The 243793-nt window shown below is 45.8% G+C and overlaps 1 protein-coding gene across 3 annotated transcripts; it reads right to left on the bottom strand.

Moving 5' to 3' along the window:
• Positions 1-226: 226 nt before the first annotated feature.
• AIFM2 (AIF family member 2) lies at positions 227-141976 on the bottom strand. Of its 3 annotated transcripts, none has more exons than XM_069753218.1 (9): positions 141325-141976; positions 68579-68761; positions 65557-65672; positions 56465-56584; positions 37536-37628; positions 37064-37172; positions 26973-27128; positions 638-838; positions 227-543 (listed from the first exon to the last, which is right to left on the bottom strand). In XM_069753218.1, the coding sequence occupies exons 2-9, from the start codon at positions 68751-68753 to the stop codon at positions 389-391; spliced, it is 1125 nt and encodes a 374-aa protein (XP_069609319.1). In that variant the 5' UTR covers positions 68754-68761; positions 141325-141976; the 3' UTR covers positions 227-388. The 3 variants fall into 3 exon arrangements, with proteins under 3 accessions (XP_069609319.1, XP_069609323.1, XP_069609322.1); XM_069753222.1 differs by lacking the exon at positions 141325-141976 and adding an exon at positions 108201-108308; XM_069753221.1 differs by lacking the exon at positions 26973-27128.
• Between the last annotated feature and the right edge of the window lie 101817 nt (positions 141977-243793).

Below are 243793 nucleotides of genomic sequence, written 5' to 3'. Positions count from 1 at the left end.
GTCACCATTATGGGCATTAATTGACAATAATAGTCACATGCTTACACCGTCCAAGATGAAGAATGGAGAGTGAACTGAGTAACATTGGAAGAGGAGCAGTAGTGTTTGGTAGGTGAGAATGCTTTTTTTTTAATTATTAAGAAACTGTTTTATTAAACTTTGCTGCATGATTTAAAAAAAAAATGAAATCTTCATTCAGCTTTTCTTTTCCAGAAGGACAACCGCCTTTACAATAAAAATAATAATCTTTATTTTTATATAGCGCTAACATATTCCACAGCGCTTGGTTTATGGTTACCCTTTTCATTAAACACTTGCATATTAATATTCTCCGTACAGTAAATAATAAAGTGATGTTACTATGGGGTATCAGTGGAAGAAAAAAAAGTTATTTTGGCATCTTCTGCCCCATATCCTTCCAGCTTCTTGTAACCAGCACGTCTTTGCTTTTCACTGCAGTGACAAGACAACGTCCTATGTAGTAACCATTGAACTGACCGACTCCATCGTTTCGACCCATAGACACAAGCATAGTGACAGGACCTAAGGAGATAAAGAACATTATATGAATTTTAAATTATCTACTACCCAGCAGACAAATAGACAAAAAAGTTGGGGATTTTGAGCATACAAGTACCCGTTTTATAGGTCTTCAATTGTTTCTCCTGAAGACTGTGGATGATGTTGGTTACAGCAATCTTGGCATGCAAGCCTGCATGATAGGCCATTTTAGGTTCGCTTAAATCTGCACAATCTCCGACAGCATAAATATTATTATATCCTTCCACTTGAAGATAATCATTCACTTTTAAAGCTCCGTTGCTTGATACTTTATCACCTTAATGATAACAAAAAGTTATTTAGTTTTAAAAATAATAATTGTATAAAATATATTTGCATGCCAGTAAAAGACAAATAGCATGACTTGTCATCTGATAATATCGTATTTTACAAAATATTACCACATTTTTTGGAAATTCCTAATGGCTTATTCCCCACAAAATACCACTACAAATTGTAGATCTCAGCAAAATGAAAAGCTTTTCCCAACAGCAGGCTTAAATGGGTTTAACACTATTAGGCTGCCGTCACACTAGCAGTATTTGGTCAGTATTTTACATCAGTATTTGTAAGCCAAAACCAAGAGTGGAACAATTAGAGGGAAAGTATAATAGAAACATATGCACCACTTCTGCATTTATCACCCACTCCTGGTTTTGGCTTGCAAATACTGATGTAAAATACTGACCAAATACTGCTAGTGTGACGGCAGCCTTAGCGTGGAGACCTCCATGCATTGTGAGGAGCTTTCGTGTCTTCACGTCTGCAGCTTCCATCTCTACTTTTGGTCAGCACACTATGCCAGCAGTGTATCTGATAATTGGAAGGGAATATATACTGATGGTGCAGATTTTATTCTTCCCATTGAACTGGCTCTTCAGGACTTGTCAAGTCCTTAGATGGTATTTGGATTTTGCTGCTTTCCTTGCATCTTCATCATGGTTACAGTATCCCTGTGGGATGCCAAAGTACTTGTAGCATGTCTGTATATTTGCTTTGTGCATACTGGTAACTCCACTCCATTCGTCTTGACTACCTTGCCTCTCTTTGTTCTCAACCGGCTGCACTTTCCAGTCAAAAGGAGATCCCAATGTCTTTGTGTAGATCCTTGTCAGGTGGATCAGTGAATTGCTAGTTCGTTTTTCGCATACAGCTTGATGTCATGCACGTAGAGGAGATGGCTGATGGTGATTCCACTCTTGAACTTATACCCATAGCAAGACTATGTAATTATGTGACTGAGGGGGTTCAAGCCTATGCAGAACAGCAACAGGGACAGTGCATCACCTTGGTATATGCCGCATTTGATGGTCACTTGTGCTAGTTGTCTTGAGTTGATTTCCAATGTTGTTCTCCATAGCCCAATTGAGTTTCTGAGGAAGGTGCTGAATTTCTTGCTAACATTGTAGTGAGCCAAGCATTCACAGATCCATGTGTGTGGCATTGAGTAGTCAATCCAGGTTGTGCTGAGATTGGTCTGTCTGGATCTTGAGTCTTGGAGCAACTGGTCTATCTACTAGAGGCTGATGCTTAGAGCCTCTGGTGTTGGTCCCAATGCCTTTCTGAGCTAGATTCATGTACTGGTTCATATGGTTTTGTAGCTTGGTGGTTATGATGCCTGACAGGAGTTTCCATGTTGTTGTAAGGCAGGTTACTGGGCGGTACTTAGATGGAACTGTTCCTTTGTAAAAATCCTCCATGGTCAGCACTGTTCTTCCTTGTGTTAGCCAAGCTGGGTGGAGGCCTGCTTCTAGAGGTTGGTTCATCTGCTTTGCCATGAGTTCATGTACCGCTGTTAATTTCTTTAGCCAGTAGGTGTGGATCGTGCCTGGGCCAGGTGATGTCCAGCTCTTCATATTCTTGAAGAACACACACACACACACACACACACACACACATATATACTGTATATTTATTTAATTTTGTACTGGCTAACTCTCTCTGGTAGCCGCTTGAAACATGAAGCCACAGGGTTTGCTTTATACTTTATATAACACACAGAATAGTGTTTATTTCTACAAGTTGCACAGCACCAAAAAAAAACTAAAAACTCGGCTGTCTCATTATAGTGAATGGATCCCTTTGGGGTTTCATCTGAATCAAGTCATTCGGAGATTTACCGTATATAATAGAGTATAAGCCGAACCGAGTATAAGCTGAGGCACCTAATTTTGCCACGAAAAACTGGGAAAACTTATTGATTCAAGTATAAGCTCGGTATGCATTATCCCCTCATCCCTATCCTGGTATGCATTGTCCCCTCATCTCTATCCTAGTATGCATGGCTCCCCATCCCTGTATGCATGGCTCCTTATCCATGTCCTTGTATGCATGGCTCCCCATCCCTGTATGCATGGCTCCTTATCCCCCTATCCTTGTATGTATGGCTCCCCATAACTGTCCTTGTATGCATGGCTCCTATAAAAAAACACATCCTACTTACCTTCCCTGCGCGCCCTCGCTGCATCTTGTTCCGTGCCAGCAGCTCTTCTGGCTGATTGATCACGTGTCCTGGTTCATTAAGGTAATGAGTATTCATTCCACGACTATGGGAATGGAGAGAGGTGAATATTCATTACCTTAATGAGCAGGAGACACGTGATCGCTTGGCCGGAATAGCTGCTGGCACGGAACGAGATGCAGCGAGGGCGCACAGAGAAGGTAAGCAGGGTATGTGCTGGAAGCCAGCAGCTGGGCTGTAACTGTGCACGCTATAAGTGAAATGAATATTCACTGGCAACGCAGTGAATATTAATTACTCTTTAGCAGCGGGCACAGGCTTTAGCCACATCTGCCGACTCCTGCCTCTGTGACCCGCTGCTGCCCCTCTCCAGTCATCATTCTGGGACAATGACTCGTGTATAAGCTGAAGGGGGGGTGTTTTCAGCACATAAAACTGTGCTGAAAAACTTGGCTTATACACGAGTATATACGGTAGATGGAAACCCCGATGTAAGTGCTCAGCGTAGAGCACAGGATAAATATGATTCAAAATGTTAAGTAAAATGTTCCCAAACAAAAGCTTCAACTCAATCCCCAAAAGAAATTCAACAAATTCTGCACTCCCAAATCCAAACACCCCCACTTCTCTGAGGCAGTGTGCCTAAACCAGGGGTGTCAAACTGCATTCCTCGAGGGCCTCAAACCATGCGTGTTTTCAAGATTTCCTTAGCATTGCACAAGGTGCTGCAATCATTATGTGTGTAGGTGATTAAATTATCACCTGTGCAGTACAAGGAAATCCTGAAAACATGACCTGGTTGCAGCCCTCGAGGAATGCAGTTTGACACCCCTGGCCTAAACCACATTTAGAGTCAACATGTTTGGCATTTCTGTAGTGATAAGAGCCCGCCTGCTGTACGGGTTACAGGTCTCCAGAAACATGAGCTGGTCACTACCACGTACTGGGCACTACAACATACTAGACACTACAATGGCAGTTTGCATGCAATTTTCACTCAGCAACATCCACTGCTGCCTATTTCTGGAAAACACCCATGGAGTCAAAATCGTTACTAATGATGTTGATAATTTCCCAAAAGGGTATAATTTCCAAAATGGCCCACCTAGTTTACAGGTGCAGGTCTCCATATCCTATAGTTTCTCACCCCCCAAAAAGAAGTTCAGCAAATGTTGTGCTCCTGAATCCAAATGTGCCACCCTCTCTTCTGCGCCACAGGGCGCGCTTAAACCACATTTAGTGTCCACATGTGTTGCAAGTGTATAATTTCCAAAATGAGATCACTTGAGGGGGTATTCTGTGCTTCTAGCACTTAGGGGCTCTTTATATGGAGTCTGCAAACTATTCTATCAAAATCTCAACTCCAGCAGGCAAATAGTGCTCCGATTCTCGCCGTATGACCAAGCAATACTGTTCATTCATAAAAATATAGTTCCTACTCGAGTAGGTTATGAATAAGAAGTATCACTTCAAGATGTGTCAACCAGTACTTTGAATGTTTTATCTCTTGGGACTTTCTCCTTGGTTATTATACTTATCCATTTCTACACATGGTCTTTCTATGAAACTATATATTTATGTATGAATCATTCCTTGAATAAATGTACGCATTTTACTTGAAGTACTGGATGAACTCCTCTTTTTTACATGGACAATTATTTTTTCTTCACTGCCCAATTGTAAAAAATTATGTGGTACACTCGTGGTGTCAATATGATCACTGCATCTCTAGATTAATTCATTGAGAAGTGTAGTTTGTAAAATGGGGTCCTTTATAGGAGGTACTGCTGTTCTGGAACCTCAAGGGCTCTCCCAGTGTGTCATGGCACCTACAAACCATAACAATTAAATCTGCAATATAATATGGTGCTCCTTCCCTTCTGAGCTTTGTACTGTGCCTGAAAAGTAGTTCCAGATTACATGTAGGGTATTGGTGCAATAATGCGAAATTGCACAACAAGCTATGAGATCCATTTTTTCCTATTAGCACTTTTAAAAATTAAAAATGTGGGGCTAAAACAACATTTTAGCGTTAAAATTTTAATTATTCTTTCTTCACCGCCCAACGGTATAAATTTACAGTGGGGGAAATAAGTATTTGATCCCTTGCTGATTTTGTAAGTTTGCCCAATGACAAAGACATTAACAGTAATTTTAGGGTAGGTTAATTTTAACATTGAGAGATAGAATATAAAAAAAAAAAATCAAGAAAATCACATTGTATAAATAATATAAATTTGCATTTTGCAGTGAGAAATAAGTATTTGATCCCCTACCAACCATTAAGAGTTCTGGCTCCTACAGACCAGTTAGATGTTCCTAATCAACTCGTTACCTGCAATAAAGACAGATGTCTTACATAGCCACCTTTTTAAAAGACTCCTGACCACAGACTCAATTAGTCAGTCAGACTCTGACCTCTACAACATGGGCAAGACCAAAGTTTATAAGGATGTCAGGGACAAGATCATAGACCTGTAAATCGACATCAATCTGGGGCCCCATGCAAAATCTCACCTGGTGGGGTATCCTTGATCATGAGGAAGGTGAGAGATCAGCCTAAAACTACACGGGGGAAACTTGTAAATGATCTCAAGGCAGCTGTGACCACAGTCAACAAAGAAAACATTGGTAACACATTACGCCGTAAAGGTTTAAAATCCTGCACTGCCTGCAAGATTCCCCTTCTCAAGAAGGAACATGTGCAGGCCCATCTCAAGTTTACCAATGAACACCTGGATGATTCTGTGTGTGATTGGGAGAAGATGCTATGGTCAGATGAGACAAAAATTGAGCTCTTTGGCATTAACTCAACTTGCCGTGTTTGAAGGAAAAGAAATGCTGCCTATGACACAAAGAACACTGTCCCCCACTGTCAAGCATGGAGTTGGAAACATTATGTTTTGGGGGTGTTTCTCTGCTAAGGGCACAGGACTACTTCACTGCATCAGTGGGAGAATGGATGGAGCCATGTACCATAAAATCCTGATTGACAATCTCCTTTTATCCGCCAGGACATTAAAAATGGGTCATGGCTGGGTCTTCCAGCAAGACAATAGCCCAAAACATACAGCCAAGGCAACAAAGAAGTGGCTCAAAAAGAAGCACATTGGGGGCGTGGCCTGGGCGCTTGTCATGTATGAAGCAGGAGCTCAGAGCTCCCACCAAGACACATCCAAAAGCGACTAAAAAGCGGATTGGAGTATCGGATATCACCTCCTAGGCTCCTCTAAAGCCTCCCTGAGAGTCTTGGGATCACCTTGGTACCATTATTTAGCTTTTGGACACTTACAAAGACCACTTTCCCTCCTGATCTGTGGCCCACAGTGGAGGGGGTGAGGCGGAGGGATACCTCACAAGAATATCTCATCCGGTGAAGCAAAAGACTCAGAATTTTTGCAAGTCCGGATCAAAATTGGAGCCCAATAGCCACAGGTATTCTTTACCTGTCTTTATTGAGGAGGCACAACACTTACATTTGGAGTTACATCCCCAGAGCTGCCATCAGCGTCGCAGAGGCGGAAGGATACCCGCTCAATACATAGTGGCATGGAGGACTAAAAAGTAGTGCAGCACTATACGGATTCCAAGAGGAAATCGGCAAAAATCCCTCTGATTAATCCCACAGCCCCAGGAGGTTGCCTTTCGTCCCTCTAGTGAGGATACGAGGAAGAAGGTGCACACCGTGCTGCATAGAACAACTGCTATAGAAGAGGAGAGGCGGAAGGATACACCCGGTCACCACAGGAGAACAGGTGGACTGAAAGTGTGCCGATTACTTGGCACACCAAGGTACAGCAGTTTTCTTCCCCTACCCCTGGGGGTCTATTTCGCACTGTTTCTGGGGAGGCACAGGCAAGAGATCGCTGCAATATCATAATAACAAGATCGCAGCAGCCGGCGGAGGGATCTCAATATTGGAGCCGCACAACACTATATAGTTCCGGGACTAAGGACAAATTGTGAGCCTCCTAAGGGGCACAGGGGGATCGGTACGGTGCGCATAGGGTGGAGGGACTTAAGTAATATCCCCCCCTGGTTTTAAACCCCCCTAAATAAATAAATAAGACACAAAATAGTCCCTGCTGCAGCCCAGAATTAGTGAGACACTGGAATAATCATTAAAGGTCTCTGCTGCCATCTTGTGGCGAAATCTGGAATAACACCAGACTCCTATTACTTCCATTACCTTTGGATTTTAGGATCCAGCTCACGGGGCTTGGCTCACGGCCCCCTTGAATATAGGGAACTCGGCCCGGGGTGGGCTTGCTAATGGGGTGCTAGGCTCTATGGAGTGACCACCCCACCCCCCATATCCCACCACTACCTTGGACACACAGTGCTTACTATAGACATCTATGGGAAAAACCAGAAAGATCCCTGAACAGAATACAAAATCGGTTGGGGAAATTACCTCTGAAGACATGAAACGTTATCTAAATTCAACTCCCCAGACTAGGAATACAAGGTCTGCAATGACTTCTACTACTAACCGTGATAACTCCCCGTCCGGGGATTCAGTGGGCACACGTAGCTCGTCGGCTGACGGCTTCGATGAGGACACCGCAGATTCGGAGGAAATGAGCATCGCAGAATTGAGCAAGTACATCAAAGCCCTACCTACCAAAAAAGACCTTGAAGGATTCGCCTGCAGGCTTGAAAATACATATAAGGAAGAAATCCACAACTTGCAGAAAGAATTTACCACACGAATAGAGGACGTGGAAAAAACACACGAGAATATCTTTCGAGAACTGCAGGCCCTTAGGGACCTCTTAATAGATCATACTCTCAAACTAGAAGATATCTCATCTGGAATGGAGGACCTCGAAAACCGCAATAGACGGAATAACATTCGTATACGAGGCCTCCCAGAATCTGTCGGTTTTTCTGATTTGGACCGTACAGTACAAAATATCTTCTTAGACCTGCTGGACGATAAGGATGGTGGCTGTATCGAGTTCGATAGGATCCATCGCGCTTTGGGTCCTAAACCTACTTCCGATTCTCGACCACGTGATGTTATATGTAGAATCCACTACTATAGAATCAGAGAAGCCATAATGACGGCTGCCAGGAAAAAAGAAGTCATCAGATTTGAGGACCACCCAATCTTAATCCTTTCTGATCTATCTAGACGTACTTTATTACTGCACAGAGCTCTAAAACCATTATTGGCCGAACTTAAGAGAAGAGACATCCCATATAGATGGGGGTTCCCGTTCCAATTAACGGCCTCTAAGGGAGGCAAGTCGGCTTCTTTTCGAAGGCTTTGTGACTTAACTACTTTCCTGGGCACCTTCGAACTTCCTATGGTAAATCTTCCTGAGTGGCCCGTGAGCCCAACACTCCCTGAAGCTCCTCCAAAATGGCTCAAGGTTCAACAAACCAAAAAACGAGACAACAAGCGGGTTCCATCTGACCCGCCTTGAGAACTTAGCATCCTGGTTTGGTGGTACAGAAAGGCGAGCTTGGCCTACTGATGGAGTGGGTTTCGTTTGAGGGCTTTTATAGTCTGGTTTTTCTCTTTTTTGTATTTTCGTTATGTCGGTTATGATAGTCTGGCATTTATTGCCTAGTTTTATTATGTTTGCACTTTATTCTCATGTTCTCAGTGTTTTAGGTGCAGGTGTTGCAGATTGTGAGAAGTCATAGGCCCGTAGCGGGGGCTTTCCCTCCAGACCCTTCCCTTCCCCCTCTCCTAGGTATCCCTTTCCCTTCCCTTCTTCCACCTCTCCTCCCTCCCCCCCCTCACCACCCCTTTTCCCTACCTCTCCTACCCTCTCTTCCTATCCCTCCCCTCTTTCTCCTTACCTTTCTGGAGGATTCGCCTGTACAGGCAGGCCTATGCTTACATTTTCCATGATTCATATTCAGACTTGACTTCACACTTGGGTTTCTGCACTGACAATTAATTACCTTGTTACTTTATATGACATATTTAATTTGATGTTTTGACATGTGTCCAACGGATATTTCTTATGTTTTCTTGGGTGGGTGGGTGTGTGGGGGGCTCATGGTTCCTCCTTGGGCTTCCTTCCCTTTGGTTGGGTTCTCAGGTAGTATACTACCAAAACTTGTCTTACTGTAGTTAGAGCTACAAGGCTCTGGCTTTGTAGCAATTATAGATATGTTTTGTTTTTTCTTTGTTTCTCTTCTTTTTTTCTCTACTCCCTTTCCTTTTCTTCCCCTTTCTAAATACTTCCTCTCCATGCGGGTGCTCCTTCCGGGCGGATCAATAAAAATTTGCTGCACAGTGGCGCATTCAGATTATGGGTAAATTAAAGTTTTGCTCCTTTAATGTAAAGGGGCTAAATATTCCTGAAAAAAGGAGACAGGTCCTATACACAAGTCATAAACAGCAGGTTTCGGTCCTGATGCTCCAGGAGACGCATTTTAAAACTGGGGCTGTCCCCCCCTTGTGTTTCAAAATATTACCCCAAATGGTACCACAGTTCCAATCCGCATGCCAAATCTAAGGGTGTCTCGATAGCTTTTCATAAAAACTTTGTGCCGGAAGTGCTGAGTTCCTCTATAGACCCAGATGGTAGATACGTGTTTTTAAAAATTTCCTGTGATGCACGTCAATTGGTCTTGGCTAATGTCTATTTTCCGAATCAAGGTCAGCAGAGCTTCAGTGCGGAGTGTGGGAGGCGCCTCGGGGAATTCGCTGGCTCCTCTCCTGTGATACTGGGGGGCGATTTCAACATTCCCATGAATCCGGCGGTAGACGTCTCTTCGGGTAAGACTTCATACTCGCTTTCTTCTATTGCTCGGATTAGGAAACAAATGCGAGACATGAGACTAGTTGACATTTGGAGGGTACTTCACCCGGGTACAAAGGACTACAGCTTTTTCTCACAAGTGCATAACACTTACAGCAGAATTGACTACTTTTTTATCTCACACAACCTGCTGGACCTCCCAGTGGAGGCAGAGGTGGGTTCGATATTGTGGTCGGACCATACCCCGATATTTCTTTCAATTCTGTTCCATTCTAATACAAAATCGGGCTTCTCGTGGCACCTGAATGAGAACTTGCTCCAGGATGCCCAATGCAAAACCGATGTGGAAAAGACGATATCCAATTTTGTAGCGGACCATGTGGGGGACACCACATCTTCTCCTTTGAAATGGGAGGCCCTGAAAAGCGTGATACGGGGAGTTCTTATTTCACATGGCGCGCGCTTGAAGAGGGAGAGGGTCGCAGAAATAATTAAACTCTCAGACCAAATTCATAAATTAGAAACGCAACACAAAAGAGATCTCAATGAGGTTACATTCGCACACTTGTCCACAATCAGGCAAAAGTTGCTCACCTTACTGGACCAAAAGTCACGCTACCTCAGGGAAAGGCTCCGAAATCGCTTTTACCATCATGGAAACAAAAGCGGCAAGATCTTGGCTAGATACATTAACCCACGAGGCCCAAATACATTTATTCCCTTCATTAAAAATGGGAAAGGGGAAAAGTTATATAGTACCAGAGACATCACCTCGAGCTTCAGTGATTACTACAAAGACTTATACAACATAGATGGCCACTACAAAGATCTATCCACATCCGCTCTCCATAACAAAATTAATACGTATTTACAGCAAAACAATATACCCCTTCTACCGGAGGACGAGATTCTGGGCCTAGAGGGGGAGTTTACACTGGAGGAGGTTTTGGAGACTATCAAAGGCCTGAAACAAGGGAAAAGTCCAGGTCCAGACGGGTACTCAGCCAGTTTTTATAAATCATTCTCCTCATTATTGAGCCCGATTTTTCTTGAAGTGTGTAATTCGGTCTCCTCGGGTGGTTCCTTTCCCCCTCAGGCTTTGGCCGCTCATATCACGGTCATACCAAAACCAGATAAAGACCCCTCGTTATGTAATAACTATCGTCCAATATCTCTTATAAATTTAGACATTAAAATCTACGCGAAGATGATTGCAATTAGATTGAGCCCTCTCCTTCCAAACGTGATAAACCAAGACCAGGTTGGTTTTGTCCCAGGTAGGGAGGCGCGTGATAACACCATTAGGACCATCTCTTTGATAGACAGGGCGGGACGGGAGGGGGGTGATCCCATGTGTATCCTGTCGATCGATGCTGAGAAGGCCTTCGACAGGGTACACTGGGAGTTTTTGTTCCGGGCCCTGGCGGGGATTGGCCTGGGAGAAAATATGATGCATAGAATAAAGGCCTTATATACCTCCCCTAACGCCCAGGTGAAGGTGAATAGCACCCTTTCAGACACGTTCGAGATACGGAATGGTACGAGGCAGGGGTGCCCGCTCTCCCCTCTCCTATATATCCTGTCAATGGAATATCTGGCCACCGCCATACGCAATAACCCCTCCATAAGAGGAGTTAAATTAAGATCAGAGGAACACAAGTTGGCGCTTTTTGCCGATGATATCCTCTTATATGTTACCTCCCCCATAACTAGCATACCCAATATCATTTTAGAATTTTCGAAATTCGGTCACCTAAGCAATTTTAAAATTAATTCCCACAAATCCATGGCCTTAAACATATCCCTACCACCACCTGAGGTAAGTGGGCTGCGAGCCTCTTTCCCGTTTGGTTGGCGCTTCGATTCACTTCCATATCTGGGGATCAGAATAACAGCCAAAACATCTGGTTTGTACGATGCAAACTTTAAAAAGGCGTTGCAAAAAGCGGAGCTGGACTTAGAGAAGTGGCATAAACTTCAACTGTCTTGGTTTGGTAGAGTTAATGTAATTAAAATGGACTTATTGCCTCGCCTTTTATATTATTTCCAGACAATCCCGTTATATCTTCCCGTGTCCTTCTCGCGACTCAAGAAAGCGGTCATCCGATTGGTCTGGTCTCATGCTAGATCAAGAATATCACATTTTGTATTAAGCAGGTCCAAGAGGAGGGGGGGAATTGGCCTACCAGACTTCCTAGTATATAGTCGTGCCTCATTAGGTACTTGCATTTTAGACTTATACCACAGCAGTAACAACAAGAAATGGGTGGGCCTGGAGGGTGATCTCGTTGGCGGGGATCCTCAGACGATACTATGGAACACGGGAGGGGGGGGTTGAGGTCGAATCTTCCATTCATGACTAGGAACATGCTTCTACTTGTACGACAGAGTGGCAGAAATACTATAACCTCTACAGTCCCGGGTCCACTAACCCCAATTTACGACAATCCTCAATTCCCCGCAGGTCTCCGTAGGGAAAATTTCCTGAGTAAAAACAGAGCCTCAAGACCCATTATATTTGACTTCATAAATCAGACAGGTATTAAGTCCCTACACGAAACATACCAGGGGGGGGGGAACCTCCTGAGGGCTCTTGGTTCTTTTACGAACAGCTAAAGAGCTTCATAGGCACATCATTTAAACTTAATAAGTCCATGGGGGTGTTAACCCCTTTCGAGAAAATTTGTCTCGCTGAGGAGCCCCCGTCTCGTAAGGTGTCCCTCCTATATAATCTTTTCCAGGAGAGCCAGACCCCAACACATGACTTCCCAACATTTTTCTCAAGATGGGAGAGTGACTTGGGGATTTCATTGTCCCAGGAGAAAAGAGATAAGATTTTTCTGTTCACCTTTAGGACTTCGCTGTCGGCTGTGTCACAGGAGAGGAGTTACAAGGTTCTGTCGAGGTGGTATAGATGCCCCTGCCAGGTTCATGCTATGTTGGAGATGCACATCAGAAAAAGGGACTTATGTCCATATCTGGTGGGAATGTCCACCCATAAAGAAATTCTGGATGTTAGTTTTTGATCTCCATAACAAATTATCCTTTCGCAAAATACAACCCACAGTGGAACTAGCCCTCTTGTCTCTGTGTGACATGTCGATATCTGGTTTTAAGAGGAGTCTTCTCAGACATTTTCTCACGGCTGCCAGGAATTTGATTCCTAGATACTGGAAGCAAGATCGTTACCCCTCAGGCTCCGATTTTGTTGCGGAGCTTAACAACATTTACAGAATGGAACAATTGATAAGTGAATCCATGGGGGATTCGACAAAATTTTTTAACACTTGGGCTTCATGGATTGTATTCAGGGAGACCCCAGAGTTGGACGTATGGTTGTCCAGGTCCTAATTCATATCTGGAGCCGATATGGGATCGTTCGCGTAATGGTTGTTGCCCCTGTCCTCTGGCCTGCCGTCGTGGCTTAAAGCCAATATTGGTGACTCAATGATCTTCTCTCCACTACATGAGGCCTGGGGTCAGCCCGGAAGGAGTGCCGCATTCCTCATACCTAGTGTACCCTCTTACCTTCGCCCGCTTTCCTTTCCCCTCCCTCCCTCCCCTTTCCTCCACCCCCCCCCCTTTTTTTTTCTCTTTCTCTTTCTTTCTTTTTCTTTTCTTTCTTTCCTTCTCTTTCCATTTCTTTAATTCTTTCTACTTCTGCTTACTTCTTATATCTAACGACATTCTATACTAATATAAATGATTAAATATAGCTAGTAATGCTTGATTGCCTTTGATGCTGTTTATATGTTTCAACTATGAAAAATATCATTGTTAACTTGAAAGTGTTATCGTTGGCAGTGGCCAACTACATTTAATATTTGCTGAGACTTTCTCTTTTTGTATGATCTACGGGTTGTACCCCGTTGAGTTTAACAATTGTCTCAGCACTGTACCATTGTTTGTATTGTTTATTTGCTTCAATAAACCTGATTTATACAAAAAAAAGAAGCACATTAAGGTCATGGAGTGGCCTAGCCTGTCTCCAGACCTTAATCTCATAGAAAACTTATGGAGGGAGTTGAAGCTCCGAGTTTCCAAGCGACAGCCTCAAAATATTAATGATTTAGAGATGATCTGTAAAGAGGAGTGGACCAAAATTGCTCCTGACATGTGCGCAAACCTCATCTTCAACTACAAAAAAGTCTGACTGCTGTGCTTGCTAACAAGGGTTTTGCCACAAGTATTAAGTCTTGTTTACCAAAGGGATCAAATATTTATTTCTCATTGCAAAATGCAAATAAATTTATATAATTTAAACAATGTGATTTTCTGGATTTTATTTTTGATATCTTATCTCTCAATGTTAAAATTATCCTACCCTTAAAATAATAGACTGTTCATGTCTTTGTCAGTAGGCAAAGTTAGAAAATCAGCAAGGGATCAAATACTTATTTCCCTCACTGTATGTGAGGCACATGTGGTGTCAACATGCTCACTGCACCCCTAGATAAATTCATTGAGAGGTGTAGTTTGTAAAATTACATCACTTATAGGGGGTTTATGCTGTTCCGTCACCTCAGGAGCTCTGCCAACGTGACATGGCATGCTCAAACCATTCCAACAAAATCTGAACTCCAATATGGTGCTTCTTCCCTTCTGAGATTTGCACTGTGCCTCAAAAGTAATTTTCAACTAGGTTTGTGGTTTAGTCGCACTCAGGAGAAATTAAACAACAAATTGTGTGGTGCATTTGCTCCTGATACCCTTGGAAAAATAAAAAAAATTAGGTCTAAAAGAATATTTTTGTGCAAAAAATGTGATTTTTCTTCATCTTGACTGCTCTACCTTACAAATTTTTGTGAAGCACTCGGGGGTTCAAAGTGCTCACCATACATCTAGATACATTTGTTGAGGGATCTAGCTTCCAAAATGGGGTCACTTGTGGGAGGTTTCCACTGTATAGGCACATCAGAAGCTCTCCAAACAAGAAATGGTATCAGCTAATTATTCCTGCCAATTTTGTGCTCCAAAAGTCAAATGGCACTCCTCGCCTGCCGGGCCCTGCCGTGCACCCAAACAGTAGTTTTACCCCACATAAGGGATACCGATGTACTGAGGAGAAGAGATGTACAACAAATTTTGTGGTCCATTTTCTCATGTTACCCTTTTGAAAATAAACTAATTGGGGCTAAAAGAACATTTTCGTGGGAAAGGTGTGATTTTTTTATTTTCAAAGCTCTACGTTATAAATTTCTGTGAAGCACATTGTGGGGCTCTTCAAATGTGACATGGCATCTGCTCTCGAATCCAGTCATTTTTGCATTCAAAAAGTCAAATGGTTCTCCTTCCCCTTCCAAGCCTTGACGTGCACTCAAACAGTAGTGTTTCCCCACATATGGGGTATTGGCGTTCTCAGGAAAAATTGCACAAGAAATTTTGAGGTTCATTTTCTCCTGTTACCATTGTGAAAATAAAAAGACCCCCAAAGTCACTTCAAATGTGATATAGTTTTGTAAATTTTGCTTGAAAAACCAGAAACTGCCAATTTTTAATCCTTATCACTCTCTAACGAAAGAAAAATTGTTTCAAAAATTGTGCTGATTTAAATTAGACATGTGGGAAATGTTATATATTAACTATTTTGTGTGACATAACTTTCTGTTTTAAGGGCATAAGAATTAAAAGTTTGAAAATTGTGAAATTTTCGACGAATTTCCACTATTTTCACAAAGAAAGGCAAGTCGCATCAAGCAAATTTTACCACTATGATGAAGTATAATATGTCACAAAAAAAGACCTCAGAATCACTGGGATACGTTAAAGAGTTCCAGCGTTATTACCTCATAAAGTGACACTGGTCAGATTTTAAAAAATCAAGCCCGGTCTTTAACCTACAAAATAACTCGGTTCTTAAAGGGTTTTTCCCAAGAACAAAAGTCGATTTTAATCAATAGATCTTGGAATAATAATAAGTTCCACAGTTGGATGTGTTTAAAAAAAATATGTTCCTGTGCTGAGAATCTTATAAATGTGATTGTGCTGAGTAATGGCTATGTCTGACCATATAGGAACATGGTCTGAGCATACCACAGCTCCTGGGCAGGGAAGGATGCAAAAGAGAGTATACAAACAGGACAGCAGGGAATCCCAGCTGATTATTTTTGTGAGGTAAAACATTTAAATGCCTGTTTTTAAACAATGTTTTACTTCAAAGGAAGAATAATTAGGACCCTGTGATGTGATGTAATGTATGTATGCTTTTTTCTCCCCCCACTGCCCAGCAGATGTGGGCAAACACTTTTTCACAGAAGTCTATGTATTTAAATGCCTTAAGGGCACACTAGACAATACACTATATACACACACTGGTTATACATATACAATGGTCAGATGTGCAAAAATGGGTGAAATGCTAAAGATATAAGCAGATGAATCATGTCAATTACTGGTTTAATGTTCCACCAGTTGTGCGCCAGGCCGCGTAGGGCATGGGTTGCCAGCTGGTTCCTAGTTCTTTCACAGCACGTCCCTTGACATGGCCCCCACTTTCGATGTGAACAGCAAGCATAACAGAGAGAGAACATATGGCCTTACACAAGCCTTTATTCCCATTGGTGGGTAACACCCTTTTCCGCCCCTGGGAGGGTTATTATCCCCCTCCCCTAGAGGTTGGTAGCTAAATCTCCCAAAACCTATGACAGATCATAACTTCCTTACAGAAGGGCTGCGGTTCTGACACCATCGGATCTGGCCGGGCTGCCGTTATGCTTGGAGACCCAACACTGCTTTGCTACCTGGCTCCTACAAGCCATTCTATATATCTCCCCACCCTGGGGTGCTATAACGGATTGAGATCCTGGAAGGCGTTCGGCTCATTGCAGAGATCTCGATAATGTAACTGGTGTGTGGCTAGGACATACCATAAGTCCACATTGAATGTCAGAAATTAAAGAACAGAGTCAGCTCACCAAGATGCACGCACCTTGTTGCAAGGAAATGCCCGAAGTCATCCTACTCAGGGACGTGAGTAAACAAAAGCAGTAAAGGCAAAATTTCTCCAGCATAGGGTGGCTTATACCATTATTAAGGCTCTCCGCTGAAACATGTCAGTTTATACTGTTATACATCTCTTCTTTGTGTCCAGATAGCAATGTTTTTATATCTGGACTATTAAAAGTAAATGTTTAACTTATCAACGCTGTCAAATTACCCTACACTGGAGAAATCTTGCCTTTACTGCATAAGTCCACATTCTCCTTATGAAATAATAGCTGATTGAACAAAGCTATTAGACAGCATGGTATCAAAAGGGGGTCTTACTGTAAGATCATGGAGACTAGCTAGGTGAGCTGATAGGGGTTTGAATTTCTTCTCTGAAGCTGAAGGCTGAAACCACCACCCCCCAACTGCTGAGCTAGATGTCTTGTTACAGTTCCACGTTTCAGGAGAATAGTAAGTTGCCATCAAATCCCACCATCCTTCACATGAAGGGTTTCTCCTAGAAAATTATTGCAATTTTGGAGCACCACAAAAACAGAGGAAAGAAGGCAAAATGGACACCGTTTAACATAAAACCCCAAAAGTGTCCCGGCAAAAATTTTTGGCACCTTTCTAAAATTGTAGGCAAACAACTTTGTTTTAAGCATACGATGCTCGTTCAACTCACCTGTGGAAAGTAACAGGTGTGGGCAATATGAAAATCACATCTGAAACCATATCGAAAGGGTAGAAGTTGACTCAATCTTTGCATTGTGAGTCTGTTTGCGCAATACTAAGCATGAAGAACAGAAAGCAGAGAAAAAAACTGTTTTAGGTCTTGAAAAAGAAAATTGCTGAACAATATTAACAATCTCAAGGTTGCAAGTCCATCTCTAGAGATCTTGATGTTCCTTTGACCACGGTGCACAACATAATCAAGCCCATGTCACTGTAGCCAATCTCCCTGGACGTGGATGGCAGAGAAAAATTAATGAAAGGTTGCAACGCACGATAGCCTGGATGTTGGATAAGCAGTCCTAATCAAGTTCCTGCTCAGGGTACTATCAGTGTGAACTATTTGTTCACATTTCAATGAAATAAAACGATATGGCAGGAGACACAGAGACATAAGAAAGCTAGACTGCAGTTTGCCAAAATGTACAGAAGTAAGACAAAATTCTTCAGAGAAAGTGTCTTGTGGGCAGTTGAGACCAAGATAGAGCTTTTTTGTAGACCACATCACTTTTCTGGTTGCTGAGGTTTACAAAGAAAAGAACACATTACCTACAGTCAAATATGGTCAAAGTTCAAAGATCTTTTGAGGTTGTTTTGTTGCCTCTGGCACTGGGTGCCTTGACTTTGCGTAAGGCATCATGAAATCTGAATAGTAATAAAGTATTTTGGGTCGTAAGGTAGTGCGCGATGTCAAAGCTGGGTTTGCAGTCTAAGTCATGGGTCTTCCAGCAGGACAAGGACGCCAAACATACCTCAAGAAATACCCAGAAATTGATGGAAACAAAGCACTGTAGAGTTCTGCCCACACCGCCCCCGGCAGTTTAACTCCTTAAATGATGCGATTGATATAAAAGGCAGGCAGAGGGAGACTCCTCTGCCTTCTGATCGGCGCCCGTGTGACGTGATCGTGGAGACAAGATCGTTGCCATGGTGACCAGATGTCGTCATGATGACATCCGTGTCACCAGGCTCTAGCAAGTTAGTTAGATCATGTGCAGTTTATGATCTAACTAACTTGTGTCATCGCTAAACTGACAAAGCATAGCAATACTCCTGTGCTGCTGATGCTGCTGCATCCCAATGCTATACAGGCGATCAGCCTGCAAAAAACTATAGTCCCACCCATAGTGGGACAAAGTAAAAAAGTTTTTAAAAGTTAGAAAAAAGTTTTTTAAAAATTGTAAAAATATATACGTCTTTTAACTGACTTGAGATATAAGAGACTAGCATCCCCATGCAGGTGACAATGCAGTAGCTGTCAGCTGTCCACTATAGCTGACAACTTGCTGCATCAACCACGATCAGTGTTTGCACCGTCCAACTCTGTTTAACCCCTTAGATGCTGCTGTCAATAGTGACTACATCATTAGAAATGGTTAACACAGTGTGGGGGCTTCCTATTTAAACAAATTGGTGCCCTCAGATCTTGATTTTGTGGTCCTAATGTTTGCCGTGGCAATTCATGACCAAATAGTGGCGTTAGAGTCTGACGGCTGTAGTAATCTGTTCAGAAGTTAGAGGCATTTAGGTGGTAAAAATGCACATTTTCATTCCTATCATGCCACTTTGCATTAATTCTTGTAAAGCACCTGAAGAGTTAATAAACTACCTAACTGCAGTTTTCAATATGTCAGGGGGTGCTGTTTTCAAAATGGTATCATGTTTGGGGGTTTCACAATATATGAGACCCCTAAAGTCACTTCAAACATGGATAAGTCCCTAAAAAAATACATTTTGTAAATTTCCTTGAAAAAATGAAAAATTGCTGCTACATTTTTAATCCTCTTAAAATGATAACAAAAGAAAATAACATTTTACAAATGCTGCTGATGTAAAGCAGACATATGGGAAATGTTATTTATTAATGGTTTGCTGTGGTATGGCCATCTGGATTAAAGGGATAATCATTCAAAGTTGAAAATTGCTAATTTTTTAACATTTTTCTCAAATTTTTGATATTTTTTATAAATAAACACAAAACATATTGACCTAAATTTACCATTATCATAAAGTATAATGTGTCACGAAAAAACAATCTCAAAATCACTGGGATTTGTTGAAGCGTTGCAGCGTTATTACCACATAAAGTGACACTGGTCAGATTTTAAAAATTTGGCTCCGTCACTAAGGGGTTAAATCAAATAATAATAATAATAATAATAATAATAATAATATTTTAAAAAATCTAAATATATTGTTCCCATGAATGAATATTTTATGAAAAAAATAAATAACAGTACACATATTTGGTATCGCCGTGTCCAGAACAACCTAACCTATGACGATGTCTCACTAGTTAACCCCTTTAGTAAACATAATAAAAAAAAAAATGCTTTATGATCATACTGCCGAAGAAAAAGTGGAATAAAACGCGTTCAAAAAGACAAATATAAATAAACATGGCATCACTGTAAACATTATCTTGCCCAACAAAAAATAAGCCATCAGACAGCTCCATCGGCAGAAAAATAAAAAAGTTATAGCTGTCAAAATAGAGCGATGTAAAAATAATTATTTTTCTAAAAAATAGTTTTTATTGTGTAAAAGCGCCAAACATAAATAAAAAATATAACTATGGTATCTGTGTAATCGTACTGACCCAAAGAATAAAACTGCCTTATCAATTTTACCACAAGAACGACATAACCCCCCCACCGCACCCCCCCAAAAAAAAAAAAAATTGCTGTTGTTCATTCTGCCTCTAAAAAATCAGAATAGAAAGCGCTCAAAAAATGTCATGTGTCTGAAAATGATAGCAATAAAAATGTCAACTCGTCCGGCAGAAAAAAAAAGCCCGCACATGACTGTCAGCCAAAATATGGAAAAATTACAGCTCTCAGTATATGCGGATGCAAAAACTATTTTTTTTTAAAAAAAGATACGTTTAGGGATCTTTCACACGTCTGTGTCTCTGGTAGTGTAGTGACAGTTTTCGCACTGACACTGACACATGTAGACCCATTCCCTCTGTGCACATTTCAGTGTGTTTTACGGACCGCGTGTCCATGGGCAAAAAAAAAAAATCGCTGACAAGTTCGTTTTCTTGTGTCAGTACAGGCAGCAAAACGTTCTGCACACGTGCACTTGGATGACACACATGGATGTCATCTGTCTGACAGGCACCGGCACCAGGGAAGAAGCGGTACAGTAAGCGCCATTACCCGTCAACAAGTGCTGGTAGATGGCCCTCATCATCATTCTCCCTTGCTCTGCCGGCAATCAGCACAAGCAGAGGAGAATGATGAGAGTTATATATTCAAGTGAGCACAATGACAGCAGGCGACGGCTGATGGGACTATTACTTCCATCAGCCTACACCTGCTGCCGCTAATAAGTGACAGCAGGAGGTGGCTGATGGGAGTATTCCTCTCCCGCTGGCTGCGCTATAAATAAATAAATGGAAAAAAAACGGCATGGGTTCCCCTGCATTTTTTAAATCAGCCAGGTAAAACTGACAGCTGGGTGCAACCCTCATTTGTTGACGATAGCAAGGCTGGTTAACAAGGGTAGAGGGGTCCCCACGCTGTTTTTAAACGGCATGGGGTCCCCCCATTTTTGACAACCAGTCTTGCTAAAGCTGACAGCTAGGGGGTGGCATTCTCAGGCTGGTAAGGAGCCATGGATATTGACCCACCAGCTTATCTGCTGGATTCTGAGTCTGGCATCTCAGGGGCTCTCCCAGTGGCTCATGGAACCCGCAAACCATAACAGTAAAATATGCACTATAGTATCACACTCCTTCCTTCTGAGCTTTGCACTGTGCCTGAAAAATATTTCCCGATTACTTGTAGGGTATTGGCACACTTAGGAAAAAATGGACCTCAGTTTGATGTAAAAAATCATATTAGCCCTCAGAAAAATTAAAAACTCGGGGCTTAAACAACATTTTAGTGGTAAAACTGTAAATTTAATCTTTCTTTATCGCTCAATAGTATAAAATTATGTGAGGCACAAGTGGTGTAAATATGATCACTGTACGAGTACATTAATTCATTGGGGAGTGTAGTTTGTAAAATGAGTTCACATATGGGGAGGGGGGTTCTGTTGTTCTGGCACCTCAGGGGCTCTGCTAATGTGACATGGCACCTTCAAACCATTCCAGCAAAATCTGAACTCTGTTAATGCGTTTTTTCCTTTCGGAGCCTTGTACTGTGCCTCAAAAGCAACATAGTAACATAGTAACATAATTAGTAAGGCCGAAAAAAGACATTTGTCCATCCAGTTCAGCCTATATTCCATCATAATAAATCCCCAGATCTACGTCCTTCTACAGAACCTAATAATTGTATGATACAATATTGTTCTGCTCCAGGAAGACATCCAGGCCTCTCTTGAACCCCTCGACTGAGTTCGCCATCACCACCTCCTCAGGCAAGCAATTCCAGATTCTCACTGCCCTAACAGTAAAGAATCCTCTTTTATGTTGGTGGAAAAACCTTCTCTCCTCCAGACGCAAAGAATGCCCCCTTGTGCCCGTCACCTTCCTTGGTATAAACAGATCCTCAGCGAGATATTTGTATTGTCCCCTTATATACTTATACATGGTTATTAGATCGCCCCTCAGTCGTCTTTTTTCTAGACTAAATAATCCTAATTTCGCTAATCTATCTGGGTATTGTAGTTCTCCCATCCCCTTTATTAATTTTGTTGCCCTTCTTTGTACTCTCTCTAGTTCCATTATATCCTTCATGAGCACCGGTGCCCAAAACTGGACACAGTACTCCATGTGCGGTCTAACTAGGGATTTGTACAGAGGCAGTATAATGCTCTCATCATGTGTATCCAGACCTCTTTTAATGCACCCCATGATCCTGTTTGCCTTGGCAGCTGCTGCCTGGCATTGGCTGCTCCAGGTAAGTTTATCATTAACTAGGATCCCCAAGTCCTTCTCCCTGTCAGATTTACCCAGTGGTTTCCCATTCAGTGTGTAATGGTGATATTGATTCCTTCTTCCCATGTGTATAACCTTACATTTATCATTGTTAAACCTCATCTGCCACCTTTCAGACCAAGTTTCCAACTTATCCAGATCCATCTGTAGCAGAATACTATCTTCTCTTGTATTAACTGCTTTACATAGTTTTGTATCATCTGCAAATATCGATATTTTACTGTGTAAACCTTCTACCAGATCATTAATGAATATGTTGAAGAGAACAGGTCCCAATACTGACCCCTGCGGTACCCCACTGGTCACAGCGACCCAGTTAGAGACTATACCATTTATAACCACCCTCTGCTTTCTATCACTAAGCCAGTTACTAACCCATTTACACACATTTTCCCCCAGACCAAGCATTCTCATTTTGTGTACCAACCTCTTGTGCGGCACGGTATCAAACGCTTTGGAAAAATCGAGATATACCACGTCCAATGACTCACCGTGGTCCAGCCTATAGCTTACCTCTTCATAAAATCTGATTAGATTGGTTTGACAGGAGCGATTTCTCATAAACCCATGCTGATATGGAGTTAAACAGTTATTCTCATTGAGATAATCCAGAATAACATCCCTCAGAAACCCTTCAAATATTTTACCAACAATAGAGGTTAGACTTACTCGCCTATAATTTCCAGGTTCACTTTTAGAGCCCTTTTTGAATATTGGCACCACATTTGCTATGCGCCAGTCCTGCGGAACAGATCCTGTCGCTATAGAGTCCCTAAAAATAAGAAATAATGGTTTGTCTATTACATTACTTAGTTCCCTTAGTACTCGTGGGTGTATGCCATCCGGACCCGGAGATTTATCTATTTTAATCTTATTTAGCCGATTTCGCACCTCTTCTTGGGTTAGATTGCTGACCCTTAATATAGGGTTTTCATTGTTTCTTGGGATTTCACCTAGCATTTCATTTTCCACCGTGAATACCGTGGAGAAGAAGGTGTTTAATATGTTAGCTTTTTCCTTGTCATCTACAACCATTCTTTCCTCACTATTTTTTAAGGGGCCTACATTTTCAGTTTTTATTCTTTTACTATTGATATAGTTGAAGAACAGTTTGGGATTAGTTTTACTCTCCTTAGCAATGTGCTTCTCTGTTTCCTTTTTGGCAGCTTTAATTATTCCTTCATACATGGGGTATCGGCGCATAATTGTATGGTGCAATTTCTCCTGTTTCCCTTGTTAAAATAAAAAAAATTGGTGCTAAAACGACATTTTTGTGTGGAAAATGTGATATTTTATTTTCACGGCTCAAGGTTATAAACTTCTGTGACGCATCTGGGGATTCAAGGTGCTCACCACATATCTAAATACATTCCTTGAGCGGTCTTGTGGTGGGTTTCCATTTTTTAGGCACATCAGTGGCTCTCAAAACGTGAAATTTCATCTGCTAATAGCTCCAGCAAATTTTGCATTCAAAAAGCCAAATGACACTCCTCTCCTTCCGTATGCAAAAACAGTAGTTTTCTCCCTCATATGGGTATTGGTGCACTCAGGAAAAATTGCACTACAAATTGTATGGTGCATTTTCTCCTGTTACCCTTCTGAAAATGCAAAATTTGGGGCTAAAAACATATTTGTGGGGAAAATGTGATTTTTTTATTTTCACGGTTCAACGTTTAAACTCCTGTGAAGCACCTGAGGGTTCAATGTGCTCACCACACATCTAGATCAGTTACTTGAGGGGTCTAGTTTCCAAAATGGTGTCAATTGTGCGGGATTTTCCCTTTTTAGGCACATCAGGGGCTCTCCAAATGCGACATGGCGTCCGCTTATTGTTCTAGCAAATTTTGCATTCAAAAAGTCAAAAGACTCTCCTTCCTTCCGTGCTCTGCAATGCGCCCAAACAATGTTTTTCCCCACATATGGGATATCGCCATGCTCAGGAGAAAATGCACAACAAATTTTGTAGTCCATTTTTCTTGTTACCCTCCTGAAAATAAAAAATTGGGGTCTAAATTATTTTTTTGTGAAAAAAGTTAAATGTTCATTTTTTTCCACATTCCAAAAATTCCTGTTAAGCACCTGAAGGGTTAATAAACTTCTTGAATGTGGTTTTGAGAACCTTGAGGGTTGCAGTTTTTATAATGGTGTCACTTTTGAATAATTGATGTCCTAGACCCCTCAAAGTCAATTCACAGGTAATATAGTAAAAATGGTTTTGTAAATTTTGTTGTAAGAATGAGAAATTGCTGGTCAACTTTTAACCCTTATAACGTCATAACTAGTGTTGAGCATTCCGATACCGCAAGTATCGGGTATCGGCCGATACTTGCGGTATCGGAATTCCGATACCGAGATCCGATACTTTTGTGGTATCGGGTATCGGTATCGGATCCATAGTGAGGTGTAAAATAAAGAATTAAAATAAAAAATATTGATATAATTACCTCTCCGGCGGCCCCTGGACATCACGCTGGTAACCGGCAGGCTTCTTTGTTTAAAATGAGCGCGTTTAGGACCTGAGGAATGACGTCGCGGCTTCTGATTGGTCGCGTGCCACCCATGTGACCACCACGCGACCAATCAGAAGCCGCGACGTCATTCCTCAGGTCCTAAATTCCTAGAATGAGCGCGTTTAGGACCTGAGGAATGACGTCGCGGCTTCTGATTGGTCGCGTGCCGCCCATGTGACCGCCACGCGACCAATCAGAAGCCGCGACGTCATTCCTCAGGTCCTAAATTCCTAGAATGAGCGCGTTTAGGACCTGAGGAATGACGTCGCGGCTTCTGATTGGTCGCGTGCCGCCCATGTGACCGCCACGCGACCAATCAGAAGCCGCGACGTCATTCTCAGGCACTAAACTCCTCATTCTAGGAATTTAGGACCTGAGGAATGACGTCGTGGCTTCTGATTGGTCGCGTGGCGGTCACATGAGCGGCACGCGACCAATCAGAAGCCGCGACGTTATTCCTCAGGTCCTAAATGCGCTCATTTTAAACAAAGAAGCCTGCCGGTTACCAGCGTGATGTCCAGGGGCCGCCGGAGAGGTGAATATATCAATATTTTTTATTTTAATTCATTATTTTACACATTAATATGGATCCCAGGGCCTGAAGGAGAGTTTCCTCTCCTTCAGACCCTGGGAACCATCAGGATACCTTCCGATACTTGGTGTCCCATTGACTTGTATTGTGGTATCGGATATCGGTATCGGCGATATCCGATACTTTTGGGTATCGGCCGATACTATCCGATACCGATACTTTCAAGTATCGGACGGTATCGCTCAACACTAGTCATAACAAAAAAATTATGCTTCAAAAATTGTGCTGATGTGAAGTAAATATTTTGTGTGACATGACTGATTTAAGGGCATAAAAATTAAAAGATAGAAAATATCACAATTTTCACCAAACTTCCGATTTTTTCACAAATAAATGTAAGTCACATCACAGGAATTTTACCACTGTCATGAAGTATAATTTTCATGAAAAAACATTCTCAAAATCAGTGGGATCCATTGAAGCATTCAAGAGTTAATACCACATAAAATGACAGTGGTCAGAATTGTAAAACTTGGCCCGATCATGAAGGTGAAAACAGGCTTGGGGGGTAAAGGGGTTAAAGTAAATTTATTGAGAAAAAAAAGTTAAATCTTCAAGGTTAATAAACTTATTGAATATGGTTTTGAGCACCTTAAAGGGAACCTGTCACCTGAATTTGGCGGGACTGGTTTTGGGTCATATGGGCGGAGTTTTCGGGTGTTTGATTCACCCTTTCCTTACCCGCTGGCTGCATGCTGGCTGCAATATTGGATTGAAGTTCATTCTCTGTCCTCCATAGTACACGCCTGCACAAGGTAAGATTACTTTGCGCAGGCGTGTACTATGGAGGACAGAGAATGAACTTCAATCCAATATTGCAGCCAGCATGCAGCCAGCGGGTAAGGAAAGGGTGAATCAAACACCCGAAAACTCGGCCCATATGACCCAAAACCAGTCCCGCCAAATTCAGGTGACAGAGTCCCTTTAAAGCGTTTTTTAGAATGGTGTACATTTTGGATACTTTATGTCAAGTAGGCCCCTCAAAGGTCACTTAAATGTGATATGTACCTAAAAAATTGGTTTTATAAATTTTGTTGGACAAATAAGAAATTGTTGGTCAACCTTAAACCGCTCCAACTTAAAAAATTGTGTTGATGTAAAGTAGCCATGTGGGAAATGTCATTTGTTAACTATTTTGCGTGACATAATTCCCTGGTTTAAGGGAATAAAAATTAAAAGTTTCGAAATTGCAAAATTTTCGCCAAATTTATAATTTTTTCAGAAATAAACGCTATTCTTATCGAAAAATTTTTACCACTATCATGATGTATAATATGTCCCAAGAAAACAAACTTACAATCAGTGGGATCCGTAGAAGAATTCCACAGATATAACCACATAAAATTACAGGTTTGAAAACAGGCTTGGGGGGTGAAGTAGTTCAAACTGTAGCTTCAAAAGCTCAGTTGTCAATCATTTTTAAACAATTTTGTCAGCAGGAAGTTTCTGGACAAACGTTAGACAAGTTGTTTTTTTTTGTTTGTTTTTTTTAAGACAAATACAAAATAGGGTAGCTGACAAGTTCAGCTCTACTACCATTGATAACTGCATTCATTATTTTTCATTAACTTACCAAATGAATCAATGTAGCAAGATGAATTAATCCTGCTTCCTGTGCAGCTGAGGATCAGGTCTGCAGTGATCACCTCAGTATCCTTATCCAAATGCAATTCCATATTCTCTTGCACAATGTTCAAGCTTAACTCCTTCAGGTTGGAAACTCTTTGTCCTGTTTAATATATGTTAGAACACTTATTGTACTAAGCAAAAATGACAAATTAGTTTTTTCCTAATTTCAAAAATAGTTCAAACTAAGAGTTTGAAGTAAGAGTTTTGGCTTTGAATGTCCCATCACTCTGTTAAAAGCCGCTGAAAAACAATTTGTTCAGATAACAGGCCACTTTGTAGAAGGCCCCCTTGGCACATCCGTATAATACTGGTTGGCTACGGTCACACTATCAGTATTTGGTCAGTATTTCACATCAGTATTTGTAAGTCAAAACAAGGAGTGGGTGAAAAATACAGAAATGGTGCATATGTTTCTATTATACTTTTCCTCTGATTGTACCTCACCTGGTTTCGGCTTACAAATACTGATGTAAAATACTGACCAAAAACAGATAGTGTCACCGTACTTGTACCAGAAAAAACGGTACCGGTATTATTGGTGTTTTGGATCAGTGTGCCATCCATTTTTTCCATTAACAGCTATTAACATATTCCTGAATTTGGTCTCTTCATTTATCAGTTGAATCTGGGAGACAGCTAACAATGCTATGGCAAATACAAAGAAAAAATCTAAGGGGAAGTCCCCCAATATGACAGGCCTTGTTCATCACATATTGATTCTAATGCTGGGAATTCCCTTGAACAAGTGACTGTTGCTGTGTATAACTCCTGCACTTTAGCATAATAGAGCTGCTGCGTCTACAAAATTACTCCAGGATGCAATGCAAAGCTCCACACCAAACCTCCCTCTGCCTATGGACAATGAATTCTTAACTTCTTCCCAACCGCATTGTCCTCGAAAATCCTCATGCTCCTCTAAAAACAAAGTGAACAAACTCCGGCAAGACTTGTGATTCTGAAACATGACTTGCAGGAAATAAGAGAGCGCACATCAGATACGGAGCGCAGAATCTCAGATGTAGAGGATACTCAAAGGCCTATGCCGGATCAAATTGCCAAATTAAAAGAAACAATTCAATGCTTCTAGTGAAAGAGGATGATTTTGAAAATTGGCTCAGGAGAAATGATCTCACCATAGTGGGCCTGCAGCAGAAAACTGAAGGGGTTGATGCCATATCCATAATTGAAAACTGGTTGAAAGATCTTTCTTCACATCTCCTGTCAATGCACTCATGTGGGTTGAAGCTGCCCCTCGTACTCAACTTCAGAATGCCTGAGGGAAAAAGACCCCATCATTCTGGCTTCTTTACCTATGGCGGTGTAGGCTCTTGGATGTTATAAAGAGCTCCATCAGGTTTATCTTACGAAATACTATCTGATTTAACCTTATTTACCTTTTATTTCTAGGGTCACAGATTTGGAACTTTCAGTACGTATTTGTTTGTAGTTCTTTAGTTTGTTAGTGTTCAGGGCCTAGGCTTACGCTAATTAGTATTAGACAAGGTACAGCAGAAATATTTTTATTCCATGTTACTTGCTGGAGAATGTTATTTTTAATACTTACTTATGGTTTTCTGTATGGTATGATGTGTGTTGGTTGTGGGTATGGCTATTGCTTTGGGCTCTGGTTCTCTCCCAATTTTCCTCCTTTCTTTCACTCAGACTGTAATAATGTCTGGGTCAGATATATTTTTCCGATGTTTTGAGATGATGACCCTTAATATACTGAGCTGGAATGTGTGAGGGCTTGATTCCAAATTTAAAAGAGCCACTGTAATGGATTTTGTTAAGAGACATGTGCCTCATATTTACTTATATTTCACAGGCCAGAGGTGTCTAGCCCTAAAGAGAGTCGGGTTTCTGAGAGGTTACCATGCCACTTATTCTAACTATTTGCGGGGGGGGGGGGAGCTTTACTGAACAAATCATTCCTACTTTTCCTACTTGAAATTATACAAGTTGCATATGATCATTTTTTGAAGGTATGTTATGGCACACTAGGTAATTTTTCTTTTTTACTGGTTAACATTTACCTTTTGACCACCAAAGGGTTGCGTACTTTCCAGTTACCCTATATTATGTGTGGGTGACTTTAATGCAGTTCATGATGCAACTATAGGCTGTACAGGTTGTCCAGACATGACTTTCATACATTTAAATGTCTGATGTTTAGCTCTTCAATTAACGGAACCATGGAGATAGAATGCTCCAGTGGTAATATCTCTTAAATGTTGTGCTCGTCTCAGTAATTCACTTGTAAACAAGCCTGAAGAAGGAGCCTTTGTGTTCTGAAAGCTACCAGAAGTTTATATACACTATATAAAAAGACACATATGCATGTTTTTCTCAATATCTGACATGAAATCAGAATAAACCTTTCTTGTTTTAGGTCAATTAGGGTTACCACAGAATAATGAGAGAGAGAGAGAGAGATAGAGAGAATGTTTTAAGGCATTGTTATTACTTACTGCAAAGTCAAAAGTTTACATATATTTCATTAGCATTTGGCACCATTGCCCCTAAACTGAATGACATGGGTCAAATATTTGGAATATCTTTCCACAAGCTTATCACAATAGTTGACCAAAATTTGGACCCACTCCTCCTGATGCAACTGGTATAACTGATCTAGGTTTGTAAGTCACCTTGCTCGAACCTGCCCTTTCAGCTTTGCCCATAAATTTTCAATAGGCTTGAGATCAGGCTTTGTGATGGCCACTCCAAGACATTGACTTTGTTATCCTTAAGTCACTATGTTGGCATGTTAGCATTTAACAGTATGCTTTGGGTCATTGTTTATTTCTTCCTGGCTGATGTCTTGAGATGTTGTTCAGTATTGCCACATAATCTTCTTTTCTCATTATGCCCTCTATTTTGTGAAGTGCACCAGTCCCTCCTGTAGCAAAACAACCCCATAACATGTTGCTGCCACCCTTGTTTATCACAGTTGGGTTGGTGTTCTTAGGCTACCAACCTTCTCTCTTTTTCCTCCAACGTAACGATGGTCATTATGCCCAAAAAGTTCAATTTTAGTTTCATCAGAACACAGGACAGGTCTCCAAAAATTAAGGTCTTAGTTACGGTGTGCATTTGCAAACATTAATCTGGCTTTTTATGTTTCTTTTGGAGTAGTGGCTTTTTTCTGACAGAGTGGCCTTTCAGTCCACATTGATACAGTACTCGTGTCACTGTGGATATTGACACAATCTTACCAGCATCTGCCATCATTTTCACAAGGTCTTTTACCTTTGCCCTTGGGGTGATATGCACATCGGACCAAAGCACATTCATCTCTGGGACACAGAACTAGTCTCCTTCCTGAGCTGTATGATGGCTGAACATTCCCATTTTGTTTGTACTTGCATATAATTGTTTGTACAGATGAATGAGGCACCTTCAAGTGTCTTGAAATTATACCTAAGGAGGAGCCAGATGTGTGCAAGTCCACAATTCTCTTCCTGATATCTTGGCCGATTTCTTGAGACTTTACCATGATGCTACATAAAGAAGTGTGTTTCAGGTGTGCATTAGAATACATCTGTGGCCAAAAAAACTACCAGAAGCTTCCAAACACATGACATCATCATATGGGCAGTCCAGAATTGTTTAAAGGAATAGTAATCATAGTGTGTGTAAGCTTTTAACTTTGCACTAAGTAATAAAAATGCCTTAAACATTCTCTCTCATTATTTTGGCATTTGGAAAATGCTAATAATTATGGTAACCCTAATTGACCTAAAACCGGAAAGGTTTATTCTGATTTCATGTCAGATACTGAAAAAAACATGCAGATGTGTCTTTTTATATAGTGTATATAAACTTCTAGTTTCAACTATAATTCTTCTGGTTAGCTAATCAAGGTATCACTCCTAAAATACTTTTGTCATTTTTGGGCATAAAAGTATTTATATACAGTAGATTAACACGGTACTACAATATAATTTTTTATTGTACATCATAAAAAGTAGTGAAAAAATCCTTAGAATTAAAACTTCAGGAAAATGCCAAAATTATACCCCTCTTCTGACAGTTCTGCTTTACAGCAATCGCCTAAGCTTCCCACTGCAGAATATGTGAATTAAACTGCATTATCCAATGATCGAGTGGACATGTCGGTATTCTTGCATTAATGAAGCTAGCTTCCATATAGTAATCTGGCGCATTTAGAGTGTAATTGTTCTAGATGGGCAATATTATGCATAATAACTTGTGATATACTTTTTCACTCCGATGCTATTGCTAATGCTCAGGTATGATGTAAAAATGATGTTTTTTTTATATGTGTAGTTCACTTGGTTTTAATGTGTTGTATTTTGTTAAGTGGGAGGAGAACACTGTGGCCGGTGTATACCTTCCTTCGTCATATCCCTTCGCATACTGACCCGTGGAAGCGCAAGTACAGCGCGAAACGGCTGTCGTCTATCCCTGCTCACAACAGCTCCGTTCCTCACTCTCCCGGCCATGAATTTTAACCCCTTCCCGACCTTTGACGCATAAGCGGCGTCATGAAAGTCGGTGCCAATCCGACCCATGACGCAGCATATGCGTCATGGAAAGATCGCGTCCCTGCAGGCCGGGTGAAAGGGTTAACTCCCATTTCACCCGATCTGCAGGGACAGGGGGAGTGGTAGTTTAGCCCAGGGGGGGTGGCTTCACCCCCTCGTGGCTACGATCGCTCTGATTGGCTGTTGAAAGTGAAACTGCCAATCAGAGCGATTTGTAATATTTCACCTAAAAAAATGGTGAAATATTACAATCCAGCCATGGCCGATGCTGCAATATCATCGGCCATGGCTGGACACACTAATGTGCACCCACCCCACCGATCGCCCCCTCAGCCCCCCGATCTGTGGTTCGCTCCCCTCGGTCCTGTGCTCCGCTCCCCCGTCCTCCTGTCCGCTCCCCCCGTGCTCCAATCACACCCCCCGTGCTCCAATCACACCCCCCGTGCTCCGATCCCACCCCCCGCACAGCGATCCCCCCCCCCGTGCTCCGATCCACCCGCCCGCACAGCGATCCCCCACTCCGTGCTCCAATGCACCCCCCCGTGTTCCGATCCACCCCCCCCGTGCTCCGACGGCCCCCCCGTGCCCTGATCTCCCCCCCTTATACTTACCTGGCCTCCCGGGGACCGTCCGTCTTCTTTCCTGGGCGCCGCCATCTTCCAAAATGGCGGGCGCATGTGCAGTGCGCCCGCCGAATCTGCCGGCCGGCAGATTCGTTCCAGAGTGAATTTTGATCACTGAGATAGGTTATATCTCAGTGATCAAAATAAAAAAAAAAAGTAAATGACCCCCCCCCACCCCTTTGTCACCCCCATAGGTAGGGACAATAAAAAAAATATATATATTTTTTTTTCCACTAAGGTTGGGGTAAGAACTAGGGTTAGGGTTAGGGTTAGGGGTAGGGTTAGGGTTAGGGGTAGGGTTAGGGGTAGGGTTAGGGTTAGGGTAGGGTTAGGAATGTGCACACATATTCTGGTCCTCTGCGGATTTTTCCGCTGCGGATTTGATAAATCCGCAGTGCTAAACCGCTGCGGATTTATGGCGGATTTACCATGTTTTTTCTGCGCATTTCAATGCGGTTTTACAACAGCGATTTTCTATTTGAGCAGTTGTAAAACCGCTGCGGAATCCGCAGAAAGAAGTGACATGCTGCGGAATGTAAACCGCTGCGTTTCCGTGCAGTTTTTCTGCAGCATGTGTACAGCGATTTTTGTTTCCCATAGGTCTACATTGAACTGTAAACTCATAGGAAACTGCTGCGGATCCGCAGCGTTTTCCGCAGCGTGTGCACATACCTTTAGAATTAGGCTATGTGCACACGGTGCGGATTTGGCTGCGGATCCGCAGCAGTGTTCCATCAGGTGTACAGTATCATGTAAACATATGGAAAGCCAAATCCGCTGTGCCCATGGTGCGGAAAATACCGCGCGGGAACGCTGCGTTGTATTTTCCGCAGCATGTTAATTCTTTGTGCGGATTCCGCAGCGTTTTACACCTGTTCCTCAATAGGAATCCGCAGGTGAAATCCGGACAAAAAACACTGGCAATCCGCGGTAAATCCGCAGGTAAAACGCAGTGCCTTTTACCCGCGGATTTTTCAAAAATGGTGCTGAAAAATCTCATACGAATCCGCAACGTTGGCACATAGCCTTAGGGCTAGGGTTGGGTTGGAATTAGGGTTGTGGTTAAGGTTAGGGGTGTGTTGGGGTTACGGGTGTGTTGGGGTTAGGGTTGTGATGAGGGTTACGGCTACAGTTGGGATAAGGGTTAGGGGTGTGTTGGAGTTAGAATTGAGGGGTTACCACTGTTTGGGCACATCAGGGGGTCTCCAAACGCAACATGGCGCCACCATTGATTCCAGCCAATCTTGTATTCAAAAAGTCAAATGGTGCTCCCTCACTTCCGAGCCCTGACGTGTGCCCAAACAGTGGTTTACCCCCACATATGGGCTACCAGCATACTCAGGACAAACTGCGCAACAATTACTGGGGTCCAATTTCTCCTGTAACCCTTGGGAAAATAAAAAATTCTGGGCTAAATAATTATTTTTGAGGAAAGAAAACGTATTTATTATTTTCACGGCTCTGCATTATAAACTTCTGTGAAGCACTTGGGGGTTCAAAGTGCTCACCACACATCTAGATAAGTTCCTTTCGGGGTCTAGTTTCCAAAATGGGGTCACTTGTGGGGGGTTTCTACTGTTAAGCCACATCAGGGGCTCTGCAAACGCAACGTGACGCCCACAGAGCATTCCATCAAAGTCTGCATTTCAAAACGTCACTACTTCACTTCCGAGCCTCGGCATGTGCCCAAACAGTGGTTTACCCCCACATATGGGGTATCAGCGTACTCAGGAGAAACTGGACAACAACTTTTGGGATCCAATTTCTCCTGTTACCCTTGGGAAAATAAAAAATTCTGGGCTAAATAATTATTTTTGAGGAAAGAAAACGTATTTATTATTTTCACGGCTCTGCATTATAAACTTCTATGAAGCACTTGGGGGTTCAAAGTGCTCACCACACATCTAGATAAGTTCCTTTCGGGGTCTAGTTTCCAAAATGGGGTCAATTGTGGGGGGTTTCTACTGTTAAGCCACATCAGGGGCTCTGCAAACGCAACGTGACGCCCACAGAGCATTCCATCAAAGTCTGCATTTCAAAATGTCACTACTTCACTTCCGAGCCCCGGCATGTGCCCAAACAGTGGTTTACCCCCAAATATGGGGTATCAGCGTACTCAGGAGAAACTGGACAACAACTTTTGGGGTAAAATTTCTCCTGTTACCCTTTGTAAAATAAAAAATTGCAGGCTAAAAGATCATTTTTGAGAAAATAATTTTTTTTTTTTTTCATGGCTCTGCGTTATAAACTTCTGTGAAGCACTTGGGGGTTCAAAGTCCTCACCACACATCTAGATTAGTTCCTTTGGGGGTCTAGTTTCCAAAATGGGGTCATTTCTGGGGGATCTCCAATGTTTAGGCACACAGGGGCTCTCCAAACGTGACATGGTGTCCGCTAATGATTGGAGCTAATTTTCCATTCAAAAAGTCAAATGGCGCGCCTTCCCTTCCGAGCCCTGCCGTGTGCCCAAACAGTGGTTTACCCCCACATATGAGGTATCGGCGTACTCGGGAGAAATTGCCCAACAAATTTTATGATCCATTTTATCCTACTGCCCATGTGAAAATGAAAAAATTGAGGCGAAAAGAATTTTTTTGTGAAAAAAAAGTACTTTTTCATTTTTACGGATCAATTTGTGAAGCACCTGGGGGTTTAAAGTGCTCACTAGGCATCTAAATAAGTTCCTTGGGGGGTCTAGTTTCCAAAATGGGGTCACTTGTGGGGGAGCGCCAATGTTTAGGCACACAGGAGCTCTCCAAACGCGACATGGTGTCCGCTAACGATGGAAATAATTTTTCATTCAAAAAGTCAAATGGCGCTCCTTCCCTTCCGAGCCTTACCATGTGCCCAAACAGTGGTTTACCCCCACATATGAGGTATCGGCGTACTCAGGAGAAATTGCCCAACACATTTTAGGATCCATTTTATCCTGTTGCCCATGTGAAAATGAAAAAATTGAGGCTAAAAGAATTTTTTTGTGAAAAAAAAGTACTTTTTCATTTTTACGGATCAATTTGTGAAGCACCTGGGGGTTCAAAGTGCTCACTATGCATCTAGATAAGTTCCCTGGGGCGTCTAGTTTCCAAAATGGGGTCACTTGTGGGTGAGCTCCAATTTTTAGGCACACGGGGGCTCTCCAAACGTGACATGGTGTCCGCTAAAGAGTGCAGCCAATTTTTGATTCAAAAAGTCAAATGGCGCTCCTTCCCTTCCAAGCCCTGCCGTGCGCCCAAACAGTGGTTTACCCCCACATATGAGGTATCAGCGTACTCAGGACAAATTGGACAACAACTTTCGTGGTTCAGTTTCTCCTTTTACCATTGGGAAAATAAAAAAATTGTTGCTAAAAAATAATTTTTGTGACTAAAAAGTTAAATGTTCATTTTTTCCTTCCATGTTGCTTCTGCTGCTGTGAAGCACCTGAAGGGTTAATAAACTTCTTGAATGTGGTTTTGAGTACCTTGAGGGGTGCAGTTTTTAGAATGGTGTCACTTTTGGGTATTTTCAGCCATATAGACCCCTCAAACTGACTTCAAATGTGAGGTGGTCCCTAAAAAAAATGGTTTTGTAAATTTTGTTGTAAAAATGAGAAATCGCTGGTCAAATTTTAACCCTTATAACTTCCTAACAAAAAAAAATTTTGTTTCCAAAATTGTGCTGATGTAAAGTAAACATGTGGGAAATGTTATTTATTAACTATTTTGTGTCACATATCTCTCTGGTTTAACAGAATAAAAATTCGAAATGTGAAAATTGCGAAATTTTCAAAATTTTCGCCAAATTTCCGTTTTTATCACAAATAAACGCAGAATTTATTGACCTAAATTTACCACTAACATGAAGCCCAATATGTCACGAAAAAACAATCTCAGAACCGCTAGGATCCGTTGAAGCGTTCCTGAGTTATTACCTCATAAAGGGACACTGGTCAGAATTGCAAAAAACGGCAAGGTCTTTAAGGTCAAAATAGGCTGGGTCATGAAGGGGTTAAATGAAGATTTTACAATAAAGAGTTGGAAGTTTTAGATTGGCGAGTGCCTTCTTCTTTTCTTCACAAATAGAAGAGCATTATATTGTTGTTTTCTGGAAGAGCACCCTGATCATGCAGCATGGCTAATAATAATTTTGTCGTAAAACACCTGAGAGAATAATTTTTGGATGTCTCAGTTATTCAGATAGTGCCGTCCATTTTTGTCATATTGGCATAGAAATGAGAACATCACAAAAAAATAGAATTAGAGGGGCACCTAAAAGAGCTGATCCAGATGTGCACACATTAAAGGGAATTTATAATGCTGTATATAAGCCCCCAACCCAAGCTGTAAGACTGTGTGGTGAAGCAGGGACACGTCATCCACATGAACCAAGAAGGAGGCCGGCATCACAAGAAGATGGGAGGCACCGGACCAAGAAGAGCGACACCCCTCAGACCGGACTGCCCCTCAGGTGAGTATAATAAAAGTTATTTTTCTTCTCTTACAGGTCGGGTCGGGGGCAGATATACAGCATTATAGAATGCTGTACATAAGCCTTGAAAGGCAGTGGCCGTAACCTGTATCGGCCAATCCTGGTGTCAGGTTCCCTTTAACTATTTGCAGCAGAAATTTCGGCACCATTTCTGCATCTCTTGGCAGAAAAACCGCTGCAAGAAATATGCTTGTTTTTTACATGCATTTTTGGTGCAGATTTTCCCCAACTGCAGCAAAAACACAAAGAATTGACATGCTGCAGATTTAAATCTGCAAGGAAAAAATAACAAATGTGTACATGAGACTTCAGGAATGTCATTCACTTTGCTGGCACTAGAAAATCCTTCAGGTTTTGTGACAAATCTGAGCGCAAAGAAAAACAAAACTGCAACGTGTGCACAGACTCTATTAAGGTTTATTTAGATTAAGTTTACTTACCCAAAACTAACTTAACTCCTTTTTCCAAAAGGATATCCTTTATAGTCTCCCTTACATGTGGCAGCAGCTCTACATCCGCTAAAGCAATTTTTGAATGTATCAAAGTCACCTATGCAGAGAAAAGTAGAAAACGCATGTGAAGGCAACAATAAGTAGCCATGAATCAGATGTGACATGCAGTAGCTCATTTTAGGACCCTGACTAAATACATTTTATACGGCAACTTAGAGCCCAGCTATGAAGTAGGCAACATCTAGCATCTACAGTCTGGCAGGAAATTCTGTCAGCTATTTAACTGGAGTTGCCTTTTAAAAAGGAAGATGAACATCCCATTCACACCAAGCAGCAAAGTATCTGGGTTTTATCAAACTTTCTAAACCTAGTGTAATACAGAAAGTTGAAAGTTTTTATAGCTGTACATAATACTGAAATCACAATCTGTCATCTGAAAGGATTCACACTAATATGCTACCTCTTTTTCAGGATAGTCAGTTTTCACCTCGGCAGCCATCTCAACTCCAGCTACGCCTCCACCAACAATCACCACATGGTTAGCTTTTTGGACCTTTGGGGAACATAAGAACAAAGTTAATATTATGCTCTTATTAACTGTTATAATTGTATTGTGAATTGTAGTTATTAACAATATGGAGGGCCCCCCCTCTTGTCACCCTGTAAGCTACATGTACCTTGATTGCAGGGTGCCGATGAAATGTGCACGGCACCACAGGGCCTAATAAAAGGCCAAGCCATGTGACACTTTTAATAAATCCTTCTCTATAAAGAAAAAAACACTGACATATAAATATACTGCTGTTCAGAAGTATGCCATTACCCCCAAAGTAAAAGCAATACAACCTAAAAATCAAAAATGCAGGGAAAATAATATTAAATAGCCAGATAAAAAAAAATCGTAGTCAGAAACCAGTGAAAGCTGATTGCATAAGACAGTGGTCTCAAACACACAGCCCGCGGGCCACATGCAGCCCCCGAGGTTCCACGGTGTGGCCCTCGGGCCCCTGAGACAGGGGACCGCTGACATCAGTGCTTCTTTTCAACTGAATGTGTGTCCTCATATGCACATTCAATTGAAATGTATTGTAAGAGTGTGATAGCATCAGGAGAGCATTAGGACCCTGCGGTTTTCGCCTGCCAGAGCTGAGAGCAGGGGCAGGCTGGGAGACCCCACAGGCTTGGAAGCAGGACCAAGGTGAAGGGGAGGGAGGATTAGAGTCTGTTGTGTGTGACACAGATAAGAGATGCTGGTGAGAGGTCTGAACTCTGTTGGGGGGGTTGCTAATGCCTTGCTCTGGAGAACCTGAGTCCATGCTTTGGGGACAAGTGGGGAGCATGTGGGGGTTGTGTGACTCTGAAGCTCTGTGAAGTCCATGCTGTGTTGGGCTAGAGACCTGGTGTTGAAAGGGCCAGTCAGCCAGTAGCTGGAAAATGGCAGAGGACAACCTTCCCGTGAAGAGGGTGAAGAAGCAGGCTGTCACGAAGTGACTGTCCTAGCGTGACCCGACCCGACGAGGGGACAGTCACAAAATGGTGAAACACACAAGGGTAAACTGGGGGACACAAGGGTACACAATAGGGAATGGGGAAATGGGCACCTCCTGCACTCACCTTAGGCTGTGCCCTGCTCTTACTAACTTCCCTATATGGGTTCTTTCAAGCCATCACCGAGCAGGATACCTAATCTCTCAGTTGCCCTGCTCCTATCCCTAAGTAGGGAATTGGCAAGTGAAGACATTGGTCCCACCGCTGCACTTAAACAACACAAGGTAAGGTAAGACAAACACCACAGCTAAAAGGAAACAAAAAACAACACTTAGCTTTTCTCTGCTGAGATGCACCGCACAACAGAGAAAGGCACCAAGTTTCAGCATTCAACTGAAGCACCACTGAACCAGCAACCTCCAGTCTTCAGCACGGTTGGTGTCCAAAAGGACCTGTGTAACCAACAGTCAGTTAATGCATCAGGTGACCTTTTGAAGGATGGAGGGAGTGGTCACAAGCCACATCGGCAGACCAGGCAGCAATATAATTACACCAGCAGCCACCGAGGGGGGGGGGGACTGCATTAACCCCCCCATTGACTTGAAAGGAAAAAAATTTAATCTGAGAGGCCAGATCTGCCACAGAACCAAACATGGATCATGACAGTACCTGCCTTTCAATGAGGGGCCTCTAGACCCTCTACATCGGACCTCACAGACAACAACCTACGGTGAGGACGCCTCAATCCAACAGAGTTGACCTTGGCAGTCACCAGAACCTCAGGTTTAAGGTAAACGCGGCTTGATGGAAATGCCAACAACGTAGGCTCCGGAGGCGCCACAAATCTCTAGAGCGCCGACCTGGGAAATGAGTTGTGTACATGGATAACTGGGGGCAATTCCAACTGAAAAGTTCCTGGGCTGAGAATGGCTGACACTCGATATGGCCCAATCACCCTGGAATTCCAGGTCCCAGTTGCACACTTCCACCTGATGTTTTTGGTGGACACCCATACGTACTCATTCACACACAGGTCCGGACCTGAATGTTTAGTTCCATGAATGCGTTTGCCACAAGACGGTGAATTCTTTGAGGAATTGACAACAGAGGCATCCCCCTGTGTAGCCACACTCACATCCCCACAAAGCTCAGAGGGAACTACCACCCTCCCTTGACTCCTCCTCCTAAGAGGACTCCGACACTCAGGATTAGCTTGTAGTGAGAGCTTGGAGTGAGGGTTGAGTCCTGCCTCTACTCCCTGGCAGCACCTCTGTTGCCCCCACTGGAGAAGGGGTGGGTTGTAGAAGGACGGCAGAGACAGCAGCCCCCAGGCAGCAGCCCTCACAAGAATGATCCCACCTGACCACTTCCCTTGACCGCCAATCTATGACTGGATTGTGTTTTTTCAACCAAGGGAGTCCTAAAACAATGGGTGTTGGCATTCCATCCAAGACGTAGCACGACAGGAACTCCTCATGACGAGTTCCTATATACAGGTGTATATCATTCACGACTTGGGTCACCCACCCCTGGCTGAGTGTTACAGAGTCAATGGCCTAGACGCTTAGGGGTTTAGCATTTTGTCCAGACACCTCAGGCCATGGGTCTGGACAAAATGAGCAACCACCAGATTGACACCTGCTCCACTGTTCACAAGCACCAGTATACACTCAGTTACCCTGCCAACTACTACTTCAGCAGACAAGGTACACTGAGGGGAAGAAATGGAGGAAATATACACTCCCTGGTCGCCTCCCTCCACACGACCAGGGGGACGTGGCTTCTTAGGTAATACAGGTATATTGGGGCGAGCTGGGCAGACACCGATAATATGACCAGTCTGCCCACAGTAAAAACATGCCCCCACTCCACGGCGAACCGAGGCAACCCCGTTTAGGAATCAACACCTCCCACCTGCATGGGTTCTTCCGCCTGCTCAGGTGTGTCCCCCTCCCTAGCAAGGACTACAGGGGGCACATTTTATGTATGTCTCTCCTTCAAGCGTCTATATACCTGGATGGCAAGGGACATGGCTGCCTCCAACAACCTGGGGGCGGCATACTGCACAAGAGTATCCTGCAACCTAGGAGACAGACCCTGCCTAAAATGGCCCCTAAGGGAAGGATCATTCCACTGTGTGTCAGTGGCCCACCTCTTGAACTCCGAGCAGTACCCCTCAGCCGGCCGACACCCCTGTTTAATTTTACGCAGTCGGGACTCCGCCAGGGAGACGCCATCAGGATCCCCATACACAAGCGCCAATGCTGCAAAAAACTTGTCCACCGACCGTAAAGATGGAGAACCGGCCGGCAGGGAGAAAGGGGATCCCCCTTAAGAAGGGAGATTATAATCCCCACACGCTGTTCCTCACTCCCTGATGTACAATTTACAGGCTTCCTGAAAAATCTAAAAGTTATCTCTCCCTCCAGAGAACCTGACAGGAAGATATATTATTGGTACTGGTTGAACCTGCAACTGGGCCGAAACCCAAAACCCTACCGACTGATGCAGCTGCTGCACCACCTCAGCACGCAGCACCTTAAACTCCTTGGTGAGGGTCTGAAGCAGTTGGGCAAAGGCCTGCATTTGAGCCATGGCTCACCAGAAAATAATGTCACAAAGTGACTGTCCTAGCATGACCCGGCCGACAAGGGGACGGTCACAAAACGGTGAAACACACAAGGGTACACTGGGGACACAATAACAATGGTGGTCCCTGACAATAGGGAACGGGGAAATGGACACCTCCTGCACTCACCTGAGGATGTGCTCTGCTCTAACATTCCTATACAGGTTCTTTCACCCCGTCAAGAAGCAGGATACCTAATCCCTCAGTTGCCCTGCTCCTATCTCTAAGAAGGGAATTGGCAAGTGAAGACACTGGTCCCACTGCTGCACTAAACACCACAAGGTAAGGTAAGACAAACACCACAGCTAAAAGGAAACACAAAACAACACTTAGCTTTTCTCTGCTGAAATGCACCGCACAGCAGAGTAAGGCACCAAGTTCCAGCATTCAGCTTAAGCACCACTAAACCAGCAACCTGCAGTCTTCAGCACAGTTGGTATTCAAAAGGACCTGTATAACTAACAGTCAGCTGATGCATGAGATGACCTTTTGAAGGATGGAGGGAGTGGTCACCAACCACATCAGCAGACTAGGTAGCAATGTAGTTACAGCAGCGGCCACCGGCGGAACTGCATTAACCCCCGATGACCTGAAAGGAAAAAAGTTTTAATCTGAGAAGCCATAGCTGCCACAGATCGAAACATGGATCGTGACACAGGCAGTCTGCTGCCAGGGAAATTGTGAGTGACTGCTAGAGGAGAGTCGGAATACAGTGCCATCCATATTGAGGGGATCCTGATAAGCTCCGGTGAAGTGTTCTCCCTGGACCGTACACTGAGGCAACAAAACTGTTAATTCCTGGCTTGTGGGCATGGCGTCGGCCGACAAGATGCGGATCCTTGTTTTTCCTGGAGTTGTTTTTGATACGGAAGATTTTTGGGGCTTGCTGCAGCCAACACAAATCATAGGCCTGTGTGGGGATCCACCAAATGTTAATGGTACCGTAACGATAGATACCCGGGTATCCCTCGATTAGATATATGGGAATGACTGTTATACTTTTATATGTTGATATTGCTGGTTTTGATAAGTTTATATTCAGTGTGTCATTCCAGGGGTTCCCATCGGACCTCTTCACCTGTTTCTCATATAGTTTATTGAATACCTTGTTTGAAGTAGTGGTTAGGTAAATGTCTTCCGGTTTCTTAAGAGTAATACACATAAATCGGGAACTTTCAGATTGGCATATTTATTTTAGCCCTTGCTGAGTAAGTGTAATTAATAGCGAAATCTGAAACTGTTTTATACAATATTGAATCTTTCTCCAACCCCTATTTCAGTAAAGAAAGTGTTGTTATTTCTGCCTCCGTCTCAGTTTGTGACTCACTGGATCTTCTTACAACCGCTGGTCTTTCCAGTATTTCAGAGCAGAGACTGGCTCTCTGCACAGCACTAACAATATCAGCCACTGCAAATCAGAGGTCAGAAGCTAACGTTGACATCCGGACATCATTGCTAAGCTTCCTGGCTGTAGAGAAGGAAGGGGACACTGTTCACTGAGAGAGTGAGGTCAGGTGAGAACGATTTTTTTTGTGTATGTAAAGAGCAGCCGAATGGGGGGCATTGTTACAAGAAGGGAACAAGGATGGGGACATTTCGATAAGAAGGGAACAAGGACTGGGACATTACTGTAAGATGGGACCAGGATTGGGACATTACTAAAGGGCAGGGGACATTATTACAGGCTGAGGAACATTAATATAGGATTAAAGGACATTATTGCACGACGGAGATTGTTATTACAGGACAAAGGACATAATTACAGGCTGAGGGACATTATTACAGGACAGAGGACATTATTACAGGACAAGAGACAGTATTACAGGACATGAATATTATTACAAGACAAGGGATATTATTGCAAGTTTGGGACATTATCACAGGATGGGTGCCAGAAATACTATATGGTGCTAACTATAAAACTATATTACTGCATGGTCGATTGGGGGAATAAAGGGTAAATAAAGAGTAAAAAAATAATGGAATAATATTTTGCCACTAACAATGCTGTTTTATGTAAACACTGATGCAAAAAAAGAAGACCTGTACCATAACCCATAGGATAAACACCATTAAAAAATGAAAAACACATGCAAAAAAACAAAAGAAATATAATGGTATCACTGAAAATGTAATCTTCTCCTGAATGCGGGCCTTCCTATTCACATTTTTTCTATGTGCGGTCCATTTTCCCGTCTGAGTTTGAGACCCCTGGCATAAGGTAAAAAGTTCACCCAACAAGAACTTCCTTTGCATGTTTTGAAACTGCTTCATCTGGGATCCCCTGCTTTCTGACTGCTGCTTTATACATTGGGGGAAAAAGTATTTAGTCAGCCACTAATTGTGCAAGTTCTCCCACTCAAAAAGATGAGAGAGGCCTGTAATTGACATCATAGGTAGGCCACAACTATGAGAGTCAAAATGAGAAAACAAATCCAGAAAATCACCTTGTCTGATTTGGCAAGATTTATTTTACAAATTATGGTATTGGTCATTAACAAAAGTTCATCTCAATATTTTGGTATATATCCTTTGTTGGCAATGACAGTGGTCAAACATTTTCTGTAAGTCTTCACAAGGTTGGCACACACTGTTGGTGGTATGTTGGCCCATTCCTCCATGCATAACTCTTCTAGATCCAATAACACCAAAAGAAGAAAAAAGACCGACCAGAAAGTACAAAAAATTATTTCAAAATTATGTCATATAATTTGTATTAAATACCAGGTTAAAAACAATGAGATCAAAAATATATCTATAATGAGAATTAAATGAGAATTATAATGAGAATAAGAACCAATTAAAAACAATTATCTGTATGTTGTTACAGGAACACCAGAATCCAGTACTTACTTAAACAGTATATGTATATGTGGGATACTCTCAGATTCAGAATTATATGTGAATAAAAATCTATAAACACAATTATTAATACATGTAGTGCCCAAACTTCATACACGTGTTGAAAAATATTGTGTTACAAAAAAACAGCTTTAACCTTCGTCAGGCTGCATAATTTTACAACGTTAACAGGCTGCAGACGTACAATTGTACCTTCATATATGTTTTATTGAAAGTTGGCCAATATATTCTGGACCAAAACTGCAGAGATGTCACGAAATTTCAGCCCTCAACGGCTTTTCGAAAAAAAAAGTTATTGCAATTTTAAAACGGAATAGTTACAATTGTACCTACTCAGCCGGACGAAGGTTAAATGAAAGAGAATTACAGTATGTAAAAGGTGATGTTAAAGATGCATTTCATACAGATTGCATAAGAATGTCACACGGATGCTAGGTGCGGGAAAAAAAAAATTGCACACTCGCATAGCACTCGCCTGACATAAGTTGAACCTTGTGGGTTCCACTCGTCCACCTTTTTAGGAGCAACATCAGAGCCGTTTTTTATACGGTAATGTGAGCAAGGCCTTAAGGTATTCATCGGAGTTGATTATGTCACTTTGTATATTACTTTTTATTTATTTATTGGTTCATTATATAGGTATTGTAGGTGTTGAACTTTAATTCATCGGTCTACTGGGGATTAACTTAGATTTACACTTCTCATTTTATGCGTCTGTTGAACACATGGATATATTTATGCTTTTAATATGAATATATACTTGACCTGCAATACTTCTTGGGTTTTATTGTTATCATTATGCATATGGGCTTATTTATTTTGCTGGAATGTCACAAAAAACAGTTTTTTCAACATGTAAAGCAGTTTAACAGGGAACCTTTCATCTGATACATACTGCCCAAGCCCCGGTTAGCATAAATCAAGAGCCTGACTGCACAGGCAGTGTTGGACTGACGTGCGAAGACCCCACAAGTAACCAACTCCAATACTCCACTTTTCAGCTACATGTAAATGTGACATTATACTCAATCATAAATTTACATAATGAACTGAATAGATTGTTAAATGACTTGAATTGAAATAGATCACTCTGTCTGCAATGACTCTATATAATATACGAGTTTCACTTTTTGTATTGAAGAACTGAAATAAATTAACTTTTTGATGATATTCTATTTTTGTGAGAAGCACCTATATGTTAACATAGAGGGAACAAGGGAAGGGTATGTGATGTGGAGCTGAAACTCAGCAGAACCTATAATCTGGATCTAGTCAGGGCTGTGAAAGAAACTAATTATATGGGACCAAAGAAAAGTTGGATCTGAGTCGTAATTACCAGGAGACCTGGAGTGTGGCCTGAAAGTTCAAGATCACAGTATATTAGACTGAACAGAGTTGTTAATGGAAGGACTGTACTACAGCACTAGAAAAAAGAGGGTTAAAGCATGGAGAACTATGGATCCACAGAAGGATTAGTTATAATTATAAAACACCACATACAGTCTGTAAGTGCTGTGTGCAGAAACTCCAGTGTATCCTCCGAGAAGTAGTTTCAGGGCTTGACAAAGACCCTTAGAGGGGTGCATTCATGTTACAAGATGAATAAGAGACATGCTCCATTTTTCTACTGGAGTGCTTCAGCCATACAGCTGACATCCTGCAGCAGAGAACTCTGATCCAGGTCACTGACCTTCTTAGATTATGCCATCAACAGAAAGTGCAGTGTCTCAGTGGTTAGATAGCAACTTGTCTCCATTTTGACCACCTCTGTGCAGTGCGATAGATATGGTTGCAGATGGGTTCCTATGTCAGGCAGCTTAGTAATGCAGACTAAACTGGGCCTTCCACTACAGGGTAACTCCTGACTAATCACTTCAGTGCCCAATATAAAATAAAAACCAAACAAACTCATCTCCCATTGAGGCGCCATTCCTGGAATGTCGGCACAGTCATTCTCGGAAAACAGTGGTGCGGATCTGGCATTGAAGTGATTAAGCATGGCTAATCCAGTAGTAGATAACCCGTATAAAAAGTTTGATCAACAACAATACTAGAATTACTGTATTTGTTCAACCTGCTTCCTAAAAGGTCTCAAGAAAAGTTATAGAAAGTTATGGAGAGCTCTGTCAATGGAAAAATAGATAAGTACACTAAAAGTCTTGCAATATGGGGATATAAATGAAGTGTTCCCATTATGTAATAGTACTGCATCTAAAAAAGAAAGAACACTTGGTACAGCTATAAGTGTACGGACCAACAGAGTAAAGATAGCATATCCTTTATACTGCACAGTGAAATGAAACTCAAAAAATAAAATCCCTAAAATTCTGTAATAATAGTTTTTTTAAACACCCTCCCCCCACCCCACAAAAAAAAAAAACTAATTAAGAAATGCAATTTGGCGCACAAAAAACAATCTCTCATACAACAACAGAGTAATAAGTTATGGCTCTTGAAAGACATGTATGGAAAAAAGTAGTATAATGAAGGCCAAAACCAGCTGCGAAGTGAGGGTATGTGCACCTGAAAATACATTAAAAAGTGATGCAAAAACTCCCCATCAAATGAACATAGTACACAGCAATGTCAAAACAACATTAGTGTGCACATTATGCCTTAGGCTATTTGCACACTATGTGTTTTTAATGCATCTTTATGCATGTAAATGGTCCAAAAACGCAATGGAATACTTAGGCAAGGTAATGCAATGACAATCCTGAAGTACTGTGCACATGATCAGTAAATTTCCGTCCGTATTTCTAGCATTTTAATTTCTGCGGCATGTGTGAGAGCACTGGAGCTGATGAACTCCGGTGAACTCTCATGGCAGCTCAGTGATACACTGCGGGTGCGATTACCTCCTGTCAGTGTATCGCCAGAGGGGGGGAGAGCTGTCACATCTCCTGATGTGACTGTTCTACACGTGAAATCGCCATGGGACACTCGGTATTAAGTGGACTACGTTGGACAGGATAGTATTATATGTTGGTTTATTATTATTTTTATTGTTTGCAGGAGATGAGGGCGTCGGGGATTAGGCGTTCAGTAAGTATGGTAAATTTACATTCAATAAAGGAGTCTGTGTGAGTATTTCAAATAAAGGACTTTACTCTGGTTGTCTGTATTTTTGTACAATATCACTATGGGGTTAATAATGGATAGGTATCTTATAGACGCCTCTCCATTACTAACCTGTGGGCTTGATGTCACCCGACACTGCTCCTAATAGCCAGTTTCCTACTCCACACTGATGAGGGGCAAATACCCCGAAACAGCTGTCTGTGGATGGATACCATGTTTTAGCATAGGTGGTTTTCCTTTTTGGATGCTGCCTTCCCGTGGTTGTTCCTTCCCGGTGAAAGACCTAGCTATTTATTGCTTGCGTTGAGAAACACGTGATGGTGTCTCCGCGGCTTTTCTATATGCTATAGAAAAATAACTAACCCAAACATCATAACGACCAAAAAATAAAAATGCCACAATTACGTTTTTTTTTTTGGTTGTCGCTACATTGCAATAAAATGCAATAGCAGGCAATCAAAAGACTGTTCAGCACAAAAAATGAGGGCTCACCCAGCCCCAGATCACAAAAAACGGAGACGTTACAGGTCTCGGAAAATGGCGCTATTTTTTGGGGGGGGATTTTTTTTTTCACCACTTGGATAAAAAAGAACCCATACATGTTTGGTGTGTGTGAACTTGTAATGACCTGTAGAATCATAATGGCAGGTCAGTTTTATCATTTAGCGAACATGTTAAAAAAAAAATATAACTGTGGAACTGCACTCTTTTTGCACTTGGAATTTTTTCCGGTTTTGCAGTAGACAATATTTTAAAACCAATGGTGTCGTTCAAAAGTACAACTTGTACCGCAAAAAACAAGCCCTCACATGGCCATATTGACAGAAAAATTTTAAAAAGTTATGGCTCTGGGAAGAAGGGGAGCAAAAAACAGAAATTCAAAAACTGAAATAACCCTGGTCATTAAGGGGTTAAATTTATGGGATAAACTAAAAATTGGCATGCACACGTGTAAATATTCACCCCTTTAGCGATAAAGCCTTTAAAAATGTCTGGTGCAAGCAATTACCTTCATAAATCACATGCTTAGTGAAAGGAAGTCCACCTGTGTGCAATGTGCAATCTAAGTATCACCTACTCTGTCAGTATACACACACCTTTTCTGGAGGGCCACAAAGCCTGCAACACCATTAACCCTTTTACGAGGAATGATGGACATAGCAATTCCCACATCTTAACAAAAAAATGACCGTCACTTCCATACAGTAGACCAGTGTGTATTTGTGCAAACTAAGAGTAGCCATCTCCAGATATAACCAACAAATAAAGTTGTACTCTGTAGTTCATGCAAACATGAAATATATGAAATTTGAATTGCACTACTGCTGTAGAAAATAGGAAACCTTGAGAATACCTAGTGCATAAATTTGCCAATTAACGTGTATGCAGAAGCCACGATAAGGTGATTCTTGTTGCTGGGAACCTATCCAATATCAATCCTCTCATTAGATAAGATTTCCAGTAATGAGAATCGCCTTACTCTTACTGCAGATCAAAGCCGCCGGTGTTTCTCGCACTGTCTTGCAGATGACAGTGCGAGAAATTCCCGGTGTTCGGGGTGCCGAACCCGAACAGTAAAACGGACTTCCTGGTGAAGTCCGTGTTTGAGGTCCGTGTCTGAACAGTAGGTGTTCGGTATGGACTCCAAGCTTTACGGTTCAGGGTCGCCCATCTCGAAAAATTGTAGCTCTCAAAATGTGGCAATGGCAAAACTAGTTTTTGCAAAAAAAAAAAGTGTCTTTTAGTGTGTAACAGCAGCCAAACATAAAAAAATGTTGTATATCTTCTGTCACTGTAATCGTTCTGACCAGAAGAATATAGTCATCTTCTCACTTATAACGCCCAAAGAACAGGTAAAAAAAAAAATAAAACCAATTCTTGACCTACTAGTGATTTGTTCACTCTGCCTCCCAAAGATAGAAGTAAGGCTCGGATCACATTTATCCTGTGCTCTGCACTGAGCGCTTACATCGGGATATCTGTTTAAATCTCTGAAATATGTGAATCAGACTGAACCCCCGTCGGGAGATTTTACTGTAATTAGGCAGTAAATTAATTAGCCACCCTCTAAGAGCCCCACTAGCTGTCTGACTCGCTCCCTTTCCGGGACTTCCATTAATTGACACTGGTGTTCGAAGTCCTGGAAGACGCCCTCAATGTCGCCTGCAGCCTTGTTAAACAGCTTAAAGTCCTTACAGGACAACCTTGGGAATTCTCTCATGGTGGGTGCTGTGATTACAGTCTGTCTGAAGCTTCTAGCTGCTTCCACCATGCGCTGCCTCTCCTTAGCTGTGCGAATGGCCTCTCTCTTATCCTCTATGGTGGCCTCATGCCCAAGCAATGCCATCTCCTCCTCATACCACAAAACCCACTGACTTTTTGGGTATTTATCTCCAGCTCCCGTCTTTCCTCCCCTTGCTGTGGAAATCCAAGCTTCTTCCAGAGCCTCAATCAGTTGCTCCTTGGACAGCCCTTTGTAGCCAACTCCTAATTCACAGGCCTTTGTTTGTAAGCTCAACACAGTCCAGTTCCTGTATCCTGAGGTTCTGGTTCCAGTTGTTGATGGGTTGCTGTCCTCCACTCCTTCTGGTCTGATCCCGCCGCTACTAACCAGTTTGTGAAGGTGTGTGCGACAGAGCATGAAGGGACACCAGGCCGATGACCAATCCAGTGGGATTTATTGAGACAGGGAGCATAGAACTTAAAATATCAATAGTGTCTCTTAAAGTCCACAGTGAGTCCACACGAAGAGGGGAACAGTTCCGGGGGTGCCAAACGGTAATCCGACACCAGGGAAAAGACAGAAATAATCCTGGGATGAGTCAAATGGATCCAACCGATGAGGGACATAACACCATTCCACGTGGTAGCTTTTAACTCTCCACACACGGGCATCAGGATCTCGCCTCAGTATAAGATCCTAGCTCATGGCCCATCAACACCCAACTGCTTGGGCCAAATCATGTGTCTATTGTTCTGTGTCCTGGGATCCACCCCTACTTTTCACTATAAAAACCACAACAGGAGGAAAAAAAGGAGGAAAAAACTCCACTATTCTAGAGAAAACACCACAAAAAAACAGGCAAAGGTGCTTACCTGTCTAGGCCTCAAGTCAAATGCACTATAATGGTGCAGCGGGCCCAAGTAAAGATGGCAACTACAAAGGTGCGCTAAAGCCAAATGAGACAGACAGCCTAAAATCAGGGACTGGCCGCTTGGCATACCAGTGCAAATAAATAATCTGCAGCAGTGTTCACACAGAGTATGCACAGCATCTGGATCATAGCCTATTAGTAATGCCCTGTGGCAGGCTGCCCAGTGATAACTGTAATGCGTCCCATGTGAACAGCAGCCACAACTTACAAAGCCATCAGGGCCCAACTGCACCTCAAAAAGTAAAAATAAAAAATGTGCACAAGAACATATCAAAATATGTAAGGTATTAGTTAATATTATGGCCACAATACGTAAGCTGGCAACCCACGTCACAAGTTTTCATACTTGCCAGTCCTACTCTAAGAGAAAAAAACACAACATGAGGAAAAAAACTCCACTATTCTAGAGAAAGCACCACAAAAAAAGGCAAAGGTGCTTACCTGTCTAGGTCTCAAGTAGTGCATTTGACTTGAGGCCTAGACAGGTAAGCACCTTTGCCTGTTTTTTTGTGGTGTTTTCTCTACTTTTGACTATGTGGCTAACTGAAGAAGTTTCCAGAAGCTACAAGCTTGTATTGGATAAGTCTTATGCTGAGGAGAACAAAGGCAGAATATCAACCAATACCTTACATATATTGATATGGTTTTTTTTGCACGTTGAATTTTTTTCGGGGTGCAGTTGGGCCCAAATGGTTCAGTACACTGTGGTCTCTGTTCACACAGGATGCATTATAGTTAGCACTGGGCAGCCCGCCATAGGGCGTCATTAATAGGCTGAGAACCAGATGCTCTGCATTCCTTGTGTGAACATTGCCACATACAGAGTATATGTTTTCATTGGTGTGCCACACGGCCAATCCCTGATTGAAGGCTGGCTGTTTCATTTGGTATTGCACCTGTGCAGTTGCCATTTTACTTGGGTCCTCTGCACCCTGTTAGTGCAATTGTATTGAGGCCCATTTAGACAGGTAAGCATCTCTGCCTGTTTTTGGTTTGTTTTTGAGAACAAAGACAGACTCACCCACTGGTTGTTGACTCGGGCCCGATTACATTGCAGTACAGGACACAGGCCGGGGGAGGGACACGCTGTTACAGTCGTAAACTACTTTTGAGGCACAGTGCAAGGCTCAGAAGGAAGGGAAGGAGCGCCAAATTACAGTGCAGATTTTGCTGCACGGGTTTGAGGGTGCCATGTTACATTGGTAGAGCCCCTGTGGTGTCAGCACAGCAGAATCCCCCATAGATGACGTCATTTTACAAACTACACCTCTCAATAAATTAATCTAGGGTTGTGGTGATTATATTGACACCACAGGTGTTTCACAGAATTTTATACCATTGGGCAGTGACAAAAAAATAATTTACATTTTTACCACCAAGACTGTGTGTTAGCTCCAAATTTTACATTTGTCCTACAATTTCTGCTGAGTGTAGAAATACACTACATATGACAGTACAGCACTGTTTAGATGAAAACTCAGAGGGAGACACCCACTATAATGAGACAGAGTTACTCTAGACTCCTTCTGGCCTCTGTTCAACTTTGTCCTTCACCAGAAGTGCACAAAAATGTGGGTCAAACGTGCTTGTATGCTCGCTTAAGAAGACGGACATCGCCAAATCACAGGTCCTTTGGCATCCACAGTGCCTCCATCTGCCTCATTATAGTGAATCTTCTTCCATGAGCTCTGTCTTAATCACGTATTTCAGAGAATTAGGCCGGAGTCACACTACCGTAGAATACGGTCGAGTGCTATGCGAGAAAACATCGAAAAAGCACTCGGACCAGTGTTAATCTATGGGGCAGCTCTCATCAGCGTTGTTTTTCTCATGTGCACTTGATGTGTAAAATTGCAGCAGGCTGCGATTGACACCGAGATATGGCCGAGATTCATCAATGCAAGCCTATGGGTGCGAGAAATTTTTTTTTTTTTTTAAATCACACAGCACTCGGACCGAATGCTGTCTGATTTTTAAGCATCAATGTTCTTTGAAACGCTGGCAATTCATCTGCCGCGTACAGTAAAATCACAGCATTGACGGGTTAGAATAGAATAGATATATACACATAGATTAGATATATATATGTACAGTTAGGTCCATATATATTTGGACATAGACGACATTTTTCTAATTTTGGTTATAGACATTTCCACAATGAATTTTAAACAAAACAATTCAGATGCAGTTGAAGTTCAGACTTTCAGCTTTCATTTGAGGGTATCCACATTAAAACTGGATGAAGGGTTTGGGAGTTTCAGCTCCTTAACATGTGCCACCCTGTTTTTAAAGGGACCAAAAGTAATTGGACAATTGACTCCAAGGCTATTTTATGGACAGGTGTGTGCAATCCCTTCGTTATGTAATTCTCAATTAAGCAGATAAAAGGCCTGGAGTTGATTTCAGGAGTGGTGCTTGCATTTTGAAGGTTTTGCTGTGAAGTAAACATGCGGTCAAAGGAGCTCTCCATGCAGGTGAAAAAAGCCATCCTTAAGCTGCGAAAACAGAAAAAACCCATGCGAGAAATTGCTACAATATTAGGAGTGGCAAAATCTACAGTTTAGTACATCCTGAGAAGGAAAGAAAGCACTGGTGAACTCATCAATGCAAAAAGACCTAGGCACCCACGGAAGACAACAGTGGTGGATGATCGCAGAATAATCTCCATGGTGAAGAGAAACCCCTTCACAACAGCCAACCAAGTGAACAACACTCTCCGGGAGGTAGGCATATCAATATCCAAATCTACCATAAAGAGAAGACTGCATGAAAGTAAATACAGAGGGTTCACTGCAAGTGCAAGCCACTCATAAGCATCAAGAATAAAAAGGCTAGACTGGACTTTGCTAAAAAAACATCTAAAAAAACCAGCACAGTTCTGGAAGAACATTCTTTGGACAGATGAAACCAAGATCAACCTCTACCAGAATGATGGAAAGAGAAAATTATGGTGAAGGCGTGGCACAGCTCATGATCCAAAGCATACCACATCAACTGTAAAACACGGCAGAGGCAGTGTGATGGCTTGGGCATGCATGGCTGCCAGTGGCACTGGGTCACTAGTGTTTATTGATGATGTGACACAGGACAGAAGCAGCCCAATGAATTCTAAGGTATTCAGAGACATACTGTGTGCTCAGATCCAGCCAAATGCAGCCAAACTGATTGGTCGTCGTTTCATACTACAGATGGACAATGACCCAAAACAAAGCCAAAGCAACCCAGTAGTTTATTAAAGCAAAGAAGTGGAATATTCTTGAATGGCTAAGTCAGTCACCTGATCTCAACCCAATTGAGCATGCATTTCACTTGTTAAAGACTGATCTTCAGACAGAAAGGCCCACAAACAAACAACAACTGAAAACCACAGCAGTGAAGGCCTGGCAGAGCATCAAAAAGGAGGAAACACAGCGTCTCGTGATGTCCATGAGTTCAAGACTTCAGGCAGTCATTGCCATCAAAGGGTTTTCAACCAAGTACTAGAAATGAACATTTTATTTAAAATTATTGAATCTGTCCAATTACTTTTGGTCCCTTTAAAAACAGGGTGGCACATGTTAAGGAGCTGAAACTCCTAAACCCTTCATCCAATTTTAATGTGGATACCCTCAAATAAAAGCTGAAAGTCTGAACTTCAACGGCATCTGAAATGTTTTGTTTAAAATTTATTGTGGTAATGTCTATAACCAAAATTAGAAAAATGTTGTCTCTGTCCAAATATATATGGACCTAACTGTATATATACACTACATAGATAGATAGATAGATAGATAGATAGATAGATAGATAGATAGATAGATAGATAGATAGATAGAAAAAAGCTGGCAATTCAGCAGCCACAAACTTTAAAATCACAGCAGGAGCTGACAGGACAGCACAGATGGATTACATACAGGAAATACACATATAATAGGTAGATATATAGATGTCAGTGACATATACAATTAGTACAGTGTGTGCAACGTACTGTACATGTATTTAATAGATTATTTTTCAGAAAAAAAACGTTGTGGACTCCCATGTTAATTTCTTAACCAGCAAAGAGGAAAGCTGATGGCTGGGGGCCGATGTTTATATCCTGAGAAGGGGGTAATACCCATGGGGCTTCCCAGGCCATTAATATCAGCTCACAGCTGTAAACTTAGCCTTTACTGGCTATTAAAATGGGGGACCCCCCAAAAAAATTAGGTAGGGTCCCACTATAATTAACAACCAGAAAAGGTTATGCAGACAGCTGCAGGCTGATATTAATAGCATAGGAAGGGGCTATGGATACTGCCCCTCCAGACTAAAAACATCAGCTCTCAGCTTCCTCAGAAATGGCGCATCTATAAGATGTGCAATTCTGGCACTTAGCCTCGTTCTTCCCACTTGCCCTGTAGTGGTAGCAAGTGGATTGATAGTTGGGGGGGGGTTGATGTCACTTTTGTATTGTCAGGTGACAGCAAGCCCCAAGGTTAGTAACGGAGAGGCATCTATAAGACACCCCCATTACTAACCCCATATTCCCCATTAATAAAACTTAATTAAACCATACTTACAACCTTGCCCATTCCTCCGATGCCATTGTCTTCTGCAAAAGAGTTTTAAAAAAACAAACAACAATATTCCTCACCTTTGCGCAGAGAAGATGATAATCCATTTGTCCCACAACTGGTCTAGCTCTGCTACATCTAGATGGCAGGCTTCATGGTTGAAGGATGCAACCATACAGCCTGTCATCCAGCAGAGACACTGAGCAGCATGTGCGCAGTGTCTCCCTGGGAACTCCTATTACCTATCTGACGGCACCGCTAGCGGTACCATTTTAATTTACATTCGTCTTTTTGATCGCATTTTATTGCACATTATGTTACACAGAATAATGATAAAGCACAGTTTTTTCCTCGCTTTTTATTTTATTTTTTTTTACGGAATCATCCCCTTCAGTGAACTGGTGGATAGTTTTATAGGATGGGTTGTTCCAGAAGCGGTGATAAGAAATGTGTGTAATCTTTTGTTTGTTTCTTTTTACATAGATAAATGTATTGTGCTGATGGAATCAGACAGGGAACTCACTCCCTCTACGATGCTACTCGATGTCACTGTCACTATTGACAGCAGCATCAGAGGGGTTAAACGTCACCGATCGTGAGCGTTGCTGCAGGGTGTCAGCTCTCACATATGCCGCCCGCACCTGATTGCGGTGGCGCTTAGCTTGAGCCAGCGCAATCACGGCTTCATACCTACACAGCGGTTTGTGTGAACGCATCTCCTGCAGTGCCGTATATGTATGGCGCATGTCAGGAAGGGGTTAATGTATAAGGCTAAATCCTGCTGACAGGTTTTCTTCAACCACTTCATGGTTTGGAAACCCTGAAAAAGTTAAAAGAATCGACATGCTCACTCTTCTCCTGAGAAGCTGCCCACGCTCTACGTAGAGTTTAGAGCAAAACACGGCTTTTATCCTAAGTCATGTGACAAAGGCTTGTTAAAGGGTCAATATTGACTTTTAGGGTTGGTAGTTCCAATAGGTGGCACTAGAGTTCTAGGCCTCTTCCTTTCTAAAGAGAATTTGCATACTCGCTATTCTCAATAACTGCAGACTGCCCTTAAGATGGCCGCACTTCCTCTTCCAGCGTTTCACATCACCTCAGACTGTAGCTCCGCCTGACAATAATTTTGCATCTTAGAGTCTATCAGTAATGCCTAAGCCACAGCGATATCTTGTGACCAAACAACACCATTACTGCAGCTGCTCAAATCCATTTAGAACAGGTACAATATTATACTGTTGCGGACACAGGTATACACATATATACCACACTGGTGAGCCGACACACATCTCACAGATTATTGGATCACCATCAGAGAAATAACATTGGAAATCGATGGCCAGCAAAGTGCTGCTGAATGAAGGCTTCTTTGTGGTGGTGGTCACAAATATTTAGCATTAGAAACCTGTGGCACAGCAATAATTTGTACATTACAGTTTTGGAATGTAACCGATGTCCGAGGTCATAGACGCCAATCAAAGGTAAACTCTGTCTACCTAGGTAGGATTTCAGTCACAGCTCTCTGACCTATCTTTCTTTTTGTAAAGCATTCTACCTCCTGACACGGAATTCATTAGAACAGCTTGCCGTTTTACTGGAATTGCAGCCACAGATTGATGACGTCGGTTATTTTGCTCACCTCCTTCACTAGATCTTCATATACTTGAATGGCCATTTCTTTGGTCGTTGCCTTGTTAAATTTTCCAGGGAATGGACCATCACTTCCAGTTGCAATGATGAGATGGGAATAACGTATTTCCTGGATAAAGAGAAATTGATACAAAAAATGGGAATTAAAACCAAAAGAGTGGAACACCGTCTGCACACAGCATATAACTTTTTGCAGAGATGTAATTCTTGTCACAGTTATATTGATAGTTACGCGATAACATGACACTCAAGTTATACATCAAGGAATAACTGTTCCGTCTTCTAGTATTCCATTATGCATAAACTAGAATTCAACATTTCAGGTCACAATAAACCCTTTAACAATCATCGTCTAACGCCTGTTTTCCCTTCATGACAGCCAATTTCTTCAATTCTGACCAGTGTCACTTTATAAGGTAATCGCGTAATCTGGATCGCTTTAACACATCCCTGTGAATCTGGCATTGCACTTCATATACGTGGTACACTTAAGACAATATTTTTGGAGTTTGTGAAAATATCAGAAATTTGGTGCCAACTTTGAAAATTTCGCAATGTTCAAACTTTTAATTTTTATGCCCTTAAACCAGAGAGTTTTTGCACAAAATAGTTAATACATTCCCACATGTTTACTATACATCTGCATCATTTTTGAAAATGGAAATTCTGGTTTGGCTATTATCCTAAGTCATGTGACACGGCTCATTAACCGCTTAATCCCATTGGATGGGCCGATCGCCGCAGGGTGTCAGCTGATTATTACAGCTGAAATCCGGAACTACATGCCAGGAGCGGTCACGGACCACACGACATGACTTTTGGAGGCAAGGGACTCTATGTTGGCTGGAATAGGTTGCAAACACTACATACGTAGGAAGCGCCATATTGGAGTTGTTCAGATTTTCCTAAAATGGTTTGAAGGTGCCATGTCACATTGGCAGAGCCCCTGAGTTGCCAGAACAGAAGAAACCCCCTATTTTACAAACAACACCCCCCCCCACGCTGAATTCATCCAGGAATGCAGTAAGCATGTGCATGTGGACACCACATGTGCCTCACGGAATGTTATACCACTGAGCGGTGAAGAAAAATAAATTACATTTTTATCACCAAAATGTTGTTTTAGCCCCAAATTTTTTTATTTTTACAAGGGCTAATAGGAAAAAAATGGTCTACTCAGTTTGTTGTGCAATTTCTCCTGAGTGTGCCAATACTCTACTTGTAATCGGTAACTACTTCTCAGGCACAGTGCAAAGCTCAGAAGGGAAGGAGCACCATACTATAGTGCAGATTTTACTGTTATGGTTTGCGAGCTCCCGACATGCCAAAACAGCAGAACCTCCACAAGTTTTCCCATTTTGGAAACAACACCTCTTGACTAATTCATCTAGGGGAGTAGCAAGTATGGCAGACACTGTACTGTGTAAGGAGGGTACCTCTGACTGCGGCGCCCCCTATCCCTCATTCCCTTAAGGTTTCAGATCATGCTTCTTCCCTCCTGCCAACTAGCTAATGGGGTGACGGGGCGGGGTTTAAATTTGTAGGGCCAATGAAATGGGTGGAAAGTACATTACAGCCTCTTCAGGAGATATATAGTGGTTCGTTGCCGCCCTCTCCTCATCTTCTCCCTCTCTGGGTCCCGGAGGTGCTTGTCCCACCCCCCCCTCCTTGTTTTTAAGGTTTTATGTTAATGTTGAATTCTGTTTAATTTTCTAGAATTCAAGTCACAGCGGTAAAGAAAGGACACATGGGTACGGCTCGTCGGCTGACTTGCCTGTGAATATGCAACGGGGCATTTGGCGGCGAGCGTGATTCTTGATTAAATTTAAGTGCTTTTCTACTGGTTCCAGTTAAATAAGTTAATAAAGCTGTGACCGACCTTCACCCATCAATTGGTGTTACCGTAGTTGTATTATTTCTTATACATATTGGTAGTGGGTTGGAGGGCGTGCTGGCAGTTATTATTGGGTCGCCGTAGTCTTTTTTATCCCACAGGTGATTCACATAATTGTATAACATTGGGCTGAGTAAATGAAACATTACCATTTTTTTTTCAGTAAAATGTTGCTTTGGCCTAACGTTTGTACTGTTCATTTTCTCCTATTACCCCTTTTCAAAATGACAATTTGTTCCATAATTTCTCCTGAATAAGCCCATAACCCATAAGTAGTCAAAACATCTTTTGAGGTACAGCGCAAATCTTGGAAGAGTAGAAGCGACATATTACAGTGCAGATAATGCTGTTATGGTTTGCGGGTGCCTTATCACATTGGCCGAACCCCCATAAAAGGCCCCTTTTTGCAAACTACACCTCTCAACTCATTCATCTAGGGGTGCAGTGATTATATTGACACCACAATGTGTTTTTTTTTTAAAGAAACAGCACTCTCATATGCTTCATATATTTAATTATATTCAAGAAAAAGTGTCGCACTCACTAACATTAATGCTACAGGACCGTGGTCATCTGAACTGTTGCTCCACCCCGACGGTCACATGCGATCATGTGATTGAATGAACTCACATCAATGCAGCAGGACCTTGGTCATCTGACCGGGTTGCTCTGCTCTGATGGTGACATGTTATGCGAGATGTGACTTTTGCCTGTGTGATTTATCATAGTAAGTCCTGTGTTACACGCCCCTAATACACATCCACTTATGGATATATAAATCTATTTTTATCATGTATAATAAACATAATTATTTTGATAGTTTTTTATTCTTTGGTTAACCATCTTTATGTTCTCGTGGCTGTACATTGCTACATTTTCATAGAATAGTTTGCAGACTCCATATACAGAGCCCCCGAGTCCCAGAATCCCTCCTCAAGTGAACCCATTTTGGAAATTACACCCCTCTTGGAATTTATCTACAGGTGTAATGACTATTTTAACTCCATTGGTGTTTTTCAGAAACAAACCGCAAAAGATGTTGCCGAGTAAAAATTAGAAATCTGCCATTGTAGTGCCCATACATTATGCCCAGCTCTTGCTTCTAGAGACACACACCTTGTAGATTAACCTTGCTGTTGTCTTCGGTCTGGGGAAACCGATTTTGAACTTTGGTATTTTTTTGGGTGTTCAAGATGCGGTTCTGAAACTTGTGGTTGATTGACTTAAATGAGGATGGGTCAGTCGGCCACGGGTTTCAGAGCCGCATCTTGAATATTTTAAAGAATATTGAAGTTCAAGGTCGGTCGTTTTTGACCGAAGACAACAGCAGGGTTAAGCAGCCTCTCATCACTACAGAAATGCCAAACATGTGGATGGTAAATGTGGTTTAGGCACAATGTGGGGCTCAGAAGTGAGGGGAGCATTTGGATTTGGGAGCACAGAATTTGATGGATTTTTATTTCTTGCAGGGTGGCGGAGGAGGGAGCCATAACACTTTTCTTGAGCTTTTTTTTTTATCTACCAATAACGTGGAAGCCGCCTATATTTCCATTAACAGATGATGGACCTGATTGGGACTTTTTTGTGGGAGTTCAAGCTTTTATTGGGAACATTTTACATAACATTTTGGATCACATTTATCCTGGGCTCTACATTGAGCACTTACATCGGGATTTCCATCCAAATTTCTAAATTGCATGATTCAAATGAAATCCCTGAGGGATCCAGTCACTATAATGAGGCAGGAGAGTTACGCTGGACTCCGTCTGACTTCTGTCCAGCAGTTTCCTTTTCACAAAACTGTGGCTGAACGTGCTTTTTAGCACGCCTAAAAAGACAAACACCTCAGGATCTTAGGCCAGACTTTGCTGGTGCTCTAAGCTGAGCAGTTACATCAGGGTTTCCATCTAAACATTTGAAACACGTGATTAGGGACAATGGTAAAATAAAGAAAATATATATATATTTTTTTCCACTAGGGTTAGGGTTAGAACTAGGGTTAGAACTAGGGTTAGGGCTAGGGTTAAGGCTAGGGTTAGAACTAGGGTTAGGGTTAGAATTAGGCTATGTGCACACGGTGCGGATTTGGCTGCAGACTCGTAGCAGTTTTCCATCAGGTTTACAGTACCATGTAAACCTATGAAAAACCAAATCCGCTGTGCCCATGGTGCGGAAAATACAGCGCGGAAACGCTGTGTTGTATTTTCCGCAACATGTGAATTCTTTGGGCGGATTCAGCAGCGTTTTACACCTGGTCCTCAATAAAAGATAATTTTTGTGACTAAAAAGTTAAATGTTCATTTTTTCCTTCCATGTTGCTTCTGCTGCTGTGAAGCACCTGAAGGGTTTATAAACTTTTTGAATGTGGTTTTGAGCACCTTGAGGGGTGCAGTTTTTAGAATGGTGTCACTTTTGGGTATCTGATGGATTTTGTCTTTTTTTTCAGCCTAAGGATGGTCAGTTTAATTTCCATTGAGAGCTCCTTTGACTGCATGTTGTGGATTTGCAGCAACAGCTTCCAAATGCAAAAGCCACACCAGGAATCAGTTCCAGACTTTTACCTTCTTAATTAATGATGGATTAACCAGAAAAAGACCAAGCAGCCCATTAAAAAAACCTTTTAAGATAATTGTCCAATTACTTTTAGTCCCTTGAAAAACAGGAAACTACATATTAAAGGGGTGGTCTGAATGTAAAATAAATCAATATACCTAATTTGGACATGTCCGTGTGTCTGTGCACAATGAGTCATCCGCAGTTGGGGGCATAACCATTGATACCTAAGGAGAGGAGCTCCCACTAGTGTCGAGTTAAGGCATAAGCCTTTTTTGAATGTTAGACTGTGAGGCAATACTGTGAGGCAAGATTGCAAAGATGGATCTAATTGAGCGCGCTGCTGCACGTAGAGAAGCGAATTGCATATGGATGCGTAACCTGCGTCTTAATGAAACAGAAGATGAAAAAAATTGTCAAACTGCTGATGCAGCCCGACAGAGTGTGGCCAGAGCAAGAAAAACGAATGATGTAACTGAATCATGTAGAGCATCTAATGCTGCACGACAACGAGCATCACGCAATGCACAAAGTGATACACAAATTTCACAAAAAAAAAGAGAACAAGATAGAATACGTGTTCAAAATGCAAAAGCCACTCGACGACAGCAAGTTACATTTGCCGGTAGAGGACTTCTCAATCAAATTGATGAGACACGTATTGAAGAGCACTATGCTGGCAAACTGACATTTCGATGTCAGTTCCGCCAATTTAAAAATTTCAAAGACAAAATGGCGCAGGACAAAACATTCCCTTCCTGCTGCAAGAGAGGGCGCATCCAATTATGTCCCATTCGTATGGATGATCAATTAGTCAAGATGATGAAAGGAGAGCATCAGCACTCCAACTTTATGGCTAATATAAGGCAATACAATAGCTCGCTTGCTTTGGCATCAATTGGAGCACAAGTAGCACCACCTCCTGGGCATGGTCCATACTGTTTTCGAATTCATGGACAAATTTACCACAGAACTGCCCCATTAAATCCCGCTGTGGGTAGTACTCCCAAGTTTGCCCAGATTTATATCTTGGACAGTGAAAAAGCATTAAGTACAAGAAGTCAAGCGAATAAAAAGTGCCTCCCAGCACTGCTATCATCAATTGCAGAGAAAATGAAAGCAATTAACCCACTCGCAAGAGCCTTCACAATGATGAGGGAATTTGAAAAAAAGGAAGAGAGGATTGCGGAATTAGAAAATCGCGATCCACTCAAAATAACAATGTCAATTATAAATGACTACAACGATGACCAGAGGCGCTACAATGCACCAAGGTGCAATGAGGTAGCTATAATTTATCAAAATGCAATGGGTGAACCCCCATTAAATAGGGACATCAGAGTTCACCTCAAAAGTGAAAACCAAACTGTTCAAATCAGCTTTCTTCACAGAAAGTGTGATGCAATGACATATCCACTTCTATTCCCATATGGGGACAGTGGATGGACAATAAATTTGACAACTCCAATTGCCCTAAGTGTGCAACATCAAGGAATTGGTGACATTCAGCTACCATCCGTACCAGTGGATCAAGATCGACCAGAGAAAAAAAAATCACCCTGTTGCAGTAATATGCATACAGGCTTGCCATTCGTGACGAGTTCAATCCCCTTTTAAATGCTGGGAAGTTGACGCAACAATTTATTGTTGACAGTTAGGTCAAAATTGAATCCGACAGGATCGAATACATAAAACAAAATCAAAAGGCATTACGCGTCGACAGTTATGCCGGCGTTATGGATCACATTCATAATGCTGCATTACACCATTTACAGCCATAATGCTGCATTATTCTAGAAGGATGAAGAAACAACGGGCTCAATTTGGGAAAACAATTGCCCGAATGTATACAGTCTCTTTAACAGATGGTGAGCTGTATTACCTAAGACTCCTTTTACTTCACGTAAGAGGAGCAAAGTCTTATGCTGACTTAAGGACTGTCAATGGAGACATACATGACATGTATAAAAATGCGTGAATTGATCTTCATCTTTTGGAACACGATTCCCAATGGGAAGACGGTATAACGGATGCAATCGCTTTCCAACTGCCCTACCAACTTTGCAAATTATTTGCTATAATTTGTGTATATGGGGAACCAGCTAAACCATTGGCATTATGGCAAAAATATAAAACTGAATTTATGGAGGATCACACCAGGCGGTATACTCCAGAAATTGCTGAGCAACTGGCTCTTCGTAATATTAACAAAGTGCTCTTAAGCAATAATAAGTCCTGTGCTGACTACAGATTGCCAACTCCAGTAAATGTTCCAGATGAAATACTGGACCAACTGAATTATGCTGTAATAAAGCAGGAGGCTAAGCAATTGAAAGCTATGCTTAATGAAGCTCAGAAATCTTGCAATTATGCAAGCAGTCAATGCTGCATCACAGCCAAATGACACTAGCTCACACTGTTTCTTTCTGGACGGCCCACGAGGCAGTGGGAAGACATTTTTGTACAACTGCTTGCACAAGACACTACAAGCAGAAAAGAAGTCTATTTGCTCAGTAGCCTCCACTGGATTGGCGGCTACATTGCTACAAAACGGTAGCACCTACCATTCCAAGTTTGGCATTGGAATTACAACAAACGAGACCACAGTATCAAAAATTAAGCCAACCTCACTTCAAGCAAAGGGGCTTAGGGAGTCATCTGTCGTTATTTGGGACGAAGTAACAATGACTCCCTGTTTTAATATGAACTCTTGTTCCAAGACATATGTGGAAAAAAAAGACCATTTGGTGGAAAAGTTTTCATAAACGGTGGTGACTTTCGTCAAACCCTACCAACAGTGGAAGGTGGAAAAAGAGCCCAAATTGTACAGTCCACCATTAAATACTCAAAATCCTGGAATCAGTTTTCATGGTTTCAGTTACAACAGAATATGAGAACGTCTCAGGTTGAAGTTGAGTACAACTCATGGTTACTGAAACTTGGCAATGGAGAGTTATCAAATGTATATGGTCTACCAGAAGATACAATTGAAATCCCGAATTCTTTTATTGAAGAGGTTGATTTAATTACAGCTATTTTTGGCGACTCAATTGCGATAACTGATGCAACGGTAGAAGCAATTGCCAATAAAGAAATTCTTACGCCATTGAATGATGACGTTCACGCCTTGAATGACAAAATTCTTAGTCAAGTTCAAGGTGAACACTCAACCTATCGCTCCGTGGACACAATTGCTGAAGAGGAGGGTGTGATTCTCACAGATTACCCTGTAGAGTTTCTTAACTCTTTGAATCCCATTTCGATTCCTCCACATGAACTAAAGCTGAAACCAGGAGCTGTAATTATTCTACTGCGTAATCTTAACAGAAAGCATGGCCTTTGTAATGGCACAAGGCTTTATGTGAAAAGCATAAAATCAAACGTTACTCATGCCATTGCTTTAAATGGAAAAGCAAAGGGTCAGACAGTTCTTATTCCAAGAATTGACCTGATTTCCAAAGATAAAAACTTTCCAGTCCAGATGCGATGACGTCAGTTTCCTGTCATTTTTGCTTTTGCAATGACCATCAATAAATCTCAGGGACAGTCCTTGGATTTTGTAGGAATTTTTTTGCCTCTCCCAGTGTTTTCACATGGGCAGTTATATGTGGCTTTCTCCAGGGGAAGGAAAAGCCAACAAATAAGGTTCAAAATATTTGAGACACAGAAGCAAGGTAAACTTATTCCTAACGTTGACAAATGGTTTACTGTCAACTGTGTGTACAAAGAAGTCTTTTATTAAGCTTTTTAACAATTGTAAAAGCCAAAAAATTTTGTACACAAAAGCAGAACTAACTCCTAGCCGCGGTCTACGGACCAAACATTGGGCATGGGCAGGGCCTTGGGCGCAGATCCCAAGTGCGTTCAACCATGTGAAATAGCTTACGCTCAGGAACATTGAGGAATAGCACTATTGGATAGCTCTACCCATTCATTTTCTTTAGGAATAGGGCAATGGGATAGCTCTACCCGTTCACTTTCTTCATGGATAGCGCTATCGGATAGCTCTACCCGAACAGTATTAACTATAGATCTTTTTCATACACAAGGTAGGAGCGGCAGGACAGGTATACCAGGTATTCATGTTTGCTATTAGTCTGCCAGTCTGGTGCGTGGGTACACCCCATTGCGTGGTTCGTAATCACCGCGCGCCCGAATGTAAAATAAATTTTAATCTAAATCCCTATCTATTTAGTGCCATAATCTAAACTTATTTCTAATATGCTTGCACTAAAAATTCCCTACTGTTCCCTAACTGCACTAACAGCTATCTAACAGCTATCTACAGGAGTTGTATCATAAAGAAACATACCGGAGCTTCTGGAGAAGTGTGTTATAGGAAAAGAAATAAATCTTCTCCTTGTCTGACTGAACATTGAGGACTGAGACTGGAGAAAAAAATCCCTTGGGCCAAGGAGTGAGTCCAGGAGACCTATCCTAAGGAATGCCCCCAAAATGCCTGAAAATCAAATTGAGCACTTTTAGGTGTGGTTTTTCTAAGATTGCACTTTTTTTTAACTACAATTAGCAGGACTATCCCATTAAAATTGGCACTGTAGCCAGGTCTATGCATCCATCTGTGTTCTCTGTGCTGTCATTTAGAGCATTACAACAATTGACAAGATGGTATTCACCTCATTGTTTTCCAGCACAACTAACTGCTTCTGCAGGTTTATTCCAGACACTCGCCCTTGTTTAAAGCTGTTATGGAATGACTCTTCGTAGGAGATGAATGTTTTTCTTGCAAAACCTGAAACAAGTGCAAAATCAACACATATTGTAACACGTACAATGATAATATAATTCTATGTGTGTATATCAAATATATCATAGTATAAAAACTAACTTTTAATAGATATATTTTTTTTAAAAATACCGTAGCTGCAGTCGCTTATATACAACAAACAATAATGATAATAATGAAGTGCTCGCAGTGACAGCGCTAATAAAAAATAATTCTCACCCAATTCACTTATATTTACAAGTACACTCCTCTGATGACGCCTTGGTATAGAGGCAGAAATGTTTTCTCAACAGTGCCTGATGAATAGATAGTAATTAGTCGGATTATTTAATCCAACCTTTCTAGTTCCTATGTACATTCTTAATTATTTTTAAATGTATTTTCTGTTGATATACTTTTTTATATTGTTTCATAATAAACTTTATATAATTTTAGTCATGGGTGTGCACACTTTCTTTCCTTAAAACTTCCCCCCCCTATACAACCATATAAAAAGTGCTCCCTTTTGCCGCTATAGAATAGTACCTACATACTATGAAGCTCATCTCGCTCAAACATAGAGTAATGTGGCTGTGCTCCTCCTCTCTGCAGTCAGACTGGCACAGGCGGCATAATGGAGTGATGTTATTAGGCCCCTTGACTATTACGGCTTGGTTTGCGGATTCTATCCGCTGACCTGTTGCTGCATGGTGGGTTCCCTTGTCTGCTGAGCCATTAAATTTTCTACTCTGACCACATGCTGCTAGTTCCAATTGTCTTTGGGCTCCCTTCTTGGTTTGCTTCTCTCCAGGGGTTTTCCATTCTCCCATTTTAGTCTGACCCATCACATTCTTCGGATTTATATGATCACCTTTCACTGCACTTCCTTGCTGGCTAAACCTTTAAGTGGATTTGGGTTTAGGAGTTGCAACCCTTCAGCTAAAGATTTACCTTGCATGTGAGTCCACTTTTTTTCTTTTCCTTCACTTTTTACCTCTTTAGGCGTCTGGGAGGTTATACTTGTTCCATTTATGTTTGTTTCTCCTTAACTTTTCTCTCTACCCTATATGAACATTTTTATTTTCTCACCCTGGGTTTTGTATTTTCGTCTTGTAGGCAGTGTGTTGCGACCTCCCCTCTGGGTCCCCAGGAGGTACGAGAAACCCCTTGATGACATTTTTAGGGATCCAGGTCAGAGGTGGTGTTTTTGAGTTGTGAGGTTAGGGTCTTTCCAGTCTGTACAGGGGCCAGTTGGGTGTGGGTGCAGAGACACCCTGTAGTAGGTCTTCCCTTTTTTTTTTTGTTACCAGTGAGCGTCTGTCATGTTCATAACACTGACATGAAAACCGTTGATGGGAGGAAATTAACTTTATTCCTTCCTTTCAATTATAGGCTTCAGTCACGGCTCAGTTCATCATGACCAGCTCGAATGCTGAGCTGCTGTCAGTCAGTGCCGGGGCGCGGTTACAGCTGGGGCGCGGTTACAGCTGCCGCTCTCTATACCGAGTGGTGACTGAACCTGCGCCAGCCGCACTCCTAAGATTGAAAGCCCTTGACTGCCGGGAGGAAAGAAGTTAATTTCCTCCAGACAGAGGGACTCTAATTGCGAATGCTAGGCAGCATTAGAACGCTATTAAACTGCAGATTAACCCCATATATGCAGGTTAATAGCATTTTTTTTTACATGACAGCTTCCCATTAACAAAGAGCTGGATGCTTTTCTCATAACTAATTGGATTGTGGGTTATAAATAATCTAGTGATAAAGAATGTAGAACTGGTGGAGAAAGGTTGAGCTTGATGGAACAGTGTCTTGTTCAAACCTAAATAACAGTAATTTGTTTGATTAAACATTAAACTAAAATACCTGATTTAAACAATGTTATTTCCTGATGACACGTTCCCTTTAAAAGAAGAGAGTGGATATACCAAAGCATGTGCTGCTGCAGACGTTTCTGAACGTAAGACAGGCAAAAATTTGTACAGCCGTATGTGGAAACCACTTTACAATGCACAAGTTCTGCATTCATCCCTCATCCTGAACAAACCACCAAATTCCTATGTGCACAGTCTTTTAGATGAGGTTTTTTTAATTGAGGAAACTGAGCAGCTTTTGGGAAGGATTTGGAGAGTTTTCACTCAGTTTGTGCTCCAAATCCTCCTCAAAAGGTGCCCACTATGTACTTGTAAGAAGAGAACCTAATATGTTCCTTTAGATTCTCTCCATCATGTGTGACAGCTTTCATTTCAGTCAGATGAAAAATACTATGAAAGATGTAATTGCTTTATAGGCATAGCGGATTCAAAAACTAACCTAACAAAAATGTTACTAAAATGGCACAAATTAAAACACTCAGGGGCCAACTGATCACGATTGGCGTAGTGCACTCTCGTGTTAGGCCAGTTTTGCTGGAGTACAAATCGTCAAAATCTTTAGAAGGCACATGCCACTTAATGAATTCAGAGCATATTCTCAGTGGCGTGCACCATAAGAGAAATACTACTGCAGTCAGGGACTGGATCAGCATTTCTTCCATACAAAATACTGGTTCCTCCCCAGTGGTGCCCATTTTAGCATAGCTGATTCAAACTAGAGTGAAAACGCTAAAAATTGCAACATTATTGTGCAACTTTGTGTTGCATTTATGCCACTTTTCTGATGCTGAAGTGGGTGAAACGAGTGGTGCAATATTTGTGCAAAAGAGAAACAATAGTTTTTTTTTGCCATTGAACACCTAATCAATCTCTACTTGGTATGAAAACCTTCTCATATTTCACTACAGACTTTACCATAACATCGAGTTGCCGCATCTCAGACGAAAAAATAAAATGCTGTTTAACGATTTTTAGAAAACTGTCCTAAAATGGTTTAAGAAGGAACAGCACTAGCTCTATTCTGAACATTATTTACTTCACGTTATCGACGTGTCTTACCGGCTTCCACAGAAGCACGAAGGGCTGCGACATTGTGATGGAAAGCTTCTTTGATATCCACTAAAACAAATGGAATTCCGTTGGATTTTATCTGACTGGCAGCAGCTTTGCCAGCAAATCCTCCACCTATGATGACAACTTGCACCGATTCATTTACTGACAGGTTAGAGCCCATATTGGTTGCTGTTTTAAAGAATAAATGAGAAAAATCAACGTCAAACCCTTAAATTTCACATTCTTATTTATTTACACTACACAACTCCAGAAGCACAATACAAGCTCTACTTCCTTCCAATAAATTGTAAAGTGACATGTCAATGCAACTTGAAGAGGTTGTATGGCTTTAGGCTACAAGTCTACAGTTACTCTATGTGACTGCACACATGTGAAGCATCACAACGCACATGTTGCGCGCTGTGAGAATTCTCTGGTGCCGACCCCAGGAGCAGTGGATGTGTAACCACAAGTATGTGATATACATACATATGGTCACGTGCTGACTAGATGCCTCGCTAAAGGCAAGTGTATTCACTGAGGCCGGACAAGTCTAGTTGGAAAGTGGTCGGAAGTATGCATATCACACACTTGCAGTCACATGACCGCCTGCTCCCGACACAGGGGAATTCTCACAGTGCAGTGTTCGTGAGGTGAGGATTCATAAGTCTGCAGTCAGTGAGTGTCTACAGACTTGAAGCCGAAGGCCGGACAAGCCCTCTAAATGCTGGTATTTAAATATAAGGAGTGCAATGTGGTGTTGAGGTTATCTCTGGCAAATGTTCCAATTTTTGGGAAGCCACTTTTACATTGTAGTTTTTGGTCAGTATTCTAAACCTAAAACCGGGATTTTCCAAATTATGGAAGTGACACAAATCTTTCCATTATGGTTTTTCTTTCTGTAGGCTTCACTCCTGGCTTTGGCTTTAAAATAATAATGCAAAATACACAAATTGAAAAGAGGCCTTTATGTAACTACAAAAATTGCCAGAAAAAGTTCTTGAAACTGGTGTAACAGCAATGATGAATTTAGTTCAATACAATATTTCAATATAAAGCATGATATTTCAATATGTTGAAACAATTTGATGTCCTGATTAGAACCCATACAGAAATGCAAGTCAATCACACCCCTAGTGTGACAGTCAAACATCTTTACTACCTGGTTTCTAGTAGCTGTTCTATGTATCTCCCTACCTCTAGGTTCTAGAACGGATCGAGACGCTGGAAGGTATTTGGTCCAGTCCAGAGATCTCGGAAATATACACAATGTATGGCTAAGACTTATATTATCTCCATAATTCCTTGTGCAATCATAGCGGACTTAAAGCAATTTTTACCACATGGTCTCTATATGTCATCAAGCCTTTTGTTCTGCTCTGAGCTGGACAAGGTGTCAGTTCTGTCGTGATCTCTGGACCGGACCAAATACCTCTCAGGGTGTTGATCCATTCTAGAACATAGGGGTATGGAGATACATAGAACAAGTACTAGAAGCCAGGTAGTAAATGTTTTTGGTCTTAACGCATATCAGGAGCCCAGCTGGATCCGATGGCGCTAGAACCATGGTCTAGGACTGTCCAGAATGGAGTTATGATCTTTCATAGGTTTTCCAGATGCATAGGCAAGGGGAGGGGATTTAGGTTCAGCCCAGAAAGCAGGAGGGAATTAAATACTCCTACAGAGCTTAGCCTAGTGCTTTTTTTCTGAGGAGGTCGTGATGACATATCGTATGGAGAGAAGGCAAGAAACAGAGCGGACCACAAGCCTCCCATTTGGCGGCTCTCCCCTGCAAGTCAACCTGACCCATATATTCTGCTTATATCTTTTGTCCTACCACTGTTGTATTTGCATATCTAACCATTATATACGTATAACTATTGTGTATATAGTGTATTGTTTAGTGTCCCCTTAAAGCGATTTAAATATATAGTTTAACCTTGGGCTGCTCTTTTATCTCGATCCACAAATTTCGGTTTAATGTTCCATGCTATCAGGGCTGGTTTCAGGCTAAATATAATTCCCATTTACTGACAGGGCTTAAATCAAACGAGGAATTGGTGGCAGTTCTACGGGGCTGATAAGGTTCTGTTTCACTGGGGCTAGTGAAAAGGGCCTGTCGGGGTTGTGGATGAGGGTAGTGCCACATCAGGGACTGTGTGGGCCACCTCCTCTCTCTCCCCCTGAGCCTTCCTGGACCCATGTGGACAGGGGGTGTCTGCAGTAGTGTAGCTACTGGGGGGGGTCAGAGGGTCCATTGCCCAGGGTCCCGTCACGTGAAAGGGCCCATCAGGAGACACTACCACTTCTGTTATGAGGCAGAACACAGCAGAGGAGGAGAGCAGTAAAATGTCTGCTTCTGTCTGATGGAGACTCTGCACTCTGGCTAGTACAGTGACCAGTTGCAGAGTCTCACACCTGCAGTCTAACCTGATGATGGAGCTTTTCCCAGGCCGCAGTTTATTTCACTCTGTGCATGCTCGGATTGGCTCAAGCATGCTGGGGCCTAGTGCCCACCTTGCATTTCACTCAGACGCTTCCTGGTCCTGCCTCACTGCCTGCAAACTTCATCAGTAAGTGGGGATGGAATTTATTAGGTTTACTAAATTCAGGTATGTCATGGTCACTGTGGAGTGAATGTTGGACAATGGGGGTATTGTGGGGGCTGAAGTAGGGGAGGGGGGACAGGGCATTGGGAGGTGAGACCATGGGGGTATTGAGGGGGCTGAAGTGGAGTAGGGTGAGTGGGGAGAGAGCACTGGGGGGTGAATGTGTGAGGATGGGTATTATGGGGGAGGGGGACAAGGCACTGGGGGTGAATGTGTGAAGCTGGGGTATTCTGAGAGCCGACGTGGAGGTGGGGGAGGGGGGACATGACGTGGGGGTGAATGTGAGACTATGGGGGCATTGATGCTGAAGTAGGGGAGGAGGGACAGGGCACTTGGGGGAGAATATGAGATGATGGGCGTATTATGGGGGCTGAAGTAGGCGAGGGGCACAGGGCACTTGGGGGAGAATGGGGGTATTGTGGGAGCTGAAGTGGGGAGGGGAGACAGGGCACTGGGGTGTGAATATGAGAGGAATGGTGTATTGTGGGGGCTGAAGTGGAGGTGGGGGAGGAGTACAGGGCACTGGGGTGTGAATGTGAGAGGATGGGGTATTGTGGAAGCTGAAGTGGAGGTGGGGGAGGGGAACAGGGCACTGGGGTGTGAATGTGAGAGGATGGGGTATTGTGGAAGCTGAAGTGGAGGTGGAGACGGAGGACAGGGCGTGGGGGGCTGATTATTATACTTTTCGTTATGAGATTATATGCACTTCATTACTTATTAGCAGGGTCTTTTACCAGTATTAGTATAACAAGACCCCATACAATAGCCATGAGCTGCATCACATTTAAAGCACTAATCCAGAATTTTTTTGTTATTTCACCGCTGGAGTGGTGCTTAAAAAGCAAATTCCCTGCCCCCATCTAATACTCGCCTTCCGGTGTTTTCATCTGTTTTTGCCACTGCTTGGGTCTGTCTCCTGTAGTTTGTGACCTGTCAGCTGTTTTATGGAGCGGCACGGAGGTCACTAATCAATGTAAGTCTATGAGAGATTCGTTTTCGCCTCTGTCTTTAATAAACTTACATTCAGAGCCTTTGACGTAGCTTCCAACTTCGGCAACTCAGAAGCTGCACTCACAAGATGGAGCTACAGGACTGGAGCGGTGCCATAAAAAATGTGACTATGCCAGAGGATCAGTATATAACCGGGACAGGGGACTTGGGCTTAAAGCACCACTCCATTGGTGAACTCCCCCCGGTGGAGTGGTACTTTAATAACTTAATAATAGAGTAATTTATTCTTATAACAGTTATAAAGGCTTGGAATGAATGCCTGCAGTCTGAATGCAGACTGCCAAATCATGACAGGGTGCACCTGCTGCATGAGCCCCCAATATCATGTTATCAGGTGGCCATGGACCACATGTTTGCTATGTGCATGTGTCGACTAAAAAGGGTTGACTTCTCTCAATAGAAGAGAATTGAGAGAAGCTGAAAGAGTTGACACGTGACTGCCTGCTCGAATCTGTGATACTGGGGCCATTATTACTGTACATGGGGGAACTAGGAAGAAATTTTTAAATGTGAAGTGGGCACTTAAAAAAGATTATTGTTTATAGGGCACCAGTAGAGTAGCTACCTGGTGGTAGAGGCTGCTGAGCTGGCTGTCAGTCAGTGCCAGGGCACGGTTACAGCTGTCACTTTCTATACACAGAGCACTGACTGAAACTGTGCCAGCGTCAACCCTATGACTGGAAGAGCTAGGATGAAGGGAGGAATAAAGTTAATTTCCTCCCAGCAGAGGGGCTCTCAGTGCAGCCGAAGCACTGTGTTACAGCACTATTCACTATTAGTATTTTAGGGGAGCAGTCGGGACATCATTCTATGTATAGGGGAACTGGGTGTGTACAGGAGCTATGGGCCCATCATACTGTGTATAAGGGAGCTGTGAAGGCATTATAATATGTATCGGGGAGTTGTTGGTCCACTATAACTGTATATAGAGGAGCTCTGGGGCATTATACTTTCTATAGTGGAGCTCTGTCAGTATTATACTGTGTATAGGAGAGCTGTGAGCTCATACTGTGCATAGGGGAGCAGTGGGAACATCATATGGTGTATAGGGAATCTGTAGGATCATCATACTGTGTAGAGCGGAGCAGTGGGAACATTATATGGTGTATAGGGGAGCTGTGAGATCATAATACTGTATATATAGGGGAGCAGTGGGAACATCATATTGTGTATAGGGGAGATGTGGGATCATCATACTGTGTAGAGAGGAGCTGTGAGCCTATCATACTATGTATAGTGGAGCTGTGGGCTCATCTTACTGTGTATATGGACGTGTTAGGGACATCATATGGTGTATAGAGCAGCTGTGGGATCATCATACTGTGTATAGGGGAGCTGTCGGCCCATCGTACTGTGCATAGACGAGCTGTGGGCCCATCATACTGTGTATAGACGAGCTGTCGGCCCATCATACTGTGTAGAGGGGAGCTGTGGGCTCATTATACTGTGTATAGACGAGTTGTGGGCTCATCATACTGTGTAGAGGGGAGCTGTGGGCTCATCATACTGTGTAGCGGGGAGCAGTGCGGACATTATACGTTGTGTAGGGAAGTTGTGGGTAGAGTTGAGCGAATTTGTTCAGGTTCTCTCTTATTCGGCAAGCTATAGCACTTACCGAACAAGCTGCAGAGGGAACCCGGCTTCCTGGATTGCGCCGGCTGATCAGCTGCTCGGCACCGCAACTGCATGTGGCGTGGCTGTGTCACAGTCACAGCACATGCATGGAGGGCCTGTTTGTTGGACTCTCTATGCATGTGCTGTGACAAATACAGCCACAACACATGCAGCTGTGCCACCGATCAGCTGATCAGCAAGATCCAGGCATATAGAAAAGGTAATTCAGGAAAATGTTTACTTCTTTCTTCCTCTTCTCATTCGAAACATACTATTAAGGAGATCCCTTTATTATTATTATGGTGAGTTTAACAGAATCAAACGTCTATGTTCTAATCAAGATTTTTTTTTTTTTACAGGAAAGTCATGTTGTCACTGAACGTTTGATAGATAGAGGTTATAATCGTCATGATATCAGAGAAGCTTTCAACAAGGTTTGCAGACAACCTCGATCCTTTTCATCCACCAGAGCCCTTCTCCCTACTGATTCAGATTCCATTGTTGCGTTTCCAATTTCACTTAATAAAAAATATATAAAAAAAATATTTACCTGTAGTTAATCAGGATGACAAATTACGTCAAATTACCAGGAATGGTTGCAGATATGTAGCAAGGAAAGGTTTCAGTTTAGGCAATGCGCTTTCTCCTAGTGTTCTCAAACAGCATTCTACTCCTAAATCCTGATTGCCCACAACTGGTTTTAACAAATGTGCTGGTAACCGTTGTAATGTGTGTATTTATGCACTGGATAAAATTAAATCCATTAGTTCTTTTTCAGGTTTTTCACAGAAGTTTGTGTCTTTCATGAATTGTGATACACAATATGTAATTTACTCCATCTGTTTGTCGTGCAAAATGCAATATGTTGGTTGCACCACACAAAAAATTAAGAAACGCATAGCTGAACATTTATCCAACATTCAAAATAAAAATGCAGCTTACTCCGGTGCCTCAAAACACTTTGTGAATATTCACCAAGAAGACGTCACACATTTTGCTTTTTATGCATTTGAAAAGTTTTAGAATCCCATTCGGGGTGAAAACAAACAAACTATTAACTCCAAGGGAGGCATTCTGGACTCTAAGGGTACCGTCACACTATACGATTTACCAACGATCACGACCAGCGATACGACCTGGCCGTGATCGTTGGTAAGTCATTGTGTGGTCACTGGAGAGCTGTCACACAGACAGCTCTCCAGCGACCAACGATGCCGGTAACCAGGGCCGCGCTTAGTAACCCGAGGTTTACCCTGGTTAACATCCTAAGAGTAAAAAAAACAAACGCTTCATACTTACCTACCGCTGTCTGTCCCTCGGCGCTGTGCTTCTCTGCTCTGGCTGTGAGCACAGCGGCCGGAAAGCAGAGCGGTGACGTCACCGCTCTGCTCTCCGGCCGCTGTGCTCACAGTGAGTGCAGGAAAGCACAGCGCCGGGGACAGACAGCCGAAGGTAAGTATGAAGCGTTTGTTTTTTTTACTTTTAGGATGGTAACCAGGATAAACATCGGGTTACTAAGCGCGGCCCTGCGCTTAGTAACCCAAAGTTTACCCTGGTTACAAGCGAACGCATCGCTGGATCGGTGTCACACACACCGATCCAGCGATGACAGCGGGAGATCCAGCGACAAAAGAAAGTTCCAAACGATCTGCTACGACGTACGATTCTCAGCAGGGTCCCTGATCGCTGCTGCGTGTCAGACACAGCGATATCGTATGGATATCACTGGAACGTCACGGATCGTACCGTCGTAGCGACAAAAGTGGAACTGTGTGACGGTACCCTAAGGCTATGTGCACACGTTGAATGGTCCACCGCGGATTTTTCCGCAGCGGATTTGATAAATCTGCAGGGCAAAAATGCCGCATATTTGCTGTGGAATTACCGCGGATTTACTGCGGTTTTTCTGCGGATTTCAATGCGGTTTTACACCTGCGGTTTTCTATTGGAGCAGGTGTAAAACTGTTGCGGAATCCGCAGAAAGTGACATGCTGTGGAATGTAAACCACTGCGTTTCCGCGCATTTTTTTCCGCAGCATGTGCACAGCGTTTTCGCTTTCCCATAGGTTTACATTGTACTGTAAAGTCATGGGAAACTGCTGCGGACCTGCTGCGGATCCGCAGCGTGTGCACATAGCCTAAAGCTGGACACAAGATATCCGATGGGCATGAACTCAAGAAATGATTTATTTTATATTTATTTATATGTTTATTTTTCCCATATTGTTTTTTTGTTGTTGCTGCTTTGTTTGCATCCACACCTTGTGCATATGTAATTATTTGTCATTTGTGATTGGTTGTTCATTGATATTTATTCTGGCTGTGCTTTTATTGTATATCCTATGACTAAGGGTGCTGCATGCACCCGAAACGCGCAAGGCCTCTTCAACACTTGTCTTTCAGCTCCCATCACAATCCGTCGTTTTTTGAGAATGCAGGATCATGCAAAAAAATGTGCATTTTCTCTTAGGCTACTTTTACACTAGCGTCGGAATCTCCCCATCGCAATGAGTCAGGCAGAGATTCCGACGCTAGCGTTTAACGCACTGCACAACAGAGGCAGCGGATGCATTTCTCCGGTGCATCCGCTGCCCCATTGTAAGGTGCGGGGAGGTGGGGGCAGAGTTCCGGCCGCGCATGCGCGGTCGGAAAAAGCGGTCCGTCAGGAACAAAAAACGTTACATGTAGCGTTTTTTTGTGCCGACGGTCCGCCAAAGCACGACGCATCCGTCGCACGACGGATGCGACGTGTGGCAATCCGTCGCAATGCGTCGTCAATACAAGTCTATGGGGAAAAAACGCATCCTACAAGCATTTTTGCAGGATGCGTTTTTTCTGCAAAACGATGCATTATGACGGATTGCAGTTAACCCTAGTGTGAAAGTAGCCTTAGACTTGTATTAGCGACGGATTGTGACGGATGGCCATCCATTTCATCTGTCTTTCACTGGATCCTGCATAAAAAAAACGGTCCGTCGGGCAGAGAAAACGTTCAGAGGAACGTTTTTTCTGCACGTCGGAAAATCGGTCAGCAACGCATCCTGTGCTGCCCGTCACTGGCTACAATGGAAGACTATGGGCGCAGGATGCGTCGCTGACTGTGAAAAGCAGGAATCCAGCGACGGGCCCTGTCTTTTCTAACTGAGCATGCGTGGAAGAATTTGCCGTCAGGGAAATTCTCTCTCGCTCGCTCTATTTCTCTTTTTACTATTGATGCTGCCTATGCACAGGATCTGTCATTTCAACGTCTTGACGGATCCTGTGCAGATTTGGAAGACGGAAGTGTGAAAGAAGCCTAAGGCTTTTCATGTTTTTGGCTTGCTATGCCTGAATAAAGTTTTTTTTCATTTTTTCATTAGTGGTGTGCCGCTATCCTCTCTATTTTTCCTGTTTGGCTGTGCTCACTAGCCTTGCGAGCACCCACCTGCCTTCTGATTTGGCTCTACCTATTTGGTGTTGCATGTGGATCCTATGGACCTCCTCCTCCTGCATACTGTGTATAGTGGAGCTGTATATGGGGGAACTTCGGAGACATTATTACTAGTTAAGTGGGCACTTAAGTATTATTGTTATAGGAGCACTCAGTATTGCGACCATCAAAGTTGCATATGGGGTATTATTACTTTCTTGGGACAAAATGTGGAGGGCACAAGCACAAGGCATTAATATTTACTAGGGGAAAATGTTACTATCTAGAGAGCACAAAGGTGGCATTATTACAATGTAAGGAACACAGTGGTGGCATTATTACTATGTGGGGCGGTAAGAGGAGCCGTTATTGTATCACACAGTAGGTGCGGTAATAGGAACACATACAGCAGCAGCAGCTCAGCATTTGGGTATCAGCAGGATGTGCAGGTTGGGAATAGATGGGGACGGGGCTGGAATTGTGAGAGGTCAACGTGTCTGTGCTGTAATCTCTGCAACAGAGTCCATGGTCGCTACTAGCTCCGAATTGACCCGGTTAGTTTTTCGTCATTAGGTTTTCAGTTGGAGCAGCAATTTTTCTTTGCTAAATGCCTTCCTATGGGTTTTACATTGTCTTATTTTAAGGTAGTATCATCTTTTCTCCACTGGGTAGCAGCAGAGGGCAAGGCTGTAGGCGATATAGTCCCCAGTGTGTTACAGGTTGTTGCAAAAAAATGTTCTCTCTTTCTCTATTGAATTTGATAGCCTGACCTCTAACACCAAACTATCTAGAGTAAAAATCAAGGTAATGGTAGAAAGCATTGTTCGCTGTAAAAAAATATATATAAAAAAGTTGTGTTAAAAGTTTGGCAATCTCTTCTATGCAATTTCACTTTTGCACTTAGAAACATTAGGCTGAGCATTTAAGAGGATGTATGAATGTGGTTATCTTTCTTAAAAGGGATTTAACGGTCGCAATATCATTCAGGATGAATTTGTTCTCAATGTTTAATTCTCCCTGTGTGCAGAGTTTTGGTTGTTGCACATGATCCAGAAGTGGCAGCACGTCCAAAGTGCCGCCGTCTATTGAACTTAGTTGAATCCTCTGTGTTCACTGAACTGTGCAGATTCACCGCGTCCAATACATTCTATTGGGGACGTTTCTCTTGTGGAGGCTCACGTCTCTGCAAGAGAAATTGACTGCGGTCTGGAGAGATGCGCTGCATGTCCGTCTCCGCGGGCATCTCTGGACGCATAGTGGACATTGGATTTCTTGAAATCCATCCACTATGCTGTAACATCTGGCCGCTGAGCAAGTATGTAGCATCCAACCTGCAGTGTTTACTGCATATACATGCTTCTGCAAATAACATTATTGGCAGGTCACTGGCCTACAGAAGCATGACAGTCTGCATTGCGGCAAAACAAATTTTAAGTAACTTAGGCTACAATAAATCTACCAGTAGTGGTAGCAGTAGTAATGTGGGGTAAATTTTTGAAGAACAAAAGGATTTTGTTTGTATTCTGATAAAATGAGTGTCGCTTTTGCCATACATTGTTTAAACTGCAAAAAGGTGTTATGGTTGTTATTAGGATAATTATATTGATTATCATTTATATAACCTTCTATTGGACCTAATATTATGCTGCCTGGAGTTTACTTGGTTAAAGGCAAAATACAGTGGTTACGGAAAGTATTCTGACGCCTTTACTCTTTGTTTCATTGCAGCCATTTGGTAAATTCAAAAAAGTTCATTTTTTTTCTCATTAATGTACACTCTGCAAAAACTGACTGAAAAAAACAGAAATGTAGTAATTTTTGCCAATTTATTAAAAAAGAAAAACTGAAATATCACATGGTCATAAGTATTCAGACCTTTTGCTCAGTATTGAGTAGAAGCACTCTTTCGCCCTAGTACAGCCATGAGTCTTCTTAGGAATGATGCAACAAGTTTTTCACACCTGGATTTGGGGATCCTCTGCCATTGTTACATGCAGACCCTCTTCAGTTCCTTCAGTTTGCATGGTGAACGTTCGCGGACAACCATTTTCAGGCCTCTCCAGAGATGCTCAATTGGGTTTAGGTCTGGGCTCTGGCTGGGCCAGTCCAGAATGGTTACAGAGTTGTTCTGAAGCCACTCCTTTGTTATTTTAGCTGTGTGCTTAGGGTCGTTGTCTTGTTAGAAGGTGAACGTTCGGCCAAGTCTGCGGTCCAGAGCACTCTAGAAGAAGTTTTCATCCATGATATCTCTGTACTTGGTCGCATTCTTTTTTCCTTCAATGAAAACCAGTTGACCTGTCCCTGCAGCTGAAAAACACCCCCATAGCAGGATGCTGCCACCACCATGTTTCACTGTTGGGATTGTATTGGGCAGGTCATGAGCAGTGCCTGGTTTTCTCCACACATACCGCTTAGAATTATCACCAAAAAGTTATATCTTCGTCTCAGACCAGAGAATCTTATTTCTCATATTCTGGGAGTCCTTCATGTGTTCTTTTAGCAAACTCTCTGCTGGCTTTCATATGTCTTGCACTAAGGAGAGGCTTCCGTCGGGCCACTCTGCCATAAAGGCCCGATTGGTGGAGGGCTGCAGTGATAGTTGACTTTGTGGAACTTTTTCCCATCTCCCGACTGCATCTCTGGAGCTCAGCCGCAGTGATCTTGGGATTCTTCTTTACTTCTCTCACCACGGCTCTTCTCCCACAATTACTCACTTTGGCTGGACGGCCAGGTCTAGGAAGACTTCTGGTGGTCCCTAACTTCTTCCATTTAAGGATTATGGAGGCAACTGTGCTCTAAGGAACATTTAGTACTGCAGAGATTCTGCCTTGCCACAATGCTGTCTCTGAGCTCATTGGCCAGTTCCTTTGACCTCATGATTCTCATTTGGTCTGACATGCACTGTGAGCTGTGAGGTCTTATATAGGCAGGTGTGTGCCTTTCCAAATCAAGTCCTATCAGTTTAATTAAACACAGCTGGACTCCAAAGAAGGAGTAGAACCATCTCAAGGAGGATCATAAGGAAATTGACGGCATATGACTTAAATATGAGTGTGTGAGCAAGAGTCTGAATACTTATGGCCATGTGATATTTCAGCGTTTCTTTTATATTAAATTTGCAAAAATTACTACATTTCTGTTTTTTTTCAGTCAAGATGGGCTGCAGAGTGTACATTAATGTGAAAAAAATGAAAGTTTTTGAATTTACTAAATGACTGCAATGAAACATTTAAAGAGGTCTGAATACTTTCCATACCACTGTATATTCCTGGGTGTTTATCCCATCTTAGGTTGGTTTCACATTTGCGATTGTGTACGCAGCGTTTCTTCCGCAATTATCCGCATTCGTCGTGTACTCCTATATTTAACATTAGAGACGCATGTGTCTGCGATCGGTTGAGTTTTGCGGCGTTTGACGACGCATGCGACGTTTTGTCTGCCGTTTGGCGCGGTAAGTGCTACATGTAGTAATTTTAGAGGCATCAATTTTCCACCTAGAAACGCATGCGGTTGTTAGCGTAAGAAATCCGGCAAAAAAACTCATTACGGTCTATGTGAACGCATGCGTTCGCAAGCACATGCGTTTGCTTGCGTTTGTGAACGGATGCGTTGCATCACAGGAAAACATGTCTAGACACTGATTAGCCACCCCCCACATACAAACTGATAAAGGGAGGGAGTGGGCATTTGCAGGTCACTATACAGCAGACTAGGAAGCAGACCACACAGAGGAAAGCACCTTGGAGGAAACAAGACTCTGAACAATGTGAGTATATCCTAGCCAATGCCTTTATTTTCTATTTTCTGTCTCTATATGTCCTAATTTCTGCCATTTCATTCTTTTTGCATGCATCAGAATGTCATCTTCTTCTGAGGAGGAGCAACGGCCTGGGCCTGCACAAGCCGGACATGTCAGTGAAGTGAGTACTCACCTCCTCAGATTGGTAAGTATTCACTGTCACATCTACACATATGACAATTTTTTTCCTTTTTTTAGAGCACTTCTTCCACTGCGGCAGAGGCTGAGCGGGAGCAACGGGTTCACGGTTGAGTGCCAAGGCGGCAGCGTGTAAGTATACCTGGCTGACTGTTTATTGTATCCTTACATTACTATTCTTGAATGTTCATTTCTTTCCTTTCCTTTCCTCTTTCTTTACCTTTTTCTTCTTGACTTTCAATATTCATACCAGTTTTCTGTCGCGGTTTTCTTTTTCTTATGTTAATCTCTCCAACATTATTGTCTTTTTTATTTTTTAGGTTCCAGAATGGAATGAGGACCTCATTGAAATTGACCTCCTAATCTCCCTGGTCCATGAGCGAGTCCCGTTGTGGGACACCCGGGTTCCGCAGCACTCAGACATCTGTTATGACCTGGTGGTTAGGAGCACCCGACCTGATAGTTAAACTCATACAGGACGAGCTCTGGGATGTGGGAGCTCTGCTGACCGCAAGCCCTAATCCTATCGCACACACTAGAAATAGCCGTGGAGCGCTCCTGACGCTCCCTAAGTGCCTCGTCACAGCCTAAGAGCTAGCTAGCCCTAGAGAAGAAAATAAAGCCTACCTTGCCTCAGAGAAATTCCCCAAAGGAATAGGCAGCCCCCCACATGTAATGACTGTGAGTAAAGATGAAAGTCACAAACGCAGAAATGAAATAGGTTTCAGCAAAGGGAGGCACGACTTACTAAATAGACAGAGGATAGGAAAGGAATCTTTGCGGTCAGCACAAAAACCTACAAAAGACCACGTAGAGTGTGCAAAAGGGTCCTCCGCACCGACTCACGGTGCGGGGGTGCCACCCTGCATCCCAGAGCTTCCAGCTAGCAAGACAAAATCAAGATAACCAGCTGGACAAAGAAACAAGAACAATAATAACAATCAGGAACTTAGCTTCTGCAGGAGAAGACAGGACACCAGACAGATCCAGGAGCGAACTGAACCAATGCTAAAACATTGACAGCTGGCATGGAGAAACGATCTGAGTGGAGTTAAATAGAGAAGCCAATCAAAGGATAAACCACGTCACCTGTGTAAGGAACCTCAGAAGCAGCAGCTCCACTCACAGCCACCAGAGGGAGCCACGGACCGAACTCACCGAAGTACCATTCACGACCACAGGAGGGAGCTCGACAACAGAATTCGCAACAGTACCCCCCCTTGAGGAGGGGTCACCGAACCCTCACCAGAGCCCCCAGGCCGATCAGGATGAGCCAAATGAAAGGCACGAACTAGATCGGCAGCATGAACATCAGAGGCAAAAACCCAGGAATTATCCTCCTGACCATAACCCTTCCACTTGACCAGGTACTGGAGTTTCCGTCTCGAAACACGAGAATCCAAGATCTTCTCCACCACATACTCCAACTCCCCCTCGACCAACACCGGGGCAGGAGGATCAACGGAGGGAACCATAGGCACCATGTATCTCCGCAACAACGACCTATGGAACACATTATGGATGGCAAAAGAAGCTGGAAGGTCCAAACGAAATGACACAGGATTAAGAATTTCAGAAATCTTATATGGCCCAATGAAACGAGGCTTAAACTTAGGAGAGGAAACTTTCATAGGAACATGACGAGATGACAACCAAACCAAATCGCCAACCCGAAGTCGGGGACCAACACAGCGCCGGCGGTTAGCGAAACGTTGAGCCTTCTCCTGGGACAATGTCAAATTGTCCACCACATGAGTCCAAATCTGCTGCAACCTGTCCAACACAGTATCCACACCAGGACAGTCCGAAGGCTCAACCTGCCCTGAAGAGAAACGAGGATGGAAACCAGAATTGCAGAAATAAGGAGAAACCAAAGTAGCCGAGCCGGCCCGATTATTAAGGGCGAACTCAACCAAAGACAAGAAGGACACCCAATCATCCTGATCAGCAGAAACAAAGCATCTCAGATGTCTCCAAAGTCTGATTAGTTCGTTCGGTTTGGCCATTAGTCTGAGGATGGAAAGCCGAAGAAAAAGACAAATCAATGCCCACCTTAGCACAAAAGGACCGCCAAAACCTTGAAACAAACTGGGAACCCCTGTCCGAGATGATGTTCTCCGGAATGCCATGCAAACGAACCACATGCTGGAAAAACAATGGCACCAAATCAGAAGAGGAAGGCAATTTAGACAAGGGTACCAAATGGACCATCTTAGAGAAGCGATCACAAACCACCCAAATGACCGACATCCTTTGAGAAACAGGGAGATCAGAAATAAAATCCATGGAAATATGCGTCCAGGGCCTCTTCGGGACCGGCAAGGGCAAAAGCAACCCACTGGCACGAGAACAGCAGGGCTTAGCCCGAGCACAAGTCCCACAGGACTGCACAAAAGAACGCACATCCCGTGACAAAGAAGGCCACCAAAAGGATCTAGCCACCAAATCTCTGGTATCAAAGATTCCAGGATGACCAGCCAACACCGAACAATGAACCTCAGAAATAACTCTACTAGTCCATCTATCAGGGACAAACAGTTTCTCCGTAGGACAACGGTCAGGTCTATCATCCTGAAACTTCTGCAGCACGCGCCGCAAATCAGGGGAGATGGCAGACAAAATTACCTTCTCTTTAAGAATACCCGCCGGCTCCGGAACACCCGGAGAGTCAGGCACAAAACTCCTTGACAGGGCATCAGCCTTCACATTCTTAGATCCCGGAAGGTATGAAACCACAAAATCAAAACGGGAGAAAAAGAGCGATCATCGAGCCTGTCTAGGATTCAACCGTTTGGCAGACTCGAGATAAGTCAAATTCTTGTGATCCGTCAAGACCACCACGCGATGTTTAGCTCCTTCAAGCCAATGTCGCCACTCCTTGAATGCCCATTTCATGGCCAACAACTCTCGATTGCCAACATCATAATTGCGCTCAGCAGGCGAAAATTTTCTAGAAAAGAAGGCACATGGTTTCATCACCGAGCCATCAGAACTTCTTTGCGACAAAACAGCCCCTGCTCCAATCTCAGAAGCATCAACCTCGACCTGAAACGGAAGCAAAACATCTGGCTGGCACAGCACAGGGGCAGAAGAAAAACGATGCTTCAACTCCTGAAAAGCCTCTACAGCCGCAGAGGACCAATTGACCACATCAGCACCTTTCTTGGTCAAATCAGTCAACGGTTTAGCAACACTAGAAAAATTAGCGATGAAGCAACGGTAAAAATTAGCAAAGCCCAGGAACTTCTGTAGGCTCTTCACAGATGTCGGCTGAGTCCAATCATAAATGGCCTGGACCTTAACAGGGTCCATCTCGATAGTAGAAGGGGAAAAAATGAAACCCAAAAATGAAACTTTCTGAACTCCAAAGAGACACTTTGACCCCTTCAAAAACAAGGAATTAGCACGAAGAACCTGGAACACCATTCTGACCTGCTTCACATGAGACTCCCAATCATCCGAAAAGACCAAAATGTCATCCAAATATACAATCATGAATCTAACCAGGTACTCTCGGAAGATGTCATGCATAAAGGACTGAAACACAGATGGAGCATTGGAAAGCCCGAATGGCATAACCAGGTACTCAAAATGGCCCTCGGGCGTGTTAAATGCTGTTTTCCATTCATCGCCCTGTTTAATTCGCACCAGATTATACGCCCCTCGAAGATCTATCTTGGTGAACCAACTAGCCCCCTTAATCCGAGCAAACAGATCAGACATCAGCGGCAAAGGATACTGAAATTTGACTGTGATCTTATTAAGAAGGCGGTAATCAATACAAGGTCTTAAAGAGCCATCCTTCTTGGCCACAAAAAAGAACCCTGCTCCCAATGGTGACGACGACGGGCGAATTTGACCCTTCTCCAAGGATTCCTTTATATAACTCCGCATAGCAGCGTGCTCTGGCACAGATAGATTAAACAGTCGGCCCTTAGGAAACTTACTACCGGGAATCAAATTAATAGCACAATCGCAGTCCCTATGAGGAGGTAGGGCACCGGATTTGGGCTCCTCAAATACATCCCGGTAATCTGATAAAAACTCAGGGACTTCAGAAGGAGTGGAAGGCGAAATTGACAACAATGGAACATCACCATGTACCCCTTGACAACCCCAGCTGGACACAGACATAGATTTCCAATCCAACACTGGATTATGGACCTGTAGCCATGGCAACCCCAAAACGACCACATCATGCAGATTATGCAACACCAAAAAGCAAATATCCTCCTGATGTGCAGGAGCCATGCACATGGTCAATTGCGTCCAGTATTGAGGTTTATTCTTGGCCAAAGGCGTAGCATCAATTCCTCTCAATGGAATAGGATGCTACAAGGGCTCCAAGGAAAAACCACAGCGCCTGGCAAACTCCAAGTCCATCAAATTCAGGGCAGCGCCTGAATCCACAAATGCCATAACAGAATATGATGACAGAGAGCAAATCAGAGTAACGGACAAAAGAAATTTTGACTGTACCGTACCAATGGTGGCAGACCTAGCGAACCGCTTAGTGCGCTTAGGACAATTGGAGATAGCATGAGTGGAGTCACCACAGTAAAAACACAGTCCATTCCGACGTCTGTGTTCTTGCCGTTCAGCTCTGGTCAAAGTTCTATCACACTGCATAGGCTCAGGCCTATTCTCAGAGAACACCGCCAAATGGTGCACAGCTTTGCGCTCACGCAAGCGCCGATCGATCTGAATGGCCAATGACATAGACTCATTCAGACCAGCAGGCGTGGGAAATCCCACCATGACATCCTTAAGGGCTTCAGAAAGACCCTTTCTGAAAATTGCCGCCAGGGCACATTCATTCCACTGAGTAAGCACAGACCACTTTCTAAACTTCTGACAGTACACCTCCGCCTCATCCTGACCCTGACACAAAGCCAGCAAGATTTTCTCTGCCTGATCCACGGAATTTGGTTCATCATAAAGCAATCCTAGCGCCAGAAAAAACGCATCAACATCACACAATGCAGGATCTCCTGGCGCAAGGGAAAATGCCCAGTCTTGAGGGTCACCACGTAATAAAGAAATAATGATTTTTACTTGTTGAGCGGGGTCACCAGAGGAGCGTGGTTTCAAAGCTAGAAACAGTTTACAATTATTTTTGAAATTCAGAAACTTAGATCTATTTCCAGAAAATAAATCAGGAGTAGGAATTCTAGGCTCTAACATAGGATTCTGAACCACAAAATCTTGAATGTTTTGTACCCTTGCAGTGAGATGATCCACACAAGAGGACAGACCTTGAATGTCCATCTCTACACCTGTGTCCTGAACCACCCAAAGGTCTAGGGGAAAAGAAAGACAAAACACAGTGCAAAGAAAAAAAAACGGTCTCAGAACTTCTCTTATCCCTCCATTGAGATGCATTAATACTTTGGGCCAGCTGTACTGTTATGACCTGGTGGTTAGGAGCACCCGACCTGATAGCTAAACTCAAACATGACGAGCTCTGGGATGTGGGAGCTCTGCTGACCGCAAGCCCTAATCCTATCGCACACACTAGAAATAGCCGTGGAGCGCTCCTGACGCTCCCTTGGTGCCTCGTCACAGCCTAAGAGCTAGCTAGCCCTAGAGAAGAAAATAAAGCCTACCTTGCCTCAGAGAAATTCCCTAAAGGAATAGGCAGCCCCCCACATGTAATGACTGAGTAAAGATGAAAGTCACAAACGCAGAAATGAAAAAGGTTTCAGCAAAGGGAGGCACGACTTACTAAATAGAGAGGATAGGAAAGGAATCTTTGCGGTCAGCACAAAAACCTACAAAAGACCACGCAGAGTGTGCAAAAGGGTCCTCCGCACCGACTCACGGTGCGGGGGTGCCACCTTGCATCCCAGAGCTTCCAGCTAGCAAGACAAAATCAAGATAACCAGCTGGACAAAGAAACAAGAACAATAATAACAATCAGGAACTTAGCTTCTGCAGGAGAAGACAGGACACCAGACAGATCCAGGAGCGAACTGAACCAATGCTAAAACATTGACAGCTGGCATGGAGAAACGATCTGAGTGGAGTTAAATATAGAAGCCAATCAAAGGATAAACCACGTCACCTGTGTAAGGAACCTCAGAAGCAGCAGCTCCACTCACAGCCACCAGAGGGAGCCCACGGACCGAATTCACCGAAGTACCATTCACGACCACAGGAGGGAGCTCGACAACAGAATTCACAACAGACATCGTGATGATCCGGCGGCTATGGATTGAGGTGGCGAAAGCGATGTGGGATGGCTGGGAAAATGCCCCGACTCAAGTCCGAAATGCATTTTGTAAGTATTGCAATGCGGTGTGCTGCAGCAGTGACCTTGGCCGTGATCACACAACTGTGTGTGATGAGAGAGACTCTCATGAGTTGCTGTCATCACACACAGTTGTGTGATCACAGCTAAAAGTTCATTGCCTAACCATTCTTTTTTGTTTTTCAACAGTGCTCAATGTCAAAATACGTTGGTGTTCAATGAAGGATCGCTTCAACAAGGACCTTTGTCAAGAGAGCCGGGTTCCTAGTGGTTCAGGAGCAAGGATTCGAAAATATAAATACCACCGCATTGAGACCGGTCCTTGCCCAGAGAACGCAAGTTTTTTTTGGTTTATTAGGTTGTGTTGTATTGCCATAATCTGTATGTTTCGATTCCACAGGAGTTGGAGTTTTGTAAATGTTTGGTATTAATTTTTTTTCTTCTTTTTTTCACAGCACATGGAGCAGCACTCTTGACCCTGGTTCTGGAGCGGTTCTTCATCAGAAAGCAGGGTGGATTTGATTTAAATCTAACTGATTTAAATCACGATTTAACCCTGCTGTTCTGTTGGTCAAAAATGACCGACTTTGAACTTCAATATTCTTTAAAATATTCAAGATGCGGCTCTGAAACCCGTGGCCGACCGACCCATCCTCATTTAAGTCAATCAACCAGAAATTTCAGAACCGCATCTTGAACACCCCAAAAAATACCAAAGTTCAAAATAGGTCTCCCCAGACCGAACAGAACAGCAGGGTTTTATCACGATTTAAATTACTAGTCAGTAAGGCTTGAGTTCTTGCTACTTTAACATGCAAGTAGATGAAGATTTTTAGAATCACTTTTTATATTACTTTTTTCTCCCCAGTTTAATGGGTTAATCAGGAGAAAAATAATCCTGACCTTAATAACAATTTAAATAGATTTATTCAACTGAAACAATAACAACATTACAGCATAAGTTATTTGCTTAAACAAACATCCATGTTTGTTAACTAATTTGGCTAAACAAAATATATATTATAAGAAACTTAGACTGTCAGCCCAGCCGACACATGAAAAACTTAAATACTACTGTCCCTGCTGTCCTCTGTAGCTCACTTGTCGTCATCTTCATCATCATCTTCTTCTTTGTTCCTATTCATAATCTGGAAAAGAAAAACAAGCTTTCCTGCTTTATTGGGTCCCAACCGATTTCTCAATTTAGAATGAATGAGTCCAAAGGAAGAGAATATTCTTTCAACGCCTGCAGAAGAAGCTACTGCTGTTAAAAGTGAAATCATTACTTGAACAGTCTCTAAATCCAAGCGCTTAAGTGACTTCCACCAGTTTACTGTTGTGACCTTCCTTAAAATATCTTCAGCAAACATATATTTCTTGAATGGTTCCCCCTTATCTCTGAAGTTTATTATAGTTGGCATTAAAGATGGATGATTGCTGGATACCCATGTCATAGCTAACTCCTCTTCCTCAGCACTTAGGTTTTGACCCTGATATTGGATATTGACAATATTTGCCAAAAAATGAGCTGGAGTCAGTGCTTGTCCCATTCGTTTGTTTACTGCTTGTAATTTAATTCTGTCCATGTGTAGTTCTGTTTTTAAGTGTTCACTCAGTTCCTTCCAAATTTCAACAGCATCCGCAATAAAACAGCTATTTTTCTGTATTTTATTTAAAGCTTGAGAGATGGGTTTCAGGAAGCTCAGCATATGTTCAACATTTCTCTTAAGCCCAATGTTGAGGATTTTGGCCGTGACAGTGCCATCTATTTTATCTCGATTTTCTTCACAAAGTGTCATCAGAATAGGCCAGTTTTTGATATACTGCTCAAAACAGTCCACCACAGAGTTCCATCTAACATCTTGTGGGAGCGTTAGCTTGGTTCCACCCATCCTTTTCAGAGCTGCTGCAGCAAAATGATTATTACGGAAGTATTTAGCAATTTCAACAACATTAGCCTTTATTTCTGGAACACTTAAGTCTTTGGCTAAGAGGTGCAGCAAATGAGCACTGCAACCATATGTTATTAGCAGCTTTGTATTCCCTCCCTGCTCTTCTAAATCTCTTCTCATCTTGGATACGTTTGCAGCATTGTCAGTGACCAAACTGCGTACTAGACATTTGAATTTTTGTTCACATGTCGTTATAGCTTTTACTGCCACTTCTTTTAAGTATTCTGCTGTGTGTGCATTTCCTGACGTATCAGTTGTTTGTGCAAGAAAGACTTTACCTTCTTCTGTTGCTATACAAGCACATACAATAGGATCATTGTGGACATTACTCCACCCATCAATACTTAGGTTAACAATTTTACCCTCCAGAGCTGTTGCACATTGCTCCACTTCTCTGTCATACACTTGATCCAGCAGTTTCCCTGCAACATCAGCTCTGCTGGGTGGACTGTATCCTGGTCTCAGTGACTGAACCATATTAATGAAATGTGGGTTCTCAGTCAGACGGAAAGAAGAGTTCGTTGCATAAATAAACTGGGCAATTTTTTCATCAATCAACTTTTTTTCTAATCTGCTAGTTCTTATCACAAACCTATGTATGGTGGTTCCAGGAGGTAAAGGTTTTTTCTTCCTTTTGGGTGATGGTGATATGTGGCTGTGGGTGTCTGATGATGATGCTGCTGCTAATGAAGCACTATCCTGGATGGATAACTCTGAAACTGTAGAACAGGATGATGGTGATCTTGGAGGTGGATAGTTTCCAGAATCCATGAATTCCCCTAAACAAAAAAAGTCAATGCTCTTATTTTATTGTTTATACAATTTCTGCTTATTGTACACAACACATCACTGCCCCTGCCCCAAATGGAATATTTGTTTTTCTTCATAACTGTACCAAATGACAGTAACATACGGTAATAATAAGAAATATAATTTTTCTCACATGACAGTTCAGTCTTTAGAAATAGGATTCAATAAAAATGTTTACCAACCTGAAGATCCTGCCTGTTCAGAAGTGTTTCTTTGGTCATCTTCATCACCGCACTTCTCATGATGTTGCCTCATTCGCGCCACCAGGCCTTGCATCTCTTTGTTGCATCGTTTGCATTTTGCACGCATGCCTGCCTTAAAATATTCCCAAACTGGGTCTCTTTTACGGCCTGCTGCCATTATAAGGAAAGAATGTAATAAACCTCAGATCGTACACAAACAGATCCAGACTTGTCTGTCTGTGGCTATGCTGCAGTATTGTGCTCAATGTTTCACTTTCATTTTCTTGTCTGCTTGCCCTTCCTCCTCCTCACACTTAGATTCACATTCTTCTTGTGTTGTGCAGATCTATTCCACTCCAAACAATCAGAAACATATTGTCTAACTTCTTGGACTTGGCACTGAAGGGGTTGATTCTGTATTCATAGGTTTGTAGAACAATAGGATTAAGGTCTTTTTCTCAACTCTGTTCATGTTGTAACATTTTTGCCGTGAAGAAGAGGCTGGGACCTCTGCGGAGTCAAATTCAGTTTTGAGAACTGCGTAAGTAAAGCGAGCGTCTGTGATAATATAGGAGAGAAACTGCCCACTAATCCTACAGAAATCTCTGAAAGAGCATGACATTGTGAATGTTACACATATACAGCCTTTATTCTACTGAGTTAAACAACTCAGCTTTATCTCATGATGGAAGAACCTTTGGATGGTAAAATATTTTCCTCAAAAAGCAGTTTATTGAAAAAAATCCGATTTAAATAAAAAATATCCGATTTAAATAAAAAAAATCCGATTTAAATAAAAAAAATCCGATTTTTTTTAATTTTTTTAAAAAAAACATTGATTTTTATCCACCCTGTCAGAAAGCCACGGACCCGTCCCAGCCATCCAGCAGCGCTGCAGCAAGTGGGCCTGCCACAGAGACTGGAGACCAGGAAGCTGGTCCATCAGGTGTTCCCCTGTCCCAGTCCTCTGCCTCTTTAATTTTGGGCTCTTCCCGGCAGCGGCATAGGGCCTCAGACAGGTCACTCATGCCCAAGTTTTTGCACTTGAGCTCGGTCATTCATGATGGACTCAAGGCGATGGGTGTTATGTAGGCAATCCAGTGACACAGTGTGCCAGCAATCAGAGCACATACAGTGATCTGACAAGAACCCAAAAACAATAGAACGAGCTCTGAGACGTGGAATCTCTGTAGACCGCAATACCTGAACCTAACCTAAACACAACTAAAGGCAGCTGTGGATTGCGCCTGACACTACCTATGCAACTCGGCACAGCCTGAGGAGCTGACTAGCCTGAAGATAGAAAAACAAGCCTGACTTGCCTCAGAGAAATACCCCAAAGGAAAAGGCAGCCCCCCACATATAATGACTGTTAGCAAGATGGAAAGACAAACGTAGGGATGAAATAGATTCAGCAAAGTGAGGCCCGATATTCTAGATAGAGCGAGGATAGCAAAGAGAACTTTGCAGTCTACAAAAAACCCTAAAGCAAAAAACCACGCAAGGGGGGCAAAAAGACCCACCGTGCCGAACTAACGGCACGGCGGTACACCCTTTGCGTCTCAGAGCTTCCAGCAAAACGAAATGACAAGCTGGACAGAAAAAGTAGCAACAAAAGCAAAGAAGCACTTATCTAAGCAGAGCAGCAGGCCACAGGAAAGATCCAGAAGCTCAGATCCAACACTGGAACATTGACAAGGAGCAAGGAAGACAGAATCAGGTGGAGTTAAATAACAAAGCAGCCAACGAGCTCACCAGAACACCTGAGGGAGGAAGCTTAGAAGCTGCAGTACCACTTGTGACCACAGGAGTGAATTCAGCCACAGAATTCACAACAGATGGGTGACCGACTGGATACTGCCATTAACCATATGAATACATGTATCCAGGAGGTCACCAAAAGCCTTGACCAAGTGAAAGCCGACCTCCAGAGGCCAGCACATCATTTTTTCAATAAAACTGAACAGGGCATGTCGCAACACCTTACTCCTGATCTCCAGCTTAGTGTAATGCAGGCCTGCAATGCTGCTTACGTGCAGGCTATGCAGCAGAGTCGGTATTTTCAGCAGACAGTGGCAGCATCTCCACCTGTGCCAACACTGTCACGCTTGAAATTAATGCCGAGCTCTGCTGCATACCACTGCACGGCCACCTCCATTCCAAGCACTGCCGGACACCACTACAGCACAACCACCATGCCCAGTGCTGTTGGACAGCCCACCGCCACCACCATGACAACTGCTGCTCCTGCTTGGACCTCCTCCACTGACACCACCATGCAGCAGCAGGACCCTGGCATGGCCTTCCGCTCCACCACCACAATGCAGCAGGACCCAGGCATGGCCTGCCGCTCCACCATGCAGCAGCAGGACCCTGGCATGGCCTTCCGCTCCACCATGCAGCAGCAGGACCCTGGCATGGCCTTCCAACCGCAACCATGCAGCAGCAGCAGCGGCACAAAGACCCTGACAGTTCGGCCACTATAACCAGGCCGCAAGAAATGAGCCCGCCGAGGCTCCCTAGACCGCAGCACCGATCCCAAAAAGAGAAAAAGAAACAGTGGACTATCTCTATTCCTCCCCCCTCACCTCCCAATGTGTCTGTAATGTCAGGTTTGTCTCAACCTTCCAGTGTGTCTCAGCCCTCTCATGCGTCAAGCCCCATCCCCGAACTCCCAGATGCCACTACGTTGATTGCCCCTTCTCCTGCCACCCCTGCGTCGTCCACACTTAGCCAGGCCTTACAGCTACACACACCCCAGTTCTGTCACTCTTCCCCAAGCAGGCGCAGTTAATTTTTTTTTTTTGTTAAAAATAATAATGTTTTTTGCCCCCAATAATGTTTGGTTATTTCTGTATTTCGCCGCCGGCAACACACACCGTGCGCCTAATAAAACACTGCACCGCACACTATATTTTTTTGCCAACTCATAGCTCCAGTAGTTATTAAGTACAACACTGCAGCTTTGTGTGTTTGGTATAGAGCTATAAGGTGGTAAAAAAAAAATATAACTTGTATTTTCTCCATAATCTCTTCAGTCTGATTAATCTGTGTCGCAGACTGAAGAGAAAATGGCGGTAATACAAAGCAGATCTATACTCAACAGGTCATATGTCATAAATAGTGAGTTCATGATGCACAAAACTCTGCGTCATTAACTCATCATATATGACACCTGACCTGGTGAGTAGAGAACTGCCGTGTATAACCTCCATTTTTTCTTCAGTGTACGTAATCTATTTCACACAAACTGAAGAGACGATGGAGGTCATACAAAGCATATCTATACTCACCTGGACAGTTGTCAGAAATAGTGAATTCATGAGGCTGTTATTTGTGCATCATGAATTCATTATTTCTGACACTTGGCTTGATGAGTGTAGATCTGCTTTTTATTATACTTCCATCTACTCTTCAGTCTGCGTCCAATAGATAGTGCAGAACAGAATGTGGACATAATGACGTCAACTACCTTTCCACTATCAACATAAGTGGTCTATAGAGGAAATACATAAGAGTCTCGGTCAAGATAGCAAAACACAAATTTTATTAACCCCTTCATGACCCAGCCTATTTTGACCTTAAAGACCTTGCCGTTTTTTGCAATTCTGACCAGTGTCCCTTTATGAGGTAATAACTCAGGAGCGCTTCAACGGATCCTAGCGGTTCTGAGACTGTTTTTTCGTGACATATTGGGCTTCATGTTAGTGGTAAATTTAGGTCAATAAATTCTGCGTTTATTTGTGATAAAAACGGAAATTTGGCGAAAATTTTGAAAATTTTGCAATTTTCACATTTTGAATTTTTATTCTGTTAAACCAGAGAGTTATGTGACACAAAATAGTTAATAAATAACATTTCCCACATGTATACTTTACATCAGCACAATTTTGGAAACAAATTTTTTTTGTTAGGAAGTTATAAGGGTTAAAATTTGAAAAGCGATTTCTCATTTTTACAACGAAATTTACAAAACCATTTTTTTAGGGACCACCTCACATTTGAAGTCAGTTTGAGGGGTCTATATGGCTGGAAATACCCAAAAGTGACACCATTCTAAAAACTGCACCCCTCAAGGTACTCAAAACCACATTCAAGAAGTTTATTAACCCTTCAGGTGCTTCACAGCAGCAGAAGCAACATGGAAGGAAAAAATGAACATTTAACTTTTTAGTCACAAAAATTATCTTTTAGCAACAATTTTTTTATTTTCCCAATGGTAAAAGGAGAAACTGAACCACGAAAGTTGTTGTCCAATTTGTCCTGAGTACGCTGATGCCTCATATGTGGGGGTAAACCACTGTTTGGGCGCACGGCAGGGCTTGGAAGGGAAGGAGCGCCATTTGACTTTTTGAATGAAAAATTGGCTCCACTCTTTAGCGGACACCATGTCACGTTTGGAGAGCCCCCGTATGCCTAAAAATTGGAGCTCCCCCACAAGTGACCCGATTTTGGAAACTAGACGCCCCAAGGAACTTATCTAGATGCATAGTGAGCACTTTGAACCCCCAGGTGCTTCACAAATTGATCCGTAAAAATGAAAAAGTACTTTTTTTTCACAAAAAAATTCTTTTAGCCTCAATTTTTTCATTTTCACATGGGCAACAGGATAAAATGGATCCTAAAATTTGTTGGGCAATTTCTCCTGAGTACATCAATACCTCACATGTGGGGGTAAACCACTGTTTGGGCACATGGTAAGGCTCGGAAGGGAAGGAGCGCCATTTAACTTTTTGAATGAAAAATTATCTCCATCGTTAGCGGACACCATGTCGCGTTTGGAGAGCCCCTGTGTGCCTAAACATTGGCGCTCCCCCACAAGTGACCCCATTTTGGAAACTAGACCCCCCAAGGAACTTATCTAGATGCATATTGAGCACTTTAAACCCCCAGGTGCTTCACAGAAATTTATAACGCAGAGCCATGAAAATAAAAAATAATTTTTCTTTCCTCAAAAATGATTTTTTAGCCTGGAATTTCCTATTTTGCCAAGGGTAATAGGAGAAATTGGACCACAAATCTTGTTGTCCAGTTTGTCCTGAGTACGCTGATACCCCATATGTGGGGGTAAACCACTGTTTGGGCGCACGGCAGGGCTCGGAAGGGAAGGCACGCCATTTGGCTTTTTAAATGGAAAATTAGCTCCAATCATTAGCGGACACCATGTCACGTTTGGAGAGCCCCTCTGTGCCTAAACATTGGAGATCCCCCAGAAATGACCCCATTTTGGAAACTATACCCCCAAAGGAACTAATCTAGATGTGTGGTGAGCACTTTGAACCCCCAAGTGCTTCATAGAAGTTTATAATGCAGAGCCGTGAAAATAATAAATACGTTTTCTTTCCTCAAAAATAATTATTTAGCCCAGAATTTTTTTATTTTCCCAAGGGTTACAGGAGAAATTGGACCCCACAAGTTGTTGTCCAGTTTCTCCTGAGTACGCTGATACCCCATGTGTGGAGGTAAACCACTGTTTGGGCACACGTCGGGGCTCAGAAGGGAAGTAGTGACTTTTGAAATGCAGACTTTGATGGAATGGTCTGCGGACGTCACGTTGCGTTTGCAGAGCCCCTGGTGAGCCTAAACAGTAGAAACCCCCCACAAGTGACCCCATTTTAGAAACTAGACCCCCCAAGGAACCTATCTAGATATGTGGTGAGCACTTTGAACCCCCAAGTGCTTCACAGACGTTTACAACGCAGAGCCGTGAAAATAAAAAATCATTTTTCTTTCCTCAAAAATGATGTTTTAGCAAGCAATTTTTTATTTTCACAAGGGTAACAGGAGAAATTGGACCCCAGTAATTGTTGCGCAGTTTATCCTGAGTATGCTGGTACCCCATATGTGGGGGTAAACCACTGTTTGGGCACACGTCGGGGCTCGGAATTGAGGGAGCACCATTTGACTTTTTGAATACGAGATTGGATGGAATCAATGGTGGCGCCATGTTGCGTTTGGAGACCCCTGATGTGCCTAAACAGTGGTAACCCCTCAATTCTACCTCCAACACTAACCCCAACACACCCCTAACCCTAATCCCAACTGTAGTCATAACCCTAATCACAACCCTAACCGCAACACACCCCTAACCACAACCCTAACCCCAACACACCCCTAACCCTAACCACAACCCTAATTCCAACCCTAACCCTAAGGCTATGTGCCCACGTTGCGGATTCGTGTGAGATTTTTCAGCATCATTTTTTAAAAATCCGCGGGTAAAAGGCACTGCGTTTTACCTGCTGATTTACCGCGGATTTCCAGTGTTTTTTGTGCAGATTTCACCTGCGGATTCCTATTGAGGAACAGTTGTAAAACGCTGCGGAATCCGCACAAAGAATTGACATGCTATGGAAAATACAACGCAGCGTTTCCGCGCTGTATTTTCCGCACCATGGGCACAGCGGATTTGGTTTTCCATAGGTTTACATGGTACTGTAAACCTGATGGAATACTGCTGCAGATCCGCAGCCAAATCCGCACCGTGAGCACATAGCCTAATTCTAAAGGTATGTGCACATGCTGCAGAAAAACTGCACGGAAACGCAGCGGTTTACATTCCGCAGCATGTCACTTCTTTGTGCGGATTCCGCAGCGGTTTTACAACTGCTCCAATAGAAAATCGCAGTTGTAAAACCGCAGTGAAATGCGCAGAAAAAAACGCGGTAAATCCGCCATAAATCCGCAGCGGTTTAGCACTGTAGATTTATCAAATCCGCAGAGGAACAGAATACGTGTGCACATACCGAAACCCTAACCCTAGCCCTAACCCTAGCCCTACCCCTACCCCTAACCCTACCCCTAACCCTACCCCTAACCCTATTCTAACATTAGTGGGAAAAAAAAAATTCTTTATTGTCCCTACCTATGGGGGTGACAAAGGGGGGGGGCGTCATTTATTATTTTTTTTATTTTGATCACTGAGATATAATCTATCTCAGTGATCAAAATGCACTTTGGAACGAATCTGCCGGCCGGCAGATTCGGCGGGCGCACTGCGCATGCGCCCGCCATTTTGGAAGATGGCGGCGCCCAGGGAGAAGACGGACGGACCCCGGCAGGATCGGTAAGTATGATGGGGTGGGGGGGAAGCACAGGGGGGGGGATCGGAGCATGGGGGGGTGGATCGGAGCGCGGCAGGGGTGGAACGGAGCACGGGGGGTGGAACGGAGCACGGGGGGGGTGGAACGGAGCACGGGGGGTGGATCGGAGTGCAGGGGGGGTGATTGGAGCACGGGGGGGGTGATTGGAGCACGGGGGGAGCGGACAAGAGCACGGGGGGGAGCGGAGCACAGGACGGAGGGGAGCCGGAGCAGTGTACCAGACAGATCGGGGGGCTGGGGGGGCAATCGGTGGGGTGGGGGCACATTAGTGTTTCCAGCCATGGCCGATGATATTGCAGCATCGGCCATGTCTGGATTGTAATATTTCACCAGTTATAATAGGTGAAATATTACAAATCGCTCTGATTGGCAGTTTCACTTTCAACAGCCAATCAGAGCGATCGTAGCCACGGGGGGGGGGGTGAAGCCACCCCCCCTGGGCTAAACTACCACTCCCCCTGTCCCTGCAGATCTCCCATTTCACCCGATCTGCAGGGACGCGATCTTTCCATGACGCCACATAGGCGTCATGGGTCGGATTGGCACAGACTTTCATGACGCCTACGTGGCGTCATGGGTCGGGAAGGGGTTAACAAAAAATATTATTAACATTAAAAACATAACTGTACAGGCCAAAACCCAACAGGAAATTTTACACAATATTGTCTTGCCATGCCACACGTCCAATATCAAAATAGGCAGCAAATTGGTTTCGCATGTGGCCAACTTCCACTGTTGACCGCAGCGGGTGATGCTGGTAATCGGGCAATGGGTTTGCAACTGGTTCATCCAGTTCAATGTTGGGTCGCTCCTTAGCGATTATGTAATTGTGGAGAACCACACAGGCTTTGACCACCTTGTCGACTGTCTCCATTTTTAGATTAATGGCTGTCGCAAGAATGCACCATTTTGAGACAAGAATCCAAAGGTACACTCCACTGTTCTTCGGGCCCTGGTCAGTCTGTAATTATAAATCCTTTTAGTGTGATTCAAGTCCCGACTGGAATATGGCTTCAGTAGGTTTTCACACATCTGAAAGGCCTCATCCCCAACCATAACAAATGGCATCGGTGGGCCTTGAGTAATGGGGAGAGGTCGTGGCAGTGGAAAATTAAAATTTCTTCCATACACACGTCGGCCCATATCCGAGTTCTTGAAAGTCTGTGAGTCATTCCCACGGCCAAAAGCTCCAATGTCCATGGCAATGAAGCGACCGTCCGCATATGCTATTGCCATGAGCACAATTGAAAAATATTTTTTGTAGTTGAAGTACTCCGATCCAGTTCTGGCGGGTTTGATAATGCGTATGTGCTTTCTATCCACCGCTCCCAAACAGTTGTGGAAATCACACACACTCCAGAATTTTTCAGCAATTTCAATCCACATATAATCCGTGGGTAGGGGTATAAACTCATCCTGGAGAACATTCCACAAAGCCCGGCAGGTGTCCGCAACTATTCCAGACAGGATGGAAATTCCAAGCCGGTACTGAAAGTGGAGGGATGATAAGCTCTCTCCAGTTGCCAAAAATCTGAAATAAGAATAAAAAAAATAAATTTACAATCAATTCCATTTATGGTGGTGTTTAGCTAAAGACCTAAAGGAAAATACAAATAATACATGGCAGACCAATAATAATTATGACTGGCATTTGTTTAGAATTATTACGTACCTTAATGTAACCAGGAGACGTTCCTCTGCTGGAATCGCTCTACAGAGCTGGGTGTCCTGTCTCCGGATGGCTCTTTGGACATGGCCAAACAATTCCTGGAAAGAGTCTTGAGACATCCTGGTATATTCCAGGAATTTGTCCGAGTTGGCATTAAGCTCGCCATATAGTGTGTGGCAGGCTCCACGGCTCTCCCAGAGTTCAATAATGGGGTGTCTCCAAAAACGCCTACGCCGTGTCCTTCTCTGTCGTCCTCCATTTCTTTGTTGCTCCCAAGCAAACGCACAGGCAAGAAACAGCTTGATGATTAAATCCAGGTTGAAATAAAAGCTCTCTATACGAAGATCCATCATGACACAGGATACCGTAGCAAACTGTGAAGATTTCAGCAGTCCTAGGGTCTATATATAGATATCCCATAATACACGCCCACTGTAGTCCCATTGGCGGTGTCTGTTTATCTAGATTTTGTTTCTGCTAAATTTTTCACCATGCGTGCAAAAAATGCAAACCCATGCAAAACGCATGGAAAAGCATAAAAAGTTGCGTTTTTTAAATGCATGCGTTAACGTGTGCGTCTAAAAAAATGCTGCGTTTGTACGCCTTTCAAAGCGGTTTTTCCTTCATTTGCGGTTGCGGATTAAACGCTGCGGATTCTAACGCAAATGTGAAACTAGCCTTAAATGGAAATATATTGAGGAGTTGGTGCCAGGAGCGGACTGAGAAGGAACCTGCTGCCCCCCCGGCATTTATGGGACCTGATCATGGCTTAGTTTTCAATTTATACAGAAGTCTGTGTCCAGCATAACATGGTTAGATTATAGTAATTAATGGCTGAAATGGTCAACGTTTTGTTATGATTTTACTTTCAATATACGGTATATATATATAGTTTAGTTGTGATTTCAGCCTATACCTTTATCTCTTTTTTGACTGAATAGGGGTATTCTCTAGTGATGAGAGAGCGTTCTCGTCACTACTCTCCCAAGTGTCAGTTTGCTCAGAGGCTTGTTACTCGGCGAGTATTTTTTACAATGCTTGAGCGAGAGCTCGAGTCAGCCCCCAGCGCATGTTTGGAGCTTTTTAGATAGCCAATGAACATGTGGGAATTGCCTGCCAGTCACTACAATGAATTAGCCATCTTGGTTGTGGCATTATTCTGACTGGCTGACTGCTCAGCATCATCAAGTCTATATAAGACTCGTGACACCATGAACAGCACACTGTACCCCAGAAACAGGCAGAGTAGGAAGAGGTGCTGGTGAGAGAAGGACAGAATTGTAGATGCGTATTAGCCATGGATTCAACCACATTTATAGTTCTGTGAAGTACAACAACGGCCCTTCTTAGGTCTAATTAAAATAAATAGTAATACTGCTGTTAGCAGCTCTTAGGCCAGTCTCACACGTCCAGATAATTCCGGTACCGGAAAAAAATCGATACCGGAATTATCCATGCCCGTGTGCCCCTACGTTTTTGTGGCACACCAGTGTGGCACATGTGCGGCACATGTGTGCCGCCCGTGTGCCCACTGGGTACCACACGCACCGTGCTGGGTACCACACGTACCAGCATCTGGTGCTGAAGCCGCGATTCATATCTTCCCTGCAGCAGCGTTTGCTGCAGGGAAGATATGAATAATAGTGTTTAAAATAAAGATCTATGTGCCCAACACCCTCCCACCTCCCCCACCCCCTGTGTGCCCCCCCCCCCTTCCTGCTGTTCTGAAAATACTCACCCGGCTCCCTCGTTGGCTGTCGCTTCTTCCTGTTCTGGCCGCATCTTCTCCTGTATGCGGTCACGTGGGGCCCCCGATTACAGTCATGAATATGCGGCTCCACCCCTATGGGAGGTGGAGCCGCATATTCATTACTGTGAATGAGCGGCCCTACGTGACCGCATACAGGAGAAGATGCGGCCAGGAGAGGAAGCAGCTACAGCCGACGAGGGAGCCGGGTATTTTCAGAACAGCGGGGGGGGGGGGCACAGCTGCAGATAGATCTTTATTTTAAACACACTTATTCATATCTTCTCTACAGCAAACGCTGCTGCAGGGAAGATATGAATCGCGGCTTCAGCACCAGAGGGGGGGGGATAGCGCTTAATGTAGCGCTGCCTCCTGCACGACACACGGACAAAGTCCGTGTGCGGTACGTGCTTTACACGGACCCATTGACTTTAAAGGGTCCGTGTAATACGTGCGCTCCCACGAACACTGACATGTCTCCGTGTTTGGCACACGGAGACACGGTCCGCAAAAAATCAATGACATCTGAACAGATGCATTGATTTTTATGTGTCTACGTGTGTCAGTGGCTCCGGTACGTGAGGAAACTGTCACCTCACGTACCGGAGCCACTGACGTGTGAAACCGGCCTTAGGGCGAGATTGTGCTGAAGTGATCCTGTAGGACAGGATAGGGTTAATCGTACTTTCTTCCTTTCTGCTGCAACTCATACCAGAAGCCCTTCTCAGAGCTAATATTTTTGTTCTTAAGTTTGCAAATTTTTCTGAGCAAGGAAATATTATACACCATTTTTACTGCGGTAGTCGTGAAGCAAAAGCATACAGCCAGACTTGGACACTCCAAAGAGCTGTTCACATTTCCATTTTTAGATTCTGGCCTCTCACTATGCCTGTTTCAAGTGGGACATAAGATTGCATGTAGCGATGCCCAAATATTTGAGCAGCCGTGCTCAAAAGTAGGCGACGGTGGGAAAATGCAATTACCGTTGCATCTACGTCCACGTCCCAGCACAGCATTCAGTTGTCCCTACCCCAGTCCTTCGAATGCAAGCATAAAATGCACAGCCACCCACGCAAAAGCCACCATACTAAACGGCCACATTTCCAGACTGCTTGCCCTGAAAATGTTGCCGCTTAGGCTTGTAAAGACTGAAGATTTCTGCAACCTTGTGGCGGCGGCCATCACTCGGTACTCGGTCCCCAGCCACCACTATTTCTCTCGGTGTGCCGTCCCCACCTTACACAAGCATGTGTCATATAACATCAGCCATGCCCTGACGAATGCTGTTATTGGGAGGTCCATTTACCACGGACACCTGGACAAGTGCTTGTGGCCAAGGATATTTCATTTCCCTGACGGGACACTGGGTGAATTTTGTGGAAGCCGGGACCCAGTCAGACCCTGGGTCAGAACACGTGCTGTTGACACCAAGGATTGGGGGCCCTGGTTCAATTAGGGCTTCCTTCACTTTTTACATCAGTTCCTGCTCCTCCTCACCCTCCATCACACAAACGTCAACATCATTCATAAGGCTGGGTTCACACTGCGTCAATGGTGTCCGTTAGACGGACTACGTTACACCGCGGCATAAACGAGGTGTAACGTAGTCCATTACGGCCGCCATTGACTGCAATGTCGGACGCATCGCTAGCGCATGCCCACAATGGGCGTGCGCTAGGGATGTGCCGTCATTGAGTGGCGGACCCAGAGACGCGGGCTGCAGCGCTTCCGGGTCCGTCACTGCTAGCGCAGATAGAGCTAGCAGATGCTCCATCTGCGCTAGCGCGATGCAAACGCCGGCACTTGCGCTAACAGCAGCCCGTTAGCATATGTGCTGAACGGGCTGCTGCTAATGCAATGTGAACTTAGCCTAAGCCGGAAGCACTTTAGCATGGAGTACTCTGAAAAGTAAGGAAAAGTTTTGGAAGATGCTGAAGTAGTACCCTGCCAACAATACCAGCGTCCTCCGTGATTCCTCTGTACCTGACAATGTCTTGGAGGTCCTGACCTGCCGCTAGTGTTTTGTCAAAGAGGGTTTTTAGTGCCACCGGGAAATTATAACCGATGGGCTCATCGGCCTGTCAACAACCCCAAAATATATTTGAACTTCCACAATATTTGACTGCAACTACTGTGTTCTTTTATTTGTAGGCCTCATTTAATGTACAGTAAACAGTAGAATAATGCACTTTACCAAAAAACACTATCTTGGTATAATCTGCCCACGAGAAGCCTGCTGGCCCTCTGAAAATTGTGGAGGTCTCCTGCTGGCCCTCCAAGTTTCATACTTAAGAGTATTAATATGAAAAAGAAAATTTTCCCACCTCAGATGGATAAATTATATTGCAGTAGCAATATATAGCTATGGAAAAATAGCCATCTGCTGGCCCTCCAAAAATGCTTAGTGAGGGCTGGCTGCTAGCCCTCTGACAATAGTGAAAGCCGACACTCTGTGACTGCAGACTTATGAATCCTCGCAGTGCACGCACTGTGCGCTGTGGGGATTCACCAGTTTCTGAGCCAGGACTGGAGGGTATGTATGCGCTATACATACTCCCGGCCAGAGCTCGTCCAGTGGGCGCGGCATCGCTCAATAGACTTGTGTAGTTGATGGGCAGTCCGGCTCGTTTTTGGTTATTCGGCTCTCACGGTTCCAAAAAGAGCCGGCATTTTTTTGATCCTAAATAGATCCCTATTAAATATGTGTTCACGCGTCCGAAACCTCGCCCACCTACGGCAGAAACTTCGCCCACTTGCTAGTAACTACCTTAATTGAGTGGGTGGAGTTACATCTGCCAAACACCTGGATTTTACGCCCAGTGAGAGCCACTCAGACAATTTAGCTCTCACTACTGTGCCAACTCTCATCTTTCACAGCAGGGAGCCGGCTCTTTGTACCGGATCGTTCGCAAACGACCAATCACTATTGTATTGGGGCCTTAGCTTGTGGGAAAGCAGAGGTACAAATTTTAACCTCCTCCTGAGATATGTAACACACATGTACGTCACATGCGAGGTGCTGATGTATGGAGAGCAGTTACCTGTAACCGCAGCAAGCACTGTTAGATTAGATTTCTGCAATTTAACACCTTGAATTTTACAGCCAATAGTAACTGCAGGGTCAAGGGGTATGTGCACACTGAGGTTTCTTTTTAGTAATCTTTTGGAGTGAATTTGAAAAATGAGCTAGAATAGAAAAAAAAAATAGAGATGTGCGGATCTTTTGAAACGCATTTAAATGTTCCTCAAAAATTCAATTTGCAGAGAATAAATGTGTGTGGATTTCAATACTGAAAAACTTCCAATTTCTCATAAAATACACATGGGTATAAGAGGGAGAGAGAAGCTTGCGGACTCTAAGGGTATGTGCACACGCTGTGGATTGGCCATTGCGAATTCGCAGCAGTTTTCCCTGAGTTTACAGTACCATGTAAACCTGTGGAAAACAAAATCCACAGTGCACATGCTGCGTAAAAAAACAGCACCGAAACAAAGCGTTGTTTATTCCGCATGTCAATTCTTTGTGCGGATTCTGCAGCGGTTTACACCTGCTCCATAATAGGAATCTGCAGGTGTAAAACCACAGGTGTAATCCGCACAAAAAAGTGGTAATTCCGCAGGTAATCTGCAGTGCGGTTTACCTGCGGATCTACCAAAATGAGACCGGAAAAATCCGGAACACTTTCCGCAATGTGTGAACGTGGCCTCAGAGCTTACACTCTACAGGAGAGAGAGAGAGGACCCCACTGACCATAACAGCTTACACTCTACAGGAGAGAGAGGACCCCACTGACCATAACAGCTTAGGCTACTTTCACACTAGCGTTAACTGCAATCCATCACAATGCGTCGTTTTGCAGGAAAAACGCATCCTGCAAAAGTGCTTGCAGGATGCGTTTTTTTCCCATAGACTTGTATTGACGACGCATTGCGACGGATTGCCACACGTCGCATCCGTCGTGCGACGGATGCGTCGTGCTTTGGCGGACCGCTGGGAGCAAAAAACGCTACATGTAAAGTTTTTTGCTCCTGACGGACCGCTTTTTCCGACCGAGCATGCGCGGCCGGAACTCCGCCCCCACCTCCCCGCACCTCACAATGGGGCAGCGGATGCGCCGGAGAAATGCATCCGCTGCCTCCGTTGTGCAGTGCGTTAAACGCTAGCGTCGGAATCTCTGCCCGACGCATTGCGACGGGGAGATTCCGACGCTAATGTGAAAGTAGCCTTACACTGTGCAAGAGAGAAAGGACCCCGATGACCATAAGAGATTGCACTCTACAGGAGAGAGAGGACCCCGCTGACCATAAAAGCTTACACTCTACAGGAGAGAGGACCCTGCTGACCATAAGAGCTTACACTCTACAGGAGAGAGAGGACCCTGCTGACCATAAGAGCTTACACTCTACAGGAGAGAGAGGACCCTGCTGACCATAAGAGCTTACACTCTACAGGAGAGGACGCTGCTGACCATAAGAGATTGCACTCTACAGGAGAGAGAGGACCCCACTGACCATAAGAGCTTACACTCTACAGGAGAGAGAGGACCCCGCTTACCATAAGAGCTTACACTCTACAAGAGAGAGAGGACCCCACTGACCATAAGAGCTTACACTCTACAGGAGAGAGAGGACCCCACTGACCATAAGAGCTTACACTCTACAGGAGAGAGAGGACCCTGCTGACCATAAGAGCTTACACTCTACAGGAGAGAGAGGACCCCGCTGACCATAAGACCTTACACTCTACAGGAGAGAGAGGACCCTGCTGACCATAAGAGCTTACACTCCACAGGAGAGAGAGGACCCCGTTGACCATAAGAGCTTACACTCTACAGGAGAGGACCCCACTGACCATAAGAGCTTACAGGGGCGTTCCCGCCGCGGTCCGGTCTGATAGACGTCGCGGTCCGGTCCGGGGCCTCCCATCTTTATACGATGACGTCCTCTTTTCTTCTTCTTGCGGCTCCTGCGCAGGCGTACTTTATCTGCCCTGTTGAGGGCAGAGCAAAGTACTGCAGTGCGCAGGCACCGGGAAAGGTCAGAGAGGCCCAGCGCCTGCGCACTGCAGTACTTTGCTCTGCCCTCAACAGGACAAAGTACGTCTGCGCCGGAGCCGCAGCGTGAAGATAAGAAGAGGACGTCATTGTAAGAAGATGGGAGGCGCTGGACCGGACCGCGACGCCCATCGGACCGGACCGCAACAGGACCGCCCCTGGGTGAGTATAATATAACCTCTTTTTCTCATCTTTCAGGATACATCGGGGCTTATCTACAGCATTACAGAATGTTTATCACCCATGGTAATTCTGCTTTGTTTATCACCCATGGTAATTCTGCTTCATGTCACCTGGCTTATCCATGGTTTTTTTCCCTTCTTTTTTTTTTTTTCTTCTATACTATGTTGTGCATAAATATGTGATTCTTCAGAATTTGTTTTAGTCTTTGCCTGATGAAGAGACCTGTGTAGTATCGAAAGCTTGCAATTTGTTACCATCTTTTCAGTTAGCCATTAAAAGGTATCAACCACTGAGGACTCTCAATTCTAAATATTTTTCTATCTACTGGCTAACACGGTACCGAGATATATTTCTTTCCTGTAGATAAGCCCCTGATGCTAGTGGGCTTAGCTCATCTTCGAATTTGCAGGTGACAGGTTCCCTTTAAGTTATACACTGGTAAACTAGGGAAAGTGGGGGGAAGTCTTTATTCAAATAAAGTGTTTGTTTTTTTCTGTGTATGTACAGTATTTTTTTAACTATTCAGTTATCGGGTTAACAATTGGGGTGTCTGATAGATGTCACCTCATTACTAACCTCTGGGCTTGATGTCAGCTGTCAACCCCAAAATATTACCCTGTCTGGCAACGTACCAGGGCAAGCAGGAAGAGACGGGCAAAGAGCCACAATTGCCGCATCTTTCCAGCCTGATAGTACCAGCCCCCAGATGTCTGCTTTACCCACGCTGGTTATCAAAAATCGAGGGGACCACAAGTAACTTTTTTTTTGCTATTCCCCTTTTTTTCCTCCCTCACAATCCACGTTTGTTTGAAGGGCGATTGTCCTTCTATTACACACGTTGCTTCCTTTTGCTGAACATTGGCGGTTACTATGAACATTTTACAGCCTGCAAGTAAAAGTTTGGGTCTCCATTGATTTATATGGAGTTAGGGTCAGGTCTAGTGATGAGCGAATATACTCGTTACTCGAGATTTCTCGAGCATGCTTGGGGGTCCTCCGAGTATTTTTTAGTGCTCGGAGATCTTGTTTTATTGCCGCAGCTGAATGATTTACATCTGTTAGCCAGCATAAGTAAATGTGGGGATTTCCTAGCAACCAGGCAACCCCCACATGTACTTATGCTGGCTAACAGATGTAAATCATTCAGCTGCGGCAAGAAAAACTAAATCTCCGAGCACTAAAAATACTCAGAGGACCCCCGAGCATGCTCGGGAAATCTCGAGTAACGAGTATATTCGCTCATCACTAGTCAGGTCCAGATCCCCAACCAAACTTTTTGTTTTTAAAGTCTACCCAGACGTGGACGTCCACAGGTCCACTCATCACTGTTTACCTTCTCTTTGAGGCTACGTGTACACGCTGCGGAATCGTGTGCAGATTTTTCCGCACTGATTTTGGTAAATCCGCAGTAAAACCACACTGCGGATTTACCGTGGTTTTCTGTGGATTCACCCTGCGGTTTTACACCTGCGGATTCCTATTGAGGAGCAAATGTAAACCGCTGCGGAATCCGCACAAAGAATTGACATGCTGCGGAATATAAACCTCTGCGTTTCCACGCACGGCGGATTTTGTTTTCCATAGGTTTACATGGTACTGTACACCGGATGGAAAACTGCTGCAGACCCGCAACGTGTGCGCATAGCCTGATGCTTCAGCCATGTTATGCCACCAGGTCATTTTTTTTTCTGTGAACTATGTTTGACTTTGTGTGAACATGGCACCAGAAAGCCATTTGTTTTTTCAGCATTGAAACACCTATACAAATTTGGGATCACTGTAAACGTTCCGATTTACAGAAGGAATTTACCAGGTTATTCTACCGCAATAACTGCAAAAAAAAAAAAGTTTCTGAAATGTCGAATATAGCAGATCATGTCTGCCAGTTTAATAAATGTGGCACTTTTGCCAACTTTTATAAATGCATGCATCCTGCAGTATTGAGCCATGACCCTTATAGCAGAACATGGAGACACGGGGAAGCTGCTGCCTCCTGTGCTGCACTCTTATGTGACTCCATTCAGCTGGAGAAGTGACCGGGCTACATTAGTCCTAGTACAGGATGTGATCACAGGGGGACACCATGAAGCCCACTCACCGATCACAGGGCGACCTCAGCGACTCCTGCCCCCGACATCCGGACGATCACTGCACAGCTCTGTATACACAGGTCCAGCCCTGCACACTGCGCATGACTCAGCAGAACTCCAGCTACTGTGGCTGATGCTGCCATCTACTGGTGCTTTTATGTATTGAAAAAATGTTTTTGCATACAACTATATATTACCGTAATAATTTGTATACACAGATAAATGTAAGGAAATAATAACTGATATCTTACTGTTCCGTAAACCATAGATTACACAATATCAACCGCTTTACCCCCGAGCCTGTTTTCATCTACATAACCGGGCCAAATTTTACGCTTCTGCCTAGTGTCACTTTATGAGGTAATAACGCTGGAACATTTCAGCAAATCCCACTGATTCTGAGACCGATTTTTCGTGACAGATTGTACTTCATGATAGTGGTAACATTTCTTCAATATCACTTGCTCTTGTTTGTGAAAAAAAAAAGAAAAAGAAAATTTGGCAAAAATTAGGCAAAAAATTTGAAAATGTAGCAATTTTCAAACTTTGAAATGTTATGCCCTTAAGTCAGAGAGTTATGTCACACAACCTAGTTAGGCCGGTTTCACACATCAGTGGCTCCGGTACGTGTGGTGACAGTTTCCTCACGTACCGGAGACACTGACTCACGTAGACACATTAAAATAAATGTGTCTCTGCACATGTCTGCGTGTTTTCACGGGCCGTGTGTCCGTGTGCAAAACACGGAGACATGTCAGTGTTCGTGGGAGCGCACGGATCACACGGACCCATTAAAGTCAATGGGTCAGTGTAAACACGCACCGCACACGGATGCTGTCCGTGTGCCATCCGTGTGCCGCCTGAGGACCACACAGACTGTGCAGGAGAGACAGCGCTAGAGTAAGCGCTGTCCCCAGCGTGTGGTGCTGAAGGCGGCATTCATCTCTTGTCCCCTGCAGCGTTCGCAAGAGAGAAGAGATGAAAAATTCTTTTTTTTAAAATTTTTTTGTTAAAAATAAAGTTTGGGGGTCACCTAACGCCTCCCACCCCCCTTGCGCCCGCCCGCTTGCAGAGAAATACTCACCCAGTTCCCGCGATGCCTCCTCTCAGTGCCGACAGCTTGCCCTGTGTGAGCGGTCACATGGTACCGCTCATTACAGTGATTAATATGCGGCTCCACCTCCCATAGGCGTGGAGCCGCATATTCATCACTGTAATGAGCGGTACCACATATGGGGTATCGGCGTATTCAGGAGAAATTGCACAACAAATTTTGTGGTTCATTTTCTCTTTTTACACTTGTGAAAATAAAAAAATTGGTTCTGAAGTAAAATTTTGGAAAAAAAGTTAAGTGTTCATTTTTTCCTTCCACATTGTTTCAGTTGCTGTGAAGCACGTCAAGGGTTAATAAACTTCTTAAATGTGGTTTTGAGCACCTTGAGGGGTGTAGTTTTTAGAATGGTGTCACGTTTGGGTATTTTCTGTCATGTACACCCCTCAAAGTGACTTTAAATGTGAGATGGTCCCTAAAAAAAATGGTTTTGTAAATTTTGTTGTAAAAATGAGAAATCGCCTGTCAACTTTTAACACTTATAATTCCCTAACAACAAAAGATTTTGGTTCCTAAATTGTGCTGATGTAAAGTAGACATGTAGGAAATGGTATTTATTAAGTATTTTGTGTAATATATCTCTGTCATTTAAGGCCATGAAAATTCAAAGTTGGAAAATTGCCAAATTTTCAAAATTTTGGCAAAATTTTCATTTTTTTCACAAATAAACGTAAGTCATATCAAAGAAATTTTTACTACTATCATGAAGTACAATATGTCACGAGAAAACCATTTCATAATCACCGGGATCCGTTGAAGCGTTCCAGAGTTATAACCTCATAAAGGGACAGTGATCAGAATTGTAAAAATTGGCCTGGTCATTAACGTGCAAACCACCCTTGGGTGTAAAGGGGATGCAGAATAATGGCCTCTTATAATGCTCCATAAAGAATAATGGTCACCATACAATGCTGGACCCCATATAATGCTCCATACAGTATTACATATATATATATATATATATATATATATATATATATATATATAGGGCGTTGATCAAGGGAACTAGTCTGATTGCCGTATGTGGAGTCAGGAAGGAATTTTTTCCCCAATGTGGAGCTTACTCTTTGCCACATGGTTTTTTTTTGCCTTCCTCTGGATCAACATGTTAGGGCATGTTAGGTTAGGCTATGGGTTGAACTAGATGGACTTATAGTCCTCCTTCAACCTTAATAACTATGTAACTATGTAACTATAATGGACTAATGGGCCTCATAAAATGCTCCATACAGTATAATGGACCCCATATGTTGCTCTATACGGTATAATGGGCCCCATATAATGCTCCACACAGAACAATGGTCTTCTTATAATGTTCCATACAGAATGGGACCCACATATTGCTCCTTGCAGAATAATGGACCCCATATTATGCTCCATACAGAATGGGACCCATATAATGCTCTATACAAAAAAAAACAAACTACTCACCTCTCCTCGTCGCCGTCTTCCAGCTCTCTGCACTATGACTGCTCAGAGCAGAGGGAGCACAGTAGTGCCATCATCGTGCCCTCTGGCCTGAGACGTCACTGAGTCAGAAAACGTGGAAGACACTGGAGCTGCATAGGAACCTGAGCAAGCGGGGGGGCACTCGTGAGTGCTGGCACCGGGCCCTATAGCGTACCGGTGTCCCCGACGGCTAGTGGACTCCTCTACTTGCTTAGGGCCCCGACACTTGCGCGGGTGGTGACGCTGGCCCTGGTTATCACATTATCATTATGATGCAATTAAGGTATTTTTTGTGTTTTACACACAATACATGTGATCTGGCAGAGAATAAAAATGGATTATTGTTATATTATAATGACACATGAGATTGATATTACTGCACTGTAGACATATGCACTATGCTTTCCCGATGTATATTGATTAATCACTGATTATGGCGTGTAAACTATAAATACATTGTTTAGATACTATGATTGTTCGTGAGATAGGCTCACAGTGTGAAGAGCAGAAATGTCGCACATACATGGGAGAATAAAGAGCGCAGTGTGTTCACTGCCTGATGTCTGGAGTGCGGCCATTTCCTACTGTATATGACTATAAATATGTATCTATATCACTCTCTAATCATACGGTTACATTTTATATATAAGTCAGTAACTGCAGACATGTCCTCATGTATATGACGTGTATAATATACAGACTAGAGCCAATCGATCAGCAGCATCTACTGTAGTCAGACCAAGGTCCCACAAAGTTCAGCTGGTGTTCGGCCACAAGCGTCCTAGATGTCTGCGGCATTTACAGGGGCGACTATTTCTTGAGCGATTGAGTAACTTTGCATGACTCTGATCCGATAACCATGGAGTCCTGTGAATCTCTGTATTCTGTTCTACATTACACTGTATTATATGCTGATGCTGGTTACCCAGTGTTTGGCCATGGCACACGTTGTGCGGCACAAAATCATTGTAAGCTGCTGCTACATTACACAGCAGCAGAAATAAAGTGAATAGGATCACATTATGTCCCCTAGGTACTGCTACAAGCAATTAAGAAAAATCCTAACTTGTCATATCACCGCAGGGGTAGTAATTAGTGTTGAGCGATACCTTCCGATATCGGAAAGTATCGGTATCGGTTGGGATCGGCCGATATTCAAAAAATATCGGATATCGCCGATACCGATACCCGATCCCAATGCAAGTCAATGGGACCAAAATATCGGAATTAAAATAAACCCTTTCTTTCCTTGTAGGTTCATTCTACATCAAGGAAAACAACTAAGAATAATGTAGGATGTATTGTGGGAGGTGGCGGAGACATTAAAGGCAATGAGGTTTAGCCCAATCAAATAGAATAGCATGTTTTTTTTTTTTTTTAAGACGTTCGGAGTGAAAAAGATATTGAGTATGTAAATTTTTTTTTATTTTGTCAGATATTGATGTTTCACTATTCCACGCCCTTCCCCTTCTTTTTTTTTCTTTTTTTTTTTTACTTTTCCCACACTTTCATCTTCATCATCATCAGCATCTTTGACATCAACTTCTTCTTCACCTTATTCATCTTCTTCTTCATCTTCTACCTATTTTTTTTTTTTTATTACATTCTTCATATTCATTTTATTCAACTATTATTATTCTTCCTATTCTACATATTCTTTTTATTCCACTGTTATTATTCTTCCTATTCTACTTCTTCATCATATTCTCATTTGTGACAGGCATTCCCGTAGTTGTTATCTATAAAAGTTGGAAGATTACACCTTCCGTTCTGCCAGTCACAAAAGTTACATTTGTCCGCGTTCAGTTTGGCCTGCAGCATCAGGCTTTATCCAGGGGCACCACGAGGAGGAACGGACTCACCCCCATACACTGCTTAGTCTTCTTCTGCATATAATTTAGATAATATCTTTTGCTCTGATATTAAGTCTTATGCTTAATGTTCTTCTGCTCTTTGTTCTGCAGCCTCTTGTTCTTCTGCTTCTCGGTCTTCCATGTCGTCGTCTCCAGGGTCGTCGTCTCCAGTGTCGTCATCTCCGCCGCCGTCGTCTCAGCCGTCGTCGTCTCCGCCGTCGTCGTCGTCGTCATTGGGGTGGTCTTCCGGGTCGTCTTCGTCGTCATCGGGGTGGTCTTCCGGGTTGTCGACTTTAGGGTCTTCAACTTGGAAATGTAGCAGAAGGTACAAGAAGGCTGAGAAAATGCCAAGAACCAGCTGATGGAACTGGAACTCGGATGGCTACCCGAAGGTTCAAGAGCCTATGGAACTACCGAGGACCAGCTGACGTTATTGGAACCCGGTTACTAAGCAGGAGGTACCCGTGCTAAAAAGCACTACCAAGGACCGCCTGACGTTGGCGGAACTCGGATACCCAGAAGGAGGCACCTAAACCAAAGGCTCGGCCCGGAACTAGCTGACGGTACTGGAACCAGGATGGGGAGCAGAAGGTACAAGAGCAAAAGACACTGCCGAGAACCAGCTGACGGTACTGGAACCCGGATGGGTAGCCGAAGGTCCAAGAGCCAATGGAACTACCGAGGACCAGCTGACGTTACTGGAACCCGGTTACTAAGCAGGAGGTACCCGTGCCCGAAAGCACTACCAAGGACCACCTGACGTTGGTGGAACTTGGATACCCAGAAGGAGGCACCTAAGCCAAAGGCTCTGCCCGGAACCAGCTGACGGTACTGGAACCAGGATGGGGAGCAGAAGGTACAAGAGCAAAAGACACTGCCGAGAACCAGCTGACGGTGCTGGAACCAGGTGGTGGACCTGAAGGTCCACAGGAGAGGAGAGAACAGCTAGGCCGCGAGGCAGCCACAGTTACCGAACCCCAACAGTCCTACAGGGGGAGCTGGGCCTACTGGCACTACAGAACCAGCCTTGACTACCAGTTCACGCAGCCCACATAGGAAGCTCCTAAACTGGAGGCACCCTGGAGTTGGCTAACCCGACCGCACCACGACGGGGCAAGCATAGGCGTCTCAGTGAGCTTGACACAACCCGGAAACAGCTGGCGGTGCTGAAACCAGGCTTGGCACGAGGGAGTACCTGTGTCAAGAACACTGCCGAGAACCAGCTGGCGGTGCTGGAACCCAGATGCGTTGCCCCAGTGTGCAAGAGCCAATGGCACGACCGAGGACCAGCTGGCGGTGCTGGAACCCGGTTACTAAGCTGTAGGTGCCCGCGCTTAAAAGCACTACCAAGGACCGCTTGACGTTGGCGGAACTCGGATACCCAGGAGGAGGCACCTAAGCCAAAGGCTCGGCCTGGAACCAGCTGACGGTGCTGGAACCAGGTGGTGGACCTGAAGGTCCACAGGAGAGGAGAGAACAGCTAGGCCGCGAGGCAGCCGCAGTTACCGAACCCCAACAGTCCTACAGGGGGAGCTGGGCCTACTGGCACTACAGAACCAGCCTTGACTGCCAGTTCACGCAGCCCACATAGGAAGCTCCTAAACTGGAGGCACCCTGGAGTTGGCTAACCCGACCGCACCACGACGGGGCAAGCATAGGCGTCTCAGTGAGCTTGACACAACCCGGAAACAGCTGGCAGTGCTGAAACCAGGCTTGGCACGAGGGAGTACCTGTGTCAAGAACACTGCCGAGAACCAGCTGGCGGTGCTGGAACCCAGATGCGTTGCCCCAGTGTGCAAGAGCCAATGGCACGACCGAGGACCAGCTGGCGGTGCTGGAACCCGGTTACTAAGCTGTAGGTGCCCGCGCTTAAAAGCACTACCAAGGACCGCCTGACGTTGGCGGAACTCGGATACCCAGGAGGAGGCACCTAAGCCAAAGGCTCGGCCTGGAACCAGCTGACGGTGCTGGAACCAGGTGGTGGACCTGAAGGTCCACAGGAGAGGAGAGAACAGCTAGGCCGCGAGGCAGCCGCAGTTACCGAACCCCAACAGTCCTACAGGGGGAGCTGGGCCTACTGGCACTACAGAACCAGCCTTGACTGCCAGTTCACGCAGCCCACATAGGAAGCTCCTAAACTGGAGGCACCCTGGAGTTGGCTAACCCGACCGCACCACGACGGGGCAAGCATAGGCGTCTCAGTGAGCTTGACACAACCCGGAAACAGCTGGCGGTGCTGAAACCAGGCTTGGCACGAGGGAGTACCTGTGTCAAGAACACTACCGAGAACCAGCTGGCGGTGCTGGAACCCAGATGCGTTGCCCCAGTGTGCAAGAGCCAATGGCACGACCGAGGACCAGCTGGCGGTGCTGGAACCCGGTTACTAAGCTGTAGGTGCCCGCGCTTAAAAGCACTACCAAGGACCGCCTGACGTTGGCGGAACTCGGATACCCAGGAGGAGGCACCTAAGCCAAAGGCTCGGCCCGGAACCAGCTGACGGTGCTGGAACCAGGTGGTGGACCCCAAGGCCCACAGGAGAGGAGAGAACAGCTAGGCCGTGAGGCAGCCGCAGTTACCGAACCCCAACAGTCCTACAGGGGGAGCTGGGCCTACTGGCACTACAGAACCAGCCTTGACTGCCAGTTCACGCAGCCCACATAGGAAGCTCCTAAACTGGAGGCACCCTGGAGTTGGCTAACCCGACCGCACCACGATGGGGCAAGCATAGGCGTCTCAGTGAGCTTGACACAACCCGGAAACAGCTGGCGGTGCTGAAACCAGGCTTGGCACGAGGGAGTACCTGTGTCAAGAACACTGCCGAGAACCAGCTGGCGGTGCTGGAACCCAGATGCGTTGCCCCATTGTGCAAGAGCCAATGGCACGACCGAGGACCAGCTGACGGTGCTGGAACACGGTTACTAAGCTGTAGGTGCCCGCGCTTAAAAGCACTACCAAGGACCGCCTGACGTTGGCGGAACTCGAATACCCAGGAGGAGGCACCTAAGCCAAAGGCTCGGCCCGGAACCAGCTGACGGTGCTGGAACCAGGTGGTGGACCCCAAGGCCCACAGGAGAGGAGAGAACAGCTATGCCGCGAGGCAGCCGCAGTTACCGAACCCCAACAGTCCTACAGGGGGAGCTGGGCCTACTGGCACTACAGAACCAGCCTTGACTACCAGTTCACGCAGCCCACATAGGAAGCTCCTAAACTGGAGGCACCCTTGAGTTGGCTAACCCGACTGCAACACGACGGGGCAAACATAGGCGTCTCAGCGAGTTTGACACACCCCGGAAACAGCTGACGGTGCTGAAACCAGGTTTGGCACGAGGGAGTACCTGTGACAAAAACTCTGCCGAGAACCAGCTGGCGGTGCTGGAACCCAGATGCGTTGCCCCAGTGTGCAAGAGCCAATGGCACGACCGAGGACCAGCTGACGGTGCTGGAACACGGTTACTAAGCTGTAGGTGCCCGCGCTTAAAAGCACTACCAAGGACCGCCTGACGTTGGCGGAACTCGGATACCCAGGAGGAGGCACCTAAGCCAAAGGCTCGGCCCGGAACCAGCTGACGGTGCTGGAACCAGGTGGTGGACCCCAAGGCCCACAGGAGAGGAGAGAACAGCTAGGCCGCGAGGCAGCCGCAGTTACCGAACCCCAACAGTCCTACAGGGGGAGCTGGGCCTACTGGCACTACAGAACCAGCCTTGACTACCAGTTCACGCAGCCCACATAGGAAGCTCCTAAACTGGAGGCACCCTGGAGTTGGCTAACCCGACTGCAACACGACGGGGCAAACATAGGCGTCTCAGCGAGTTTGACACACCCCGGAAACAGCTGACGGTGCTGAAACCAGGTTTGGCACGAGGGAGTACCTGTGACAAAAACACTGCCGAGAACCAGCTGGCGGTGCTGGAACCCAGATGCGTTGCCCCAGTGTGCAAGAGCCAATGAAACGACCGAGGACCAGCTGACGGTGCTGGAACACGGTTACTAAGCTGTAGGTGCCCGCGCTTAAAAGCACTACCAAGGACCGCCTGACGTTGGCGGAACTCGGATACCCAGGAGGAGGCACCTAAGCCAAAGGCTCGGCCCGGAACCAGCTGACGGTGCTGGAACCAGGTGGTGGACCCCAAGGCCCACAGGAGAGGAGAGAACAGCTAGGCCGCGAGGCAGCCGCAGTTACCGAACCCCAACAGTCCTACAGGGGGAGCTGGGCCTACTGGCACTACAGAACCAGCCTTGACTACCAGTTCACGCAGCCCACATAGGAAGCTCCTAAACTGGAGGCACCCTGGAGTTGGCTAACCCGACCGCACCACGACGGGGCAAGCATAGGCGTCTCAGTGAGCTTGACACAACCCGGAAACAGCTGACGGTGCTGAAACCAGGCTTGGCACGAGGGAGTACCTGTGACAAGAACACTGCCGAGAACCAGCTGGCGGTGCTGGAACCCAGATGTGTTGCCTATTAAAGATTGTCTTCCTAGAGCCCCAACTAGCGGTGTTGGAGCTAAGGGTAAGCAGGGGGAGCAGAGTGTAGGCCGAAGCCTGCACTGGAGGCAGCTTTGTGTCTGCGTTGCGTTTGCAGGACACTTTGCCGGCTACACAGTGGGGGAACAGCTGGCGTTGCTGAACCCCACTAACACAATGGCGTGTGTTTTTCTCTGTGCAGCTAGCACTTGCGGTCAAAAACTAGCGATGTTAGAGCCCGTGTTGAAGCAGGAGGAGGAGGAGAGGAGCAGAGTGTAGGCCGAAGCCTATTTGAACCAATTTCAAAGGAAACCTTTAACCCCCCCTCAGGTGTTACAAAGTACAAGAGACACACCTTGTGCAGTATTAATGCTGCACAAGTGAAAGGTTGCTCTATTAATTTGTCTACTTGCACACGCTGAATGAAAGACGTACACAATTTAGCCCATTCTACAGTCAAACTGTAGTGGATGCGTGACTTGGCTTTTTAAGGAGACGCAGCACAGGTGTCCCAAATAACGCCTTGGTGCTTGGCGCAGCTTCCTGAGCGTTGTTATTTGCTGTACAGGAGTCTGCGCTCTTGTGTTATCCCTTGGCAATGCCCTGTTAGAGCTGCCCGTCTTATGACCTCATTTCATGTTGGCCGGTGCGGTTAACGATGGCCATAAATCCCAGACCCACAGTGCCTTTTCATAAAGTCACACTGCGGTGCTGTGATTCGTGGCCTTGAGCAGTAAATATTTTGGCCGCTCACACACGTCCTTACACCTGCTTCAGACTGGGCGGCCTCTGCTGATCCCTTCTCGCATGCCGCGGCCATGAGGCTGCACAGTCTGAAGAAGGCGGAAGGAGATGAGTTAAGACAGGTGAAGATATGCACTGCTCGTGCCCATCAATCACACCCTCGCAGTCAAAATAAGACAACGAGGAGCATTGTTTCAGGCAGGGCGGACGCACAGGCGCAACAAGCCAACCAATGATGTCAGAAGACGGGAAGCGCTACCAAGGGGGGTGCTGCGTATCATTAGAAAGGAAAGTCACACCTCAGGGACAGTGGAATGGTCTCAATGAGACACATTTTGTACGTTTTGAGTTCCACGTGGGCAAGGACAATAAGTCAGCCACCTTGTACAAATGCAGCAGTACTGCTGTACAAGGTGGCTGTTATACATAGAAACACCTGGGGGTGGGGGGCAGGCTCCCTTCAATTTCAGTTCATGTGCCTGCGTGGCGTTTGCAGGACACGTTGCCAGCTACACAGCAGGGGAACAGCTAGCGGTGCTGAACCCCACTAACACATTGGCTGGTGTTTTTCTCTGTGCAGCTAGCATGTCCAGGCAGAAACTGGCGTTGTTTGAGCCCAGGGTCAGCAGGAGGAGGAGAGGAGCAAAGTGTAGGCCGAAGCCTGCACTGGTGGCAGCTTTTGTTCAGTTGTGCCAGCGTGGCTTGTGCTGGACACGATGCCGACTACACAGCAGGGGAACAGCTGGCGGTGCTGAACCCCACTAACACATTGGCTGGTGTTTTTCTCTGTGCAGCTAGCATGTCCGGGCAGAAACTGGCGTTGTTTGAGCCCAGGGTCAGCAGGAGGAGGAGAGGACCAAAGTGTAGGCCGAAGCCTGCACTGGTGGCAGCTTTTGTTCTGTTGTGCCAGCGTGGCTTGTGCTGGACACGTTGCCGACTACACAGCAGGGGAACAGCTGGCGTTGCTGAACCCCACTAACACATTGACTGGTGTTTTTCTCTGTGCAGCTAGCAGTTCCGGGCAAAAACTAGCGGTGTTTGAGCCCAGGGTCAGCAGGAGGAGTAGAGGAGCAGAGTGTAGGCCGAAGCCTAGTTGAACCAATTTCAAAGGTTACCTTTAACCCCCCCCTCAGGTGTTGCAAGGTACAAGAGCCACACCTTGAACAGCATTAATGATGCACAAGTCAAAGGTTGCTCTATTTAATTTTGCTCCTTGCACACGCTGAATTAAACACGTACACTATTTAGCCCATTATACTGTCAAACAGTAGTGGAGGCGTGACTAGTCTACTAGTCTTTTTAAGGAGACGCAGCACAGGTGTACAAATTTACACCTAGGTGCTGTGCGCAGATTCCTTACCGTTGTTATTTGCAGTACAGGAAACTGCGCTCTTGTGTTATCCCTTGGCAATACCCTGTTAGTGCAGGCCGTCTCATGACCTCATTTCATGTTGGCCGGTGCGGTTAACGATGGCCATAAATCCCAGACCCACAGTGGCTTTTCCTAAAGTCACACTGCGGTGCTGGGATTCGTGGCCTTGTGCAGTAAATATGTTCGCCGCTCACACATGTCCTTACACCTGCTTCAGACTGGGCGGCCTCAGCTGATCCCTTATCGCATGCCGCGGCCATGAGGCCGCACAGTCAGAAGAAGGCGGAAGGAGGGGAGTGAAGACAGGGGAACATATGCACTGCTCGTGCCCATCAATCACACCCTCGCAGTCAAAATATATGAGACAACGGGGGGCGTTGTGTCGGGCAGGGGGGACGCACAGGCACAGCCAGCCAACCAATGATGTCAGGAGACGGGCAGCGCTAACAATGGGGGTGCTGCGTGTCATTAAAAAGGAAAGTCACACCTCAGGGACATTGTAATGGTCTGTAATGAGACACATTTTGTACTTGTTGAGTTCCACGTGTGCAAGGAGAAAAAGTCAGCCACCTTGTACAAATGCAGCAGTACTGCTGTACAAGGTGGCTGTTATACATAGAAACACCTGGGGGGGTGGGGGGCAGGCTCCCTTCAATTTCAGTTCATGTGCCTGCGTGGCGTTTGCAGGACACGTTGCCAGCTACACAGCAGGGGAACAGCTGGCGGTGCTGAACCCCACTAACACATTGGCTGGTGTTTTTCTCTGTGCAGCTAGCATGTCCGGGCAGAAACTGGCGTTGTTTGAGCCCAGGGTCAGCAGGAGTAGGAGAGGAGCAAAGTGTAGGCCGAAGCCTGCACTGGTGGCAGCTTTTGGTCAGTTGTGCCAGCGTGGCTTGTGCTGGACACGATGCCGACTACACAGCAGGGGAACAGCTGGCGGTGCTGAACCCCACTAACACATTGACTGGTGTTTTTCTCTGTGCAGCTAGCATGTCCGGGCAGAAATTGGCGGTGTTTGAGCCCGGGGTCAGCAGGAGGAGGAGAGGAGCAGAGTGTAGGCCGAAGCCTGCACTGGTGGCAGCTTTTGGTCGGTTGTGCCAGCGTGGCTTGTGCTGGACACAATGCCAACTACACAGCAGGGGAACAGCTGGCGGTGCTGAACCCCACGAACACATTGACTGGTGTTTTTCTCTGTGCAGCTAGCAGTTCCGGGCAGAAACTAGCGGTGTTTGAGCCCAGGGTCAGCAGGAGGAGTAGAGGAGCAGAGTGTAGGCCGAAGCCTAGTTGAACCAATTTCAAAGGTTACCTTTAACCCCCCCCTCAGGTGTTGCAAGGTACAAGAGCCACACCTTGAACAGCATTAATGATGCACAAGTCAAAGGTTGCTCTATTTAATTTTGCTCCTTGCACACGCTGAATTAAACACGTACACTATTTAGCCCATTATACTGTCAAACAGTAGTGGAGGCGTGACTACTAGTCTTTTTAAGGAGACGCAGCACAGGTGTACAAATTTACACCTAGGTGCTGTGCGCAGATTCCTTACCGTTGTTATTTGCAGTACAGGAAACTGCGCTCTTGTGTTATCCCTTGGCAATACCCTGTTAGTGCAGGCCGTCTCATGACCTCATTTCATGTTGGCCGTTGCGGTTAACGATGGCCATAAATCCCAGACCCACAGTGGCTTTTCCTAAAGTCACACTGCGGTGCTGGGATTCGTGGCCTTGTGCAGTAAATATGTTCGCCGCTCACACATGTCCTTACACCTGCTTCAGACTGGGCGGCCTCAGCTGATCCCTTATCGCATGCCGCGGCCATGAGGCCGCACAGTCAGAAGAAGGCGGAAGGAGGGGAGTGAAGACAGGGGAACATATGCACTGCTCGTGCCCATCAATCACACCCTCGCAGTCAAAATATATGAGACAACGGGGGGCGTTGTGTCGGGCAGGGGGGACGCACAGGCACAGCCAGCCAACCAATGATGTCAGGAGACGGGCAGCGCTAACAATGGGGGTGCTGCGTGTCATTAAAAAGGAAAGTCACACCTCAGGGACATTGTAATGGTCTGTAATGAGACACATTTTGTACTTGTTGAGTTCCACGTGTGCAAGGAGAAAAAGTCAGCCACCTTGTACAAATGCAGCAGTACTGCTGTACAAGGTGGCTGTTATACATAGAAACACCTGGGGGGGTGGGGGGCAGGCTCCCTTCAATTTCAGTTCATGTGCCTGCGTGGCGTTTGCAGGACACGTTGCCAGCTACACAGCAGGGGAACAGCTGGCGGTGCTGAACCCCACTAACACATTGGCTGGTGTTTTTCTCTGTGCAGCTAGCATGTCCGGGCAGAAACTGGCGTTGTTTGAGCCCAGGGTCAGCAGGAGGAGGAGAGGAGCAAAGTGTAGGCCGAAGCCTGCACTGGTGGCAGCTTTTGGTCAGTTGTGCCAGCGTGGCTTGTGCTGGACACGATGCCGACTACACAGCAGGGGAACAGCTGGCGGTGCTGAACCCCACTAACACATTGGCTGGTGTTTTTCTCTGTGCAGCTAGCATGTCCGGGCAGAAACTGGCGTTGTTTGAGCCCAGGGTCAGCAGGAGGAGGAGAGGAGCAAAGTGTAGGCCGAAGCCTGCACTGGTGGCAGCTTTTGGTCAGTTGTGCCAGCGTGGCTTGTGCTGGACACGATGCCGACTACACAGCAGGGGAACAGCTGGCGGTGCTGAACCCCACTAACACATTGGCTGGTGTTTTTCTCTGTGCAGCTAGCATGTCCGGGCAGAAACTGGCGTTGTTTGAGCCCAGGGTCAGCAGGAGGAGTAGAGGAGCAGAGTGTAGGCCGAAGCCTAGTTGAACCAATTTCAAAGGTTACCTTTAACCCCCCCCCCTCAGGTGTTGCAAGGTACAAGAGCCACACCTTGAACAGCATTAATGATGCACAAGTCAAAGGTTGCTCTATTTAATTTTGCTCCTTGCACACGCTGAATAAAACACGTACACTATTTAGCCCATTATACTGTCAAACAGTAGTGGAGGCGTGACTACTAGTCTTTTTAAGGAGATGCAGCACAGGTGTCAAAATTTACACCTAGCTGCTGTGCGCAGATTCCTGAGCGTTGTTATTTGCTGTACAGGAGTCTGCGCTATTGGGATCCCTTGGCCATGCGCTGTGAGCGCTTCCTGTCTTCTGACCTCATTTAATGTCGGCCGTTACGGTTAGCGATGGACATGAATCCCAGACCCACAGTGTGTTTTCAAAAAATCACACTGCGTGGCTGGGATTCGTGGCCTTGTTCAGTAAATATGTTTGACGCTCACACATGTCCTTACACCTGCTTCAGACTGGGCGGCCTCATCTGATCCCTTATCGCCTGCCGCGGCCATGAGGACACCCAGTCTGAAGAAGGCGGAAGGAGATGAGTGAACACAGGCAAACATATGCACTGCACATGCCCATCAATCACACCCTCGCTGTTCAAAAAAATAAGACACCGAGGGGCGTTGTTTCGAGCAGGGCAGACGCACAGGCGCAGCCAGCTAACCAATGATGTCAAAAGACGGGCAGCGCTAACAAGGGTGGTGCTGCGTATCATTAGAAAGGAAAGTCACACCTCAGGGACAGTGGAATGGTCTCAATGAGACACATTTTGTACGTGTTGAGTTCCACGTGGGCAAGGAGAAAAAGTCAGCCACCTTGTACAAATGCAGCAGTACTGCTGTACAAGGTGGCTGTTTTACATAGAAACACCTGGGGGTGGGGGGCAGGCTCCCTTCAATTTCAGTTCATGTGCCTGCGTGGCGTTTGCAGGTCACGTTGCAAGCTACACAGCAGGGGAACAGCTGGCGGTGCTGAACCCCACTGACACATTGACTGGTGTTTTTCTCTGTGCAGCTCGCATGTCCGGGCAAAAACTGGCGGTGTTAGAGCCCAGGGTCAGCAGGAGGGGGAGAGGAGCAATGTGTAGGCCGAAGCCTGCACTGGTGGCAGCTTTTGGTCAGTTGTGCCAGCGTGGCTTGTGCTGGACACGATGCCGGCTACACAGCGGGGGAACAGCTGGCGGTGCTGAACCCCACTAACACATTGGCTGGTGTTTTTCTCTGTGCAGCTAGCACTTCCGGGCAGAAACTGGCGGTGTTTGAGCCCAGGGTCAGCAGGAGGAGGAGAGGAGCAGAGTGTAGGCCGAAGCCTGCACTGGTGGCAGCTTTTGGTCAGTTGTGCCAGCGTGGCTTGTGCTGGACACGATGCCGACTACACAGCAGGGGAACAGCTGGCGGTGCTGAACCTCACTAACACATTGACTGGTGTTTTTCTCTGTGCAGCTAGCAGTTCCGGGCAAAAACTAGCGGTGTTTGAGCCCAGGGTCAGCAGGAAAGGAGCAGAGTGTAGGCCGAAGCCTAGTTGAACCAATTTCAAAGGTTACCTTTAACCCCCCTCAGGTGTTGCAAGGTACAAGAGCCACACCTTGTGCAGCATTAATGCTGCACAAGTAAAAGGTTGCTCTATTTGTTTTGCTCCTTGCACACGCTGACTAAAACACGTACACTATTTAGCCCATTATACTGTCAAACAGTTGTGGAGGCGTGACTTGTCTTTTTAAGGAGACGCAGCACAGGTCTCAAAATTTGCACCTAGGTACTGGGCGCAGATTCCTGAGCGTTGTTATTTGCTGTACAGGAGTCTGCGCTATTGTGATCCCTTGGCCATGCGCTGTAAGCGCTTCCTGTCTTCTGACCTCATTTCATTTCGGCCGTTGCGGTTAGCGATGGACATGAATCCCAGACCCACAGTGTGTTTTCAAAAAATCACACTGCGTGGCTGGGATTCGTGGCCTTGTGCAGTAAATAGGTTTGCCGCTTACACATGTCCTTACACCTGCTCCAGACTGGGCGGCCTCAGCTGATCCCTTATCGCCTACCACGGCCAGGAGGCCGCACAGTCTGAAGAAGGCGGAAGGAGATGAGTTAAGACAGGCGAACATATGCACTGCTTGTGCCCATAAACCACACCCTCGCTGACAAAATAAATATGACAACGAGGGGCGTTGTTTCTAGCAGGGCGGATGCACAGGCGCAGCCAGCTAACCATGATGACAAAAGACGGGAAACGCTACCAAGGGGGGTGCTGCGTATCATTAGAAAGGAAATTCACACCTCAGGGACAGTGGAATGGTCTCAATGAGACACATTTTGTACGTGTTGAGTTCCACGTGTGCAAGGAGAAAAAGTCAGCCACCTTGTACAAATGCAGCAGTACTGCTGTACTAGGTGGCTGTTATACATAGAAACACCTGGGGGGGGTGGGGCCAGGTTCCCTTTAATTTCAGTTCATGTGCCTGCGTGGCGTTTGCAGGTCACGTTGCCGGCTACACAGCAGGGGAACAGCTGGCGTTGCTGAACCCCACTAACACATTGGCTGGTGTTTTTCTCTGTGCAGCTAGCACTTCCGGGCAAAAACTAGCGGTGTTTGAGCCCAGGGTCAGCAGGAGGAGGAGAGGAGCAGAGTGTAGGCCGAAGCCTGCACTGGTGGCAGCTTTTGTTCTGTTGTGCCAGCGTGGCTTGTGCTGGACACGTTGCCGACTACACAGCAGGGGAACAGCTGGCGGTGCTGAACCCCACTGACACATCACCTAGTGTTTTTTCTGTGTAGACAACACTTCCAGGTGGCAACTGACAGTGTTGAAACCCAGGGAATCAAAGAGGAGCAGAGTGTAGGCCGAAGCCTGCAGTGGAGCAAGTTGAAAGGGAACCTTTAACCCCCCCCCCCCCCAGGCATTTGTTGCTGAAAGAGCCATCTTGTACAGCAGTAATACTGCACATGGAAAATGGTGGCTCCGAAAATTATGCTCCTTGCAAACGCTGAAGTACACACTCATATAATGTGTCCCCTCACACCGTCAAACCATCCCGGAAGTGGGACTTTCCTTTGTAATGTGACACAGCACAGCCGTCATTGCAACCCCCTTGGTGCCGGGCGCCATCTCCTCAACGTTGTTTGGTTCTGTCACGGAGCCCGCGCTGTAATGTTATCCCTTGGCCATGCACAGTTAGCGGTGCCCGTCTTCTGACATCATGTAGGCAGGGCCGCCATCAGGGCATTACAGCCGTGACTGGCGTAAGGGGCCCGGTGAGCAGAGGGGGCCCGCATCGGGCCCCCTCTTACCTGCTCACCGGGCCCCTACCGGCAGCCGCAGGCTGAACCGGGCCCTTAGCGGCGGCCGGCGCTGCAGCTGTACGCTATTGACATGCGGGCCCGCGCCCGCACGTCAATAGTTAACAGCCGCCAGCCGCAGCGTGCAGGTCGCCGGCGTCTGACATCATTGTCAGTCGCCGGCGAGTGCACAGTGCAGCTGCGTGGAGAGAGGAGCGCGGCAGGTAAGTAGAACTTTTTTTTTTTTCTATTAAGAGCGGAGAGCGGCGATCGGGGGGGGGGGGGTTTGGGCAGAAGGCTGGACACAGAGGGGGCAGAAGGCCGCTGGACACAGAGGGGGCAGAAAGCCGCTGGACACAGGGGGGCAGAAGGCCGCTGGACACAGGGGGGCAGAAGGCAGCTGGACACAGGGGGGCAGAAGGCCGCTGGACACAGAGGGGGCAGAAGGCCGCTGGACACAGGGGGGCAGAAGGCAGCTGGACACAGGGGGGCAGAAGGCAGCTGGACACAGAGGGGGCAGAAGGCAGCTGGACACGGGGGCAGAAGGCAGCTGGACACAGGGGGGCAGTAAAGCTGGACACAGGGGGGCAGAAGGCAGCTGGACACAGAGGGGGCAGAAGGCAGCTGGACACAGGGGGGCAGAAGGCAGCTGGACACAGAGGGGGCAGAAGGCAGCTGGACACAGGGGGGCAGAAGGCAGCTGGACACAGAGGGGGCAGAAGGCAGCTGGACACAGGGGGGCAGAAGGCAGCTGGACACGGGGCAGAAGGCAGCTGGACACAGAGGGGGCAGAAGGCAGCTGGACACAGAGCGGGCAGAAGGCAGCTGGACACAGAGGGGGCAGAAGGCAGCTGGACACAGAGGGGGCAGAAGGCAGCTGGACACAGAGGGGGCAGAAGGCAGCTGGACACAGAGGGGGCAGAAGGCCGCTGGACACGGGGGCAGTAAAGCTGGACACGGGGGGGGGGCAGAAGGCCGCTGGACACAGAAGGGCAGTAAAGCTGGACACGGGGGGCAGAAGGCTGGACACGGGGGGCAGAAGGCTGGACACAGGGGGGCAGTAAAGCTGGACACAGGGGGGGCAGAAGGCTGGACACAGAGGGGGCAGTAAAGCTGGACACAGGGGGCAGTAAAGCTGGACACAGAGGGGGCAGTAAAGCTGGACACAGAGGGGGCAGTAAATCTGGACACAGAGGGGGCAGTAAATCTGGACACAGAGGGGGCAGTAAATCTGGACACAGAGGGGGCAGTAAATCTGGACACAGAGGGGGGCAGTAAATCTGGACACAGAGGGGGCAGTAAATCTGGACACAGAGGGGGCAGTAAATCTGGACACAGAGGGGGCAGTAAATCTGGACACAGAGGGGGCAGTAAATCTGGACACAGAGGGGGCAGTAAATCTGGACACAGAGGGGGCAGTAAATCTGGACACAGAGCGGGCAGTAAATCTGGACACGGGGCAGTAAATCTGGACACAGAGGGGGCAGGAAAGCTGGACACAGAGGGGGCAGTAAAGCTGGACACGGGGGGGGGGCAGAAGGACACGGGGGGGCAGAAAGCTGGACACGGGGGGGGCAGAAAGCTGGACACGGGGGGGCAGAAAGCTGGACACAGAGGGGGGGCAGAAAGCTGGACACGGGGGGGGCAGAAAGCTGGACAGGGGGGGGCGGGGCAGAAAGCTGGACACGGGGGGGCAGAAAGCTGGACACATGGGGGGCAGAAAGCTGGACACATGGGGGCAGAAAGCTGGACACATGGGGGGCAGAAAGCTGGACACGGGGCAGAGTGCTGGACAGAGATGGGGCAGAGTGCTGGACAGAGATGGGGCAGAGTGCTGGACAGAGATGGTGCAGGATTGGAAACAGATGGGGCAGGATGGATACGATGGAGACAGATGGGGCAGGATGGGGAGATCATATGGGGTAGAATGGATACTCATGAGGGCAGGATGAGAGAACATATGGCTGGAGCCTGAAATGAGACACACGGTGGCCAGGATGGCGAATATTACCATAGGGGCTAATTAAGGGATATTATTATTGCAGTGATGTATTTATTTTATTTTTTGAGTATACTGTTTTAAATGGGGGGGGCGGTCCTGTTACTGTGTAGAGTGATACTATGTTGCCTTCTTCATGTGGTGTAATGTAGAAGTTGGGAAAATTAAGTAATGTGTTCTACAAGCGGAACTCGAGATAACTGTTTTATTTCCTGCAGAGACGAGTCCTGGCTGGATAAAGTGATGGCGGTCTGTGCTGGATGAAAGATGAAGGACTTCACCTAGAGACGTCACTGGTGAGTCAGTGTTACCTATACACTTACACTATACACTGTATACTATATACAGAGGTCCTGTGTACAATGTCACCAGTGATCACTGTATTATCTATACATTATATACAGAGCTCCTGTGTGTAATGTCACCAGTGATCACTGTATTACCTGTACACAGACACTGCTTACTAATTACAGATCTCCTGTGCATAATGGCACTGATGGTGATAGTATTGTGGGTTTTTTTTGTATTACTGATCAGTATTGTAGTATTCAGTCATTGTTGGTAATATGTGGTCTGGTCATGATGTGGAGGTAATATGTGGTCTGGTCATGGTGTAGCGGTATTTGTTCCTTGTATTTTATATTATTCGATCACTGTGGTGGTAATATGTCATCTGGTCATAGTGTTGTGGTATTTGTTCCTTGTATGTAGTATTATAGGTCATTTGACTGGTGTTTTTCTCTGTGCAGCTAGCAGTTCCGGGCAAAAACTAGCGGTGTTTGAGCCCAGGGTCAGCAGGAAAGGAGCAGAGTGTAGGCCGAAGCCTAGTTGAACCAATTTCAAAGGTTACCTTTAACCCCCCTCAGGTGTTGCAAGGTACAAGAGCCACACCTTGTGCAGCATTAATGCTGCACAAGTAAAAGGTTGCTCTATTTGTTTTGCTCCTTGCACACGCTGACTAAAACACGTACACTATTTAGCCCATTATACTGTCAAACAGTTGTGGAGGCGTGACTTGTCTTTTTAAGGAGACGCAGCACAGGTGTCAAAATTTGCACCTAGGTACTGGGCGCAGATTCCTGAGCGTTGTTATTTGCTGTACAGGAGTCTGCGCTATTGTGATCCCTTGGCCATGCGCTGTGAGCGCTTCCTGTCTTCTGACCTCATTTCATTTCGGCCGTTGCGGTTAGCGATGGACATGAATCCCAGACCCACAGTGTGTTTTCAAAAAATCACACTGCGTGGCTGGGATTCGTGGCCTTGTGCAGTAAATAGGTTTGCCGCTTACACATGTCCTTACACCTGCTCCAGACTGGGCGGCCTCAGCTGATCCCTTATCGCCTACCACGGCCAGGAGGCCGCACAGTCTGAAGAAGGCGGAAGGAGATGAGTTAAGACAGGCGAACATATGCACTGCTTGTGCCCATAAACCACACCCTCGCTGACAAAATAAATATGACAACGAGGGGCGTTGTTTCTAGCAGGGCGGATGCACAGGCGCAGCCAGCTAACCATGATGACAAAAGACGGGAAACGCTACCAAGGGGGGTGCTGCGTATCATTAGAAAGGAAATTCACACCTCAGGGACAGTGGAATGGTCTCAATGAGACACATTTTGTACGTGTTGAGTTCCACGTGTGCAAGGAGAAAAAGTCAGCCACCTTGTACAAATGCAGCAGTACTGCTGTACTAGGTGGCTGTTATACATAGAAACACCTGGGGGGGGGGTGGGGCCAGGTTCCCTTTAATTTCAGTTCATGTGCCTGCGTGGCGTTTGCAGGTCACGTTGCCGGCTACACAGCAGGGGAACAGCTGGCGTTGCTGAACCCCACTAACACATTGGCTGGTGTTTTTCTCTGTGCAGCTAGCACTTCCGGGCAAAAACTAGCGGTGTTTGAGCCCAGGGTCAGCAGGAGGAGGAGAGGAGCAGAGTGTAGGCCGAAGCCTGCACTGGTGGCAGCTTTTGTTCTGTTGTGCCAGCGTGGCTTGTGCTGGACACGTTGCCGACTACACAGCAGGGGAACAGCTGGCGGTGCTGAACCCCACTGACACATCACCTAGTGTTTTTTCTGTGTAGACAACACTTCCAGGTGGCAACTGACAGTGTTGAAACCCAGGGAATCAAAGAGGAGCAGAGTGTAGGCCGAAGCCTGCAGTGGAGCAAGTTGAAAGGGAACCTTTAACCCCCCCCCCCCCCCCCAGGCATTTGTTGCTGAAAGAGCCATCTTGTACAGCAGTAATACTGCACATGGAAAATGGTGGCTCCGAAAATTATGCTCCTTGCAAACGCTGAAGTACACACTCATATAATGTGTCCCCTCACACCGTCAAACCATCCCGGAAGTGGGACTTTCCTTTGTAATGTGACACAGCACAGCCGTCATTGCAACCCCCTTGGTGCCGGGCGCCATCTCATCAACGTTGTTTGGTTCTGTCACGGAGCCCGCGCTGTAATGTTATCCCTTGGCCATGCACAGTTAGCGGTGCCCGTCTTCTGACATCATGTAGGCAGGGCCGCCATCAGGGCATTACAGCCGTGACTGGCGTAAGGGGCCCGGTGAGCAGAGGGGGCCCGCATCGGGCCCCCTCTTACCTGCTCACCGGGCCCCTACCGGCAGCCGCAGGCTGAACCGGGCCCTTAGCGGCGGCCGGCGCTGCAGCTGTACGCTATTGACATGCGGGCCCGCGCCCGCACGTCAATAGTTAACAGCCGCCAGCCGCAGCATGCAGGTCGCCGGCGTCTGACATCATTGTCAGTCGCCGGCGAGTGCACAGTGCAGCTGCGTGGAGAGAGGAGCGCGGCAGGTAAGTAGAACTTTTTTTTTTTTCTATTAAGAGCGGAGAGCGGCGATCGGGGGGGGGGGTTTGGGCAGAAGGCTGGACACAGAGGGGGCAGAAGGCCGCTGGACACAGAGGGGGCAGAAAGCCGCTGGACACAGGGGGGCAGAAGGCCGCTGGACACAGGGGGGCAGAAGGCAGCTGGACACAGGGGGGCAGAAGGCCGCTGGACACAGAGGGGGCAGAAGGCCGCTGGACACAGGGGGGCAGAAGGCAGCTGGACACAGGGGGGCAGAAGGCAGCTGGACACAGAGGGGGCAGAAGGCAGCTGGACACGGGGGCAGAAGGCAGCTGGACACAGGGGGGCAGTAAAGCTGGACACAGGGGGGCAGAAGGCAGCTGGACACAGAGGGGGCAGAAGGCAGCTGGACACAGGGGGGCAGAAGGCAGCTGGACACAGAGGGGGCAGAAGGCAGCTGGACACAGGGGGGCAGAAGGCAGCTGGACACAGAGGGGGCAGAAGGCAGCTGTACACAGGGGGGCAGAAGGCAGCTGGACACGGGGCAGAAGGCAGCTGGACACAGAGGGGGCAGAAGGCAGCTGGACACAGAGCGGGCAGAAGGCAGCTGGACACAGAGGGGGCAGAAGGCAGCTGGACACAGAGGGGGCAGAAGGCAGCTGGACACAGAGGGGGCAGAAGGCAGCTGGACACAGAGGGGGCAGAAGGCCGCTGGACACGGGGGCAGTAAAGCTGGACACGGGGGGGGGGGGGCAGAAGGCCGCTGGACACAGAAGGGCAGTAAAGCTGGACACGGGGGGCAGAAGGCTGGACACGGGGGGCAGAAGGCTGGACACAGGGGGGCAGTAAAGCTGGACACAGGGGGGGCAGAAGGCTGGACACAGAGGGGGCAGTAAAGCTGGACACGGGGGGGGGCAGAAAGCTGGACAGGGGGGGCGGGGCAGAAAGCTGGACACGGGGGGGCAGAAAGCTGGACACATGGGGGGCAGAAAGCTGGACACATGGGGGGCAGAAAGCTGGACACATGGGGGGCAGAAAGCTGGACACGGGGCAGAGTGCTGGACAGAGATGGGGCAGAGTGCTGGACAGAGATGGGGCAGAGTGCTGGACAGAGATGGTGCAGGATTGGAAACAGATGGGGCAGGATGGATACGATGGAGACAGATGGGGCAGGATGGGGAGATCATATGGGGTAGAATGGATACTCATGAGGGCAGGATGAGAGAACATATGGCTGGAGCCTGAAATGAGACACACGGTGGCCAGGATGGCGAATATTACCATAGGGGCTAATTAAGGGATATTATTATTGCAGTGATGTATTTATTTTATTTTTTGAGTATACTGTTTTAAATGGGGGGGGGCGGTCCTGTTACTGTGTAGAGTGATACTATGTTGCCTTCTTCATGTGGTGTAATGTAGAAGTTGGGAAAATTAAGTAATGTGTTCTACAAGCGGAACTCGAGATAACTGTTTTATTTCCTGCAGAGACGAGTCCTGGCTGGATAAAGTGATGGCGGTCTGTGCTGGATGAAAGATGAAGGACTTCACCTAGAGACGTCACTGGTGAGTCAGTGTTACCTATACACTTACACTATACACTGTATACTATATACAGAGGTCCTGTGTACAATGTCACCAGTGATCACTGTATTATCTATACATTATATACAGAGCTCCTGTGTGTAATGTCACCAGTGATCACTGTATTACCTGTACACAGACACTGCTTACTAATTACAGATCTCCTGTGCATAATGGCACTGATGGTGATAGTATTGTGGGTTTTTTTTGTATTACTGATCAGTATTGTAGTATTCAGTCATTGTTGGTAATATGTGGTCTGGTCATGATGTGGAGGTAATATGTGGTCTGGTCATGGTGTAGCGGTATTTGTTCCTTGTATTTTATATTATTCGATCACTGTGGTGGTAATATGTCATCTGGTCATAGTGTTGTGGTATTTGTTCCTTGTATGTAGTATTATAGGTCATTTTAAAAATTGAAAAATAAATAAAAATATACCTAAATTGTATTGCATATTTTAACAAATATTTAGTAGGTTACAGTAGAGTAGGGCCCGGCCAAAAGTGTCTACCTTGTTGTGGTGGCGGCTTAAAAAATCTTTTGGCCAAAACAAAAGCTGCCGGCTATATGTGTGATCTGGTGATGGGAACTGTCAATGTGTGATAGGTGAGAAGTGGAGATTTTCCAAGAGAGAGTGGTGGGACTGTGGACAGTTCGTGGGGTGGAGCCTGGAGGCGGGGCTAAGGTGGAGCCTGGGCGGAGTTTCAAGGGGGCCCCGAAAATTTTGCCAGTATGGGGCCCCGAAATTTCTAGTGGCAGCCCTGCATGTAGGTGTCAGGCTGGCAGTGCCTGTGCATCCAAGCTGCCCGAGATCCAACCTTGCATTGTCATCTAATGTAGTCCCACTGCGGGCCAGGGATCCATGGGCATGCGCAGTGCATATCATCGCCTCTCACTCACCTCCTTCCTGCTTCTTCAGACTGTGCGGCGTCACGGCCGTGGCATGCTATTAGGGATCAGCTGACGCCGCCTAGTCTGAAGAAGCGTGAAGAAGGGGAGTGAGAGGCTAGTATATGCACTGCGCATGGCCATGGATACCAGGCCCACTGTGGGATCACATTAGACGACACTGCGAGGTGTGATTTCGGGCAGCGTGGACGCACAGGCGCAGCCAGGACGACAACAAATGATGTCAGAGGACGGGCAGCGCAAACTGTGCATGGCCAAGAGATAACATAACAGCGCAGGGTCCATGACGTAATCAAACAACGCTAAGGAGGCAGCGCACGGTGCCAAGGGGGTAGCAATGACGGCTGTGCTGCGTCACATTACAAAGGAAAGTCCCACCTCCGGGACGGTTGGACGGTGTGAGGGGACACATTACATGAGTGTGTAGTTCAGCGTTTGCAAGGAGCATAATTTCAAGAGCGACCTTTCCCTTGTGCAGTATTAGTGCTGCACATGGTGGCTCTTTCAGTAACAAACGCCTGGGGGGGGGGGGACAGGTCCCCTTACATTTTAGTTGTGCCAGCGTGGCGGTCGCATGACACGTTGCCGGATACACAGCTGGGGATCAGCTGACGTTACTGAACCCCAATAACAGAGGAGCGACTGTTGACTGTGCACACAGCACTTCCAGGCACCAACTGGCGGTGTTAGAGCCCAGGGACAGCAGGAGGAGCAGATTGGAGGTATTGCCGCACACACAGCTGGGGATCAGCTGACGTTACTGAACCCCAATAACAGAGGAGCGACTGTTGACTGTGCACACAGCACTTCCAGGCACCAACTGGCGGTGTTAGAGCCCAGGGACAGCAGGAGGAGCAGATTGGAGGTATTGCCGCACACACAGCTGGGGATCAGCTGACGTTACTGAACCCCAATAACAGAGGAGCGACTGTTGACTGTGCACACAGCACTTCCAGGCACCAACTGGCGGTGTTAGAGCCCAGGGACAGCAGGAGGAGCAGATTGGAGGTATTGCCGCACACACAGCTGGGGATCAGCTGACGTTACTGAACCCCAATAACAGAGGAGCGACTGTTGACTGTGCACACAGCACTTCCAGGCACCAACTGGCGGTGTTAGAGCCCAGGGACAGCAGGAGGAGCAGATTGGAGGTATTGCCGCACACACAGCTGGGGATCAGCTGACGTTACTGAACCCCAATAACAGAGGAGCGACTGTTGACTGTGCACACAGCACTTCCAGGCACCAACTGGCGGTGTTAGAGCCCAGGGACAGCAGGAGGAGCAGAGGAACAGAGTGTAGGCCGAAGCCTGATTGGAGCAAGTTGAAAGGAAACCTTTAACCCCCCCCCCCCAAGACGTTTATAGCTGAAAGAGCCATCTTGTGCAGCACTAAGGATGCAAAAGGAAAAGGTTGCTCTTTTAATTATGCTCCTTGCAAACACCGAAGTAAACACTAAAAATGTGTCCCTTTATACCGTTAAACCGTTCCGGAGGTGCGAATTTCCTTCGTAATGGGACACAGCACAGCTGTCATTCCTATCCCCAGCGTTGTTTTAAGCTGTCACGGAGCCTGCGCTGTTCTGTTAGCCCTTGGCCATGCCCAATTAGCGCTGCCTGTCTTCTGACATAATTTGGTGTCAGGCTGTCAGTGCCTGTGCGTCCACGCTGCTCCAGATCCCACCTCGCAGTCTCGTCTAACGTAATCCCACTGCGGGCCTTGGAACCATGGGCATGCACAGTGCATAACCTCGACTCTCACTCCCCTCCTTCCCTCTTCTTCAGACTGTGCGGTGTCACGGCCGTGGCATGCTAGGGATCAGCTGACGGCGGAGGGAAATGAGCGAGAGCCCGAGGGGAAGATATGCACTGCGCATGCCCATGGATCCCAGGCCCGCAGTGTGACTCAATCAAAAGACACTGCGAGGCGGGATCTCGGGCAGCGCGGCCGCACAGGCGCAGCCAGCCTGACACCAAATTATGTCAGAAGACAGGCAGCGCAAATAGGGCATGCCCAAGGGATAACAGAACAGCGCAGGCTCCGTGACAGCTTAAAACAACGCTGAGGAGGCAGCGCATGGCACCAAGGGGGTAGGAATGACGGCTGTGCTGCGTCACATTACGAAGGAAAGTCCCAGCTCCGGGACGGTATAACGGTATCAGTGAACACATTTTATAAGTGTTAAGTTCTGCATGTGCAAAGAGCTAAAAAAAAAGAGCTACCTTTTCCTTGTGCAGCATTACTGCTGCACAAGATGGCTCTTTCAGTAACAAACGACGGGGGGGGGGGGGGACAGGTTCCCTTACATTTAGGTTGTTGTGCCAGCGTGGCGGTCGCAGGACACATTGCCGGCTACACAGCTGGGGATCAGCTGACGTTACTGAAACCCAATAACACTGGGTCGTATGTTTTTACTGTGCAGCCTGCACTTCTGAGCCGCAACTGGCGGTGTTGGAGCCCAGGAATAGCAGTTCAGGTGGTAGAAAGATGAACACAGCAGGAGACCTGGATGACACCCAATTACTTAATCAGGCAGAGGAGTGGCAAATTCCTGCGAGATCCAGGCCTGGTTCATTTTCAGGAAAGTAAGCCGGTCAACGTTATCGGAGGATAGTCACATGCGACGGTCTGTTAGTACACCACCTGCGGCACTAAAGACACGTTCTGATAAGACACTAGCCGCAGGGCAAGCCAGCACCTCCAATGCATACTGGCTTAGCTCTGGCCATGTATCCAGCTTAGAGACCCAAAACTTGAACGGGGAAGAGCCGTCTGGGAGTACAGTAAGAGGGCAAGCCATGTAGTCTGTCACCATCTGACGGAACCGTTGCCTCCTGCTGACTGGAGCCGCCGGTGATGGTGTAGACATTTGGGGCGGGCACACAAAAGTGTGCCAGAGTTGTGCCATACTGGGCTTGCCTTGGGCAGAGGCACTGCTTCTGCTCCCTCTTTGGGCAGAGCCTCCCCCACTGCCTCGACGCACTGAGCTGCTTTGTAAAGCACTAGCAGCACTCCTCTCAGTTGGACAGGAGAAGATGATGGAATTCACCAGTGTGTCGTGGTACTCCCGCAATTTACGCTCCCGGGTCAACGCAGGGATGAGGTTTTGGACGTTGTCCCGGTAGCGAGGATCGAGGAGGGTGAACACCCAATAATCAGGCATGTTGAGAATGTGGTCGATGTGGCGGTCGTTTCTCAGGCACTGCAGCATGAAATCCACCATGTGCTGCAGAGTGCCAACTGGCCCAGAAACGCTGTCCCCTGCTTGAGACATGATCTCTGCCCGCTCGTCATCACCCCACCCTCGCTGTACACACTGACCACTGGACAATTGTGTCGCTCCCTCCTCTGGACGGAGCTCTTCCTCCTCCATTGACTCCTCCTCATCCTCCTCACAAATTGGCCCCTGCGTACCCCTTTGTGAGGAACCACGTGGCGCTGACTCTCCAGAAGCTGATGGAAAGGGTGACTCCTCATTCTCCACCTCTTCCACCACATCATCCCTTAACCCTTGCAAAGTTTGCTGAAGCAGGCAGATAAGGGGGACAGTCATGCTGACTAGTGCATCATCTGCACTTGCCATCCGCGTGGAATAATCAAAAGGACGCAAAACCTGGCAGACGTCCTTCATAGTGGCCCACTCTGTGGTTGTGAAGTCTGATCGGCGCTGACTGCGACTTCTTTGCGCCTGATGCAGCTGGTACTCCATAACTGCTTGCTGCTGCTCACACAACCGCTCCAACATATGTAACGTGGAATTCCACCGGGTAGGTAGGTCACATATGATGCGGTGTTCCGGAAGGCGGAATCGGCGCTGCAGAGCAGCAATGCGGGATCTGGCCAAGCTGGAACGCCGCAAGTGAGCACACTCTAGGCGGACCTTGTGCAGCAGGACATCAAGATCCGGATAGTCCCTCAGAAAACTCTGCACAACCAAATTGAGCACATGTGCCAGACATGGGATGTGAGTGAGGTTGCCAAGGGCCAAAGCTGCCACCAGATTTCGGCCATTGTCACACACTACCATGCCTGGCTGGAGATTTGCTGGCAGTAACCACACATCGCTCTCCTGCTTGATGGCATTCCAGAGCTCCTGCGCTGTGTGGCTTCGATGCCCCAATGAAACTAGTTTCAAGACGGCCTGCTGACGTTTGGCCACGGCTGTGCTCATGTCGGTCATAGGTAAACGTTCACGGGTCCATGTGGAGGTGGACTGTGACGGATCCTGCAGAGAGGAATCAGAGGAACTGGTGTAAGAGGAGGAGTCGATGCGTACAGACTGGATTCCTGCAATCCTTGGAGTGGGCAGGACACGTCCTGCGCCACTCGCACGATCTGTACCTGGCTCAACAACATTAACCCAATGGGCAGTGAGGGAAACATATCGCCCCTGTCCATGCTGACTGGTCCACGCATCGGTGGTGAGGTGGACCTTGCTACTGACGGCGTTCAGTAGCGCATGTTTTATGTTTGCCTCAACATGCCTGTGCAGGGCAGGGACAGCCTGCCTGCTGAAGTAAAAGCGGCTGGGCACCTTGTACTGTGGGACTGCCAATGCCATCAAGTCACGGAAGCTGTAAGTCTCCACCAGCCTGAACGAGACCATTTCCAGGGACAACAGTTTGGCAATGCCTGCATTCAGAGCCTGTGCTCGGGGGTGGTTGGCCGAGAATGCCCGCCTTTTCTCCCATGCCTGGACTACCGATGGCTGTAGAGTAGACTGGGAGTGTGAGGATGACTGGGAAGGTGGTGCTGTGGGTGGAATTACACTAGGTCTCTGGACAACAGTGGAGGAAGAGGCAACACGAGATGAAGAGGTGGTAGCTGCCGCTGTTGGTTGGCCTACGTCTTCACTGTGTTTCTGTAACTCCACCGCGTGCCTGTTCCGCACATGTTTCCACATATTTGTGGTATTGAGGTTGCTGACACTTTTACCTCTTTTTACTTTCTGATGACACAGCTTGCATTTGACAAAACAAATGTCATCTGCAACTGTGTCAAAAAAGGACCAGGCACTGCAAGTCTTGGGAGCGCCCTTTTTGGCTTTGGAAAGAGACAGGCTCCTAACGGGTGCCAAAGTGGAGGCTACAGGCTCCGCAGTCTTCCCCCTCCCTCTCCGTCTTTGGCCAGTAAGGGGAAGCTCTTCCTCAGAGCTGCTCCCACCACCGTCCTGTTCCTCACGCCACGATGGGTCAAGGACCTCATCATCTCCACTACCCTCTGCCACCAACTGCTCCTCCTGGGTAGTCTCGGCAGCACAGTACGCATCAGAAAGCGGCACCTGAGTTTCATCATCAGATGCGTACTGCGCTGTGGTCACCGGAGGCACTGGCCCACCTGCCTCTTCAGAGTCAGAGAGATAAAGCTTTTGGGCATCACTGCACACTGCCTCTTCTTCCATTTCTCCAATGCTGCTTGGCTGGCCCCCTGTTTCCAAGCCAAGAGATTCAGAGAACAGAAGTAGAGACGGCTCCTGTCCTGGGCTCTCTGACTGCCTGGCCAATTTGGCAGGTGGTGAAGAGACAGATGGCTGCTCTCCAGTGCTCTGTGCCTGAGAGGATGTGGCACTAACTGAAGTCGATGCCGAGGCGTTAGCTGCCATCCACCCGACAACGGCTTCAATTTGGTCTTCACGTAGCAGCGGTGCACGGCGCTCTCCGACAAAGCTGCGCATGAAGGACTGTTCCCTGCTGAAACTGAGTGATGACGAGTCACCGGCGCCCACAGCAGGCACAGAATCACCACGTCCTCTCCCTGCTCCTCTCCCTGCTCCGCGCCCACGCCCACGTGCCTTACTCCCTGCCCTCTTCATCTTGGTTGACAGATAAAGATAAGCAGAAAAGTACTAAGGCCTTAGTGTGCTTATTCCTGAAATGCTCCTCCTAACAGGTGTAAGAAACACTAATGTTGTAAATTGTGGACTAAACTTTATTATTTTTCAAATGTGGCCTACACAAGTGTTAAGTTGTGTTTGGTGAACTTAACTTTTTTTTTGGTGCAGATCGGGCTACAGAGCTAGTTTAAATCACACGGAGACCGTGTAGACAGCCGTAAACGGCGCTGCAAGGCCAAAAAACCCTCCTCTCGGTTATCCTATATAGTGTTTTTCCACTATTTAGCTGGATACGAGTGGAAAGACACTAATAGGAATTTTTTTTTTCAAATTTTAAACTGGCTGCACTATTTGAAAAAAAGGAAATTGTTTTTCAAGGTATGAGGCAGTAACGCACCCTGAGCTGAATCCAACCGGCTATGGCTGCACACAGACTACAGGGCGAGCTGCGCTCACACAGAGACCGTGCAGACAGCCGTAAACGGCGCTGCAAGGCCAACAAACCCTCCTCTAGGTTATCCTATATAGTGTTTTTCCACTATTTAGCTGGATACGAGTGGAAAGACACTAATAGGAATTTTTTTTTTCAAATTTTAAACAGGCTGCACTATTTGAAAAAAAGTAAAATTTTTCTCAAGGTATGAGGCAGTAACGAACCCTGAGCTGAATCCAACCGGCTATGGCTGCACACAGACTACAGGGCGAGCTGGGCTCACACGGAGACCGTGCAGACAGCCGTAAACGGCGCTGCAAGGCCAAAAAAACCTCCTCTAGGTTATCCTATATAGTGTTTTTCCACTATTTAGCTGGATACGAGTGGAAAGACACTAATAGGAATTTTTTTTTTTCAAATTTTAAACTGGCTGCACTATTTGAAAAAAAGGAAATTGTTTTTCAAGGTATGAGGCAGTAACGCACCCTGAGCTGAATCCAACCGGCTATGGCTGCACACAGACTACAGGGCGAGCTGCGCTCACACAGAGACCGTGCAGACATCCGTAAACGGCGCTGCAAGGCCAAAAAACCCTCCTCTAGGTTATCCTATATAGTGTTTTTCCACTATTTAGCTGGATACGAGTGGAAAGACACTAATAGAAATTTTTTTTTTTCAAATTTTAAACAGGCTGCACTATTTGAAAAAAAGTAAAATTTTTCTCTAGGTATGAGCCAGTAACGAACCCTGAGCTGAATCCAACCGGCTATGGCTGCACACAGACTACAGGGCGAGCTGGGCTCACACGGAGACCGTGCAGACAGCCGTAAACGGCGCTGCAAGGCCCAAAAACCCCCCTCTAGGTTATCCTATGTAGTGTTTTTCCACAATAGAGCTGGAGACTGGTGGAAAAACACTAATAGGAAATTTGAGAAAAAATGTGCAGCAGGCTGCACTAAGAGCAAAAAAGGACAACTGTGTGAGGCAGTGTGAATCCCCCCCTGAGCTGAATACAACCGGGTATATGGCTGCACACAGACTACAGAGTGAGCTGCACACACACACACACACAGAGACCTTGCAGAACGCTGTTAAAACAGCGCTGCAAAGCAAGAGCAAGGTGAACAGTGAAGAACACACAGCGTTTTGCTAAATTATCCTTTGGAAAGGAAAATAAAGCAATTAGCTAGCTCAACTGGCCCTCAGTTAGAACACAGCGTCCTGTCCCTAACTGAAATCACAGCAGAGTGAGCGCAAAATGGCGGCAGCGTTTTTTATAGTGCAGAGTGACATCATTTCAGCAGCCAATCCAAGCCTTGCCAGTACTTACATGCCCACCATGCTAAACAGGATGTGCCCACACTTCCAATCATTCCTCATTGGCTGCTGCGTTCAGTTTGAATTCTGGGAACTTCCGATTCCGGTATCCGATACGCGGGAAGTATCGGAATTCGGTATCGGAATTCCGATACCGCAAATATCGGCCGATACCCGATACTTGCGGTATCGGAATGCTCAACACTAGTAGTAATGTGACCTTACACACTAGCATCATCCAGAGTATTCCGCGCCCCCTGTAAACTGGTCAGATGTATGCGCACTTGTACATTCACCTCCTTTCATTATGTACTATTGTGCCCCCATCCTGGTATACGTGTCCCCCATTCTGTCTCTGCATAGAAAAAAAACAATATTGTGCTCACCTCCCTCCATTCCCTTGAGCTTCAGTTTCCTTGTCTGTTCCAGCGCAGAGGCCAGCTGCTGACATCGGAGTACCAGCTATGGCGATATGATGTCACTGCCATGCTCTGCCAATGCCTGGCACACCTAGATCAGCTGCTGGCCTCTGATTGGCTGGCCGAGTGTACTGCAGTGCAGGAACCCAGTGAGTCTCTGCGCCACAACACACTGCAGCTAATTGTGCATCCTCAGACGCACATCCAGCTGAAATAGGCGCTGGTATCAGCGGACCTTCTCCAGCACGGTCGCAGATAGGGGGCTGCACCCTGTGGGTGATGTAGTGGATATGTGACAGCTCTATCACCATTGTGCATGTGGTGTGAGGGATAGTGATCAGTACTGCAGTGCCACAGATAATAGCACAGGATCACTGCTCTCAGTTCTACTGCTGGAATGAATGATAGCGCTCAGTGCTGGGGCAGATACTAGCAGCCAATGAATGCGTATAAGGTGGGCAGGGGGCAGTGCCAGACAGTACTAGCTCTGGCTATGAGTTTAGAAAAAAAAGCACAGGGAGTTGCCTAGTCTGAGCAAGTAAGCAAACTAGGTGCAGGCAATGAAGTGAAATTCAGGAGGAACAAACGTCAGAAACCAAATTATATAGGGGTTTTCTAAATTACAATAGAGCACAGAGAATCTTAAACATTTGGTTTAAGGGTCAGACAACCTCTTTAAATTAGTGCCAGATAAAATTTACTTGTTGTCGCTGTCAGGTGGACAAGGCTGGTGATGGTAGTGGCAGCTGCAAGGTGAACAAGGCTGGTGGTAGTGGTGGTCACTGCCAGGTGGACCAGGCTGGTGGTGGTGGTGGTCGCTGCCAGGTGGAACAAGCTGGCGGTGGTTACTGCCAGGTGGAACAGGCTGGTGGTGGTGACTGCAAGGTGGAACAGGTTGTTGGTGGTGGTGTTCGCTGCCAGGTGGAACAGGCTGGTTGTGGTCACTGCCAGGTGGAACAGGCTGGTGGTAGTGGTGGTCGATGCCAGGTGGAACAGGCTGGTGGTGGTCGCTGCCAGGTAGAACAGGCTAGTGGTTGTGGTCACAGCCAGGTGGAACAGGCTGGTGGTGGTCGCTGCCAGGTGGAACAGGCTGGTTATAGTGGTGGTCGCTGTCAGGTGGAACAGGCTGGTGGTGGTAGTCACTGCCAGGTTGAACAGGCTGATGGTGGTCGCTGCCAGATGAAACAGGCTGGTGTTGGTTGTGGTCGATGCCAGGTGGAACAGGCTGGTGGTGGTGGTCGATGCCAGATGGAACAGGCTGATGGTGGTGGCTGCCAGGTGGAACAGGCTGATGGTGATGTTGGTCACTGCCAGGTGGAACAGGCTGGTGGTGGTGATAGTCGCTGTCAGGGGGAACAGGCTGGTAATTGTGGTGGTCGTTGCCAGGTGGAACAGGCTGGTGGTTGTGGTGGTCACTGCCAGGTGGAACAAGCTGGTGGTTGGGGTGTCACTACCAGGTAGAATAAGGTTGGTGTTCTTGTCAATGTTAAACGGAGGTTTCTTTGCTATATTGAGTGGAGATATAACAAATAATGTTAAAGCGCATTCCAATCACAAGATACTGATGAGCTATCCTTATGACCTATCCCCAAAAATTAGCTGTTCTAAGCTGTTCTACATCCGGATTTGCATTGTCTAGTGATGGCCGATATTCATTGATTGGGACTCTATTCAATGTGTTTATATTCAGCCAGAGCTTATAACAGCTGATCAGTGGGTGCCAGGTGTTGGACCCCACTAATCTCATTTTGATGACCTACACTAAGCATAGGTAATCAATATCCTGTGAAGTGACAAAACAACCCCTTTATGTAACAGATGAGCTAAATTTTTATTTCTTAACATCTAGCCATCCTGGTTAATAATGAATACATTATTTACTACATAATTTGCTAGAATTACAATGTCATTTAATGCTGAAACCATTCCTGCATGTGATGGCTTAATGGTGTGCGGTTTTACATTAAAAATTAACAAAATGCCTTTAAAATTATCATTAGGAACTACATACAGTGCAAATCAGCTAAGTTTCAATAACCATGCTCTTAAAGGGGTGCTCCCCAAATCATTATATGTACTGTATGTACACAGATAAGGCCATATATATTTGTGTATGCCAATGCAACTGACTTTTAAGTCTCCCCTTTTGATAAACTTCCCCCCTCATATTGCCATCCCATGGAAGGAAACCCTGGCAATAGGGAGAAAGGGGATGGTTCACCTCCTAACATAAGCCTGAGTCTGATTCCCTTCACTCCCTATTGTCCATAGATGGCTCCTTCTACCGCCCAACTCCCCCTCCCCCCTTCACCCTGGGACTGAAAGCTGCCGCTTGCAATGGAGCGGTCCCGGGAGCGTGGCAAGGAGCGGGACAGGCGGCAGAGGGTGAGTATAGCAGGACTTCAATGGGCTATAGGTGAGTATATGTTGTTTTTTTTTTTTAAGTCTCTATACTATGTGGCTCTGTGCTGGCCAATATACTACGTGGCTCTGCTATATACTATGTGGCTCTGCTAAATACTATGTGGCTGGGCAATATACTACGTGACTGGGCAATATACCGTACTATGTGGGCTGTGCTATATACTATGTGGCTGGGCAATACGTGTCTGAGCAATATACTACGTGACTGGGCAATATACTACGTGACTGGGCAATATACTACGTGGCTGGGCAATATACTACGTAGCTGGGCAATACGTGACTTGGCAATATACTATGTGGCTGGGCAATATACTACGTGACTGGGCAATATACTACGTCACTGGGCAATATACTACGTGACTGGGCAATATACTACGTGACTGGGCAATATACTACGTCACTGGGCAATATACTACGTGACTGGGCAATATACCACGTCACTAGACAATATACTACATCACTGGGCAATATACTACATCACTGGGTAATATACTACGTCACTGGGCAATATACTACGTGACTGGGCAATATACTACGTGGCTGGCCAATATACTGCGTGGCTGGGCAATATACTACGTGGCTGCGCAATATACTACGTCGCTGGGCAATATACTACGTGGACATATGCAGCGCCCCAGAGTCCTGGTCGTTGCAGTAATGTCGCTCTGCCACTAAGGGGAGTGATGTTATGTCTGATTGCACTAAAGGAGTTCACCTGACCAGGTATCACAGTCACACATTACACTTCACACTCCGGCCACCAGGGGGAGCAAAAGGCACTATGTATTAGGCCACTCCTCACACTCTGGTAAAATTGGGGGTTGGACAGGAAGTTAGAGGGTACGCAGCCTGGGAGAGCTCCAGGGAGGACCTGTTAGGGGTGGGTTCCTGGCAGGTACTTAGCAGAAAGGACAGATCGTTACGGAGCCGCGCCTGCACTACCTTGAGGCGGCATCCTAAGGAAGGACACGAAGCGAAGGATATTGTGGAGAAGTGAGAAACGAGATCACAGCACAAGGAGATAGACCAGTAGGAGTCGTGCCCCGAGATCGGCAACATCCTACTGAGGCACGTAGCCGGTGGCCGGAACGCCGAGGAAGTAACAGACTTCAAGCATTACTTCAAACAGCGGCAGGACAGTTGATTATAGGTTGGCTGTCTACCTTACATCTACCTTTCTGCACAAAGAATTGACATGCTGCGGAATGTAAACCGCTGCGTTTCCACACGTTTTTTTCAGCAGCATGTGCACTGCAGATTGCGTTTCCCATCGGTTTACATTGTACTGTAAATGCATGGGAAACTGCTGCGGACCCGCAGCTGCGGAAATGCTGCGGATCCGCAGCAAAATCCGTAGCGTGTGCACATAGCCTTAGACTATAGAACGCAAATTACTATAAAACACCCCAAGTTTAGAGAGCAGAAAATAGAAAAAAACATTTCCTAATAATTAAAATTTTCCTTTTGGTGTAAAGTACTTTAATGCACAAGGGTAGAATAAGGAGGTAATGGATCTATTACTAGTGTTGCTCTGCAGCCTGTGTATTATACACATAGAGCTTTACAGCCCCGCACATACTGTATGTAATCTCTGCAGTGCACACATACATAGCACTGCTGCATGCACATAGACAAGGATTTATATTGTATTGTATTGATTAATCATGAAGAAAAAACTAAAGGTATAAGCACTGGAACAATGATGGGGAAAATATTTTCCAGACCTTAAAGGGAACCTGTCAGCTGGATTTTTCTAAGGAAATCACACATATGGCCATATTGGCGCCGTGACACTGACTAAAACAATCCCTGTGGTGAAGAAATCAGTTTTGTGGACTTTGTGTAATCAGCGTTTGAAGTTATATTATAATTATATGTTCGTGAATCGGGGGGACTGTGGGTCGGGTCTTTGGCTCTGCCATGGCCTGCCGCTGCTCTTGTTGTCTTAGATCATCCTCCTGGTTGAGAAATCATGCTTGCACCATCCTAGCCACATGCACTGCTGCTGCACATTGATCTCTTTTTGCAGTCTTTAGGAAAAAGGCGCTGGTGGCATCACATGCACAAAATTGACCTCCCGGTGGTCTTCAGTAAAATGGTGCCAGTGCCACCACATGCACAGATTGAGATCTTGGCTCATCATTGTGCAGAGATCTAAATCTACCAATGCGCCACTGGGCCATTTCCCTGAAGACTGCCAGGAGATCAATGTGCACAAGCGACATCCTCGGCTAGGACAACAGTGACGCAAAGTCTAAACCAGAAGGGCAATTGTGGCACCCCCGAAGGTCCAGTTGCCACAGAGGTATTGCATCTCAGCCAGAGGTGTGGTACCCCAACTCTCTGGTAAGGCGGGGACACTGTACAGAACCCTTACACTTGCACCCAACACCAGACACTCCCCAGGCCAGGGAGGGATAAGGTAGAAGGTGTGGGTGGGGAGCAGGGCCGGCTCCAGGTTTTTGTGGACCCCAGGCAAGAGGGTCTCAGTGGGCCCACATACCACGATTCATGATGCACAGATATGGCAGAGAAATATAGATATACTACACAGGGCCTATCCTTCCCCTCATCCTTCACATAGGCAGATATGCACACACACAATACGCAGACATGCACACACACAATACGCAGACATGTACACATACAGTATGCAGACATGCACACATACAATACGTAAACATACACATACATACAGTACGCAAATGTAAGGAGGTTGCTTTCCCTGCTCCTTACCTGGAACCACTTAGTCAGACAGCTGGGTTGTCGGGGGGAAGACTTTCTGCCCTGGACACAAGGGACCATGTGACGGCTGGGGCAGGGAGGAAGAGACGGGGGTGTGGTCAGAAAAGTGCGGGAGAGCAGAGCGCACCAGACAGAGGGGACAGCTGCACAGAGAGAAAGCAGGCTGCAGCGCCGCGCTCCCCATGACAGAGTGCTCCCCGTGAGGGCACTAAAGCTGGAGTGAGAGTGGGGACTTGGAAGCCTCCATAATCTGAGACGACGTATCCCCCCTACAGTGACTTGAGCGCGCAGCCCCGGTTACCGCACTGACAAGCCAGGACCCCTGAGGGTGAATAAGGAAACTGCTCAGTGTGTGTGTGTGTTCGTGCTGCAGAGAGAGACTGTCGGCCTGATATCCAGAGACTCGCAGCAGAGTGGCTGTGTGACTTCCTGCTTCCAGCTGCACAGGGAGACAGAGAAAAGACTTCTATCCCCTGGTCTCTGCGGTATCAGTACAAAGATTGTGATTCCTGGTACAGAGACTTAACAGTGCAGAACCCCTGATTCCTGGCTGTGCTGTAGAAGCTAAAGACTCAGAGCCTGTGCATACCACATTAACTCCCGAAACCCCAGGCAGCAGGCTCCTAGAGACTACTCAGCCCACGGACAACAGAGGGACAACAAGTGCCGCTGATTCTCGGCGCCTATGTTGGAGAAAACGACCCTTCAAGCAAGTCCCCATCAGACTGATAAGTGTTCTTTTCTCAAGAAATCTTGCTTACTCCTGTTACATCGTTTGACTCCCATATTTTTTGCACTGTTTTATTGCTAGTCATTTCCCACTGCTTCCTCCCTGCGAGGAGAACCTGATTCCTGTTAATAAACCCGTCAACTGTTGGTCTGTCTGTTCCGTGGTGACATACTCAGTACCTGCTTGCTATTACACTGACATGCACAAACATACAATAAGCACACACATACAATGCACAGACATGCACACGCTTACAGTATGCAGACATGCCCACACATGCAGTCCTCGGAAATACACATATACAGTACGCAGACATGCACATGGAGTGCCCCCAGACACAGGGCCATGAGTTCTCGGTACCGGGCCTCTCTGGTTCGGTTCTGAGGCTGTCACGGTGGCTAGACCCGGTCCGCGACCCTGCTAAGGGGCGTCCAATAAAGGTGGTACAGTCTATCAGGGGTTCGTGACGCCACCTGTGGTGTTCGGTCAGGGTGACCGATGCTGCTGTGAGGTCCGCTGGGGTGATGGAATGGCAGCTGGATGGTATACCTTCCCACAGGTGAAGTATGTCCCCAGGGCTTCCCAGTAAGGTGGATGGTGATGGTGTGAGGTGCAGTCAATAACGAGGACACAAGGTTGCAGTCTCTTTACCTCTTTACTGAAGACTTCAGGATCCTCAATCCAGAGCACGCTTAACAGGGCTATCTGAGACCGGCCGGTCCGATGGGCACTTCCAGAGTTCCCTTTGCAGGTGGAAATCAGTGCCTACCACTAGCGCCTGTGTGTTGTAGTGCTACCCTGCTGAACATTCGGAATCATCCTCACAACTGCTGTTCTCGTTCGTTCGTTCTTTCTAATTTTCTCTCGCTTGTTCCAGATGTTACTAGTTTCTCATCCCCCAGGTATGTTATGGCTAGGACGCACCCGTATGACGGGAAGGCTCGGAGCTCTTCCGGGACCCTCTCCACGCGTTGCCCCCTATGTCTTTGTAGGAAATTTAAGGTAGACAGCCAACCTATAATTAACTGTCCTGCGGAGTTCGAAGTAAGGCCTAGAGTCAGTTACTCCCGCGGTGTTCCGGCCACCGGCTACGCGCCTCAGTAGGATGTTGCCTTGGTCTCACGGCATGACTACTGGCTCTCCTTTGTGCTTGATCTCGCTTCTCACTGTTCCACAATATTCTTCCCTTTGTGTCACTTTCTTAGGATACCGCTGCGGGGTGTGCAGGCGCGGTTCCATAACGTTCTGCTCTATTCGCTAGGCACCTGCCAGGTTCCCACGCCTGACAGGGACCCCCCTGTGTCTTCTCCCTGCAACACCCCCTGCCACGGGATGTTGCCTGAATCCAACCCAGTCAGCTTCTTACTAACTTCCTATCCAACCCCTAGTTTTACCAGTGTTAGGAGTGGCCCAATAAATAAAGCCTTTTTCTCCCCCTAGTGGCCGGAGTGTGAAGTGTAATGTGTGCTGGTGATACCTGGTCAGTAGAATTCCTTCAGTGCCATCAGACGTACCATCACTCCCCTTAGCGGCAGAGTGTCATACTGCAACCACCAGATCTCTGGGGCGCTGCACTCCCCCCGGTTAAATCCAGTACTCCTGGACTGGGTAGAAGAACAACAATACATTTCAGCAAAAGACATACAAAATTTTTGAAATGCTAAAAACAAGTAAATAGAACAATGCTTTCCTTTATGGGAGGTGAGGACACTTTAACGTTACAAACAAAACAAGGTTAAATATATTTTTAAATAACATACTATTCTACATACTATAAATAACTCTTATTACCCAGCCGGGTATTCTACTAAGTGCAAATTCTGAACAATAATTTAACTTTTCCTTTAAGGGCATATAAGCTGAACCCACTAAAGGCCTACTATAAAATACTATAAAATAACTCAACTTTTCTTTGTAGCTTCACCAATGCAGGACCGCCTAGCTCCCGGGCTGGGCCTACTGTCATTGTTTCTCTTCCAACAACCAACTGTCGTTCTACGGTTCTCAGGAGGACTCTCTCTCTAACCCCTACGGGTTCACTTTCAATCTTTCCTGTCCTCAATCTCTATTAACATTATCAAACTTTTCTAAATTTCAACATTTCAACCTTTCCTAAGGCAACATGTAAACATTCCCTTTAAAGGGAACCTGTCACCTGAATTTGGCGGGACTGGTTTTGGGTCATATGGGCGGAGTTTTCGGGTGTTTGATTCACCCTTTCCTTACCCGCTGGCTGCATGCTGGCTGCAATATTGGATTGAAGTTCATTCTCTGTCCTCCATAGTACACGCCTGCGCAAGGCAAGATTGCTTTGCGCATGCGTGTACTATGGAGGACAGAGAATGAACTTCAATCCAATATTGCAGCCAGCATTCAGCCAGCGGGTAAGGAAAGGGTGAATCAAACACCTGAAAACTCCGCCCATATGACCCAAAACCAGTCCCGCCAAATTCAGGTGACAGAGTCCCTTTAAGAGGGAGCCGAGTCTCTAGGAGGTAGTGCAGATTTTCTCTGTCTGCAAGTCCAATGAAAGCAAGAACTTCTGCGTCATGTCCAAAAGCATTATCTTCGCAAAGTCTTCTTTCTTTTGTAAAACCAGTAGGGAGCACCTTTAGGAAGGTGCAAACTATGTACAAAACAGTTTTGGAATCATTCACTGTTCATGATCCGGCAGTCTTTGAAACAATGATAAACTTGTGCAAAAAGAAATGCAAAACAATAGGGATCCCGGGTAAACGAAGGGACCCCTTTAAGAAATAACCCAAGACGGGTTTAGAGCAGCAAAAGCAGGATAAAGAGTTAACTATTTACATCTTTTTCGGTTCTTCGAGGTTTATTGCTGCGACGGTTGCGGTCTTACCTCGCAGACCACCCCTCTCGGCCGAGAACGGGTGGGACCCCCAATGACACGCGGGGCCTGGTCTGTCTGGTGGTCCGCAGCAGGGGCTTCACCCTCTGGAACCTCAGCTGCAACCTGAAGGACTGCGCATCTCTGGACACCCCTGGCCACCCAGCCGGTCTCCCTCTGCCATCGGATCTAGGTCACAGCATCCCCAGGTCTCAGGTCATGATCCTCATCGACCGTTCCATAACAGGGCTCCACCTCGCTCCGGTTGAAACAGACCTGTAAGGGCTCTCCAATCTCCTGGATGACCCCCATCTCCTCCTTGGGGTTATAGAAGACCACCAACCCCCACTGTGATGGTGGGACCTTCTCCTCTTCTGTGAGGTCAATCATGGTCACAGGTCGAGGCTGTTTCCTCCATGCCGCCACTAGGCGTCGCTGGTGTTCCGTCACCGGCAGGATCCTCAGGTCCGGCTCCTGCGGAGCGCGATTCCCTTGTCGGGTGCGGGAATCTGACGCGGCCGGAGTGGGTAGAGGAGGGGACACGGGGGAGAGACGGATCTCCGTCGGGTGGCCCAACCGGGAACTCACCCGAGCGCGGGCCTCCAGGCAGTGCGCCAGCCACCGAGCCTCAGCGGCGGCCACACAGCCATCAGGCATCCGTCCGCTGGGTTTTCCTTCAGGCAGCTCCACAGCGGTCGATCTCTGTAGCGGCGGTGACTCCGGGGTCGCCGCGGGTGATGCAGGCCTGCGCCTGGCCGGGTCGTCTCCATGTGGTGGCCTGGAAGTCGCCATCTTTGTCCCCTCCTCTGGATCTTCATCCCGGGCTCTTTTTTGGGGGCGGCTCCGTCCCCACTGTCCCCACCCTCCATAGAGGATCAGAAGGCGGACTTCAGCGGCTGACGGGCCCGCCCTCAGGATACAACAATACTTAGACTGGGCGGCCATTATCTTTCGTGCTCTTCAGTTCTTTCACGCCCACTTCCATGCCCTTCTTCTCCTCCTGTGCTCCCTGTGGCGCGGCAATGGCGGCAGTTTTGGCGGGAATCTCGCTGCAGATAGCAATACACAGTCTTTGCAATAAATCACAGTCCGAACACGTTTCAATCACAGTTCCAAGGCACACATGACCTGCTTCTCAGGCTTAAGTACGATCCTGTTCGTGACGCCAAGTTGGAGCGCCCCCAAACACAGGGCCACGAGTTCTCGGTACCGAGCCTCTCTGGTTCGGTTCTGAGGCTGTCATGGTGGCTAGACCCGGTCCGCGACCCTGCTAAGGGTCCAATAAAGGTGGTACAGTCTATCAGTGGTTCGTGACGCCACCTGTGGTGTTCGGTCAGGGTGACCGACGCTGCTGTGGGGTCCGCTGGGGTGATGGAATGGCAGCTGGATGGTATACCTTCCCACAGGTGAAGTATATCCCCAGGGCTTCCCAGTAAGGTGGATGGTGATGGTGTGACGTGCAGTCAATAACGAGGACACAAGGTTGCAGTCTCTTTACCTCTGTACTGAAGACTTCAGGATCCTCAATCCAGAGCACGCTTAACAGGGCTATCTGAGACCGGCCGGTCCGATGGGCACTTCCAGAGTTCCCTTTGCAGGTGGAAATCAGTGCCTACCACTAGCGCCTGTGTGTTGTAGTGCTACCCTGCTGAGCATTCGGAATCATCCTCACAACTGCTGTTCTCGTTCGTTCGTTCGTTCTTTCTAATTTTCTCTCGCTTGTTCCAGATGTTACTAGTTTCTCATCCCCCAGGTATGTTATGGCTAGGACGCACCCGTATGACGGGAAGGCTCGGAGCTCTTCCGGGACCCTCTCCACGCGTTGCCCCCTATGTCTTTGTAGGAAATTTAAGGTAGACAGCCAACCTATAATTAACTGTCCTGTGGAGTTCGAAGTAAGGCCTAGAGTCAGTTACTCCCGCGGTGTTCCGGCCACCGGCTACGCGTCTTAGTAGGATGTTGCCTTGGTCTCACGGCATGACTCCTACTGGCTCTCCTTTGTGCCTGATCGCGTTTCTCACTGTTCCACAATATCCTTCCCTTCGTGTCAATTTCTTAGGAAACCGCCGTGGGGTGTGCAGGCGCGGTTCCATAACGCTCTGCTCTATTCGCTAGGCACCTGCCAGTTTCTCACACCTGACAGGGACCCCCCTGTGTCTTCTCCCTGCAACACCCCCTGCCACGGGATGTTGCCTGAATCCAACCCAGTCAGCTTCTGACTAACTTCCTATCCAACCCCTAGTTTTACCAGTGTGAGGAGTGGCCCAATAAATAAAGCCTTTTTCTCCCCCTAGTGGCCGGAGTGCGAAGTGTAATGTGTGCTGGTGATATCTGGTCAGTAGAATTCCTTCAGTGCCATCAGACGTACCATCACTCCCCTTAGCGGCAGAGTGTCATACTGCAACCACCAGATCTCTGGGGCGCTGCACACACACATACAGTACTCAGACATACACACACAATGCACAGACATGCACACACTTACAGTACGTAGATATGCACACACATGCAGTACTCAGACATGCACATATACAGTACGCAGACATGCACATATACAGTACGCAGACATGCACACACATACAGTACTCAGACATGCACATATACAGTACGCAGACATGCACATATACAGTACGCAGACATGCACACACATACAGTACTCAGACATGCACATATACAGTACTCAGACATGCACATATACAGTACGCAGACATGCACACACATACAGTACTCAGACATGCACACACATACAGTACTCAGACATGCACACACATATAATACACAGTCATGCACACACTTAAAGCACGTAGACATGCACACACATTCAGTACTCAGACATGCACACACATACAATACGCAGGCATACACACACATACAGTACGCAGACATGCACACACATACAATACTCAGACATACACACACATACATTACGTAGACATGCACACACACAATACAGAGACATGCACACACATACAGTAAAATACGCAGATATACACACGCATACAATACGCAGACATGCACACGCATACAGTAAAATATGCAGACATGCACACGCATACAATCCGCAGACATATGCACACGCGTACAGTACAATACCCAGACATGCACACATACAATACGCAGATATGTTCATACCGTACATATATTTGAAGACAAATACACAAAAATACATAAATATATACAGTCATACACACTGATATACACAGATATGCACATCATACATGCATACACAGATATACAGACAGACACAAGCCTCACTCACCTCCCCAGGCTTGTTGCCCATCAGGCTCCTCTGGCATGTGGCTATGGAGGGCTCGCTGCTTGATGGCCATCACTTAAACTGTGCAGCTGTGTCTGCTACTAATAATGCGGTCGGGCCGGCACTGTGCCTTTAACTTTGCTTGTGTGTCGGCCCGGCCGCGTCATTACTAGCAGACACAGCTGCACAGTGCTCTGTGCGTGGCCATGTTTGTTTAAGTGACGGCTGAGCCCAAGTAGTGCTGAGGCTGCTGGGGTAGTGGCCCGGGCCCCCTGGTGTCCGGGTCATGAGTGGGCCCCCCATTTGTTCAGGGCCCCAGCACTTGCCCGGGTACACCAGGTGCTGACGCCGGCCCTGATCGAGAGTGAGGAGTTGTCAGGGAAGACAGAAGGGGGGAGTTAGAGAGTCTGTGAGGAGAAGTGGAGCTGAGCAGACTTGTGGGTCAGCAGCTCCTGTGAGTGATAAGAAAGAAAGGAAGGAAGCTCCTAGGAAGGAGAAGAATGGGTCTCAGGGGCACAGAAAGTGCAGAAGCCCCCCATGGGACCCGCATTCAGGCTGACTAGCGTCAGGTTGGAGGGACCAGGACGAAGTAAGGAGAACCGGCCTCTGATCTAGTAGAAAAACTTAAAGTCTCACCTAAAAACACGGAGGCTGTGGCGTCTGTAAGAGCCACAGCCAGAACCACCCATAAATGGCTAAAAAGGCATCCGAATAGAATCCAGGGGACTGAGAGGATGTCGCCCAACCAGGTTCATGGTTGCTGGCTTAGGACAGTGTGGGTGAGACGCTGGGCAGGAGAAGTGGAAGCCAGCATAGGGAGATGGCCAGGAAAGGCTTATAAAACGGGGGTTCAGGACAGGAGCCCCAAGTTGCTGGAGAGTCACCTGGAGGACACAGCACCCCGACTGGGGACTAACACCTAAACTGAGTAAACGCGGAAACTGCATCTTGCTGTGTCCTTCCAATTCTTTCCTGTGATGCCTGTCCTGCACCACCACCACCAACAGAACATTACAACATTCCTCTTTGGCTGCCCTGGGGCCATGCTCCACCTGTGGGGAGCAGAACCATCTCAGCTGCATTACCACCGGTTCCAGCAGTCCCTTTAAGCAGCGTCGGCTACCCTTGGATGAACACCACAGGTGGCATCACAAACATTCTTCTTTTTCCCCATAAACTTTATTCCCATTTTCCACTTTTATACAAAACATCCCCTTTAATTGGACGCCCAGGGCCACGGACCGGGTCACTGCTGCCGTGACCTTCCCCTTTAAGAACTGTGTCGGGCCTGGTACCCCACGGCCCTGTGGGGTGCTCCACAATAAATACAACAGGAGCAGCGGAGTGGCTGTGGCAGAGCCGAAGATCCTTACCACAGTCGCACCCCCACAGTCTTGCCCCGATGCACAAAACTATGATTATAAGAAATCTTCAATCCCCAATTACACAAAATCCACAAAACTCACTTCACCAGAGGTATCATTTTAACCAGTATCACAACGCCAATATAGCCGACAGGTTGTCTTCAAGAGTGTGTTCATACTGAGTCTTTGTCTCAGACTTTGGAGTAGAATTCCTAGTTTTGAGTTGTGAATTTTTGATGAGGATTTTAGAGTTAATGTTCCAAAAACTCAGTAAAAAACAAAACTCAATGTGTACTTTCCCTTAGGCTATGTTCACAGCGTTTTTTGCTGCATTTTATAGTACCAGCAAAGCCTGATTTCAGAAAACTCATACACATATTTTATATTTTCCTGACTGATTTGGAAAACTGCTGCGTTTTTGCAAACTGCAGCATGTCACTTCTTTCAGTGTTTTTTCAGTGTTTTTGCAGTGTTTTTTCACCTACAGGAAACAATGGGTAAGTGCAAAAATGCAGCAAAAAAGCAGGTCACATTTTTTGTAACATTTTTGGTTCAAAAACCTGTAAAAGTTAAATCGCGCTTTTTTGGACAACTAAACTTTATCAACATGCACAAGAGACAACAAAAACACAGCATAAAAAGCGCAGCAAAAACTCCTCAAAATCTGCTTCATGTAAGTTGCTTCTTTACTATTAAGAGAGCAGTTTTTCCCTGAGGGAAAAAAACACAGCAAAAATGCAAGATATGCACATAGCCTAATGCTAAAAATTGGTTACATCACCAAGAGTATGTGCACATAACATTTTTTAAGGGCTTTTATAAGCAAATCCTCTCCAAAATTCTCCTCGAAAAATCATTTCGGGAACTCTTGGAAAGCAATTCCAGCTCATTTCTATAAAAAATTTGTTAATATGAAGATGATTTTTTTTCTCTGAAGAGGCTTAGATGAACACCTGATAGAAAGAAAGAAATTACGTCACTTCTTTGAACAGAATCCAACAGGAAACCTCTCCAAACATGGCACCGTCCAATCTGAATGCAGCACAGAAGCTTCAGGAAAAAAATATCTTCCAAAACCTATTAATAATCAGGTGTATAAGATGCGTGACTGGTAACAATAAATGGCCGCTGTCTGTGCTGTCAGATATATACAGTAGTGAGGAATCATCTATATCATTATGTCATCTAGAAGGTTTGCTCAATAATCTCTGCTCTTACATGATCAGGCTGGTGGTCTCCTCTTCATCTTCAGAGCTCTCGTGTCTACAGGACATGAAACATAGATCATCTCATGTAAATGTGCAAGTAACAGTGCGGATTAGGATCAATATTCACAGTGAAAATATACAATAAAATCATACTTTATTAGATATGTATTAAAAAGAGCAATACTGAACACCAACACACAACTCAACCAAAAATGCCCCATGGGCCGAGTAGTGACCCTAATGGAAAACTACTAGTGTAACATCTGACACTCTGGACACATCGGGTAGAACACAACACGGAGATAATTTGTGTTAGCATGGTTGTAATAGACACCAATAAAATGGCCGCGCTCCACACTGAAACGCATGCGGCCTACAACATTTCATACATCGCACAGATAAAGGGGTTTTCCAGGATTAGAAGACTGATGATCAATCGTTAGGATTCGTCACCGATATCGGGAAAGCAGATGTCCGAATCCAGATGGAGACCCCACCGATTAGCTGCAGACGGGGGGCTGCAGGGTCTACAATTGATTAGAATTTATTTTAGTTCTTCAATTCAAAAAGTGAAACTCATATATTATATAGAGTCATTACTAGTGTTGAGCATTCCGATACCGCAAGTATCGGGTATCGGCCGATACTTGCGGTATCGGAATTCCGATACCGAGATCCGATACTTTTGTGGTATCGGGTATCGGTATCGGATACATAGAGATGTGTAAAATAAAGAATTAAAATAAAAAATATTGATATATTTACCTCTCCGGCGGCCCCTGGACTCAGCGCGGGTAACCGGCAGGCTTCGTTGTTCAAAATCAGCGCTTTTAGGACCTGAGAATCACGTCCCGGCTTCTGATTGGTCGCGGGCCGCCCATGTGACCGCCACGCGACCAATCACAAGCCGCGACGTCACCGCAAGCTATTAGCGCGCTCATTTTTGAAAAATGAGCGCGTTAATGACTTTCAAAGACGTAGTGGCTTGTGATTGGTCGCGGCCACTCAGGTCCTAAAAGCGCTGATTTTGAACAAAGAAGCCTGCCGGTTACCCGCGCTGAGTTCAGGGGCCGCCGGAGAGGTAAATATATCAATATTTTTTATTTTAATTCTTTATTTTACACATCCCTATGGATCCCAGGGCCTGAAGGAGAGTTTCCTCTCCTTCAGACCCTGGGAACCATGAGAATACCTTCCGATACTTGATGTCCCATTGACTTGTATTGGTATCGGATATCGGTATCGGCGATATCCGATATTTTTCGGGTATCGGCCGATACTATCCGATACCGATACTTTCAAGTATCGGACGGTATCGCTCAACACTAGTCATTACAAACAGAGTGATGTGTTTCAAGTGATTACTTCTGTTAGTGTTGATGAATATGGCTTACAGCCAATGAAAACTCAAAAGTCATTATCTTAGGCTGGTTTCACATTTGCGTTTTTTGCCGCTGCGTTTTAGCGCAGAAAAACGCATGCATTTTTTTCCTATACTTAACATTAAAAACACATGCTTTTTTTGCATGCGTTTTGCCGCGTTTTGACGATGCATGCGTCGTTTCTATGCATGCGTTTTGTTGCAGAAATGCAACATGTAGTAATTTCTAGCGGCTTTTTTTGCCGCAAAAAAAGGCATGCGTTTTTTTGCAGCAAAAAAACGTATTGCTGTCTATGTAAAGGCATGCGTTTTTAAGCACATGCGTTTTAATAGAAAAACACAAGAATACACACTGATAAGCCAACCCCCAACCCTAACCCTAGCCCTAACCATAAGGGATCCTAACCCTAACCCTAACTCTAACCCTAAGAGTTAGGGTTAGGGTTAGGATCCCTAGGGTTAGGGTTAGGATCCCTTAGGGTTAGGGTTAGGGTTAGGATCCCTAGGGTTAGGGTTAGGATCCCTTAGGGTTTGGGTTAGGGTTAGGGTTAGGATCCCTAGGGTTACTAGGGATCCTAACCCTAACCCTAGCTATTTCTGTTTATAGTGGGTTTTCTTGTTGATTTTGATGATTGGCAGCTGTCACACACTTCTCATCATGCATTTCAAAAACGCAAACGCAGGTAAAAACGCATGTAAACGCGTCAAAACGCTGCGTTTGTATTTAAACATGCAAAAACGCATGAGTCTAAAAAACGCAGCGTTTAAACGCGTTTACATGCGTTTTTTCACCAAATACGTTTGCGTTTAAAACGCTGCGTTTTTAAACGCAAATGTGAAACCAGCCTCAGTAAATTAGAATACTTTATAACACAGCATGAAAAAATTATTTTAAAGGGAACCTGTCACCTCGTTTTTTGAGATTGAGATATAAATACTGTTAAATAGGGCCTGCGCTGTGCGTTACTATAGTGTATGTAGTGTACCCTGATTCCCCATGTATGCCGAGAAATACATTACCAAAGTCGCCGTTTTCGCCTGTCAATCAGGCTGGTCTGGTCAGGTGGGCGTGTTCACAGCGTTCTTTTCTTCCCCAGGTTTCCGTTGGTGGCGTAGTGGTGTGCGCATGTCCAAGGTCCGGATTCCCTGTGCCCACGTGAAGACACAGCGCGCGATCTGCGCTGTCATTCCTTTCATCGGTGCGGGCGGCCATCTTCCTGGGGCCGCGCGTGCGCAGATGTAGTGCTCTGCTGCACGGGGCTTCAGGAAAATGGCCGCGGGATGCCGCGCGTGCGCAGAAGAGATCGCGGCGGCCATTTTCCCAAAGCCGAGTTTGCATCTCGGCTTTGGGAAAATGGCCGCCGCGATCTCTTCTGCGCACGCGCGGCATCCCGCGGCCATTTTCCTGAAGCCCCGTGCAGCAGAGCACTACATCTGCGCACGCGCGGCCCCAGGAAGATGGCCGCCCGCACCGATGAAAGGAATGACAGCGCAGATCGCGCGCTGTGTCTTCACGTGGGCACAGGGAATCCGGACCTTGGACATGCGCACACCACTACGCCACCAACGGAAACCTGGGGAAGAAAAGAACGCTGTGAACACGCCCACCTGACCAGACCAGCCTGATTGACAGGCGAAAACGCCGACTTTGGTAATGTATTTCTCGGCATACATGGGGAATCAGGGTACACTACATACACCATAGTAACGCACAGCACAGGCCCTATTTAACAGTATTTATAGCTCAATCTCAAAAAACGGGGTGACAGGTTCCCTTTAAAATCCAAAATGTTGGCCTACTGAAACGTATGTTCAGTAAATGCACTCAATACTTGGTCGGGGCTCCTCTGGCATCAATTACTATATTAATGTGGCGTGGCATGGAGGTGATCAGCCTGTGGCACTGCTGAGGTGTTATGGAAGCCCAGGTTGCTTTGATAGCAGCTTTCAGCTCATCTGCATTGTTGGATCTGGTGTCTCATCTTTCTCTTGACAATACCCCATAGATTCCATATGGGGTTAAGGTCAGGCGAGTTTCACTTTTGGTATTCAATAACTGAAATAAATTAACTTTTTGATGATATTTTAATTTTGTGAGATGCACTTGTAAAATAATATCCCGATCATCTCTACTCACAGTTCGAAGTGTTTTTTACAAAGTTGGCACTTTAATATAAATTCCTGAGAGAGCAGGCACGTTATTAATTAGCGGAGCCGCTAGTCAGCCTGGTGTATGGGGGTAAAACTACTACTGGATAATGGGGGAGTAATAGAAAGCACTAGAGCAACGGGTGCGAGCAATGAAGAACAGGAGAACTACAAATACTCTGCTATGCCATATAGGATTACGTGTCCAGAAATAACATACGTACTGGATGGTTACAAGAGATGGATGCTCAATGACATTATTATAGGTGTATTTCCAGGTAATGTCTGTTGGTGTCTCAATTTTGTGGATCCATCTGTTAGAGGAGTGAAGAAAAGAAAAGTAATGACAAAGATTTCACAGCAGCAAATGTATGACAGCGACCTCAGACCCTCAATGATCCGACAACGGTGACATATCGGAGAGATCGCTCCACTCAGGGGGCAGTGTGCCTGCAGGGGGCGCCACTATCTAATAGCAGCTTCCTCTCTCTGCAGCTTCTTTCATCAGCTCAGGATGATGGAGGGTTAAGTAATGTGTTTTACTGGATCCTTTAATTTTTGATACAGTTTAAGATCAGAATTTATTACAATAATTTAACCTGAGTTCTGAGATAAATTGCAACATTTTGGGATAACTTTGAGTTGCACAAATATTTTGAAGCTTTTGGCTTTTTTACATCAGTTTCTCCCAGCTCCTCTAAAATGGTGCATGTCACTCGTCAGATGCCCCTGATTCATGAAGAGGCAGACACTTCTTCATGGACTAGGAGTGTCTGATACCACCCACGACCCGCATCAAGACCAGCGAGAAAATCACCGGTCTTCATGTATAGGAGCCTTAGTTTTTCTTTCTTAATATACGTAACTCTGCAATAAATCTACAATAAAAAAGTGACATTTTTCTTTTTTTCAACAAAGCCTTGATCCCATTAAGTATGAATCCACAGGCGGCTCAATCCTGTGCGGTGTGTGGCCGGGGGCTGCAGACATGATCTACTGCCATCATTATGTCTTCTGCCCCAGACCTTAGACAGCGCGGGGAGCTCAGGCCATGCGGTGGTGCAGGAAGCTGACGGCTCCTGACTCCACTATCAGCCATATCTATGAGGATAGAGATCAGACATGTGCCGACCTCCTTAGACAGCTCCCAAATCAGCCGTCCTAAACAGGAGGTGTGCTATAGAAAGTAGACGTGCGTAATTATACCTCGCGTCTTTCTAATGGAGCCATATAAAATGCTGCTCATGGTCTACTTTTCCTCAGACCCATTATAAACAGTGAAATAAATAGTATACATCTAATTTACGAGTCCTATAAACCTTCTAAACTGAGAAATGACTTTCATACCCTGACAACTATCAGCGTAGGCAGATGTATAGTATGTGCAGACAGGTTTTATATAATTTCTACCTGGAAAATAATCACTTACACAAGTTTCTCCATCGCAGTCATCTGTTTTTTCTCCTTTTCTAATATTTGTTGTAAAATTTGTTTGATTTCTCTCCTGTTGTACATGAAACATAAATCATCATCTCATATGGAAATATATAAATATCAGCAACGTGAAGAGCAGCAGTGAACACATTCGCGATCACCCTATCCAATATGCTTTGATTGGTCACCACTTGCCACTGGTGTTTTTTTCATTTTATTGACAAAGTGTTGTCATTGGCTGGTCAGAATTCACCGGCCAATCACAGCGATCGCTGATGTGGGGGGCACAGAGACTGTCAGCAGGCATCTTTACTCGGTCAGCACACGATTCAGGGCACCGCACTAGTACTGCAGGTCCTGGTAACAGGTAATGCGGTTGTCCACTTTTGGGGATGTTTTTTAAACTTATTTGAATGTATCTATTTGTGGCTAAATATCACTTTTCTAATTGGTTTTCATTAAAACATTTGCACCGTTTGTCTTCTATGGCTTCTGTGTTAGAATATAGCTGGCTGCAAAATCAGGTAACTTAAAATCTATCCGTGAACTTGTTCTAATGGTCCAATGGGAGAGTTTGTAGCTTTTTTATCTGTCTTTTTTTAGCTCCTCTCAGCCGAATTATGACCACAGACCACATCAAAGCTGAATGTGCAGGAAAACAAAGCGCCTGTGAAAGCCAAAGGGTGCAAAAGCTGCAAAAAACATTTTGTCACCGATCTACTGGAATAATCCATCCTCTTTTGTATTTTATACCAAATTTTATCCATGATGGAATAAGTGTTACATCTTATGGGATCTGCTCTGCTGGACTGAACTTTGCATTGGAAAGTCTGTGTCTCCTGGCAGATGTTACTGCGATCTGGGGGTCCTCAACACTCCAGCAGGGGGATGACTTTCTCTATATGTTTAACATCTATAATATCTGATATAGTTCTACGGACCCCATATTTAGATATTGGCTCATGTTTTTTTTTTCTTCTCTCCAGTCAAATAACAATTCCTCCAATGTTTGTTTCCCATAAAACGCTTTTCCATCTTTTTACCATAAAATCTGATAAATGAGCGACACCCAGTAAGTGTCACCTCTCCGTGTAGTAGATATACGGTGTGCAGACAGGTTTATATCATCTGTCCCTGAATACAGAGAATCACACATGAGAGATAAGGAATCGTCTGTATCATTATGGGATCGATAAGGTTTGCTTATATTAGATCAGTAATTCTCGACGCTTACATAATCATCATCCTGTTCTTCATCAGTTTTGTTTTTTTCTTTATCTCTTTTTTCTTTTTCTCACTATTGTACAAGGAAGAAACATCCATTTGTGTTAAATGGTCACAAACTCAATAGTTCAAAAAAATGTAAGAAGCTTTGTAATATATACACGTGGTCAAAATTGTTGGTACCCCACAACAATGGTCTCAGAAATAACTTGAATCTGACAAAAGTAATAATAAATAAAAGATCTATGAAAATGAACAAATGAAAGTCAGACATTGCTTTTCAACTATGCCTCCATAGAATAAAAAAAATAAATAAATAAAACTCATGAAATAGGCCTGGACAGAAATGATGGTACCCCTAACCTAACTTAATATTCTGTTGCACAACCTTTTGAGGCAATCACTGCAATCAAACAATTCCTGTAACTGTCAATGAGACTTCTGCACCTCTCGACAGGTATGCAGTGTGCAGGCACCGGGAAAGGTCAGAGAGGCCCGGCGCCTGCGCACTGCAGTACTTTGCTATGCCCTCAACAGGACAGACAAAGTACGCCTGCGCCGGAGCCGCAGCATGAAGACAAGAAGAGGACGTCATCGTAAGAAGATGGGAGGTGTTGGACCGGACCACGACGCCCATCGTACCGGGACCGCCCCTGGGTGAGTATAATATAACCTCTTTTTTTCATCTTTCAGGATACATCAGGGGGCTTATCTACAGCATTCCAGAATGCTGTAGATAAGCCCCTGATGCTGGTGGGCTTAGCTCACCTTCCATTTTGGGGGTGACAGGTTCCCTTTAATGTTCATTATTATAGGATTTTATACAGACTCCAAGACCAAATGTGGGGACATCTTCACTTTCTAACCTGGTGGGATCCCACTACCAGTACTGTTACAGATCCTGAGAGTGAAGGGTCCGCAGTGCTGGTTTATTGCCGCCTGTTCTCTGCTACTCCATGTTCCACTGTGTGCTCAGCCATGTCTGTATTAGGCCACATTAATATGTTCAGTATTTGGTCAGTATTTTACATCAATATTTGCAAGCCAACACCAGGAGTGAGTAAAAAAAGTGCAGAAGTGGTGACTAGTGATGAGCGAATATACTCGTTACTCGAGATTTCTCAAGCATGCTCGGGGGTCCTCCGAGTATTTTTTTAGTGCTCGGAGATTTAGTTTTTCTTGCCGCAGCTGAATGATTTACATCTGTTAGCCAGCATAAGTACATGTGGGGGTTGCCTGGTTGCTAGGGAATCCCCACATGTACTTATGCTGCCTAACAGATGTAAATCATTCAGCTGCGGCAAGAAAAACTAAATCTCCGAGCACTAAAAAATACTCGGAGGACCCACGAGCATGCTCGGGAAATCTCGAGTAACGAGTATATTCGCTCATCACTAGTGGTGACGTGTTTCTATTATACTTTTTTTCTGATTGTTCCACTCCTGATTTTAGCTACACATACTGATGTAAAATACTGACCAAATACTGACCGTGTGAACATGGCCTTCGGTGCAGCACTGCCTCAGTCACCTACATAGAGCTGTGCTGTAGCCTCCTGCATAGTAGGTGGTTTATTCATAGAATTTTGCTGGTAACTATTGTGTCCCCCCAGTCACATTCTCATACTTTCCATGTAATTTAGTGTAAGATGCAACCAAGTTCCACACTAAGTTACAGCCCATGGTGGGAGGGGAGAGGAGAAGCTGTAAGAATACAGATCATTGTTATCTAGAACGATTACTTTTAGTAGTGCAATAAATCTCAGTACTTACAGAGTCAAATGTATGGTTTTGAGGGCGATGTTTTCCTCCTCAATCTTCCTTTCTATTATATGTAAGTTCCTCTCCCTATTGTACATGAAAAATATATCTCATTGAAATGTACAAATGTCATTAATTATTATAATGTACAACAGCATTAGTGACCATGACAAATTTGCTCATGGTGCCAGAGCCATTTTGATTCTTAATGCACCCCATGGTAAGTCAGCCTAAAGCCGCATTCAGTCTTTTTTTGCATACAAGAAAAACATTTTTTAATCTATTTATTGTACAGGTGTCAGTATTACTATCAGTGCAAGCAAGACAAAAAAAAAAGGTCTCCAAGGTCCTCTTACCAGTTGAACAGTAAAAAAAAATGTCGGGAGCCGAGTGTTGGGGGCAGACAGGGTGACAGGGCAAAGTGTCGGGGAGCAGAGTGTCGGGAGCTGAGTGTCGGGGGCGGTGTGTCGGGGGCAGACAGAGTGTCAGGGCAAAGTGTCGGGGAGCAGAGTGTCGGGAGCTGAGTGTCGGGGGCGGTGTGTCGGGGGCAGACAGAGTGTCAGGGCAAAGTGTCGGGGAGCAGAGTGTCGGGAGCTGAGTGTCGGGGGCAGTGTGTCGGGGGCAGACAGATTGTCAGGGCAAAGTGTCGGGGAGCAGAGTGTCGGGAGCTGAGTGTCGGGGGCAGTGTGTCGGGGGCAGACAGATTGTCAGGGCAAAGTGTCGGGGAGCAGAGTGTCGGGAGCTGAGTGTCGGGGGCGGAGTGTCGGGGGCAGACAGAGTGTCAGGGCAAAGTGTCGGGGAGCAGAGTGTCGGGAGCTGAGTGTCGTAGGCGGTGTGTCGGGGGCAGACAGAGTGTCAGGGCAAAGTGTCGGGGAGCAGAGTGTTGGGAGCTGAGTGTCGGGGGCGGAGTGTCGGGGGCAGACAGAGTGTCAGGGCAAAGTGTCGGGGAGCAGAGTGTTGGGAGCTGAGTGTCGGGGGTGGAGTGTCGGGGGCAGACAGAGTGTCAGGGCAAAGTGTCGGGGAGCAGAGTGTCGGGAGCTGAGTGTCGGGGAGCAGAGTTTCGGGACCTGAGTGTCGGGGGCGGAGTGTCGGGGGCAGACAGAGTGTCAGGGCAAAGTGTTGGGGAGCAGAGTGTCAGGGGTGAAGTGTCAGAGACGGAGTGTCGGGGCAGAGTGTTGGGGGCAGAGTGTAGGGGGCAGAGTATTGGGGCAGGATGTCAAGGACGGAGTTTCAGGAGCAGAGTGTCAAGGGGGCAGAATGTTGGGGGCAGAGTGTTGGGGGGCAGAGTGTCGGGGTAGGATGTCAGGCCAGGGTGTTAGGGGCAGAGTGTCAAGGGGGCAGAGTGCCGGGGGCAGAGTGTTGGGGGGCAGAGTGTCAGGGCAGGATGTCAGGCCAGGGTGTCAGGGGCAGAGTGTCAAGGGGGCAGAGTGTTTGGGACAGGGTGTCAGGGGTAGAGTGTAAGGGGGCAGAGTGTTTGGGGCAGGGTGCCCGGAGCAGAATGTCGGGAGCAGAGTCACAGTCCTGCACATCTCTGTACTCCCCTTCGCCAATAAATCATCCAGACACAGGACAGGGATCACACCATACCAAACTTACAGAAACCAGACCCCTGTCCTGTCTGCAGAACACAGGGAGGGGGATTATATCATGAATATGAGGGAAGGAGCAGGACAGCTACACCAGAATGATTTACAAGTCTGGAGAGACATAAAAAGGAGAGTTAAAAAAAAAAAATCACCATTAGTTGGTGCCACCCCGTTTAATGTGCCTCCCTAGGCACCTGCCCTCTAGTGCCTAATGGTAATTATGGCCCTGTGATTAGTGGTATATTGAGATCAGCATTCAGAACTCAGCTACCGTATATCTCTAGCAGAGAAAAGAGTGATTTTATTAAAACTACATCAAGCAGCCCAGTAAGTGACACATCGCTGGAATCATGATATCTGTCCCTACATCTTGCTGCTTTCAGATTACACAGCAAAAACTTGGTGACAGATTTTTGCCACCAAATCTAAGAGCAGTATAAGGTAGACCTCCCATCCAGGACAGCATTACAGCAGGGCGCGGGAAGCGCCGCTGACCCTTAAACAAGACACAGGACATTACAGGCCATTCCTAAACATTACGGCCCTTTTCAACCAGGCTCCATCCACCCGGGACACAGAGGCCTTCACTGGCCCGACAATAAGGTTATGCTTTGAAGGGATTTACTCACCCTCTACTACTGCCACTCATATGTATGTGTACCAAAGGATCAGAGTAACCCCATAAATAAGACCCGGGAGGTTCGAAACGTAGGGTTTCTATCTACAAATATCGATGTGGCAACTTTTTTTGTTCTTCCGAATAAACTTGGCATATACCTTTTTGCATCATACCAGTATTGAGTGTGCGGTAATTTTTTCCTGATAATGTAGAGAAGGAAACCTTGCTTCCAGCGATGTGTCACTTACTGGGTTGCTTGCTGTAGTTTTGTTAAAATCACTGTTTGATCAGCAGAGATTATCATTAAAGGACCAGTAAATCGGCTGCCTTGTAGTCCTCCACCCTTAGAGCTGTTTCAGAAGTTAGTGTGTCAGGTATGTGTGGTGACAGTTTTCACACGTACCTTAGACATTTACACACCTATATCCATTCAAGTGAATGGGTCTGTGCACATCTATTAAATGCACTCATTCTGGCACTTTGCTCACCTCTTCCCACTTGCCCTGTAGCATTGACAAGTGGGGTTCATATTTGTGAGGATGATGTCACCTTTGTATTGTTTGGTGACTACTAACCCAAGGGTTAGTAATGGAGAAGCATCTATAAAACACCTATCCATTACTAATCTTATAGTTGTGTGGTAAATAGTGTTGAGCATTCCGATACCGCAAGTATCGGGTATCGGCCGATACTTGCGGTATCGGAATTCCGATACCGAGATCCGATATTTTTGTGATATCGGGTATCGGTATCGGAGGTGTAAAATAAAGAATTAAAATAAAAAATATTGTTATATTCACCTCTCCGGCGGCCCCTGGACATCAGCGGGAGGATCCGGCGTCCGGCACGGCTTCTTTCTTCAAAATGCGCGCCTTCAGGACCTGTGGAATGACGTCCCGGCTTCTGATTGGTCGCGTGCCGCCCATGTGACCGCCACGCGACCAATCAGAAGCCGCGACGTCATTCCTCAGCTAAAGTCCTAGAATGAGCGCCTTCTAGGACCTGAGGAATGACGTCGCGGCTTCTGATTGGTCGCGTGGCGGTCACATGGGCGGCACGCGACCAATCAGAAGCCGGGACGTCATTCCACAGGTCCTGAAGGCGCGCATTTTGAAGAAAGAAGCCGTGCCGGACGCCGGATCCTCCCGCTGATGTCCAGGGGCCGCCGGAGAGGTGAATATAACAATATTTTTTATTTTAATTCTTTATTTTACACTTTAATATGGATCCCAGGGCCTGAAGGAGAGTTTCCTCTCCTTCAGACCCTGGGATCCATGAGGATACATTCCGATACTTGATGTCCCATTGACTTGTATTGGTATCGGATATCGGTATCGGCGATATCCGATATTTTTCGGGTATCGGCCGATACTATCCGATACCGATACTTTCAAGTATCGGACGGTATCGCTCAACACTAGTGGTAAATAAAGACACAGCCAGAATAAAGTCTTTTATTTGAAATAAAACAAAGCGCACTTTTTCTGTTTTATTTAAAAAAAATAACAAACACAGTCATACTCACCTAACGCCTAATTCCACGGAAGCCCTCGTCTCCTGTAATAAAACAAAAATAAAAAAACTATATCCCTCACCTGTCCATCGTTCTGTCCCATGCCATAACCCATGTCTTGGCATAAGTGACCGGCTGTGCCCTTGATTATGTTAATGACACTCTGATCAGTTTAATTCACTGTCAGCATAGTGTGATCTGACTCTCTAAGATTTGAGCACATTGCTAGGAGAAGATGGAGAACAAAATTTCTCCATCTTTTCCATTGTGTGAGTCCCGGAAATCAGATTGCATAGATGTCATCCGAGTACAGTCTGATCTTTTCCATGCGCCCATAGGCTTCAATGGGTGAATGAAATCCAATCTCAGAGTAAAATCGCAGCATGCTGTGATTTTTTTTCACTGACAGATTCTGTCAGTGAAAAAAATCGGTCATCGGTACTTCACTAATAAATAACATTAGTCCTAAAGATAGCTAATAAAAAAATCTTATAGCACTCATCCGATGTATGTGATTGCAGCCGTGAATGCTAAAATTCAGTCTGCGAGCCGCTGCGAAGACCTAGAAGATTATTGGCAGAAAAAGACCAGGCTGGAGCGAGCCACCCTACTTCTCCCCCGGGCGGCGTATGTGAAAGCCGACATGAAAGGGGGTTTGGAGCAGGGAAAAAGGGGACAGGGAGATTCACTCTTAGGGGAGGGTTAATGCTGGCCTGGAGAGGGTATGGGGTGAGTGGGGGGGGGGAGCCGGTCACTTCCCGCTCTGAGGACCTGTGAGCAGGAAGCACCAAGCACCAGCAGCTTACCATGGCAGCCATTGAAGGAGTCCTGTTACAGCTGCGGGCGGCAGCGGCGTCACAGCCTCCAGGCTGGCTGGAGGCTCAAATGTCCAGCATCCTTGGTGGTGGCAGCGGCAGCGGCAGTGTGGATCCTCCGGCGGTCGGGCCCAGTGAGCGGCAGTCCAGGCGAGTGCGGCCCCCACAGCGCTTATCCCCCGATGTCACCCCGGTGTCTCAGCGGCGGCACAGGAGCCCCTCAGGGGACCCTCCAGGCCACGTGCCTGCTCAGAAGCGCCCCAGCAGGCCGCGGTCTGGGAGGAATCTGCCAGCTGCGCTGAGGCCTGCGGCGGCGGTTAGGCCTTCTCCTCCAGCACGCTGGGGGTGGGGCCTATGCGCGCCAGATCTCCTAACGGCCGAAGCGATGTCACGGCGGGTTGCCGTGGCGATGACCAGGCCAGGCGGCCTGCCTCTTGCGGCACCGTGAATCAGTGGGGGAGCATACCAGCAGCAGCGGCGGGCAGCGCCACAGACCCAGCGGGGCTGCTGGATGCGACCAGGGGGCACAATTCCCCTCCAGCACCGGCGGCCGGGCCTGCATCCTCCAGGGTGGCGACGTCAGATGGCAGCATTTCGGACGGCGGGTCCGGGCCTGGGCCTGCAGGATATCAGGTGGTCACCTCGGCTGACGGATTCGGCGCGGTCCCCTTCGCAGGGGGCGGATTGGTTGGAGCGGTATTGCGGAGCGAAGTTCACATCCAGGAGGGCCCAAGGATGGCTTCGGGATCGAGAGATGGCTGGACGGCGACAGCGTCTGCGGCTGGGGGGATCACAGCTCCCCTGCAGCCTGGTGAGAACCCTTCTATGTATTGTTTGTCCCCGGCGTTTTCTATGCCGACTTTGACTTCTGTGAATCGGGATGTGGGGTGTTGTGAATTCTGTTGTCGGGCTCCCTCCTGTGGTCATGAATGGTACTTCGGCTGGTTTTGTCCATGGACTTCCTCTGGTGGGTGTTTCTGAGTTTCCTTCCACAGGTGACGAGGTTAATTCGTTAGCTGGCTGCTCTATTTAACTCCACTTAGATCTTTGCTCCATGCCACCTGTCAATGTTCCAGTATTGGTCTAGTTCACTCCTGGATCGTTCTTGTGACCTGTCTTCCCAGCAGAAGCTAAGTTCCTGCTTGTTTTCCTTTGGTTTGCTATGTTTCTGTCCAGCTTGCTATTTTTATTGTTGTCTTGCTTGCTGGAAGCTCTGGGACGCAGAGGGAGTGCCTCCGCACCGTGAGTCGGTGCGGAGGGTCTTTTTGCGCCCTCTGCGTGGTCTTTTTGTAGGTTTTTGTGCTGACCGCAAAGCAAACTTTCCTATCCTCAGTCTGTTCAGTAAGTCGGGCCTCACTTTGCTAAATCTATTTCATCTCTGTGTTTGTATTTTCATCTTTACTCACAGTCATTATATGTGGGGGGCTGCCTTTTCCTTTGGGGAATTTCTCTGAGGCAAGGTAGGCTTTATTTTTCTATCTTCAGGGCTAGCTAGTTCCTTAGGCTGTGCTGAGTTGCATAGGGAGCGTTAGGAGCAATCCACGGCTATTTCTAGTGTGTGTGATAGGATTAGGGATTGCGGTCAGCAGAGTTCCCACGTCCCAGAGCTCGTCCTTTATTATCAGTAACTATCAGGTCATTCTGTGTGCTCTTAACCACCTGGTCCATTATTGTCCTGACCACCAGGTCATAACAGTACAGGTGGCCCAAAGTACTAATGCATCTCAATAGAGGGATAAGAGAAGTTCTGAGACCATTTTTTTTTCTTTGCAGTGTGTTTTGTCTCTCTTTTCCCCTTTACCTCTGGGTGGTTCAGGACACAGGTGTAAACATGGACATTCAAGGTCTGTCCTCTTGGATGGATAATCTCACTAAAAGGGTACAAAACATTCAAGATTTTGTGGTTCAGAATCCGATGTCAGAGCCTAGGATTCCAATTCCTGATTTGTTTTTTGGTGATAGATCTAAGTTCTTGAATTTCAAAAATAATTGTAAATTGTTTCTTGCCTTGAAACCTCGCTCCTCAGGTGACCCTGTTCAACAAGTAAAGATCATTATTTCTTTGTTACGTGGTGACCCTCAAGACTGGGCATTTTCCCTTGCGCCAGGAGATCTGGCATTGCGTGATGTTGATGCGTTTTTCCTGGCGCTTGGATTGCTTTATGACGAACCTAATTCAGTGGATCAGGCAGAGAAAATCTTGCTGGCTCTGTGTCAGGGTCAGGATGAAGCGGAGATATATTGTCAGAAGTTTAGAAAGTGGTCTGTGCTCACTCAGTGGAATGAATGTGCCCTGGCAGCAATTTTCAGAAAAGGTCTCTCTGAAGCCCTTAAGGATGTCATGGTGGGATTTCCCATGCCTGCTGGTCTGAATGAGTCTATGTCTTTGGCCATTCAGATCGATCGACGCTTGCGTGAGCGTAAAGCTGTGCACCATTTGGCGGTACTATCTGAGCATGGGCCTGAGCCTATGCAATGTGATAGGATTTTGACCAGAGCTGAACGGCAAGTACACAGACGTCGGAATGGGCTATGTTTTTACTGTGGTGATTCCACTCATGCTATCTCCGATTGTCCTAAGCGCACTAAGCGGTTCGCTAGGTCTGCCACCATTGGTACGGTACAGTCTAAATTTTTTGTATTATCCGTTACTCTGATTTGCTCTTTGTTATCCTATTCTGTTATGGCATTTGTGGATTCAGGCGCTGCCCTGAATTTGTTGGACTTGGAGTTTGCTAGGCGCTGTGTTTTTTTCTTGGAGCCCTTGCAGTATCCTATTCCATTGAAAGGAATTGATGCTACGCCTTTGGCCAAGAATAAGCCTCAGTACTGGACCCAATTGACCATGTGCATGGCTCCTGCACATCAGGAGGATATCCGCTGTCTGGTGTTGCATAATCTGCATGATGTGGTCGTTTTGGGGTTGCCATGGCTACAGGTTCATAATCCAGTATTGGACTGGAAATCTATGTCTGTGTCCAGCTGGGGGTGCCAGGGGGTACATGGTGATGTTCCATTTTTGTCTATTTCGTCTTCCACTCCTTCTGAAGTTCCAGAGTGTTTGTCGGATTATCAGGATGTATTTGATGAGCCCAAAGCCAGTGCCCTACCTCCTCATAGGGATTGCGATTGTGCAATTAATTTGATTCCTGGTAGTAAGTTTCCTAAGGGCCGATTGTTCAATTTATCTGTGCCAGAACACCCCGCTATGCGGAGTTATATAAAGGAATCCTTGGAGAAAGGCCATATTCGCCCGTCGTCATCACCGTTAGGAGCAGGGTTCTTTTTTGTGGCCAAGAAGGATGGTTCTTTGAGACCTTGTATTGATTACCGCCTTCTTAATAAAATTACAGTCACATTTCAGTATCCTTTGCCGTTGCTGTCTGATTTGTTTGCTCGTATTAAAGGGGCTAGTTGGTTCACCAAGATAGATCTTCGAGGGGCGTATAATCTTGTGCGTATTAAACAAGGCGATGAATGGAAAACAGCATTTAATACGCCCGAGGGCCATTTTGAGTACCTGGTTATGCCATTCGGGCTTTCCAATGCTCCATCAGTATTTCAGTCCTTTATGCATGACATCTTCCGAGAGTACCTGGATAAATTCCTGATTGTATATTTGGATGATATTTTGGTCTTTTTCGGATGATTGGGAGTCTCATGTGAAGCAGGTCAGAATGGTGTTCCAGGTCCTTCGTGCGAATTCCTTGTTTGTGAAGGGGTCAAAGTGTCTCTTTGGAGTTCAGAAGGTTTCATTTTTGGGGTTCATTTTTTCCCCTACTACTATCGAGATGGACCCTGTTAAAGTCCAGGCCATTTACGATTGGACTCAGCCGACATCTGTGAAGAGCCTGCAAAAGTTCCTAGGCTTTGCTAATTTTTATCGGTGCTTCATCGCTAATTTTTCTAGTGTTGCTAAACCGTTGACTGATTTGACCAAGAAGGGTGCTGATGTGGTCAATTGGTCTTCTGCAGCTGTAGAGGCTTTTCAGGAGTTGAAGCATCATTTTTCTTCTGCCCCTGTGTTGTGCCAGCCAGATGTTTCGCTCCCGTTTCAGGTTGAGGTTGATGCTTCTGAGATTGGAGCAGGGGCTGTTTTGTCGCAAAGAAGTTCTGATGGCTCGGTGATGAAGCCATGTGCTTTCTTTTCTAGAAAGTTTTCGCCTGCTGAGCGTAATTATGATGTTGGTAATTGAGAGTTGTTGGCCATGAAGTGGGCATTCGAGGAGTGGCGTCATTGGCTTGAGGGAGCCAAGCATCTCGTGGTGGTCTTGACAGATCACAAGAATTTGACTTATCTTGAGTCTGCCAAACGGTTGAATCCGAGACAGGCTTGATGGTCGTTATTTTTCTCCCGTTTTGATTTTGTGGTTTCGTACCTTCCGGGCTCTAAGCATGTGAAGGCTGATGCCCTGTCAAGGAGTTTTGTGCCTGACTCTCGGGGTGTTCCTGAGCCGGCGGGTATTCTCAAAGAGGGGGTAATTTTGTCTGCCATCTCCCCTGATTTGCGGCGGGTGCTGCAAAAATTTCAGGCTGATAGACCTGACCGTTGCCCAGCGGAGAAACTGTTTGTCCCTGATAGATGGACTAGTAGAGTTATCTCTGAGATTCATTGTTCAGTGTTGGCTGGGCATCCTGGAATCTTTGGTACCAGAGATTTGGTGGCTAGATCCTTTTGGTGGCCGTCTTTGTCACGGGATGTGCATTCTTTTGTGCAGTCCTGTGGGACTTGTGCTCGGGCTAAGCCCTGCTGTTCTCGTGCCAGTGGGTTGCTTTTGCCCTTGCCGGTCCCGAAGAGGCCCTGGACGCATATTTCTATGGATTTTATTTCGGATCTCCCCGTCTCTCAAAAGATGTAGGTCATTTGGGTGGTTTGTGATCGCTTTTCTAAGATGGTCCATTTGGTACCTTTGTCTAAATTGCCTTCCTCCTCTGATTTGGTGCCATTATTTTTCCAGCATGTGGTTCGTTTACATGGTATCCCGGAGAACATCGTTTCTGACAGAGGTTCCCAGTTTGTTTCGAGGTTTTGGCGATCCTTTTGTGCTAGGATGGGCATTGATTTGTCTTTTTCCTCGGCTTTCCATCCTCAGACAAATGGCCAAACCGAACGAACTAATCAAACTTTGGAAACATATCTGAGATGCTTTGTTTCTGATGATCAGGATGATTGGGTGTCCTTTTTGCCGTTGGCTGAGTTCGCCCTTAATAATCGGGCCAGCTCGGCTACTTTGGTTTCGCCGTTTTTCTGCAATTCTGGTTTCCATCCTCGTTTCTCTTCAGGGCAGGTTGAGTCTTCGGACTGTCCTGGTGTAGATACTGTGGTGGATAGGTTGCAGCAGATTTGGACTCATGTGGTTGACATTGTCCCAGGAGAAGGCTCAACGTTTGCGCTGTGTGGGTCCCCGACTTCGTGTTGGGGATTTGGTTTGGTTGTCGTCTCGTTATGTTCCTATGAAGGTTTCCTCTCCTAAGATTAAGCCTCGTTTCATTGGTCCGTATAAGATTTCTGAGGTTATCAATCCTGTGTCATTTCGTTTGGCCCTTCCTGCTTCTTTTGCCATCCATAATGTGTTCCATAGGTCATTATTGCGGAGATATGTGGCGCCTGTGGTTTCATCCGTTGATCCTCCTGCCCGGTGTTGGTTGAGGGGGAGTTGGAGTATGTGGTGGAGAAGATTTTGGATTCTCGTATTTCGAGACGGAAACTCCAGTACCTGGTCAAGTGGAAGGGTTATGGTCAGGAAGATAATTCCTGGGCTTTTGCCTCTAATGTTCATGCTGCCGATCTGGTTCGTGACTTTCATTTGGCTCATCCTGGTCGGCCTGGGGGCTCTGGTGAGGGTTCGGTGACCCCTCCTCAAGGGGGGGTACTGTTGTGAATTCTGTTGTCGGGCTCCCTCCTGTGGTCATGAATGGTACTTCGGCTGGTTCTGTCCATGGACTTCCTCTGGTGGGTATTTCTGAGTTTCCTTCCATAGGTGACGAGGTTAATTCGTTAGCTGGCTGCTCTATTTAACTCCACTTAGGTCTTTGCTCCATGCCACCTGTCAATGTTCCAGTATTGGTCTAGTTCACTCCTGGATCGTTCTTGTGACCTGTCTTCCCAGCAGAAGCTAAGTTCCTGCTTGTTTTCCTTTGGTTTGCTATTTTTCTGTCCAGCTTGCTATTTTTATTGTTGTCTTGCTTGCTGGAAGCTCTGGGACGCAGAGGGAGCGCCTCCGCACGGTGAGTCTTTTTGCGCCCTCTGCGTGGTCTTTTTGTAGGTTTTTGTGCTGACCGCAAAGCAACCTTTCCTATCCTCAGTCTGTTCAGTAAGTCGGGCCTCACTTTGCTAAATCTATTTAATCTCTTTGTTTGTATTTTCATCTTTACTCACAGTCATTATATGTGGGGGGCTGCCTTTTCCTTTGGGGAATTTCTCTGAGGCAAGGTAGGCTTTATTTTTCTATCTTCAGGGCTAGCTAGTACCTTAGGCTGTGCCGAGTTGCATAGGGAGCGTTAGGAGCAATCCACGGCTATTTCTAGTGTGTGTGATAGGATTAAGGATTGCGGTCAGCAGATTTCTTACGTCCCAGAGCTCGTCCTTTATTATTAGTAACTATCAGGTCATTCCGTGTGCTCTTAACCACCAGGTCCATTATTGTCCTGACCACCAGGTCATAACAGTGGGGTGTGTGGAGGGGGGTGATGGAGTCGGTATGCGGGCTGATGCAAGTCGTGAAGGGGAGTTGTTGTCAGGTGTACGAGAGCTGTTGTCACGGTTGGGCAGTGGTAGGCCAGGGCCATCCCCTTTCTCAGCTTGGGTCGGATCGTCTGATCAGGAGTTGGTGTTATCCGCCAGCGGGTCTGCTGAATCGGGCAGGTCGACTGAGCCGGTCTCGGTATCCGTGCAGACTGAGAAAGAGAAGGAGGGGGCATTCGGTTGGATGATAAGGCGCGGGGCGAAGTGTATGTTTGTTTTGAAGGGCAATTGGGGGCGCACTTGAAAAAGGAGGTGCGTGAGAAGATTTGGAAGGACGAGTATGTCGAGATATTTTCGCTCTTGCCGTTGGAGAAATTTAACCTTGATAAGAGTAAAAAGGAAGATAGTAAGAAGGAAGATGAGGAAAAGCGGCGATGGCGCCTTATTCCTCAGACGTTTGTAAATTGGCTCCAGGCATTCGCGATTTTGGCAAGCGTTATTGGCGAGAAGGCTCCTGAGAATTGCTCTGCCTTGTTTTGATATATGGATGCCATAGGTGAGGCGCATAGGGCCTATGGTGGGCAAGCATGGTTACGATATGATGAGCAGTTCCGGCAGCGGAAGGTGGTTCGTCTTGCGATCCGGTGGGATCAGAAGGACATTGGTTTGTGGTTGCAGGTGATGGCACCAACGAAGTTTGGTCACTCCTTTCAAGGTGGGGCCGGAACGTCCAGTGTTGTGAATTCTGTGGCTGAATTCACTCCTGTGGTCACAAGTGGTACTGCAGCTTCTGAGCTTCCTCCCTCAGGTGTTCTGGTGAGCTCGTTAACTGCTTCATTACTTAACTCCGCCTGATGCTGCTATCCTTGCTCCTTGTCAATGTTTCAGTGTTGGATCTGAGCTTCTCCTGATTGTTCCTGTGACCTGCTGCTCTGTATAGCTAAGTGCTTTTTGCTTTTTTGTTGCTTTTTTTCTGTCCAGCTTGTCTTTTGTTTTGCTGGAAGCTCTGAGACGCAAAGGGTGTACCGCCGTGCCGTTAGTTCGGCACGGTGGGTTTTTTTTTGCCCCCTTTGCGTGGTTTTGCTTTAGGGTTTTTTGTAGACTGCAAAGTTCGCTTTACTGTCCTCGCTCTGTCCTAGAATATCGGGCCCCACTTTGCTGAATCTATTTCATCCCTACGTTTTGTCTTTTCATCTTACTCACAGTCATTATATGTGGGGGGCTGCCTTTTCCTTTGGGGAATTTCTCTGGGGCAAGTCAGGCCTATTTTTCTATCTTCAGGCTAGCTAGTTTCTTAGGCTGTGCCGAGTTGCCTAGGTAGTTGTTAGGCGCAATCCACAGCCGCTTTTAGTTGTGTTTAGGATAGGATCAGGTGTGCAGTCTACAGAGTTTCCACGTCTCAGAGCTCGTTCTTGTATTTTTGGGTATTTGTCAGATCACTGTGTGCACTCTGATCGCTAAGCACACTGTGTTTCTGGATTGCCTTCATAACACCTGTCATTAGCAAACATGTACAAGGAGCCAAACTAATGATTCTCAATAGAGGGAAAGAAAAAGTTCTGACATCATTTTTTTTTTTTCTCAGCTCTGTGTTCACTTTTTTTTTTTTCCCCTAGACATTTGGGTGATTCTGGACACAGGTGTGGACATGGATATTCAGGGTCTGTGCTCTTCAATGGATAATCTCGTTATAAATGTACAAAAAATTCAAGATACTATTGATCAGAAATCTATGTTAGAACCAAGAATTCCTATTCCTGATTTGTTTTTTGGAGATAGAACTAAGTTTCTAAGTTTCAAAAATAATTGTAAGCTATTTCTGGCCTTGAAACCTCATTCTTCTGGTAATCCTATTCAACAGGTTTTGATTATTATTTCTTTTTTGCGCGGCGACCCTCAAGACTGGGCATTTTCTCTTGCGCCAGGAGACCCTGCATTGAGTAGTGTCGATGCGTTTTTCCTGGCGCTCGGATTGCTGTACGATGAGCCTAATTCAGTGGATCAGGCTGAGAAAAATTTGCTGGCTTTGTGCCAGGGTCAGGATGATATAGAAGTATATTGTCAGAAATTTAGGAAATGGTCAGTACTCACTCAGTGGAATGAATCTGCGCTGGCAGCTTTGTTCAGAAAGGGTCTCTCTGAGGCTCTTAAGGATGTCATGGTGGGATTTCCTATGCCTGCTGGTTTGAATCAGTCTTTGTCTTTGGCCATTCAGATCGGTCGACGCTTGCGCGAGCGTAAATCTGTGCACCATTTGGCGGTACTGCCTGAGGTTAAACCTGAGCCTATGCAGTGCGATAGGACTATGACTAGAGTTGAACGGCAGGAATACAGACGTCTGAATGGTCTGTGTTTCTACTGTGGTGATTCCACTCATGCTATTTCTGATTGTCCTAAGCGCACTAAGCGGTCCACTAGGTCTGCCGTCATTGGTACTGTACAGTCCAAATTCCTTCTGTCCATTACCTTGATATGCTCTTCGTCGTCGTTTTCTGTCATGGCGTTTGTGGATTCGGGCGCTGCCCTGAATCTGATGGATTTGGATTATGCTAAACGTTGTGGGTTTTTCTTGGAGCCTTTGCGGTGTCCTATTCCATTGAGAGGAATTGATGCTACACCTTTGGCCAAGAATAAACCTCAATACTGGGCCCAGCTGACCATGTGCATGGCTCCTGCACATCAGGAAGTTATTCGCTTTCTGGTGTTGCATAATCTGCATGATGTGGTCGTGTTGGGGTTGCCATGGCTACAAATCCATAATCCAGTATTGGATTAGAATTCCATGTCGGTATCCAGCTGGGGTTGTCAGGGGGTACATGGTGATGTTCCATTTTTGTCGATTTCGTCATCCACCCCTTCTGAGGTCCCAGAGTTCTTGTCTGATTATCAGGATGTATTTGAAGAGCCCAAGTCCGATGCTCTACCTCCGCATAGGGATTGTGATTGTGCTATCAATTTGATTCCTGGTAGTAAATTCCCTAAATGTCGATTATTTAATTTATCCGTGCCCGAACACGCCGCTATGCGCAGTTATGTGAAGGAATCCCTGGAGAAGGGACATATTCGCCCATCGTCATCACCACTGGGAGCAGGGTTCTTCTTTGTAGCCAAGAAGGATGGTTCGCTGAGACCGTGTATTGATTACCGCCTTCTTAATAAGATCACTGTTAAATTTCAGTATCCCTTGCCATTGTTTTCTGACTTGTTTGCTCGGATTAAGGGGGCTAGTTGGTTCACTAAGATAGATCTTCGTGGTGCGTATAATCTGGTGAGAATCAGGCAAGGAGATGAATGGAAAACTGCATTCAATACGCCCGAGGGTCATTTTGAGTATCTAGTGATGCCGTTCGGACTTGCCAATGCTCCATCTGTGTTTCAGTCTTTTATGCATGACATCTTCCGTGAGTATCTGGATAAATTCCTGATTGTTTACTTGGATGACATTTTGATCTTCTCAGATGATTGGGAGTCTCATATGAAGCAGGTCAGAATGGTTTTTCAGGTCCTGCGTGCTAACTCTTTGTTTGTGAAGGGATCAAAGTGTCTCTTCGGTGTGCAGAAAGTTTCATTTTTGGGGTTCATCTTTACCCCTTCTACTATCGAGATGGATCCAGTTAAGGTCCAAGCCATCCAGGATTGGATTCAGCCGACATCTCTGAAAAGTCTGCAAAAGTTCCTGGGCTTTGCTAATTTTTATCGTCGCTTCATCTGTAATTTTTCTAGCATTGCCAAACCATTGACCGATTTGACCAAGAAGGGTGCTGATTTGGTTAATTGGTCTTCTGCTGCTGTGGAAGCTTTTCAGGAGTTGAAGCGTCGTTTTTGTTCTGCCCCTGTGTTGTGTCAGCCAGATGTTTCTCTTCCGTTCCAGGTCGAGGTTGATGCTTCTGAGATTGGAGCAGGGGCGGTTTTGTCACAGAGAGGTTCTGATTGCTCAGTGATGAAACCATGTGCTTTCTTTTCCAGGAAGTTTTCGCCCGCTGAGCGTAATTATGATGTGGGCAATCGAGAGTTGCTGGCCATGAAGTGGGCATTCGAGGAGTGGCGTCATTGGCTTGAAGGAGCTAAGCATCGCGTGGTGGTATTGACTGATCATAAGAACTTGACTTATCTCGAGTCTGCCAAGCGCTTGAATCCTAGACAGGCCCGTTGGTCGTTATTTTTTGCCCGCTTCGACTTTGTGATTTCGTACCTTCCGGGCTCTAAAAATGTGAAGGCGGATGCTCTGTCTAGGAGTTTTGTGCCCGACTCTCCGGGTTTATCTGAGCCAGCGGGTATCCTCAAGGAAGGAGTCATTGTGTCTGCCATCTCCCCTGATTTGCGGCGGGTGCTGCAAAAATTTCAGGCGAATAAACCTGATCGTTGTCCAGCAGAGAAACTGTTCGTCCCTAATAGGTGGACTAATAAACTTATCTCTGAACTTCATTGTTCGGTGTTGGCTGGTCATCCTGGAATCTTTGGTACCAGAGAGTTAGTGGCTAGATCCTTCTGGTGGCCATCTCTGTCACGGGATGTACGTACTTTTGTGCAGTCCTGTGGGATTTGTGCTAGGGCTAAGCCCTGCTGTTCTCGTGCCAGTGGGTTGCTTTTGCCCTTGCCGGTCCCAAAGAGGCTTTGGACACATATTTCGATGGATTTCATTTCTGACCTTCCCGTTTCTCAAAAGATGTCAGTCATTTGGGTGGTCTGTGATCGCTTTTCTAAAATGGTCCATCTGGTGCCCTTGGCTAAATTGCCTTCCTCCTCTGATTTGGTACCTTTGTTCTTTCAGCATGTGGTTCGGTTGCATGGCATTCCTGAGAATATTGTTTCTGACAGAGGTTCCCAGTTTGTTTCAAGGTTTTGGCGAGCCTTTTGTGGTAGGATGGGCATTGACCTATCCTTTTCCTCGGCTTTCCATCCTCAGACTAATGGCCAGACCGAACGAACCAATCAGACCTTGGAAACATATCTGAGATGTTTTGTTTCTGCAGACCAGGATGATTGGGTGTCCTTTTTGCCGTTGGCTGAGTTCGCCCTTAATAATCGGGCCAGCTCGGCTACCTTGGTTTCTCCATTTTTTTGCAATTCTGGGTTCCATCCTCGTTTCTCTTCAGGACAGGTTGAGTCTTCGGACTGTCCTGGTGTGGATTCTGTGGTGGATAGGTTGCAGCAGATCTGGACTCAGGTAGTGGACAATTTGATCTTGTCCCAGGAGAAAGCTCAACTTTTCGCTAATCGCAGACGCCGTGTGGGTCCCCGACTTCGTGTTGGGGATCTGGTTTGGTTATCTTCTCGTCATATTCCTATGAAGGTTTCCTCTCCTAAATTTAAACCTCGTTTTATTGGTCCGTATAGGATTTCTGAGGTTCTCAATCCTGTGTCTTTTCGTTTGACCCTCCCAGACTCCTTTTCCATACATAATGTATTCCATAGGTCGTTGTTGCGGAGATACGTGGCACCTATGATTCCATCTGTTGAGCCTCCTGCCCCGGTTTTGGTGGAGGGGGAATTGGAGTATATTGTGGAGAAGATTTTGGATTCTCGTGTTTCTAGACGGAAACTCCAGTATCTGGTTAAATGGAAGGGTTATGCTCAGGAAGATAATTCCTGGGTTTTTGCCTCTGATGTTCATGCTTCCGATCTTGTTCGTGCCTTTCATGCGGCTCATCCTGGTCGGCCTGGGGGCTCTGGTGAGGGTTCGGTGACCCCTCCTCAAGGGGGGGGTACTGTTGTGAATTCTGTGGCTGAATTCACTCCTGTGGTCACAAGTGGTACTGCAGCTTCTGAGCTTCCTCCCTCAGGTGTTCTGGTGAGCTCGTTAACTGCTTCATTACTTAACTCCGCCTGATGCTGCTATCCTTGCTCCTTGTCAATGTTTCAGTGTTGGATCTGAGCTTCTCCTGATTGTTCCTGTGACCTGCTGCTCTGTATAGCTAAGTGCTTTTTGCTTTTTTGTTGCTTTTTTTCTGTCCAGCTTGTCTTTTGTTTTGCTGGAAGCTCTGAGACGCAAAGGGTGTACCGCCGTGCCGTTAGTTCGGCACGGTGGGGTTTTTTTTGCCCCCTTTGCGTGGTTTTGCTTTAGGGTTTTTTGTAGACTGCAAAGTTCGCTTTACTGTCCTCGCTCTGTCCTAGAATATCGGGCCCCACTTTGCTGAATCTATTTCATCCCTACGTTTTGTCTTTTCATCTTACTCACAGTCATTATATGTGGGGGGCTGCCATTTCCTTTGGGGAATTTCTCTGGGGCAAGTCAGGCCTATTTTTCTATCTTCAGGCTAGCTAGTTTCTTAGGCTGTGCCGAGTTGCCTAGGTAGTTGTTAGGCGCAATCCACAGCCGCTTTTAGTTGTGTTTAGGATAGGATCAGGTGTGCAGTCTACAGAGTTTCCACGTCTCAGAGCTCGTTCTTGTATTTTTGGGTATTTGTCAGATCACTGTGTGCGCTCTGATCGCTAAGCACACTGTGTTTCTGGATTGCCTTCATAACACCTGTCATTAGCAAACATAACAGTCCAGCCAAGGCTCTTCGCAAGGTTCCTCTTCAGGAGCCGGGGGTCAGTCGGGACAATCCGGCGGCCAAAGGCACGGAGTTTGTTGGCAGTTCATTGAGGGCCAGTGTAAGTTTGGAGTGACATGTAAGTTCAAGCATTTGTGCTCGAACTGCAATGGCGCGTCACACGGAGCCTCCAAGTGCTTTAAGAAAAAAGGGAAGCCAGAGGGTAATTCCAAAGGGGGCGACTCCGGTGAGGTTGGACGCAATGGCCCCCTATCTAATTAGGTTTCCCGATAGGGAGAAGGCGGAGTTGCTCCGGGTTGGTTTTAGTGTTGGTTTTCGTATACCTGCCCCGGCTTTTGTGGTACCACCGAGTTTGAAGAACCTCAGATCGGCCTTGTTGCACGCATCAGTTGTGTCAGAAAAGTTAGGCAAAGAGGTGGCTTTGGGTAGGATGTCTGGACCGTTTTCCATTCCTCCCGTGGACGATTTGGTGGTGTCGCTATTGGGTGTGGTCCCCAAGGAGGAGCCTAATAAATTTAGACTCATTCAGCATTTGTCCTACCCGAAAGGGAGGTCCGTGAATAATGGGATCGATCCTGAGCTTTGTTCAGTGGTGTATACGTCGTTTGATGAGGCAACCAGGTGGTTGCGCAGTTGTGGTAGAGGGGCTTTGTTGGCTAAGACCAACATTGAGTCGGCCTTTCGTTTACTGCCGGTTCACCCGGATAGCATACGGTTGTTAGGCTGTTATTGAGACGGCGGGTTTTATGTTGACCCTTGTTTGCCGATGGGCTGTTCGCTGTCGTGCGCTTATTTTGAGGTCTTCAGTTCCTTTCTGGAGTGGGCGATGCGAGATGTGTCCGGTTTGGACTTGGTGATTCATTACTTGGATAACTTCTTGTGCATAGACCCTAATCAGTCTCAATGTTGTGAGGTCCTGTTGAGGACAGTTGTTTGGGTTTCTGAGCGTTTTGGGGTCCCGCTTGCACCGGGCAAGACCGAGGGTCCGTGCACGAGTCTGTCTTTTTTGGATATTGTTATCGACTCCATGAAGTGGGAGTTTAGGTTGCCAGTTGACAAGGTGTTGGGTTTGAGAGAGGAGGTGGCCCGTGCTAGACGTGTGAAGAAATTGCCGCTGTGAGAGGTGCAGTCGCTTTTGGGAAAATTGAATTTTGCATGCCGAATTATCCCAATGGGGAGGATTTTTTTCACGTAGATTGGCTAGCGCTACGGCCGGGATTACTGCCCCACATCATTTTGTTCTTTTGTCGTCTGAACACAAGGCCGACTTGGAGGTTTGGGATCGTTTTTTGTCTTGGTACAATGGGCGTTCATTGTTGATGGAGGAAGCAGTGGGTAACGCGGATTTGGATTTGTTTACCGACGCGTCAGGTGGTATTGGATTTGGGGCCTTTTTCGGTGGCCGTTGGTGTGCTGCTAGGTGGCCGGAAGCTTGGTTTGAAACAGGATTGGTACGGAACATTACTTTGTTGGAGATTTTTCCAATTTTGGTGGAGGTGCAGCTTTGGGGCGACGATTTTCGAAACAAAAGAGTGCGCTTCAATTGTGATAATATGGCGGTCGTGTGTGCCATTAACAGTCTGACGACAGCGTCGCCCCCCGTGGTCAGAGTTCATAGGCAGTTGGTTTTGTCTTGTTTATCTTTGAATGCCTATTTCACGGCATCACATGTGCCCGGTGTTAATAACTGCATTGCCGATTCTCTGTCTCATTTCCAGTGGGAGCGTTTTCGGTCGCTGGCTCCGGAGGCTGAGGAGACGGGGCGGGAATGCCCAGCGGAGCTTTGGAGCGTGGTGTCCGGGCTGCAGACCTTTTAATTCAAGCGTCCTTGGCGTCGAGTACGTGGTCGTGTTATCAGGCAGTAAGGAGTTCATGGGAGAGCTGGTTGGCGTCTTGTGGCGTTGCGGGTACTGGTCAGGAACAAGTGGGGGCGTTGTTGTTGTGGTTGAGGCACGGGGCGGACCAGGGATGGTCAGTGGCAAAGGTTGATAGGACTATAGCGGCTTTAGCTTTTGGTTTCAGGTTCTGGGGCCTGCAGGACGTGACAAAGTCCTTTTTGGTAAAGCAAGCTGCGAAGGGGTTGAGAAGATCAGGTAGCCGTGGCGATTGCAGGCGCCCGGTGTCTTTTGAGATGTTGGAGCGGTTGGGGGCACGTCTGGGTGATATATGTGTTTCCGGTTTTGAGGTTGCGCTATTTTGCCTGGCTTTCTGTTGGCTTTTTACGGGGCCTTGAGGGTGGGGGAGTTGGTGTCTCCCACTACAGTTCGTCAGGGAGGCCTTTGGGCGGGGGACTTTTTTGTTTCCGAGGGGTCGTTGCAGTTTTGGATTCGGAAGTCTAAGAAGGATCAGATGGGAAGGGGTAAAAGGATGGTTTTGGGCGCTGTTCCTGGGTTCGTTATGTGTCCTGTCCATTGCTGGCAGGATTTTGATAGGCTCCACCCACGGGGTGATGGGCCTTTGTTACGTCATGAGGACGGTATTTTCTGTCTAAATACCAGTTTGTAGCGGTTTTTATGCAGTCTTTGGAGGCCATTGGCGTGGATTCTTCCAGGATCGCCTCGCATTCTTTTCAGATTGGGGCCACTATGGAGACGGAGCGGAGCGGTTTGGCTCCTGCGGTGGTACAGAGGATAGGACGGAGGGAGTCTGGTCGTTATCGGAGTTACGTGAGGCCCTGAGAGGCTGGTGACTGTCGGTCACTGTACTAGTTGTCGGCGCGTGCCTAAGTTGTTTATGTTGTTCAGGTTCATCCTCGCTGTTGGTGTGGATTGTCGGCCACTCTTACGTGTACTGGGGCGCCAAGCGAGCAGATGTCCGATGGGATGGAAGACAGCTCGGCTTTTCCAGGGACGTGGCAGTCATCAGGTGGTTGGGGTTTCGGGGCTTAGGTTGGAATAGAGTCCTGGAGAAGGTACACAATGGCGTGCAATTGGACAGGCCTCCCGACATTTTGGTTTTACATGTTGGGGTAAACGACTTGGGAGTTCGTCCTTGTCGTGAGTTGATCTGGGACATTAAGCATGACTTGCTACGGCTATGGGTTTCTTTTCGGGACATGTCTATCGTGTGGTCGGAGATCGTTCCACGGAAATCCTGGAGGCACGCTAGGTCGGTGGACAAGATTAATAAGGCCCACATCAAGGTGAATCGGGCTGTGTCTGGTTTTGTCACATGGAATGGGGGTTTTGCCGTGCGTCATTTTGAGTTGGAGCGTTGTGGTGACCAATATCTTTTGGGTGATGGCGTTCATCTGAACGCGGTGGGCATTGACTTGTGGGCCCTCGGGCTGGAGTCTGGAATTGAGCGGGCCATAGCGGTTAAGGCTGGTGGGGTCTCGGGTACTTGAGGGGGTCAAGTATCCTCGTGGTGGCGGGGGGAGGGGTCCTTGGAGTTGGTGCTAAATTGGCCTGGGGGGTCCGTCGGGATACGGATTCTCCAGTTGGTATATGTTTTGGTTGTTGGTCTGGTGATTTGGGGGAATCTTGGTAACGGTGGGCCAGATTCCTAAGTTGGCAGTGGACAAGGGTAACCCTTCGGGGTATTTTGGTGCTCTCAAGCCTGTGGGGTAACGGCTGAGAGTAATCTACGGTTGGTCTCTTGTCCAGTTGTTTATACTATGGTTAACACCAAACTTTTAGCTTCAAGGACCCCTTCCCGGATCATGTTACGGTTAAATGTTTGTTTGTTTATAATAAAGGCCGTTGTGGCCAATTATATCCAACGTGAGACTCATGTCATTATTCGGATGAAGGGAAGGAAAGGGGTCGGAGACCCTTGGGGAGACACTTATTCACGGTGATCGACAATACCAATGTCAAGATCAGGCTGGAGCGAGCCGCCCCAACCCTTCCCCCGGGCGGCGTACGTGAAAGCTGACAAGACAGGGGGTTTGGAGCAGGGAAAAAGGGGGCAGGGAGTTTCACTCTTAGGGGAGGGTTAATGCTGGCCTGGAGAGGGTATGGGGTGAGTGGGGGGGAGGAGCCGGTCACTTCCCGCTCTGAGGACCTGTGAGCAGTCCTGCCCACCCGCCCTTTATGTTTGTGTATTCGATAATTTTTGTTGGTTCTTGTTTTTGGGTCATAGTGGCTGTAGGCGGGGGGAGGGGTCCTTGGAGTTGGTGCTAAATTGGCCTAGGGGGTCTGTCGGGATACGGATTCTCCAGTTGGGATATGTTTTGGTTGCAGGTCTGGTGATTTGGGGGAATCTTGGTAACGGTGGGCCAGATTCCTAAGTTGGAAGTGGACAAGGGTAACCCTTCGGGGTATTTTGGTGCTCTCGAGCCTGTGGGGTAACGGCTGAGAGTAATCTACGGTTGGTCTCTTGTCCACTTGTTTATACTATGGTTAACACCAGACTTTTAGCTTCAAGGACCCCTTCCCGGATTATGTTACGGTTAAATGTTTGTCTGTTTATAATAAAGGCCGCTGTGGCCAATTATATCCAACGTGAGACTCATGTCATTATTCGGATGATGGGAAGGAAAGGGGTCGGAGACCCTTGGGGAGACACTTATTCAAGGTGGTCGACAATACCAATGTCAAGATCATGTGATCCATCTTGTCTATATTATTTCCATTTTTGAAATTTATTATATATGATTCATGAGTGTAGATAGAAGTTGTGCAGACACGATTTACATGTAACTTCTTCACCTAAATAAGAGAATCAGCGTCTGAGATCAGGAAACATCAATATCACTGTGTGATCTATAAGGTTGGCTTGTATTAGATCGTTACAATTTTATACTATCCTGATCCTAGTAAACATTGCCCCATCTCCATCCTTGTATACATGGCCCCATCCCCATCCTGGTATATGTGGTCTCCAATCCTGGTATACATGGCTTCATCCCCATCCTGGAATACATGGTCCCCCATCCTGACATATATTGCCCCCATCCTGGTATACATGGCCCCTTCCTCATCTTTGTATACATTGCACCCATCCTGGTATACATGGCCATCATCCCCATTCTGGTATACATGATCCCCCATCCTCATCCTGATATACATGGCCCCCATCCTTATTCTGGTATACCTGGTACCCCATCCCCATCCTGGTATAGATGGTCCCCCATCCTGATATACATGGTCTGCATCCCTATCCTGGTATATATGGCACCCATCCTGGTATACAAGGCCCCCATTCTGGTATACATGGTCCCCCATCCTCATCCTGGTAGACCTGGCACCCCATCCCCATCCTGATATACATGGTCCCCATCCCTATCCTGGTATAATGACCTGAGTTAAACTATAAACCTTCAATCATAGCTGTGGGCTTATGCTGTCATTTGACAGCGTCGGAACCGGGGTTGTCTGACCGGCGGTGATGATTTTACCGCCGATCAGAAGCAGTGTTTGCTGCACTGTCATGCACATGACAACATGGCAAACACTGAATGTTCGGGCCCCCATTCAAATGAATGGTGTCCAGGCTTGGGTCCGGGTACTGTTCTGGTACCCGAGCCCGAACAGTTTGTAACTGTTTGACCGACCCTGCTTGACCTGAACATCCATATGTCCTCCTATCTCTAGTGAGGAGCAGTAAAGAGGGCACATGATCGACGATCTGCTGCAGGAAGCCTGCCACTGTGGTTAACAGTGTTGCCTGCTATTAAGGAGAATAAATATTCACTGCTCTCCACACCCAAAGTCTCGTCCTCCTCTAGGTGCTGGCTTCAGTGCAGAGAGGTGGGCGGGATAATGGGCATGGGGAGCAGTGAATATTCATTTTCTATAACAGTGGGCACAAGTGTTAGCTGCAGCAGCTGGCTCCTGCCTCCTGTGACCCGCTCCTCCACTGATATTGCTCCCCCCCAGCCACAGCCGGACTAAGTAAGGTATATATTTTTTGGGAAAAAAGTGCATCTTATAGTCTGAAAAATATTGTAAATGTGAGGTTCTTAGCGCACATTTTGAACAAATTATGCAAGCCCATCTGCCAACAACAAGGCAACCTCTTCAGATGGTCCTTACACTAACTTAACACTAACTTATTAACTAACTTGGACTCTGCCTCATAAATCTGTTATTATTATTGCTACACTTTTTATTATTTATTAAAAACACTAGATGGTGGCCCGATTCTAACGCATCGGGTATTCTAGAATATGCATGTCCACGTAGTATATTGCCCAGCCACGTAGTATATTGCCCAGCCACGTAGTATATTGCCCAGTGACGTAGTATATTGCCCAGCCACGTATTATATTGCCCAGCCACGTAGTATATTGCCCAGCCACGTAGTATATTGCCCAACCACGTAGTATATTGCCCAGCCAAGTAGTATATTGCCCAGTGACGTAGTATATTGCCCAGTGACGTAATATATTGCCCAGTCACGTAGTATATTGCCCAGTTACGTAGTATATTGCCCAGTTACGTAGTATATTGCCTAGTGACGTAGTATATTGCGCAGCCACATAGTATATTGCCCAGTTACATAGTATATTGCCGAGCTATGTAGTATATTGCGCAGCCACGTAGTATATTGCCCAGTATACAGCACAGAGCCTCGTAGTATATTGCCCAGTGACGTAGTATATTGCCTAGTGACGTAGTATATTGCGCAGCCACATAGTATATTGCCCAGTTACGTAGTATATTGCCGAGCTACGTAGTATATTGCGCAGCCACGTAGTATATTGCCCAGTGACATAGTATACAGCACAGACACGTAGTATATTGCCCAGCCACGTAGTATATTGCCCAGTTACATAGTATATTGCCTCGTGACGTAGTATATTGCGCAGCCACATAGTATATTGCCCAGTTACGTAGCATATTGCCGATCTACGTAGTATATTGCGCAGCCACGTAGTATATTGCCCAGTGACGTAGTATACAGCACAGAGCCACGTAGTATATTGCCCAGTGACGTAGTATATCGCCTAGTGACGTAGTATATTGCGCAGCCACATAGTATATTGCCCAGTTACGTAGTATATTGCCGAGCTACATAGTATATTGCACAGCCACATAGTATATTGCCCAGTGACGTAGTATATAGCACAGAGCCACGTAGTATATTGCCCAGTGACGTAGTATATTGCCCAGTTACGTAGTATATTGCCCAGTGACGTAGTATACAGCAAAGAGCCACGTAGTATATTGCACAGCGAAGTAGGTAGTATACAGCACAGAGCCACGTAGTATATTGGCCAGTCACGTAGTATATTGCCCAGCTATGTAGTATATTGGTCAGTCACGTAGTATATTGCCCAGCCAGGTTTGTCACAGGTAAAAAAATAAAAAATAAACATATACTCACCTTTCCGAGGGAGCCCTTGTAGTCCACTGCAGCTGCCGGTCCCAGGGTTGGTATTAGCGCAGGACCTGTGATGACGTCGCGGTCACATGACAGTGACATCATGGCAGGTCTTTGTAGCACAGGCGCGCAGGGTCTGTGATGACATCACGGTCACATGACCGTGACGTCATGGCAGGTCCTTGTCGTGCAGGCGCGCAGGGCATGTGATGACGTCGCAGTCACATGATCGTGACGTCATAGCAGGTCCTTCTGCCACCGGAACCTGCAACGGAAGATGGCGGCCGGCGCGAGCTGCTACGGAGGGTGAGTGTAGCAGGTTTTTTTTTTTTATTATTATTTTTAACATTGCATAGGCAGTGTCAATAGTAAAAAGTTGGGGACACACAGGGTTAATAGCGGCGGTAATGGAGTGTGTTACCCGCGGCATAATGCGGTCCGTTACTGCCGGCATTAACCCTGTGTTAGCGGTGACCAGAGGGGAGTATGCGGGCGAGAGGCACTGACTGTGGGGAGTAAGGAGCGGCCATTTACTTCCGGATTGTGCCCGTCGCTGATTGGTCGCGGCAGCCATGACAGGCAGCTGGCGAGACCAATCAGCGAATGAATAACCGTTACAGAAAGACAGAAGGACAGAAAGACGGAAGTGACCCTTAGACAATAATATAGTAGATACCTTTTATCATTTACCTTTTTATTTATTAGTTTTATCAGTTTTATTACTCTTGTGACTCTAATAATGATATTACTAATGTTTTTGATCCAGATGAAGGCAAAAACCCCAGGACACAGCCAATTTGTGTCACAGGAGACCCCAAGTAAAGGCAATCAGTCCTAGAACCCTGGATCAAATGTAATTATGTTATTACTAGTTATCTAACTAATATTACAGTGCTAATTCTACTACTACTATAGTTATTATTATTATAATTATTATTATAATTTATGGGGTTTTGTTCTTTTTATAGATTTTATATCTATTATTTACGTCCTGCTATCTTATTACAGTACTATTCTAGCTTTTCTATAACTATTTCACATTACAGCACTGTAATTTAGGTTCTTGCCTTTTTATAGATATAACTATTTTATATTCTTACTATTATTAATACTGCTATTTTATGACTATATTATTCTAACTTTTCCATTATCATTAATACTAACCTGTTCCTACAATGTTAATCCAAAAGAAGGCAAAAACCCCAGAACACATTTGGCCAATTTGTGTCACTGGGGAAAAATTCCTTTTTGACCCCGAGGAAAGGCGATCAGTCATAGAACCCTGGATCACTCTGCTATTCCACCTACTGCTATTACTGCTTAATTTATTACTATTTTATGATTTTCTTATTACCACTAATCAAATTACTCTTGTTAGTCTAATACTGATATATTGCCACTATATTATGCTACTATTATTTCTAGTGGTTTTATACTTACCGGCCGGTAATACCATGTCTGATGTTATCGGCAGAGAGGTCCCAGCAGGATGGTCCACATGATGTTCTTCTTTCCTGTCATGGGAGAGGCTTGGCTGACTTGGTGGTGGACGTTGTGGGGCCTGGTCCTGCTTCTTCTTGTGCTGCTTTTCGAGAGCCTAATGTCCAGTTTGATCTTCATTGCTGCCATCTCCTTCTTCCTTCTTTTCATTCTTGTCTTTTTCTTCAGCCAAATGGTCCAGCAGTTCTCTCAGCGTCATTTCTTCTTCTTCCCTCTTCCTTTTCTCCCTGGCTGGGATGCAGCTGGCCGTTCTTCATTCCTTACAGCATACCTTCTTTAGGCTTCTGGTTTGGTTGGCATGAGGCGCTAGGAAGAGTAGAGATAAAGTTAGAAGGATGGCTAGGAATATCCGAGGATACAACTAACTTAACTTAGTTTTCTCACTGACCTCCTTCTTGTCGATGGGTGACAGCAGAAGCTTGGTACAATACACCAGTCTTCTCAGTTGCTCCTCAGGTGTGACGTAAACTGAAGAAAACACAACCAGATATTAGGATCAATCCTAACCGTATAAAGAGGATGTGATAGAGCACCACTACTGACATTTACTAAGCAAGACTCAGGAAAAAAAAAAATACAAAAGCTACAAACTTGCAATTAAGACTTACAGAAGGAGCTCACTGATAGAGTCTCAGTTAGCTAATTCTGCAGCCAGCAATAGACCGTACAGTAAACTTCATTGCAAAAATAATTTCTACCCCAAAATACACTCATTAAAAAAAAATATACCTGAAGATAGACAACCCCTATAAAGTAAAGCCCTAGAAGCCCATCCAACAATAGTGTCAAGAATGGTCAGTTATCACAGACTGATGGATACTACCTGATCCAGCACTGGAAGAATACCCTGTTCCAAATGGTGACCGCTGACATCTTCGTTGACAAAATGTATCTAAATCCTATAAGACATCAGGACTAGTTAGCACGGGTTTTGGTAATTGATTCATACTTCTTTGATCTTAGAAACATTGGCTATAAATTCAAGAGCACGGAAGGGCAAAATTGTGAAATGTATGGGATACTGATCATTACATATGTGAGCTTGATTACAGGGGTGTTTTCAGTTAGAACAAGTTATCGCCTTATACATGGGATCAGTGATGATTTATAGATCAATGGGGTCCATCTGCTGGGAACTCCAGCCATCACCAGGACTTTTATCCCTGTTAGAAGGTAGAGGAGGCGCACATGCTCCACTGCTGCTCCATGCATCCTCTCTAGGGCCTGCAGGAGCTGTACTCGGTGCTCTCTGGCAGCCCCAGTGGTCATGGGAGGTACTGCCGCTGCTTGCTAACAGGATAACAGTGCCCTGTTCAGGCGATTGGTGTGGTTCCCAGTGATCGGACTCTGTTCTTATCCCATAGATAGGCGATAACTTGTCCCAATGGGAGCACCCCTTTAGTATGTGGTATATATGGAGGCAGGACTGGCATTAGGGCAAGGCAGGCAAGGCAGCTGCCTAGGTCCCCAACTCCCTTTGGTGCTCCAGTGTCTAAAGCAGAAGCTCCCCTGATAATCATAATAAGTGAAGCTTCCAATGTAGAGACTGGTTGAGGACCTGTAGTGACATCACGATTATGTGACCTGCCATGTGACCATGATATCACCACAGCTGCCTGCAGTTCATATTGTGGAACATTTCATTCCCTCCGTCATAAAGCAGTGCCTGTATCTGAGGTGTGTGCAGTGTGTGGTATGTGTAGTGCAGGGGTGTCAAACTGCATTCCTTGAGGGCTGCAAACAGGTCATGTTTTCAGGATTTCCTTGTACTGCACAGGTGATAACTTAATCACCTACACAAATAATGAGTTGGTGATTAAATTATCACCTGTGCAGTACAAGGAAATCCTGAAAACATGACCTGTTTGCAGCCCTCGAGGAATGCAGTTTGATACCCCTGGTGTAGTGTGTGCTGTCTGTGAGCTATGTGTATGTGTTTATATGAATCACATGTATCAAATGAGCATTTGTTGTGCAGCATGTGTGTGCCGTGTATATGTGTGTATAAGTGTGTGCCGTGTACGTGTTTATAAGTGTGTGCCATGTACATGTATGTATGTGTGTGTGCCATGTATGTATGTGTGTGTGCCATGTATGTATATGTGTGCCTTGTACAAGTACTGTAGGTGTGTGCCATGTACATGTACTGTATGTAGGTGTGTGCCATATACTGTCTGTATGTGTGTGCCATGTACATGTACTGTATGTAGGTGTTTGCCATGTACTATATGTATGTGTGTGCCATGTGCATGTACTGTATGTAAGATGATTAATGCCGCCTGATGCCCCTCTAAAAATAGGCTCTGTGACTTTAAGGCTGCCCTCACACTAGCAGTATTCGGTCAGTATTTTACATCAGTATTCGTAAGCCAAAACCAGGAGTGGAACAATCAGAGGAAAAGTATAATAGAAACATATGCACCACTTCTGCATTTATCACCCACTCCTGGTTTTGGCTACAAATACTGATCAAATACTGCTAGTGTTACAGCAGCCTAAGGCTGCCGTCACACTATCGGTATTTGGTCAGTATTTTACATCAGTATTCGTAAGCCAAAACCTGGAGTGGAACAATTAGAGGAAAAGTATAATAGAAACATATGCACCACTTCTGCATTTATCACCCACTCCTGGTTTTGGCTTACAAATACTGATGTAAAATACTGACCAAATACTGCTAGTGTTACAGCAGCCTAAGAGTCCCTCCTTCATAAATGAACAATATGTGTCTCCTTATGTGTCACACACCACATGGCCAGCTAGGGTTGTTAAATGTTACAATGACATTTCCCAGTGAATGCATTTGTATTGGTTGAAAGCAATGTTAAAGTTGAAAAACGCATCAAAAACGCTGCGTGTGAACATAGCCCAAGCGGTGGAGGAATATTTTGATCTGGGGTTAATTATTTTACCTTATATACAAGTCATTACCCTGAAAAGGATGTACCTTAACATATTTCTCAGCAAAAATCCATTTTGGTTTCATTTTTGTATGTGTTTTTGTGCACCTGTACAGCTGTGAGCTAGGAGTCAGGAATGCTTCCAGGGGCGATCCCCATGATGTTCCTTTGTCATTTGAGCAGTGTTTCCATCATTTTCAGACGTTTTTAAACCTTAAAAGGACCCCGGGGGGGAGCGCAGTAAAAATACTCAGTTTTCCCATAGACTTACATTGGGCTTGTTGCTCAGGTCGAGTACCCGAGTATTCCAATCTGCTCGACCCGAGCAACGAGCACTCGAGCATTTTAGTGCTCGCTCATCACTATTGTCCACGGCAACAGGCTCGGAACAAGGACTGTATATATGGAAACCCCGCTGCACTACACCAGCTATAGCATACATATTCCTTTGAATTAAAGTACTTACATTTTGGGGCACATTTAGGGTATGTGCACATGTAAGAATTTCTTGCAGAAAATTCCTGAAGAAAATCGGACATTTTCTGCAAGAAATCCGCATGCGTTTTTTCCGTGTTTTTTAGCGCGTTTTTTTCCGGAGCTTTCCCAATGCATTATATAGCGGGGGAAAACGCAAAAAAAAATCGCAAAATTAATGAACATGCTGCGTTTTTTACCACGATGCGTTTTTTTCACGGAAAAAACGAATCATGTGCACAAAAATTGCAGAATGCATTCTAAATGAGAGGATGCATATGTATGCGTTTTTTATCACAAAAAAACGCAAAAAAATGCAACGCGTGCACACAGCCTTAGAAACATACGACTTTACCATAAAAATAAACAATGAAATCTTCTGATGAAGAATCCAGTACATTCCTCAATTACTATGATCTTTCAAAGTTTACTTAATGTGCTGAATCTCACAGAGCAGACAAGCAATCTTCTTTACACTGCACAAAGCACACTTGAATTTGCATCCTTTCTGAACATAAGGTGTCTGTTCTGGTTCGTCTATGCGAAGACTACTCTATCGTCCTGGCATTTCTGCACACAGTCTCCATTCACTGGGCACACTCTACAGAACACCTAATGCAATTGCATGCAGTGAATCATTGTGTTGGAAAACCAAATGACCCTGTTCTGGGCAGAGAGTTTTAGTTGGCTATGGAAATACACAGAAGCGAAACAGTTTATGTAGGTAGAATGTTTTAGAAGCCATTAAAATGTACACAGTAGCTAACAAATAAATGTCAAGTGGCCCCAGCAGTCAATTATTTATAATAAAGTGTCAGCCACTACAGAGAGTGTCGTTCAATAGTGAGGATTCTGGGTGATCAATAAAGGTACCTTCACACTAAACGATATCGCTAGCGATCCGTGACGTTGCAGCGTCCTGGCTAGCGATATCGTCCAGTGTGACACGCAGCAGCGATCAGGATCCTGCTGTTATGTGGTTGGTCGGAGCTAGAAGGCCAGAACTTTATTTCGTCGCTGGACTCCCTGCAGACATCACTGAATCGGCGTGTGTGACGCCGATTCAGCGATGTCTTCGCTGGTAACCAGGGTAAACATCGGGTTACTAAGCGCAGGGCCGCGATAGGACTTTGACCAGAGTTGAACGGCAAGAACACAGACGTCAGAATGGGCTGTGTTTCTACTGTGGTGATTCCACTCATGCTATCTCCGATTGTCCTAAGCGCACTAAGCGGTTCGCTAGGTCTGCCACCATTGGTACGGTACAGTCAAAATTTCTTTTGTCCGTTACTTTGATCTGCTCTTTGTCATCTTATTCTGTCATGGCATTTGTGGATTCAGGCGCTGCCCTGAATTTGATGGACTTGGAGCCTGCTAGGCGTTGTGGGTTTTTCTTGGAGCCCTTGCAGTGTCCTATTCCATTGAGAGGAATTGATGCTACGCCTTTGGCCAAGAATAAGCCTCAGTACTGGACCCAGCTGACCATGTGCATGGCTCCTGCGCATCAGGAGGATATTCGCTTTCTGTTGTTGCATAATCTGCATGATGTGGTCGTGTTGGGGTTGCCATGGCTACAAGTCCATAACCCAGTATTAGATTGGAAATCAATGTCTGTGTCCAGCTGGGGTTGTCAGGGGGTACATGGTGATGTTCCATTTCTGTCTATTTCGTCATCCACCCCTTCTGAGGTCCCAGAGTTCTTGTCTGATTACCGGGATGTATTTGATGAGCCCAAGTCCGATGCCCTACCTCCGCACAGGGATTGTGATTGTGCTATCGATTTGATTCCTGGTAGTAAGTTTCCTAAAGGTCGACTGTTTAATTTATCTGTACCTGAGCACGCCGCCATGCGGAGTTACATGAAGGAGTCCTTGGAGAAGGGTCATATTCGCCCGTCATCGTCGCCATTGGCAGCGGGGTTCTTTTTTGTGGCCAAGAAGGATGGTTCGCTGAGACCTTGTATAGATTACCGCCTTCTAAATAAAATCACGGTCAAATTTCAGTACCCCTTGCCGCTGCTATCTGATTTGTTTGCTCGGATCAAGGGGGCTAGTTGGTTCACCAAGATAGATCTTCGTGGTGCGTATAATCTTGTGCGTATTAAGCGGGGCGATGAATGGAAAACTGCATTTAATACGCCCGAGGGCCATTTTGAGTACCTAGTTATGCCTTTCGGATTTGCCAATGCTCCATCGGTGTTTCAGTCCTTTATGCATGACATCTTCCGAGAGTACCTGGATAAATTCCTGATTGTATACTTGGATGACATTTTGATCTTCTCGGATGATTGGGAGTCTCATGTGAAGCAGGTCAGAATGGTGTTCCAGGTCCTGCGTGCTAATTCTTTGTTTGTGAAGGGATCAAAGTGTCTCTTTGGTGTTCAGAAGGTTTCATTTTTGGGGTTCATTTTTTCTCCTTCTACTATCGAGATGGACCCTGTTAAGGTCCAGGCCATCTATGATTGGACTCAGCCGACATCTCTGAAGAGTCTGCAAAAGTTCCTGGGCTTTGCTAATTTTTATCGTCGCTTCATCTGTAATTTTTCTAGTATTGCTAAACCGTTGACCGATTTGACCAAGAAGGGTGCTGATGTGGTCAATTGGTCTTCTTCTGCTGTGGAAGCTTTTCAAGAGTTAAAGCGTCGTTTTTCTTCTGCCACTGTGTTGTGTCAACCAGATGTTTCGCTTCCGTTCCAGGTCGAGGTTGATGCTTCTGAAATTGGAGCGGGGGCTGTTCTGTCGCAGAGAAGTTCTGATTGCTCGGTGATGAAACCATGCGCCTTCTTTTCCAGGAAGTTTTCGCCTGCTGAGCGAAATTATGATGTTGGCAATCGAGAGTTGCTGGCCATGAAGTGGGCATTCGAGGAGTGGCGTCATTGGCTTGAAGGAGCTAAGCATCGCGTGGTGGTCTTGACTGATCACAAGAACTTGACTTATCTCGAGTCTGCCAAACGGTTGAATCCTAGACAGGCTCGTTGGTCGCTGTTTTTCTCCCGTTTTGACTTTGTGGTTTCGTACCTTCCGGGCTCTAAAAATGTGAAGGCGGATGCCCTGTCTAGGAGTTTTGTGCCCGACTCTCCGGGTTTGTCTGAGCCGGCGTGTATTCTCAAAGAGGGAGTAATTTTGTCTGCCATCTCCCCTGATTTGCGGCGGGTGCTGCAAAAATTTCAGGCTAATAAACCTGATCGTTGCCCAGCGGAGAAACTGTTTGTCCCTGATAGGTGGACCAATAAAGTTATCTCTGAGGTTCATTGTTCGGTGTTGGCTGGTCATCCTGGAATCTTTGGTACCAGAGATTTAGTGGCTAGATCCTTTTGGTGGCTGTCTCTGTCGTGGGATGTGCGTTCTTTTGTGCAGTCCTGTGGGATTTGTGCTCGGGCTAAGCCCTGCTGTTCTCGTGCCAGTGGGTTGCTTTTGCCCTTGCCGGTCCCGAAGAGGCCTTGGACACATATCTCTATGGATTTTATTTCGGATCTCCCCGTCTCTCAAAAAATGTCGGTCATTTGGGTGGTTTGTGATCGCTTCTCTAAGATGATCCATTTGGTACCCTTGTCTAAATTACCTTCCTCCTCTGATTTGGTGCCATTGTTCTTCCAGCATGTGGTTCGTTTACATGGCATTCCAGAGAACATCGTTTCTGACAGAGGTTCCCAGTTTGTTTCGAGGTTTTGGCGAGCTTTTTGTGCTAGGATGGGCATTGATTTGTCTTTTTCCTCGGCTTTCCATCCTCAGACTAATGGCCAGACTGAACGAACCAATCAGACCTTGGAAACATATCTGAGATGCTTTGTTTCTGCTGATCAGGATGATTGGGTGTCCTTCTTGCCTATGGCTGAGTTCGCCCTTAATAATCGGGCCAGCTCGGCTACCTTGGTTTCGCCGTTTTTCTGCAACTCTGGGTTCCATCCTCGTTTCTCTTCAGGGCAGGTTGAGTCTTCGGACTGTCCTGGTGTGGATACGGTGGTGGACAGGTTACAGCAGATTTGGACTCATGTAGTGGACAATTTGACCTTGTCCCAGGAGAAGGCTCAACGTTTCGCTAATCGCAGACGCTGTGTGGGTCCCCGACTTCGTGTTGGGGATTTGGTTTGGTTGTCATCTCGTCATATTCCTATGAAGGTTTCCTCTCCTAAGTTTAAGCCTCGTTTCATTGGTCCGTATAGGATTTCTGAGGTTCTTAATCCTGTGTCTTTTCGTTTGACCCTTCCAGATTCTTTTTCCATCCATAACGTATTCCATAGGTCATTGTTGCGGAGATACGTGGCACCTATGGTTCCATCTGTTGATCCTCCTGCCCCGGTTTTGGTGGAGGGGGAGTTGGAGTATATTGTGGAGAAGATTTTGGATTCTCGTGTTTCGAGACGGAAACTCCAGTATCTGGTTAAGTGGAAGGGTTATGGTCAGGAAGATAATTCCTGGGTCTTTGCCTCTGATGTCCATGCTGCCGAGCTTGTTCGTGCCTTTCATATGGCTCATCCTGGTCGGCCTGGGGGCTCTGGTGAGGGTTCGGTGACCCCTCCTCAAGGGGGGGTACTGTTGTGAATTCTGTGGCAGAGCTCCCTCCTGTGGTCACGAGTGGTACTGCGGCTTCTGAGTTTCCTTCCTCAGGTGATGTGGTGAAGTCGTTAGGTGCTGCTCTATTTAACTCCACCTAGTGCTTTGCTCCTGGCCTCCAGTCAATGTTCTAGTATTGGTCTTGCTTCCTCCTGGATCGTTCCTGTGGCCGTCTGCTCTGCATAAGCTAAGTTTTGCTTGTGTTATTTTTGTTTTGTTATTTTTTCTGTCCAGCTTGCTTAATTGGTTTTTCTTGCTTGCTGGAAGCTCTGGGACGCAGAGGGAGCACCTCCGTACCGTTAGTCGGTGCGGAGGGTCTTTTTGCCCCTCTGCGTGGTTGTTTGTAGGGTTTTGTGTTGACCGCAAAGTTATCTTTCCTATCTTCGGTCTGTTCAGTAAGTTGGGCCTCACTTTGCTAAATCTATTTCATCTCTGCGTTTGTATTTTCATCTCTACTCACAGTCATTATATGTGGGGGGCTGCCTTTTCCTTTGGGGTATTTCTCTGAGGCAAGGTAGGCTTGTTTTTCTTTCTTAGGCCTAGCTAGTTTCTCAGGCTGTGCCGAGTTGCATAGGGAGCGTTAGGCGCAATCCACGGCTGCCTCTAGTGTGGTTGGATAGGATTAGGGACTGCGGTCAGCAGAGTTCCCACGTCTCAGAGCTCGTCCTATGTCTTTTGGTTATTGTCAGGTCACTTTGTGTGCTCTGAACTTCAAGGTCCATTGTGGTTCTGAATTACCTAATCATAACAAGTTCCCCCAGGGGGCAGACTTAGAGACTGGGACAGGAAGGAAGCCAGGCAGAGAGCGGGAAAGGCACGCGTGCAAGGAACAGAGCAGCGTGAGCAGCGTGAGCAGCGGTCAGAGCAGGGGCAGCTGCGCTCTGGGAGAGAGAGAGAACTCCCAGTCAGAGGACAAATATAGGGAGATTGCCCAGAAAGACTGCATCTTGTGAGTACATGAAAGTGGACTCTGCTGTGACTGGAGAGAGGCACTTTGAGAACCGTGTAGAGACATTGGCCGTGTAGAGACTGCGACCCCCTTTTACCCGCGGTATCAGTACAGAGACTGTAACCCCCCTGGTACCCACGGTATCAGTGCAGAGCCCCTGATTCCTGGTGAGAGACTTAATAATAGACTGACCATCATTTTCCTGGGATAGGCTGTGCTGTAAAAGCTAAAGACTCAGAGCCTGTGCATATCAAATTAACTCCCGAAACCCCAGGCAGCGGGCACCTAGAGACTACTCAGCCCACGGACAACAGAGGGACGACAAGTGCCGCTGTTTCTCTGCGCCTACGTTGGAGAAGACGAGCCTTCAAGGAAGTCCTCATCAGACTGATAAGTGTTCTTTTCTCAAGAAATCCTGCTTACTTCTGTTACACTGTTTGACTCCCATATCTTTGCACTGTTTTATTGCTAGCTATATTCCATTACTTCCTCTCTGCGAGGAGAACCTGATTCCTGCTATTAAACCCCTCAACTGTTGGTCTGTCTGTTCCGTGGTGACATACTCAGTACCTGCATACTATTACATTTGGCATAGTTGGCAGGGCAGACCAAGCAGCTAGCGAAGTTCCCAGGTCTAGCATTTCCCTGAGAGCCATGTTGAATAATTTGCCAATGTTCACTGGGAACAATGTAATGCTGTGGAGTTGGACGGAGCGTATCCGGGGAATGATGCGGATGCATCCCATGACACCAGCCCTGGAGGCAGAAATTGCATTTATGGCCCTGGAGGGGGAGGCACGGGATTCTGTAATGCATAGGTCCCCCTGGAAGAGAGATACCCTGGACAAACTGCTGGGCATACTTGAGGAGATGCATGGGGACCCCACTGACGTAGGGGAACTTCGCATGTAACTGTTTCACCGGGTACAACAGGAGGGGGAGATCATGACCCAATTAATGAACGCCCTACAAGAGCTTCACACTGCTATCAGATGAAAGGACGGTGTAGGGGTTGGGTCAGTTGATGTGGTGCTCAGAGATCAGCTGGTGATGGGACTGCATGATGCAATGATGAAACAGGCGCTGTGAGAGTGCATGCGAGTATTGCCAGACATGACTTTCTCTGAGGTTGGCAGTGAGGCACGTGTGCGAGAACAAGAACAGGGAGTGACGGGGCTGGTGGGAAGGGGGCAGAGCGGGGAGGTAACCACCACCGCAGACAATATCCCACAGTGGGTGGAGGACCTGAGAATGGAGATTAGACAGGTCCATGAAGAAATGGCGGCCTCCAGAAGAACTCTGGCAGAAGGGCCCGGCTCTCTGGTGCGAGACAGAGAAGCTGCCCCCCGAAGGGAGGGTGAAACTACCAGGAGGAGAAGCCCTCTTACATGCTACACTTGTGGAGAATCCGGCCACATTGCTCGATGGTGTCCCCGGCGGCGCCGACCATCCACACGCCCTCCTTTAAACTAGGTGGCTCTGAGCTCGAGGGGCACCACTCAGAGCATGAAGAACAGAGGAGGAGTAGTAAAAGTCCCCACAGCCTTGTTTCCACGTGCCCTCTGGTCTGGGCAGAAATCAATGGAAGAGCAGTGCGGTGCTTAATAGACACCGGCTCACAAGTGACTACCATGCCTGAGAGATATGTCCGCCGTCACTTCACAGAGGGGCTACGGCCTGAATGGGGCCCTGTGATCGGACTTATGGCGGCCAATCACTTGCCCATCCCGGTCGCAGGGGTGGTATGGATGAACATAGAGGTCTGTGGAAAAGACCTCGGGAGAAGAGGATTGGTACTGGTGGATGGAGAGGTAGCTAAAGACCATACCGTGACCCTGGGCATGAATGTGTTAAAAGACCTCGGAAGCCTGGTTTTCAACGAGTCCCCGGAACAGTTCCTGCAACAATGGAGTGACCAAACCCCCCAGAGAAGGGTCTTTCAACAACTGATACGGACCGCCCAGGTCCGGGAAGCATACAGTGACGGAAAGGAACTCGGCAAAGTCATCTCCCCTGCCTCAGTCAATCGAGTGTTGCCCCCTGGGCAGACGGTGCTTCCCCTGCCTATACGAGCCGGCATCCCGCTGGAAGGGGTCGAAGTCCAAATTGAGCCCAGCAGAGCCGACCAGCTGCTGTCAGGAATATTGGTCGTGCGTTCCCTGGCTAACATGCGGGATGGAACTGTCCTTGTGCGTTGCATAAATTTGGGGGAGACAGATATAACTTTGCCCCTTAGAAGCGAATTCACCAAAGTCCTGGGCCTCCCAGACAAGTTGGTCCCAACTGAGGCAGTACAGTTGACCGCAAGGCCAGAAGATCCGTGGCTGGTGACCGTCAAAGCAGAGGCAGCTCCGGACCCCAGATTACTGCAAAAAGGGTGCCAGATACTGGAAAGCATGAGGGCAGAGTTCTCAGAACTTACTCCGCAGCAGGTACCTCAGGTGGAAGCCTTATTTTGGAAATTTCAGGAGGCGTTCGCCAAAGATGAAGATGACTTTGGACGTACCACGGCCATCACCCACGAGATACCCACCGGGGATGCGGCACCAATCCGGAAACAGTATCACCAAATACCGCCACAGATGTACCTGGAGGTGAAGGGAATGCTGTCACACATGCTGAAGAAGGGAGTTATACGCGAGAGTCAGAGCCCTTGGGCTGCCCTTAGAGTCTTGGTGAGAAAGAAAGACGTGTCCTTGCGATTCTGTGTGGACTATCGCTAGCTCAATGCTTGCACAGTGTGGGACTCGAACCCACTGGCCAGGATAGAGGAGTCCCTGATGGCAATAGGGAATGCCAGATATTTCTCCACGTTAGACTTGGCCAGCGGCTACTGGCAGGTGCCCATGTCTGAGCAAGACGGATGCAAGACGGCTTTCATCCTTCCGATGGGACTGTATGAGTTCAACCGGATGCCCTTCGGCCTAGCAAAAGCCCCAGGAACATTTCAGCGACTCATGGAGAGATGTCTGGGAGACCTGAACTTTGAAGGGACCTTGATTTACTTGGATGATATCATCGTCTTTGCCCCCACCTTTAAGGAGCATCTGCAGAGACTAAAGCAAGTTCTGAGTCGGCTACAGAAGTATGGCTTGAAAGTGAAACCCCAGAAATGTCACCTCTTCCGTACCGAGATTGAATACTTGGGACACGTTGTCTCCGTTGAGGGGGTGAGGCCTTCCCCAGGAGAAGATCGCTGTGGTACAAGAGTGGCCAACTCCAAAAACTGTGAAAGATGTGCGTGCGTTCCTGGGACTCACAGGATACTGCAGACGCTTCGTAAAAGACTTTTCCCACATTGCTAATCCACTCCAGGAGTTGTTGAAGGGAGTGCCCTCTTGCGCAAAAAAACAGGAACATACAGTGGGGGAATCGTCAGGAGGAGGCATTCTTGGCTTTGAAGAAGGCATTGACAGAGGCCCCTGTGCTGGCCTACGCTGACTTCCCACAACCGTTCATCTTGCACACTGATGGGAGCCTGCATGGCCTCGGGGCCGTGCTATCTCAGATGCAGGATGGGAAAAAGCGCGTCATCGCATACGCCAGTCGGTCTTTGCATGACTCGGAAAATAATCCAGAAAACTACAGTTCGTTTAAGCTGGAGTTGTTGGCGCTGGTGTGGGCAATGACTGAGAAGTTCACGGAATATCTGGCTGGCTCAGAAGTTCATGTATGCACTGATAACTATCCATTGGCCCATCTCGAGAATACCAAGTTAGGGGCCCTAGAACAATGTTTGGTAGCCCGAATGGCCAAGTTCCGATACAGAATTTCGTATAAAAGAGGAGCTGAGAATGTTCATGCGGATGCCCTCTCCCGAGTAAACTATCGCAAACCAGCACCCAGCCAGGATGAAGAACTGGAAGATGTTGAGGTTCCAGGTTTTGGAGAGACTGCCAGGACGGTGGCAGCGACATGGGAAATTGAACAGGAACAGGCCTGTGTGAATTTGCTGGAGCAGCCCCGCAATGAGGGGGTCCGAGTGCAGCAGGAGGATCCGGAGCTAGCTCAGTTGAGAAAGTGGGTCGTGTCTGAACAAATGCCCAATCGGCACGAGAGGAGGTCCATGTCACCTGAAGTACTGAAGATGCTACGCCAGTGGGAGAGGCTCCAGTTACGGAATGGCATCCTGTACCGGAAGGTATTCCTGCAAACAGAACTCAGTCTCGTATGGCAGACGGTGATTCCCTCGTCCTTGATAGATCAAGTGGCTAAGGAAGCACATGAGAAAGATGCACACTTTGGGCCAGAAAAAACTTTCCAGTGGTTACAGCGCCTATTTTATCATCCCAACTTAAGGAACATTGTGGAGAAACTATGTCAGCAATGCAGAAGTTGTGAGCTGGTCAAACCACCAGAACAACGAGCCCCCACAGAGATGGTGAGGTCTTCTGGCCCCATGGACCTACTGGCAATAGATTACTTGACAATTGGCCCAGCACACCAAGGATATGAGCATTGTTTAGTGATGATAGACTACTTTACTAAATTTGCCGTAGTGACACCCATGCGGGACCAGACTGCCGAGCCTGCTGCTCACGCAATTTGCAAACACTTCATGCAGGTGTACGGGTGTCCCAAGCACATCCATTCTGATCAAAGGGCCTGCTTCTTCGGAAGAGTGATGGAGGAGCTGCACCAGCTGTACAAAATCGATAAGTCCTGGACCACCCCTTATCATCCACAGGGGAATGGGGCTTGTGAAAGATTTAACCGCACTCTGATTCAAATGCTGAGGACCCTGGAAGAGGACCAGAAGGTGAAGTGGACTGAGTCCATCCCTGAATTGGTGTGGGCGTATAACAATCGGAAACACAGCACCACTGGATTCACCCCCTACTCTATGTTCTTTGGCCGACCCGGGAAGGGGCTGGCAGAGCTGGAGATGGAACCCGAGGAGGACTACCCATGGATGGGGGTGTACTCCTGGGTTCAAGAACATCGTCGTTGGCTGCGGACAATTCAATGTCTAGTGCAGAACCGGCTGCAAGAATTGGAGCATCCCCAGGTAGCTCCTCAAAAGGGGACAGCCCTGTGGCCTGGAGACCGAGTCTTAGTGAGGGAAAAGCACCCACACAACAAACTAGAGTACCGGTGGGAGAAAAGGCCGTACCGAGTGAAGCGGCGGCTCGGCAACGGGGGTCCCTGTTTATGAGGTCCAGCCCGAAATGGGAGAGGGGACTCCCACCCGCACACTGCACAGGAATATGTTGCGTCCCTGTTTGTCTCGAGATCCTGAAACAGTACAATTGGCTCCAGCGCCCCCACTGGCTGCGCCAGTGATCAATGTAGATGTGGAAGACGAGGTAATAATAATAATAAATAATAATCTTTATTTTTATATAGCGCTAACATATTCCGCAGCGCTTTACAGTTTTGCACACATTATCATCACTGTCCCCGATGGGGCTCACAATCTAGAATCCCTATCAGTATGTCTTTGGTAGGTAGAGGTAGACTCCCAATCTCTCCCAGGGAACCTAGAAACAGGGCTGGTGCCTGAAACTACCAACATATCGGAGGAAACCTCGACTCCTCCCACAGCAGTTAACACCACTGCCCCTGATGATTTGAGGCGCTCTGAACATTCAACGGCTGGTGTACCCCCTGTTCGCTACAATCAGGACGAGTTCATCTGGCAGCAGATTGTGCAAGGACTGGAAGATTGCCAACAGGAACTCCTGAAAATCTCACCCGTGGAATGGTGAGCAGAAAGAGAGGGGAAATGTAAGAAGGTGAAGCACAAGAAGAGTCCGGGGGCGGTTACCTTCTCGGCTCTGTGCCTGGAACCATTGAGCTGTGCTACAAGTTCCCCAGGGGGCAGACTTAGAGACTGGGACAGGAAGGAAGCTGGGCAGAGAGCGGGAAAGGCACACGCGCAAGGAACAGAGCATTATGAGCAGCGGTCAGAGCAGGGTGCAGCTGCGCTTTGGGAGAGAGAGAGAGCTCCCAGTCAGAGGACAAATACAGGGAGATTGCCCAGAAAGACTGCATCTTGTGAGTACTGTTATGATACGGTGGTCCAGGAGCAACATGGAACGAGCTCTGGAGGGCGTGGTAACTGTACTGACCGCAGTCCCTAAGCTCAACACAACACTAGAAGTAGCCATGGGATGCTCCTAACTCTCCCTAGGCACCTCGTCACAGCCTAAGATCTAACTACCCCTAAAGATAGAAGCAGGAGAGCTATCTTGCCTCAGAGAAAATCCCCAAAGGATAGATTAACCCCTCACAAATAATGACTGTGAGTGGAGAGGGAAAAGACATACACAGAATGAAACCAGGATGAGCACAGGAGGCTAGTCTAGCTAAATAGATAGGACAGGATGGAATACTGTGCGGACAGTATAAAACACTAGAAAAAATCCACGCAGAGTTTACAAAAAATCTCCACACCTGACTAAAGGTGTGGAGGGTAAATCTGCTTCCCAGAGCTTACAGCAAGACAGCTGGACAAACATAGAAAGCACAGAACGGAAAAGTCCACAATCTATGGACAGAAAAGAGCAAGCAAAAACTTAGCTTTGCTGAACTGGTCAGGATAACAGGGAAATCCAAAGAGATATGAATCCAACCAGGAACCATTTACAAGTGGCACTGGCTGAAGGAAAGAGCCAGGCCTAAATAGCCGAGCATAAGAGACGATCAGTGGAGGCAGCTGCTGACAGCCAACTCCAAGGAGCAGCCATACCACTTGAAACCACAAGAGGGAGCCCAAGAGCAGAACTCACAAAAGTGCCACTTACAACCACCGGAGGGAGCCCAAGAGCGGAATTCACAACAGAGTACATGAAAGCGGACTCTGCTGTGACTGGAGAGGGGCGCTTTGAGACCCGTGTAGAGACATTGGCCCATGTAGAGACTGCGACCCCCTTTTACCTGCGGTATCAGTACAGAGACTGTGACCCCCTGGTTCCCACGGTATCAGTGCAGAGCCCCTGATTGATGGTGAGAGACTTAATAATAGACTGACCATCGTTTTCCCGGGATAGGCTGTGCTGTAAAAGCTAAAGACTCAGAGCCTGTGCATATCACATTAACTCCCGAAACCCCAGGCAGCGGGCTCCTAGATACTACTCAGTCCACGTACAACAGAGGGACGACAAGTGCCGCTGTTTCTCGGTGCCTACGTTGGAGAAGACGACCCTTCAAGCAAGTCCTTATCAGACTGATAAGTGTTCTTTTCTCAAGAAATCCTGCTTACTTCTGTTACACTGTTTGACTCCCATATTTTTGCACTGTTTTATTTCTAGTTATATTCCATTGCTTCCTCCCTGCGAGGAGAACCTGATTCCTGTTATTACTGTAAACCCCTGAACTGTTGGTCTGTCTGTTCCGTGGTGACATACTCAGTACCTGCATACTATTACATGTATACATCTAAAGATACTGTAAGGTGGCAGCTGGACAGGTCGTGGACGGGAGGTATGTATCCCCAAGACCCCAAGCCTTGGTGATGTAGGACCGGAGAAGCAGGCACCAACGCCCATAGTGCTGAGAGGTGGTTTAATAGATCCGGAATACAGATCTGGGTCTAACGAGCAGCTGAAATAGCTGGGTGGGATCAGTTGCTCACTGACCTCCAGTCCAGGTCTTGGAATATGCAATTTAAAGAATCTGACTCTGTCTCACTTGGTCTGTGTGTGTGTGCAAGGTGAGGAGGCCTTATACAGTATGTGCTGCTCAGTCCCTGTTGGAGTCTGAGAGTAAAGGACTGACATTTAAACAGGTGAGCTTGTGCTTTATAAGAACTGGTCAGTTTCCATTTTTGTTCTGTTATACCTTTTTTGTACCTGTAAAAGGCTGTTTTATTTTGTTAAACCAGATGGGTTATGAACATTTAATAAACCGCACGTTTGTTTTCAATCAACAAACTGAATCCTGTGTGTGAACCAGTTCCTCTCACAATTGGTGCAGCTAATGCGGGCAGAAATTCCAGAGGACAGGTGATTGTCGTCTGGAAACTGCATGTCCTGGGTCAAGGCAGCTGTAGCAGTGCAAGTGCGACCTACAACCATAGAGGAGCTGATTAAACAACTGGTACAAAGGAATTTGCAGCAGCAGCAAACTCAGCAGGAGACTGAAACTGTTGATGCAACAATTCCAGCTACACCAGCAACTAAAACGGCAGCAGCAGCAACAGCAGCAGGAACAGATGACATTCCTGGCAGAGGCTGTCCATGCCAGGGAAGCTGCACCGCATCCAGGCTGAAGCGACGAGACCCAGGTGAGGAAAATCGTCAGAGGGGTGTTGCAAAAGATGACTCTGTGGATGAGATCGAGGCATTCCTGGCTGTGTTTGAGAGGGTGGCGAACTGTGAGAGACTGCCACTGGAGAAGTAGACAGAGGTTTTGGCACCATATCTGACAGGGGAGCCACACAAGGCGTACTTGGATTTGGCACTGCTGGACACCAAAGAATATGAATAACTTAAGGCACTAAATCCTCAATATGGGAGCGTCCAGAGTCCCAGAAGGCATCTGAGTCACAGCCGAGTAATCAGTCCTATGCCGTTATTTGTTGTTGTCATGCTCCTGGCCATATACCTGCCTGGTGTTCCATAAACTCTGAGCCAATGGACTGCAGCATAGGCTGGCTTTGCTCCTATTTTGCTTTCCCTGCCTACAGCATGGTTCTTCAACCAGGCAAGAGCCCTCAGGCATGCTCAGTGTCTGTAAATGGGGTGTGAGAGACTGGACTGTTGGACTCAGGAAGTTTAGTGACCCTGATAATGGCCACACTTCCTCATCAGCTGGTCTATGGGAAGTGGTGGGCATCCAGTGTATCCATGGCGATGCAAAGAACTATTAGACTGTGATGTCACGTCGGTGGATTTAAGCACAGACTCCTGTGCCGCATCTCATGAAGTGGAGGTCGTCAAGGACTTGTTGCACCCCATAATCATTGGATGGGACTTTGCACTCTTCTGGGACTTGTGGGGAAAAAGTTGGGATGCCTGGTTGCTCAGATGACAGACAGTTCACCTCTAAAGAAACCTTGTCGCAGGCTGTAGCAGATGACTTTCCCTTGTGTGTGCTTATTGGTCGATGAGGATGATGTAGCATCACCTGAGGCCAACATTCAAGCTGGAGGTGTCTGAGGAAATTTTTAGAACTCTCCAACTCACAGACTTAATTATTAAAGGGGTGCTTAAAAAAGTAACGATATTAAATGGGGTAAGTCAGGAGCCAGGAGCCTACAGTCAGTTCCCTTATTTTGCTATGAATGGGGATCTGCCACATATAGTAAATAAGCCATGGGGTGAAATGATAGAGCAGTTAATAGTTCCAGGGCCCTATAGATGCAGGATATTAGGCATTGCTCATTCTCATGTGTTGGGTGATCACCAGGGAGCAGATAAGACCAAGGAACAGATCCTCCAGAGATTCTACTGGCCTGGGTACTATTGTTCCAGTGCTACATGTCAGCTAATCTCCCCGGTGGCTATGTCCGCAATCCCCTAATATCATTTCCCATCATTACATTCATACACATAGCGATGGATTTGATGGAGACCCTGGTGAAGTCTGCAAGAGGACATCAATATACAGGTCCTTCTCAAAAAATTAGCATATAGTGTTAAATTTCATTATTTACCATAATGTAATGATTACAATTAAACTTTCATATATTATAGATTCATTATCCACCAACTGAAATTTGTCAGGTCTTTTATTGTTTTAATACTGATGATTTTGGCATACAACTCCTGATAACCCAAAAAACCTGTCTCAATAAATTAGCATATTTCACCCATCCAATCAAATAAAAGTGTTTTTTAATAACAAACAAATAAACCATCAAATAATAATGTTCAGTTATGCACTCAATACTTGGTCGGGAATCCTTTGGCAGAAATGACTGCTTCAATGCGGCGTGGCATGGAGGCAATCAGCCTGTGACACTGCTGAGATGTTATGGAGGCCCAGGATGCTTCAATAGCGGCCTTAAGCTCATCCAGAGTGTTGGGTCTTGCGTCTCTCAACTTTCTCTTCACAATATCCCACAGATTCTCTATGGGGTTCAGGTCAGGAGAGTTGGCAGGCCAATTGAGCACAGTAATACCATGGTCAGTAAACCATTTACCAGTGGTTTTGGCACTGTGAGCAGGTGCCAGGTCGTGCTGAAAAATGAAATCTTCATCTCCATAAAGCATTTCAGCCGATGGAAGCATGAAGTGCTCCAAAATCTCCTGATAGCTAGCTGCATTGACCTTGCCCTTGATGAAACACAGTGGACCAACACCAGCAGCTGACATGGCACCCCACACCATCACTGACTGTGGGTACTTGACACTGGACTTCAGGCATTTTGGCATTTCCTTCTCCCCAGTCTTCCTCCAGACTCTGGCACCTTGATTTCCGAATGACATGCAAAATTTGCTTTCATCAGAAAAAAGTACTTGGGACCACTTAGCAACAGTCCAGTGCTGCTTCTCTGTAGCCCAGGTCAGGCGCCTCTGCCGCTGTTTATGGTTCAAAAGTGGCTTTACCTGGGGAATGCGGCACCTGTAGCCCATTTCCTGCACACGCCTGTGCACGGTGGCTCTGGATGTTTCCACACCAGACTCAGTCCACTGCTTCCTCAGGTTCCCCAAGGTCTGGAATCGGTCCTTCTCCACAATCTTCCTCAGGGTCTGGTCTCCTCTTCTCGTTGTACAGCGTTTTCTGCCACATTGTTTCCTTCCAACAGACTTACCATTGAGGTGCCTTGATACAGCACTCTGGGAACAGCCTATTTGTTGAGAAATTTCTTTCTGGGTCTTACCCTCTTGCTTGAGGGTGTCAATGATGGCCTTCTTGACATCTGTCAGGTCGCTAGTCTTACCCATGATGGGGGTTTTGAGTAATGAACCAGGCAGGGAGTTTATAAAAGCCTCAGGTATCTTTTGCATGTGTTTAGAGTTAATTAGTTGATTCAGAAGATTAGGGTAATAGGCCGTTTAGAGAACCTTTTCTTGATATGCTAATTTATTGAGACAGGTTTTTTGGGTTATCAGGAGTTGTATGCCAAAATCATCAGTATTAAAACAATAAAAGACCTGACAAATTTCAGTTGGTGGATAATGAATCTATAATATATGAAAGTTTAATTGTAATCATTACATTATGGTAAATAATGAAATTTAACACTATATGCTAATTTTTTGAGAAGGACCTGTATATTGGTGGGGTCTTGGATTATGTTACACAGTACAGAGAGGCTTGACCCTTAAGAAATTCCTCTGCAAAGTGTATCTCTTGGTAGCTGCTCCATATCTTCTCTTGAGCAGGTCTGCCGAATGAGATACTAATGGATGTTGAAGATCATGAGGAAATTGTACAAGACACTGCAGATTTAACAACCCAGAACCTCAGTGTACTATCTCCAGATGGACGGACTGGTGGAGAGGTTTAACAAAACCTTGAATGCTATGTTAAAGAAAGTGGTGGAAAATTATGACAGAGTTTGGAACTGTCTGCTTCCCTATTGGTTATTATCCATCAGGGAAGTTCCTCAAGCTTCCACGGGCTTCTCCCTATTATAACTACTCTATGACCGACACCTTTGAGGACTCCTGGAAGCAGAGGAAGAGTGCTGGGAAGCTTAGGCTACACCCTAATGAAGCATGGTAGAAATATCGCCCAGATGCAAGAGAGGATGGCCAAAGTAATGCCCATTGTGAAGGAGCACCTTATCAAGGTGGAGGAAGCACAGTACAGGGAATATAATAGGTCAGCAAGGGTGAGACAGTTTAACCCCGGGGATTGAGTACTTGAGCTGGTGACCACAGTGGAGAACAAGTTCCTGGCCAAGTGGCAAGTCCTGTATGAGGAGGTATAGAAAATTGGTAAAGTCAACTATAAAGTCTATCAACCACGGAAGAAGAAGCCTTCCATGTCAACCTTATTAAACAGTGGCAGGACAGAGAACCTGTGGAAGCTTCTTGTCTGGTGAAAAAATTCAAAGTCAACATGGAAGATGTTAAGGTGGCAGACACCTTGTCCTGCTCACAGAAACAGCAATGTCGAGAGCTGTTGGAGTGCAATAAAGACCTGTTTTCTGAATTGCCAGATCTCACTCAAGTCATAGAGCATGAATTACTCACGGAGCCTCATGCTCACATCAACCTGAAACCGTATCGGATTCCAGAGGCCCGCTGAGAGGTGATCTCGAAAGCAGGGAAGAGGATGCTGAATCCAGGAATCATTAAAAAGTTCAGGAGTGTCTGGTCAAGTCCTATAGTGTTGGTGCCAAAACCAGATGAAAAGTGGTGGTTCTGTAATGACTACATGAAGCTCAATGAGTCTCAAATTTCTACACCCATCCAATGCCCAGGGTAGATATGCTGATTAAAAGGCTTGGCCTGGCCAAGCAAATTACCACACTTGACCTCACAAAAGGGTATTGGCACATTCCCATGTCCCAAGATGCCAAGGAGAAGGTGGCCTTTCAACGCCAGACTGTTCTAGTACACAAGGATGATGTTTGGGTTGCAAAGAGCTCCAACCACCTTCCAGAGAACCATGAACTGGGTCTTAGCTCCCCACAAGAAGTATGCAGCAGCCTACCGGGATGACATCATGATCTTCAGCCAGGAATGGGGAAGTCATCTGAGTACAGTCCAGGCGATACTTGATGCTCTACAGAAGTCAGGGTTTCCATAAACCCGAAGAAATGTGCCATGGGCATGGAGGGAGCTAAATACTTGGGCTATGTCATAGGCAGGGAAGAAGTAAAACCCAAAATAAATAGAGTTGATGTGATCCAGAGTTGGCCACAATCTCACTCAAAGAAGCAGGTCAGGGCGTTCCTGGGCATCATGGGCTACTACCGCCGGTTTATCCCTAACTTCACCATGATAGCCGCCCTACTGATGGACCTCCTTAAAGGGACAAAGTCAGCTCTGGCTAAGTGTTCTCCAGAAGCTGAGATGGCCTTCAAGGAACTGAAGCTAGCCCTAAGTACACAGCCAGTGATGGTGGCACCGGATTTCTCTAAGGAGTTTGTGGTCCAGTCGGATGCATCAGATGACAGGCTAGGTGCTGTCTTATCACAAGAGGTGGAAAGAAGAAACGTAATGGTGTGCACTCAGCCTATAGCGAGGTGCTGGTGTAATAGACCAAAGGTCTCAGTTACAGTAAATATATGATTCACCGCACTCTCTTAGGTAATGTATATTATAATGCGAATTTATTATATATATAATCTGGGAGCGGAACAGAATATACAAATGATGCGATCTTTATACAACGTTTCGGCTCAGCCCGAGCCTTTATCACGTAATCGCTGTGAAGAAAAGAAACATGCGTAGAACAAAACAAACAAAAAATAAATAAATACAGGGAATAATCATAAACAAAAAAATTGGACAAATGCATGATATAAAAGCATCGGTGAAACAGGCTATCCGGGATAAACGATAAATCTGGTGGGTTCACCCACGGCATCCGCCATATATATATATATATGCAAATGAAAAGAGCAAAAAGCGAGAGACGAGACGAGTTCAGAGTGTAGCATCAAATTGTGGTGACACAGGGTAGCATAACGATCTTGATTGCCCTGTGGGTAAAAGCGACACTGTGAATAGTGCATCGGAAAAAAAGGGAAAGAAGACAAAAAGCCAGAGGGCTAACTGGATAAGGTGCAAATATAAGTGACCAGAACCAACTTCCCCTTGAAGCGTATAGTATGTGAAGGTTCCCTGCTGGCTATACACTAAGCTGGCACAGAGTTTACCTTATTTCAGTACATATAATGTATAGGTAATGAATGGTAGTTCACATGAAGACCCTGTATTATGGAGAAAAGCCCATCAGTGTAAGCCACGGGGATAGCCCCACAATGTGCCCCTAAGGATGTAAGAGTCCACCTGAAGCAGCCAAGGGTATGGATCTGAAAGAGTAAAAAGTGTGTAAGTAAGGTTGTACCCATAGCGGCTGGCTCAAACTGAGAGCTTAGCCAGGCAGTCCCATGTTACCTGCGGTGTCCTGGTAGGAAAGCGGCGCTCCCGCGCCTTGCTGTAGCCGGCGTGTATGGGATACTGCACTGATTCTATTTATGGAAGCCCGGGACGCCGCACCGGAAGTGCGCGGCGCAAACCGGAAGTGACGTGTCACAACCACACAGTATGAACCGCGCATGTCAGTAGGTTGCTATGTTACTCAGTAAACATGTCACAACCATCCCAGGAAAGGATGAGTTCTGTGCTGCGTATAGGTGGGGAATAATCGGCGCTTACATATAAGTAGTGTGGGGGGCAAGCCCAATGTAATAAAGAGGCAAATGTAGTGGGACTAGATGAAAAACATCGTATATATATGGGTGACTGATGTCTATGTCGCAGTGATAACTGTACAACATGGGCTAAATGTTGCAAACAGGTGGAGACTGTTAGTTGTCTATAAAACGCTCAGTGTGTTGCGCACAGGTGGAGATTGCCAGGTGCCTACAAAAATAGGCAGTATAAAAGGGGAAAAAATAGGAAAAAAAAAGGAAAATAATAATTACGGAGGTGAGTATAACAGGACTGCATATGTAGAGGAGAATATGCCTGCTAATAAATACATGTGTACAGCAAAAAATATAGAAGCACATCTGCAAGCACATCTACTTAATTCTCACGTGTGAAAGGGAACTAATCCAACTGTGTATATGCCACTAAAAAGTTATAATGGTCTGTAGATGTATGATGGCTAGATGTATATGTTGATGCATGTATGCAGGCAAAAGGGTAACTCACCTAGATTCAAAGAGGGGAGTGGATCTAAGGTCACAATGTATTAGCGAGTCTGGAATAAGATAACAGAGAGGTTAGTAAAGAAAAAGTACAAAGAAATAACAAATGCTCATAACAACCAGTCAATTTCCCTGTTGAGACCCTTTGGGGCCAAGGTGTCCAATTTGTGGATCCAATAAGTCTCTTGTGACCTAAGTAACTTGATGTGATCACCCCCTGTGCTCAATGACTTAAAATTTTAATTGGGCCACTGTGTGTCTGAACTTTGAAAAATGGTCTGGTATGGGTAGCCAATTCTTTCCACACCTGATGGTGGATTTATGGCTGGCGATTCGTTCCTTGATATGTTGTGTGGTTTCACCCACATATAGAAGCCCACAGGGGCATTTAATCAAATAGATAACAAAATTGGAGTTGCACGTGTAAAAATCTCGTATGGGATAGGATTTGCCAGTCAAAGGGTGAGTTATGCAATCCGACTTTATGATATTGGAGCACGACGCGCAGATAAGGCAGGGGAAAGTGCCACGACGTCGGGTAGTGAGGTACGTCTGAGTGGTAGCAGGGCGTGCACTGCCCAAGTCTGCCCTGACAAGTCTATCTTTGATATTCGTGGGTCTTTTACTACACATAAGTGCCGGTTCCCTGAACGGGGGAATGTCAGGGTATGCCTTTGCCAAGAGGGACCAGTGTCTTCTGATGATGGAATAGACCTTAGGCATAAGTGGATGGAAGACATGGAAAAATGGGACCCTCTCTGTGGGTCTATTGCGTGGAAGTGGAGAAGGAGGTGAGAGTTATTATCACAAGAGGTGAACAGGGAAAATCAACCAATAATGTATCTAAGACGGAAGCTGTCACCCTGCAAGAAGAATTACTCCATAGTGGAAAAAAATGTTTGGCCATCAATGGGTGCTGGACACTCTACTACCTCTTAGGCAAGAAATTCAGGCTAGTGTCAGATCATGCCCTGCTGAAGTGGATGAGGAAGAAGAAGGGAAACAATGCCCGAGTGACCAGGTTGTTCCTAGGACTTTAGGATTTAAGCTTCCATGTAGGGCATAGACCCAGGCAACTACATGGCAATGCTGATGCTCTGTAGAGGATCCACTGTCTGATGACAGAAGGTACCAAACCCTCCAGCTTTGGGCAGAGGGGGTATAAAAGGTGACATCTGTACAGGTCATGGAAGGGAGGTATGTGTCCCCGAGTTGCCAAACCTTGATGATGTAGAACCAAGAGAAGGAAGCTCCAGCACACATAGTGCTGATAGGTATTTTAATGGCTCGGATTATGGGCCTGGGTTTTACAGGCAGCTGAAAGAGCTGGGTGGGATCAGCTGCTCAATTACCTCCAGTCAAGGTCTTGGAATTGTCTATTTAAGGCAGCCGGTGCTGTCTCACTTGGTCTGTGTTTGTGCATGGTGAGGAGGCCTTGTATGTGCTGCTCAGACCCTGCTGGATTCTAAGGCCGGGATCACACATGCGAGAAACACGTCCGTGTCTCGCATGTGAAATCCAAGCTCTGGCGCCGGCACTTCGGAGCGGAGCGTGCGGCCGCATAGCAATACATGGAGCTGCACGCTCCGCTCCACAGTGCCGGCGCCAGAGCTTGGATTTCACATGCGAGACACGAACGTGTTTCTCGCATGTGTGATCCCAGCCTAAGAGTAAATGGCTGACAATTAAAATGGTGATCCCATGCTTTTTATGGAATGGTTATTTTCCATGTTTGTTCTGTTATACCTTTTTGCACCCAGAAGAGGCTGTTTTATTTTGTTAACCCAGATGGTTTATGAACATTTGATAAGCCGCATATTTGTTTTGAATCGATGAACTGAATCCTGTGTGTGAAACAATCTACCATAGAGCCGATCCCTCACAATTGGTGTTGAGTGAGCGTGCTTAGATAAAGTATTATTTGAGCATGCTAGGGTGTTATCCGAGTATCTTGTAGTGCTCTGGGCTCAAACATTAGCGGAGCACTACAAGATACTCGGATAACACTCGAGCATGCTCGGATAACACCTTATCCGAGCACGCTCACTCACCACTACTCACAATTATTATGCATTATTATTATTATACATTTTTTATAGCGCCATTTATTCCATGGTGCTTTTCGCCAGTCGTTACACTGGCTACCCATTCATTACAGGATACAATTCAAAGTACTTGTTCTCACCCACAAAGCTCTCCACAGTGCGGCACCCCCTTACATCTCCTCCCTCATTTCTGTCTATCACCCTAACAGACCACTGCGCTCTGCAAATGACTTTCGATTAACCCTGCTGTTCTGTTCGGTCTGGGGAGACCTATTTTGAACTTTGGTATTTTTTGGGGTGTTCAAGATGCGGTTCTGAAACTTGTGGTTGATTGACTTAAATGAGGATGGGTCGGTCGGCCACGGGTTTCAGAGCCGCATCTTGAATATTTTAAAGAATATTGAAGTTCAAAGTCGGTCATTTTTGACCAACAGAGCAGCAGGGTTAACCTCTGCACTAATCCATACCTCCCACTCCCGACTCCAAGACTTCTCCCGTGCTGCGCCAATCCTCTGGAATGCTCTACCCCAAGATATTAGGACCATCCATAATTTGCATAGTTTTAGGCGCTCGCTCAAAACACATTTGTTCAGAGCGGCCTATCACGTTCACTAATCAAAGTTATGTTATGTTTGTATGTGTGTAGCCCATTCACTATCCCCATCTATTCCCCAACCCCTGAAGATGGCTGGACCATCATTGTAAATACATCACTGTAAATACACACCTGTACTTTGCATCTCCCCCACCTCATTGTAGATTATAAGCTCTCACGAGCAGGGTCGTCTTATTTTGCTTTAATTATTGTATTGTTAACGTTGTTACTTATGACTTTTGTGTTTGAAACTGTTAAACTGTAAAGCGCTGCGGAATATGTTGGCGCTATATAAATAAAGATTATTATTATTATTATTATTATATTACATGTGAAAAATACCTTAAAAGATACCTATCATTTTGAACCTTGTGTCAGGTTTACTGTCATTGTGGCACAGAGGAAGAAAAAAATTATAGTTATATGGATAGATAGTTTTGTCTGAAAAGATTCAGTATGAGTCACCATTTAGACATCCGTTTTTCATGTACGTATTCTATCCATAATTGATAGAATGTGGAACCATTAGAGTCTATGGGGCTATTGACATGTCCTTATTTTTTTTTGGACTATGTGTTCATGAAAAAAAATCACGGAAGTTCATCCCATAGCTATCCAAGAATAGTTGATCCAAGAGCTCTCTAATATGTATGGCTAGCTTTCACTTTCAAGTATATGTACATATTCAAATAGTTATACGTTACCTTTTCTTATACCCAAAAAAATGCTCAATTCTACCAAAGATGCACTTAAAATCTCCATATTATACCATCACATGGAACATGGCATATTTTTTTGCCTCCTCACTAAATTTGAGTAGAGATTTAGTAAAGCACTATGAATGACCTGACTGGGACTGAATAATTCTGTGGGAATATGAAATCTGTGGCTACAGACATATGCCATAGAGAAGGTGCTGGCAAAATGTCACAGATATTATCAATGTAATTATCAATGTATTGGTGCTAAAGCCAACTGTTATGCTCTGTTCAAGTCATCTTGTTGCCTCTGCATTAGTGTTGAAATCAGCTACTTGCATCATGTGAGACTGGTGTAACAAGAATGCTCATTGCTTCCTTTGTGTTCGCGCACAGCTACTATGTCCTTTTTTGTGATGCAATTTTGTAATATTTAAACAATTTGCCCTTATAGAGATGTAATGTTCCATTTTCATACCTTTCTACCACAACAAAAAGTCTTCTTTCGTAGCTCCATATAGCATGTATAGGTACCGTCACACTAAGCGACGCTGCAGCGATACCGACAACGATGTCGATCGCTGCAGCGTCGCTGTTTGGTCGCTGGAGAGCTGTCACACAGACAGCTCTCCAGCGACCAACGATCCCGAAGTCCCCGGGTAACCAGGGTAAACATCGGGTTACTAAGCGCAGGGCCGCGCTTAGTAACCCGATGTTTACCCTGGTTACCGTTGTAAATGTAAAAAAACAAACACTACATACTTACATTCCCGGTGTCTGGTCATGTCCCTCGCCTTCAGCTTCCAGCACTGACTGAGCGCCGGCCGTAAAGTACAGCGGTGACGTCACCGCTGTGCTGTGCTTTACGGCTGGCCGGTGCTCACCAGTCAGTGCGGGAAGCTGACGGCGAGGGACCTGACCAGACACCGGAATGTAAGTATGTAGTGTTTCTTTTTTTACATTTACAACGGTAACCTGGGTAAACATCGGGTTACTAAGCGTGGCCCTGCGCTTAGTAACCCGATGTTTACCCTGGTTACCAGTGAAGACATCGCTGAATTGGCATCACACACGCCGATTCAGCGATGTCAGCGGGAGATCCAGCGACAAAATAAAGTTCTGGACTTTCCCCAGCGACCAATGATCTCCCAGCAGGGGCCTGATCGTTGGTCGCTGTCACGCTTAACGATTTCGTTAACGATATCGTTGCTACGTCACAAAAAGCAACGATATCGTCAACGATATCGTTATGTGTGACGGTACCTTATCTCTTGTGTATCTCCTCATTGATATTGCTCCCTTTGAGGTAATACAATTATCAAAAGAATTAAATCTACAACTCCCTTTTCACAACGAGTGACTGGGAAAACATTTGGTCTGTGTTGCCCACTGCCACACACAAGTAACGCAATACAGTGACCTCATTTTGCTTCTGTATGAAGCCAAAGATGTTCTCTGTATACTCCCAACCTCTTATAGCCTGTGGTTTACAAAAATATGTGAGGCAGAGAGACAATGTCTTTCTGCTGTACAAGAACTGATACAGTTCAAAGGGACTCTAACCTGGGGCAGTGACCTTAGCAGCCCTGGCATTTGCTTGAATCTATGGGTGCCACAATCCCATGATGAAGTGTGAGTCGACCCTCCATTTTGCATTGCAAGGATTGCAGTTGTATCCCTTACTGTTGGTTAACAGTTTTTTTTCTCAGTTGGACTGACTAATTAGCAGAGAATTTAGTAGTTTATCTGTCTTTGCCTTATTTACATGTATAAATGCAATACTATATGCTGTATACAGTGGGGGAAAAAAGTATTTAGTCAGCCACCAATTATGCAAGTTCTCCCACGTAAAAGGATGAGAGAGGCCTGTAATTGACATCTTAGATAAACCACAACTATGAGAGTCTAAATGAGAAAACAGATCCGGAAAATCACCTTGTCTGATTTTGCAAGATTTATTTTGCAAATTATGGCGGAAAATAAGTATTTGGTCATTAACAAAAGTGCTTTGTTGGCAATGACAGAGGTCAAACGTTTTCTGTAAGTTTTCACAAGCTTGGCACACACTGTTCCTGGTATGTTGGCCCATTCCGCCATGCAGATCTCCTCTAGAGCAGTGATGTTTTGAGCGTGTTGCTGGACAACATGGACTTTCAACTCCCTCCAAAGGTTTTCTATGGGATTGAGATCTGGAGACAGGCAAAGCCACTCCAGGACCTTCATATGCTTCTTACAATGCCACTCCTTTGTTGTCCTGGCAGTGTGCTTGGGATCATTATCATGCTGAAAGACCCATCCATGTTTCATCTTCAATGCTCTTGCTGTTGGAAGGAGGTTTGCACTCAAAATCTCACGATACATGGTCCCATTCATTCTTTCATGTACACAGATCAGTCATCCTGGTCCCTTTGCAGAGAAACAGCCCTTAAGCATGATGCTGCCACTCCCATGCTTCACAGTAGGTATGGTGTTCTTTGAATGCAACTCAGCATTCTGTCTCCTCCAAACACGATGAGTTTTGTTTCTACCAAACAGTTCTACTTTGGTTTCATCAGACCATACAACATTCTCCCAATACTCTTCTGGACAATCCAAATTCTCTCTAGCAATCTTCAGATGGGCCCGGATGTGTAGTGGCTTAAGCAGAGGGACACGTCTAGCACTGCAGGATCTGAGTTTCTGGCAGCATGGTGTGTTACTGATGGTAGCCTTTGTTACAGTGGTCCCAGCTCTATGCAGTATACAAAAAAGGTTGCACTCTATCATGCTAAAGCTTGTCAATGTGGAATATATGAAATATGAATAGCAATACAGCTTTTGAATATTATGAAAAAAAATTGAGATGCTTAGCATAAAATTTGGCTAAATTATATCTGCCCATCAACCATAGTAAAGGTGGTCTCAAAAACTGATGGGTACCTATGTGTGTGAACACCTCTCTTAGGATGATGTCTTCATACCTGGGTGAATATGGACACCTCTCTCAGCAATGCCTGCATTTATGGGTAAGTAGGAACCTGTTGTAATTAAAATTACCATATGTTGAAGGGCAGAGTGTTCGGTCCAAAAACGGTTCCACTACAAATGAGAAAGAGAATCAACGATTGAATTCTCGACCCCAGCATATGAACTGCTGCCACCAATGAAGTAACAGATAGACAAAACAAAATGCCGCAGTAAACGAACCACAGAAGGCAACAATACAGATACAGTAAGTTATTAATTGCCATTACTACTGAAAGATTATTGCATTGAAAATGAAACTTCTTATTGCAAAAAATCTCTCCCCAAACTGAAAATGCCACGACAATTGGGAAAAACACCAATAACATTGAGGTTCTTGGTGAACCCTGTCTCCTTCCAGGATTTAGGATTTATACTTATCCAGAAACCCCTCCAACACTAACAAATCGGCCCTGAGGTAACTTGTTACACAAATATACCGACAAGAAAATACACTAGCCATCAGCATAAGCCGACATGCTTAACCAGCGATTATTGAAGGTCCCTCAATTGAAGCTTTTTAGGCTGAATTATTTTATGAACCGCCACCTGTAGTGCTGCAATTTTGTCAAATGAGCCTACACTCCATCTGTGTCAATATTGATCACAAGAAAACTAGTACAAGAGGAGGGGCCTTCTGTTTTTCCCTAGGCTAAAGGTACTTCAAACACATGTGCCACCCATTCAATCAACCACAATAACAATTGGAAAACCGGGGAACCAATACATAAAAAATCATTCGAAAAATGAACTAAACATCTCAAGCAACCGGCAACCCATTGGAAGGCACCTATTCACAAAAAAACTACCATCCCAAAAACAACCTAACACATGTAAACTATCGGGATATAAAGGCAATAAGCAAAAAGCGGACTCAATATCTGTTTTCGCTAATAAAGAGCCTCTTCGATAAGGCCTAACCCAACTATCTGCTTCATGAAAGGTGCTTTAAACGACAGAGCAATGTTAGCTACCAAATTAGACAAAGGAGGGAATTCAGCCCAAAGGAGCAGTCATCTGACTACATGCAAGTTCAATCTTTTTCTCTGTCTCCCTAGCTCTCTCCTTCTTCTTTATTGGCGTACATTATGCTCGGTACTTCAATCGAGCACCAGAGCAGTTTACTGTTTGCTCATCACTAATAAGGATATTAAAACCAAACTTATAACCCCTTTCTAACATCAAAGCCATGTCGCGATTAGGATATCTATTTAGATAAGGTGCCATACAAAGAAGGCTTGCTGGATTCTCCCCTTTTCCAAAGTTACCTTTCCCCTTTTCAGAACAACGAGCTGATCTGTGTGTCGTCCAAGTACATGAGGAGCACATGTGTTTACATTTACAGTTAACCCCAAACTTACATTGCTCCTCATTAAACTGTTAACATAATCCAAGCTTTGACTGGGTAGCCCCAGTTTGTGCTGGAGCCCCCGCCGTATCAAGTAGGCCAAATGAACCGGCCACATGGTGAATGGACTTGCCATATTGAGATGGTGCCTTCAACCATATACCTATATAATAATAATAATAATAATCTTTATTTATATAGCGCCAACATATTCCGCAGCGCTTTACAGTTTAACAGTTTCAAACACAAAAGTCATAAGTAACAACGTTAACAATACAATAATTAAAGCAAAATAAGACGACCCTGCTCGTGAGAGCTTACAATCTACAATGAGGTGGGGGAGATACAAAGTACAGGTGTGTATTTACAATGATGTATTTACAATCATGGTCCAGCCATCTTCAGGGGTTGGGGAATAGATGGGGATAGTGAATGGGCTACACACAAACATAACATAACTTTGATTAGTGAACGTGATAGGCCGCTCTGAACAAATGTGTTTTGAGCGAGCGCCTAAAACTATGCAAATTATGGATGGTCCTAATATCTTGGGGTAGAGCATTCCAGAGGATTGGCGCAGCACGGGAGAAGTCTTGGAGTCGGGAGTGGGAGGTACGGATTAGTGCAGAGGTTAGCCGAAAGTCATTTGCAGAGCGCAGTGGTCTGTTAGGCTGATAGACAGAAATGAGGGAGGAGATGTAAGGGGGTGCCGCACTGTGGAGAGCTTTGTGGGTGAGAACAAGTACTTTGAATTGTATCCTGTAATGAATGGGCAGCCAGTGTAACGACTGGCGAAGAGCGGACGCGTCCGAGTAACGATTAGCCAGATGGACGACCCTGGCTGCTGCATTAAGGATGGACTGGAGAGGGGAAAGTCGAGTGAGGGGGAGGCCAATTAATAGAGCGTTACAGTAATCCAGGCGGGAGTGGATCAGGGCGACCGTGAGGGTTTTAGCTGTCTCCATGGTGAGAAAAGGGCGGATTCTAGAGATGTTCTTTAGGTGTAAGCGGCACGAGCGGGCAAGAGATTGTATATGGGAGGTGAAGGAGAGATCGGAGTCAAACATAACACCCAGACAGCGCGCCTGCTGCCAGGGTGTTATTATGGTGCCACCCACGGAGAGGGAAATGTCAGATTTACTTATGGTCCCATTGAATTCTGGGTCATACACTTTTCCTCTGTTGGCAGATATGCAACAGATACAGACTTATTTGTGTGCAGGAGGAGTTTACACTTTTCTGACAGTAGATGGTGATGTTGTTACTGTTATATGCTTAGTTGAATGTAATGCATATACTTGTTGTACTTTGGTATCACTTTCTCTCTGGTAAAAGGTCCCTCAAATTTCCTGTTATGCTGTATTAAGAAGCTGATGCATGTACCTCATGTTCTGTGTAGATAAAAGTTGAATTACCCCATATAAACTACTCACACAAGTTTATTCTGCAACCAAACTATGCTCACAGTAGCTAAGCTAAACAATGAGAACTGTTAGTTATGGAAGTTCAAAGTGGAGATGTTATATTCTAAAGATGATTTATGGGAGGTAGTCACTAGAGACAGACCCAATGATAATAATCAGACATGGGATAAGAAAATCAGACAAGCAAGAGCTACTGTCATCTTATTAGTGGAGGATGATCAGTTAATCCACATAAGGAATGAGGATACAGCAAAGGGAATGTGGGAAGCATTGAAAAAGCTACATGAAAGATCCAGCTTTAATCACAAACTATTCCTGCAAAGAAACCATAACAAGATGAGATTTAGTGCAAGGAAAGACATGCAAGAGCATATAAACTCCATGATGGAGGTGGTAACACAGCTGAGATCAGTCGGTGAAAACATTAAGGAAAGCCATATAGCAGCAATATTATTGTGCAGTATACCAGATGCATACACTGCTCTGATAAATACACTAGAGACAAGACCTGAAGCAGACATTACACTACAGTGAAAATGCTCAAAGCAACAGACAAGAAGCCCCATAATACAGAGAAAAGAGAATGTTTCAGATGTAAGAAACAGGGACATTTAAAGAAAGACTGTACTATATGGTAAGCAGAACAACAGAAGTTACACCAAAAGGAGAATAAACAAAGTAAAAAGCATGATTTCTAACCCACATGCAGATCACTGGAATGGTACATTTAAAGTAACTGATAAGACTCATGGTCAAACTGGTTTATTGACTCAGGAGCAACAAATCTCATAACTAGTGATAAAAACTTCTTTACTGAACTTGATGACAATAAGAAGGAAGCAATTTATCTTGCAGATGGGAGTAAAATAACCGCAGGCGGTATTGGACAAGGAATGCTAATCTGTCGGTTAGATTTGGGCATAATTCAAAATATCTAGTAAATGATGTGTTATATGTTCCAGGAGTAGAAGGAGGATTGTTTTCCGTAAAGTGTCTGACAACCAAAGGACTTACTGTAAAATTCAAAGATGATAATTGTACAATCCTAGTGGGAGATAAGGTAATAATTAATGTCAAAGCAGGTGAACAATTATATCATCTACACACATTAAAGTAACAGATGAAGTTATGTACACATGTTCACAAAAATTGTATTCACATGTGGCATAGACGTCTAGGACACAGACATCCTGAGAGTATAATGGCATTACAAAAGAAGAATTTGACAAAAGACCTTTTGATATCTGATTGCTCATTTACTGTAAAATGTGAATGTTTTACAAAATCTAAAGCTAAAAGAGTATCTATACCTAAAGAGAGTGAGACAAAAAGCACAAGACCACTTGACTTGGTACACACTGATGTATGTGGACCCATGAAAGCGACCACATCAGGAGGTAATAGATATATGGTGACCTTCATAGATGACTACTCAAGAAAACTGAAAAAACAAACAAATGAACTATGGCTAGATAAGAAACCAAGTGTGAATAATTTAAGAATTTTGGGTAGCAAAGTTTTTGTGTTTTTACTCCTGAAGAAAAACGCTCCAAACTTCAAAACAGAGACATTGAAGAAATATTTGTTGGATATAGTGACCATTGCAAAGGATACAGAATCCTAGATCCCAAGACAGACAGAATCACAGTGAGTAACAGTGTAACATTCACTGAAGATCTAAATGATGACATGACATCACTGGAAATGAAAAATGAGAGAAATGACAGTGATATAACTGCAGGAACATCTGATGAGAAAGAAGTGGAAATCGATGAAAATAAAAAAAAAATGAACGTCAAGAGATACAGCTCCATAGAGACACAGAACCAAGACGCTCAATAAGGCTACTTTCATACATTAGGCTTTCAGTGTCAGGCTAAATCCGGCGAATGTTGGAAAAACTGGATCCGGCGCAGATTGTAAAAAACTGATGCGACAGATCCATTTTTTTGACGGATAAGGCTAGCCTATCTAGGCTATTGGATAAAAAAAAAAATTTGGAGCATGCTCAGTTTAAAAAACCGGATCAGGCTGCCGGATCCGCCTTTTTCCGGATCCGGCACCTTCAAGCTCCCATAGGCTTCCATTATAGCAAACAGCTGGAAGCGCCGGATCCAACGCTTCAGGCTTTTTCAATGCAGACAAAAAACGTTACAGTAGACGTTTTTTCCAGAAGCCGGAATCGATTGTTCGCCAGATCCGGCAAAAAAACGGAAGGAACGCTGGGCCATCCGGCGCAATCCGGCGCTAATACAAGTCAATGGGGTGAAAACCAGTTTCGGTTTTTATTGTTTCCGGTTCCGATTTTTCTCCAAAGAGCCAGATTTAGCCTGGAACAAAAATCCTGATGTGTGAAAGCAGCCTAAGGGCAGTCCCACACGTCCAGATAATTCCGGTACCGGAAAAATCGGTACCGGAATTATCCGTGTCCGTGTGCCCGTGCGTTTCTGTGGCACATCAGTGTGGTACACGTGCGACACACGTGTGCCACCCGTGTGCCCACTGGGTACCACATGCACCATGCAGGAGACAGCGCTAAAGTTTAGCGCTGTCCCCTGCATCTGGTGCTGAAGCCGTGATTCATATCTTCTCTGCAGCAGCGTTTGCTGTAGAGAAGATATGAATATTCCTTTTTTTTTTGTTTCCTGTGTTTAACATAAAGATCCATGACCCATGCCCCCCTCCCACCCCCTGTGCGCCCGCCCGCTGTTCTTAAAATACTCACCCGGCTCCATCGCTGGCTGGCGCTGCTTCCTGTCCTGGCCGCACCTTCTCCTGTATGAGCGGTCACGTGGGGCCGCCGATTACAGTCATGAATATGCGGCTCCACCTCCCATAGGGGTGGAGTCGCATATTCATTACTGTAAATGAGCGGCCCCACGTGACCGCTCATACAGTAGAAGGTGCGGCCAGGACAGGAAGCAGCGCCAGCCAGCGAGAGAGCCGGGGTTAGTGGGTTGTGGTTAGGGTTATGGTTAGGGTTGGGATTAGGGTTAGGGGTGTGTTGGGGTTAGGGTTGTGGTTAGGGGTGTGTTGGGGTTATGGTTGTGAATAGGGTCATGGATCCACAGCCAAATCCACACCGTGTGCACATAGCCTAATTCTAACCCTAATTCTAACTATAACCCTAACCCCAATTGCAACCCTAACCCTAACCCTAATTGCAACCCTAACCCTAATAGCAACCCTAACCCTAGTGGAAAAATAAAAATAAATATATTTTCTTTATTTTATTATGTTTCTTACCTATGGGGGTGATAAAGGGGGGGGGCTTTATTTACTATTTTTTTATTTTGATCACTGTGATAGAACCTATCACAGTGATCAAAATGTACCTGGAATGAATCTGCCGGCTGGCAGATTCGACAGGCGCACTGCGCATTCGCCCGCCATTTTGCAAGATGGCAGCACCCATAGGAATAGGAAAAGACGGAGAGATACCGGGACTCGGTAAGTATGGGGGGTGGGATCGGACAGTGGGGGGGGTGGAGGGGGATGGGGGGTTGAGTAAAAAGGAGGGCACGGAGGACAGGACAGAGGGGTAGGAAACACTGGTGGCGGCTGCAGATCGCCGCTGTCAGTGGGTGGAGGGGTCACATCTGGGTCTCCAGCCGTGGCCGATGATATTACATAGTTACATAGTTATTAAGGTTGAAGGAAGACTCTAAGTCCATCTAGTTCAACCCATAGCCTAACCTAACATGCCCTAACATGTTGATCCAGAGGAAAGCAAAAAAATAACCCATGTGGGTGAGCTCCACATTGGGGAAAAAAATTCCTTCCCGACTCCACATACGGCAATCAGACTAGTTCCCTGGATCAACGCCCTATCAAGGAATCTAGTGTATATATCCTGTAACATTATACTTTTCAGAAAAGTATCCAATCCCCTCTTAAATTTAAGTAACGAATCACTCATTACAACATCATACGGCAGAGAGTTCCATAGTCTCACTGCTCTTACAGTAAAGAATCCGCATCTGTTATTATGCTTAAACCTTCTTTCCTCCAGACGTAGAGGATGCCCCCTTGTCCCTGTCTCAGGTCTATGATTAAAAAGATCATCAGAAAGGTCTTTGTACTGTCCCCTCATATATTTATACATTAAAATAAGATCACCCCTTAGTCTTCGTTTTTCCAAACTAAATAGCCCCAAGTGTAATAACCTATCTTGGTATTGCAGACCCCCCAGTCCTCTCATAACCTTGGTCACTCTTCTCTGCACCCGCTCCAGTTCAGCTATGTCTTTCTTATACACCGGAGACCAGAACTGTGCACAGTATTCTAAGTGTGGTCGAACAAGTGACTTGTATAGAGGTAAAATTATGTTCTCCTCATGAGCATCTATGCCTCTTTTAATGCATCCCATTATTTTATTTGCCTTTGTAGCAGCTGCCTGACACTGGCCACTGAATGTGAGTTTGTCATCCACCCATACACCCAGGTCTTTTTCATTGACGGTTTTGCCCAGAGTTTTAGAATTAAGCACATAATTATACATCTTATTACTTCTACCCAAGTGCATGACCTTACATTTATCCCCATTAAAGCTCATTTGCCATTTATCAGCCCAAGCTTCTAGTTTACATAAATCATCCTGTAATATAAAATTGTCCTCCCCTGTATTGATTACCCTGCAGAGTTTAGTGTCATCTGCAAATATTGAAATTCTACTCTGAATGCCCCCTACAAGGTCATTAATAAATATGTTAAAAAGAAGAGGGCCCAATACTGACCCCTGTGGTACCCCACTGCTAACCACGACCCAGTCCGAGTGTGTTCCATTAATAACCACCCTTTGTTTCCTATCCCTGAGCCAGCTCTCAACCCACTTACACATATTTTCCCCTATCCCCATTATTCTCTTTTTATGTATCAACATTTTGTGTGGCACCGTATCAAAAGCTTTTGAAAAGTCCATATACACTACATCTACTGCGTTCCCTTGGTCCAGTCCAGAACTTACCTCTTCATAGAAGCTGATCAAATTAGTCTGACATGAATGGTCCCTAGTAAACCCGTGCTGATACTGGGTCATGAGGTTATTTCTCTTCAGATACTCCAGTATAGCATCCCTTAGAAGGCCCTCCAGTATTTTACCCACAGTAGAGGTTAAGCTTACTGGCCTATAATTACCAAGTTCAGTTTTTGTCCCCTTTTTGAATATTGGCACCACATTTGCTATACGCCAGTCCTGTGGTACAGACCCTGTTATTATGGACTCTTTAAAGATTAAAAATAATGGTCTATCAATGACTGTACTTAATTCCTGCAGTACTCGGGGGTGAATCCCATCCGGGCCCGGAGATTTGTCAATTTTAGTGATTTTTAGACGCCGCCGCACTTCCTGCAGGGTTAAGCAGGTGACATTTAATGTGGAATTTTTGTTATCACTGATCATATTGTCTGCCATGGAATTTTCTTTTGTAAATACTGATGAAAAAAAGTCATTTAGCATATTGACTTTTTCCTCATCCTCATCCTCATCCACCATTTCACCCAGACTATTTTTAAAGGGGCCAACACTATCATTTTTTAGTTTCTTACTATTTACATAGTTAAAGAATATTTTGGGATTATTTTTACTCTCTCTGGCAATGAGTCTCTCTGTCTCAATCTTTGCTGCCTTGATTTGCGTTTTACAGAATTTATTTACTTTTGTATTTATTTAATGCCTCATCACTACCTACTTCCTTTAATTCTTTAAATGCTTTCTTTTTGTCACTTATTGCGCCCCTTACAGCTCTATTTAGCCATATTGGTTTCCTCCTATTTCTGGTATGTTTATTCCCATACGGTATATACTGTGCACAGGTCCTATCCAGGATGCTAATAAACGTCTACCATTTTCTTTGTGTATTGCAGCATCGGCCATGGCAGGATTGTAATATTTCACCAATTTTCATAGGTGAAATATTACAATATGCTGTGATTGGTTTTTTCACTTTCAACAGCCAATCAGAGCGATCGTAGCCACGGGGGGGTGAAGCCACCCCGCGGGCTGAAGTACCACTCCCCCTGTCCCTGCAGATCGGGTGAAATTTTAGTTAACCCTTTCACCCGATCTGCAGGAACGTGATCCTGCCATGACACCACATAGGCGTCACAGGTCGGATTGGCACTGACTTTCATGATGCCTACGTGGCATCATAGGTCGGGAAGGGGTTAATCAGAATCACATGATTCAAGACATAATCAAAACATATCGATTCAAAGATGCAAAACCAGTAAAGTCTCTAATGGAAACCAACTATCTGAAGGAAATAAATAGTGAACAGAATCTGTTACCTAATAATGAACCATACACAATGGCAAATGGGAAAATTATTATATCTTGTGACTGTTACAAGGCCAGACATTGCAGCAGCAGTGGGAACTTTGAGCAGGATGGTGTCAAAGCCAAACAAAATGGATTGGAATGCAGTAACGAGAGTAATCCATTATTTGAAAGGAACTAGCAGTGTTAAACTGAAACTACCTGCAAGTGAGAAATGTATTTTAACTGGATACGTTGATGCAGACTGGGCTGGAGATCCAAATTGACAGGAAATCTACCAGTGTCTATCTTTTCTTGCTCTCAGGCAGACTAATTAGTTGGACTAGTAAGAAACAATCCTATCTTTTCTTGCTCTCAGGCAGACCAATTAGTTGGACTAGTAAGAAACAGTCTATAGGAACACTGTAGTCAACAGAAGCATAATATGTCACCGCACCACATGCCAGTCAAGAAGTTCTATGGTTAAGACAACTGCTAACAGATTTAGGACAACAATTGGGACTAATAAAGATGTATGAGGACAATCAAGGATGTCTATTTCTTGCTCAGATGGAAAGAGTTAAGCCAAGAACTAAACACATTGATGTGAAGTTTCACTTCTTGAGAGATCACGAGGAACAAGGAATCTTAAATTTAGAGTACTGTTCAACTGAAGATATTTTCACAAAGGCATTGAATGCTGAAAGACATCAGAGACTGATGAAGAAATTAGGCTTAACTGAATAAGTTCTTACTGTTGAGAAAGGGTGAAGGCAGATATGCAACAGATACAGACTTATTTGGCAGATATGCAACAGATACAGACTTATTTGTGAGCAGGAGGAGTTTACACTTTTCTGACAGTAGATGGCAATGTTGTTACTGTTCTATGCTTAGTTGAATGTAATAAATATACTTGTTGTACTTTTGCTTCACTTTCTCTCTGGTAAAAGGTCCTTTAGACTTCCTGTTATGCTATATTAAGAAGCTGATGCATGTACCTCAAGTTCTGTGAAGATAAAAGTTGAATTACCCCATATAATCTACTCTCATAAGTTTCTTCTGCGACCAAACTGTGCAACATCCTCTGCCAAAACTGCTCAGCATAACTCAGCCAAGTCCTCCATAAGTACAATGTGTCCCACCTATTCCACATAAATAGCATAAAAACGCAGTACAATGATCTGGAACCTACTCCCCTATCACACTTGCCAATATCGCATAAACCTGTAACCATTTAATGAAAGTCTGCAGGATTAGCCGACATCTACAATTTTCCTACTGTTCTTTTTTACTCTCATCTTTCCTGTTCCCTTTATCCAGCATAAATTTCTCTAACAAGAGTAAACAGAATATTTTAACATATTCATCCTTCCAAATTTTCTCTTTTACTTCCTTTTTAAAATGAGCTCCAAGGGAACCCTCAAAACAAATCTACTGTACACCTTTCGCCCTATTGTCTAGAAAAATGTTATTCCCCTTCTTTTTTGGTCTGAACTGACACTGACTTACTACTCCCACTTGTTACTTCACCCGAAGCAACCTCAACAACCTGGGCTGTAGAATTACCTCCAGACTTCCAAATGGCAACAGACAGTGTACCTCCCTAAACCACTATTAGCCCGATTGAGACATTCCAGCAATTCCTGGACATGCCCTAGTAAATTCCCAATATGCCCTTGTTTGAGTCTAGTATACCCCCTCTAGGTACATTACTAAAATTAGTGCATTCAAGAAGAAAAAACTTGAGGCACTCCCCACATTCTTCCCCTGCCTGTATTCCTAACTTAAATGCCTGCACCATAAAGGTGAAATAAAGGACTTTTGAGACCTTCTTCAATGTGGTGAGTGCCACAAGTTCTATCTTCTTTAATACCCAAACATGTTTTTTCATTGCTGAGCACCATGGATTGGTTGAATTTGATAGAGACATTCAGTTAACTAGAGGATCATTTATTGATAGGCAGGAGATAATTCCTCTCTTGTGTAGTTCACTTTTTTTTCTGTTTGGAAAGATTACTCAAATACCCTGCGACGGAACTGACACCTGACTGTCACACTCAGGGAACTTGCATTATAAAAATACAGACACCACATAGAAGCATATTCACAAGGCTGCATCGGTACCCGGAACCCAGCAGCGGAAGATACGGGATCCAGGCAATCGTCATATCTTGGTGGTCCTGAAATTAGCCCATCAGTTGCCTGGCCATGGTCTCCTAATTCAGACCAATCAGTTCTCCCAGGAATGACGACTGAGGAGCAAACTGAAAGCTGCACTCCATCTCAAAGAAATCCACCAATCTGCTGTGTTCTGACTGTGTTTTTTTTTTTTTAAGCCTGAAGCCCTACAGATCTACAGGTCTAGTCACAGGATTGACTGCAGTCCTAGACTCTTTCCATGAAAGCCCCTGCTGCGCAGATGGATTCTTCCTAAGCCAAGACCTGTGGCCTGGGGCAGAAGGGGCAGATCCCAACATGGAGAGTCCTGGTCAGACTCTTGCGATGCTGCCATGCCTCAGAGCCATAACAGAGGAAAGACACTCCGGTGGCTTGGACCTGTGTGCTTGTCGCAACAAAGTTGCTTCAGCCTCACCGCTGAACAATGGCCCACTGAGGATCTCATGGACACAGACATTACCCTGAGCCACCAGCAGCAGCCAGGAGCTGCTCCAGAATTTGCTGGCCATCGCTGACCATTCACTGACATCGCTGGCCATGTCACAACAGAAGGGCAGGTAAACTACAGATAACTTTTATTGTGGTACCCCCGAATGGATAAAAGACGTCCCAGACCATTCCTCCATATATAGGTGCTTGCTCTTTCTATCAACCAACCCCATATTACCATCCCCTTAAACCATTAGTCCAACTAATTACACACCCACATACAACCAGACAGACAAGTTAACCCCCTGCTTGCCCTGCAAAGCAGTGAGTATGTAGTGAGAACCACATGGAATATGTCCCGTTATTACCAGGCACAATGGGCAACTATCCTGTCCCTTGAACTAGGGAAACCATAGGCTATCCCTGTTCCCCTGATTACTTCTAATGGTGAAGATGCCGGGGTCTCATACCTTGCTATGCTCCTATAAATGAAAACTACAATCATACAAAAACACTCACCATACAAAACGAATTGGAAACAAGGAAGGAATAGGTGGGAAAAAACAAATGAGCAGAGGATTAGGCGGAATCACATGAACCAAATCTATGCAGAAATTTCCTGAATACAACTCCAATTGACTGCTGCAAACTTTGAACACTCCAATAACTCCAAACCAGGAAGTGGTAAAACTATCACTGGCGAGGTCAAAAGTAAGGTGGAGGGTTCTTATACCTGCGGGAACAGACTCAGAACAGCTGAAACAACCCAATACAGAAAACTCCAGGAGTCCAACTAATCAATTTGTTTTCTCATCTTGACTCTTATACTGTAGTTGTAGTCTACCTATGATGTCAATTACTGGCCTCTCTCATCTTTTTAAGTGGGAGAATTTGCACAATTGGTGGCTGACGAAATACTTTTTTTCCCACTGTATGTGTCACCAGACTCTGCGATCGTCTGATTCTTCTCTGCCGTGGTATCCCCGTGACAGAATGCTACAAAACCCATTATAGAATGAAGCAGACCCAGACTCTACAATTGTGAAACAAGCCTGTGGGTTAGAGAGCAGAAGAAAGAAACATGGCACTAAAAGCACATAGCTGTCAGTGATCCTAAATTTGCTTGGATTGTCCTGAACAGGGCTGCCTCTAAGGACTTCAGGGCCCCCATACTGGCTAAATTTTCAGGCCCCATTGAGACTCCGCCCAAGTCTACTCCAGCTTCGCCTCAACACCTTGAACCTTCCACAGTCCCACAGCCCACTCTTGCAAAAACTCAACTTCTGCATCACGTTCTCATCAAACAGATATTAGCAGTTCCCAGCAAACACCATATCATGTATATAGCCAGCAGTATGGTTGAGCGACTTTTTCTTTTTTGAGGTCGAGTCGGGTTTCGCGAAACCCGATTTTCTCAAAAGTCGAGTCGAGTGAAATCGGCCGATCTTCTTGAAAAGTTGGGGTCGGGGGATCGGCCAAAACAAGAAACCCAATGCAAGTCAATGGGAAATCTATATATTTTTATATTTACTTCAGCGCGATATAGCAGAAAAACCGGTAATTCAATTGCCGGCTTTTCATTTCTCCTGCATAAACCCGACATGATATGAGACATGGTTTACATACAGTAAACCATGTCATATCCCCCTTTTTTTTTTGCATATTCCACACTACTAATGTTAGTAGGGTGTATGTGCAAAATTTCAGCGCTGTAGCTTTTAAATTTAAGGGTTAAATCGCGGAAAAAATTGGCGTGGGCTCCCGTGCAATTTTCTCCGCCAGAGTGGTAAAGCCAGTGACTGAGGGCAGATATTAATAGCCTGGAGATGGTCCACGGTTATTGCCCCCCCTGGCTAAAAACATCTGCCCCCAGCTCTCTTCCCACTCCCGTGTAGCAGTGGGATATAGGGTAATGAAGGGTTAATGTCACCTTGCTATTGTAAGGTGACATTAAGCCAGATTAATAATGGAGAGGCGTCAATTATGACACCTTTCCATTATTAATCCAATTGTATGAAATGGTTAAAAAACACACACACAATGTTGCAAAGTATTTTAATGAAATAAAGACACAGGTTGTTGTAATATTTTATTACACTCTCAATCCACCTGAAGACCCTCGACCTGTAACAAATTAAAAATAATAAACCAACAACATCTCATACCTTCCGTCGATATGTCCCACGATGTAAATCCATCTGAAGGGGTTAAAATATTTTACAGGCAGGACTTCTGCTATAATGCAGCTGTGCTCCTGCCTGTAAAACCCCGGGGAATGAAGGTAATGTAGGTCAATGACCTGTGGTTACCTTCATTCGTGGTGATGCGCCCTCTGCTGGATGTCCTCATATGAACTCGAGCCTGGGAACTTTTCTGAATATTTTCTCACGCTCGATGTCATATGAGGACATCCAGCAGAGGGCGCATCACCACGACTGAAGGTTACTATAGGTGATTGACCTACATTACCTTCATTCCCCGGGGTTTTACAGGCATGAGCACAGCTGCATTATAGCAGAGCTCCTGCCTGTAAAATATTTTAACCCCTCCAGATGGATTTACATCGTGGGTTGTTACAGATCTACGGAAGGTATGTATATTATTGGTTTATTATTTTTAATTTGTTACAGGTCGATGGTCTTCAGGTGGATTGAGAGAGCAATAAAATATTACAACAACCTGTGTGTTTATTTCATTAAAATACTTTGCAATACTGTGTGTGTTTTTTTTTTTACCATTTCATAAAATTGGATTAATAATGGATAGGTGTCGTAATTGATGCCTCTCCATTATTAATCTGGCTTAATATCACCTTACAATAGCAAGGTGACATTAACCCTTCATTACCCCATATCCCACCGCTACACGGGAATGGGAAGAGAGTGGCCAAGTGCCAGAATAGGCGCTGTTGTGAATTCTGTTGTCGGGCTCCCTCCTGTGGTCATGAATGGTACTTCGGCTGGTTCTGTCCATGGACTTCCTCTGGTGGGTGTTTCTGAGTTTCCTTCCACAAGTGACGAGGTTAATTCATTAGCTGGCTGCTCTATTTAACTCCACTTAGATCTTTGCTCCATGCCACCTGTCAATGTTCCAGTATTGGTCTAGTTCTCTCCTGGATCGTTCTTGTGACCTGTCTTCCCAGCAGAAGCTAAGTTCCTGCTTGTATTTTCTTTGGTTTGCTATTTTTCTGTCCAGCTTGCTATTTTTTATTGTTGTCTTGCTTGCTGGAAGCTCTGGGACGCAGAGGGAGCGCCTCCGCACCGTGAGTCGGTGCAGAGGGTCTTTTTTGCGCCCTCTGCGTGGTCTTTTTGTAGGGTTTTGTGCTGACCGCAAAGCAACCTTTCCTATCCTCAGTCTGTTCAGTAAGTCGGGCCTCACTTTGCTAAATCTATTTCATCTCTGTGTTTGTATTTTCATCTTTACTCACAGTCATTATTTGTGGGGGGCTGCCTTTTCCTTTGGGGAATTTCTCTGAGGCAAGGTAGGCTTTATTTTTCTATCTTCAGGGCTAGCTAGTTCCTTAGGCTGTGCCGAGTTGCATAGGGAGCGTTAGGAGCAATCCACGGCTATTTCTAGTGTGCGTGATAGGATTAGGGATTGCGGTCAGCAGAGTTCCCACGTCCCAGAGCTCGTCCTTATTTATCAGTAACTATCAGGTCATTCCGTGTGCTCTTAACCACCAGGTCCATTATTGTCCTGACCACCAGGTCATAACAAGGCGCATCTTCCAGATGTGCCTTTTCTGGGGTGGCTGGGGGCAGATGTTTTTAGCCGGGGGGGGGGGGAATAACCGTGGACCCTCTCCAGGCTATTAATATCTGCCCTCAGTCACTGGCTTTACCACTCTGGTGGAAAAAATTGCGCGGGAGCCCAAGCCAATTTTTTCCGCGATTTAACCCTTAAATTTAATAGCTACATATACAAAAAAAACGAAACCCGACTTTGGAGCGAAGATCGCCGACCGCCGACTCGATCCCACCGTGAGATCGGGTCAGCGACTTTTGGAATTGGCCGATCTGTTTCGCTCAACCCTAGCCAGCAGCTTTTGTTTTGGTCAAAAGATTTTTTAAGCCGCTACCACGACATGGTAGACTCTTTTAGGAGCACCATATTCTACTTAACCTATTAAACATTTCTTAAAATATCCAATACTCTTTAGGTATATTTGTATTTATTTTTCATTAAGGGAATGAGTCACATACATTTTTTAGAATAACCATTAATACCACATACGAGGGAGAAAACACAGAACACCATGACCAGACCACATAGTGACGAATACTACCACATAAAAGGGAGAAATACAGCCACACCATGACCAGATCACATATTACCATGGCATAGTAACTGAATACCACATACAAGGAACAAATACCGCCACATCATGAACAGACCACATATTACCACCACATAGTGACTAAATAATACCACATACAAGGAAGAATTATCTTCACATCATGACCAGACCACATATTACTACCGCATAGTGACCGGAGCAGGAGCTACGCATAGGAAGAAGGAGCTGTTCACGTTAGATGACCGTGGAGCATGAGAAAGCTCTCAGGCCCCAACGCCGGTGTGTGCACCACAACGCACAGTACTTTAATGCACGATGGGGCCTGGTGAGCAGAAGCACAAGAGGCGGAGGCCCCCTCTGTATTACTCACCTTGCCCTATACAGCAGTAAGGGCAGTAATGCCCTGATGGCGGCCTTGGTCCTGATATTTACAATACAGCCACAGAACAAAAGTGGGCAGTCCAGATGATTCGGAAATGTTCCAGAGTATGACTGGGGGTGGCTTTAACCCTTTAATAATCTGACCGAATTGTTCAAATCATACTGTTGTCACTTAATGTGATAACTCTAGAATGTTTCAACAGATCTCACTGATTTGGTGACTGTTTTGTCGTGAGACATTGTACTTAATATCCTTTTATTTTGTTAGGATGTTAGAAGATTCAAAATTGTTGCAGCAATGTTGTGAAGAAAATTGACAAAACTTACTTTTTAGGCACCTATTCAGTTTTGAAGTGATTTTGGCGGACCCATATGATGTAAAATCCCCAAAGGTGATGCCATTTTAAAACAGCACCCCTCGCCATATTCAAAACTTCTGTCAGTTTTTTAAGCCTTTAAGTGCTTTTCTGTAATTAATACAAAGTGACATGACAGGAAGGAAAAATTTTATTTTTACCTTCTAAATGTTGCTAACCTTTGAACAGACCGCTATAGCAGCAAGACTCTAAGGCCGTAATTTGGCCATAAAGTGCCATGGCAAATATCAGGACCACACAATCATGATCTCAGTGTGCCAATAGGGTTAAAGAGGGAGACACCTCACTCTGTTAACCATTTACATGCTATTTAGTCACTATTGCCAGCAACATCTAAGGGTTTTAAATACCATGGTTGGTGCCGATGTAGGGGATGTGATGATAATATTGTCTCTTTTTCTCCTTAACTTTTGTTTACATATTGTCTTTCATTAGTGTGTTCATACATGGTGGTACTGCTACACATACAGTTACATCCATATATATTTGGACAGAGACAACATTTTTCTAATTTTGGTTATAGACATTACCACAACGAATTTTAAACAAAACAATTCAGATGCAGTTGAAGTTCAGACTTTCAGCTTTCATTTGAGGGTATCCACATTAAAATTGGATGAAGGGTTTAGGAGTTTTAGCTCCTTAACATGTAACAAGGTAATCACTGATAACAACATTAAAATGATTAGTAAAAACTGATAACAACATTAATATGATCATGATTGTTTTCAAGATAAAGTGCATGTTCTGTTGTTGACTGCAGATTAAAACTTGCGGGATAGGTCAACCATTCCATGGTGTCGCCAACTTTGGTGTGGATGACGATGTCACAACTCAACAGATTTGCTGTGGCCATGATTTCAGCATCAGTTGCCCAGACTCCATCACGAGAGATGCCAGAGGTGTTCACATATTCATTCACATCTTGATTACAGTAGCCCTGTAGTTTTTTGGACAAGTCAGTTTTCATGTCGTGGATGACTTTAGCTCTGAGAAGGGAGTAGTTGTCCTCTGTTCCTGTCAGGAAATAGCTGATGGCCTGAAAATAGCAGTTCCCATCACCTTTGGTTTTATATGTACGCCGTGGTTGTCCAAGATCTCTTGTGCCTCCAAAGTACACAACCCTATTAAACGTAAGGTCAAGAGTGGTGGTAAGATACTTCTTTTCTGAACTTGGTAGTGGGTTGAAAGTCTTGGTTTGCTGGTGTTTCTGTGTAGCAGAATCACTGGGACAGTCATCAGGGGACTGGGTTGGTAGAGAAGTCTCTTCATCCTGGTAAATCTTAAGGTTGTTGGCATGATAGGTTTTGCTTAGTATCTTGCCAGTCTTATTGTTCTTAAGTTTTACTTGTCCCTTGGTTTAGGATTCCACAACTAAGTAGGGTCCAACCCAGCGTGGTGCCATCTTTGAACCCATGTGATGAATACAACATTGATTCTTGATATAAACAATTGTGCCAGCAGTGATTTCTTTGTTGCTCTTGTGTCAGCGATCAAAGGCACACTTTTGGTGTTCCTGAGCAGAATAGATGTTGGTGCTTACAGTTGAGAGGATCCTGTTATGAATGGTTATGAGTGTATTTAGCACATCAGGGTTGGCATTATCTGAAAGAGACATGACATCCACAGTGTCATTTGCTGATGGATTGAGGTCAATAGGAAACTTAGCCTTTCATCCATACATGACCTCAAATGGAGTGCACTTGGTTGAGGCATGCACAGATGTGTGATAGGCAAACAAAACACCAGGGATGAACTGGTCCCAGTTGGTTCCTTGGTCATTGACAAGCTTGCAAAGAGATTTTTTGAGATTCTTCGATTGTCACGTTCCCGTTGGCCATTTGTTTGTGGGTGGTAGGCAGATGAAATGCGGTGATCTGTTTGAAAATGATCCATCAGGTTGTCGATGATCAAGTTCACAAACTCTCTTCCCTGGTCGCTAATCAGAGTGTCCATACAGCCTAAGCAGCAAATAATGGTGTACAAACATTTTGCTACGGACATGGCACTCTTGTTTGGAACAGCTGTTGCTTCAGTCCACTTTGAGAAATGATTAGTGACAGCAACTTTATATTTGTTGCCGTTTGATGTTTCCTGAAGAGGACCGATCATATCAATCCCAACTAAGCTCCATACTTTTCCAGGCACTGGTATACTGTTGAGTAGTGGAGCTTCTTTGCTGATTTTGGGATATGTGACAAAATATTTTTGACAGGCTTTGACATGTTGGTAAATATCATTCTTCATTCCCTTCCAGTAATAACGGTCAGAAATTTTGGCAAATGTTTTATCTCTGCCAAAATGGCCACCAGAAGTTGGGTTGTCGTGACAGGCCTTCATGATATTTGGCAGTGCGGCTTTTAGTGAGAACCTCCTTTTTTCCATAGTAAATGATCCCTTTCTCTGCTCGATATGGCTTAGATGTTTGACTAACCTGGGACTTGGCATTTGAACGTTTCTCTGGAGGTAGATCGTAGATCCACTGGGGGTACTTTTGTTATGTTGCAATGTAGAATTTGAAAAGCTGATCATATAGTTGGTCTTCCATTGTTGTCAATATTGGAAAACTTTTTTTTGTTGGAGGTGTTCCAAGTTCACTTTATATACCTTATCAGGATAGAATAGGAACTCACAGTGGAGAACTTAAGGTGCATATCATAGAGAGCAGGGAGAAACATACATAACAAGTTACAACTAGTGTTGAGCATTCCGATACCGCAAGTATCGGGTATCGGCCGATACTTGCGGTATCGGAATTCCGATACCGAGATCCGATACTTTTGTGGTATCGGGTATCGGTATCGGATCCATAGTGAGGTGTAAAATAAAGAATTAAAATAAAAAATATTGATATATTCACCTCTCCGGCGGCCCCTGGACATCACACTGGTAACCGGCAGGCTTCTTTGTTTAAAATGAGCACGTTTAGGACCTGAGGAATGACGTCCCATGTGACCGCCACGCGACCAATCAGAAGCCACAACGTCATTCTCAGGCACTAAACGCGCTCATTCTAGGAATTTAAGACCTGAGGAATGACGTCGCGGCTTCTGATTGGTCGCGTGGCGGTCACATGGGCGGCACGCGACCAATCAGAAGCCGCGACGTCATTCCTCAGGTCCTAAACGCACTCATTTTAAACAAAGAAGCCTGCCGGTTACCAGCGTGATGTCCAGGGGCCGCCGGAGAGGTGAATATATCAATATTTTTTATTTTAATTCTTTATTTTACACATTAATATGGATCCCAGGGCCTGAAGGAGAGTTTCCTCTCCTTCAGACCCTGGGAACCATCAGGATACCTTCCGATACTTGGTGTCCCATTGACTTGTTGTTAGGAGTCGAGTTTCCTCTGCTGCACAGGAGGAATCTCGATCCGTGTCTGCTGTGGTCTCCCATTCTGCATCGGCCGCAGTGGGGTCTGCTCAGCGGAGGCGTCGCTCCCAGCGTCTTGCTGGAACTGATTCTGTGCAGAGGGTTACTACTGCCTTTTCTGGCTCTCCTGTTGTACCCTGCACTGATCTGCGGCGAGCAGGCTTCTCTGGGACTAAGTCCTTATTTTCACACACTGAGCATGCCCAGGGCAAGATCTCCCGTTGGAGATCAAGGGTCACATGCTCAGGTACTGCAGCACATTCCATTGGTCCTCCAGGAAGGTCCTGAAAGGGCAAAACTTCGGTAGCAGCTTCCTGTGCTGCAACTATATAAACTGCGCATGACCGCACGGCCATGCGCTAGTATTGTCCTGTAATATGTGTGTGTGTTGTGAGTGAAAGTCGCTCTTTAAACAACCCTCCCTATTGAATGTCTGTTCGCGGAAAGTGTATGTTTGCTATCTAGCACCCGACTTATCCAACAGCACGTAACACACATCACAGCGTCCAGTTGCTGTGTCCGCCAGTACGGCGCCGTGCGCTTCCTCTGTGCTTTCCTTACCCATGCCTGGGTGGTTAGTGACGTCCGTCCGTGCGGCACCGCACGCACTCTCGTGCCTTTATTTACTATTTCAATAGTGTCCTTACACACCCAGTTGCGGTGTTGTGCCAGCAGTGGTCTAATCGGACTTCAATCCTAGTTGGGGTTGTGTTCGCTGACTTATTGCTCGCGCTCTATGTACAGTACCGCGGTCCTGTGACGCAACAGGATCGCTTCCTTCACGCAGGGTGAAGTTAACCCTTGTATGTATACTTATAGTACCGCCATATAGTCCGTCTTACTTAGCAGCAGGTACTTTCCTGCACGGTGGATCCCGGGTTGCGAACGCACCAATTCCATTTAATAAACTATATATTTGGTGCGTTCCGCCAACCCTAACAGAATACTAGCGCCAGGATCTGGCTAAGTAATGGCGGATGAACAGCGATTGCAGGGGTACATCCAGCTGCTGGAGGGCCAGTTGGCGTCTCTTGAGCGTGCAACCTCGGCGGTGGATGTTACTGCAATAGCTGTTCAGGCTGCTAGCGTGGCTGCAGCAGCTTTACCCACTGCCACCTCTGTTCCGACCCTATCTCACCTTCCTTTGCCTGAGAGATACTCTGGGGACAGTAAGTCCTGTAGGGGTTTCGTGAGCCAATGTGGTATACACCTCGAGCTCCTGGCTGCACGTTTCCCTACTGAGCGGGCAAAGGTGGGATTCATAATCTCCCTATTGTCGGACAGAGCGTTGAAGTGGGCTACGCCGCTGTGGGAGCGCAACGATCATGTGGTGCGGAGTGTTCCTCGGTTTCTGGACTCTCTGAAACAGGTCTTTTTAGGACCTCAAGTCACCCATGATACAGCGCTCCAGCTGCTGGCTTTGACTCAGGGTTCAACAATGGTCAGCCATTTTGCTGTTCTCTTCCGGACATTAGCGTCTGAGTTGGAATGGTCAGATAAAACCCTCATTCCCGTATTTTGGAGGGGGCTGGCTGACCATGTGAAAGACGCTTTGGCCACTAGGGAGATTCCCGCCGCACTGGAGGAGCTCATAGCCATATCTACTCGCATAGACCTTCGTTTTCACGAGCGAAGGTTTGAGCGAGACCGGTGTAGGCAGAGGTTTCGGCTGGCTCCCACCTTCGCCAAACCTTTGGAATCTCCAGTCCAGGCGTCCGAGTCACATGAGGCCTTAGAGGTGACACGAGCGGGATCCAAGTCTCAGTCCGCCCGTGCACATAAGGTCCGTCATGTTTACCGGCAGTCAGGACATCTTGCCTCCAAGGGTCCTCAGCGGTCGGGGAAACGTCAGCGTTTAGTGGCAATTGGAGGAGGTACACTAGACACGGCGACGTTTGCCTCAAAGTTTTCCTTCAAGGGGACAATTACCATAGGCCCATCCACTCTTATGGTCGAGCTATGCGTGGATTCTGGGGCAGAGGGTAATTTTATGTCTTCCTCTTTTGCCCAGCGTCACGCAATACCCTTGGTGATGCTCGCCAAGCCTGTGACCGTTCGAGTGGTAAATGGGTCAACACTACCCTCACAGATTACCCACCAAACCATTCCTTTCACGCTTTCTGTGTCTCCATCACATCAGGAGATAATCTCCCTATTAGTCATTCCTGAGGGAATTGATGAGGTCCTGTTGGGGATACCATGGCTTCGCTACCATTCTCCTCATATTGAGTGGTCCTCTGGGAGAATTTTGGGATGGAGTAAATCCTGCGAGGGTAGATGTCAGAGGGATTGCGTTCAGGTTGCTACTACACAGGTACCCGCAGATCTTTCCTCTCTCACCAAGCACTATTGGCCCTATGCAGACGTGTTCTCCAAAAGAGCTGCGGAGACCCTTCCGCCTCACCGCCCCTATGACTGTCCTATTGACCTCTTGCCTGGTGCTGAGCCTCCCCGGGGTCGAGTCTATCCGTTATCTCTCCCGGAGACGGAGGCAATGTCTCAGTACATCCAAGAGAATCTGGCAAGAGGATTCATTAGGAAGTAGGTGTCACCGGCAGGGGCTGGGTTCTTCTTCGTACAGAAGAAGACTGGAGACTTACGTCCATGCATAGACTACAGGGGTCTTAACGCCATCACCGTTAAGAACAAGTACCCATTACCCCTGATATCTGAGCTGTTTGATAGGCTACGGGGAGCGAGGGTATTTACGAAGTTAGATCTGCGGGGTGCTTACAACCTGATTCGCATGCGTGAGGGGGATGAATGGAAGACGGCTTTTAACACCAGGGATGGGCACTATTAATATCTGGTGATGCCCTTTGGGCTCTGTAATGCCCCAGCCGTTTTCCAAGACTTTGTGAACGACATCTTCCGGGATATGCTCACCACCTCGGTTGTAGTCTATCTGGATGATATTCTCATCTTCTCTCCAGATATTGACTCCCATCGGAGAGATGTTCGCAAAGTCTTCGACCTCTTACGGGCAAACTCCCTCTACGCCAAGTTGGAGAAGTGTGTGTTTGAGCAGGAGTCCTTGCCTTTCCTTGGTTATATCATCTCGGCCCAGGGTTTGGCTATGGATCCTGCCAAGCTACAGGCTGTAATGGACTGGCAGGAACCCCATTCTCTTAAAGCGGTGCAGCGCTTTATGGGGTTCATTAATTATTATCGCCAGTTCATTCCACACTTCTCAACTTTGGTAGCTCCCTTGGTTGCCCTCACCAAGAAGGGAGCAAATCCCAAGTTGTGGTCAGAGGAGGTCTCCAAAGCCTTTCTCTCGATCAAGTCACACTTCGCTAGCGCTCCCATCCTACATCGCCCCGATGTTGATAAGCCATTTATCTTGGAGGTGGATGCCTCATCCGTTGGTGCTGGAGCAGTCCTTTTCCAAAAGGATGCTCAAGGTCGGAAGCATCCTTGCTTCTTCTTCTCCAAGACCTTCACACCAGCGGAGAGGAATTATTCCATCGGGGACAGGGAGTTGCTGGCCATGAAGTTGGCTTTTTCAGAGTGGAGACATCTCTTGGAGGGAGCTCGCTTTCCCTTCCAAGTCTTCACTGACCACAAGAACTTGGTGTATCTGCAAACGGCCCAGCGGCTGAATTCTCGCCAGGCTAGATGGTCCCTGTTCTTCTCCCGGTTCCATTTTACTCTCCATTTCCTCTCCGGGGAGAAGAACGTTCATGCTGACGCTCTCTCCCGCTCCGTAGTGTCATCGGAGGAGGAGGAGCCTCGGCTTATTGTCCCTTCTGAGAGCCTGAGAACTGTAGCTCCGGTTTCGCTAGAGTCTGTGCCCCCGGGCAAGACTTTCGTACCAGCTAACTTGCGACCGGAGGTTCTCTCTTGGGCTCACTCCTCCAGAGTGGGTGGGCATTTTGGGACCAAGAGGACATCTGAGCTTTTGGCGAGAACATACTGGTGGCCGCATATGGCCCGAGATGTCAGGGACTATATTCAGGCGTGTGTTTCCTGCGCCCAGAATCGGTCTCCTCGACAACGGCCTGCTGGGTTGCTTTACCCTCTACCGGTGGCAGACAGGCCATGGGAGATGGTCGGGATGGACTTTGTGGTGGGCTTACCCAAGTCGCGTGGCTGCTCCATTATTTGGGTTGTCACCGACCATTTCTCTAAGATGGTGCATTTGGTGCCGCTTCCTCG

The sequence above is a fragment of the Ranitomeya imitator genome, chromosome 2, assembly GCF_032444005.1.
Source record: "Ranitomeya imitator isolate aRanImi1 chromosome 2, aRanImi1.pri, whole genome shotgun sequence".
In the NCBI taxonomy this organism is placed as follows: Eukaryota; Metazoa; Chordata; class Amphibia; order Anura; family Dendrobatidae; genus Ranitomeya; species Ranitomeya imitator.
This window is presented reverse-complemented; position numbering and strand designations above follow the sequence as displayed.

Excerpts from the sequence above, each read along its gene's own strand:
- AIFM2 (XM_069753218.1), bottom strand. The coding sequence starts at position 68,753 with ATGGGCTCTAACCTGTCAGTAAATGAATCGGTGCAAGTTGTCATCATA. Across the intron at positions 839-26,972 it reads TTGCTACATTGATTCATTTG|GTGATAAAGTATCAAGCAAC; the intron begins GTAAGTTAATGA and ends GTTATCATTAAG. Across the intron at positions 544-637 it reads ATTGAAGACCTATAAAACGG|GTCCTGTCACTATGCTTGTG; the intron begins GTACTTGTATGC and ends TTATCTCCTTAG.